This window comes from Plecotus auritus (genome assembly GCF_963455305.1).
Source record: "Plecotus auritus genome assembly, chromosome: 5".
NCBI lineage: Eukaryota > Metazoa > Chordata > Mammalia > Chiroptera > Vespertilionidae > Plecotus > Plecotus auritus.
The window spans coordinates 23,154,859-23,434,558 of NC_137776.1; the positions used below are offsets into that span (position 1 = coordinate 23,154,859).

The following is a 279,700-nucleotide window of genomic DNA, read 5'->3' on the forward strand; positions in this document are numbered from 1 at the left end:
CCAGTCCCTCCAGCCTTCTCCATCAACTAGAAGTCAGGGTATTGACTGCCTCCTCCAACCCTGGGTTTCTGAGCTTTGGTAAAGTTTTTGACTCAACATGGGGATACATCATGTCCCAGATCAGGTCTGGCCCTGAGAACCTGACTTGATTCTCTCTGGGTCTTGAGATCTCAGACTTTGGAGCTGGACACTCCATAACAATTCCAGTTTTGAATCTTCTTGATGGAAAAAGAAGGCCACAAGATAGAAGAAGGCATGAGGGGTATGGGAGGGAGAAGAACTTGAGGGAGGGAAGTGGGAGCACAGAAGCTGCCAAGGGGAAGAGACTAGGAGCTGGAGGAGTCTTGCCCACCATTTACCCAGAGGTTACAGAATAATACCTCTCAAGTAGAATCCAACCTGTAGGGATGTTTTATTTAGATTATACAATATTTTCAATGTTTTGGGGTCTAGTATTCAAAAAGCCTATTTTGCATAAAATTCCTAGCATCCTTGACAAATCAGAAGGCATTGTGACAATCGGCCCACATGGCAATTGGTTGGAACTCCATAGACACTGCCCTCCTCAGATAGAGTATCTGACCTCTGTTTTGCTACAGTCACCACTATTCCCTACTGTCTCCTGACACGGAGGCTCAGCATCATTTGTCATTTAACACTGAGCTGGTGCTGTTTTTCTTACTCGCAACCTGTCTTATAGTTTATCTTACCAGCCTGACCTCCATGGGCATCTAAATTTTAACCTCTTAGGTAGTTTGAATCTTTATTTAATAGAAGAAACAAGCTCAGAGAAAAGATATGCTCTGGTGACAATCTCAAGTGAACTAGTGGCAGGACCAGGACCCAGTGTCCCTGTCTTCTGAGGATCTCCTTGGCCAAAGTACTGAATACATGTTTTCCTCTGAGGCACTCAATGGGAAATGAAGCCTAGGTAGCCATCAGGACTCCCTCCCTCCCATTAGCCCAACCGGTGGTCAAGGGACTCCAGACTGAAGAGAAGAAGAGCTGGACTGCTTATGTAAGAGGTGGGTGGGGGGAAGTCAAGTGATCTGGACATGAATGCCCATGTGGCAGAAAATATCTTAAAATCAGAGCTAACTTGGGCGACACGGAGCATGGGGTGCCTGGAAGGGAGCCACAGGTTTGTGGGGCTCAAGCCAGAAGGGGAACAGAAGTCCAGGCAGACCTTTCCGCCAGAGCTGGCCACTTCTGCCTTGGAAAGTGTTTCACAACGCCCCGTGTGTGTGAGGACAGCCGGGCTCACTACGGATGAGTAAGAGGGTGTAAGCTCACACACTGACATGTACTGGCACCCGGAGAGGGAACGTGGGCTGAGGAGCTGGCCAGCACGCCACTCACACGCAGAGAGTGCCTGACCTGTCGTCCTCATGACAAGTGAGTATCTCTCTCCAGGGATGGGGGTGGGGAGAGTCAGGGAAGTAAAGGAACCCCTGGTCCCCATGGGAGTCCTGGTCTGGACCATAATTCTGTACACGAGCCTGGGGTTGGGTTCTTTGCATCTCCTTGGTCTGATCTCTGTGTACTTGGAGCCCCTGGAACTTCTTTGGCTGCTGGAGGAGGCAGGGGTGAGGCCAAGGGGCACACGTGTCAGTGTTAGTGTCAGTCAGCCCTCCTCAGAGCCCCATGTCCCTCTCCACATCCTCTGTGGCAACAGAGATCTGGATTTGGGGATCTTTGCACTCACATGGAAGGAGAGTAATGCTGAAGGCTCCACTTCTGACATTTTATGGAACATTTGGTCGAGGGGTGGAGGTGACGGACCCAACATGGAAGTCAAGGCCCCTATTCAGCTGGGCTTTGATTCTGCACTTTGCCAGGAGGAAGCAGGGGAGGAGGACACATGGCTTTAGCCTTGGACCACCGAAAGAAGCAGGTCACTCACCATGCCCCATGGGGCCCGTTGCAGGTGACAGGGGTCCCCAAAGGCTAAGCAGTCCCAGCTATGGCTCCATCTCCAGCCCACCCAGCGCAGGGCGACAGCAAGCACCTCCCGGGGAGACCTACCTGAGTGAGAAGATCTCCATCCCGGATACAAAGCCGGTGGGAATACTGGAAACTTCCTGGGGTCTTTCAGGATTGACAGGACAATATGGGGGGTGGGTGTCTCACGGGCTGGGTGAGGGAGTCCCCTGAAGACCATGGCAAGTCCCTTCCAGCTCTGAGCCAGGGTGATGGACAGTGTAACTGCCCCCTTCCTGCTTCTGTCTCCAGCACTTAGCTTACCATTTGTCTAAAAATTATCAATGGCTTTCTGAACAAATCCCAGCTTTCCTATGAAGGCAAAGGGACTTGGGGTGAATTCAGGTTGGAGCCTCGAGGATTTGTTGTCAAAGGAACAAGGGCATTGGGAGAAGCAAAGGAGATTGTGGGCTGGCTTCTAGATGCTGTCCCCTGCATTTTCAGAATCTTTAGCAGAGCCCAGGCTGCCAGACCAAGCCCTGGAATGGGGGGGGGGGGGGGGGAGGGCGGGGGTCTTGGCTCAGTGGACTCTGAAGAGGAGGACCTATGGTCTGACAAGGGGCGGGGGAGGGAGGAACTGGACCAGGGAGGCCTGACCCCAGGAAAGTCCCCTATTGGGGCTCTAGGTTCTGCAGAGTCAGGGCTTGCAGGAGGTAAGCTGGTCAGGTGCAGGCAGGCTGCTGAATGTGCTGGAGCCATAGTGGCCGATGGGCTGTTACTCAGCAAATCCTGCTGGTTCCTTCCACCCCATGTCCTCCACCAACCCCTGAGGAATGCGGCTCCAGAAATGGGGAATGGAGGGCTGGGCTGGCCAGCCTGGGCTGATGAGCCCCTTGGAATTCAGCTTGGGGTGGGCCAAGGCCAGTTATTGCAGGACATCCTCACCCCATTCCACCCACAGGGCACGTTCAGCCTGAGGAAGCTGTGGGCCTTCACGGGGCCTGGCTTCCTTATGAGCATCGCTTTCCTGGACCCAGGAAACATCGAGTCGGACCTGCAGGCTGGTGCTGTGGCTGGATTCAAAGTGATGGAGTTGGGGCACTGTGGGGAGGGGTGGGCGGTGACCCAGTTAAGGAAGTGGAGACCCCAGCTTGCCACATTTCCCCAGAGTGGCCTGCATGACTGCTGTTCATGGGAGATGCTAGGTTCTAATGGTCCGGAAAAGGTCCCCAGGGCATCCCTGCCAGAGTGTGGGATGTATGGGGAGGGAGGGAGGAGGTTGGTCTTCTTTCTCTATCTTCCCTACTCAGTCCCCAGGGACTGTCCTTGGTTAGAGGGTGCCACCAATTCTGGGGTTAACTGACTCGCCCCTCTGGCTGAAAGCCTCTCCCTGCCTTCTCACAGCTGCTCTGGGTGCTGCTGTGGGCCACGGTGTTGGGCTTGCTCTGCCAGCGACTTGCTGCCCGGCTGGGTGTGGTGACAGGCATGGACTTGGGTGAGATCTGCCATCTCTACTACCCTAAGGTGAGCTTGGTGGGCCTGGACAGGAAACTCCCACAGGTCCCAAACCCGAAACAGCCTCTTACAGGTTCCATGATCAAATAGAGACATGCTCTCAAGTGGGGTGTTACAAGTCCATTTGATAGACAGAACACTGAGGCTCACACTAACGGCACACAGATTGAAAGGGACTTTAGACATACCCTGTCCATTTTATAGAAGGGGAAATGGAAACCTCGAGAAGTGACTTGCTTAAGGCAAAAAAATAGCTAGGCATCAGCTTGGTCATTGGCTGGGATGGACACTGGGGGCCTGGCTGTTGTCAGTGTCCGGGCAGGAAAAAAATTTTCAACATTAGATATCGCAAAGGTATGTAATGCAGGGATGTAGCCACAGGTGCTGGAAGAGCTGGGGCAAGCAGTGGAAGGAGGGTGTTACCCAGAGGTCAGAAAGCTGCTGGGCAGGAGCCCAAGAGCCATCATTTGCTGCCGAGCTTCTGGGAGCATTGCCACTTTTGCCGAAACAGCCACCAGTGCTGCTGGCGCCTAGATTGCCAGGTGCTTTCACTGCCAGAAACACCAACAGAAGCAGGGAAACGATTTCTCCCTTTCCATCTCCCATAAGTGTTTCCCGCCAAACCCAACGGGAAGCCAGCTGACAAGGCCATCTTGCAAACGTAGTTAGTAGGCTTCTAGCCCAGCAGGACGGTGCTGAGTATTGAAAGGTGCATGTAGGACTGAGACAAACACCTGTCCCGCCTTAAGGAAGGTTACCTCCTCCCCTAGGTGCCCCGCACCCTCCTCTGGCTGACCATCGAGCTAGCCATCGTGGGCTCGGACATGCAAGAGGTCATCGGCACAGCTATCGCATTCAGTCTGCTCTCAGCTGGACGGTACTGCCCCACGGTCTTCGGTTCTTCAGTCCAGAGCTGGGAACAGCTGCTACTTCTTCCTCAGGCCTTTTCCTTCCATGTGTCCATTTCCTCTTGCAGTCCCCTTTGACTCAGAGTTGTTGCCCAATTTGCCAAGTGGGGAAACAGAGACCCAGAAATGCAAAGTGATTGTATCTAAGGTCACACAATGTCAGTGACCTTGCAGGCTTCTGGGTTGCCTGCCATACTGGACCCCCGCCCACTTTGGCCCTTCCTCTCCCGTTCTGTGCCATTTTCCACCTCCAGCACACTCCCACTCCCCTCTCCTGCAGTTGTCTGGGCCACTTGGGTCCCTGCTCCCAGGAGATCAGATTTCAGTCTCCAGCCCTGAGAGTGGGAGTTTGGGACCCTTGGACCAGGCTGGGCTGACCCAGGCCACTCTGGTTTCAGAATCCCTCTCTGGGGTGGTGTCCTCATCACCATCGTGGACACTTTCTTCTTTCTCTTCCTGGATAACTACGGTGAGTGTGCCCTTCCTCTCAGAGGGGGCTGCACTGCGGGCTGGGCAAGTGAATGTAAGGCCAGCTGATGCTCTGCGGTTCTGGGGAAGGGCTCAGCTCCTCACCCGGCGTGGCCTTGAGCAAGTTACCCAGACTTCTGTTTCTTCGTCTGGAACATGGGGAAAATAACAGCCCAGACGTCACAGGGCTGTGGTGAGGATTCACTGAGGCAACATATGTTAAGCACTTGGCACAGTGCCTGGAACAAAGTGCTCAAGATCTCACCTTTAATAATTGCTTATGTTACGGTTTTTTGTTTTGTTTTGATTGTTCTGTCCCTTTGCTCTCTCTCTCTAGGGTTGCGGAAGCTGGAAGCCTTTTTTGGATTCCTTATTACCATTATGGCCTTGACCTTTGGCTATGAGGTGGGAAGCCAGAGCTGCAACACTCCCACGAAGGCCACCCCTCTGCCCCTTGCAGAGCCTGAGGGGCCAGGGTCAGGGTGGAGGGTGACATGGCTTTGCAGGGGCAAGGTTTGGCCTGACCAGGCTCCTCCCCACAGTACGTGGTGGCACGTCCTGCTCAGGGACCGCTTCTCCGAGGGCTGCTCCTGCCGTCATGCCCCGGCTGCGGCCAGCGAGAGCTGCTGCAGGCCGTGGGCATCGTTGGCGCCATCATCATGCCCCACAACATCTACCTGCACTCAGCCCTGGTCAAGGTGAGCACAGGGGCAGGGAGGGAGAGGTGCCTGGTCCCTTGCCGTCACACTGGCCCAGCCTCCAAGCCTGGAGCCCCTCCACTTTGGCTCCTGAGGTCCATGACAAGACAGACAAGTCGTCTGCCTTCCTGGAGCATGCATTCTAGAGGGAGAGACAGACCACGAGCAAGTAAACAAATGATGGAGAGAATTCTAGATTGTGCAAGGTGCCCTAAAGGAAACGAAACAAAGAAGTGTGATAGAGAATGACTGAGACCGAGTCTTCTTTAGAAAAGCTGGTCGGGAAAGGCCTTTGTAAGGAGTGACCTTTGAGACATGAAGGATGGGAGGGAAGATCAGGGGAGAAGATATTCTAAGCAGAGGCAATGAATGGTGAGGGCAAAGGCCTCAGGAGAAATAAACTGGGCATGTAGGAAGGGGGTCGCTGACCAGGTCCTGTCCCAGACTTCCATGTAGGGGGCTTTAGAAAGAACTGGGGTTTGGGGAGAACATAGAGGAGTGTGAATGGAGGTGTTGGGGTTGCACTGAGAGACTTTGGCTATTCCCTCCCCTTTGATCTTTATAGTCTCGAGAGATAGACCGGACCCGACGGGCTGACATCCGAGAAGCCAACATGTACTTCCTGATTGAGGCCACCATCGCCCTGTCTGTCTCATTCTTCATCAACCTCTTTGTTGTGGCTGTCTTTGGGCAGGCCTTCTACCAGCAGACCAACCAGGATGCGGTGAGACGCACCACACCTCTCCATCCACCACACCTCCCCATCCACCACACCTCTCCATCCACCACACCTCTCCATCCTCAGCATTGCTGGGGCCCCAGACCACGAGCTAAGCTAAGCCCTTTGAGTCTCTGCTCTAGACTCCAGGCATTGATAGCAAAGGGAGTCTGTGATCCTGGCCTCTGGCTGGGACCCCCATCCCCAACCCACTGGGGAGACACAGCCCCCCACAGGCAGACGTTTTTTTTAGAAAATCCTCACCCAAGGATATTTTTCTATTGATCCTTAGAGAGAGTAGAAGAGGGAAAGACGGAGAGAAATATGGATGTGAGAGAAACATATTGGTTGGTTGCCTCCCGCATGTGCGGGGGAGGATCCTGCAACCGAGGTACATGCCCTTGACTGGAATCAAACCCGGTACACTTTGGTTGGTCAGTAGGCTGACGCTGTACCCACTAAGCCAAACCAGCTAGGACCAGACTTTTTTTTTTTTTTTTCTTAATATTTTTTTTTACTGATTTCAGAGAGGAAGGGAGAGGGAGAGAGATAGAAACATCAATGATGAGAGAGAATCATTGATCGGCTGCCTTCTGCACTCCCCAAACTGGAGATTGAGCCCACAACCCGGGCATGTGCCCTGACCAGGAATTGAACCGTGACCTGCAGGTTCATAGGTTGACGCTCAACCACTGAGCCATGCCAGCCGGGACAAGCAGACTCTTGAGGGTTAAGGCCACACAGGGGCTGCAAGGCACAGGCATCCAAGGGAAGTGCCTGGGAGCAAGGAGCTAATTCTTGGGAGATGCAGCATTCCAGCTGCACCTGGAAAGCTGGTCAGGATTTGCCCAGCGAACTGCAGGGAGGGCGTTCTGGGAGGAGAGGATGTCTGCACATGAGTGTGGAGTGGGAATGCACAGCACTCATTCTCTCCTCTGAGTCCTCTCTCCTCATAATCTTCGTTAGCAGACAAACTGGCATCCGTTCAGCAAACATTTACCAAGCATTTGTTATGTGTCGGGCAGTGCCCTAGGTCCTGGGGATACGGGAGTCAATGATATGAAGACTCTGCCCTCTTGCAGCTTAAATTTGGAGGGTGGTGAGTGGGCAGGCAGGAAACAAATCAACAAATCAATACAGATGGGAAAAGTATGGACAACGTTGTGAAGGCAATAAAGAAAGCAATGAAACATCATTGGGGATGTGGTGAGGGAGGGCCACGTTAGCTCTGGTGGTCAGGAGAGGACTCCGAGGAGGTGACATTTTGGCTGACTCTTGGATTTGTGACCTCCTGGATTTGTGAGCTGTGTCTGACTCCCTCTCTGTCACGCGGCTCTAAATGACAGCTGGTCAGTGTTGGGTGCTTACTGAATGCTGAGCACCGAGCTCACTGCCACTGCCTTGCTCTGTTACCTCTCGCGGTTACACCGCTCCCTGGTCTCATGATGCTCCTCCACACTAGAAGAGAGGTCTAAATAGGGATGGCAAACCCTTGTCTTCAAGACCTGGCCAGTCACAGAGCTGGGAGCAGTGGGCTCCGTGTGAGGAAGAGAGGACTGTGGCGCAGCTGAGTCACTGCCAGCCAACTGCCTCTGTGGTAATGCCAGCTCTTACAAACCCAACCCACCCCTGGGAACCCGGTTCTCATGTGAGTTCTCCATGTAAATGTTGGCAGTAAAATCACATGAAAGAAAAAAACAACTTGTTAGCCAAACAAAACATGTCTGGCCAGACTCAGCCCGCGGGCCACCAGTTGTCAACCCCTGGTCAAGGCCTGAGGGTCTGAGCTCTGAGACTGAGTGTGCATTTCCCACCTCCCTCCTACCGCCCCGGTGCCCGCAGTTCAGCGTCTGTGACAACAGCAGCCTCCAGGACTACGCCAAGATCTTCCCCAGGAACAACCACACGGTGGACGTGGACATTTACCAAGGAGTAAGTGCGCGGCAGGGGGCGGCACCGAGGGGCCCGAGCCCGCTGAGGCGGCTGTCACGCCCACTAAGGGGCGGGGCCTTGTGAGAAGGGCGGGGCCACGTGTCTGATCACACCCCTCCTCCTAGGGCGTGATCTTGGGCTGCCTGTTCGGCCCCGCCGCCCTCTACATCTGGGCCGTGGGTCTCCTGGCGGCCGGGCAGAGCTCCACCATGACTGGCACCTACGCAGGACAGTTTGTGATGGAGGTGGGGCCTGGGGCCAGGGGTGCGAGGTCAACTGACACATTCCGGGGCTCGGACACGGGCTTTGTTGATCCTTAAAGCAGTCCAGATCTGAAAGCAGCTATTATAAGCCCCACTTTACAGAATAGAAAATTCAGACTAGAGATTCAGAGAGGTGAGGCGACTGACCCAAGGCTGCAGACCCAGGACTAATAGGAGGCGTTTACCTAAAACTCTTCATTCTGCAGCAGTCAGCTATGAGAACTCCCCTAATTTCCTCCTATCCATTGCCAACAAGGGACAGAGCTGCAACCATTTCAGAAATGCAAAAACAGAGGGTTCCCCCAAACATGAGATGGGATGAGGGGAGACAGAGGTCCTTCATCTGGAATCTCCAGCCATCAAGGTGCCCACCCCACACCCCAGGGCTTCCTGAAGCTGCGGTGGTCACGCTTTGCCCGGGTCCTCCTCACTCGCTCCTGTGCCATCCTGCCCACCGTGCTCGTGGCTGTCTTCAGGGACCTGAGAGACCTTTCAGGCCTCAATGACCTGCTCAACGTGCTGCAGAGCCTGCTGGTGAGGGCAGCCCTACCACCCTTCCCCCCTGCAGAGCTAAACAGGAACCACAACAATTCCCTATATTGAGTTTACCCTCTTCCAGGCACAATCTAAACACACCTTGCCAAAAAGTCTCACATAATCCCACAGCCAGCCCAAGGGTACAAACCACCGTTATCCCCATTTTGCAGCTTGGAAAACTGATGCACGCAGTTAAGTGACCAATGGCAGAACTGGGGTTCAAACTCAGGTAGCCTGGGACCACAGCCCCCAAACATGTTCCCCTGCTCAGGAGCCCACAGACTTGGAAGGCCCAGAGGTGGAGAAACAGTGGTTAGAAGACTTGCCCAAGGGCGCACTGCCAGGCAGAGGGTGAAAGGCACTCTGGTCCATCCTCTCCTCCTGGCTGTATTCCGAGCGCAGGGTCCCTCAGCCCCATCCTCCCCGTTCTCCCCAGCTTCCCTTCGCGGTGCTGCCCATCCTCACATTCACCAGCATGCCCACCCTCATGCAGGAGTTTGCCAATGGCTGGTGAGTATTCCCCATCCCAGGCACTGGACTTGCGTTACCAAATTTGATCCTCACAATCACCCTGAGGTAGGAATTACCATTATTGTCCCCATCATCCAGGTGAGATCAGAGAGGCTAAGAAATTTTCCCAGCAAATGGGGGGAGCCAGGACTGAAATCTGGGAGTGAGGGCTGTTTCTAGAACCCAAGCTCTTCACCTTCACCTCAGACTCTGCTCTTGCAAAATCCCACCAGGGTGGAGCCTGGAGGGCCCAAGAGGCAGAAGTGGACGGGGGTCTGCTCCAGATCCCACAGCCCAGAGAAGCTGGCTGTTATCTCCCTGCTCTCCCCACCCCCGTTTCAGCTGGCTGTGGGTACTGGAGAGGAGGACGAGATGCAGCAATCCTGAGTTTCCCTCCTGTCCTCCAGGCTAAGCAAGGCCATCACATCCTCAATCATGACACTGATCTGTGCCATCAACCTCTACTTCGTGGCCAGCTACCTGCCCAGCCTCCCCCACCCCGCCTACTTCGGCCTTGTAGCCCTGCTGGGCGCAGCCTACCTGGGCCTCACCACCTACCTGGTACTTTAGGGCCAGCAGGTGCCTTGGGGATGGGGATTGGGAGGACAAGGAGAGGAGGCAACAGATGGAGGGAGGGGGTAGACTGGGGCTTCCCCAGAGGTCTTGTTCTCATAATCACCCCTCCCCCAGGTCTGGACCTGTTTCATTGCCCACGGAGCCACCCGACTGCTTCACAGCTCCCACCACCACTTCTTGTATGGGCTTCCTGAAGAGGAGCAGGAGAAGGGGGAGCCCTCTGGATGAACTCCCCCCCTGGACCTGGCTTGAGGGGGTGGGGGAGAATAAATGGGGCAGACTGGCCTGTAGGACAGGGGCATGGGGGATGTGGACGCCAGAGATGGAGTGAGATTTGGGGGCAGGCCAACCCGGGTTCCATAGGGATCTGCTGTTTCCTAGCTTGGACAAGTGATTAACTTATAGGTCTCAGTGTCCTCATCTGTAAAATGGGACATCAACCTTGCAATGGATGTAAAGCACTTGAACACAGTGCTTGGCAACGGGACTTTTTTAAAAAATCCTAAAGTATTTATTGAGCTCTTAAAGGAGTACCCTGACAGACAGTCCCAGTTGGGGGCAGGCTCCAAACTGGCACTTACTAGTAAAATACAGTCCGGTGAATGCTAAATCAATGCCAGTTCTATTCTCATCCAAAAGAAGAGGGGAACGGAAACCAAGAAAGCACAAAATCCCATCAAGAAGAGCCACCTACTCCAATGTCTCCTCCTCTAGCAGTCTAGTTCCTCTCGCTGGAGTGGCCTCAGCCTTTTTGATCCACCACCAATCCCATTTTCCAGGCAGTAAAACGGAGGGGCGGTTCTCTCCCCTTCAGGCGCCAGGTCATAAGGAACCCCAGAGACTATGCCTCCGAGGCCCAATTCATTTGCCACCTCCTCAGGAAACCAGGCGGCCAGGACTCCCACGCCGCGCAGTTAACATTCCCAGGGAGCTGACTCCCAACTCCCTCTAGGGGCAGGGACGGTCCCGAGCGCCAGCATTCCCAGCCACAGCCTCACCCTTCCCGGCTAAAGAAGAAAAGGCGGGTACTTGGGCCTCCCGTCCCGAGGCCTCAGAATCAGCCCAGACAAGGAGGGGGTGAAGGGAGAGCTGTGTGGGCGGGGAACCCCCTCTGCCGCTGGGAGCCGCCCTACACACCTTCGCCCCTTGCTGGGACTGCACTTTACAGACGCTCCCTGGTCTGTTTCTAGGCTCCCCCAAGTCCCTCCTCCGGCCTCTTCCCGTTCCTCCGACCCTAGCCCCAGAGCTGAGGCAGCGCGGAGAAGGGGTTGCCAGGCTTTCCCCTTCTGTTGAACTTGAAGCGAGCGCTGTGCCTGGAAGCACCCCTAATTTCCTGGGGATCCAGCGGGGCACGCTCTGCGCTCAGGATGGGGCGCTTGTTTATGAGAATTTCCTCTTTCTTAAAAGGGCAACGATGCCAGTGGGGCCCTCAAGGAGGCACAGAAAGGGACGGGTCGGGCTCTGCCAGAGCAACTGTGGAAGAGGTTACCTGAGCAAGAAAGCCGCCCAAGTCCCTTCCCCGGGTTTGGCCCTGGAGAAAATGGGGCCCACGCGGGCTAAAGGAGAGGATGGAGGGGGGCCGGTGGTGGAGAAAGGCATCTCCCAGCCCCTCTCCAGCTTCCTGGAGGTGCCGCTATCCGTACCCCCTGCAGACCTCTCTGGTCAATTCCCGAAGCACTAAATGGGCTCCGACCTAGAGCTAGACGCGGAAGGAGGCAGGTTTCCGAATTAAAGGTGATCTCTCAAGGAGTGCCAGTGTGTGGGTGGGAGACGGCCAAGTAAGTAACAAATCGCTATTCAGTGGGATGGGGAACGATCGATGTGCGAGTTGAGCATAGCTGGGAGGTAAGGACCAGAGAAGGCCCTTGGACAGACTTTGAAAGCGAAATAACCAAGGGGTGATGAACATGCTGGGGGTGGGGGTAAGTGTGTGCGAAAGCGCAGACAAGTGGAGAACTATCTTAGATCCCATGGAGTAGGGAGGGGACCCCCAGCGGAATGGGCAGGCAGGTCCCACCAATAGTTAAGCCTGGGACTAAGGACTTGGGGACAAAGAATGCGGGGAGGGGAGGGAACCAAAGGCCAGGGAAGGGGTTACCGTGGGCGAGAGGTTAGCGATGAGGTCCTGCCAAGGGCGTCGTTTCAGGTCAAGGGAGGCCCCTGCAAAGCGCTGCCTCCCCCAACCTGCTTAGTAGCCCCGGTTCTCCCAGCTCCGGGGTTGAACTTGACTTTCCCCAGGAGCTGCCCTGGGAGCCTTGCCTTTCCTGCACGGTCCCCCTTCGGCTTTACCAGCCCCATTTGGCAGATGGAGGTAGCTGCGTGCTGGATGGAGAAGTCACCGCCCCCAGGACTTTGTTCCTCCTGGTATGAAAAATAAAAACAAACTATGTGCTAAGGCGACCCCCAGCTGCTGGGGTAGAAAGAGACAACACTGGGTGTGGAACCCGCCCTCCCCGCCTCACACACACAGTGAAGAAACCCAAAGACCGCCCCCTCCCCAACCCTACAGAACACTTCCACCAGCTCTTCTGTCCCCACAGCCTCCCATACCCTTCACAGCAGAGCTCGTGCCTGGGAGCCTGGGAGGAGGGCAGGTCTCCCAGGGGAAGAGGCCGCACCAACAAAGGCTTAGAGGGGGCATTCGAGGTGGAAGGCCAGGGGAACAGCGAGTGTGTGTGTGTGTGTGTGTGTGTGTGTGTGTGTGTGTGCGCCTCGCCCCGCGTCAGCTCCTCTGACCCTCTTGGGACCGCAGGCCAGGTTCCGTCTTCACGGGGGCAGAAAGGGAGAAGGAGGGGAAGAGGAAGGTGAGCCGCCTGCTCAGGCCAGGGGCGAAGCCACGGCTTCACTCCTTCCTCGCCACACGTTTCCTGTTGGGGTTGCCGCGGGCTGGGCATCGGAGGTGAAGCTGAGGCTTTGACCCGGGCGGCCCGAAGGGTAGGGGTTCCTCTTGGCGGCCGGAATCCCGCCTCTGCCCTGGGTCCAGTCGCTTCACTGCTCAGAGTTCAGTTTCCTCCTATGCAAAAGGGCATAAGAGGACATGGAGCAGTGAGGGGAACCCCCAGAGGAATATGCAGGCAGGTCGTTCTGAGAAGTAAGTGAGACGAGGGGGCGCAGCCCGACGAAGCGCTCCCCCCACGAGGGCGGCCTGAGGTCGCCGTGAGGGCCGGAGGGGGGCGGGGGTCCAGCTTCGTGGTAGCGCGCCTTCAGGCAGGTCCCGCCCCCCGCGTGGGGCCTCCCTCTGCAGGCTTCCCCTCCGTGGGGCCGGGAGGACATGGGCCGCCCTTGCACCCAGCGGTTGGACGGGACAGGACGTGCCCGCCCCGCCCTGCCCCGCCGCCGAGGCCCGCGGGGGAAGGAAGTGCTGAGGCGTATTTGTCCAGGCTTGGCGTTATTATTTTTAAAATTATGAACACATAATAACGACGAATGGAAAGAATTAATAAACAGGAAAAAGAAACCCACATTCAGGGCCAATAATACGGGAGTTTGCTTCGTGAAGAATCCACGCGGACGCGGTCGCGGCCAGGGTGTGCCTGCACGGACCGGGTGGAACCGCCGTTTAAAAGCCTAAGAAATGTCAGGCCCCACCGTGGGGCTGGGCCCACAGGGACTGCGCGCCCACTGTGCGGGCGCCACCGGACACCCCGCCCCCAGTCATCAGAGAGTGGCCGGCGTGGGAGTAGGGGAGGGGTCTGGAAGGCCTCGTGGAGACAGGGTCATTTCCTCGAGGTCGGAGGGATTTGGCTCCGCGAAGGGGTGGAAGCGCGTTCCAGGCCGAGGGAACAGCGCGGAGAGGGCGCCTCCTGGCGGGAACGCCGGGTGATGGCGTGGACACGGGGGCCGCTATGCTGGGCCCAGGTGGGGCAGTTGGAAGAGGTCGGCAGGGGGATCCCAGGGCAAAAAGTTGGAATTTTCCCGCCCTACACATCACCGGGCCCCAAGGCTGCGATGGGTGTTGACGGTCACTGTCCGGTCAAAAGCGTAATTGTGTGAATCTTTTTTTTTTTTTAATATATTTTATTGATTTTTTACAGAGAGGAAGAGAGAGGGATAGAGAGTTAGAAACATCGATGAGAGAGAGACATCGATCAGCTGCCTCCTGCACGCCCCCCACTGGGGATGTGCCCGCAACCCAGGTACATGCCCTTGACCGGAATCGAACCCGGGACCCTTCAGTCCGCAGGCCGACGCTCTATCCACTGAGCCAAACCGGTAAGGGCTTGTGTGAATCTTAACAGTCGCTTGGAGGGAGCCAAGAGCCACCGTTCTCTCAGGACTTCCGCGAAGCGGTCCCTGAAACAATCAAAAGATAAGACCCATTTTACGGACCAGATGGTTTTATCCCCATTTTCCAGAAGAGAAAACAGAGAAGTGGCTGGTCGCTGAGCCTTGGAATGCGCAGAGGTGAAGGCACCGTGCGGGCGGGGCGGGGCGGGCCCTGGCCCCTGTGCAGCGCAGCCGGGAACTGTAGTCTTGCCACGCAGCCGCAGAGGCTCCCCGCGGGCGGGCGCCAGGAAGGGAGGCGACGCCCCCTGGAGCGCGGCCGGAACCGGGCCGGACCCGCCTCCCCACCCGCGGAGTCGCGCCGGCCCAGGAGTGGTGAAAGCCGCGGCCGAGTCCAGGTCACGCCGAAGCCGTTGCCCTTTTAAGGGGGAGCCTTGAAACGGCGCCCGGGTTCCATGTTTGCATCCGCCTCGCGGGGAGGAAACTCCATGTTGTAACAAAGTTTCCTCCGCGCCCCCTCCCTCCCCCTCCCCCTAAGAACCTGGCTCCCCTCCCCTCTGAAGCTCGCGGGGATCCCTCCCTCCCACCCTCCCCTCCCCCCCGCGCCCCGATTCCGGCCCGAGCCGGGGGGGAGGCCGGGCGCCGGCGTCGGGGCCAGAGTCCGGCCGGAGCGCAGCGCGCCGGGCCCCATGGACAGCTCGGCCGTCATTACTCAGATCAGCAAGGAGGAGGCGCGGGGCCCGCTGCGGGGCAAAGGTACTGGGGCGGCGCGGAGGGGCCACCAGGAGGTGCCGCGGGGGGAAGGGAGGTGGCCAGGACCCTCCCCGGGCCGCCGCCGCCGCCCCGGGAGCCCGCCTGGCAGCGGGAGGAGCGGGGAGAGTTTGAAACCGGGAAGCTGCACGGGGCGGGGTCGGCGCCTCTGGGCGCTCCCGTGTGCTTGCGGGGAAGCTGAGGCAGGAGTGGACATGGGGCTCCGTCAGGGTCTCCCGGCCGGCGGTGCGCAGTGCCCGGGAGGAGCCCCCCCGCTCCCCCTCCCTTAGCGCCGGCGGGGCTGGGAGGTGCGGGGTGTGGAGGGCGCCCGCGGCCGCCCTGAGATCCCGCCCACCACCCCCTGGGCTCGGTCTGGTCCGGGTGCGGGAGGGGCGCGAGGTGACAGCGGGCTGGGAGGGTGGGAGGATCTCCCGCCAACACTCAGCCACGATTCCTACAAACTTTCGCGTCACGCGTGGCGGCGCCAAGCCCCTTGGGCACAGAGCGGAGCAACCACTTCTGAGAGTTGCGCGCGCGCTCGCGGCGTCGCGGCTGCAGACCGTGGGCGCCGGGCCTGTGCACACAAGTTCCGACCCGGGGAGCCGGCCGACCGCCTTGGCGGGGTCCCGGGGTGGGGGTCTGGGCTGGAGGCCCGCCCCTCCCCGTCCGGGGATTGACTGCAGAGGCTGGGAGTCCTTCCCGGTCAGCCCACCTGGCCTGCGCCTCGCTCCTCCCCGGGGGCCGGGGCTGGGGGCGGGGCGGATGGAGAATGAGCTGTCAATCAGCCGGTGGATACGCGGCTCTAGGTTGGAGGTTGGGGCGGGAAGGCGGGGTCGCGGTGGCCCGGGTCCACCCCCTGCCTCTCGATCCAGCTTCAGATCTGAGAGGACTTTGGACTCACCGGGGCTGAGAGTATGGAAGGAGGGCGGGAGTGGACCCCAGGTCCCGGCCCTCCTGGGCCTCACTAAGCAGGGGCTACTCAGGTAAGGTGGGTGTCAGGAGGCGCCCCAAGTGGGGCTGATACCTCAGCAGTGGTGGAGGCTGGGAGGAAAAGATAGGACCCTTGGTACCCACTCCAGTCAGCCCACTCCCTAATGTGGGTACCTCTGTACCCACACTGGAATGACTTGTGAAAGCAGAGGGGTGGCCTGGAGCCATCCTAATGTGTCTCCCTCAGTGAAGGGGGGGTATGGCCAGACCCTCAGAGCCCAGGCCTGGCACCGGGGTACATATGCATGCCCCACCTTGAGCCTCCCTGTTTCAGGTGACCAGAAGTCATCCGCTTCTCAGAAGCCCCGAAGCCGGGGCATATTCCACTCACTTTTCTGCTGCGTCTGCCGGGATGATGGGGAGGCCCTGCCCACCCACAGTGGGGCACCCCTGCTTGTGGAGGAAAACGGAGCTGTTCCCAAGGTGCGTGGTGGCCAGGTGAGGGCTGCAGGGCATCTGGGCTCGGCCTTGAGGTGGGTTAGGGGAAAGGGTTTTTCTTGACCAGGCTGCAGGCCCTGGAAGGTCTGTCTACCCAGCTTGTCACCTGAAAGCTCCAAGAACTCCACCAAGGGAATTCTAAATGTCCCCGTCGTAGGTGGACGCTGTTTTCCCTGCCTTGATTTCCCAGGTGGGGAAGTGAGGCCCAGAGAGCCAGGCGGCCTACCCTGGCTCCAGAGTTGGCAGGGGCAAATCTGGGAAGAGGGTGGTCTCTCCCATGTCCCTGTGACTTCCCAGCTAGAGGGCTGCAGGAGGGAAGACTTGTATGAAGAAATGATGGGGGTATGAGAGAGGTGCCCCCAGCCAGCCCCACTCATCCCCACAGCAGACCCCAGTCCAGTATCTGCTCCCCGAGGCCAAGGCCCAGGACTCAGACAAGATCTGCGTGGTCATCGACCTGGATGAGACCCTGGTGCACAGCTCCTTCAAGGTGGGCCCTGCCCAGCAGCCCCCAGCCCTGGGTTCGGAGGGGGCCTGCCCTGGCCTGGGAGGGCAGTCTGGGCAGGCCTCGCCACAGCTCCAGCCGCTCTTTTCCCCCATAGCCAGTGAACAATGCTGACTTCATCATCCCCGTGGAGATCGATGGGGTTGTCCACCAGGTGAGGGGTCGGGTACTGGGGGGAGGCAGTAGGCTTGGCATCTGCTGTTCAGACAGGCTTTTTCCACAAATCCTGAGAGCTCCGTATAGGTCTTTGGTAGATGTGGAATGTCAGAGGCCCAGAGAGGGTGTGAGACTTATCCAAGGTCACACAGATCCTCAGGGACTTGACTCTAAGGCCTGCGGGGAATGGGCTTCTTCTTGGCGCCCCCTTACCCCACCTTGCCCGGGACCCAGTTCAAGTAATTCAGGATAGGTTGTGTGCTGTCCAGCCTGTTCTCCATTACTTGGCTCGGGGGTCGGTGCCCTGCAGCCTTGGGGTAAGGAGGCTGCCCCAGGTCCCTCCATTTGGCTGAGGCCGTGGTGGGGGAAGGGCCTGGAATTAGTGATGCCCCTTGAGGCAGGGCCAGAAGCCTGGAACTCAGAGGTTCATTTTGATCCTCTTCTGAGAGGGGGGTGGTTTCCCTAGCAGCAGTTGGGGTGGCTGGTCAAGTGGAGCCCCTGTAGGACCTGGGACCAGCCTGCCCCCTGTGCTCCTCCGCCTCCTTCACTGGCTTCCTCCAAGCCCCCTGCCACCCCCCTACTCCCAGCCTGAGGCCCAGCAGTCCCCTCACTGGCCCACCCCCCAGGTCTATGTGCTGAAGCGGCCCTATGTGGACGAGTTCCTGCAGCGAATGGGTGAGCTCTTCGAGTGCGTGCTGTTCACTGCCAGTCTGGCCAAGGTGAGTGAAGGGCTCCTGGCACAACCCTCCCCTCCTCACCAGGATGTGGCCTCTGGGCAGTGACCCCTGGATCACTCTTGGCCCCAGATGACTCACCTCCCGTCCACAGTATGCAGACCCAGTAGCTGACCTGCTGGACAAGTGGGGGGCCTTCCGAGCACGGCTGTTTCGTGAGTCGTGTGTCTTCCACCGGGGGAACTATGTCAAGGACCTGAGCAGGCTGGGCCGAGACTTGCGGCGGGTGCTTATCTTGGACAACTCACCTGCCTCCTATGTCTTCCATCCGGACAATGCCGTGAGTGCCGTGCAGGACCTGGACAGGGGGCTGGGGCCCAAGAAAAGGGTCAGTCCATTTGGGCTTCCCCCCACCTCTGCTCCCAAGCTGGGTGGTTTCCCAGGCCTGGTGCCTTCCCATTCCTCCCTCTCATAGACCTGTGCCCACTCGCCCCATACTTTATTGATCATTCAGATCACTCTGCTTGCTGGGCATTGGAGCAGTTGCAATTTTTTAAGCAGCTAGTTGTGACCAGTTAGTGGGTCACAAAAATACTTAGTTGGGGTTTTGAAAAAAATGAAATAAAATAGGAAATATCAGAGTGCTTTGCACACAGTTAGATTAAGTTTCATTTCATAAAATTGTTGCTTTGTTATTATATATGTAAATGTAATTTACTGGGTGCTGCTGTCAAAATATTTGAAAACTGTGGGTAAGGGGCTTCAAGGAGATAGCCCACCGAGCCATGGGTGCTCAGGGGTGGACTGCATATTCTGCGTGCAGAGTGGTGACCCTACACTCATCTGCCCAGGTACCAGTGGCCTCGTGGTTTGACAACATGAATGACACAGAGCTCCATGACCTTCTGCCCTTCTTCGAGCAGCTCAGCCGAGTGGATGACGTGTACTCAGTGCTCAGGCAGCCAAGGCCTGGCAGCTAGTGAGGCGCCCTGGGGCCAGGACCTGCCCCTGACCACACCTACACCTTTCACACATGGACTCTTCCTTAGGAAAACCCAGCAGCCTGGGCCACCTCAGTGCCATGGGGAAGTGGGCGTCTCCCCCACCAGCCTGGCCAGGCTGTGAAGGGGCAGCAGGCTGCACAGAGGGCAATGAGACCCTGGGTCCCTGTGTCAGTGCCTTAGAACCTCCTCGCTCTTCTTGGGGGACCTACGAGGCCCTGCATGCCACTCCCCCTTTCTCTTTCTATGCTGCCATGTTTCTCTGCTGCCAAGTTGGGCCTCTTGGCCCTTTTCGGTTCTGCTTGGGGGAGGGGCAGGGTTCCTGCTGCCCCATGCCTTGGGCCCCAGCCTAGGAGCGTGGACACCAAGTGCCTTGCATAGAGCCCTCTCCCCCTGGTTTTCCCAGGGCCAGGTCAGGTCAGCTCTTGCCTGGAATAGTCTCCAGACTGTTGGTCGAAGAGAAACTAGTCCTCACACCTCTTCCCTGGGGACTGATGCAGACCCCACCACCTCTGCCTCGGAGGGCACAGGAGGGGAGAAGATCAGTTACCACTTGTGAGAGCAGCAGGGGTTTGTCCTTCAGGACCGAGTCCTGCTTCTCTGGACTCCTCAGCTGAGGACTGCTCCCCATATCACCCAAGGCTCTGGGGCTTGGCTCCCCCAGCTCCAAGTGTGGGGGCATAAGCAGGACCCCTTTATGGTGCCATATAAATATGTATATGTGTATATAGATTTTTAGGGGAAGGAGAGGGGTAAGGGTTGGATTAGAGACAGCCCTTCCTCACCCCTTTCCCAGGCCCATAAATTGGGAGGGAGGAAAAGAATTTTTACATTCTTAAACTGCTATTTTCTGAATGAAACAAGCTAGGCCAAGGGGCCCTAGGCCCTGTCCTCTGTCCCACACACCCTCTTTGCTTCATTTAAAACATTTATTGAGCACCTTCTCTGTGCCCAGCCTGTGCTAGGCCAACCAGCTGAGTGTGTGCGCAAGGGGAGGGTGGTATCTCCCCACCACCCACCCCATACTTCACCCGTGCCTTTAGGGGATCTGTAGGAGGTGGGACACTTCTTGTGGGGTTTGGGGGGGTATTCCTGCCAAACTACACCCCTCCTCCATGCCAGCCCACTCTCTGCAGCCCCCTGCCTCATCCCCTGCTGGCTGAGGGCTGTTCCCAGGACATCTGCCTTCCAGCTCTGCCTCCTTTACCTGGAATCCCTCCGCCAAATGCTGAGTCTGGAGGTCAAGGCCTTGGGCTGTTCCCAGGGCCTAACAGTTAAGGGGACCCACATATCAGTGCCAAGGGGGATGTCAAATGGAGATGTCCTTGTTTCCCACCTACCCCCAGCTGGGGGGTGGGTGGGAGGGAGGACATGGCTGGTCTGAATCTGATGACCCTCTCATTTAAGTGCCTTCTCTGTGTTAGAGAGCCCCTCAAGTGTGATGCGAACTAAAGAGAAAGCCAGACCCCCCCAACCTGCCTCTGTGGTTATTGGCTGGGCGGTGAAGTGGGTGAGTGATTGTGTCCCATGAAGCCGCATTCCACTTCAGCTAACCCTTTGGAGGGATGACGGTGGTCCTGGAGGCTGCCCTACCCTCCTGGGCTGCAAGTGTGAAAGTGCAAGAATGACCCGAGTACCGTTTAATTTTCCTGCTTCTCTCAGCCTCAGTTATCTGGTCTGCAAAATGGAGATCGCCACTCTGCAGAACCGATTAAATGCCTGCCCTTGGAGGACTCCATAAGATTAGCTCAAAAGCTAAGCATTAATGCGTCCCTAGGCGAGGCCCCTGGAAGGTATTTGGAGACGGAAGGGGTGGGGTCTCTGCCCCGGAGCGAAGGGGAGGAGTTCGTGGGCCCCCGAGGGGGTAGGGGGGGGCGGGGCGGGGTAGTAGGAAGCCAAGTTCTACTCCAAAGGGAAGAACTTTGAACGAGGCTGACGTGGGCCTCCCGGCTGCTTCGTGGGAAGGGCTGGCAGGCTCTGAGGCGTTGGGGACTCTGGGGAGATGGGCGCCCCTTCCCCCACCTGCCCCACCGCGGCCTCCCGCTGGCCGCGCCCTTGCACGAGCCTCCGGCCCACTTCCTGCCCCCGCCCGTCCAGCCCTGGCAGCACTTCCTTTGCAAAACTGGGCAGCCCCAGGCCCTGGCAGGAAGTGCCCTCCCGCCCCGCCCTCTCCTGCTTCCCACGGTGGCCACTAGAGGCCTCTCCGACCTCGCTGGGATTCCGCTGCACCTGGGCCTCCGTGACCTGCCCCCACACCAACCCTGGGGGGCTGGAAAGATGAACATTTCTCCACCCCTCTCCCGGGGTTGACCGCCTTCCCCCCTCTTCCCTCCCCCCCCCCCCCCCGCCCCACACACACACAGGGGAGAAGGGAGATCTGCCCCTTCCAAAGGTTGGGGCCTGCCCTTCCACCCCCAACCTCTCATCCCCTTGTGAATCCAGCCTCAAGCCTTCCTCCTGGTGTCCCAGATGCTGACCTGCCCCCCAAGTCTCTGAGGGTGACCTGCCACGTGTATGATACTGCCCCTTTTCCTTCCCTCGCCCCACTCCCCTGTTCCCTGGTAGAAAAGTGCTGGGAAGCACCAACCTGGGAAGAAAACCTGAGTTCCCTCAGTTCCATCAGCTCCCATGTGAGCTGGAGCCTCGGAGCCTTTGGCGGAGTTAAGGCCCAGATGGCCTGCTTCTGCCGTTGTCTTCCGTGGGGTCCCACTGGATTTCCTGCTCTCCATGCAAACACTAGTCCCTCAGATTTGCATCCCACAGAGGCCAGGGATTCACCGGGGCTCCCAACTTTGAATGAGACCGCAGTCAGCCTTTCCCACCCACCCTTCACCCACAAAGTTCAAGGTAACCACATATACCTGCACTTCCTGTGTGCCGGGCACATTGCCAGGACTGGGGACACGCCATGACTAGGACATGCCTCTGCTCTCAAGGAACTCACACTCTAGTGTGGAGAAAGACACCTGAACAGATAGATGATCTAAAACCTGAAATGCTGTAAATGTAGTTTGAGGAAGAACATGGAAGGCCGGGTGGGAGCACAGGGGACACCTCACCTGGCCTGGGTGGCCATGCAGGGTTTGGAAAATGCATCCTGAGGAAATGAGGCTAAGAGGAGTTTGGAAAGGAGGAGTGAATCAGGTGATGGTGGCCTTAGCAAGGAGATGCACCAGAAAGGAAGCCAAAGAGCCAGGAGCCCGCCACAGCAGGGAGTGTGGGAAATGACAACAATTTTGGAATTGTACACAGCCAGGGGAGGTGGGAAATGACACTGCAGAAGGCAGGAGGGGCCAGATAATGCAGATCTATAGGCCCGCCAAGGGAGTGGCCTTTTTTCTTGCAGGCAGTGGGTGTCTTTGAGGGACACGGGGACACTAACCAGGAAAGAGGTGTGCTCAATCTTGGCAGCTTCACGTTGGAAGATAAGTCAGGGGTATGGGACAGAAGACCTTTCTGAGAGACCTCAGCTGTGGAGGATGGAGAATGAAGACTTAAACTGGGGCACAGAGGCAGAGTGAAAAGAAGGATGGATGTGAGCTAGGAGATAAACTTGACAGGAAGCTGTGGCTGGTTGGCCCTAGGGACTGGGTTGGAGGTTTTGGAGATGTCAGCTGTGAAAATGACAGACCGGTATGGAACAGACATTCTCTATTTGCCTGTTACACACACGTACACACACAGAGCAGAGGGACCAGGCATCTGATACACTCCTGTTGGCAGGAGTATAAACTGGTACAACCTCTTTGGAGAGTGATTTGACACTATTATTTTTTCAAAAGTAATTTTTAGCCCAGGCTGGGTAGCTCAGTTGGTTAGAGCATTGTCCAGATATACGAAGGTTGAAGGTTTGATCCCCAGTGAAGGCACATACAAGAATCAACCAATGAATGCATAAATAAGTGGAACAACAAATTGATGTTTCTTCCTTCCTCTTTTTTTCTAAAATCAATTAAAAAAGAAAAACAATTATCCATATATTTTTTTAAATTTTTAGCAGACATCCTTTGATGCAGCAATTCCACTGTTAGGAATTTATGCTGTAGAAAGATGCATCTATCCTATCCAATAAAAGAGTAATATGCAAATTGACCACACCTCTGCTACACCCACAAGCCATGCCCACCAGCCAATCAGGAGCGAATATACAAATAAACTCAACCAAGATGGCTACAGCCACAGAGAGCAGGAGGGAGGCTTGGGTTTCCCCGGCAATGGAGGAAGCCAAGCTTTCCGCCTGCCCTTGCCAGCCTAGGCCTCCACTCAAGGCTACAAAGTTTCAATGATAGAAGATACATAAATCCAAACAGAAATGGCGGCAGCCACAGAGCTGGAAAGAGCAGGAGGCTAGGGTTGCCCCCGGTGATTGAGGAAGCCAAGCTTTCTGCACACCCTGGCCGGCCCAGGCCTCCGCTTAAGGCTACAAAGTTTCAATTATAGAAAATACATAAATTCCCAACAGAAATGGCTGCAGCCTCGGAGCAAGCAGAAGGCTTGGCTCCGCTCCAGGCTACAAAGTTTCAATTATAGAAGATAAATAAACCCCAGATACCAGGGCCTCCACTTGGGTCGCCAGGGGGCGTGGCCAGCCTGCAAACCACCACAGGCCCCTCGCCCAGGCCGCCCCACGCCCCAAGGGAACCCCCACCCTGATCCAGGACACCCTTCAGGGCAAACCAGCTGGCCCCCACATGTGCACCAGGCCTCTATCCTATCTAATAAAAGAGTAATATGCAGATTGACCATCACTCCAACACACAAGATGGCTGCCCCCATGTGGACACAAGATGGCCACCACAAGATGGCCAGCAAGGGAGGGCAGTTTGGAGGGACCAGGCCTGCAAGGGAGGGCAGTTGGGGGCAATCAAGCCTGCAGGGGAGGGCAGTTAGGGGTGACCAAGCCGGCAGAGGAGGGAAGTTGGGGGCAACCAGGCCTGCAGGGAAAGGCAGTTGGGAGGGACCCAGGTCTGCAGGGGAGAGCAGTTGGGGGGACCAGGCCTGCAGGGGAGGGCAGTTAGGGGTGACCAGGCCTGCAGGGGAGGGCAGTTAGGGGCAATCAGGCTGGCAGGGGAGCAGTTAGGCATCAATCAGGCTGGCAGGGGAGTGGTTAGGGGTTGATCAGGCTGGCAGGCAAAAGCGGTTAGGGGCAATCAGGAAGGCAGTCAGGTGAGTAGTTGGGAGCCAGCAGTCCTGGATTGTGATAGGGATGTCCGACTGCCCGTTTAGGCCCAACCCCACAGAGATCGGGCCTAAACGGGCAGTCGGACATCCCTCAAGGGGTCCCAGATTGGAGAGGGTGCAGGCTGGGCTGAGGGACACCACCCCCCCATGCATGAATTTCATGCACCGGGCCTCTAGTATATGTATAAAAGCATAATATGCAAATTGTCCCCATAGGAGTTTGACCAGGAGACCAGGAGTAGGATTGCTTGCTATGACATGTGCTGACCACCAGGGGGCAGTGCAGAATGAAGGAAGGTCCTGGCCAGCAGCCGGTAGCTGGGGAAGGGAGGCCCTGCCTGGCAGCTGGAAGGCCCTGATCAGCCCTGATTGCCAGCCAGGCCTAGGGACCCTACCTTTGCACCAATTTCATGCACCAGGCCTCTAGTATACATATAACTTTGTATGTATCTAGTATTAATTGCATCCTTGTTTTAAATAGCAAAACACTTGAAACAACCTAAGTGTCCACCAGTGAGGGGCTGGTTAAGTAAATCTTGCTCTATCTATACCAGAGAATACCATGCAGTCATGGAAAACAGTGAGGTGGAACTATCCAAGCAGATATAGAATGATCTCCAAGATAGACCGGTAAAAGAAACAAAGTAAGATTTATAACAATAGTGTGGTGTATTCCCATTAAAGAACAATATAAAGATAGACAAATATACATATATATTTTTGTTTACTCCAGTAGGGTAACAAGAAGTGGGAATTGTGGCTAATCCTGGGATGTAATGCTGGAGGACTGGGTGGAACTCAGATATCTAAGATGGGAGGGACACATTTTTACTAACACCTGTTTGTCTTTAATAAATATACCAGGTACATTTATTAATCTTTTAAAAAGTAAAAATCAGTTTAAAACAAAAACAACAGTCAATCTTCTAAACATAACATCAAAACAGAACTCAAATTCCATGTCTTTCCTTCAAATAGTCATTGCATGCCTGTACCAGGCACCAGGGTACAGCAGCGAGCTAAACAGATACTGTAGGGAAAACGGTAAAAAAGTAATTACAAAACAAGAAGAATAAGGTGGTAAATGAAGAATTTTAAACTTTCCTACTGCCCTGGCCAGCATGGCTAAGTTGGTTGGAACGTTGCGAGCGATATTGGGTTTGATCCCAGGTCAAGGTGCATGCAGAAGGCAATCGACCCATGTTTCACTTTCACACCAATGTTTCTCCCTCTTCCCCCTTCCCCTCCCCCTCCCCTTCTCCCTCCCCTCTCCCCTTCCTCTTCCCTCTCCCCCTCCCCCTCCCCTTCCTCCCTCCCCCTCTCTCTCACTCATCCTCTCTCTCTATAACCAATAAAAACATGTCCTCAGGTGACGATTAAAAAACCCCTTTTGTACTGTCAGTGCCAAATTATCACCCCAAGATGACTTATGATTGTAAATGGGGAAAGTGCCTTTATTATTTTTTTAATATATTTTATTGATTTTTTTACAGAGAGGAAGGGAGAGGGATAGAAAGTTAGAAACATCGATGGGAGAGAAACATCGGTCAGCTGCCTCCTGCACACCTCCTACTGGGGATGTCCCTACAACCAAGGTACATGCCCTTGACCAGAATCGAACCCGGGACTCCTCAGTCCACAGGCCGACGCTCTATCCACTGAGCCAAACCGATTAGGGCGAAAGTGCCTTTACAGTGGGAATACTGGCAGTAAGCAACGGAGCAAATTTCGCATTACTCATGCTGGGTCAACTTGACTTCATATATCCCTGAGTCAATGCAATGTGAAGCACACAGTATCACCTTTGCCCGTGCTACTCAAAGTGTGGTTCAAGAATCAGCAGGCACATCAGCTTTCCCCGGGAGCGTGTTAGACAAGCAGGATCTCAGGCCCCACCCCAGACCTACTGAATCAGATTCTGCAGTTTAAGAAGATTCCCAGGTGATTCTTATGATACTACAGTTTGAGAAGCGCTGGCCTTTTTCAAGTATTCTTAAAAATATTTGTTTAACCAGGACTTATCAAACCTTTAGCGGTACTTTCAGTTTGTGGGAAAAATAGGAGGAAGAGGAACAAATTAAATAATACACAAAGATTTAGACAAATCCACAGTGTGAACATTCTACAAGACAACTGTCCTTGACTCAGGTAAGTCCATGTCATAGAAAAAAAAGGCTGGGGGACTGTTCCAGATTTAAAATCACTGAAGAGCCCTGGCCGGTATGGCTCTAAGTTTAGAGCATGAGCTGAGGACCTTCTTGGTTGCAGGTTGGACCTGGCCCCTGTGGGGCACCTGTGGGAGGTAACCAATCAATGTGTCTCACATCTCAGTGTTTCTTTCTCTCTCTCTCCTCCTCTCTCTAAAAAAATCAATGAAAAAAAAAAATCCTCAGGTGAGGATTTAAAATAATACTGAAGATAAAGGAAGATACATAACAATAAAAGGAAATGCAGGATCTTAATTTGATCATGAATCAATAAAAACAGCTGTTAAAGTTCTTATAAGGACAATTGGAGAAATTTGACCATGAACTGGATAGGAGATGATATTATAAATAATTTGTGATACTATTCTCATGTGAAAATTGTATTACAGTTATTTTATTTATTGATTGTTTTTAGAGAGAAAGAGGAAGGGAGCGAGAGAAACATTGATTTGTTGTTCTGCTTATTAATGCATTCATTGGTTGCTTCTTTTTTTTTTTTAAATCCTTATTCAAGAATATATTTTTAAAGAGAGTGCAATGAAGGAGGGAGGGATGGAGAGAAGAAGAGAGAGAAAGAGAGAGAAACATCAATGTGAGAGAGACATATGGATTGAATGCCTCCTGCACATGCCCAACAGGGTTTGAACCTGCAACCCAGTACATGCCCTTGACCAGGGATTGAACCCACAACTTTGGCGTATCAGAACCATGCTCTAACCAACTGGGCTACCTGGCCAGGACCTTGTATTACAGTTATGAAAGAGAATGTCCTTATCCTTAGGAGATGAGTGATAAACTAAATATTTGGGGCTGAATAGCATGATATCTGCAACTTACTTCCAAATACACACACACACACACACACACACATACACACACACAGAGCAAATGAGAATTCTTGAGCCCATCAGTGTTTAAATTGTTATACTATTTTACTATCATTTATATTTTTCTGTTTTTGACTTTTTCATAAAAAAATTGGAAAAAAATTTTAAAAACATAGGTTCTTCTCCAAAATCCTGAGGCTAAATTAAAGGGTAAGCACCAAAGTGGAGTAGAGAATCCCATAAATGACAGGTAGGTTACCAATCAATATATTAAATATATAAGCAATCAACAAATTACTTTAAAATTCATAAAAGAAGACATATCCAATAAATATATTTTAAAATGGTCTATCCCAGTGGTCGGCAAACTCATTAGTCAATGGAGCGGCAAACCGCGGCCCGCGAGCCGCATGTGGCTCCCGAGCCACAGTTTGCCGACCACTGGTCTATCCCACTGGTAATAAAAACTATATATATAAATCAACACAATGCTGATTTTCTTTTGACATTCAAATAGAGATTTTCTTTTTCTTTTTTTTTAGAGTAACCAAACTTTATTTTTAACTTTTTATAATAATTCCTTATTGTTGACAGTATTACATATGTCCTCTTTTTCCCCCCATTGACCTCCTCCAGCCTCCCCCCCCCCCCCCCCGCAACCCCAGGCCCTCACCACCCCATTGTCTGTGGCCATGGGCCATGCATATATGCATACAAAGTTCTTGGTTGATTACTTCCCACCCATTCACCCTTCCCCGCCTTCCCTCTGAGATTCCGCACTCTGTTCCATGCTTCTGTGTCTCTGGATCCACTCCGTTCATCAGTTTATTTTGTTACTTAGATTTCACATATGAGCGAGATCATGTGATACTTGTCTTTCTCTGACTGATTTATTTCACTTAGCATGATACTCTCCAGGTCCCTCCATGCTGTCTCAAAGAGTAAGAGATCCTTCTTTTTTACTGCTGCATAGTATTCCATGATATAAATGTACCACAGCTTTTTTATCCACTCATCTACTGATGGACACTTGGGCTGTTTCCAGATCTTAGCTATTATAAATTGTGCTCCTATGAGTATAGGAGTGTATACATTCTTTCTGATTGGTGTTTTGGGGTTTTTAGGATATATTCCTAGAAGTGGGATCACTGGGTCAAATAGCAGATCCATATTTAATTTTTTGAGGAAACTCCATACAGTTTTCCATAATGGCTGCACCAGTCTGTATTCCCACCAGCAATGTACTAGGGTTCCCTTTTCTCCACATCCTCTCCAGCACTTGTCATTTGTTGATGGTAGCCATTCTGACAGGGGTGAGGTGATACCTAATTTGGACAAAGATTTTCTTAAAAACTGGAGCCCAGGGCTGGGAAGAATGTAGAGAAACAGGCAATCTCCTGTCCTCCTGTCCTGAACATGGGGTTACCAATTAACACAACTTTTCTGGAAGGCAATTTGCTTATTCACATCTTTGACCCAGCCACCCCACTTGTAGGAGTTTATCCTAAAGAAATAATAATGAATGCACTCTAATGGCAAAGATTTAATAATAAGAATATTACCACAGCATTCTTGATAGAATCAAATAATTGGATATAATTTAGAAGTCCGAAAATGAGCTATTGGTTACAGAACTTATGCTATCTAATGGACTGCCATGGGACAATTAAAATGAAGTTTCAAAATAACAAACATGTCACAGAAAAAGATATATGTATGTATGGTAGTTAGCTTCCTCAAGCTCCACGGGCCCTTCCTTTACCTCTAGAACTTGTTTGCTAAGCCCATCTTCTAGGAATTACTTTTTCTGCCTCTGTAATTTACCAGAAATTTCTCTTACAGAAAAAAAAAGTATATATATGTAAATAGATCCATCGATCCATAGATAGGTATCATCCTATATAATAAAAGGCTAATATGCAAATTGTCCCCTGGACCAGGAGTTTGACAGGGAGTTCAACCAGGAGTTCAGCCAGAGGGTGGGGCCAGCCAGCCAACCATCTGCAGCCCCCCCCCCCTCCACTGGTCTGGCCTGATTAACCCCAATCAGGGTGGACTGGCTGGACCCCACCTGTGCACGAATTCGTGCACCGGGCCTCTAGTATACATATAGTACACATACACTGTTGAAAGAAATGCTAACAATGATTTATCTGTAGATTACCTTTGTAGTGGAATTACAGATGAGTTTTTCTTTTCTTTTTGCCTGTTTGTATAATTGAGTGAACATATACTTCTTTTTATTCACAAAAAAGGGTATTATTTTCTTCTTCTTTTTAAATATATATTTTTTTATTTCAGAGAGGAAGGGAGAGGGAGAGAGAGAGAAAGAAACATCAGTGATGAGAGAGAATCATTGATTGGCTGCCTCCTGCACACCCCCTGCTGGGGATTGAGCCCACAACCTGGGCATGTGCCCTTGACTGGAATCGAACCTGGGACCCTTCAGTCTGCAGGTTGATGCTCTATCCACTAAGCCAAACCAGCTAGGGCAAGGGTATTATTTTCAAAAACAAAATCTCAATTGCAGTGTGTTTACGCTTAACAGATTGCACATGAAAGCGCTCACACTTGCACACACATGCACATATGTGCACACATAGAACATCCGGTCTCCAGAACTCGGAGGTGTGGTCAGGAGGAGGGCTGCCCTAGCCCAGCCCACTGCATCTCACTCTCCAGGAGACTGGAGTTCAGAGGTGACAGGAGAATTTCTGCAGGGATGCAGGCTGGAGGGCAGCTTCCCAGGATGCTGAATTTGTGGGCAAAGCCAACTTCTGCACTTGAGAGGGTTGCTCTCCTTTCCCATCCTGAATCCTGGCCCCCAGACTCAGGAGCTGGGAATGGAGACTGGCTGCTGGGAGAGGGTGGCAGAGTCCAAAGGCACTGGTTTATGGCAGCTCATAAATACTCCAGGTGGAGCCTGAAGAGGGGTGGGGGGACAAGAAGAACATTTGTGCCCCCTCTGAGCAAGTGTCATGCCAAGTATAAGAGACCTCTAGGGTGTCAGGGTCCCATCTGTCCTGGAGGGACCCTGAGAGTGAACCTCTGGCTCTGCATCCCTGGCTCTGGGGCTCCATTGCCCCATGAGCCATTCCCCCAGGGGAGGAGGGAGGATTGTGGAGCCTCCTTCCCGGCTCGGTGCTTTCCACCCGCAGTGCGGGCTTGGGCCCTGGGCAGAAATGCACCCCATCCCTGGCAGAATGCGGGAGCCCAGGGTGAGGGACGTGGGGTCTGGTTGTCGAGCTGTCCTTAGGCTCCTGGCTCCCAGGGACCTGCTGGGCACCTGCCTCCCCACCCCCTCACCCATTCTCTCTCTCTCTCAAGGGCCCTATCTTTCCTTATATGGTGAGGGCAGTTCCTAGAGGAGGGGGGTGGGGACAAAGGTCGCTCTCCCGCAGCCAGCTTGCCACAACTCCCTGAGACCTCCCAGGTGGCAGCTGCCTTCTCCAGCCAGGTAAGGCAACCCTGCCGGGGACACGCGGGACCATCGGTGGTGGGAGAGGGCAGGGAGAAGACAGGGTCCCTCGCTTCTCTCTGGCAACATGGGGCCTCCTGAGGGGGAGGCTGGGCGCCCTGGAGTCTGGGAAGAGCCGTGAGCCTGTGGCTCCCTTGGCTTCCAAGTAAAGTCTTGTGCAGGCTCCACCCTGGACCCTGCCTGCCACTAGCCCACGCCTCACTCCAGGTGTCAACCATCCCCATTGCCTGGACCTTAGGAGAATCCAGAGGTGCGGGACTTTGGGACTTAAAATTCTGACAGTCTTGAGCTAGCCAGGACTCACTGCCCTCACTCCTCCGCTCTCTCACCTCTTAATCCATTTCTCTTTCAGCTGAAGTTGTTTCTTTCTCTGTGTCACCATTCCCCTGACACTCCTGGGATCTCAGGACTCTTGTCTCTTGGGTCCTAGGGTGTGATCAGCAGCCATCAGGGATTGAATGGGCAAAGCAGAGGCAGGGGACTGGTGCTTGGCCCTGTTCCACGACCTGCCCCATCTCCCTTCCACCAGGGCCCGTTGTCCCCTAGCCTCACCAGCCACTATGGCCCCAGTCAGCTGAAATGGGAGCAAAGGCAAGAGACAGTCCAGACTAGGGTGTTGGGACATACTGACCACCCCTCCCCAGGAAGCCTGCTCAGGCATCCTCAGGTCCATAGGGGCAGAGGCTGGAGGCTGGGGGGCTGGGGTGAGACCATCCCTCTGTTGTTATGGGCCTGGGGAAGCAAAAAGGTGTCCTTGTTTCGGGAACAGCCACATCTCTGTCCAGCTCGGACTGCATAACTGAGGACTAAGAGCTGTGACAGCATCCCAGGCTCTCTGGGGCCCGAACTCTGAAGACAACAGGGCAGCAGAGAAGAAAAGAAAGATGGGACCTGGCCAGACAGGAAACCTAACTCCCTCCAAGGCCCCCAAAACGTCAGTCCCCTTCCATTCCACAGTTCAGTCTTTCAGCTATTTGCTAAGCACCTACTATGTGCTAGGATATGGGGCTGCACAGACAAACATGTCTAGGTTCTTGGCCTAAAGGACCTCAGGTTTACAAACAGGTCGTTTCATCACCATGTGGTCCGGGGGGACAAGACAGCCATAGGTCCGGATGCTTTGGGGCCCCAGACAAGGGGCCCTAAACTAGCCTGAGGATTCTGAGAAAGTCTCCTGGGAGAAATGAGACCTAAATTAAGTCCAGAAGAACATTTAAGTATTAGCCAAGTGAAGAAAGGTGGGGAGGGCTATCAGTAAAGGGGACAGCAGGAGCAAGGACAGGGAGGGGAGGGTGAGAAGCAGCATTGGGGGGGGGGGCGCTCTCTAAGCCACCCTCTCTATAACCCACTTGCCCACCCCTGGCCATGAGGAGGCTCCCCCTTACCTGTCCAGGCTGCTGGAGGTTCCCAATCCTTATTTCTCTCTTGGGAGCTTTTTCAAGTCCTGCTTACCTGAAGCTCCTCTCTGATGGGCAAGAAGTGCCTCCTCGTGCCTACCCTCTATTCCTCTTGCTGTTCACTCCTAGAATCAGAGCATGTCCCTGGTGGGACTTCAGAGATCATCTAATTGACCCCCCCAACCTAGATGAAGAACAGGGCCCATGTTCATACAGCTAGTGTCAAAGAATCTGCCTTGGAGAAAAGGGGATGTCGACAAAGGTGGTGATTGACATAAGACAAACATTCTCTTCCTTTGCACCCAAATTGGTTCTACTGAGCCAGGAGTCCTGGGAGCCTTGGGTCCCTGTGGGTTGAACTCATGGAGGGAACCAGGGCCAGCAGGGACATCAGGCAGGACCCATGCACAAGCTCTGTGCTGGCTATTGGCAGGTGGCCCTGATCTGCTGGAGGGGAGCTGGGCCGGGAGACCTTGCCCCAAACTCCAGAGTGCCAGGGTGAGGGGTCACCACTCAGGACTCAGAAGAGGGAGTTTCTGAGCAGTAAAAGGCCAGGTCATTGTCCCAAGAGGTGACTCAGAGTCAAGGTGCAGAGATTAGATAGAGTCCAGGCTGTCATTTCGAGGCTGGACCTGTGGGGCACCCTGATCTTTCATTCATTACGGGTCAGTTTGAGGAGCGCTCATGGAGGGTAACTCTGTGCCAGGCTGGGTGATAGGCTTGGTGGGGAGGGGCAGAAAACCAGGAACGAGGACAACTGGGGACCAGGTCCTCCGCCCTGGTTCATATCAGAACCACTTGGGAGTTTTGAAAGCACCCATGCTTGGGCCCTACTCCACCTAATTAAATCAGGATGCCTGGGAAGTGGCTTGCCCACAGGAGAGTCAGTATGATTTAAAAGCTCCCCAAGTGATTCTGATGAGCAGCTGCAGTGGAGAACACAGTTACAAGTCAAAACCAAAAGTGTCATAAACAATACCATGAAAGAGCTTGGGGAGGGGAGGTTTCTCCCAGCTGAGCAAGTGGAGGGTGGTTCACAGTGAAGAGTTCACTCTGTCATTCATTCATTCATTCATTCATTCATTCATTCATTCATCCATTCATTCATCCATCCCCTCAGCCACCTACCCACCCATCTACCTATCCACCCACCCACCCACCCACCCAGCAAAGTGCTGAACTGTGCTACATGGGGAGGGAGGATTCAGTACTGAAGAAATAAACTTGACCCCACCCTTGTGGAGTCTACATCTTGTGGGCCAGGAGAACAGTGATTGCGGGGTGTTTGGGGGCAGCTGGGAAGGAACAGGAAACTGCCGCATACACTTTTTTATTGTAAAACACACAACATAAGACTGGCCATTTTAACCACCTCAAAGCATACAATTTGGTGGTATTCAGCACATTCACAACATTGCACAGCCATCACCTTCTATCTAACTCCAGAATTTTTCAACATCCCAATTGGAAACTCCATACTCAATAGCAGTGATTCCCAATTTTCCACTCCCCACAGCCCCTGAAAACCATACTATCTCTATGGATTTGCCTAGTCTGAGTATTTCATATAAATGGAGTCATATCATACAAGCCTTTTGTGTCTGGCTTCTTTCTCTAAACATAATGTATTCAAGGTTCATCTATATTATAACATGTACCGTACTTTTTGTGATAAATAATACTCCATTGTGGGAATATGCAACCTTTTGTTTATCCATTCACCTGCTGATGAACATTTGGGATGTTTCTACTTTGGGGCTATTGTGAAAAAGACTTCTATGAACTTCACGTACAAGCATTTGTTTGAACACCTGTTTTGTCAATTCTTTTGGGTGCATACACTTTTCAGCCCTTGTTATTCTTTCCTTTCTTTAAAACACACACACACACACACACACACACACAACTCTATGATTATTAAAAACCAATCTTTGATGAAAATTTTCAAAAAGAAAAATTGTTTGGGGCTAGAAGGGCCTTGAGTGATAGGCTAAGAAGTGGAGGCTTTATTCAGAAAGTGATAGGGAGTCAGGTGTTTGAGGAAGAGAGTAACAAGATTAGAAATGGGTTTCAGGAAAAAAAAAAAAAAAAAAAAGAAAAGAAATGGGTCTGGGCCCTCAGCCAATCAGGGCCCAGAGTAGGGAGCCAAGCCTTATCTTCCCCCCCACCCCCCCGCCGCCCACCCCCCTCCCTCAGGTCCCTGGCCTCCTGGCACCTTTGGGAGCTCTCAAGGCTGGGCTGGAAGAGCAGCACCTGAACTCCAAGCGCTCCCAGCTCCTCAGTCCTTCCTCTCACACTTCTTCCCCCTTAGGCTCATCACCATGACCAAACTGAGCGCCCAAGTCAAAGGCTCCCTCAACATCACCACCCCTGGGGTGAAAATATGGAGGATTGAGGTGAGGTCTGCCTGCGTGTGGGGTGGGGTGGGGAAGAGGACTGAGGGAAGAAAAGGCTGGGGATTATGCTTACTGTCCTCCAATCCTTCCCTGCTGGGTGGGAGCCCCTGGTGCCAGTCTCCAAGTGCTCCCTCCCCTATCCTTGGGCATTGATCTCTTCCCCTTCTCCTTTACCTCCTCCCCTCCTCATATCCCTTCTCCTCATCAGCTTTGTCATGCCCTCCTCCTTCTAGCTCTCTGCCTCTCCCAACTCCTGTGCTTAAGGGTAGAGGAAGCCTGGGTCCTGAGTGGTCCAGGGCAGCCCCTCTGACCTCCCTTCTCTCCCCAGGCCATGCAGATGGTGCCTGTTCCTCCCAACACCTTTGGTAGCTTCTTTGATGGTGACTGCTATATACTCCTCGCTGTGAGTAGGGGCGGGTGGGGGAGAGGGCTGAACAGAAAGCAAAGCCCTCTGTTGGGTCAGGGAGGAAGCCTGAGGCTCGGGCAGTGGCAAGAGCTGGCCTCGCTTCAGCCCCAGACCGTTCTCACCAGGTGTGCCATGTGCCCGGCTTAGTGGCAGCTCTGTAGGCTCAGAGCTGTAAGAGGTTCTTCCAGCCCTTGGGCCACTGAGCTCCCAGCTGAGGTGACCTTCTGTGGATTCATAGTTTCGGGGACCTTCTGAGCTAGTGGAATGTCACCCAAATTGAGTCCACATTTCCAAAATTCACAACCGTCTTCATATCACCTTCTTGGTTTTGGCCACATCCTGCTACTACCTGTACTATTAATGCATTTATATTGTTTCTCAAAACTTTTTTAAAAATGTTTTTTTTTTATTCAGAGAGAGGGAGAGGGATAGAGAGATAGAAACATCGATGAGAGAAGAACATCATTGATCAGCTGCCTCCTGCACACCCCCTACTGGGGATCAAGCCTGCAACCTGGGCATGTGCCCTGACCAGCAGCCTCTTGGTTCCTTGGGTCGTTGCTCAACTGCTGAGCCACACCAACCGGGCATATAACACACTTTAAAAAATTAAATACATTTATTTAAAAATATAGCTCTATGTCATCACCGAAGTGGAAAGCAGTGTCCCATGTCCCAAACAGAAAGTAGCTATAAAATATTTACATAGTAATTTCATATATACATTTGCTTGTATATCACCTAATCACCCATGGACCTCTGCTGGTCCACGCACAGCACTTGGGGAAATGCTGCTATAGTCCAGCTCAGTTATTTCCAAGAGGAGGTGAGCAAGGCCCAGAGGGGAAGCTGCTTGCCCCTTGTCTCAGAGGAAGAGCTGGAGCCACAACCCAGGGCTCATCTGTGGCCCAGGCTGCATGGGCATGGGACCCCATGCAAAGCAGGGAGGAGGGAGAGCGCTGTGGGAGCCCAAGATCTCAGGCACATTGGATATCCCCTCTCCCTAGATCCACAAGACGGGCAGCAACCTGTCCTATGACATCCACTACTGGATTGGCCAGGCCTCGTCCCAGGATGAGCAAGGGGCGGCTGCCATCTACACCACGCAGATGGACGACTTCCTGAAGGGCCGGGCTGTGCAGCACCGAGAGGTCCAGGGCAATGAGAGCGAGGCTTTCCGTGGCTACTTCAAGAAGGGCCTTGTGTATGGAGGGGCGCGCTGCAGGCTGGGGAGTGGGACCAGGGCAGGGGAAGCACACCTGAGGCTGGGGGACAGAGCTGGAGCTGGGAAGGGAGCCTGAGGCTGTGGGGGAGCCCATGAGGGTGATATGTTTTTTCCACTCCCCCACCCCCACTTATGCTGCTGCCTTGTCCTTGGTCTTCATCCTTCTAAGTGCTGTCTTTGGCTGCCCAAATGCCATTCTGAAATTCTGTAACTCCATGTACCATGAATGTTTGTAAACCAACCTTCAGGGTATCACATCAAGTCTCCCCTCTAACCAACTGGCAAATGACTGCTCCTTTCTCTAAAACAGGCCTTTTACACTAAAAGCTCACATTCCAGTCTCTGGACTTTTCCCATAGAAACACATGGTCAGGAACCAAGTTGTTACTGGTCTGTAGTTATAGGCCAGGAGCTCTCCAGTTAGCCATAGTCCCCACTCCTCCCTTTTGTCTTGCTGCTCCCCTTCTTCCCACACTTACAGCAGCACTCACTCATTTGAGCTGGCACTTCTTTTATAAAAAAAATACATTTTTATTGATTTCAGGGAAAGGGAGATAGAAACATTAATGATGAGAGAGAATCATTGATTGGCTGCCACCTGCATGCCCCCTAATTCGAGCCCATAACCTGGGCATGTGTCCTTGACTGGAATCGAACCTGGACCCTTTACTTTGCAGGCTGACGCTCTATCTACTGAGCCAAACCAGCTAGGGCTGAGTTGGCACCTCTTCTGTCTTAGTCTGCTTAGGCTGCCATAGCAAAACAGAAAATACAAAAAAATAAAAAAATAGACTGAATGGCTTAAACAACATAAATTAATTTCCTCACAGTTCTGGAGGTTGGCAAGTTCAAGATCAAGGTGCCAGCTGATTCGGTTGCTGGTGAGAGCTCTCCTGCTGGCTTGCAGATGGCCACCTTCTCACTGTGTCTTCACCTGGTGAAGAGAACGAAACTCTCTGATGTCTCTTTTTATAAGGGCACTAACCCCAAGACGTCATCTAAACCTCCTCTAAATCTATTACCTCACAACAGTCCCATCTCCAGTACCATCCCACTGGGGGTTTGGGCTTCAGCATATGAGGTTGGGAGGGGACACAGTTCAGTCCACGGAATCTACCCTCTTAGCCTTCTCTTCAGCCCCTGCCCTCAGAGTCCTGTACTGTCCTTCCACATTGCCATGCACCTGTCTTTGAAGGACTCCAGCAGGGGAGAGTCTAAGGTGGAATGAAGCGGTCTAGGGAGCAAACTTCCAGGAGGCACTCACTGCCAGGGTCATGCAAATGCGGGCAATGCACGGATCTTACACGTGCATGACCCTGAGAGTGAATGTCTCCTTAAAGTTTGCACCTGAGGTGCCTCATGCATTCATTTAGCCCCAGCCCTCAGATGACCCTGCTGTAGCCAGACATCCTGTCATACTTCCAGCCCACTCTCTGGGATCAGCTCACCTCTCTTCTCAGGATCCGGAAAGGGGGCGTGGCTTCCGGCATGAAGCACGTGGAGACCAACTCGAGCGAGGTCCAGCGGTTGCTGCATGTGAAGGGCAAGAGGAACGTGGTGGCCGGAGAGGTGGGCATCAACCAGAGCCCTAGGGCATAGCCTTCTGTCCCCCTCCCAGTTCGGGTGAAGGGCAGAGGCCGAAGAAGGGTGAGGGTCTGGAAGGCGATGGGGAAGAAATGATGGATGACGGAAGGGGTCTGAGTGGGGCCTACACCTCCCCCATGGCTCTCCAGGTGGAGATGTCCTGGAAGAGTTTCAACCGTGGGGATGTTTTCCTCCTGGACCTCGGGAAGCTTATCATCCAGTGGAACGGGCCAGAGAGTAACCACATGGAAAGACTCAGGGTAAACCTACCCATGCATCACCCCTCCCCCAAGCCCGACCTTGTCCCCACCTGCCCTGCACACCAGCACCCAGCCTCCCCCAGACTTCTGCTGCCCAGCTGCCTCCATTTCCCCAGGCCTTCTTCCCAGGGGTGGTGTTTGAAGGTGGATCTGAGTCTCCATGTCTTTGGGGACAGGTATGCATGTTGGAGTTGGCATGTGTGCACCTGTGGCGAATCCCCTGAGATTTAATGGGTGCCTGTTGTGTGGCACATCCTGCCAAGCGTTTGGGACACAGTGATGAATGAAAGGGGCAGAGCCCTGCCCTGGCTTTGGCCTCCAGCTGAGCATCCAATGGAGGATGGACATGAATGGAATAATGGAGAAGTGAAGGGTGGGGTGTACAGCTGGGAATTCTGGGAAAGCTCCTGGGATTTGATGAGGGTGGGGAGGAGAAGGCCCTCAGGCAGGAGAGAAATTGCTGGGGTTGGGGGGCTGCCTGAGCAGTGAGAGCATGAGACGGGGGTGTTCAGGGAGCTTGGAGAGGAGGCGAGCTTGTCTCATAGGGGCGTGTTATGTGGTCAAAAGGCTGTGTAAGAGGGTTGGGATTTGTTCTCAGTGTCAAGGAGGCTGTTGAAGGCCACCTGACTTCTGAGTGACAAAGGGGATGAAAGGGCTACGGGGCCCAGGGAGCCCTCTGTCCATCAGGTGAGGAGTAGGGCAGGTGCCCTGGCTCCTTGGCCTGGGAAGGTGGAATCCACTAGACTTGTGTGTTGCATGGGGGTGAAGAGAGAGAGGGGTGAGGCAGAACTCACACTGTGCTTGAGCAATTACCAGTATAGGGCTGGACGGAGTCACATTTCCTGAGATGGGAAAGATCAGGGAGCAACAGATTTGGGAAGAAAATCCAGAGTTCAGTTTGGACATCTTAAAATGGGACTCTTATGGAAGTTGGATAAATAAGGTGAGAGCAGAGAGCTGAGCTGGAGATAGAAATGTGGGATGGTTGAGATCGCCTTGGAGGGAGAGAGAGTAGCCTGGGACTCAATGCCCGTAACTGAACAGTAGATGTTGGGCTGAGGAGGGTGAGCCAGAGTGTGTGTGTGTGTGTGTGTGTGTGTGTGTGAGAACATGTGGACTGTTCACCCTGGTGTATGTGTGTCTATGTGTGAGGACAGGAGAAACTGTGCTGTCTGGGTGTGTGGGTTTGTGCATATGTGTGTGTGCACATGTAAAGCTATGTGTGTATATGACTGTGTGTGTGTGCACATGTGTTTGAGCATGCTATGGGGCAAAGAGACTGAGTACTGTGATCTTCAGAGCTCAGCTTTTGTCCAAAATTGTGAAGTAAAATCACAAATTTCAAACAATGTGAAAAGTGAAGGCGAACAATGTCCACCTGAAACACCCTTCTCCCAGCGGGTTCTTACCTGGTTTCTCCTCCAAGGAGAAAAGTAGGAGGTGCCTCACCCCTCAGGGCTGCTGCAGGGCAGGCTGTGGCTTGGTCCTGTCCCTGCCAGCTTCCATGGGTCACCGGGCTTCTCTGCAGGGCATGACCTTGGCCAAGGAGATCCGGGACCAGGAGAGGGGTGGGCGGACCTACGTGGCCGTGGTGGACGGGGAGAACGAGAAGGCGTCCCCGCAGCTGATGGAGGTCATGAACCATGTGCTGGGCAAGCGCAGGGAGCTGAAGGCAGCAGTGCCTGACACAGTGGTGGAGCCTGCGCTCAAGGCCGCCCTCAAGTTGTACCAGTGAGTGCCCCGCTGGGCTCCTCCCGGATGGTGGGGGACTTCCTAAGGGGGCAGAGTGCTGGCTGAGGGGGTGAGCCCCCCTGGTTTATGCCGTACCATTGTCCCGCAGTGTGTCCGACACGGAGGGAAAGCTGGTGGTCAGAGAAGTCGCCACGCGGCCACTCACGCAAGACCTGCTCAAGCACGAGGTGAGAGGGCTGGACACCACCCCCACCCCCCGCCCTGGCTCCCAAGCTTCCTCAAGCCAAGCAGTGTGGGGGGTGGGTTAGGGTGGGGGCAGGGGGTTGGAAGTAGGGGGGCCCAGGTGGGTGTGGGAGGGAGACTTTCTGTGCCAGCAGTTCCCCAGCCCAGCACTGCGCACCATCAGGCCCTCATTCTGGGTCTCTGTCTCCCACCTTTAGGACTGTTACATCCTGGACCAGGGCGGCCTGAAGATCTACGTGTGGAAGGGGAAGAAGGCCAATGCCCAGGAGAGGAAAGGAGCCATAAGCCAGGCCCTGGTGGGCACTGGGTCGGGAAGAGAATTGTAGGGAGAGGGGAGAGAAACAGAGTCCACCAGGGAGGGGGAAGAGGGTCAGACTGGAGCACAGAGGCCAGGGGAAGCTCTGGGCCTGACCCCACTGGGGTCTGAGGGTCTGCTCTAGAGCCATCTTGAGGGTTCTCTGCACACCAGGGAGCTGAGCACCAGGCAACATGGGGGTCTCCTGAGGATGTGGGCTCCTACCTCAAGCTAAGTTCAGAAAAGGGAGGAAGAAAAATGGAGGCCGCCCTTCCCACAGAGAAGATGGGGTCAGCATGGGGCAGGGCCAAGTCAGAGTTTGGGGTCATTGTTGGGCTGGAGTCAGTCACCCTGACTGACTTGGGGTCAGTGTAGGGTTGAGGATTGGATTCAGGTTGACAATGGGGCTGACGGCCGGGGTTAAAATTGAAGTGGGGTCAAATTTGGTCTCAGAGTTGGCCTTGGGGTGGGGGTCAGAGGTAGGTTTGGGATGGTGTCAAGTTTAGGGTCTGGTTTGGACCTGAAGTTGGGGCCAGAGCAGGGTCAGCATTGGGACTAGGGTTGGATTCCGGTTTGGGCTTGGGACCAGGGGTAAGAACCAGGCTTAGGCTTGTACCCAGGGGTTGGGGGTTAGGAGTGGGACACAGCCCCAGCCTCCCCATCTCTCCCCAGAACTTCATCAAAGCCAAGAAGTACCCCCCGAGCACGCAGGTGGAGGTGCAGAATGATGGGGCCGAGTCTGCCGTCTTCCAGCAGCTCTTCCAGAAGTGGACAGTGCCCAGCCGTACCTCAGGCCTGGGCAAAACCCACACTGTGGGCTCCGTGGGTGAGGGCTGGGCAAGGCAGGGTGGCTGGAGCCGGGAGTGGGGCCAGGAGAGCACTCAGATCTGCCTCCTGCACTCCTTCCGGGCTACCCCTCCTCTGTGTGCACTTTTACCCTGGTCTGTGCTCCCCAGCTGGTGTGGGGACATGAGGGCATATGGATACACTCAAGAGTTGTCACAAACGGGAGCTGAGAATGACCTGCCTCTCATTTGGAATGGGCTTGGGTCTCCCTGGAAACCAAGTAGCTCAGTCTCTCACCAGATAATATTGATTGAGGGCAAGCTCAGTGCCAGGCACCTGGGGGAGGATAAAAGGGTAATCCCTCTCCTGGCTCCCCTGGGGTGCCCTGGTGAAGCATGAATCTTAGGGACAAGGAGATACGGTTCTGTATTATAACTCTGCCATGTGTAACCTTGGGTAAGCTACTGAATCTCTCTGGTCTTGGTTTCATCATCTCTAAAATGGGTCTAAGGATTATAACTACCCCTCAAGGCTGTTGTGAGGACCCAGGGGACCTCATCTATGATTCCCTTCACTCCAGCCAAGGTGGAACAGGTGAAGTTCGATGCCACGTCCATGCATGTCCAACCTCAGGTGGCTGCCCAGCAGAGGATGGTAGATGACGGGAGTGGGGAGGTGCAGGTATGATGAGGGGAGGGAGGCCTTGCCTGGGTGAGAGGGGTTGGTGGAGCCTGTACCAGACCTCACACTCGCCTGGTACTGGCCCCAGGTGTGGCGCATTGAGAACCTAGAGCTGGTGCCTGTGGAGTCCAAGTGGCTGGGCCACTTCTATGGGGGCGACTGCTACCTGCTGCTCTACACCTACCTCATCGGAGAGAAGCCGCACTACCTGCTCTACATCTGGCAGGTCAGGCCCGCCCACTCTTCCAGAACATGGCCAGCTCAGCTCCTACCCCACTATACCCTTGCCAAGTGGCCATCCACTTTGTGTGGAATACTCCTGGTGATAGGGAGCTCACCTCTTTTCCATCTTGGGACTGCTTTGGCTGTGAGATCCCCTGATACTGAGAACCCCCATTCACAACACCCTTTTCTCATTTGTTTTTTTTTCCCTTTTGAGTCTCCCTTCTCGTTTTCATGACCTCTTGCATTTTCCCTTCACCTGCTTTGTGGGTTTCTGTGTCCAGATGTGAGGAAGCAGGGAGGTGCTGGGGGTGAGTGATGTGGTAGCCATGGTGTTTCCCAGAGAAAGGTACAGCGAGGAAGAGAGCAAGTTTGGGGTTAAGGCTGGGGTTTCAGGTGGGTCAGGTTGGGCTGGGGCTGGGAAAGGGTTGGGTATAGGGCTGGGATCAGAACTGAAATCAGGGGCAGGTTGGGTTGGCTGTGGCAAGGTGAGGTTAGATGGGGAAGACAGTTGGGTTTGGGGCTAGAATTGGTGATGGAGTTGTCGCTGAGGCCAGGAGTGGGGTCAGATTCAGGACTTGACCTCATCCCACCCCTTCCCTTCTGCTCATCCCAGGGCAGCCAGGCCAGCCAGGATGAAATCACAGCCTCAGCCTATCAAGCCGTCATACTGGATCAGAAGTACAACAATGAACCGGTCCAGATCCGAGTCCCGATGGGCAAGGAGCCACCTCATCTCATGTCCATCTTCAAGGGACAAATGGTGGTCTACCAGGTGTGGCTGTTGGACTGAGGCAGGGTGGGCATCCAGGAGATGGGGGCGGGGCTGTGGGTGAGGCCTATTCTCCACAGGAGAGGACTGTTGAGGCTCCATTACTGATGTAGAAACACCACTCAGTGCTTTAAAAATCCATGTGATGAGCACGTAGTATGTGCAAGCACTGTTTCTCTCTACACCTCAACTCTTCAGATCCTTTTTCTTATATGAAAAAGGAAGTTATTCTGGCTAGATTTACCTAAACCATGGACTTGTTCAAATGCATTGGTGCCTTCCAACATAATGAAACAGACAGCTTTGCATTCATTTAAGCAACAATCTGTTTACTGAGAACCTACTAAGTACATAGCCCTCTGCAAAGCGCCAAGTGGGGAGAATGCTTGCTCATACTATTTACCATCTTGTTGGGAGAGCAGTGAGCTAACAGCCTGTGGCACCATGTGGTTAAATGCCAGGAATACACGTTGAATTCAAAGGGGAATGTGAATACAGTGATCTGGGAATAGGCATGGAGTTCCTAGTGGAAAGGGGGTTTGAAAAAAGTCTTGACATTGGAGTCAGCCGAAGAGCTCAGCAGAGGTGTGATGAGGGCATGCAGGGCAGGGGCCACAGCAAGGAAGGAGGCCTGGAGGAAGGGTCTGTGGGGAACAGTGAGGAGCCTGGCCAAGGTAAACTGGAAGGTTTGGAGAGAGCAGAGTGAAGGCAGTTTGTACCCTCATCATGCGGGGCCTTCAAAGGCCCATCTGAAGGGCTGGCTTCTAGTCTATAAACAGTGGGGAGCCACTGCAGGTTTTTGAGCAGGGATGTGCCATGACCAAATGTTTCAGAAAGATTAATTTGATGTATCAGCGGACCCGGAGGGGCAGGCAGGCCCTACCCCAACATCTCTTCCTCCCTGGTTTTCTGTGTCCCTCTAATGCCCCCTCATCGTTACTAAGATACTTCTGCTTTCTCCTCACACCCTCCAGGGAGGCACCTCCCGGACTAAGAACCCAGAGCCCGTGCCCGCCACACGGCTCTTTCAGGTCCGAGGAACCAGCACCAATAACACTAAGGCTTTTGAGGTCCCAGCCCGGGCCACCTCCCTCAACTCCAATGATGTCTTCATCCTCAAGACCCAGTCCTGCTGCTACCTGTGGTGTGGGAAGGTGTGTGCAGGCCCCCAGCCTCAGAGCACACCAGGCACAGGGTGGGAGCCTCTGGTTGAATAGGCCCAGCTGCCTCTAGCCCCGACCCCTCCTCCACAGCTCTGGGTCTGGCATGCTCAGATTCCCTGCCTCTGTCTGAGTCAGTCTCTCATTGTGTGTCTCTGGCCACTCCTGTCTATCCCAGTATTGGTCTGTCTTTATATCTTAGGCTCTCTCTCACTATCCCTGTGCCTGTCACTCCTTCTCCAACTACCTCTGTAATGAGGACTCTCAGCCTCTTATAGTCCTTCTCCTGCCTTGTGAGTGAAGCTTCTATTGCCTCCTCCGTCATTCTTTGGAGTGTCGAGGACAGAGAATGGGAGACCTGTCCCTGCATCGGCCATGTGCTTGGGGTCCTGATCCAAGAGAGCCCTCGCAGTTCCGGAGCTCAGTGAATGTGGTGGAAGGGTGGGGGTCAGCATGGCACCAGAAATGGTCTCCCCAGTACATCCAGCCTCCCTTTTCCCAGGGCTGCAGCGGAGACGAGCGGGAGATGGCCAAGATGGTTGCTGACACCATCTCCCGGACAGAGAAGCAAGTGGTGGTGGAAGGGCAGGAGCCAGCCAACTTCTGGGTGGCCCTGGGTGGGAAGGCGCCCTATGCCAACACCAAGAGGTAAGTAACTATGGGGTCCCTCTGCCTCCAGCAGGCATGGATTGAGGACCTCGTGTGCCAGGCCCCCAGGGCCACAAGATGAGTCAGGAGCGTCAACACTCTCAGAACCTCTTAGACACAGTGGCTATAGCTGTGCTCGCACCATGGTCTGCCTGGGGCCTGGTGGGGTGTTTCCCTGGTAAAGAGAGGTCACAGCCAGAGGAGGCAGCTCAAAGGGCTATAGGTTTGCCCTTTGGGAAGAAGATGTCAGAGCCCACCCAGTTCCTGCCCTTGGGGTTGACATGGGCGGGACCCAAATGCTGAGGAGTACCAGCTGTAAACCCTCTTTCAAATGGTTTTTCTGAAGAAGATCCATGAACCCCAGTTCAAAAGTAAAAGGTCATTTACTGGAGTAGCAGCAGGAGGGATAGAAGGAAGGTATCAGAAAGAACATCCTAACAGGACTAGAGAAGAGCCACTGGAATGCATGTCCTAGAAAATCAGTGGGGATTTCTCCCGTGGAGCCATCTCAGACTTGTGGGAAGAGGGGGGACCTTTTGTGTGACCAGAGGAGAGAGCATTTTCCTAGGATGTGGGCTTTCCCTGTCGGAGTCCCTCCCTCAGAGTTCTGTGTCCTTGATTCTCCTTTCCCACACCTTCCTCCTGCCAACACAATCTCTCTCCATCCGGCAGACTGCAGGAGGAAAACATGGTCTTCACCCCCCGGCTCTTTGAATGTTCCAACCAGACTGGGCGCTTTCTGGCCACAGAAATCCCCGACTTCACTCAGGATGACTTGGAAGAGGATGATGTGTTTCTGCTCGATGTCTGGGACCAGGTAGGACTGAAGCCTGGCCAAGAAACAGTGGCTTTAGGTATAGGGAAGATCTGACGTTTCCTTGGCTCCCATATATGTTCTTCCTGGGAGCAGTGTCAGGAACACAGGAGCATAAGAAAGAAGAAGGCGGCCTGGAGGGGCTGCTGTGTGGGATGTCTTTTCCCAAATCCAATTTATTTCATGTGGCAGAGCAGTGTTTTTGAGGGGCTTAGGCTCTGAAGTCACATATTTGCAGAATATCCAAGTAGAGAGCATCTGTCCAACCTCCTCATTGCCCAGATGCAAAGTCAAGGCCAGATGTGCCTGTTCAAGGTCAGGCTCCTCTGTTGGACAGCTGAACCTGGGTGAACCGAGGCAGAGCCTGTGGGCCAGGGCGACAGGGCAGACTGACAGAGCTCCGGTTCTCACAGGTCTTCTTCTGGATCGGGAAGCATGCCAATGAGGACGAGAAGAAAGCCGCTGCCACTACAGTGCAGGAATACCTCAAGACCCACCCCAGTGGCCGGGACCCTGATACCCCCATCATTGTGGTGAAGCAGGGACACGAGCCCCCGACCTTCACGGGCTGGTTCCTGGCATGGGATCCCTTCAAATGGAGTGTGAGTGGTCCAGCCCACCCTGGTCCTTACAGTCCAGCACATCCTTCTCCGGGTGGCTCCTCATGGTGCATCCTGAGAGCAGGGTGATAGATGACATGTGATATATTCATGAAGAGTTTAGAATGAAAAGTAAGGCTGTAGTGAGGTTATGAAGCCCCCTGGTGAGGGTGAGGGTGAGGGAAGGAAACTCAGGCTGATGACATTCCATTGCTTGTACACTAGTTTTAGTTCAAAGCTGTTATACATTATTAGTAAGAGTTGTACTGGCTACTTAAATTAACTCAGATGAAACAAAATTAAAGATTCAATTTCTCACTGGCCACACTTTAAGTGCTCAATAGCCACATGTGGCTTGGCTTAGTGGCTATGACATTGGATAGCACAGGAAGAGAACATTTCCATCGTCACAGAAAGTTCTATGGGACAGCACTGGTGGGTCCTCATGCCAGATGAAAGGAAATGTCAGTTCTAAAGTTCAGACAGATGTCCTCGTGGCACTGAATTCTAAGCAAAATGGGTCACACACGTGGTCCTTCCTGAGAGGCAGTGACTCAGACTTCCACCAGATTTTCCTAAACTGGCCACAGAGAGAAGCAGAAGGCAGGTCCTCAGATGGAACCCCAGCCAAGGTTTCTGCAGGAAGGAGGAAGGCAGTTAGAATGAGTGCTGGCCTGGTGACTTTGGGTGTGCTAAACTGGCACAGCAGATGATCTTTGATTAATTTCCTCAAATACATTTTAAAAAATTCAGTGGCTGAGTTTAGTTTTGAGGATGGAGTCAAGCAAATCTCAAGGTTGCAAATTCAGGTGCCAGAACTTCTTAAATTCACATCATCAGTGTCCCAAATCAACAACTCTGGCCGTCTTTCCTCACCTCAAGTCTGTGCTGGCTTCGCTCTCAGACTTCATTCATTCATTCATTCATTCATTCAGCATAACGGAAGCTCATGTGTCATGGTTGGTGCAGGTCTTGAGGATATGGAGATGGGACTCCTCATGGAGCCTTGGTCTCTTCTATTCTCTTTACTCCTTTGTGGCACGGTTCCCTCCAGGCTCTCAGAAGAGCCTCCCAGTTTTCCAGGACCCTTGAGTCCTTCAGCACCTACACAGTGTAGGCAGGGTTCTTAAGGCATTGAAGGGCTGCTCTGAGGCCAGGGAAAGATGATACACCTCCATCCCCAAGTTGGGCCTTTTCTGACCTTCAGTGCCGATCCTCATCATCCCACCTTCTTTTTCAGGGACCCTCCTCCAACCCCGCCTAGCTCCCTCTTCCCTTTCTCAGCCCCAGGCTGTAGGCAAGCCTTCTTTCAACTCTTGAAGGAAAATGGTCTTTTGTCCCCTCTGCTGAGAGCCAGGCCTAATTTATTACTTGTTTTATATACAGAACGCCAAATCCTATGAGGACCTGAAAGCGGAGCTTGGCAACTCTGGGGACTGGGGCTGGATCACTGCTGTGAGTATGGGGCAGGTGGCTGGGCCCTGCAGTGGGCATCTGATCATGATCAAACCTGTGGGGGCTAAGAAAGCTCCAGAGAAGATGCCAGTGTCCTGTGTTTTCCTTCCCACCGTTTCCTCCCACACCTCATGGAAGTTCTTCCTGCTGTTTCACTTCATTGTCTCTAGCTGTTTTGTCTTCTCCATTCCCTAGTGAAATGATTCTCACATTTTGTCATGCACAAGAGGATGGGTGATGGGGAACTGGGGGTAAGGGAAGCATAATAAGCTACAGATTCGAAGGTCTCTCACTCCCAAAGATTATGCTTTATGAAATTGTGTTGAGACCCAGGAATATGTGTTTTTCAATAGGGTCCAGGGAATGTGAAGCAGTTAGCTCATAGATGACACTTGGAGAAATGATTTCTCTACTATAGTCACCCTTGGGATCCCCTCTACAGGTAGAATAATGCAACTCCTATCTTTCACCTAGTTACAGAAATATATGTAGCCTGGAGGTCTGGGACATGGAAATGTGAAAGCAAAACCTTTCCTTTAGGAAGTTCACAGGCTTGCAGGTGAAACAAAGCCAATGAGACTGGCAGAAATGTGTCCAGAACAAGGGAGTGATTTCCCAAGCTCACCAGTATAATCAGCCGATAACATATATGGCTCCTCAGCCCCACCACAGGCTGAGAACCTGGTGGCGTTCATTAACCCTTCTTACTAGATTGATGGTACAGGCAGGAAAGTATGGATAGGTCAAGGCTATGTGACTTTACAGATGACAAGTTCACAACAGATAAGAGGGTCATAAATGTCTAAGATAGACCTCAGACATCTGGGGGAAGCCATGGAGACGTTCATATGCCATAGAATGAAAGAGTCATCTTTAACCACTGGCTTTGGTTGGATACAAACCACCAAGTTTGGCTTACAAGTGTGTATATGTGTATGTGTATGTGTATATGTGGGTGGGCCGGTGGAAATGGGGTCATGGAAGGCATCTTGGAGGAGGTGCCCTAGGATCAATGTTGACTTCAGAGAGAAAGGCAGCTTGGGAGGTAGCCGCAAACCAGCTGAAGTAACAGTGTTTCCTTTTCTCCTCTAGGAGATCACAAACCCTAAACCGGATGTGTTCAATGCTAACAGCAACCTCAATTCTGGGCCTCTACCTGTCTTTCCTCTGGAGCAGTTGGTGAACAAGCCAGTGGAGGAGCTCCCTAAGGGTGTGGACCCCAGCAGGAAGGAGGTGGGTCAGACTTGAGGAGGAAGAGCTGAGACCTGTCCATTCGTTGGACACTAATTAACCCTGCAGATGACCAGATGCTGGGGACGACCTGGTGAACAAAACACACCTGGTCTCTGCCCTCATGTGAAGTTACATCTCAGTGTGGGGAGAGGAAGAAGCCTGATCACACTATTATTTAATCTCAGTGAAGATAAGTGCCATGAAGAGTATTATAAAAGGAACCTGGGTTAGTCAGAGAAGATTTCCTTCTGAAAGGTGAACAGGAATTATCCAGGCAGAATGGGTTATTCCTGGAGAAGGGAACAGCATGCACGAAGCCCAGAGGCAGGGAATAAGCACAGGGTGGAGCAAAATGCCAGAGTGGTGACAGTGTGAGCACTGGGGTGGGGCAACTGGCCGGAGGGTCAGAGGTTGAACTGAGCAGTGCCTTTTGTGCCATGTTAGCGACGGTGGTGTCATCCTAAAAGTGGAAGGGAGCTGCCCAGATGGCATGGCTCAGAAGTTAAGCATTGACCTATGAACCAAGAGGTCACAGTTTCCCAGTCAGGACACATGCCCAGGTTGCAGGCTTGATCCCCAGTGTGTGGCGTGCAGGAGGAAGCTGATCAATGATTCCCTCAGCGTTGATGTTTCTCTCTCTCACTCTCTCTCTCTTTCTTCCTCTCTGAAATCAATAAAAATATATTTTTTTAAAAAAGTGGAAGGGAGACATCATGGTTGAAGCAGGCAGATGGCAGTCAGGTTTTTACTTTTAAAAGACCACTGTGGCAGCTTAGTGAAGAATGCATTGGAAAGTGGCAACAGCAGCAGCCGGAAGTTAAGCTGAGAGGCAGATGGTAGCTTAGCATAATAGGTGGCGGTGGGGAAGGTGATAGGAAGGAGATTTAGAGAAATTATAGGAGATAAAATTAATGATACTTGGTAAGTACTGGATAAAGGCTGTGAGAAAGAGGGGGAAATTGTGTCATTCTCTGAGATAAAGAATAAAAACAAAAAAACCCCTGAGTCAGACTGAGCTAGGAGGGTGATCATGAGTTCAGTGAAGCCATGTGGTTTGAGACACTTGGGAGACATCCGGGTTGAAATACGTGTCTGTGGGCAGGCAATTCAGAGGCGCGCCGGGGCAGACCCAGCTGTTAGCTGCATGGATCCCCTGGGGGAAGAGTTTGGCAAGAACTTGTTAAAAACACATTTCTAATATTCATTCCCACTTCATGAAGATCCAAAATAGATTTCAAATCTAGCTTGATGGGGTGCTGAGAGGAAAAAAAATTATTCTGCGTTTAGCAAACCATAAAGAAGTCCTTACAAATGAATTAGGACATCCACTGAAGAGAGATACCTGATTTCTCCAAGAATATCCAAGTCTGTTAGTGGTTTGAGCCCGATATATGTGGAAGTGTATTGTTTCCAGAGCATTTACATCCTGCCCTTCACCTTGGAGACCATTTTCATGCATTCTCTCCCAGATAAGCCCATCTGTGTCTTCACTATAATACTGGGGTGATCACAATATATTATTCCTAATAATAGTATTATAAATATTATTCGCCCAGCCTCTAGTGCATAAAAAGTGCTCTGTAAATGTAAGCTGTGATCATTGCTCTTCTACTCCTAAAAACACTCAGGTCCAGAACAGGGAAGTGACTTGCCTAATGTGATATAACTACTTAGTAGCAAAGACAGACCAAGAACCAGGTCTTCTGAGTCCCACTGTTACCATCATATCAGGTGGCATGAAGAAAGGATTTCTAAAGGGAAGGGCAGCCAGTGTTACTGAACCAAGTGATTGACAGGAGGCTAAATGGATTGCTAATTTTGAATGAAGCACATGGAACCAACACAACCCTAACGGAGTAGAAGCAGTCTAAGAAGTCTTTGAGCCTTTTAAAGAAATCAGTTGTCTATTGCTGATTTTTATCATGGGAGTAGCATACATTCTTGTGGGAGAGCTGTGGGTGCAATGTGGAGTGGAGAGGGTGGGAGAGGTCTTCAGACCTCTGGCTGCTCCAAATTCAAAAGTGGAGCCAGTGACAGTGAACAGTAGGATGGTGGGTCTGACTGCAGGCAATAGTAAAGAGTGTAATCTAAGTGTTTGAACACCAGTGAGTAAGCCATAGAGAGGCGGATGTGGGCATGGGTGGAGCCGGCAATCAGCTGGCAGGATAGCAGGGTTCAAGAACAGGACCAGTGGAAAGATACAAGTCCACTGGGATGGGCAGTCTCTGCTATCTAGCCCGAAGGTCAAAGTCCAGAAGTCTCCACCAAGCTGCATAGCCAGCCTGGGTGGGCTAGAGAGGGCACCTGAAGCCACTCACAGGCCGAGGACACTGCAGACAGCTATGAGGGATCTGGTGGGGAGGGAAGCTACAAATAGACTTGGAGTAGGCAGCTCTTCCCTATTCACTGATGCCCAAACCACTCATATTTACTCTCTTCTTCCAAAACAAGGCACTTCACTGCCCTGCCTGTGGGGGTGGGGGTGGGGGGAGTGCTCCAGGAGCCTGGTGGCTGGAGGCAAATCTAATGACAGGTTAGAGAACTGGGGCATCAGAACCACCTAAACTTGAAATCCAGCTGCAGGTGCTTACAAGCTGTTCAGACCAGGGCTCTCTGTGGGAGTCAGCAAAGTGTTCCCAAACCAACTCCCCGTAATGGAAAAGAAACCCACTGCTTTCACTCCACCCTGTTTCCTCCTGGTGCCTGAGGCAGCAAGCAGAGATGAAGGCTGGAGGGTGCTGTTTTATAGCAGCTTTAATTTGGGGTTCTTACTTGAATGTGCCTTGAGGGTATTTAGCTGGCCTTAAACAGTATCACCATCATACCAGCCAGGAGCAAAGATCATGTCAGGCAATCCCCTCCTCTTATGGCTGAAGATACCCAAGGCCTAGAAAGGTGAATCCCAGCTGGAGGGTCACAGTTTGATAAGGAGGTAGATGAATAAAAGACCTCGTTTCCAATGCCCTTTCATATGTAATACTAGAGGTCCGGTGCACAAAATTCATGCGGGTGGGGGGGGGGCCCTCAGCCCAGCCTGCACCCTCTCAAATCTGGGATCCCTCTCACAATCCAGGACTGCTGGCTCCCAACTGCTCGCCTGCCTGCCTTCCTGATTGCCCCTAACCGCTTCTGCCTGCCAGCCTGATCACCCCCTAACCACTCCCCTGCCAGCCTGGTTGATGCTTAACTGCTCCCCGGATGGCCCGATTGCCCCTAACTGCCCTCCTCTGCTGGCCCTGTCACCCCTAACTGCCCTCCCTGCTGGCCTGGTCCCCCCCCACTGCCCTACCCTGCTGGCCTGGTCACCCCTAACTGCCCTCCTCTGCTGGTCCTGTCACCCCTAACTGCCCTCCCTGCTGGCCTGGTCCCCCTCATTGCCCTACCCTGCTGGCCTGGTCACCCCTAACTGCCCTCCTCTGCTGGTCCTGTCACCCCTAACTGCCCTCCCTGCTGGCCTGATCGCCCACAACTGCCCTCCCCTGCAGGCCTGGTTCCCCCCCCCCCATTGCCCTACCCTGCTGGCCTGGTCACCCCTAACTGCCCTCCTCTGCTGGCCCGGTCACCCCTAACTGCCCTCCCTGCGGGCCTGATCGCCCACAACTGCCCTCCCTGCAAACCTGGTTTCCCCCAACTGCCCTCCCCTGCAGGCCTGGGTCCCCCTCAACTGCCCTCCCCTGCAGGCCTGGGTCCCCCTCAACTGTCCTCCACTGCAGGCCTGGTCCCCCCCAACTGCTCTCCCCTGCAGTCCTGGTACCCCCACAACTGCCCTCCCCTGCTGACCTGGTCTCCCCCAACTGCCCTCCTCTGCCAGCCTGGTCACCCCCAACTGCCCTCCTCTGATGGGCTGGTCACCCCTAACTGCCCACAACTGCCCTCCCCTGCAGGCCATCTTGTGGCAGCCATCTTGAACCACTGGGGGTGGCCATCTTGTGTCTTGGAGTGATGGTCAATTTGCATATTGCTCTTTTATTAGATAGGATTATCATCTCCATAAAAGCATTAAAAAGAAGTTAAAATGGGCCTTTAAGAAATTTTTCCCATTAAGGAAATGTTTTCGAGAGGTAGAAACATCTATGAGAGAAACATCCATTGGCTGCCTCCTGTGTGCTCCCCACTGGGAATTGAGCCCGAAATCCGAAATCCCAGCATGTGCCCTGACAGGGATTCAAACCAGCGAACTCTTGGTTCATGGGAAGATGCTCAACCAAATGAGCCACAGCAGCTAGCGAGAAATTTCTCCCATTTTACAGAGAGGAAAACTAAGACCTGGAAAGAGAAGCAACTCTTTAACCAAGCTAAGTAATGTCCTGCTTATTTCAGGGCTAGTGTGAACTTGACCGTGTCAAAAGAAAAGGAGCTCAATCTATCTCATGTTTGTTAGCGTCCTTTTTATTAGGCTCCCAATTCAGGGATCCAATTTCTTGAATTTACCCGCCTCCTCATCCCTTTCCCAGTCCTCCTAACATTGTGTTTTTGCTCTTCATTTGATTTCTATACCACACCTGTATGACTCATGGAAGCAAACCCTGGGAAAGAGTGTGACCTTTGCCTTCTGGTCCCTGTTCTAGGAGCACCTGTCCCTTGAGGATTTCACCAAAGCCTTGGGGATGACTCCAGTTGCCTTCTCTGCCTTGCCTCTATGGAAACAACAAAACCTTAAGAAAGCCAATGGACTATTTTAAGAGTAGTTGCGGTTGCAAAGCAGTTTTGTTTTGTTATTACTGGTATTAATCCTTTACTAATTGAGAAATTTTACTTGTACCTGTGAGCAGCAGTCTGTGGCAATGCTTCTGTTTACTAACCTATTCCTCCAAAAAGATGATGCCTCCAGAAGGAGGCTGTGGTCCCAATTTCAGCTCTCAAGAAGGTGGTTGCCATATGATTTCACTCATACGTGGAAATAAAACTGAAACTCATAGACACAAACAACAGTATTTGGGTTACCAGAGAGGAAGGGGGTAGGGTACTAAGGGGTAAAAAGAACCAAATATATGGTGATGGAAGATGATTTGACTTTGGGTGGTGGGCACACAGTGCAATATACAGATCATGTATCATAGAAATGCGCACTTGAAACCTATATAATCTTATTAACCAGTGTCACCCCAATAAACTTAATTAAAAAAATGAAGAAACGAACCCAATTTCAGATTATAAAGGTATCTGTACCTACATGCTAATTGGGATGTTTACACACAGAGAGGGCACAAAGAAATCAGCAACTCTCAATTCCCCTCCTTGCTTTAAAGAAATTGAATCAAATGTTATAATCATGGGCTCTGGAGTGAGTGCCATCACTCCGTTTTCTAACCATGTAAATATGTTTTTTTCAATTACAGTTCACATTCAGTATTATATTGGTTTCGGGTGTACATCATTGTGGTTAGACATTTATATAATTTACAAAGTGATCCCCTGATAAATCTAGTACCCACCTGGCACCACCCATAGTCATTGCCACCTTTTATTTTAATTAAAAACAATAAAAAAAAAAGGTGGTTGCATTATTTCTGTCCTGGGGGTATTGCACCACTTTAACCATACTGTTCTAGAGCTGCCCCTTCTTAGAAGAGGACCCAACACTCCAGGGAACACTTATTCTGGAGTCCTCTGTAGGCTTTTCTTTATCAATGGCAGGTGGGCTGAAGCATTTTTGATTTACACTTTTCCCAGAGTAACAGTTTTTCCTTTTCACATATGCCTTCCTCTGGTGATAAGTTAAAGGGGATCCCTTCTTTGAAGGAGTTCAATGGCCTAGGACAGTGGTCAGCAAACCGTGGCTCGCAAGCTGCGGTTTGCCGCTCTGTGGACTAATGAGTTTGCCGACCACTGTCATGTACTACCCTTTACCTCTTTGCACACAATATGCCACAATTGCCTAATCCTCACAGCTTCCAACTACACGGTAACATTTAGTCTAGTCCAGTGGTCGGCAAACTCATTAGTCAACAGAGCGGCAAACGGCGGCTCGCGAGCCGCATGTGGCTCGCGAGCCGCGGTTTGCCGACCACTGGCCTAGGCGATGTCTTGGTAGGAGGTTTCACAATACTCACTAAACCAGTTCCCAGTGAGAGCAACATATCCACTGGGTTTAGGCTTGAGGCAAGTATGAACTGCAAATGCTATTTCACCCTTCTCTGGAAAAGGTGTAAAACAAAAATGCTAAGGCCAATGCTGGGTTTATAAACTGTTATCCAGAACCTCTGCAAAGCTTCCCTGGCTCTTCAGATGAAAAGAACAGGAACTTGGTGCATATGCTGGTTTACCATCCCATTTTCTTTAGGGTTTAACAGTGCTGCATGAAGTCCCAAGACTGAAGGCCAACAGAAGGTGATTTCTACAACTTCAACAACTATTGTTAAGTGTCTGCCAGAATATGTCCTTTTCAGAAATAAGTCAAACCAACACAGGGTTAATAAAGGCTTTAATTTCACACACACAAAAACCCTCTATGCATAATTTAAAAAGGAAACCAAAACAAGGAAAAACTGTAAGGAATACAGAGGAACAGTTCTGCTAAAACACAGATAAAGTGCCGCTCCATACAAAACAAAACATAAAGATTTAGAATCAGAAGTCACTCTGAACACAAAGAAAATCACCTCACAGATAATGTGGCCAAAGCTGCCAGCAAACCTGGTAGTGGCTCAACTAGGCAAAGTGTAGGAAGCTTACCTTCTGTTTTCCTTTCCTTAGCATAAATAAACACTAACAGGCCAGAGCAGTCAGAAGGAAGGAAACCTGGGGACCCGAGGTGTGTGCAACCACATGCAGTCATTCTTCGCACGCCCCATCCCATTCTTGAAATAGACCAGTCCCCTCAACTGCTCTTCTTTGTTTTGGCCTAATGAACTTGGGTTCTGATCCAGACCCTCAATCCACTCTATTTTTATGTCAGTGTACATACCTATTCTTCGTCTCTGTACTTTAAGAAAAGTCCAATGTTACCAAAATCAACTGCTTATATTCATACTGGCACACTTTTTATTAAAACATCAAAGCCTCAGACACACATAGCACACATGGAAAGGAAAACTTACTCATTGTTTATAAATATGATACAACCAAAGAGACTGCCTGAAGCCTAGTAATCAAAGCATGCCATAGGAGTCAATGATTGTGGTGAGACACAGCAAAAGAATTGTCACACAACTTTCAAGACCTAACAAACTATAGTTTCCCAATTAAAAAAAAATTTTTTTTAGATGTTAATAAGACCCATCAATAGAGACAAAATCAGGATTCTGAAGTAATATAGTAGAAAGATGTTAAGAGGTCAGAAATCTGGTTTTCGTACACATTTAAAAAGAGCATTACTCAGTGTAAAGCAAGATGGGAGGAGGAAAAGGACACATCTGTTTTGGGGGTACATTTTTATGTGACTTGCGACTGGTACTGGGTTGTTGGTGGTTTTTCTAAAAATCTCCACACATATACAAGATCCACATGTACTTGGAGATCTAGCTGTTTCCCTGACTTAAAACACTACCTAAGAGCATCAATTAAATCAAACAGGGCAAAAGATGGCTAGATGACTAAGAGCATCCACTGTGCCATTTCAGAGGATAGAGAAGAGTGAGCGAGAAGGGTAATGTTTTTGTTTTAATATAATCTCTTTTCAGATCACAAATGAGTTTATAAACTACCTTCTTTCTGTATGTTTCCACCCCATCCCCCTATGCTCTCTCTACATGTTCTCTCTACACTCCAAGCACTCAACTATATATGAGACACTGCCAAGAATTTTTTTAATTTAGATGTTTTCAAACAACTTTCATTATACAACTATATCTATAGCTGTAGCTATATTTATATAGTTATATAATGGTAACAGTAGTATGGGAGGGTAGTAAAGCCAGGAATTCACTTGCTGAGGTTTTAATTCTTAAAGCTTCTCTTTTAGAAGGATTTTACACTAGACAAAGAAAGAATTGTGCAGTCTGTTTGCCTCCCAGAGTTAGCTGGTAGTTACTTCTTAAAATGTAAACACATTTTCATTTGTTATATTTGCTACTGAATGATTAAATTAGGCCTGAAATTAACAGACCTTGGCAAGTAAACAAATAGCATTTGGAATAAAAATATAAATAGAACATGGATTTGCTTCTTTTCTAGTTTGCTGAAACAAAACTTATGAGTGTGCACACACACACACATATTTCGCCCACAAAACAGAGTCTATCTTCTCACAGGCTTAAATTATAGCCATGGCTACTAAAGTGACAAGAGAGAGCATTTGACACATACAACCTTCCAATTCTCCATTATAACATTAGCCAATAAGAATCAAGTTTGAATTTGTTTTTCCCGTTCAAAAAAGTTCCAATTAAGATCAGCTGAGTGCAGAACTAAGTGCTGTCAAGTTCCAATTCAATGCCATTTAGAAAAATGTAACCACATGTGGTATTTTCAATAGGAAAGTTAGTTATTGTGCAGGCTGCCTGGGACTGAAGCACTCTGTCCCTATTTCAGTTGTCCCTTCCTGGCACAACATACCAAATGCCATCCCAACCCCCTAACTCAGAGCAAACAGATCAGACTGCACAAAAAATATCTACTTATAATTTTTAAATATATACAGTCAGCTCAAAAACAAAACAATAAACCCCATCAACATGGTCCAGATAAAATCTCCATCTGTAGTCATTAATCCTTCACTAAATCAAAACAAGAAAGTAACTTAACTCCATCTACTCCAGTAAATGTATTCATTCAACTAATAAGTCCTGTCCAAGACATGAAGATCAAATCAAATTAGGTTTCTGAGCCAAGAGTACTTCTAAACCATACACCACAACCAAGCTTTGAAAAGCAAGTCAACGAGGGTATTTCATGGGCAATGTAGGCTTATGGCATTATTTCTAATTTTTTTTAATGCCCTAATGTACCCCTCACTTCAAATCATTCCCAATAATTTTGAACAACACCTCTCAAATACAGACACAGGGAAGAGGAATAATAAATAGCTAGAGAATTTGATCACCACTTCATTTGTATAAGAAAACCAGTTATTTTCAAGAAAGAAAAAAAAGGAGCTCCCCAGTAGAAATAAAACATAAAAAGCTAGTTTTTTTAAAAAAATATTTTCCTCTGCCCTATACTACTCTTGCGTATCCTACCACACCATTTGGAACGTTTACTAGAGTAATATCTAAGTAAGTGGTAGGAAAAGATTTTATCAGTAGTTAAGCAAACGTGCTGGGGCCGTTTACAATCCAAAAATTCAAAATTTTAGAAGAGGTTACTATGTCAGAACACATCCAAGTCTTAAGAGTGGGGCTGGAGCTCTCTTATGGCAATTTTCCAGAAAAGGTGTTGCATCTTCTGTGACAATGAACTTTACACTGTTTTCTCCCCTTGAAAACCTGCTAACAGTTTTTTCCCTACCTCAGAAGAGTAATTTGTTTACAATAAAAAAACAACAACAACACAATATTGAAGGTTTCATATTGCTATACTTAACTCTGTATGATCCTAATGATCCCTGGGCTCACAAAATTATTTTTTGGACAGAATTGTACTCTCAAACTCATTCTTTATATAGTTTTACAAGCTGCTGAACCAAGCTGATTATGTCAGCTGAGTGACTAATGCAGCAATTAATGCTGTACCCCCATTTAACCTCAACTTGAAGCACCTAAAAAGTAGGATAAATATATTATGCACCTTTATATATTAGTTCTTGGGATTACCTAAACCGATCACACTTTAATTCCCACTCTGTTTTAAGGGCAAAGCCAGACAGTGGGAGGTTAAATGTTCAAGCTTTATCCTACAGCTCATGCACTTATTTCACACTGTAGTAGGGCTTTTAGCTTTAGTGGTCCAGAATTTTAGCTTTTAACACAAGAATACTCCTCTTGACCTCTTGGAGAGACAGAGATTCTAGTATTCCTCCTTATCCCTAAGTATCCTTGCTGGGGAGTCCCAATTGGGACAATATAATTTTCCTACCTTTTAAAGTTCTGGTTGAACTCTGTTAGGATAATGCTTGCTCCATTCTATCTTCACCACTGTAATATAGATGATATACAATGAACATACTGTGTGAAGGAATCTCTTTAAAGAAAATATAAAGTGTATAATAAATACCAAATGTGGGACCATAACTCATTCCAAGCACCAACAACAATCCATTTCTTGGAACTACATGTAAACAGCAAAAGCATTACAAATCCATGAATTTTAAAAAAATAGCCCCCCAAGTCAGGTGGCAGAAATGCCCCTCCTTTGCAAGGAGGACAAACTGTCATTAGTGTAACATGGAGAGCTTATTTTCCAGTGACCTTTACTAATAAGAAACACACATGAAAGATTACAGACTTGAGTGAAACTACTCAAGGAACATAAAAGCCAAATGTCAACTGATATGTATATCTGTACACATTTCTCAGGTGAATGGATTCTTTGACAACTTAACTTCTTCTCCAAACTGCTGTGCTATTAATTTTGAGCAGGCATTCTCTGGTGGCTCATCCTAACTCTTTAAGGTTCCATTCATTCCACATATATATGTTTGTATGTACATATATATATTTACAACAAGTATTTCCAAGACAAAAGAAGTGCTACTCTTGTAGGAGAAAAAGAAGATAATCAGCTATAGAGGTGAGACCAAAGTTTCCATAAAACAATTAGCATGGAGCATTCCACATAACTGCAATTTTCATCTTTTGGTTTGGCCCTGAGCTTTTTGTTGCTCCCGCATCAAGTAGATTTCTAACTTCTCCTCGGGTGGAGGAAAGGTGAGGTGGGTGACAGTAAGGGAGAATATGCAGTGCACACTGCCAACCCAGCAGTTTGTTCCTCACGAAGCCTGACGAGTAGTCTTCCCCACTTCCATGCTGAATGCCTGAGAGTTCTTTTCTGTTTCCAGCAGCTCATCAAAGACCTCCCTTAAAATAAAACAAAAAAATAAGCATTCAGTGAGCAAAGCCAAAGAATATACAGAAAATAGATACTAATAAAGCCTGCATAATCCCATTTGGTGCCTAAATTTTATTAAATAAGCAGCTCATTCATTTGATCACCATCTTAACCCCAAGTGCTGATTTTTTAAAAACATTAGGAGGGAGGAGGCTGGCAAGAGCCAGCTTTCATAAAAATGTTATGTAGTTTCCATCGATATAACTCAGATCTTCTAGCTGATACAACTATAAGACCAAAAAGGCTTATGATAAGATAGCTTCTATCAAAACAGTTTTAAGTTCCATACCTAGATGCTACTGTGTGATGAGTAATTAATGCTGAATTAAGAGAGAAAATATTCTGGAATTATAAGGAAATAAATGAGCCCTAAGGAAAGATAACAAAACAAAAAATTATCAACCAATTAAATAATGGGAACATTTTATTCTTAAGGAAGAAAAAAGAGTTGGGTAATTTTTAACCCATGTCTTCAGATCTGGGAGTTTCTTACTTGTGCATATAAAAGAAGATGTAACCACTCCGATCCCGATCACTCTGCACGGAAGCCTCTTGGATTTTAGATACCTCTAGGTCATTATAAGTAAACCACGCTTGCTTCTTAATGTCATACACATCACTAATGTAATGACCTGAAATAAAGAAATTTTAAAATTGAGCTCTGTAAAAATTCTTTGCATTTCTCTCAGTTATAGGAAGTTTCCGAAAGAAAGAGAAACAGCTACCCCATCTACCTTACTCCTACAGAAGTTTCTAAAAATCACTCAAAAAACAAGTAGAAACATTTAAGGTAGAAATATACTATACTAGGACAACTTTTTGACAAAAGACTTCAATATTTTTCTTGATGCATTCAACTTACACCTCACAAAGTGAGGCACAGAATAACTTAATAAGGAGTAAATACTGGCTGCTCATTTATAAAACGCTGAAATCATTTTGTCCATTTACCTGAAGAAGAAGTGCTACCAATGTGACTGACAACACTGATGAGCCGATAGGAATGAGGAAGATATCCTGTCTGGAAAACAGAAGTGGGCATGACTTTTAACTCCTCATTTGAATAAAAAGCAAAACACTAATTTTAAATTTATTATCAAAGCTGACATGGCTAAGTTTTAGTGTGTGTGTAGTCAGATTCAATAAAATATCCAGTGGTTGGTATTGTTCATATTCTTTGATCCAAGAATTCCATTCCCAACAAGAATGTATCCTAAAAAAATAATTCAAGCCCAGCTGGTGTGGCACAATGGCTGAGCGTTCAACTACGAACCAGGAGGTCACAGTTTGATTCCCGATTGGGGGGCACATGCCCAGGTTGTGGGCTCAATCCCCAGTGTGGGACATGAAGGAGGCAGCTGACCGATGATTCTCTCTCATCATTGATGTTTCTCTCTCTCTCTTGCTCTAAAATCAATAAAAATATATTTTAAAAAATTAAAAGGAATACATGTATAAATTTTTTTTATTGTAGCATTATCTTTCTTTTTTATAAATTTTTTTCTTTTTTTACTGAATTCAGAGTGGAAAGGAGAGGGAGAGATTATCTTTAATAACAAAAAGTTGGAACTAACAATAGGCCCAATAATAGCCAGCCGTGGGCAAACTACGGCCCGTGGGCCGGATCCAGCCCGTTCGGCTGTTCTATCCGGCCCGCGGAGCCGAAAGAGCGGAGGGTTCTCTTGCTCTCCCCTCCGCTCCTTTACTTTGAATTTATATTAGTTCACACAAACACTCCATCCATGCTTTTGTTCTGGTCCTCCGGTCCAGTTTAAGAACCCATTGTGGCCCTCAAGTCAAAAAGTTTGCCCACCCCTGAGCTAAACCATTAATGGTATAGCAACTTAATACCATACTATTCAGCTATTTTAAAAAATCATGTGGGTCACCAACATATTATCTTCTTTTCTAAACCTACAAAAATGCACATAATAACGATAGTTCTATAAAAATAGGTATGTTAACGGTTAAGTACTCAAAACAGAATAAAAAAATGAAGAGTTGCCCTAGCCGGTTTGGCTCAATGGATAGAGCATCAGTCTGTGGACCGAAGGGTCCCAAGTTCTATTCTGGTCAAGGGCATATGCCTGGGTTGCGGGCTCAGTTCAACGTGTGGGAGGCAGCCAATCAATGATTCCCTCTCATCATTTATGTTTCTCTCTCTCTCTTCCTCTCCCTTTCTGAAATCAACACAAATATATATATAGAAGAGTTGTTATAGGGGTTATGGCTGAACATTTACATTTTAAATATTTCTAAAAATGCTATTAAAATATTGTTAGCAAAGAAAATAAAACAAAAACTGAAAAGATATTCCTGCACCAAGGCAGCGCTATTAGGTATAATTTTGGGAACAAATAAAGCTATATGGAAACCAGAAATCATTAAAATAGTCATAAACTTTGATGTAGTAATTTACTTCTAGGGATTTAGAGAAAAAATCCTAAATATAGAAAATGTTACAATAATACAGTTCCTTAATGTATTATTTTTTACAGTGAAGAAACAGAAACAACATAAATGCTCAATGTTAAAAATAAAGTAAAAAAGATGAAAGATTCCAATGTGTTCTAGTAACATTATTACTTTTAACAGTTTTTATACTTTCGGTAGAACTAAAAGAAATTTAATATACATGTGACTTTGAGAACCATGTCACTTGGTTTTACCTAACTGCACATAAGATAGTCAGGATGTATTTCTGTTTTTGTTCCATTTTGTTTTGAATCTTGTAAGACATAAGGAGCAAAGGACAAGAGAAAGTGAAGACAACTTGATGGTTACCAAAGGGGCAGAAATGCACCTCAATGGAAACTGACAGTGGGGCCTATGAAGATGAAGAGTGGGAGCAATACTGACTGACTGACCAATGCTACTCAGGGAACGGAAAGTCACCTACCTCAGCATTTCTCTTCAGTTCCTCAGCTTCAGCTTCTGTATACTCCATATCTAAAACATCCTCATTCCCAGAGTCTTCATCAGAACCCAATGAATCCAGAAAAGAGTTGTTAAACTCTGAAGAACACAAAGACAGAATCTTGTAAAATTTCTTGGAATAGACACAGAGATGATTAGGAAGCAAAGAACAGCATGGGTACACATTTTATCATCCAATTCACTCAGCCAATTCTGGGAACCAACAACTCAGGTAACTGATATCTGTAAAAGAAATGCTCCTTTTCAAGTATATCTATATGAAAGGTATATAACTCACACAAAGAGTAAAACCAAAGAGTAGAATTCAGCCTGCATAGTTTCTATTGAGAAATCAGCTGACAATCGTATGGGTGCTCCCTTGTAGGTAATTAACTGTTTTTCTCTTGCTGCTTTTAATATTCTTTGTCTTTTGCTCTTGGCATTTTAATTATGATGTGTCTTGGTGTGGTCCTCTTTGGGTTCCTTTTGTTTGGGGTCCTGTGCGCTTCCTGGACTTGTAAGTATTTCTTTCACCAGGTGGGGGAAGTTTTCAAAGTCATTATTTCTTCAAATAGGTTTTCAGTATCTTGCTCTCTCTCTTCTTCTGGCACCCCCTTAATTCGGATGTTGGTACGCTTGAAGTTGTCCCAGACGCTCCTTACACTATGTTCATATTTTTGGATTCTTTTTGCTTTTCTGGTTGGGTGTTTTTTGCTTCTTTGTATTTCAAATCTTTGACTTGATTCTTGTGATCCTCTTGTCTGCTGTTGGATCTCTGTATATTATTTTTTATTTCAGTCAGTGTATGCTTAATTTCTAGTTGGTCCTTTTTCATATCCTCAAGGGTCTTGCTAAATTATGAGCCTTTTCTAGAAAATTCTTGAAAAACCTTATAATGGTGGTTTTGAACTCTATATCCAGTCATTTGCTTTCCTCCATTTCTTTCATTTGTGACCTGTTTCTTTGTCTCCCCATTTTGGCTGCTTCCCTGAGTTGATAATGTGACTTTGTGTGCTAGGTGTCCTATAGGGCCCAGTGGCTCAGCCTCCCCAGTTACCTGAAGTGGTCACTCTTGGTACACCCCTTTGTGGGCTGTGTGCACAGTGTTGTTGTCGTTAAGCCTTGATTGTTGTTGGTATCACTGGGAGGAATTGACCTCCAGGCCAATTGGCTGTGAGGATCAGCTGTGTCTACGCTGGAAGAACTTCTGTGCTGGAGACACCCTTATGAGACAAGACTTGCAAAAGCCTCTGTGCTCATCTTGGATGGGGCAGAGTCTCAGGGTGGAGCAGACAGCAATGGCTTCCCGTCAGCCCTGCCCTAAGAGGCCCCTGGGTCTCAGTGTCCTGCGGTAATCGCTGCAAACACCTCTGAGAGAAAGCCGCCCTCGAGTTTCGCCCGCTGCCAGACAGTCCAGTTTCTCCCCGAATGAGTCTGGGTCCCCAGAGTCTCGCCCGGAACTGGAGTTCAGAGCAGTCGGGAGCTTTTGTCTCCCTCCTGATTGAGGAAGCCAGCCACATACTCAGTTGCCAGCCCTCTACGCGTGCGCGCGCCTCTGTACCTCTGCCTTCCGCAGTTCCTCTGAGTCTCAGTGTGCTTTCTCTTTCCTGACAGTCCAGTTTCTCCCTGAATGAGTCTGGGTCCCCAGAGTCTCACCCGGAACTGGAGTTCAGAGTAGTCGGGAGCTTTCGTCTCCCTGCCAATTAAGAAAGCCAGCCGTGTACTCAGTTGCTAGCTCTCTCCGCACACGTGCCTCTGTACCTCTGCCTTCTGCAGCTCCTCTGAGTCTCAGCGTGCTTTTCTTTTTCCTTCTAGTTGTAGAATTTTCACTCAGCCAGCCTTTCTGTGGTTCTGGATGATGTCCGTTTTGTCTTCTAGTTGTAGTTTTGAAATTGTTGTGCGAGGCAGCAGTTTAGGGGTTTACCTATGATGCCATCTTGGTTTCTCCCTAGTCTCCTATTCTTAAACATGAGCTGACAATCAAGGATTACTAGATATCTGAGGAAAGCCTCTAATAAGAAATATAAAGACCATAATAAACATAGTACAGAGCAATCTGGAAGAGATGGAATCTATTCAGCTATAGTAAACTTGAAATAAACAAACAAATGAACTATATTTAATATTCTCAGAGAATTGAGATGGTATTGTTTCCAAACCAAAACAAACAAAAAATTACAAAACAGGAACATTCACAAAACAAATCAGTTTTTAAAAATTAGAAATATAGAAATAAAACACTCAAAAGAAGTTTTGGAGTTGGAGATAAGGATGGAAAAACTTTCAAGAGGTAGAGTAAAATGACAAGATGAAAACAACCTGAAGAGATAAGAAAATTAAAAGGACTATACTAGAAAGTCTGGATAATATGAGTTTCAAAAGAGAAGAGAAAGAGTGGAAGGGAGGAAATCAGTGAAAATTTCTTAGAATTCAAGGATACATTTCTAGATTACAATGATTCATCAAGTGCCCTGCAAAAATGATGAAACAGACCCACATCAAGGCACATCACCGTGAAACTTTATTACAGCAAAAACAAAGAGAAGATACTACTAGCTTTCAGAGAAAAAAGAGGTCACATCAGCATAAAGAATGAACAGCTTTAGACTTTTTACACAGCAGCCCTGTAAACAGGACTTCTCCCACTGCCCAGCAGCATGAAGTTGGCGGGAAACAATGTTTTCATAACTATAAAACTGGAATTCTATATTTAGCTAGACTACTAATAAAATACTAGAGTAGAACAAAACTTGCAAGATTTCAAAAAAAACCTAAGTCATATCCCCTCTGTATCAAGAAAACTACTTGGGGGTGTTCTCTATCAAAGCACAAATAAATCAAGAAAGAGGAATAGTGAGATATAGGCAATGGGAAATTCAAACAGAGCAAAGAATCAGAGGAAACTCCGAGGAGAATGATTAGGGTGATCTTAGGATGGCCATGCATGGATGTAGAGGGCAACCAGTCCAGACTGGAGCAATAGGACTCGACACAGCCATCATCACCACCATAGTACCATCTTTTTAATCTGAGAACAGAATGCCTGAGTGAGCTTAACTTGAATTCTTATTGTAATAGTCTCAACCATGTCCCAAATTCTTGCTTTTTCCTGCATGTCATGGTGTCTAGACCAGTCTTTCTCATTTTATACCATCAAAATGTTTTGCTTTGATCTATTTCTGAGAGTTGGAGGAAGACCACAATAATCTTAGAAACAGAAAACACAGACTTAGCTCACTTCCTGTGGTTACATGTCCCTGTGGCCTTGCAGCACCTGGTTCATATATTAGTTCTGCCAAATGCCATAACTATGGTGAACCTTACTCTTCTGAATACTCACTCATAACTACCCACTGATTTTCACAGAGTGAGCTCTTGTAAATTCCTGGGGAAACTGAAGCCACCTTATTTTCTCCTAGGAGTCTTAACAGTGGGAGTACTGCTCTTTCATATAGATGGATTACAGATACCTGTCCCTGCTATTTAATTTTTTCAAAATTAAAAAAATATGTATATTGTTTAGGAATATGGATACACTAAATACTATTTTTTTTAAAAAGCAAACTATGAATGAATACAAATGTTAGAATCATGGTTTCTTTTAGGAGGGAGGAGGAAAAAAGGGGAATCCAGGTATCTTCTAAGATTCTATTTCTTTACCTGGGAGGTGTTCAAATTTGTTATTGTTATTAAAAATAAATTTTACATGCTCTTCTCTGTGTGACTCATTTCACCATTAAAAAAAAGTAATTAAAATAACCTCCACACCTTGAAGACTTAACTCGGTAGCTCTTTTGAGGTCATCATCTTCTTTCTGCTCCCAAGCCTCCTAAAAAGACAAGAATAAAACGAAGGCACTTAAAGAGGTACTGATTAAAATTACTTAGTGATGATAAAAAAATCAGTTGTTCTAGAAATATTGTTAATAATATGTTACATAATTTCATGGATGTTTGGAACATGACCTATTGAAGGATGTAGAAAAGTTCTTTACTTTTTCCTACACTGTCCTCCTAAAACAAAAAGCTTAAATGCTATCTCTTCTAGTCAATGACATTTGGTTTGCTAACCAAAAGCCATTCAATGTGACATCTATACTAATAAAAGCCTAGGTGGCGTCTCGCCCTCATGCCATCACAAGATGGCCGCCCCCACATCGTCACAAGATGGCCACCACAAGATGGCTGTCAGGGGAGGGCAGTTGTGGGTGAACAGGCCAGCAGGGGAGGGCAGTTAGGGGCGACCAGGCCAGCAGGGGAGGGCAGTTGGAGGAGATCAGGCCGGCAGGCGAGGGCAGTTGGAGGCGATCGGGCCTACAGGGGAGGGAAGTTGGGGGCGATTGGGCTAGTAGGGGAGGGCAGTTGAGGATGATTTGGCCAGTAGGGGAGGGCACTTGGGTGTGATCAGGCCAGCAGGGAAGGGCAGTTGGGGGCGATCGGGCCAGCAGGAGAGGGCAGTTGGGGGTGGTTGGGCCAGCAGGGGAGCAGTCAGGCATCAATCAGGCTGGCAGGGAAGCGGTTAGGGGGTGATCAGGCTAGCAGGCAGAAGCGGTTAGGGGCAATCAGGCAGGTGAGCAGTTAGGAGCCAGCAGTCCCGGATTGTGAGAGGGATGTCTAACTGCCGGTTTAGGCCTGATCCCGCAAGGAACATCCGGCAGTCGGACATCCCCCGAGGGGTCCCAGATTGGAGAGGGTGCAGGCTGGGCTGAGGGACAGCCCCCCCAGTGCATGAATTCTGTGCACCGGGCCTCTAGTTCTGATATAATCCCCTTTCTTCTTACATGTATGAAATACCTGGCATATAGCAGATACTTAGCAAATTGCTCTCTTTACTCTCCCCTGATTTATAGCATTTGCTAATTTCCATGGTATAAGTGCTCCCACCATGGCCAGTTTTAAGCTACCAACATGACACTGAATGCAGTGTTGGAAAGAGGTGTGTACAAGCTGGCTCTCCTGAGCTGAGAGTGAGCTGGCTCTAGCACACCACTGACCAGAAATCTAAGAAAGCAGGATAAACAATATTTCCACAAGATATTATTCACAGATTTCTATTTTTGTTCTTTTTTTAAAAATATATTTTATTGATTTTTTACAGAGAGGAAGGGAGAGGGATAGGGAGCTAGAAACATCGATGAGAGAGAAACATCGATCAGCTGCCTCCTGCACAACCCCCACTGGGGATGTGCCCGCAACCAACGTACATGCCCTTGACCGGAATCGAACCCGGGACCCCTCAGTCCGCAGGCCGACGCTCTATCCACTGAGCCAAACTGGTTTCGGCTATTTTTGTTCTTGCTGAAGAAACCAAGACACATAATTGATGCTTGGTAAATACTAAATGAATGCTGTTGACTGTTACTTTTCTAATAAATCTAAGGTTCTCTTAGAAAAATTAGTACCTCTGAAAATGTCTCAATTAGGGGACTAATTATAAAAAGAAATAGGGAAGCCCTAACCGGTTTAGCTCAGTGGATAGAGCATTGGCCTGTGAACTGAAAGGTCACAGGTTCGATCCTGGTCAAGGGCATGTTCCTTGGTTGCGGGCACATCCCCAATAGGAGGTGTGCAGGGGGCAGCTGATCGATGTTTCTCTCTCATCGATATTTCTAACTTTCTATCCCTCTCCCTTCCTCTCTGTAAAAAAATCAGTAAAAATATATTAAAAAAATAATAGGGAAATGCTGACTATAAAAATTTTCCCTCTCATCTTTAGAGAAAAGATAATTTATAAACAATAAATGAGTAAAAAATATAATTTAAGCAGAATTATTTTATACTTTCCTTAAATCTGGACTTGTTTGTAAAGTTACTAAAGTATATGAGAAGCTCAGAAAGAGCTATTCTGTATTATAGTACTTGTAGCAATAAATACTGTATTTAAGAAAGCAATAAATATTTCCTAAGAGAAAATAAGATTACTTAAAATTATCCAAGTACATAAAGTCTATGCTGAAACCAGAAAGAGAATCTTTTAGTTCTTAACAGAATATTGCAGGTATACTAAACTAAAGAAACTTCATCTTATAATCCTACCCTCACACCTGAGAAAAAACACAGGGTTGAGCAAAAGTAGGTTTACAGTTGTGAGTACGTGAAACACAGAGTTTATTCTTGTACTAGTATTTATTAGTTATTGTATTATTTTCCATATGAACAACCGTAAACTTCTTTTGCCCCATCCTGTAAGTCAGTTTTAATGAGCTCAGCTGACAAGAAATACTACAAGGTACTACTATTAAGAAATCAGAACTTGCCCTGGCTGGGAGGCTCCGTCAGCTGGAGTGTCGTACCATACCCCAAAAGGTTCCAGGTTTGGTCCCTGGTTGGGGTGTGTACGGGAAACAACCAATGGATGTTTCTCTCTCTCCCCCTTCCTCTCTCTCTAAAAAATCAATAAACATATCCTTAGGTAAAGAGAAAAAATAAATAAATAAATCAGGCCTTGGTCTTTTACATTAAAAGTAAGTTTTCCAAAACAAATGATCAATATTATTTGCAAAATAGTTTGACATGTATATATCTTGATGACAAGGTAGCTAGTGAGGTACCATTTATAAATAAAATAATACAGAACAGCTGGTTTTGAAAGAGTTTTAAAGTAGTAGTTCTCAACCTTGTCTGCACATTAGAATCAAGGGATGCAGCTAAAAGAAAAAAATTCTTGTTTTTTTTTAAAAAGAAAACTAAGCAATCTAGATGCCCAGACCACAGGCCAGATCAATTACTTCAGAATTTGAGAGGCAGAATAAGCCAGGCATCAGTATTTTTTTGAACTCCCAGGTTAATATTAACTGTGCAGTTAAGCTTAAGATCCACTGTTTTAGAAAAATTAGATTTCTTATTTAATAATTTCTTAAAATATGTTTTTGATTTGAGAGAGAGAGGAAGGGAGAGGTATAGAGAGACAGAAACATCAATGAGAGAAAAACATATATTGACTGCCTCCTGCATGCCCTGTATTGGAGATCGAGCCCACAACCTGGGCACGTGCCCCGAACAGAATCGAACCAGTGACCTCTTGGTTCATGGATTGACACTCAACCACTGAGCCACACCAGCCAGGCAAAATTAGATTTCTTAATCTGTTTGTAAACAATAAAACTGTTTGTTCATTCTAGGGAGTCTTGTTAAATTTTTATTAATCACATGACTTGGATTGCATAGGATTAGAAAAGCATGAAAACAACACTTTTCAGATGTCAGATACCTTGATGACTGCAACAGTGGAAATCAGCCAGCTTTGGCAAATATAAACATAAAGAACTAAAAATTAGCCCTAGCTGGTTTGGCTCAGTGGATAGAGCGTTGGGACTGCGGACTGAAGGGTCCCAGGTTCAATTCTGGTCAAGGGCATGTGCCGGGGTTGCGGGCTCAATCCCCAGTGGTGGACATGCAGGAGGCAGCCAATCAATGATTCCCTGTCATTGTTGATGTTTTTGTCTCTCTCTCCCTCTCTGAAATCAATAAAAATATATTAAAAAAATAGAAAAAAAACCCTAAAAATTAAAGAACAGAATCTATAATAATAAAAGTGTAATATGCTAATTAGACCAGACGACCTTCCAGACGAAGCCGGGGCTGTGAGGGAAGCCCAGGTCCCATGTGCCAGAGGGAAGCTGGTGTTGGCAGCTGGGAGAAGGAAGGCCTACTCTTGCATGAATTTCGTGTATCAGGCCTCTAGTATATATAAAGAGCAGATAAATGTTAGTCTATGACTAAAATATAAATTTCAGATATTTCTAAGAATTTTATGTTCAAACAATTCATAAGAAAGGACTCATATTGTGAGAAAATGGCCAAAACAAATACTTTGCCTTAAAATATTAATGATAAAATTATAGTGTTATACTTGCTATTTCCACAGCTTGCAAAATAAGGTTGGATTGGGATAATCTCTAGTAACCCATCTTGCTTTTGCATGCAATGAATTATTGTAATGGAAGGTAACCAACAATATATTTTGTTGAATTTGGATTTTCAAAAACAGAAAAATTACCAAAGTTTCTGTTTCAAAACCAATGCAAAGCCCCAAAGTTTTTATTTTGTTTTGGTGGATGATGACATTGTATTCAAATAATCTGGAACAATGCCTGATACATAGTAAATGCTTAAAACATGTTCGTTGTTATTATTATTACTGTTAGTGCCCCGGTGCACAGATTCATGCACATTGAAAGGAAATTAATTAGAAGGTGGCCTGTAGGGCGGGACTGGGTGAGACGGGCCAGACTTGCCCTGGAGCCAACCTCCTGCGGCCTCTCATCTCCCCAGCAGGCTGCACCTGGGGCGTTGCTGCGGATAGAACGGCATCTATGGAGTGAGTGGGGTCCCTCCAGCAAGTGAGGTCCCTCGGCCTGGCCTGCAGGGATCGGGCCGAAACTGGCTCTCTGACATCCCCCAAGGAGTCCTGGATTGCAAGAGGGCAGTTCTTGGGTGACACACCCAGGAATTGGGCTCCCTCCTCTCTGGTTCCACGGTGTGTCACCCAAGAACCATAGCTGCCAAGTCACTGCAGCTCGGCAGCTCCTGTGCTGAGCATCTCCCCACTGGTGGTCAGTGTGTGTTGTAGCTACCAGTTGTAGCATCTGCCCCCTGGTGGTCATTGCATGTCAGAGCTACCGGTAGGACAGTCGCTTAGCCTTATATGTAGATTACTACTACTACTACTACTAGCTACCGGTCGGACAGTCGCTTAGCCTTTTATATATGTAGATTACTACTACTACTATTCTATTTCTTGGGAAAGATAAGGATGAAGAAAGTAGCAATATAAATCTTACTTGCTCCTGGAGGCTCTGAGCCAAGGCCTGCTGAAGCTCTTGCTCTTCCCTTTCACGGTCCACATCATATTGCTGAAGCCAATCAACCTCTCCTTGAGGTCCTTCTGGGGTTTTGTTTTCTTTATTCTCATCACAGTCTTTAGTTATCTCAGTAAAACTGGCTGGATCTGAGGAAGCAGAACAAAACATAACTGGGAAATCATAATAAACTGAAATCTCTGGACTAGAGTGACACCTACTGTTCAGAGAGTAATTTAGCCCAACCTCACACATAGCTTGCTTAGGATATTCAATTTCATCTTACTACATGTAGACTAGGGTTTCTCTATCTCAGAACTATTCATATTTTGGGTGGGATATTTTTGTTGTTGTTTGGGGGGTGGCTGTCCTGTGCATTACAGAATGTTTAGCAACAACTCTGGCCTCTACTTACTAGATGTCAGTACCACCGCTCTCTCTAGTTGTGACAACCAAAAATAGCTAATAATCAAATAAGCCTTATACATATTCTGAATCAAGAGTTCCATAGTACTGGTGGTGTGGCTCGGTTGAGCATTATCCCCTGCACCGAGAAGTCGCCAGTATGATTCCCAGTCATGGCACATGTTTAGATTGTAAGCTTGATCCCTGGTAGGGAGCATGCAGGAGGCACAGCTGATGGATGTTTCTCTCTCTCCCCTCCTCTCTTCTTCTCTCTCTAAAAAAAATCAATAAAATCACATTAAAAAAAAGAGTTCCATAAAGTATGTAATAAACATCTCATGTATTGCACAAGTATATGACAACATATATGTTTAGAACATTTGCCCAGGGAGATAAAAAATTAACCATCAATTTCTTTCTGTTCTTGTAGACCAGGGATGGGGAAATTCTGGCCTGCAGGCCATGTAACTCTTATACGTTAGACAGATCCATCTCATACTTCCCATTATTTAGAAGCCATTTGTTGCTATGATGATTTTGAACACAGTTGTGCCTTGTTTAACAGCTATCTTCATTAAACCTACCTGGTTCTGTGACTGTTTTGGGTTTCTCAGTTTCCATAGAGTCTGGATTTTCAGGCAATTCTTGAATATCATCCTCTGCAAATCCAGTATCTGGGCTGCTGGTTGGTTTATCATCATCTTCATGACTCAGGGACGGTGAAGCTTCTCTCTTACTTATCTCTAAAACAGCTGCCAGAAGCTCTTCTTCGCTCATTCCATCAAATCCTGAGTTTTCCAATTCAGACTTATCAGGCTCTATTCTGCATGATTTTGAATCCTGAAGTAGAGAGTTACTTTTAGAGGAAACCTGAATGACTACAAATATAGCAATCTTATAGTTTAAAGTGAGAAGTTTATTTTATTTCTAAAAAGTTTCCTTTCTTTGATGCTCTGGGTTCAGGTCTTATTCTTTTTGAATAAATGAATAAAATAAAAAATACTTATAAAATATATAAAAAAATAAACACACACACATATATAAAATCCAACAGTTGCACAAGATAATGCACAAGATAATGCAACTCCTAGAAAAGCTTGTATCTTCAAAGTATTAACTATCATTATGTGTCAAGATAGGAAATAATGTAGTTATGCTTTCACACACATTATTTAAACTTTTAGCTTATGTGGTTAGTATGTTGATGTAAAACATTTACTCTGGTTCCAACATATTAACAATTAGTACCAAAATAAAGCAAGTAATTATTTGAGGACCAATATGTAAAAGCTTTGAAGGAAGCCCTGCCTGGGTAGCTCAGTTAGAGCATTGTCCCAATATGCCAAGGTTGTGGGTTCAATCTCTGGTTAGGGCACATACAGGAAACAACCAATGAATGCATAAATAAGTGGGACAACAAATGGATGTTTTTTCCTCTCCCTTCCTCTCTCTCTCTAAAAATCAATAAATAAAAATTTAAAAATAAAAATAAAAGTAGCTTTGAAGGTTTACAGGAGAAAGCAATTTATCTACAACTTTCATTTCTTAAAAGTCTCAGTCCTGTGAACAACCTAAGTGTCTACTGATGGATGAATGAGTAAAGAAGATGTAGTATACATATATCTTATTCAGCCATAAAAATGAAGAAAATCTTGACATTTTCAACAACACGTATGGACCTTGAGGGCATTATGCTAACTGAAAAAAGTCAGACAGAGAAAGACAAATACCACAAGATCTCACTTACTAGTATATGTGGAATCTAAAACAAACAAACAAACAAACAAACAAACAAACAAACAAATCCAGGTTCACAGATATAGAGAAGATTGGTGATTGGTAGGTGAGGGTGGTGTGTGTGTGTGTGTGATATAAAATGGGTGAAGGGGGTTAAAAGGTACAAACTTTCAGTTATAAAATAAATATGTCCTGGGATGTAATGTATAGCATGGTGACTACAGTTAATAATATTGTATTAATATTTTTATTGATTTCAGAGAGGAAGGGAGAGGAAAAGAGATAGAAACATCAATGATGAGACAGAATCATTGATCAGCTGCCTCCTTCATGCCCCCTACTGGGGATTGAGCTTGCAACCTGGACACGTGCCCTGACCAGGAATGGAACCCGTGACCTCCTGGTTCATTGTTCGATGATCAACCACTGAGCCATACCAGCCGGGCTGTATTGCATACTGAAAGTTGTGAAGAAAGTCAATTTTAAAAGTTTTCATCACAAAAAAAAAATTCTTTTAGGCCCTAGCTGGTTTGGCTTCGTGGATAGAGTGTCAGCCTGAGGACTGAAGGGTCCCGAGTTCGATTCCTGTCAAGGGCACATGCCCGGGTTGCAGGCTCTCTCCCCAGAGGGGGCATGCAGGAGGCAGCCAATCAGTGATTCTTTCTCATCATTGATGTTTCTATCTCTCACTCCCTCCCCCTTCTTCTGTGAAATCAATAAAAAAATTATTTTGGTAATTATGTATAGTGATGAATGTTAACTAGACTTATTGTGGTAATCATTTCACAATATATACAAATATCAAGTCCTTATACTGTACACCTGAAATTAATACATATTATATGTCAATTACATCTCAATTAAAAAAAGTCTCAATACAACTTTAAACAGACTGGTTTTGTAGCTACAGAACGCACATTCTAAAACTAGTGTTGGAGACTTTCAGTCAAGATGGCAGTGTAGATAAACTCTGTATTTGCATCCTCCCACAACCACACTGAAATGACAACTAAACTACAGAACAACCATCACTTAGCACCACCTGAAATCTGGCTGAATGGAAGTGCTACAACTAGGGAATTAAAGAACAAGTCACATAGACTGATAGGACTTGAGATGTGGAATGGGCTGGTCCCACACCCACGCGTGACAGATAAAAATCGGGAGGGATATCTCAGCTGCAGAGGTGCCACCTGAGGAGTGAGGGGTCCCAGCCCCACACCAGGCCCTCCAGCTCAGTGGTTCGAGTGCCAGGAAGAGAAGTTGTCATAACTTCAGGCTATAAAAATCAGAGGGAGGGCTGTTGGGAGTCCCAGGCAGTCTCTTAAAAGGCCCATATGTAGACTTACTCAGATTCACTCCCACCTGGTAGCAGCCTGAAAAACATCAGAGACATACAGGGAGGAACCGAATTGTCTAGCATCAAGGTGAGAGCTGGAGGGATGGGGGGAAAGAAAGGGCAGCTTTCTCCCAGACAGAAATGCCGACAGAGTCCATTGTTCCTTTGATGAGCCCTCCCTGCACAGAGCAGGCAGGCAGGCGCCATAACTGAGACTCCATCAACCTGGCTCACACAGTTTGCCCTTCCCTGGTTATTTCCTGAGACCCTTCCCCACCAACTTGCAGGCCCACCCAAGCTGTTTCCAGTGGCTTTTCTATATGAATGGCATGTCTTGGCTCATGCTTCAGATTTTCCTACTCTCTCAAATATACAACATCTGGCCTCAGCGTGCCCTATATCTCTCACAAAGTGGCTCTAGGACCAGCGCTATGAATATATATCTATAGATATAAATACATATCTATCAACAATTAAATCTAAATAAACAAACAAGCAGAACAGAAACAGACACATACATACACAGAACATTTTGATAATTACCAGAAGGGAGGAGGGTTGAGAGGATGGGTGAAAAAGGTGAAGGGATTAAGAAATACAAATTGATTGTTACAGAACAGTCATGGGGATATAAACTACAGCATAGGGAATATAGTCAATAATAATCTAATAACTATGTATGGTGTCAGGTGGGTGCGAGATTTATTGAGACGATCACTTACTAGTAGTAAGCTATGTAATGTCTAATCACTGGGGTGTACACCTGAAACTAATATAATAATGCACTGTAATTGAAAAATAAAGAAAATGATTAAAAATCATAACAACTGGTGTTTGAACAGACCAATTAAGTTTATGATCTATCTTGTGTATTAAGTTTGATGATGCTGGTTATAAAAGGCATTTGTTTGGCTACTAACAGCTATACAAATCTTTGTCAGATATTCTGATAAGAAATAACTTACCTTTTCCAGATCTTCCTGCTGTTGTTCACAACCTGACATTTCACAGAATCTCTGGCTAAGGGCCACAGAGCGTTTTAGTTCATCTTCACTGTCTGAATCAAGGCTCAAAGCCAATGAGCTCTTGGATTTGAAGGGGAAATTCCTGTAAATTAAGGGGAAATAAAAAAAACTATATAAGACTGATAAATAAACACTGTCCTTGTTATTCTTTTGAAACATACGTACCAAAATAAAACAAAAGCTTTTCCTATATGGAAAATAATGTAACAGAAATAAAGATATATTAAAAAGTATACTTAAACATTATTACCTTTGCCCCACTTCAAAAGAGTCATGCTTTGATAATTAGACAGCTTTTATATTATTATGTCAGTAAACCAATCACTTTGTGCCTTTTTTCTTTTAATGATCAGCCCCAAAGAAGTTTGTTATTGTCTTTATAAAGCAAGTACAGTACTGAATGCATGCAAACATAGCAATGAATAAATGTTTTTGACAATAGAGTATGAGAACTAGTTTTTGAAATTTTAATTTATGATCCATGTACTTTAAAATTAACAGTAACATTCCACTTATCCACTTATATGTAGGTCAGACATCTGGCAACCTCTACCTTCCAAAATACAGGGATTCAAAAGTAAGAAAAAAGGCTTCTGAGGAAGGCAGCAGTTTCAAAGCCCATGTACTTTACTCTTTAGACAGGGACCCTTCTTTCCCAGGATATGATGTATAAAATAATGTAGCAAGTTCATCAAGAAATGAGAGCTAAGAAATGAGAGAGAATAACTACTAATAGGGCAATAAAGAACTATAAGTCATTTAATGTAAAGGTAAACCGCCTTGTAGGATAATGCCATCTGAGGGCATTATTATATTAAAACACAGTGCAATAACTGATACTCATAATGTTGATTCTAAGTCATTACAATATATTTAAATTATCTTCAGTATATTTTACTTAAGAATATAAGGAATTCTGTAAGGTTACAGACTATATAACCACCTAAAATGGTTAAAAAAATTTTAAGATTAATGCTTAAAAAGATAAGCTTTAGTTATATAAAAATTCATTTATGTGGAATATTAAATATTCTTCAATGATACCAGATAAGTAAGGTGTTACTGTGTTGGCTTCCAAGTGAGCTGAAAATAAATTAAAGGAAAAAGTGGTAAAGGTCAAGAGCACAAACTTTCTTTGATGGAGGTTAACATAAATTCATATGCTATAATAAAAATATGTAAAATGGAAATTGGAAAAAAGGCAATTAATCTAAAGTGAAAACTGTACATAAACATATAGAATGATGGTACCAAGAAATAAGAGGCCACAGTGGAAACCAGGAGAATTGCATAGCAATGTAGATCAAAGAAAAGAGGCAAGTGGTCAGTGATAATCCCAAACATAGTCTTTGGCTGAGAGAAGCCAGGATATCCCTGCACTCCAGCCGGAACACTTGAATAGTCTCCCATTATGTTTTCAAAAGGGTTTTAAAAAATAACTTAGAAATAGCCAATTAGCCATCTTTACTTCTCATTTCTGATTTAATGCTCACCAAGCAAAACTGACCATGTTAAATTTGTTTATCCACATGAATACTTTGCTGAATGAGGCTGACACCTGGCTACCAATATACCAGGGTCAAATGTGATGACAAAGGACACTGTAGAAAAACCAATAGTATTCTGCTTCATAACTCAGCCTCTTTTAAGTTTGATCGGCATGACAGGTCTTCTAGGGCCTAATAATCCTTTATTGACCAACTCTCAAATTCTCATACCAATAGACCCTGGAGAACAGATGACCATGCCAAGTATAATGATGCTCAATGAAACCATCTCTTTCTTGAAACTACAGTGATCTGGTACATAAAAAGTGCATTCCATTAATAGTTACTATATTCACAGAAGGCAGCTTGCCTGTAGTAATGAAAAATATTCATCCTGTAAATGCATCACTTGCTCACTTTCTAAGCAGCCAAGTGGTATTGCTCATTTGTATCTTGAGAACGGGCAAGAGTATTCTTATCGGTACCATTTCTAGTCATGTTAGTCATCTGGTTTTAATTGCACTGAAAAATAATTAACAGGAGGAAAAGAAAATAGCAATTCCCAAATGTCATTTTATGGTTATATAAGCCCCCCCACCTCCACCCCAAAGCCCTTAAACAACAAAAATGTCTCTTTTCTAAAAGTATTTTGGGACATCAAATTTTTAGAAAAACTAATTTTAAAGACCAACGACAAGCATTTAGACATTTAGAATTGTCAAATCAGGAACTGTGGTTCTAGTTTAATCACAGAGGAGGTATATTTAAAAAAAGTATTTGTGTCTCTTCTTGGAAAAACTTTCGGACATAAGCAAAAAATAAAAAAATAAAACATTTGTAAAGCAGGTACATTCCAGTGTGTGTTTGTTTTCTGTCTCCTTTCAGAACAGCTTCAGTTCAGTGTCTAAAACAAGAAGTCCCAGATTGGCTAGCAAAAAGTAAAAAGATATTTTTGTTATCCTTGAGGGATGGTGCTTTACACTAACATGGGTTATTCCAGCCCTTCAATCCTTAAAATTCCTCATCATCAGTCAATTTCCAGAGAAGTAGGATGAAAATATTACATATTAACAGATGATTTTAAATGTTTTAGAACAAAATTTTGAGATGATCATCTGAAATTGCTTCACTGTTAAAAACTTGTTATACCCAAGATTATAGTTTAAAGCAGAATCAAGAAAATTCCACAGTATAGTAATACAGAGCAGTTATCATGCAAAAAGAGAAACAATAAAGAAAAGGGGAGGGAATAATTTTGGTGTTAAGGTAAGCCAAATCCTTAAAAATACAAATTTTGGGTACATAAGAAATGTAACTCACTTTGAAGGTGTAGAAGGGCTGGTGATGCAGGAATTCACCATTTGAGAGGCTTTCAATGGTCTAGAACTATCAGAAAATTAGAAAATATGTAATGTATACAATTATATTATTAAAAATATGTATTTAATTTACAAAATGAATTATTCTGAACTATAGACCCGTATCTATCCTCTTGAAAAGCAAATAATTATACTACTTTTAATAGAGGCCAAAGGAGATAACAAAATACTATCTCTGGCCCAGCTGGTATGGCTCAGGGGTTGAGCATCAACCTATGAATCAGGAGGCCATGGTTCAATTCCTAGTCAGGGTACATGTCCAGGTTTTAGGCTCTATCCCCAGTAGGGGATGTGCAGGAGACAGCTGATCAATGATTCTCATTATTAATGTTTCTCTCTCTCTCTCTCTCACCCTCTCCCTTCCTTTTGCAGGGGGGGCGGGAATATATATATATATATATATATATATATATATATATATATATATTAGAGGCCCAGTGCATGACATTCATGCACCTGGGGGAGGGGAGGTCCCTCAGCCCGGCCTGCGCCCTTTCGGGGCCTGCGCCCTTTCGCAGTCGGACATCCCCTGAGGGGTCCTTAGTGCTGCAGCGGAAGCAGGAGCCTCTCGGAGGCAGGAGAGGCTCCTGCCGCAGCCACTGCCACTGCACTTGCCAGCCATGAGCCCGCTGGCAAGCCCGGCTTCTGGCTGAGTGACGCTCCCCCTGTGGGAGCGCACTGACCACCAGGGGGCAGCTCCTGCACTGAGCATCTGGCCATAGCGACGGTCATTCAGCCATTCACTTAATTTGCATATTAGCCTTTTATTATATAGGATATATATATATATAATACTATCTCTGGCCTCTCCTTGATCTAATGCCCTAAATAAACAGCATTAGAAACAAAGTCAAATGTAAATAAAGTCAAATGTAACACATATGAAAAGAACAACTTGGGAAAAATTATCTTGTCTCAATCCTTTACTTTTAAGCAATAAAATAGTAATAGCTCTCATTTTTTGAGGACTTACTAGATGTCAGGCACTGGAGTAAGAATGCGTGTGTTTCATGGCATTTAATGTTCACAACCACCCAATTATTTTCCCTACAGCTAAGTCAAGGAATTTGTCCAAAGTCTTAAAGCTATTAAATTACAGTCAGATAGCCTGGTTTCAGGCCTGGTATCATTCATAAAGAGCCTACATTGATAGGTTGATACAGTACTACTGCCAGCCAGAAAGAGTAACAACTCTACCAGCAGAAGGCAGTCGCAACAAGTAAAAAAAACACGAACAAAAACAACAACAACAACAACAAAATACCCCACAAAACCCACATCTATTCCAAAGAAAGGCCATAAGACAAAATCCAGAAACACTAAGAATCTCTGGAAACATGTTTTATTAGTATATCCGTTAAGGTCTTTAATATATACTTATAAGATGTAGCATACATTTCAATTATTAAACCAAGGAGAAATACATTTTTACAAAACAGTATCAATTCACGTTAGCAAATGTTCATTCACTTTCTGAAATGTCTATTATTCCACTTTAGCCAAGAAACCTGGCTTTTCCAGTGTACTAACCATATGACTTTAAGAAAATTACTTAATCTCCTTGAGTCTCCTCTGTAAATTTAAGTGTTTAGACAAAATCTCTAAAATCCTTTTCAACTCTAAACTTTATGACTCTCTCAAACTGGAGTCCAAGTATAAAAAGGAACTACATTATATGGTTCCAAAGTAATACAAGTATGCAGAAGAAAGAGCAGTATTCAGAAAAGTCCTAAGGTTTTTCTAGCATTTTATGATGAAGCAAAATTAAAGGTTACTTCTTTTCTCATGTAAAAATTTCTAGGAGCCACTGAAGTTATTTACTCCCACTGGTAATAATACATTTATGAAGACAAAATCTATTTTTGGGACCCCAGCATCACATTCAATATACTGTTTCCCAAATTTGCATATCCCAAAGAGCCAGAAAGGCTTTTGGTAAAAATATTGATTCCTAAGTCCTATCTTAAAACCAATGAAACAGAACTTCTAAGGAACACAGGAGTCAGTATTTTAGTGTTCAGGTGATGCATATGAGCATGCAAATTAAGTTTATATTCCTAACATGTATCACACTGTCTTCTGGTGATCTAAAATTGTAAGAGTATTACCTAAAGAGGTAACTTTTTATGAAAGGCAACTAATGTACTTGGAAAATTTTTGAATAAGCATTTTATTACTTCAATTGATTACAATTACTTCAATCGGGCAGTAATTTAACACAAAATCCCCAAATAAAGCAAAATTAAAATTTCCTCCTTGGTCTGATTTTACCTGGGAGCTGCGTTATCTAGCTTAGTCATTCTTTTGATCAGACACTACAGCCTTTCCACATTATTATTATTTTAAGCCTTTCTACTTTAAAAGCAAAGGCAAAGAAATTCTCTCTTAAGGACTTACATTGCCATATGCGCGCTCCAACCGAGAGTGAAGGGTGGTTTTGTATTTTCAGTGCAATGAGATGACAGGGTCAGGTATCTTGGAATGATGACTTGCTGCCCAATCTTGTTATTAAGTGAGAGAGTAATATTGAAGCTATATCGCTTCAAATGAAGAATGAGGATCCTGAAAACAGGAGATGACGACATCACTAGTTTGTACATAATAAAGGTAGCTCTGTTATGCGTGAAGAGATCATAGCAACTAACCATGTTAATAGCTCTGATTTAAAGAATACATCTGATCAAACTAAAGATTTGGCCAAAGAACATTTACTGAATACCTGCTATGTGCTAGGCATTATGCTAAGTAGTAAGAATACAAATAAAAATAAAACAGTGGCATTGGGTGGATTTAGGTAAAATACTTATAATGTTCCTAGAAAAACAAAATACACACACAAAAAAACCCACATCAGACAAAAACACTTAATTTTTAAATGCCAATATTGATAACTAGGGTTAAATTCTTAAATTATTTACTTCAGTACTATATAGTTTTAAAAAAATAGGTGTTATATAACCACAGATAATTTTAATTAAAGCATTGAACAGCGCTATGTTGGACGGTAAATACCGGTTTTTGACAAGCTGATTTTTTTTTCCTTGTTCATCCTTACCCGAGGATATTTTTTCCATTTATTTTTAGAAAGAGTGGAAAGGAAGATGAGAGACAGAGAAAGAGAGAAACACTGATATGAGAGACACACACTGACTGGTTGCCTCCCACACGCACCCTGACAGGGGCCGGGGATTGAGCCTGCAACCAAGGTACGTGCCCTTGACCAGAATCGAGTCCAGGACCCTCAAGCCCACAGGCTTACGCTCTAACCATTGTGCAACTGGCTAGGGTAACAAGATGATTTTTGACAAGAAGTAGTCTTATTTCATTAGAACTTTCTCTGAAAAAAGCTAAGACAAATAGAAAAATGTTCTCTACTTAAAAGTTCTAAAAAATTTCATGGCACATCTGGTTTGTGGGTCTGAAAAGGCTTTTAGATCTGTAAAAACACTTCTTTTTAATTGCTATTGTGGCAACTTTTCATCTCTAATACAGAACATAATCTTTGCTTGATGGACTAGATATACTTCACAGTGTCCAACAACACTTTAACAAGTGAATTTCAGAATTTTTAAGCCTCACAAATACTGCAAAAATAATGTCTGATTTATGGGAAACAGTTTGGTTTCTTACCATATACATATACCTTCATCATAGAAGTCACAAACTGAAAAACATGTAAATTGAAGTTATCAACTGTATTTTTCTTTTAAAAGTATGCAATAATTCCTAACCTTCACATTCACAACTTGAGAAAACACAAGGATACAACTGATGTGAAGAAATTGTCTAATTTGCTGACAATTAGAAATGTAAGCATTCAGAAGCCTAACTGCAATACAAAACTAATATCAGATGTCAAATATTTTGACTAACTCGTCAAATAATCATCCTATTTAATAAAGAGGGAATATGCTAATTGACCATCACGCCTTCACAAAGATGGAGTGCCCACAGCCAATAAGGAGGGAATATGCTAATTGACTGCCATGCCCTCAAAGATGGTGGCGCCCACAGCCACAAGATGGCGACGCCCAGTTCCCTCAGCCCTGCTGGGACAGCAGGTGCACGGAACGGCCAGGCCCGCCCCCAGATGGGTCCGGCTGCTCTACACACCTGCCTCCAGAGTCCCCCAGTCCCCTCAGCCCCCAGTCCCCCAGTGCCAGCCCAAGGTGCAGGCAAGCCTAGGATGGTGGCTGCCCAGCCGCCCAGGGCCGCCTGAGGTTCAGGTAACCAGGGCCAGCCGAGGCTTGTGCTGCTGGCAGTGGCAGCAGCAGAGGTGTAATGGGGCCGTTGCCTTCCCCTGATCGCTGGGTGCCTCCTGCCCTGAGAGTTCCTGGACTATGAGAGGGGGCAGGCCAGGCTGAGGGACCCCCCCAGTCCAGTGCATGAATTTTCATGCACTGGGCCTCTAGTACCAAAATAAAAGGCAATATGAAAGACAGATGATAGTTAAAAATCACTGATTTACAAAGATGAGGTGGACTAGAAATGAACAGATTAAAAAAATTTTTTAAGTACATTAGAAAGATATTTTTATTGATTTAAGAGAGGAAGGGAGGGAGAGATAGAAACATCAAAGATGAGAACCACTGATCAGCTGCCTCCTGCATGCCACCCACCAAGGATTGAGCCTGCAACCCAGTATGTGCCCTGACCGGGAATCAAACTGTGACCTCCTGGTTCATAGGCTGATGCTCAACTACTGAACTGCACCTGTCAGGCAGATTTGATAAAGATACCAGACCCTTCAAAAATAGTAGTTGATTGGCTTTAATAGTAAAATGAACAAAAGCAAAAAAAGTCCAATATTAAGATTTATGATACAAAGGCTTCTATTTCATGTAAGTTTGGAATAAATTAACCTTAACATATGTGACCTACCAGAAAGAAAAAAACTAAGGAGATAAATTCCCCTCAGTATTTTTTTTATAAAATATAGTTAGACAGCTAGACCATATAGTTAGACAGCTAGAAAGGGAAAAGACATTCAGCTTCCCAGGTCAAACAAGTATTTTTAATTGTACACTGGTTTCCTTCATTAATGACAGCTGGTAATAATCTTTTGCCTTAATATTTGTCCCCTCCCACCCTCCTGCATCTAAACACTCATAAATAGCAAAGAACAAATTCTTTGTTATGATTTAGAAAGTCATTTCTTAAAAAAATATTTCATTTTCTAGAAAGGAGCAAAAGAACTAGGCTCTAGGAGCTAAGTTCCAGAAACTCCACACTTAGTCAATTCTTATTATTACAGAAAATGTACCAACTTTTAAGAGCCTTTGAATAAAGAAATACACAAATTGCAGAAAAGTACTTTTCCTATTTTATTTTCACACACAGATATATGTGTCTGTAGCAGATTTTTACTGAAAGTTTGGAATAAGAGAGGGAGGGGCTACAGCACAACACAGGAAAAATATTACAATTAAATGTTATACATTACTTAATTTAAAAAGTACTAGTATTCACTATCATTATTTCCAAGTTTCACCAGCCAAGTCCTCTTGTTGCCATCACTTGGGACTCTGAAGTTCCTTCAACATTCCAAACCTCCTCCTGTCTTCTGCATTCTAGCTTTCTATCCTCTACCCTCTTCATATCTCAGCTCTGCTGTCCTTCTTTACCAATCCACTCTGGTAAGCCTCACTTATTCAGTAATATTTGTAAGTACTTTAAAAAAGAAAAATGAAAGAGCAATTAATTTTACCTGGGTAGCTTGTTAAATTTGTGCCTGACAAGAGCACACTTCCCACTACACTTCTCACAGGAATACTCAATTTCTTCTGCCTATAAAAAGACAAGAAGGAAAAATAAAGAAGCATGATGTTGAATTAGTATTATCCCATTAAATGCTACTAATTTTCTCTAGTCATACTACTTCAGTGGACAGCTCCGACTAGTTTGTATCTAGAGTCACAAACCTTACTAAATTAAGACCTAACGCTCAAAATATAGTTATAATATCATGTCCTATTTCAGAATTCCTAATTTCCTTTTTTACAAAGGAAACATCTCAATTTATGATAGTAACTCAATTTATGATAGATTCTACGGTAGCAGATTCTCAATCTTTTCCCCATGAATACATACACAAGAACCACTGCCAAGAGTATATCTAACATTTGGCCATAGCAGAGATAAGATCACCTTCAGGTTAGGCGGAGTTCCTGGTCTGTTAGGTGTAACTCTACCCCTTTCTTATAATGGAACTCAATCTTCTGGTAACAGCCCACTAAGAACAACTGCTCTAAAAGGACCAAAGTTTGGGGTGGATAGCATTACCTAGAGAAAACTGAAACAAGAAATCCTTAAAAAATGGGGGTAAAGATACACAGGAAAAGCTTCAAATTCTACGATAATAACAGGAATAGCAAGGAATGTTTAAAGCAAAAAGAAAAGCAGAGTATTTATCATTGGGTGGAGCTAAATGTTAATCATTTAAAGAACAGAAGTTTTTTAACCTTAGGAAGACAATTCTGCCCATTTGCTACAACGAAACAAGAAACACTATTTTAAAGACAAAGGGTAATCTTGGCAAATTTCCCTCAGTTATAAGGACTGCTACACAACAGGTCCAATTATGCCCCAGATTATCTGTAACAGTATTTCACAGACACAAATATTTATTTACAGCATTAGGTAAACATGACTTCTGTGTTGTTTCTAATAGTACATACAACCTAAGAAAAGCAAAGAGCAGTTTTTATTCCTCAGATCTTAGTATACTCACTTATATAGTGTCTCCAATTTTAATTCACATTACCAAATTTTAGCATGTGTCACTTCCTAGGCTTCAAATTAATATTTGTTTACAAATAACTGCTTCTAAGGTTGTTTAAAATACTTCCTGTTGAGTCAAATGTATAATCTACTTAAGCAATCAATCTTCTTCAATGAGTTAACAATTAGGTTTATCAAGCTTTTAAAAATAATTATTTATAAATATTTCTCATTAGTTTTCCCTCAAGTAATTTTGTCCAAATTCTGCCTTAAAGAAATCAACTTCAAATATAATTATCTATGATATATAAAATTTAGTTATGTAAAAATACCAAAATATATTACTTACCCTAAAGAAAAGATCAAGAGAATCTTGAACTGAACGCAGAGGGAGTGGCTTTTTCCTTCGAGGAAGGTCAATGGAGAGGTCATTAAACTGTTCTCTTTTGGGAATAATCTCTCCACAACTGTAAAAGAAAGACAAATCTAAGCATTCAGAAAACTAACTGCAATACAAATATACTTCAGGGACACTGCTCCCCTACAGTGTATGAACAGGCTATGATTAAGCATAAGAAATACACACATTTAAGACACGTTACTTTTACCCTTATTAAATCACAGGTACCCGACCGGTGTTTGTCAGTGGTTTGATTCCTGGTCAGGGCACATGCCCAGGGTTGTGGGCTTGAAACCCAGTAAGGAGCATGCAGGAGGCAGTCAATCAACGTTGATGTTTCTCTCTCATCAATGTTTCTAGCTCTCTCCCTCTCCCTCTATCTCTAAATTCAATTAAAAAATATCCAAAAAAAATCAACACAAAGGGTAATCCTGGCAAGTATTTAAGGACTTTCTTGAAATGTGAAAAGGCCCTGAGGTACCAGGATCCTGGCATTTTTTTTTAAAAAGGTTAGAACAGAATAAGCACGAGGAAGAGTGGTAGGAGATGAAGCTAGTTAACTGAGGGAGAAGGGTTACTCAAAGGCAGATCATAAGAAGTTTTGTAGATCATAGTAAGGATTTCAGCTTTTATTTTAAGGGTTACAAGCAGAGGGTTGACATGAACTAATTTCCATGAAAAATTTATCACTTTGACTAATGCAGCCGTGGGCAAACTACGGCCCGAGGGCCAGATCCGGCCCATTCGGCTGTTCTATCTGGCCCGTTCGGCTGTTCTATCCGGCCCGCGGAGCCGAAAGAGCGGAGGGTTCTCTTGCTCTCCCCTCCGCTCCTTTACTTTGAATTTATATTAGTTCACACAAACACTCCATCCAAGCTTTTGTTCTGGCCCTCCGGTCCAGTTTAAGAACCCATTATGGTCCTCAAGTCAAAAAGTCTGCCCACCCCTGGACTAATGTGTTTAAAATAGACCACATAGAGACAAGAACAGAAACAAAGAGACCAGTTTAGAAGGAACTGCAACAATCGAGTTGATAAATACTAGTAGCTTAGTTCAAAGTAGTAGCAATTGAGGTGGTAAGAAGGGGTCAGATTCTGGATGTACTGTGAAGAGTTGAAAGGACTTGCTGACAGTTAGATGTAGGGGTGCAAGAGAAAGAAAAGGATTAAGATATACACCACATTTCTGGAACTGTCATTAATGAGACAGACTGCAGAAGGAGGTTTTATGAGGAATATTAAGTACTTAATTTTAGATATTTTAAGTTTTTCAAATGAATTCATAATTCTTCATATTCAAGAATACATGAACATATTGAAATGCCATGTAATAATTGAAAACTGGTAGATTTAAACTATAATACTTTAAAAAATAGGTACATTTGGCAAACTGGCCAAACTAACTTACAGGCAGAAGAAACAGAGGCTAAATATAAAAAATTACAATATGAGAAATAAGGTATATAATATCTTCCTTCAGCCAGAAACTACTTTGTGGTTAAAGAACTGTCTTTTTTTTCTTTTTTAATATATTTTTATTGATTCAGAGAGGAAGGGAGAAGGAGAAACATCAATGATGAGAGAGATTCAGTGACTGGCTCTCTCCTGCAAGCCCCCTACTGGGGATCAAGCCCGCAACCCAGGCATGTGCCCTTGACTGGAATCGAACCCGGGAACCTTCAGTTCACAGTCTGACACTCTATCCACTGAACCAAACAGGCGAGGGCTAAAGAACCGTCTTAAAGAAAATTACTAATAAAGCAACTAAGTCATGGTCTTTGGGAAGATAGTTGTACCACGGTGGCTGTGGCCCCACAGAAACTTATTGCCTATAGACTTGGCAAACTCCTGGGCCACTATTCAGCTTGGCTGCCTGGTGTGCCTACATCGTGTAAGTCACGTCATTTCATGCACCAGTGCACACACCTCAACTGCACACCTGACATTTGGGTGCTGCACAACTCGTGTGCCTGACTGATGCTGTTGGCATAGCACTGGAGACACCTCTTTGATATCATCTTCTTCCTTCCTGTGCTGCCTGTGGCCATTTCTATCAGAGGCAACTGAAATTTTTCTATAAAAATAAATTTAGTTGCCCTGACCAGTATGGCTCAGTTGGCTGAGCGTTATCCTGTGCACCAAAAGGTCACTGGTTTGATCCCCGGTCAGGGCACATACCCAGGTTGTGGATACAATACCCAGTTGGGCACATATGGGAGGAAACCGACTGATGTTTCTCTCTTTCCCCTCTCCCTTCCTCTCTTTCAAACCAATAAAGATGTGCACCAAGAAGTTGCTGGTTCGAATTTCAGTCAGGGCACATGCCCAGGTTGTGGGCTCAATCCTGGGTGAGGGGAATGCAGGAGGCAGCTGATCAATGTTCCTCTCCCACATCCATGTTTCTCTTTCTTTCTTCCTCTCCTTTCCTCTCTCTAAAAAAAAATCAATAAAAAAATATTTTTTAAAACTTTGTTTCTCTTTCTGACTTGAACACATTTTGTTTGGAAAGAGCACTGGGTCCTGGCCGGATTGTTCAGTTGGTTGAAGTGTCGTTCTGTACATCAAAAGGTGGCAGGTTCGATTCCTGGTCAAGGCACATACCTGGGTTGCGGGCTTGACCCCCAGTTGAAGCACATATGGGAGACAACCAGTTGATGTTTTTCTCTCACGTTGATGTTTCTCAGATCAATGTTTCTCCCCCCTAACCTTTATCTCTCTCTAAAATAAACAAGCAAACAAAAAATATCTTCAGGTGAGGATTTAAAAAAAAAGTGCATTAGAAGAAAGGGAAGGATGGCAGTCTATCACATTATTAACTGCTGATGGGTTCTCCAGCTTTTACAAAAAGATGAGCTGAATTTGTAAGACCTAGACTTGTTCTTTTAAAAAATAATTTATCCACTGGAGGAAAAAAGGCTAAAGAAAGCATGAAGGTAACAAATGTCACAGACTGGTGACATAGCAGCGCAATTTATAATAGCTAAGATCTGGAAACAGCCCAGGTGCCCATCAGTAGATGAGTGGATAAAAAAGCTGTGGTACATTTACACCATAGAATACTACGCAGCTGTAAAAAAAATAATAATAATAATAACCTCTTACCCTTTGAGGAGGCATAAAGGGATCTGGAGAGTATTATGCTAAGCAAAATAAGCCAGTCAGAGAAAGACAAATATCACATGATCTCACTCATATGTGGAATCTAATGAACAAAATAGACTGATGAACAAAATAGATCCAGAGGTATAGAAGCATGGAACAAACTGATGGATCTTAGAGGGAAGGTGGGGGTAGGAGAGTTGGTGGAGAGAGATTAACCAAAGAACTTATATGCATAACCCATGGACACAGACAGTAGTGTGGTAAAGGCCTGGGGTGTGGGGTGTGGGGTGTGGGGTGGAGAGGGTCAATGGGGGAAAAAAGGAGACATCTGTAATATTTTCAACAATAAATTTTTAAAAGTTAAAAAAAGTCACAGACTAGTAATGCAAAACTACCATCTTTAGTTTCCACATTTCACATGGCTATTCAAAATTCTAATAAAAAATACTAGAATATTCTAGCTGAGAGACCTCAGTGAACACTAATTTTCAGCAAACTAAGAAAAACAGACAAATATGGAAGCTAGAGAATGGAGAGCCAATATATGGGTGTTGAGTATGTCTAAAAAAAATTCCATAACAAATAGAAGAAAAGCAGTATTTAGAGAATCGTTTCCTTGAACTGAAGAAAACCCCAAATCTTCAGATGAAAAAGCTCCATCATGTTAACACGTTAAGCGCCCAGCCTGTTTTTTCTTCTGGATGGAAAGTATAGTGTCAGTCACCGGTGACTGACGGAGCGCTTAATGTGTTAAAAGCAAAATTAATATAAAGCTATATCTAGATGTAAACTAGTGAAGATGCTAATTTCCAATAAATAAGAAAGATTTCCAGGAAGAAAAAAGGTTATCCAGAAAATCAGGTTTCTCCCAAGTTACATATAGTAACAAGATACAATGAAACAGCCCAGTCTACGTGGCTCAGTGGTTGAGCATCGACCTATGAACCAGGAGGTCACGGTTCAATTTCCAGTCTGGGCACATGCCTAGTTTTCGGGCTCTATCCCAAGTAGGGGATATGCAGGCGGCAGCCGATCAATGACTCTCTCTCATCATTGATGTTTTTATCTCTCTCTCTCCCTTCTTCTCTGAAATCAATTTAAAAAATTTAAAAAGATACAATGAAACAGTTTGCGTAATATGTTGAAGGATAAGGCTATATGTGACTGAATAATTCTGTATTAAGTCATGTATTAAAGTCACAGAATTAATTCTTACTAATACAGGGGCTGTGAAGAATTCCACTCTCTCTGAAAAATTATATTCAGATATGTACTACCAATAACTGGAAAATTAATCAAAACAACCTTTTGATGTGATATAATGAGCATGGAAATTAATTAAATTTAGAAAGTGAATTTGAGTAACTAATGTAAATATGGTTAAAAAGCATTGCAGAAGTTAAAAATAATTCAAATTTTGATCTATTTTATAAAAACCCATTTTTAATAAAATCAAGTTGGCTCAACAAAATAAGCAATAGCAAGTCTTTTCAGGATAAAATGAACAAGTATTCCCAGATAACTTGATATTCCACACAGCCCTAGCTCGTTTGCTCAGTGGATAGAGTGTTGGCCTGCGAAGTGAAGGGTCCCGGGTTCAATTCTTGTCAAGGGCATATGCCCAGGTTGTGGGCTCAATCCCCAGTAGGGGACATGGAGGGAGCAGCCAATCAACGATTTTCTCTCATCATTAATGTTTCTATCTCTCTTTCCCTCTCCCTTTCTCTCTGAAATCAATAAAAATATATACATAAAAAAAAAATAAAACACACACAGTAGATCAAAATGAACTGTTACCACTAAAGCATGTGGCAAAATATTTAAGTACTTTTTAGTTCTCACCCCACCAAGCATTTTATAGAAAATAGTAACACTAAAAAAAGATGTTTGTATTTCTGTTTACCCATGACATAGGAAGGAAAATGTGATAAGAATTAAAACCTTCAGAAGAGTTTCAATCACTTGCCATTAAAATTAAAAGAAGCCCTAGCCAGTTTGGCTCAATGCATAGAGCATTGGCCTGCGGACTAAATGATCCCAAGTTTGATTCTGGTCAGGGCACATGCCGGGGTTGCAGGCTCGATCCCTAGTAGGGGGTGTGCAGGATGCAACTGATCAATGATTCTCTCTCATCATTGATGTTTCTCTCTCTCTCTCTCTCTCTCTCTCCCTTCTTCTCTGAAATCAATAAAAATATATTTTAAAAAAAGAATTAAAAGGAAAAACAGGTTTCTTGGAGACTACTTACGCTTTACAGATAATGGAGTGTTGAACCTCAAACTCCAAATTAGTAATAACAGGGCAAGTGTATACTCTAGTGGCTGAAATATCTGGTGAATTTTCTTCTCCAGGAACAGGTTCAGTCTTCCAAGTTTTATTTAATTTTTCCATATCCTCTTTTAGCTGGTCTAAGCACTGACTTAGAAATTCGTGAGCATCCTAAGAAGGTATAACATCTTTAATCAGATCAAAACATTTTTTTGTCACAATAATAGCTTATCAACATTATGATTTATAAACTAAGCACTTGGAAGTCAATAACATTATATTAAAAAGTAATAGAGATTTACTCTAATGATTTACTCTACATATTTTGTGAATAAGAAAAATTATGAATTTTATATTCTTTACTATCAGTGAGATTAGCATGAATAATGGAATCACTTCTTACTTCATTTTTTTAAAAAAAAGGTAATTAAAAAAAAAAAAAGCCTTTGTTAGGTAAAATACCCCAAGTTCCTTCACTGACATACCACATCTGTATTGTCCTATCTAATAAAGAGGGAATATGCAAATTGACCATCAAGCCATCACAAAGATGGAGGTGTCCATAGCCACAAGATGGTGGCGCCCAGTTCCCTCAGCCCCGCCGGAGTGCCCCAGTCCTTTCAGCCCAGGCCGGGGGGGGGGGGGGGGGGGGGGCGGGGCGGCAGGCGCACAGTGTGGCCGGACCCACCCTCAGCCCCCCAGCAGCCCAGGGCTGGCCCGAGGCGCAGGCAAGCCTCGGATGGTGGCTGCCCAGCTGCCCAGGACCACCTGAGGTTCAGGTAACCAGGGCTGGCCGAGGCTTGCACTGCAGGAGGTGGCAGCAGCAGGGGTGTGATGGGGGTGTCGCCTTCCCCTGATCGCCAGGTTGCCTCCCGCCCCAGAGGTCTCCTGGACTGTGAGAGGGGGCAGGCCGGGCTGAGGGACCCCCCCCTCCAGTGCAGGAATTTTCATGCAATGGGCCTCTAGTTAAAATATAATAAACCACAGAAGAGTCACATTGAACCTTACCAGAAGTTCTCAGGTTCTCCAACCTGTGATGAACACAACATACATATACTAATCTCACTTTAAAGTAAAAATCAGGTAACACACTAAGATCATTTCAATTTCCACTACCTCTAAAGTGGCGAAAAACAACTGGTACTCACATTCTGCATATAACCAGAGAATCTCTCTGCTGTAGCAGAAATGGCATTTTTAACCTTCTTGAGTAAATCCTTTTTGGTCTCTGAATTACAGATATCTTTTTTTACAAGCAAGTGTGCAAAGCGTCTGGTAAAACAAAAGAGACCAGTTTAGCATGTTTTACAAAACACTGAATGGTATGATATTTGAAAGACTATTAATATGGCATATAGAATTTTAAGTGTCTAAAACTTCATTATTCTATAATCAATAAGGTAAAAGTTTATTCAGTAAGTATGTAACAGTTACCTGATAAGTGCATTGTGTGGAATTTTCTTCCATGGGATACCTTGCTTAAGCAGGTCATTTGCAAATGACTGGAGTGAAAATAGGGACTGTAAAATAGCATTCATATAGCAAGTATTTCCCAAGTTGGAGAAGCTGAAAAGGAAAGAAATAATACTTTTGAAGACAATGGTAGTTCCTGAAGTATGTTCATTAGAGCATGGGTTCTCCAGAATAGCATGCATCAGAATCACCTAGAGGGCTTATTAAAATACATATAGCTGGGTGAACCCCATTTCCAGAGTTTCTGATTCTGGAAAAAGAAGGTGCAAAAATATGCATTTCTAGTAGGATCTATTGATGTTGTAATGCTGCTGGTCTGGGACCACACTATGAGAACTACTGCATCACCCTACATAATAAAAGCCTAATATGCAAATTGACCAAACGGCAGAACTGGTCGCTATAATGCGCACTGACCACCAGGGGACAGGTGCTCAATGCAGGAGCTGCCCGGAGGCCCCAACCTGTGGTGGCAGTGGGGGGCAGGGCTGGTGAGCGGCGGCAGCACCAGGTCATAGAATACAAAAGTAGGACAAAAGTAAGTTTGCAGTTTTGAGTAGACAAAAGTTTATCATTGTATTATTAATCATTGTATTATTTTCCATACGAACTGTAAACCTACTTTTGTCCCACTCTGTATAAGTTGTGTTTAGCTTTAATGATTACTACCAAACCCTTTTCCAAAGTACCTATTTTTAAAAAACTTTTATTTAGAAATATTCTCAAACTTTTAGGAAAAGTTGTACAAGAATATTCTTTATCTAGATTCACCAATTGTTAATCTTTTGCACTATATGCTCTATCATTTCATACTTCTGTGTGTTTTATTTCCCTGAACCATTTGTAAGTTGCAGAAATCATACCCACTTAGCTCTAAATACTTCAAGATGCATTTCCTAAGAACAAAAACATACAGTTGAATCACTTTATAAAAAGAAAGCAAAATGAAAGAATTTACCTACCCCTGCAGTTGCTGTTGGTGAGAGGAAAGGGGCACTCTTGGTTTGTTCCAGCCAGTATAATCTTGATTACACCTCAATTTTTTAACAGAAAGAGGTGCTGGCTGAGGAAGAAATCCCAAACTTCTTTTGGCAGAGGGAGTTTGGCTTGAAATGTTAGTCCTATAAAAAGAATAAAAAATAAAGAAGCAAAACAGTTTTTAAAATACCTCCCCCCTCCAAGTAGGTTTGGAGAAGTCATATCTGAGAGAAAAAAATCTAAATTTGGGGAAATACCAGTAATAATGATAACTTGAGGAAAAAATCCACAAATTCCAAGACTGATAGAGGGCTGAAGAAGCATATAATACTTAACCTACAATCAAAATAATCCAAGTCAATGGCTTAAGAAACAGTATAAATATAGTTTTACTTTTTTATTCACTTTTACCACTTAATGGATATCATACATTAGTTTGCCTAGTCTGAAAACATTTGGACAGTTAACTTTTTCCAGTATTACAAAAAATTACATAACCAATATTCTTACCCAATCTCCTGAGAACTTCTTCCAGTTTATATGCTGAGAAGTGAAAATATTAGTATTTCTCAATTTTTCTAGATAGTGTGATTTTTTCCAAAAAGACTGTACCAACTTATAGTTCCAACAGTAGTGATTTCCATTTCTTCACATGGTCTCCATTACATTATTACCAATTTAATAAGTGACACATGATCTCTCATTGTTATTTTATTTTCTTGATTACTACTGAAGTAGAATATATTTTTATAATTGTTTACTCTTCTCTAAATTTCTTTTTGTGCACCCTTGGGTTTTATATTGGGTTCTTAAAGATTTGTAGTTTTTTACACATTCTATATTCTGCTAGTCCTTTGTCTATTAGATATTCTAAGTTTCAGGGTTTTGCATAGTCAAATTTATCATTTTTCTCTTATAGTTTCAAATGATGTGTCTTGTTTAAGACTCATTCTATAGCATAAGGTCATAGAAATGTTTTCCAATATTTTCCTTAAAAGTTTTAACACCTGTTTTCCCTCCTATTTTGGTCTTTAATCTGCTTGGATGTTTATTTACTTGTATGTTGTGAAGTAGGAACATGATTTGCTTTTTTTATAAGGAAAAACTGATTGTCTCCAAACAACTTATTGTCTGGTATCTGTTAGCCACTGTTTGGTTTTATTGTAAAAAAAAAAAATGTGTGCCTTAGTCGGTTTGGCTCAGTGGATAGAGCCTGAGGACTGAAAGGTCCCGGGTTCGATATCCATTAAGGGCATGTACTTCAGTTGCTGGCTCCTGATCCCCATCCTGGCCCCTGGTCAGCGCGTGTGCAGGAGGCAACCAATTGATGTGTTTCTCTCACATTGATATTTCTGTCTTTCCCTCTCTCTTCCACTCTCTCTAAAAAGCAAAGGAAAAATATCATTGGGTGAGTATTAAAAAACAAAACAAACATGAAATAGAATACTTTACAAAAAAGTGTATAAAAATGAAATGTGTACCACTGTGTCAATTGTGAGGGAAGTTGCATGTGTGTGGGGACAGGAGGTTTGTAAGAACACTCTGCACTTTTTGCTCAATTTTATTATGAACCTAAAACTACTCTAAAAAAATAAGGTTTATTAATTTTTTAAAAAGTGAAATGTAGAGCTCAACAATTTTTCAAATTTTACTGATTTCAGAGAGGAAGGGAGAGGGGGAGACGGGAACATCAATGATGAGAGAGAATCATTGGTAGGCTGCCTCTTGCACACCCCACACTGGGGATAAACCCCACAACCCCGCAGCCCCCCTCACCGGAATCGAACCATGACCTTCTGGTTCATAGGTCGACATTCAACCACTGAGCTACGCCGGCCGGGCAAGCTTAGCAATCTTTATAAAGTAAATACCTATGTAACAATCATTCATGTCAAAATACCCTAAATGCTTCTTCCCAAACACAACCCTATTCCTCTACCCTAAAAGTTATCACTAACTACTTTAGTTTTATCCTTTCAATGCACTCCTAAATACTGTAGTTTGGACAATGCAAGGTATATTTGTTTCCATTCTTTCTCTCTCAACCTTTCTGCATCTTTCATTGCAGTTGTTTCTTTTTAAAATAGCAAATAGATTATTCCTCCTTAAAAATCCAGTTTAGCCCTCCCTGGTTTGGCTCAGTGGATGGAGCGTCGGCCTTCAGACTGAAGGGTCCTGGGTTCGATTCCGGTCAAGGGCACATGCCCCAGTTGTGGGCTTGATACCCAGTGGGGGCGTGCAGGAGGCAGGTGATCAGTGATTCTCTCTCATCACTGATGTTTCTATCTCCATCCCCATCTCCCTTACTTTCTGAAATCAATAAAGATATATTAATGAAAAAATCCAGTTTATTGCCCTGGCCGGTATTCAGTGGTTAGCACAATGGCCTGTGGACCAGTGTCTCGGGTTTGATTCCCGGTTGATGTTTCTCTCTCCCCCACCACCTTCCCTTGTCTCTGAAAATCAATGAAAAAAGTATCCTTAGGTGAGGATTTTTAAAAAAATCCAGTTTATTTCTTTCATTGAAGCATTTAGTATATTTATATATAATACATTTACTGATTTGGGTTAATAACTGTTTTAATATCCTTGCCAACTAATTCTATCTGTATAATTTCTGAGTCAGTACTTATTCATTTTTCTCTTCCTTATGAGTTGTGTTTACCTGCTTATTAGTATGTCTAGTAATGTTTTCTCAGGTGGCAAACATTGTGAACTTTATTTTGCTGGGCGGTGGATATTTTAGACTTCTATAAACATTCTTTTTGGTGGTGTTGTTAATCTTCACCCGAGGATATTTTTTCCATTGATTTTTATTTTTTATTTTTTAAAACATATTTTATTGATTTTTTACAGAGAGGAAGGGAGAGGGATAGAGAGTTAGAAACAGTGATGAGAGAGAAACATCGATCAGCTGCCTCCTGCACACTCCCTACTGGGTATGTGCCCGCAACCAAGGTACATGCCCTTGACCGGAATTGAACCTGGGACCCTTGAGTCCACAGGCTGACACTCTATCCACCGAGGCAAACCGGTTAGGGCTTTTTCCATTGATTTTTAGAGAGAGTAGAAGCGGGGAGGAGAGAGGGGGAGGGGAGGGGGAGGGAGGGAGAGAGAGAGAGAGAGAGAGAGAGAGAGAGAGAGAGAGAGAGAGAGAGAAAGAAAAACAATGTGATACACATTGATTGGTTGCCTCCTGCACACACCCCAACTAGTGCAGGGGATTGAACCTGCAACCCAGGTACGTGTCCTTGACCAGGAATTGAACCAGCCACACTTCAGTGTCCAGGACTATAAACATGCTTGAATTTCGTTCTGGGATGTGGTTAGGTTACCTGGAAACAGTTTGATCTTTTGGGGCCTTGCTTTCAAGGTTTGTTATGTGGGACCAGAGCAGCAATTACGGATAGTTTTCATCACTAATAAGGTAAAACCTTCCTTAGCATTCAAACTGCTATTTAGAATAGGAACTATGCCTGGCTTTATGTGAACTCCCTAGTATTATTCCCTTAGATCCTCTTGGGTAGTTCTTTCTCTAGCCTTGGCTAGATTTCTCACCTGCATAAAATGGTTGGCACCCAATTGCATACTCAAAGTGAACCCTCTGCAGATCTCTGCAATCCTTTCTCTGTACAGCTCTGCCCTCTGGTACCTTGTGAATTCTAGGTGCTTTGACCTCTCTGGATTCTTAGCTCCATTTCCTGAACTCAGGAAGAGCACGGGCTCTGCCTAATTCCCCCTCTGTGTGGCAGCCTGAGAACTTTCTCTAGAAAGGAAGCTGGAGCAGTCATAAGGCTAATTTTATTTGTTTCCCATCTCTCAGGGATCAATATACTTCACTGCCTCATTTCCAATGTCTGAAGATCCATTGTTTCATATGATTTGTTCTGGTTCTTAATTGTTTCATGAAGGAGGACAGTCTGGTTCCTGTTACTCCACCTTGGCCAGAAAAGGAAGTCATCTTTAACTGTTTAATATGTCTAACTTAACTGCGGCCTCTTCTCAAATAAGAAAAGGAACTTAAAACATTTTAATTTCCCTGTATTCTTCCCCACTTCTGTATTTCCTCTTACTAATATTTTATGAATAACCCTGAAAAAATACTCAAGTACTTGCCCTCTGGAAAGAGGAAATGTACAACTAGAAGTTAGGAAACAAAGGGAGATTTACTATTTACTTTTCACTGTATGCACTCTACAACTTTTAAGTTTCTACTATATGTATTTATTAGTTATACAAAAGAATAAATTTTAAAAGTATTTTGATGTTAAAATTCACTTTTAAAATTATTTTGCTCAACAGTATTTCTCACTTTCACTCCTTCGGTTCAGTTTTCTTTTTGCTGAATAAATTCTCTTTGTATTATCTAAAAATAGCATTACTTGTCTGCATTCTTCAATTACAATTTAGCTGGGTATACTGGTAGAATTATTTGATGCTATTACTTCAGTGTCTTCTGTTCCCATTGTTGCTAATGTCAGTCTGTTTTACCTTCATAGATAAAATTTTCTTCTGGTAGCTTTTAAAATTTCTTTACCCATTATATTCTACAATGTGAATTTTTATTTTTTATTTTTTAAATATTTGCTGTTAACATTTGTTGAGGTAGTTTTTCCATGTGTGGACTTTCATCATTTTCATCTATCATGTCTTTGACAAATCCCTTACTTTTATTCTTCTTAGTCTACCCCCCGCCCCCGCCGCCAAATGCTATTAAGACATGGAAGATAGACCATGGAGACCAACATAACTCTCCTAATTTCATTTACATTCATCATCTCTTCTCTGGTGCATTCCATGATCATGCCTGACCTACTCAGTAGTTGCCTCGGTCTGGACCTCTAATCTGTGTAGGACTTTGTTAGGGGTTTAGAATTCTTGCCCTATGAAGGTAACACGAAAGCAGATACTAATCACTGCAATTCCCATTTCTGTGTATTTTCTCTCTGCCCAAAGGAGCATCAGGCAAGCAGCATATTTATGGTTTTGTTTTGGCTTACTAGAGAGCAGTTTGTAGATACCCACCTTCATGTAGCTTCATATAAGAAACCAAGTTGTGGTCTGGGGTCTTGTTCAGTTTCCAACCTCATGTTAATTTTGAAGACCCAACCGTAAATACTTGACTCCTGTCTGTTTTCCATGTGTCTTATGGAGTCAGCCTTTACTCAATATTAGTTTTCTCACTAATCTGGAAATTTTCACCTTATCTTTTTAATGCAGCTTTGCATTTTAAAAAATCACTCCCCCCAATCATTGCTATGTGCAATGAAATGCTTATTCCATTACTTTGAGAAGAAATTTGTATTGTATTAATAAATCATTTGTAAACCAAATGTAGATTTTTTTTAAAACTTAAGATTTCCTTACGATCCTTCTAATAAACAGAAATAAATCAAGCTTCCTCTCTCTTAAATTCAAATGACTTAGTTACCAGTGCACTCAAAGTGCTTGACAGATACCACCCAAAGTCTTATATACCTAAACTAGAGGCCTGGTGCACAAATTCGTGCACCAGTGGGGTTCCTCGGCCTGGCCTGCAGGATTGGGCCAAAACTGGCTCTCCAACATCACCTGAGGGATCCTGGATTGCAAATGGGCGCAGGTCAGGCCAAGGGACCCCACCGGTGCACGACTGGGGCCAGGGAGGGACGTGGGAGGTTGGCCAGCTGGGGAGGGACTATGGGAGGGCTCCAGGGCATGTCTGGCCCATCTCACTCAGTCACAATCGGCCGGAGCCCAGCAGCAAGCTAACTTACCAGTGGAAGCGTCTGCCTCTTGGTGGTGAGTGCACATCATAGTGACTGGTTGACCAGTCGACTGTCTGCCCCCTGGTGGTCAGTGCACGTGATAGAGAGCAATTGAGCAGCCTTATCATATCATTAGCATATTACGCTTTGATTAGTTGAATGGCCAACCAGACAACTGAACACTTAGCATATTAGGCTTTTATTATATGGAATATACATTATCAAATTCTTTACTTTACCTTAATCATTTTCTATAAATAACCAAGATGTTTTTTACCACTTTGAATTTCCAGTAAAAACCAAAATGTGACTTAATAGGTCATTCATTATATACCATATTTATTATACAACACCATTACCGTCACTTTTTACATTTACCATTGCTCTTCTGTGCTACATTCTGTAGTCACACCTTCCTGACAAGTGCTTAGCAGTTGTCTTATATACTTATATCCAATAAATCTCAAAAAGTGTAATCTACAGTTATAGACCACAATTAAACTTTTGACTAGCCTTTTCCAATAATGTGAAACTTGTTTTTTTAAAAAGATTTGCCTTAACTTTTGGTTGTTACCTTAAAAAATACACAGGCAACAAAGGCAGTCTGTTGAGATCTTAATATTTTCATAATTTAGGATGATGGAGAATTCACTGATCCAGGATCTGATCATATTGCCAGTCACAACCTGTGGCCTCAGTACAAATTTTCCTAGAACTCAGTTTATTCATTTACTAAAAAATGTAAAAAAGAAGAGCTTTAACTAAAACATTTGTAGAGTACTTTCTAACTAAAATGTCAAGAGTTAATGATTTTCATCAACTTTGTTATTTTAAATTAGTGTATTCATTTAGAGTATACTTAATGATGTAATAAACCTTAATGCTGAAATTAAGGTACATCTTACAAGTTGATGTGAGAGGGGATAAAGGGTATTCACGCATAGGTTATCCCATCATTCAATATCTGAAGAAGTCCTAGCTGGTTTGGCTCCGTGGATAGAGCATCAGTCTACGGACAGGAGCAATGGTCGGCAACCGGTGGTTCGTGGACCACTGGTGATCCGTAAGGTCTGAAAGGTTGGCGACTGCTGGACTGGAGAGTCCCAGGTTCGATTCTGGTCAAGAGCACATGTCCAGGTTGCAGGCTCAATCCCCAGTAGGGAGCATGCAGAAGGCAGCCAATCAATGATTTTCTCTCTCATCACTGATGTTTCTATCTCTCTCCCACTCTCCCTTCCTCTCTAAAATCAATAAAAATATATTTTAAAAAAATATTCTGAAGAAGAGAGCTCTTCAGGTTTTTTACAGAGCATATAACCAATGCATACCTGTCTAGATTAGTATTACCAGAAGAGTAGTCCTTGGATCCAGATCTGCTACCATAAAAGGATGATGACTGCAAAGGTAAAAGTCCTATAGAACGAAGAAACACAGGAACAATTTAATTCCTAAATCAACCATTAAAGTCCAATCAATAATAAAATTATGCACTGAGCCTATTTATATTTAACTCTTTTCTCCCTTTCTTTTCATCAAAGTTAGGTAAATGTTAAAAGATCAAATACTGTGTAAAAGATTATAATAGCTAAGAATACTCTCCTGCCCTAAAGCTCCAAAACCTTTTTGACTTATTCATTTTGAACAGTATCAACTGACTCCCTATTAGGAAAAATTAGAAATTTCTCATTTACATCACCCCTACTCTTATGTACTTCCTTCCAACCAATTATTAGTTGTGCTATTTTAGTTGTACTGATTAACTTTGTAACTTTAACACACTTAAAACTTCTACATTTTGTTCCACGAACCTTCTTATCACTTAACCACTTACTTCCTTCTCTCTCCTCTTCCACATCAACTTTTGCAAGATGTATCTTAACTTCAACATTGTTAAAGCTTATTACACCTTCAAGTATTTTCTATCTATAGGTTGATCATAAAGCTTAAAACTAGTAAATGGAGTTTATATAATGTATTATTATTTCACAGGTAAGAAGTATATTTGTGATACTTCTTTCTGTAGGAGTCCAAAGTCACAACTCTGAAAGGCTAAAAGATCATTTCTAGAGTCTTGATCAAATTAATTCCCTTAAACTCTCAATTTATCAAAATCATGCCAAATTTTAGTTTGCTTCAATTTAATTTCAAGTTGACATAATATTCAAATCTACATAGTTCAGAAGATCATAGAGATTGGCTAAGTGTAGGAAATAATAACGAAAATTAATAGACAATCTAACTTTTAGATTTTGTAAAACAGGGTACAAGGTGAGATTAAGCAATTGCTTTAGGCCAGTGGTCAGCAAACTGCGGCTCGTGAGCCACATGTGGCTCGCGAGCCGCGGTTTGCCGCTTTGTTGACTAATGAGTTTGCCCACCACTGGGATAGGGGCTTAATCACAAGGAACAACAACAGCCTGTAATTATTGGAATAGAAAGTCTAGGTCAATGGTCGGCAAACTCATTAATCAACAGAGCAGCAAACTGTGGCATGCGGCTCACGATCCACAGTTTGCCGACCACTGCTTTAGGCAATAAATTCAAGATCTTATAGAACTTATAGTAAATGGCAACACTGATGAACTTTAATTTCAATCACTTTAACTCCTTGAATTCATTCTATGGTCCAGGTACCTTGATAATGAGAGTTTAATTCTAGGCAGTTAAATAGGGATGAAGGTAAAGTCTAGACTCTTTGTAAATAGAATAAAAGGTCCCTTATATTTCTAATACTTTAAAAGTATTTTAGCAGAGTACTGGATACAAATTGGTGCCCAATAACTAGTACTGAATTACAGAGTATTCCTAAGTAACAGAGGGGTATGTCCCAATTTAGGGTTTTACTTCTAGTCTATAAAGTATATTATATAATAAATGACTATCCTATCTAATAAAAGAGTAATATGCAAATTAACCATCACTCTGCTACAACCACAAGCCACACCCACCAGCCAATCAGGAGCAAATATACAAATAAACCCAACCAAGATGGCTACAGCCACAGAGAGCACGAGGGAGGCTTGGGTTTCCCCAGTAATGGAGGAAGCCAAGCTTTCTGCCTGCCCTTGCCGGCCTAGGCCTCCACTCAAGGCTACAAAGTTTCAATGATAGAAGATACATAAATCCAAACAGAAATGGCGGCAGCCACAGAGCTGGAAAGAGCAGGTGGTTAGGGTTGCCCCTGGCGATGGAGGAAGCCAAGCTTTCTGCACACCCTGGCCCGCCCAGGCCTCTGCTTAAGGCTACAAAGTTTCAATTATAGAAGATACATAAATGCCAAGAGAAATGGCTGTCGCCACAGAGCAAGCAGAAGGCTTGGCTCCACTCCAGGCTACAAAGTTTCAATTGTAGAAGATAAATAAACCCCAGATACCAGGGCCTCCACTTGGGTCACCAGGGGGCGTGGCCGGCCTGCAAACCACCACAGGCTTCTCGCTCAGGCCGCCCCACGCCCCAAGGGAACCCCCACCCTGATCCAGGACACCCTTCAGGGCAAACCAGCTGGCCCCCACCCATGCACCAGGCCTCTATCCTAGCTAATATGCAGACTGACCATCACTCCAACACACAAGATGGCTGCCCCCATGTGGTCAAAGATCCTGCCCCCATGTGGACACAAGATGGCCACCACAAGATGGCCAGCAAGGGAGGGCAGTTGGGAGGGACCAGGCCTGCAGGGGAGAGCAGTTGGGGGGGACCAGGCCAGCAGGGGAGGGCAGTTGGGGGCGATCAAGCCTGCAGGGGAGGGCAGTTAGGGGTGACCAAGCTGGCAGAGGAGGGAAGTTGGGGGCAACCAGGCCTGCAGGGAAAGGCAGTTGGGAGGGACCCAGGCCTGCAGGGGAGAGCAGTTGGAGGGGACCAGGCCTGCAGGGGAGGGCAGTTTGGGGGGGACCCAGGCCTGCAGGGGAGAGCAGTTGGGGGAGACCAGGCCTGCAGGGTAGGGCAGTTAGGGGTGACCAGGCCTGCAGGGGAGGGCAGTTAGGGGAAAACAGGCTGGCAGGGGAGGGCAGTTAGGGGAAAACAGGCTGGCAGGGGAGTGGTTAGGGGGTGATCAGGCTGGCAGGCAGAAGCAATTAGGGGTAATCAGGCAGGCAGGCAGGCGAGCAGTTGGGAGCCAGCAGTCCTGGATTGTGAGAGGGGATGCCTGGTGGGATCGGGCCTAAACGGGCAGTCGGACATCCCTCGAGGGGTCCCAGATTGGAGAGGGTGCAGGCTGTGCTGAGGGACACGCACCCCCCCCTCCCCGGGCATGAATTTCGTGCACTGGGCCTCTAGTCTTATATAAAGACCAAATACTTACCTGATGTCCTATTCTCTTCCGACTGTTTCAAACTCAGCTGCTTCTCTCTACTGCTGGTTAAATACTTTCTTGAGGGATCTGTCATAGCTTTGTTGTTCCTATAGTCAATAATTTAATTCAATATATGTAGGCATGTAAAGTATAATTCTTAATTTTAAATAGTTGTCATTAACAATTTACATTTCAAGTGCTGAATTCATGAATTTGCTTGGAAGTTATGCTACAAAGTGTTAAAGCCTCAAAAGGTCAGAGACTTAAGCAAATGAGAATCATGAAAATAAGGTTTCTTTACCAAGCCAAAAACCAACCAATCCATAACCCTATTAATTAAGCAAAAATGAAGGAGCATTTTATTTTTACAAAAGTCAAACCAGAGACAGCAAGATTATACAGGTTTTCTTAGTCAAAAGCAAGAGCAGATTAAATGATTTAGCTACTAAAAGACCAAAAGAATCAATTAAGAAGTAAACTATTCGAGCTTGATACTAAATAGGTTTAAAAAGTAAACATAACGGTTTGTTGAAGGAATGAATGAGTATGTCTCAAATATTCAAAGACCTGTGTATAGAAGAGGAATTGGACTGATTTATAATCTTATCTCAGTGTGATTCTATTTCAGAGTAAGACAGAAACACAGGTGACTCTAAAGTTTTGCGGCAGTATGTTTACCACTGAATAACCCGAAGCATACAGTTGGTACTCAACAGATAACAGCTAATATAATTGGCTCACTGATGCTTTTTTTTTACTTTTGCCATGTTTATATAAAAATATTCATTCTTAAAATCAGAAAATGTTGTCATATATGTAGTATATTTTAGACATTTTTAGACCATATGGGAATAGTAACCTTGTCCTCAAATTGCTTATAGTTTACTTATGGAGGCAAACAAATAAACAAACAAACAAACAAAATCCAGCCCTGGCCAGGTGGCTCAGTTGGTTGGAGCATCGTCCCATACACCACAAAAGTTGTGGGTTCAATTACCCATCAGGGCACATATCTAGGTTCCAGATTCAATCCCCAGTTGGGGAGCATACAGGAGGCAACCAATGTTTCTCTCTCACATAGATGTTTCTCTCTTTCCCATCCTCTCTAAAAAAAAAAAAAGTCAATAAACATATCCTTGGGTGAGGATTAAAAAAAAAACCTCACAAGAAATAGAACACAGATTAGCAAGAGGAACATGTATAACAATGTAAGCAATATCACATAGTGGCAATATTGTTTGACCAAAATATATATGTATATTTATGTATATGAAAAATGGATGTTTAAAACAAATGTTTGCTGAATAAATTTGTGAAAAAAGTAAAACAAAGAAATAAAACCCAAAATGTTCTTTTATAGTCTACGGATTTGAAATACTATTTACTAAGTGTCAACATCACTTACTAACAACATTTATAGTGATTAAATTATTTTAATTTCATGAACACAAAGTTAAAATTTCTTAAGCCCCATTTCCCCCTCTATCATTCCTAAATACCTAAACTTATATTCAGATAAATGCTCATGCTTTAATTAAAGGTGTTTACTTTAGGAGAACCATTATGAATAAAGCCTGTAGCAAACAAATTAGATGCTCCACCCAAATTCCCTCTAACCCCATTTTTGTATCCTCTCTTCCATGCCAATTTAGGTGTTTTCCATAGCAGTACTTAGGGCTATCCCTAATAATATTCTATTACTGTTATTTTGGTTTCCTTAAGGGATTTGTTTTCCGTACTTCACTAAACAACCCGCCCCCCACCAAAGAAATGCAATTGCTTCTAACTATCAAACTGAGGCAACGATAAGAGGTAAATGGAAAAGCAGTTTGTGAAAACTTGGATATTAGTATTAGGGGAAACTGGGTGAGGGATATATAGGAACACTCCATTTCATCTCCGTAACTTTTCTGTAAATCTAAAATTATTCCAAAATTTAAAAGTTTTCTTAAAATGATCAAACAAACAAAACCAAAATACTAGTCCAAATTCTTTCTGGACCCTATAAAAACCTGCTTGTTCTACCTTTAAAGAAACTTCTAGATTTCTATAGACACTTCTTCCAAAACAGCACCAGCATGAAACAGGCTACAAAGAAGAACAGTTTTCAAAACCTTCAGCTATAGCCTTGAAAGATAACAAAGGAAACCTACCACAGGACAAAGCCAGGAGTCATATGGAATACAATGAACAAGGATTTCTCTCAGAGGAAAGAACAGAGATTGCTACATAGGCTAATCAAGAATTTACTCCCCTGCCCTGGCTGGTTTTGCTAAGTGGATAGAGTGTGTCCTACAGACTGACGGGTCCCCAGTTTGATTCGGGTTGCGGGCTCAATCTCCATTGCGGGGGACATGCAGGAGGCAGCTGATCAATGATTCTCTCTCATCACTGATGTCTTCTATCTCTCCCTCCCTCTCTCTCAAATCAACAAAAAATAAAGAACTTACTCCCCTGCCTAGCAATATTTTATTGCTGCCACAGACCAGTGACTCTTCCAGTTTCCTATTCTGTCTATTCTAAATGTAAGTTTTTATTGTGAATCTCCTGTTCCTACTCCAGCAATGTACAGGCATACCTCATTTTACTGCACTTCGCACAGCACTTTTTTTTACAAATTGAAGGCAAGATCCTCTACCAGCAAAAAGATTATGACCCACTAAAAGTTCAGATAATGGTTAGCAATTTTTTTAGCAATAAAGTATTTAAAATTAAGGTATACCCTTGTGCTTTTTTAAAAGATATAATGCTATTGCATACTTACCAGGCTGCAGTATAAACATATGCACTGGGAAACCAAAAAACTTGTGTAAATTTATTGCAATATTTCCTTTACTGTAGTGATCTGAAACCAAACTCACAATATCTCTGAGATATGCCTGTATAATGATATGTGTATGGAGATGGGCATGGGGAATGCAGATTAACTTGCCTTTTAGTTTTTAGGAACCAGACCATAAGGCACCTGGTCCAAAAGAGCACACCTGGACCTTATGGAGAGGACTGCACATCACCAAGTGACCCTGGACTTGGAGCTGGATACAAGGACTAAATGAGATTTGGAAGCTATCTATTAGGATGAGGGAAGGAGTGCTCTTATATAGGTAATAAACAGGGCTATTTCTGTGGATATAGGGGTAAACTACGACAGCCTGCTAGTTGTCCCCAAATAACCATTGTACCCTTCTGCCATTATAAAATTTGGGCTAGGCATATTTACTGGTCTTCCTTACAACTTGATATAACCATATGACTAAGTTCTGGTCAACGTGATATACATAAAAGTTGTGTGTACAATTTCCAGCCTAAAGGAAAGCAGTATGCCCTCTCTTTGCTCCTCTTTCTTTCTTCCCACTGATAGGAATGCAGACATGAGAGCAAAGACTGAAGCAAAATGGAAGCTTATTAAGGACAGTGAACCAACAAGATAAAAGGAGTCTGAGCCCTTGGTGATTGTGGTTTCAGATACCACACCAGTCCTATTACCTACCCAGATTTTTACATTTATTTCAGCAGCAGAACCAAGATCCCAATTAATATATAAAGTTCCTTCAGCTTTTTTCCTGTTCTTTTACGGTGACCTCTTAACCTCGAATACCAGTTAATTGACTATTGATTTTTGTTAAGGTGTTAACTGAGGTATTAACCAAGAACTGTGTAAAGCAGGCGTCCTCAAACTACGGCCCGCGGGACACATGCAGCCTGCCTAGGACATTTATCTGGCCCGCCGGGTGCCGCTGCCTGTCCTGCTTAGCAGCCGACTCGTCCCGGGCCCGCAGTGCGCATAGGAATTTGTTCATAGGTTTTTTTAATTTTTATTTGTTTATTTTTTAAAATATATTTTATTGATTTTTTTACAGAGAGGAAGGGAGAGGGATAGAGTTAGAAACATCGATGAGAGAGAAACATCGATCAGCTGCCTCCTGCACACCCCCTACTGGGGATGTGCCTGCAACCAAGGTACATGCCCTTGACCAGAATCGAACCTGGGACCTTTCAGTCCACAGGCTGACGCTCTATCCACTGAACCAAACCGGTTAGGGCCGTAGTTTTTGTTTTTTTTTAAACTATAGTCCGGCCCTCCAACGGTCTGAGGGACAGTGAACTGGCCCCCTGTTTAAAAAGTTTGAGGACCCCTGGTAAAGTAATTTTTCTCCCTCTAGAAGACAAAAAAGACCCTCCCATGAGGAAAAAGAGGATGTGAGCTGGTAACTGTCTTGTTACAGGTGGATACCTTTTTTGTTCAACCCAGAAAATAACTCTAAAAGATTGATACTCCATGCCTAGAACCTATATATGGTTTACATTTTTTTTACCCCTAAGCTTACTTTTCACATGAATAAGGTAAAAAGAAATTTTTGTAGGTAAAGGGAAGAGGGAAAGAAGGAGTTCACTCTAAAAGAGCAGACAGCAAGAAACACTTATTAGAGTTCTTCAGCTCTGTTGTTCCTCTAAGTACTGCAGATTTGTTGTTTTTTTTTTAAAAAAGCTATAATGGTAGAACTGCAATCAAATGATCAAAGCAATAGCAATGGTCAATCTATCACCAAAATACTTTAAATTCTGCTCTTCTATCTTTGGAATTCCCATAAATTGAATAATCTTCCCTTGCAGTTGTAATTGCCACTGTAACAAATACTGAACTAGGGCCTTAAAGGCTCTTAAAGCAACTTACGATGATGAATCGTTTTCCTTAGGGTAATCTTCATTCAACTCTGAGCCAGACAGCATTCTTTTCCTCTTTTCAGTTCTACAGAGAACAGAGAAAAGGACCTTATTTTTAAAGGTCAGAATTCATGCCATTAAAAAGTATTAAACAATACACTCAAGGACAGATACTATGACTACTGCTATCTAATTCTCTATACCACATGTAAAATAACATACCATATATCTGCACACTCAATATGTGTCACTGACATAAACCACATAAGACAAATACTAATTATCTACCAAAAATGCACGCTATACTTTCTTCTAACACATTTGACTAACCGGAAAATTTCACTCTTTTTCTCAAATAACTGGTCTTTCTATAAAGCTTAAAAGACATTTATAAACAGGCACAGCTAATGACTAAGAAAGAAAAAATGTCTTTCATACCTATTTTCTAATAACCCTGATCTAAGAGGTGTTGATGTAGATGTCAAAGATGGAATTGTTCGGGTGACAGTTATTCCATTTCCTGCTGCAGTCTTAATCGATCCTCTACCTGGATTACCAAGAACTTTTCGAAATGGAGTATCATCTTTACTTTCCAAGCTTCCTCTTTTTGAAGAGGCCTGTAAGAATAAAGTTTGAAATAGCAAATCGTCAAATTAATTGGTAAACTTTTAGACCAATGATTCTCAAGTGGGGAAGTATGAAAAAATACACACAACTGGAGACCCATCTCCAGAGATTCTAACCTAATTGGTGTGGGAATGAGGCTCATTCATCAGTATATTTTTTTAAGCACCCTAGGTGATTCTAAATATGATCAGTGTCATAAATTGATCAACATTTTCCCCCTGTAGTATTCTTATAAACTTAAAAATTCCAAAACATACCTAGAGACAGAAGGGAAATACTGTGAATTATTTTAAAAAAAAAGGTTCACATATAAAAGACACGGTTCTAGTAACCACAATGAAAATAAATCTTTAGAGAAAGACCCAATTATAATTATGATAAATTAAAGTGATGTGTGTGTGATGTGCCAATGAGTAGTATCCAACTCCTGGCAACCCTAGGAATAAGTGATGTCCACAATGTCCTGTCCTCAACTGCCCTGCTCAGCTTCTGTAGAAACATGCTTATGGCTTCTTTTATGGTGTCAATCCATCTTAGTTTTTGTCTTCCTCTTTTTCTGCTGCCTTCAATTTTTCCCAGTATGACTGTCCTAAAATGACATAGATGTGACATAAAGGAACAACAATGACATTTGGTTGCCACAACTCAAATGCCAAGTCACATGTACCTCATTATGACTTTTGAAGGGGTTCCAGCTTGGAAAAATGAAACAAATATATGTAATGATGAAGAAAATGATAATGACATAGAGATCACTTGCAGAAGCTAAATCAAATACTCTACTACCCTCAAGACACAGCAAGAACATTTGGAGAGAAAAGAGTAATTAAAAAAAAACAGGGTGGAGTAAAAGTATGCTTAGTTGTTTGTATAGAAAATAATACAATAATTAATAAATAATAATACAAATAAACTGTTTCCCATACTGACAACTTTTGCCACACCTTGGGAAATAGTGCTTTCTACCAACATTCTGCCAAATTGAAATTTTATAACTATATTAAGAGGTATGTCATTTCTCAATGAAAGGTATTCCTAATAACTTTCTACAGAATTACAATCTTAAGATAGGGGAGAAAAAATCTGATGTTCTCTGCATGAACAATTTAAAAAGTTACACTTATTTTCAAATGGGTGATACATACTCAAGATTCAAAAATCAAAATACAGGGGGAGCAAGGGGATACTAGAAGAGATTAATGGGGGAAAAAGAAGGACCTATGTAATACTTTCAACAATAAAGATTTTTTTTAAAAGTACAGAATAAAAAAACCCATGCAAAAATCAAAATACTATTATAAAAACCACATGCTGAAAAATTTCATTATCACCCCAATGCCATCCACCCATTCTTCCACTTCTCATTTTCCTACACTTTGTAAGTATTCTTTTATTGTTCCTTTATGCAAAGGCAAATCAATATTTTATTCTTTTTGTTACTTGGTAGCATACTATATGCAAACTGTTTTTGCATTATCTTCAATCTTATTTGATCCTATAGTAAGACACTTTACATTGCAACCTATTAAACATACATGTAAATAGAAATGAAACAAGTTTCAGAAACCAATACTTATCCTTACTATGTATAATACCTATTCTATTCTATTCTTTCCTTTTTTATTTAATGCTAGTCACAACCCACAAATTTTATAATCTTAGAAATAGGAATTATTTATGGAGAATAAATATTTGCTTCTGCTATACATGATAATGCTTACACATTTAAATATTTCAACAGCTTAAGTTTCTACCTATACTAGTAAGTAGGTGGATCTCAAAGTAGTTATGCTGAGTGAAAAAGCCAGACAAAAAAATAAAAAATAAAAATAAAAAATTACACACTGATCCCATTCATATATACTCTAGAATATGCAAATTAATCTATAGTGACAGAAAGCAAATCGGCTGTGGCTTAGGGATAGGAACCAGAGAGGAAGAGGGAGGGAAGGACAACAAAGGGAGAATGGGGAAACTTTTAAGGGTTATGGCTATGTACACTAGGTTGATTGTGGTGATGATTTTACGGATATGAATATGTAAGTCAAAATGTTTCAAACTGTACTTTAATTAAATGCAATTTATTGAATGTCAATTATACCTCAACTAAAATGTAAAAACATCCCACCCATCCTATAAAACAAACTAACAAAAATGAAATTTTATTCACTGCTTATCCCAGTAAATAGACTAAGTAATTACCTCGCTGCACAGCCAAATAAAAGTAATCAGTTCCAAAGTTTCTCTTTATGCCCAGTTTCCCTTTGTAAAAAAAATTAAGAGACATAGGACTGCTTAATTTCAACAGTGCATAGCAAATCTCATGGCTGGCTGAATATTTATGAAAGAAAAACTATTTAAAAAGCAAACAGAAGACTTCAACAAAAGAGTCTGGTATCATATAGTGTGGGGGCAAAGGTCATAATGTAGAATAGACAAACGGCATCATAGAAATAGTAGCAGCAGACTCTGATCAGGTTGTTAATATATGGTATTCACATGCATTATCTCACAGCAACCCTTAAAATATCATTGCTGTCTCAATTTTACGGATGGGTGCTAAGGCTTAGGATACTTAAAGGACCCCTCTGATGACTCACAGCTAGTAAATGTCAGCACCAAATCTCAAGTTCACATACAACTCCAAAGTTATGCTTTTAAAAACTATACTGTACTTCACTGCAGTTCATAAGACATGAGGCATTGAGCAAAGATTAAATTGTGTTCTGTAAAACTGTATGTAAGTAGGGAAGAAAGTGATAAATTTTAGAAAAACGTTCATAAAAAATAGTTGAAGAGACTGAAATAGCTAAAATGGTAAATTTCAGGTATATGGAAAAGACCCTTATGACAAAGCCAGAATTATTAGGCATTACAGTCTAAATTCTACTTCCTGCAATTACCTTATAGAATGTCTATCATTTTTTATAAAGCTTTTAGATTTAAATGAACATACCTGATTGTCTGAGTAAGAAAGCTGCCTGTTGGTTTCCTTCTGTGAGGTTCTACTGCCCAGAATAGCTCCAAAACTACCAGACCCCTGAGAAGGTTTCATAGCTAGTGCAAAAGAAAAAAATAAATAAACCCCAAATCACTTATTTTAATATAGAGATTTGCCATTATTATTATATAACATTGCAGAAATAAATTAAAGTGCTTATTAACCAATTCTTTCTGAATAGAAAGCACATCTGATATAAATAGTTATTAAAATTTAGAGCTAGTCTCAAGCAAAAAATGAAATAACATGCAAAAATTTGAAAACATATAATAGGACAAGATTTTATTTTTTAAAGTATTTCATAGGGTTGTTATGAGGATTAAATATTTTTTAAAATATATTTTTATTTCAGAGAGGAAGAGAGAGGGATAGAGAGATAGAAACATCAATGATGAGAATCATTGATTGGCTGCCTCCTGCACGCCCCTACTGGGGATTGAGCCCGCAACACGGGCATCTGCCCTTGACTGGAATTGAACCTGGGACCCTTCAGTCTGCAGGCTGACGCTCTATCCACTGAGCCAAACTGGCTAGGGCTAGGACAAAATTTTAAATGCAAAATTAAAATGCTAGAAATTCTCCTATATCAATATTTGGTAATTAACACTATAGAAAAGTTAGTCACCATGTGTCTATGGCATGAACACTGACATTGGATGAATGCCAAGAAGACATGTCAGAACCAGTGACAGATATATTTCTAATAACGTATACTTCAAAACAGTTTCTGTAAGTTCAGCAAGTGAAATGGCTTGTATTCCAAAGAAATCAACACTAAAGAACATGCAAAGTGCTGTATATACTTTAAAAAATATTTTATACTTAATTCCCACTGATGATCATTTGGAATGTTTTAATTTTTTAAAATTGAAAACAATGCTAAACATCCTTTCAGATCCCTTGCACTGAATGGTACGATTTTTATAGGATAAACTCAAAATAAGAACTGCTGGCGTAAAATAAAGGATGCTCCAGTACTATGCTGAATAGAAGTGGTGAGAGAGGGGCTGTAGCTGGTTTGACTCAGTGGATGGAAGTGTTGGCCTGCATACCCGAAGGGTCCCGGGTTCAATTCCGGTCAAGGGCATGTACCTCGGTTGCAGGCTCCTCCCCAGTCCAGGCCCTGGTCAGGGTGTGTGCAGGAGGCAACCAATCGATGCATTTCTCTCACATCAGTATTTCTCTCTTCCACTCTCTCTAAAAACAAATGAAAAAATATCCCTGAGGATTTAAAAAAAAAAAATGGTGAGAGAGGGCATCCTTGGCTTGCGCCTCATCCTAGAGGAAAATCTTTTAGTCTTCATCATTGTGATGTTAGTTGTAGGCTTTCACATATAGCCTTTAGTATGCTGAGGTAGTTTCCTTCTATTCCTAGTTTATTGAGTATTTTTTATCATGAAAGGGTGCTGAATTTTATCAAATGTTTTTTCTGCATCGAGATGATCACGTTGGTTTTTGTCCTTCATTCTGTTAATTTGGTGTATTATACTGATTGACTTTTTTTCGTATCTTAAACCATTCTTGCATTACAGAAATAAAACTCACTTGGTCATAGTGTAATCCTTTTAATGTGCTGTTGAATTTGGTCTGCTAATACTTTGTTGAGGATTTTTGCATAAATATTCACCAGTGATACTGGTCTACAGCCTAGTAATATTCTTTTATAACTACTAACGTCAGTACTTGGGATAATTAATGCTCACCTGCATTGAGTCTGTTTTGATGGACTGCATCTAGAAACAACCTCATTTCCTCTGCATCCTTACTTGGTACTTTGTCAATAGACAAGAAGCTGTTATCTTGTAGTGTTAACATGAGGCGGCTTTGTTTTGCTCCACTGGGTCGAAGCACCACATTTTTAATGTTATGACTTAGCTTAAAAACACAAAATGAAAATAATCTTATCATTAAAAACATGATAATGAAGTATATAAGTTGTATAATGAATACTAAACTTTATACTTTCTAAGTTACATTTCTTACTCTTCCCCACATTAGGTTTTTTCCCCCCAACCAAAAATAGTTCCCCCTTCTTGACACATTTAAATCAAAGATTTCTCTTTTAGAAGAGGCAAACACATAGTATTAAATTTTATTTTACATTGTAATCCTACCAGTCTTGTTTTTATGGCAGGAAATTGCATATTTTCAGGTATAGTTACAAAGTTATAAAAACTAGTGAGTTAGAAGGGGGGTCCCAATATAAAGTGACAGAAGATATTTGACTTTGGGAGGTGGGCAAACAGTGCAATAAACAGATCTTGTAACATAGAAACCCTCACATAAAACCTATGTTCATGTTGACCAATGTCACCGCAATCAATTTAATAAAACTTCAAAAATAAATTAATTTAAAAAAAAACAACAAAACAAAAAAACTGAGTGAGTTAATTTTCAGAGTTTGGATGGTTTTTACCATCATCAGTTTAGAAAGCTCCATAGTGCAGCAGTCGCCAACCCTTCGGACCTCGCGGAGTACCAGTTGGTGACCACTGCTCCAAAGGTCTCCTTAAACCAGCAGTTGCCAACCTTTCGGACCTCACAGACCAGGACCACCAGTTGGCGACTGCTGCCATAGTGGATTAGAGGCTTTCTTTTTCTTTTCTACAAAAGCTTATAACATATCTGGCAAATGGTGTAAGTAGCTATAATGTAAAAAGGACATATTAATCCAAATTATAATCCTCAAAAGAATTCCACTTTCAAACACACATTGAAACAAAACTTTACCAGTATAAGAACATCTTTTTTTCTTTTTTGATTGTTTAAGCAGGCCCATTTAACTTTTACTCAATCACAAAGAACATGAACACCCTAGAACTATCTTAGCTTCTCCCATCCCCAGAACTGGTTCAGTAACTTTTTTTTTTTTTAATTCAGTAACTTGTCTTATACCCTTCCAGACTTTGAACATGTGCTTGCAAGTGATAACTTTTCTATTCTCTTGGCTGAAATTTCCTAGAATTAATGTATTTTGTAGTTTCTTTATTACCTAAATAATTCCTGCCAATCAGGCAAACTTGTTCTTCAACATTCTCCCTCAGCAGGCGTATACAAAAGTTTCTAAAGCTACCTTTTCGTGAAGACATACTCTCTGAACAGCATAAAAAAGGAAGTAATCGCATTTCATTTCTTGATTAGGAAAAATTGACCTTCATCAATATTCAGATAAGAATGAAAAAAATAATTTTACCATTCAGACTTAATTTATATTTTAAGAGATAGGTCTTAAATTCATGTCCTTGAGTAGAAACTTTTTCACAAAACACAATAACTAGTTTTAGATGCTTTAACTCCAAAGTATAAATGAACACTTTAATATCAACAGAAAAGTAGACCACATAAAACGATTATTTCAATCAATATACCTCTTTTAAAAAATGGAAGTTATGCCTTGGCAGGGTAGCTCAGTTGGTTAGTGTCATCCAGATACACCAAGGCTGTGGGTTTGATCCACAAACAGGGCACATACAAGAAGCAACCAATAAATGCATAAATAACACACAGATGTTTCTCTCTCTCCCCCTCCTCTCTCTCTCTCTCTTTAAATCAATAAAACAATAAAAATTGTCTTTCTCTGCTTAACTTATTTCACTTAGCATAATACCCTCTAGGTCACATCCATATTGTTGCAAATGGGAAGATTTCATTCTTCTTAATGGCTGAGTAATATTCCATTGTGAATATATACCACATATCTTTTTTTTTAATACCACATATCTTTGAAATATTTTTACAGCTGTGAATGCATTTGATTCTAAGTTCGAGAGGAAAAGTGTATCATTCAGCTCTATATTCTTAGCCCTTACTACAGTACCCACCACAGCAATTTGTAGGTAAGTTAATGAATGCTGAATGTAACCTGATGTAAAACTGAGATGAGGGTGGAATCACAGGTAGAATCATATGCTCCTAAAGATCTGTGTTGTTTTAAATATGAACTCAGTGCTAATTTGAGCTGAGGATTGAAAAATCAAATCTCTATTTGGAAAAAAATCTTTCATTGAGATGGGCACTTTGGTATACATATGTGGCAGAAATTACTATTGTTCCTATTACCCATGTCACCATGTCATTCTTCTAATCTATTTAAGAATATCTTTCCAGCTAATAATTCTTCTTAAATTTATTTAGTAGGTCTTCCAGTTCTTACCAGTAGCTCCTCACAAAAACTATGTATATCTTTGATACACAAAATCATAAGCAATTTATTTTCATAGTTGAAAAGCAAAGATAAATGGCAATTTTACCTCAGCTCAGGTTCTCAAGCATAAAGTTTCATAAATTATTCTTCAGTAGGGTACTTTACGTTTAGAATAAATATATTTTGTATAATCTAATTAACAAATAGAACTTTAAAGTACAGAAAAATGTAAGTAAAACATTTTTTCTTAATTTCAACTCATATCAAGATGAGCAGTTCTTGGCTGCACAAGATAAACAGCGCAGAAGTGAAAACAAGGTTAACTGTTTTTTGCAGTAATAAAATAATGAGAACCTTTAAGTGTGCAATTAGCCCTGGCTGGTGTGGCTCAGTTGGTTGAGTGTTATCCCATGCACCAAAGGTCGCCAGTTCGATTCTCAGTAATCAGGGTAAATGCCTAGGTTGCAGGCATGATCCCCCCAGGTAGGAGGCATGCAAGAGGCAGCTGATAGATGATCAATGTTTCTTTCTCACATCAATGTTTCTCTCTCTCTCTCTCTCTCCCCACCCCCCAGGTAGGAGGCATGCAGGAGGCAGCTGATAGATGATCAATGTTTCTTTCTCACATCTATGTTTCTCTCTCTTTCTTCCTCTCCCTCTCTAAAATTAATAAAAACATAATATTTTTTCAAAGTCTGCAATTAGAAGAAAATAGCTGTAAGGATGGATGACCTTTAATTATCATCCTTGAATAGTGCATACACCATTCTGGCAGGATTATTTTGAAAGTAAACATTAAGATAACACTAATAAGTCCTATCAAAAGCTAACACTAAATAATGAATCTATCATATATGTTAAAAAAAAAAATAAAGTTATTCTAATGTGGTATTTAAAATAGCTTACATAGATAGTTCCTCTCATCTTCCACTAGCTTTCTTTTCAATAACAGTGACTACTTCCTGCTCTTTTATATATTATCTATAATGCTGCTGAATAATCCTATCTAATAAAAGATTAATATGCAAATTGACCATCACTCCAACACACAAGATGGCTGCCCCCATGTGGTCAAAAATGGCTGCCACCATGTGGACACAAGATGGCCACCACAAGATGGCCAGCAGGGGAGGGCAGTTAGGAGGGACCAGGCCTGCAAGGGAGAGCAGTTGGGGGCGATCAAGCCTGCAGGGGAGGGCAGTTAGGGGCAAACAGGCTGGCAGGGAAGTGGTTAGGGGGTGATCAGGCTGGCAGGCAGAAGCGGTTAGGGGCAATGAGGAAGGCAGGCAGGCGAACAGTTGGGAGCCAGCAGTCCTGGATTGTGAGAGGGATGTCCGACTGCCCATTTAGGCCCGATCCTACCGGGCCTAAACAGGCAGTCGGACATCCCTCAAGAGGTCCCAGATTGGAGAGGGTGCAGGCTGGGCTGAGGGACACCACCCCCATGCACAAATTTCATGCACTGGGCCCCTAGTTTATAAAATAAGAACATAACAGTATCAGTGTCCTGGAAAGAAAAAACAAGAAATATTAATCTAGTAGAAGGGCTACCATGATTCTCAATATGGCACAGAACAGCTATTCACTAAAGGATGTGATGGAAGATCTATTCCAAATCAAAAGTTGGTAATACCTGAAATATCCTTGGAATTCCTCCAGTATTGTAGTGAACCACTAGGCTGACTTTATTATCTTTTTCCACAATTTCAAAGGATCCTTCTTTCCATTTTGTAATCCCAGTCTGCATACTTCGAATTCTGATAGGACCATGTATCTTCAGAGGAGACATACTTTCTTTAAAAATAAATTGCTTCTAGCAAAATTATAAAACCAAATATAACTTCACCCAACAGATTCTAAGAAAGAAAAATAAAATTAAGTTATAATTTACTAGTGATTAAAATAAGTGTATGAAAGAGAACATTTAGTGAACCACCTTATATGTCTTTTTCTCCATTTCCGTAAACCACATTTTATTAAGCATCCTCAAAGGCCTTGATTAGCTGGATGGCACAGATAAGAAAGACAACTAAAGCAGTCATTCATGTTAAGTGTCTGAATCTAACCAACATTTAGTTCTTCTATACACATTCTCTTCTTTATCATGTGTCTTGCACCTGTGTCTATTAGTGCCTAAATTTTGCATTTTGCACCATTAACAAATCAAAGTGCTGCCACTAAAGGCATGCCAATCGGTAATACTAAAGATTCCATCCTCAACGTGTCCAATTTTTACATTCCTTCATGAATACTAATGCATCTCGAACTTCAAATATAAGTAAAAAAATATTTTCAGTCAACTGACTTCATTTCTTAGAATGGAGTTCCTTCCAAAATATCAAATCATATCACCAAGTAGTCTAAGCATATCCACATGTTTAGAAGACATTAAATACAAAACTTTAAGAAAAATCAAATTAGTTTAACCTCCAGAATTATTTGAGAAAACCATTTATTTTCTAGGGAAAACAAAATAACAATATAATCTGTCTTCCTAAGAACCATCTATCATTTATATTTAATATTATCATTCCTAGAAAGACTCTTTATCAATTTTATCCATGACAAATATTCAAATTTCCCAAATGAACTTCTAATAACTTAAAAATGGCTTACAACAATAGAATATCTAAGACTCTTCAAATTAGCTTACCAAATGTCAATAGGTAAATACAATTCTAGTAGTAGCACAGAATGCTATCAAATAGCATGTGTATTATACAATTCTACATCCATATACCTTCCAGGTATCTTTACGATGAACTTCAGATCATATTACATCACACACAATGTTAAAAAAAATTTTATACACTTCAAATCTCTAAAAATACTGCTCTAATACAGATTCTTGCTTATAATTTAATAAATTTTTAAAAATTCATTAAATTTTGCATCTGCAAAAACAGCTAACCTAGAAAAGCTTTAATAAAGTAGTCATCAAAACATACTAGGTCTAGATATCAGGAACCAGCTCTGATATAATTTATAACTTACTTTTCTAACCATTTGTTTTCTCAATTGTAAAATAGGAATAGCAAATACTATAGTGTTGCAGAATTAAATAACACACATTAGGCATTAAATAGACCCCAGCTCTTAATAAATTAGTATCCACTTTCTTAATTTATTCCTGGTCTATAATACCCTTCTCCAAAGATACCAAATAAATAAGTTAACAGGGATTACCAATCCAACTGCCTGTAAGGCCTGGCAAGTCACACAGATGACTTAGGCAGGCAAAATACGAAAACCACTAATCACCCCACCTAGAGTAGTTGGTTGAGCGTTGTTCAGTGTCCTGAAAGTGCTGGTTAGATTCCTGGTCAGGATGCACACTTGAGTTTCAGGTTTGACCCTTGGGGAGCGTAAGGAAGACAACCAATCGATATTTCTCTCTCACATCTATCTGTCTGTCTCTACCTTCCTTTCTCTACGTATGTCCTCAGGTGAGGATTAAACAAAAGAAAACTGCTATTCAAATTTAGCCAATTTTATCATGTGAAAACAAGTGAACCTAGCATTGTCAGATGATCTAATTTTTCAAGAAAATGACATCCCAATTTTCATGTAAACCTGCCCATTTTTAATTGTGGTCAATCAACTCGAAGTTATTTTTTAAAGCTACATATCAGCCCTAGCGGTTTGGCTCAGTGGATAGAGCATTCTGGTCAAGGGCACATGCCTGGGTTGCAGGCTCAGTCCCCAGCAGGGGGCGTGCAGAAGGCAGCCGATCAATGATTCTCTCTCATCATTGATGTTTCTATCTCTCTCTTCCTCTCTGAAATCAATAAAAAAATATTAAAAATAAACAAATAAATAAAAGCTACAAATCAAACAAAACCCACCTGTAGGCAGAGTAAAGCCTGGGGACCACTAGTTTGAGGCCTATAGATAGTATACATCAAGTAAGTGGGAATGAAATTTAAAAAGAGACGTGAAAACACTCTGAATAGTTAAAAAGTGTTATGCATTGTAAGTCTGTTATTGTTAGTCACTCATCTCATCAAATTTTTTGAATTCCTACTGTGGTCAGATTTAGATTGTATAATTTGCTGGGTATATGAAACCATCAAAGTAATCGAGTCCACTACTGTTTTTATCCAGTCTGTTAATATGACATTTTGCTCAACCAGTAATTACAGAATTTTGGGCCAGCAATGTGTGTTTGTAATACTTTTCTCTGGCAATTAATAATTTGGTGCTTCATTGTTTGGATATGTCCTTTGAGATTTTTTTTCTACTCTGTCCTTTAGCACTGCCAATAATATGTGGCCCACTCCTAACCCAGATGCCCATGCCAGAAACATGAGAGTTATCTTTGATTTCTCTCTTGATGATTATTGATATTGGATTGGGGATGGAAGGTCAAGGTAGAGCACTGTCAATTCTACTTCCATATACCTTCCAGACATTTTTATAATGAGCTGCAGATAAAATCACATTATTTTCCTCCTTAATATTATTCAATGACTCCCCATTGCCCTCATAATAAAATCTAGGACTCATAAACATGACATAAACCCCCTTCATGATCCAGGACCTCCTTACCTCTCTATTCCCAACAAGCTCTCCAAATCCAGCTATCTGAACTACTTATAATTTCCCTAAAAAAGCCACATGTTCTCATGCCATGTATACATTGTAGTCAATGTTTATAGGATTTTTATGTACTTTCCCCATCCTCCATAATTTCTTCTCCTGTCTATAAAATCAAGGCTCAACTGAGATATTATCTTCTTTAAGGAGCTTTCCTAGCTACCTTTCACTTTACTCTCACACCATATCCACACTGACATTGTTTAATGTTTCTCTATTCTCCTATTATACTCTGTGCTCATTGTTAGTAAAGCACTTATCACATTATATTATATAAACTGTTTACCTCTTTGTCTCTATCTAGACTCTGTTACTTAAAGACAGGGAATATGTCCTTTAATCTTTACATCTCCATTAGGACAGTGTCTGACATAAACGAAACAACTCACTATCTATATATATAAAAGGCTAACATGCAAAGTGTCCCTGCAAGAGTTCAACCAGGAATTCTATTGCTCACTATGATGTGACCACCAGGAGGCAGTGTGGAACAAAGGAAGGCCCTGGCCGGCAGCCGGAAGGCCCCGATGAGCCCTGATCGCCAGCCAGGCCTAGGGTCCCTACTGGTGCACAAATTTCATGCACCGGGCCTCTAGTTTAAGAATAAACAACAACAACAAAATAACAAACAAATCAGCACCTTACAGACCAAAAGTAAATAAAGGTTATTAACCTTGAATTCCTCAAAAAAAAACCCTTATTTTTAAAAATTGCATTTAACAGAAATTTGAGGTGAAGATTTCAATGTTCACTAAAGTTAATCAGAAATAAAAACTTGTTACTTCTGTTTCTCTCTATATAATTTTCAAATATTTGATGCAGTTTCTTTTTTTTTTTTTTTTTAATATATTTTATTGATTTTTTACAGAGAGGAAGGGAGAGGGATAGAGAGCTAGAAACATCGATGAGAGAGAAACATCGATCAGCTGCCTCCTGCACACCCCCCACTGGGGATGTGCCCGCAACCAAGGTACATGCCCTTGACCGGAATCGAACCCGGGACCCTTCAGTCCGCAGGCCGACACTCTATCCATTGAGCCAAACCGGTTTCGGCTATTTGATGCAGTTTCAATTACATATATAAAATTTTACTTCAGATATTTAATATTTTCTTAACCTTTTCTACTAGCAACCTCTCTTTGAAGGAAGAAACCCTGAAAGGTGCAGGACATAAAACTGGCAGAACCAATAAAATGAAACTTCGAATGCCTGAATTTAGTCCATCAACTGCTCTTGTACTAAATGAATTAACTATATCTATTTTTGTATAATCATCATATTTCCAGGGTTTACCTTACTTAAGAGAAAAAAAACACTAGATTTCTTTTTCAATATTTAGCATAATTCAGTAGCTGTTAAACTTCATATGAACCTAGAACCAAGATAAGATTTCTCTGAACTCTGTAATGCTAATTCACTACCAAAGTAATATTAGGAAGATGAAATATAATAAAAACTCATTCTTTAAGTACACCATTCATATTCTCCTTTCCCTAAATTTCTTCACAATTATTAAAACTACCATTCAACCTTGAGCATTCTATGAAAGCTCAATAACATTGCCAAAAATGTTTCTATACCCTGGACAGATATTTAAATACTCCTATTTTAGCCCCGGCCGGTATTGCTCATTGGTCAGAGTGTTAGCCCCTGCACTGAAGGGTCATGGTTCCATTCGCAGTCAAGGGTACATATCTAAGTTGCAGGTTTGATCCCCGACTTCATGTGGGGAGTGTGCAGGAGGCAACCAATCGATGTGTCTTTCTACACATTGATGTCTCTTTCTCTCTCCCTCCCTCCCTTCCTTCCACTCACTCTAAAAAGCAATGGGAAAAATATCCTTCGGTGAGAATTAACAAAAAATAAAAACCTACAGCTTAAAAATAAATAATTAAATAAATGTTCCTATTTTAGGTACTGCTTTGAAAATATCCTTATCTAGAAGGGCATTCTGTGGTTAAAAAAAAAACAAAACAAAATAAAACAAAACATGCTAAAGCATGAAAACTGTTACCAAAAACAGAAGAAAGAAAATGGTCAATTCTTGCCACTATGCATACTCTTAGAAACATATCTAAAATAAAAACATTACTTACTTTTGAGTGACTTTTACTGAAAAACGCTATGTAATAACAATTCACCTTTATTCTGATGCTTGTGCCAAAGGCAATGCAATCTTCTTAGGGAACTACTCATATTCTGCAGCTATCCCAGTTCTTCGGAAGCCATCAACTCAGCTAAGGGAAATATAAGTGTGCCTTTTAAAAATAATCCAATTCACAAAATTAAAATGATTGTTAAAAGTGATCATTTATACAACGAAGATTAACCTTTTCATTATTTTAAAACCACAAATTTAACCTTATTGAAAAAATTTAAAACATAATCTCAGGGTACACACACACACACACACACACACACACACACACACACACACACACACGAAACAACTTTAGGGATCTATCTGTGCGCAAATTGAAGGACTCCAGGGGGAGCTGTACCTTGATCCATTTGTATCTTGATTTATCCCTGCTACATTTTGAGACTATGAAGGCAGTGAAAAAGAATACATCCTTTGTTGACTTTATAAACATTGTTACATAATGATGTTTTATGTTAAAACACCACTTCCACCACTGTGCTGTTACAAATTTAAAAAGATTGATAAACTTAGTTTTTACTTTTTTCAAAACTAGCTTTGCAGGTTTCTTTCTCAAATTTAAGCATCTGTAAATCTCTCATTGCCTTTTGAAAACTAAAACAACTTTAAACTTCTTTGTTCACTTCTAAAAAAATCATTTATTGAGCTACTCTAATTTGATAGCACTGTGGTAAGGATACAAATGTGAAAATTATACAGTCTGTGCCCTCAAAAGGCTTCCCTATACTTGTCCTACCACCATCATTGAGGCAAAAAATCTTAGTATCAGTTTTAACCTCATCCTCATTTATCAAAAACTCCATCTTTTTGTAACTACTACCCTAATTCAGAAACACATCACTTTGCTACCACTCCAATCTAATATTTATTACACAACATTTACTAAGCACAGTGCTAAGCACCATACATGCATTTATTTTCATAATAACCCTAAAGGACAGTTATTAATATCTATTTACAGATGAGGAAAGTGAAGCTAAGAGAGATCAAGTAATTTATCCACGATTACAGTCAGGAAGTGACAAAAGTAAGTCTAACATCAGAATCTACGTTTTTAACCACTACCATAATGCATCCTCATCAATGAAAGTGATTCCAGCAATGAATCCTTTACCCTTTCAAAATAACAGGCACTTTGTAAATGCTAAAAACTTGCCATTGATGCCAATTCCCTCCCAAACATTTTTTAATTTTGTGTTAAGAATACTTAACACACACACACACACACATACACACAAAGAATACTTAACACAAGATCTACTCTCTTAACACATTTTTAACTGTACAATACCGTACTGTTAACTATAGGTACAATGTTCCATAGCATATCCCTAGAACTTACTGAACTTGATTAAATGAAACTTCCTCCTAAATGTTTTTAACAGCTCATCACTCACTACCTATAAAATAAATCCAAATGCCTCTCTTTGTTTGGCATTCATACACTTCCTATGTTTTATTTTCTACTTCTTAACAAAAATGTTCTATATACACACAAATTACTGAATTTTAATATTTTCTTTCACATCCACCACCACCAACTTAAATATGACATTTTCCTTTATCTGTTTATGAAAACATCATCCTCACTGGTCTCATAGTTTAACCTGTTGTTAAGATATATAAACCATTGTTCAGATTTCTAAGGGCTTTCTTTCTTATAAGTACCGCGCGCTAACCGATTGCGCCACTGGAGCTCCATAAGGGCTTTCTTTCTTAAAAAGACCCATAAAACAAATGCACAGAGATAAAATTAGTGTTATGGCTGAAAGAGAGAAGTTGACCTAGATAAACTTTATATCTCCACTTAAAGCATCTAAAATCTGATTATGACATAAGAATGTAAAATCATCTAAAGCCAGGGAAAATCCTGTTTTTTTTCTTTTGTGTTCATTAATTTGTTTGCAGAGTGAATATTCAAATGACAAAAATATCAGTAAATTGGTGCTTCCAAAAGACATGATGGTTCTTACAGCAAGCTCCAGTTTACTTATTCACTTAACAAATTTTTGAGAAAGAGACATAAAATAATTACTAGCTTATAGTCTAGTAGGGGACAGACTTTAAATAATCACACAAATAAATATGAAAATTAGAAGTTCTGAAAAATGATATAAAATGCAGGGCATGATGAGAGATTATAATACAGTACCTGATTTAAGACTTGGGAGTTAGAGGTTAGAAAGTACCAGTTAAGCTGAAAACTGAAGAATGAGTTAAGTGAAGGATGGTCATGCTGTGTCAATCCAGGCAAATAAAACAAAATGTGTAAAAGCCCTGTGATAGAAAATTATTTGGTGTGACTGAAGAAATGAAAAGCAGTGTGACTAGAATTCAGAGAGGGAAGGGAGGATGTGCAAGATGCAGCTAGTAAAGCAGGAAATAATCAGATTATGAAGAATCTTGTAGACCACTGTAAGGATTTTGAATTTTACCCTAAATGTAATAAACAGTTAGTGATGGGAAATCCACTGAAGAGTTTTAAGCAGAGAAATGACATGTTACTGCTCAATGGACAAGTGATGTGCTTTGTTTGGGTTTCAGGAGGAGAGTGAAAGGAGCAAGAATGAAAGAAAACAGGGCAACCAGACAGGAAAATATTGAGTGATTCAACTTATAGCAACAATTACAATAACAATATTTACTGGCTATTGACTGAATACCATGTGCATGCTATAGTTACTTCATTTAATCCTCCTAACAATCCAATAAGGTGATGTTTATTCCCATTTTACAGATGCAAAAACAGGGTATCAGTGACATTAAGTCCAGGTGAATGAGGATTGTGGCTTCAACTAGAAAAGTTGGCCTGTAATAGTTTTGTGGTAGTTCTTTCAAAAATTTGGCTTTGCTTAAATGCCTTTTTGGGGGTGGCAGTATCTGAAAAGTATGTACAGAAAAGATTCAAGACATATATTGGAAATAGAATAAACAGAAGTTGAAGAGGGTAGGAATACCTGGGAGAAGTCAAGAATGGCTTTCAAGTGTCCAACCAAATGTAAGTGGACAAATGACATGGGATACTGGAGGAGAAAGAATTTGGGTATGGAGGGAAAGATTAAAACTTTGATTTTTAGAATGTTATATTTGAAATTTCTAAGAAAAAAATGAAGCTGACATTTCAAGCAGACGGGCTATTTAGATCTTGAGCTGAAAACAAAGGGAGCAGGCTAAAAATAAAAATTCTTTAAGTCATCAATATACAGGTAGAATTGAAAGCTTAGGGCAGAAAGGAAAGAATAAAATAGAACATGACCTAGGACTGAACCCAGATATTCCATTTTACTCCACTGAACGTCACTATGACCATCAATTACTTTGATTTCTCCAGGCTTCTCAGTCCTCATTCAACTTTACCTTTGAGCAGAATCCAAACCTACTGATGACTTCTTTCATTTCTTTTAAAAGATTTGTATTCCTGCATTCAGTTATTAAATGCCAAGAATCCCTCATTGCTCCATCCTAGGTCCCTTTCTTTTCTAGCACTGAACGCTCTTTAGGCAATTTCATCCACATCCATAGCTTTGATTACCATCATGGTGGCAGATGACATATATACTCATCTGTATGTCCAGCCCAGAACTCTCCTCTGAGCTCCAACCCAATATATACAACTGTCTGCTTGATATCCTCTCTTAGATATCTCCAGGAAGATACTTTTCAGATACTGCCACCCCCAAAAAGGCATTTAAGCAGAGCCAAATTTTTGAAAGAACTACTACAAAACCATTACAGGCCAACTTTCCGAAACACAGGATTTTGTCACCGATTATCATTTCCTTTCATGGACCATGCCCTAAAATATGTAAACTTGACAACGTGATCTGATGTCTAGAGTTGGGGAGCAACCAAATGCAGGACAAAAATACAATCCATGCCTTTTGGTGAGAGATGATTAGGAGAGGAAGGAAGGTAAAGAATTGTCAAGAGGGAAAGAGTACCCTGTCCAAGGCCTGATGGATGTGCGGCAACCGCAACCTAAGTTCCCTTTAGAGATAGCAGGCCTCATTAAAGGGCGAGTGGCGGACGACGATAGCCCCCAGGGAAATGGGGCAGGTTCGGGCTGCGGAGGAAGCGAGTGACAGTTAAGACCAGGTCAAAGACGGAAAGCTTAGGGATAGACCCTAGTGGAGTACGGGTGAGGCCAGGGGGGGCTTCGAGGGGATGGGGGCAGGCTGAACAGCAGCAGGGCGAACTCCAGAAGAGTGAAAGGCGAGTGGGCGGACCGCACGGGGCAAAAGGGGGGTCTCGGAAAACGGCTCAGTTGAGAAGCTCGCTGGGCCCGTCTTACCTGTGCCTGTGAGTCCAGAGCCCACACCGGAGTCCGCGCGGAGGGAGAAGAATGGAGGTTAAGGAAGGAAGGGACGCCGAACCCACAGAGAGGTACAGCTCGCTCCCCCAAGTCAGGGAGAGTGGCTGATGGCGGGAACTGTGACCACACGCAAACACGCAACGCACGCACGCACACTCGACGCGACCGGACAGGGCGCGTGCGCGCAAGCCTGCAAACTCCGCCCCTCCACGCCCTCGTTCCGCCCCAGCACCAAGTGTGGTCCGTGGAGGTAGCTCCGCCCCATAGTAGCACGCATGCGCATTTCCACTTCACTAACTTTCGACTTCCCCTCATTTCATCTTAGTCTGCCTGGTGGGGCATGCGCGCTACTTGTCCTCCCAGGACTTTTTCCCGCCCTTCGCTGGCCTCTGGAGTAGGGTGGGAGTTCACGCCCCTCTCTAGCGGTACCTGGCAGAGAATGCGGGGACAAGTAGGTGGCAGATGTCCTTAAGGTCCTGAATCTTAAGAGGCAAAGGACATACTTTGCTGAGAGCTAGGAGGCGGGAATAAGTTGTTTGGAAGGGGTCAGGGGTGAAAGGTCATAGGGCTGCGAAGGGGCGGAGCGAGCCAAAGGCAGATGGCGGCTGCGGTGGTTCATCATCTTTGGCGGCTTCAGTGCTGAAGTGGGGACGTGGGTCGGGAGCGTCCGGCGGTGGGCGTAGAGCGGCTGCCACTCCCAACATGCACAGTCTGGCGACGGCTCCGGTAAGTGAATGGGCCGCCCGGCCTAGGCCCAGAACCACTCTCTAGCCCTGCGTTTCGGCCTCCTCCTAGGTCCCTGTGTCGAGCCCCGAGTTCAGCTCCTCCTGCCCTCTACTCCCGAGGCCCCAGCCCCCCTCCTCGCCGCGACTTGGCTGTGGTGGAGCCCGCCCTCACTTTCCTTGCCAGCCGGCTCTCGTGGCCTCTTGCGTGGCGTTTCGCGTTCTTCTCGGGCCTCGGGGCCTGGTCCGGCGCCCAGAGCGCCGGTCTCGCGGCCGGGACAGGCCATTCATTGCGCTGACCGACAGTTTGGGGTGCCAGTTGCGTGCTGGGCGTCGGTGGGGTTGAGAATTCTGTGAGCAATCTGACAGGGCCCAGGGCTCTCGGAACTCATTGCCTAGACACCACAGCGGGAAAGAAAGGGCTTCTAACTCAAACAACATGCTTTACCGATGCAAATCTCAGACCTGGGCTCATGTTTGATTTATGGTTCTCTGCGCTTAAAACCTTTTCCCACACATCTCATTTTATCAGTGTAGTTTTTTTTGACAAAAACGGGGCCTGCAAGTCACCTGTCTGAAGTAATCCTATGGCTTCCGATTGCATTAAGATAAAATCCAGACTCCTTGCCATGACATACAAAGCCCTCCCTTGTCTTTACCCACGTTTACAGTCTCGTTTTATGTCACTTGCTCGGTAACACTGGCCCCCGTTGCATCCCTTCTAGTGCGCTTTTCCACTCCAAGGGGCACTTGCTGATCTCTGTTCTTGGAATGCTCGTCCTACTCCCATCCCTTATGTACACATACACACCATGTGGGCTTAAGTGGCTCCTCTTCTCTCGGGTCTCTGCCTAGAGAAGGCCCTAGAATTGGCCTTTTCTTACCATTCTTTTTAAAGTAGTTCTTTAACCGTCAACTTTTCTTTATTAAAGTACCTTTACAGCATTGATTCCACTTTGTAATTTTTGTATTCATTCCCTTGTTTTGTCGGTCTCCCTCTTGAGGACAGAGACAGGTATAGTGTGGGTCCTGTTTACATGGTTACCCTTGTTCCTGGCATAAAGTAAGGGCTCAAATACTTTGCTGAATGAGGGAGGTGGCTATGGAGAACACTTAGGCATAATGGGAAAACAGGACCATATGGTTTGAGCACACTCTTCTAAATGCCCATCCCACTTTTTCTGTTTCACCAAGGTGAAGTGATTTAGGAGAGGGTAACATAAGGAAATTGCATTATTAAGCAAAATGACAAGTACCAAATACAGAACCAAAAAATCGCCTTAACTTTAAATATAAAAAGTGAGCTTAGTGTGATTGGGCTGTAGAAAACCATCATTTCCAGAGCCAGTGGCATCTCTGACTCCAGTCACCATGTGTCTAAGTGTTTGTAACTATTCAAAGTGGAGAGGTATCTTTTATATGTCTCAATAGGCATTTGCAGTTTCCCAACTTTTTTCTTCTCCCAAATTACATGTATAATTTAGAAGAAGCAAGTAAAGATGAGGTTGCTGCTAGTAGGGGAGGGGCAAGTTAAATAAGGGATTCTAATAAGGTTGGCTTGTCTGTCCATCTCTCAAAATCTGATAGCGTTGATACCAAGCTGCTCTTTTTCCTGTGCCTCACCAAACTCTATACCTATTCACTTTTATTTTCATTTGCTCTCTAGTGCTTCTTTTGAACAGCCATTAAAGCTGTGTTTCATTACTTAAGTACTGAATTAATGTTTTTCCAATTAAGTTTACAATACCTTACATTTATTTAAAATTTGAACTTTTAGGTACATTTTCACCTGTTATGTTGTTTGGACCACATAAAAGTGCTGACAAGTTCCTTTGTACCACTCATTCACTAGAATATTTGGTTAGTCAGGAGGTGGCAGCATAGAAAAGTTGAGTGGCCTCTTTCCCAATTCTTTATGCCTTCCATTAGATAAACTACTTACTATTCTGATTATTCTGCTGCTCTGGGTAAAGGAACAGTAATGGTGTTTGTCACTAGCTACTATAATACACGCAATAGTGCCTGCAATAATCTAAAGCCACTTGAGAAATTGCTTACTTTGTGCCTAATGATGAAAATTTGCATTTGTGTTAACCTTTATCTCTTTCTTTCTTAATATATTTTTACTGATTTCAGAGAGGAAGGGAGAGAGAGAGAGAGAGAGAGAGAGAGAGATAGAAACATCAATGATGAGAGAGAATCATTTATTGGCTGCCTCCTGCACACCCCCTACTGGGGATCGAGCCTACAACCAGGGCATGTGCCCTTGACCGGAATCGAACCTGGGACCCTTTAGTCCGCAGGCCAATGTTCTATCCACTGAGCCAAACAAGCTAGGGCATCTCTTTTTAATATAACAGGTAAATCATCACTCTGTTGGGGAGACATGACTATCATAGGAGAATGTAGTCACTTGTGAATGCAGGATGTCATTCACAAAATGGAGAATTTAAGATAATTTTGGAAGTATCTTAAATTTTCACTCTTGAGTAATATTTTATCATGCTAAAAATGTATAGTGTAGTAGACTTGTCATTCTTTTTTTTTAAAGAATGAAATTATAACCTTATCTTTTTTAAAAATATATTTTTATTGATTTCAGAGAGGAAGGGAGTGGGAGAGAGAGAAACATCAATGATGAGAGAGAATCATTGATTGACTGCCTCCTGCATGCCCCCTACTGGGGATTGAGCCCACAACCCGGGCATGTGCCCTTGGTTGGAATCAAACCCAGAACTCTAGTCCTCAGGCCAATGCTCTATCTACTGAGCCAAACCAGCTAGGGCTAGACTTGTCGTTCTTTACAGAATACATCCTAACTTCTTCATTATTGCCACCATAGAAAATAATTTCTGTCTCACATCATATATAATAAAGAGGTAATATGCAAATTGAACATCACTCTAACACACACGATGGCTGCTCCCATGTGGTCAAAGATGGCCAACCCCATATGGACACAAGATGGCCTGCAGGGGAGGGCAGTTGTGGGCGATCAGGCCAGCAGGGAAGGGCAGTTGGGAGGAACCAGGCCTGCAGGGGAGGGCAGTTGGGGGGGACCTGGCCTGCAGGGGCAGGCAGTTAGCGGCAACTGGGCCAGCAGGGGAGGGCAGTTGGGGGTGACCAGGCCTGCAGGGGAAGGCAGTTAGGGGCAACCAGGCCTGCAGGGGAGGGCAGTTGGGGGGGGGGCCAGGCCTGCAGGGGCAGGCAGGGGCGACTGGGCCAGCAGGGGAGGGCAGTTGGGGGCAACCAGGCCGGCAGGAGTGGGCAGTTGGGGCGACTGGGCTGACAGAGGAGGGCAGTTAGGGGCGACCAGGCCGGCAGGGGAGGGTAATTGGGGGGTGATCGGGCTGGCAGGGTAGGGAAGTTGTGGGCAGTCAGGCTGGCAGGGGAGCAGTTAGGCATCAATCAGGCTGGCAGGGGAGTGGTTAGGGGGTGATCAGGCTGGCAGGCAGGCAAGTGGTTGGGAGCCAGCTGTCCCAGATTGTGAGAGGGATGTCTGATTGCCGGTTTAGGCCCGATCCCTGTGGGCAGTCAGACATCCCCTGAGGGGTCCCAGATTGGAGAGAGTCCAGGCTGGGCTGAGGGACACACACCCCCACCCCGTGCACAAATTCCGTGCACCGGACCTCTAGTCCTATATAATAAAAGCCTAATATGCAAATTGACCAGAACAACTAGTTGCTATGACATGCACTGACCACCAGGGGGCAAATGCCCAATGTGGGAGCTGCCCCCAGCCTGCAGGCCCCAGGCCAGCCACAGCGGGTGCCAGCGTGGACCCCCGATCGCTCCACAGATCAGCTCTGATCGCCGGCCAGGCCTAGGGACCCTACCTGTGCATGAATTTCATGCACTGGGCCTCTAGTCTATTAAATAAGGACTCACATACCACACAGGGTTACCTGAAGATTAAATAAGAATAGCTAAGTGCTGCCCTGACAGGTTTGGCTCAGTGGATAGAGCGTCGGCCTGCAGACTGAAGGGTCCCAGGTTCGATTCCAGTCAAGGGCATGTACCTTGGTTGCGGGCACATCCCCAGCAGGAGGTGTGCAGGAGGCAGCTGATCGATGTTTCTCTCTCATCGATGTTTCTAGCTCTCTATCCCTCTCTCTTCCTCTCTGTAAAAAATCAATAAAATATATTTAAAAAAAAGAAAAAAAAGAATAGCTAAGTGCTCAGTGGTTGGCTAGGTTCACTCACTGGTGAAATGACTTGCTCCCAGATTGAAGCCTTCGCAGAGTAGCAAATCACTTTGTTATGGACCTCACAGGTTGCTTTAGAATGGTAGAACTACAAACCTTCACATACTGTGGGTCTTCTTTAATGAATGTTATGCTAGTGATTTAAAACAGTCAAGGGTAAGCCTTTAGGAGATGCATTGGGTATGCATTTTTTAAAATTTTCCTCACTGATATCCATTGACAATTCTAACATTCATAAACCTTTTTTTCCCATCACTTTCCACCTAAGCAGCAACATTATTAGTTACTTTATAGCTTTTTGTTGAATCTGTGCTGACTCCCAGACACCCTCTGTTTTGTCAGGTAAAAAGAACATTGTGCACTCTGAAGGATCTAATTCAAGCACTATCTCCTCCTTCCCATGTCTCCTGTTGAATTTAAGCAGATTGCCTAATTTCTCTTTGCTTATTCACTTCCATCTTTAAAAAGGTATTTTAAAGAACATTCTGGCCCTTATTTTAGAAAGATAGGATAATTAAGCTAATTCATTATTTCCCTTTGGCATTATTTAAGAAGTGTAGGTTTTTTGAATATCATCATTATATAGACATCCAAAACCACATGTTGAGTCATCTCCAGAATTAGGGGGGAAAATACCTATTTCAGTCCAATTCCATTCTGTTACATATTCATTGGTAGGAAAACCAGCAGTTATTTTAAACATAAAATTGTATTGATAGGTTTGTCTATTTTCTATTTACAAGGTCCATCAATATCAATTTTTAACTTTAATCATAGGTGCTAAATCATATTTTTATTTATGGGTAAATGTGAGTCTTTAAGTTCTAGATATATTTTTCCTTTTCATATTAGGTATTAAGATTTTCATAGATAGAAAACCAACTGTCAATAACCTGTGTTTGTGACACTTGGCGTTAACCATTGGTGACTCACTTTGGTAAATCTCTTGCCTGTGTTAACCTTTGTTGAAAGAAAGAAAATTATTTGAAATACTTTTTCCTTATACAAATCTTTAAACAGAAAAGAGGACAGTGATTCCCTCGTAAATGTTAACAATACAAATATTTTTCACACATCTATTAAAAGGAAAGAACCATTGACATTAAGTGAGTATATAACTAAAGACACAGTTATATCCAATAGATTCTGTTTCTAATCTTGGAGACATTGTTGAGGAAGATAATAGTCCAAATCAGACTCTCATGACTTTATGTTTCTAGATATGTAATTGAACTTACTGTTTAGCCAAATCCAACTGTTAGTGAGATGTATTATATATAATAGAATATTAAACTTAAAGTTCTATATTGTGTTCAAGAAACATTTTCTTCAATTAGGAAGGATATTTGTGATTTCAATTCTATAAATCAGTTAGGATTCACTGATTCCAGAGAGAAGTAGACTAATTCTGCCATACACTCACTGTGCAAATTTGAATGTGTTAAACCTCCCTGAAACCATTTCCTGTTAAAATTTTGAGAATAAAGGGAGGTGATCCATAGTGACTGACTGGCACATAGTATGTTCAATAAATGTTACCTCCTATAAATAGTTTCTAGAAAAGGCAGACCTAATATATAGCAGCAGAAAGCATATCTTTCTGCTTTCTGGTTACCTAGGGCTGGATGAGGTGGCATTTATTGAAAGGGGTACTAGAAAACTTTGAGGGGTGGTAATTGAAGTGGTCTATATCTTTTTTTTTTTTTTAATATATTTTATTGATTTTTTACAGAGAGGAAGGGAGAGGGATAGAGAGTTAGAAACATCGATGAGAGAGAAACATTGATCAGCCGCCTCCTGCACAACCCCTACTGGGGATGTGCCCACAACCAAGGTACATGCCCTTGACCGGAATCTAACCTGGGACCCTTCAGTCCGCAGGCCGACGCTCTATCCACTGAGCCAAACCGGTTTTGGCTAAAGTGGTCTATATCTTGATTGTGGTGATGGTTACTTGTGTGTATAGATTTCTCAAATACTGAAAAGTTTTATTGTATGCAAATTATAACTAAAAAATATTATTTTTAAAGGGCCACTTAGATTAGGTTCTCACTTATAACTAAACTAAATAATTTCTAAGATTTTTATAACTGATTGAGACTTTGGTAATAATCCTATATAATAAAAGGCTAATATGCAAATTGACCAAACTGTGGAACGACTGGTTGCTATGATGCGTACTGACCACCAGGGGGCAGACACTTAATGCAGGAGTGCAGGAGCTGCCCCCTGGTGGTCATTGCATTCCCACAGGGGGAGCACCGCTCAACCAGAAGCCAGGCTCACGGCTGGTGAGCGCAACGGTGGTGGTGGGTGCCTCTCCCACCTCCACGGCAGCACCCGAGCGAGCCTAAGCCGTCAGTCGGACATCCCCCGAGGGCTCCCAGACTGCGAGAGGGCACAGGGCGGGCTGAGGGGCTCTTTGCCCTCCCACCCCACCCCAGCGCATGATTTTCGTGCACCGGTCCTCTAGTTGAATATAGTTCCCTCATTTTACCAATGATAAAACTGAGGCTTGGAAAAGTAAAGGACACAATTCTAGAAATGGCAAAAGAGTATTTTGAAAACAGTTCTGGCTTCTAGTCCAGTGTGCATTACACTTTCGTACTTGTGTAGTTACTTGCAAATCAAGGTCTTTTCTATTCTTTTTATTTTATTTTATTTTATTTTATATACTATATATTTATTTATTTATTTTTTAATAAATCTTTATTCAGATTACAATTATTTCTCCTTTTCCCCCCCATAGCTCCCCTCCCAGTTCCCACCCCACCTTCTGCCCTTACCTCCCCACCACTGTCCTCATCCATAGGTGTATGATTTTTGTCCAGTCAATTCATGAACCCCCCCATACCCTTTTCCCCCTGAGAATTATCAGTCCACTCCCTTTCTATGCCCCTGATTCTATTATATTCACCAGATTATTCTGTTCCTCGGGTTTTTAATTCACTTGATTTTTAGGTTCACTTGTTGATAGATATGTATTTGTTGTTCATAATTTTTCTCTTTACTTTTTTCTTCTTCCTCTTCTTTAAGAATACCTTTCAGCATTTCATATAATACTGGTTTGGTGGTGATGAACTCCTTTAGCTTTTTCTTATCTGTGAAGCTCTTTATCTTCCCTTCAATTCTGAATGATAGCTTTGCTGGGTAGAGTAATCTTGGTTGTAGGTTCTTGCTATTCATCACATTGAAAATTTCTTGCCACTCCCGTCTGGCCTGCATAGTTTCTGTTGAGAAGTCAGCTGACAGTCGTATGGGTGCTCCCTTGTAGGTAATTAACTGTTTTTCTCTTGCTGCTTTTAATATTCTCTCTTTGTCTTTTGCTCTTGGCATTTTAATGATGATGTGTCTTGGTGTGGTCCTCTTTGGATTCCTTTTGTTTGGGGTTCTGTGCGCTTCCTGGACTTGTAAGTCTATTTCTTTCACCAGGTGGGGGAAGTTTTCGGTCATTATTTCTTCAAATAGGTTTTCAGTATCTTGCTCTCTCTCTTCTTCTGGCACCCCCATAATTCTGATGTTGGTACGCTTGAAGTTGTCCCAGAGTCTTCTTACACTGTCTTCGACTTTTTGGATTTTTTTTTTTGCTTTTTGCTTTTTCGGTTGAGTGTTTTTTGCTTCTTTGTGTTTCAATTCTTTGACTTGATTTTGTGTTCCTCTTGTCTGTTTTTGGGTCTCTGTATAATATTTTTTATTTCAGTCAGTGTATGTTTAATTTCTAGTTGGTCCTTTTTCATCTCTTCGAGGGTCTCGTTATATTTATTGGCCTTTTCTAGGATATTCTTAAAAAGCCTTATAACCGTGGTTTTGAATTCTATATCCAGTCGTTTGTTTTCCTCCATTTCTTTCGTTTGTGATCTGATTCTTGGATGCCGCATTTTCACTGCTTCCCTGAGTTGGTAAGGTAGATTTGTGTGCTAGGTTTCCAATATGGCCCAGTGGGTCTGCCTCCCCAGTTAACCTGAGGTGGACACTCTTGGTGCACCCCTTTGTGGACTGTGTGTACAGCCTTGTTGTAATTAAGTCTTGATTGTTGTTGGTATCACTGGGAAGAATTGACCTCCAGGCCAGTTGGCTGTAAGGATCAGCTGTGTCTATGCTAGGAGAAGTTCGGTGCTGGAGACAGCCTTATAGGATTAGACTTGCCAAATTGCAATAGCTTCTGTGCTCAGCTTGGATGGGGTGGAGTCTCAGTCTTGGCTTCCTGTCAGCCTTACCCTTGCGCGCACGTGCGCGCCTTCAGACCTCCGCCTTCCCTGGCTCCCGAGTCTCCACCCAAGAGTCCAGACTCCCCCCACAAGAGCATGGGTCCCCAGGGGCTCGCCTGGAACCGGGGTTCAGTGCAGTCAGAACTGGGGCCCAGTGCATTCAGGAGCCTCTGACTCCCTTCCACTAGGGAAAGCCTGTGGCAACCTCTGCAGCCTTTGTGCGCACTGGCGCGTACGCACTTTCAGTCCTCCGCCTTCCCCGGCTCCGGAGTCTCCGCCCGAGAGTCCAGACTCCCCCCGTAAGAGCGTGGGTCCCCAGGGGCTCGCCTGGAACTGGGGTTCAGTGCAGTCAGAACTGGGGTTCAGTGCGGTCGGGGGCTTCCTTCCCCCTTCCGCCAGAGAAAGTCAGCCAGGCTCTCAGCCGCCCTTCCTCTCTGCGCGCACAAAGACCCTTTGCCGTACCTCCAATTCTCTGTGAGCTTTTATCTTTCCTTCTAGTTGTAGAATTTTCACTCAGCCAGCTTTCCTGTGGTTCTGGATGGTGTCCGTTCTGTCTTTTAGTTGTAGTTTTGAAATTGTTGTGCGAGGCAGCAGTTTAGGTGCTTACCTATGCCGCCATCTTGGTTTCTCCTTTATTCTTTTTTTTTTAATTGTTTCATTCCGCAAAAATTAGAAGGCACTAATGGACAGCCAACCCATCCCATGGTGCTCTGAGTGAAGACAGTCAGCTTAGATATATGATGGACTAAAGTGTATTCTTTAACTTGATAAACAGGTTCTTAATTCTGGGTTAATGACGGGTTGGGGTGCTATCTATGAGTTCTCTGAAATTATGTGTAAATTTTGTGGAAAACAAATTATGTGCAAAACAATTTGCAGTTATGTTTTTTTTTGTAAGGAAAAGATCCATAGATTTTATTTGATTCAAGAAATGTTCATCTCTGTGTTTCTGGTAGTGTCCTATCATTGATAATGTGTTAGGTAAGTCATAGATTATTTTGTTTATCTGCCTCTGGACAGTGTGTGCTACTAGACTGAGTTCCATATCAGCCACAGCCTCAGAAATATAATTAGTAACTTATAAATTGAAAGATTGTAGCAATGGAATTAGGAATCTTTAGAGGTGATCTTTAAATAGAGAATGGAAAGAGGAGGAAATCTGCCCACCATCATTTACTCATAGTTTCATTAGTTGTAAAATGAGGATAATAACCACATTGTTGTGATTACTAAGTAAAATCATGTTTTTTAAAAAGTACAATACAATTCCCTCTCTTCCCTCGTCCCCCTCTTTCACTTCCCACTGTTAAGGAGACATCAATTTTCACATTTTAAAAATTTTGTGAGAGGTATGTCTAAATGATCTTTAGGATTCAGAAAGAAAAATACATTTTGGGTTTTACTATCAAGATCAAAGAATAAAACTAGACCACAATTTTACATTGTTCACAAAAACTAACTCAAATCTTGGATTAAAGATTTGAATGTAAGACCTGAAACAATAAAATACATCGAAGAAAACATAGGCATTAAGCTTCTGGACATCTGTTTTTGTGAATTTGACTAGGAAGGCAAGGAAGCAAAACTAAAAACTAAAAAGCCTCTGCACATCAAAGGAACCATGAACAGAACAAAAAGGCAACCAACTGAATGGGAGAAGATATTATTTGAAAATGATATTTATGGTAAGGGGTTAATATCCAAAATATATAAAGAACTCATACAACTCAACAAGAGAAACAACTGATTAAAAAAATGGGTAGATATCCCTAGCCATTTTGGCTCAGTGGATAGAGTGTCAGTCCATGGACTGAAGGGTCCCAGGTTCAATTCCAGTCAAGGACGCTTACCTTGGTTGCAGGTTCCCAGCCCTAGTCTGGGTACATGCAGGAGGCAACCAATTGATGTGTCTCTCTTACATCGATGTGTCTCTCTGTCTCTCCCTCTCCCTTCTACTCTCTCTGAAAATCGATGGAAAAATATCCTCATAAATAAATAAAAATCCTATCTAATAGGGAATATGCTAATTGACCATCACTCCATCACAAAGATGGATGCACCTACAGCTGAGGCCAAGATCCCTTAAGGAGCCTTAATGAGCAATCAGCAGGGACCTGAGGCTACGCCCTCCCCCGCGGAGCTTGACAGGGGACCTCAGGTTGTGTTCCCCACCCAGCGGGGCTTGACGGGGGACCTCAAGGTGCACTCCCAGTGCTGGGTCCGGGGAACTCAGGTCACGCCCCCTGCCCAGCAGGGCTTGATGGGGGACCTGAGGCTGCGCCCACCTGCCAGTGGGGCTTGACGGGGGACCTGAGGCTGTGCCCCCCACCCAGCGGGGCTTGACCGGGGACCTCAAGGCACACCCCCCGCCCCATCTGGGGGACCTCAGGCCACGCCCCCCATCCTGGTGCCGGGCCAGGGGACCTGAGGCTATGCCCCCTGCCCGGAGGGGCTTGACAAAGGGTGGGACTGGCTGGGTCTGGATCTAGCCCAATGTGGGGCGGCGGCTGGGTCTGGGTCTCACGCAATTTTGAGGCGCATGTGGGTGGGTGGGGATTTGACTCTGGGTCCTCCTTTTAATGTGCATGAATTTCGTGCACCGGGCCACTAGTAGGTAGGTAGATGAACTGAATAGACATTGTTCGAGGAAGCTATACAGAGGGCCAACAGACACATGAAAAGATGTTCAAAATCGTTAATATTAGGGAAATGCAAATCAAAATCACAATGAGGTATCACATCGTACCTGTTAGAATGATATTATTTTTTTATTTTTTATTTTGGTAATTCTCACCCGAGGATATTTTTCCATTGATTTTTAGAGAGAGTGGAAGAGAGGAGGGAAAGACAGAGAGAAACATCAATGGTTGCCTCCGCACACCCCTGGACCAGGGCCAGGGATTGAGTCTGCAACTGAAGTACAATGAACCCAGGACCCTTCAGTCCAAGGGTCAATGGTCTATGTCAAATGATTTCACTGACTGCCATTAAAATGATGGTTATTAAGTTCCTTGTAATCTCAACAAGTAGAGAATTTCTCTTAACATCAATGACACTGTTCATGGTGTTGATTGTTTTCAGATTCTGCTGAACTAATAGCAATAACTTTTTAATTTTAGTTTGAGATTTTTATGTATTCCCTATCTCTATTGTCTAGGAAATAAACACAGGAAATAGTTTTTTAGAAAGTCATCATTAGATCACACCTAATCTTTCAGGCAGGTGAGAAGCAGCATTAGCAAAGCAGTTAAGAGTCTGTTGCCAGACCACCTGGATTCAAATCCTGGCTTGCCACTTAAGTTTTAAGTAAGTGCTCCTCAGTTTTCTCATCTATAAAATGCAGGTGGTAATGATACATATTTATTTAGGACAGTGCCTGTCAGAATAAGCACTATATATGTTAGCTCCCTTTATATTTTAAGAAATCATTATATTCATCTCATAACAAATAAGTTGTGGTATTTAAACTAATGCCTCCTATTAAACTGGGGGCAAAATTCAATAGGGATGATGAAAAGGAGGGTCCCTACCCCAGATATTTCCTGGTATCAAACTGCTTTCACTGCCTTCCCATTGCTAGAATGATCTACAACAGTGGTCGGCAAACTGCGGCTCACGAGCCGCAGTTTGCTGCTCTGTTGACTAATGAGTTTGCCAACCACTGGTCTACAAAATCCGCAGCTCCAAGTTAATGCCTGAGAAGGCCACATTACCACCCAGCTGACATCCCTAGCTCTCTTAGTACCAAATTCTCAGGAAGGCTGCAGCTCCCACAAATAGTCTCAAAAGTTGGTGTTTTGCTGGTAGCAGGTGGTCATACCCCTAGGGACCCAAGCAGATAGATACAAGGCATTGGCCTCCCAGGGTGCCAATGCCATTCATCTAATTGGAGTCAGGTTCGCTCTGGAAATATAAATTAATATGTGGGGATGGGGCATGGTGTTCAGAAGCTATGGTATGCTAATGGGTGTTGTTCACCTAGTACGCCCCAGGGTGGAATGGCGTATAGGGGTGCTGGGTACATGTCACAGGCTGGCTTTAGTTGGTGTAATGGAGTTTATTGACAGTAGTGTCTGGGTGACAGGATTTTGGGGAGAGTTGACCAGAATGAGCAATGACTAATCAGGGTAGATAGTATATTGCTAGAGTAGCATCTATAAAGCCCCCTTGAGTTACTGGATTGTGGGTCATTCAAGAGACTGGGCAGGAAACCCAAAGCTAAAATTTTAGCCCTTGTTTTCACTGAGCTTTTAAGGTGATGTAATACTCTAAGCATATTCTATCTTCTGATGGGAATTGCATTTCCAAAAATAACTTTTTAAGTTGAGGGCCTGTCTATAGTAGAATAGAAAGGACAGTGCTTGGACAATTCTGTTGTTGCTGTAGAGAGGGGAGAAACTACCCTATTCTTTCTACATCATATTGTTACTTTAGGAGCCTGTGTTTCCTTGAGGAGTATCACTGCTGGGAGTCAAAAAACACCTTTTAACAGATTACTCTAAGGCAGTGGTTGGCAAACTGCGGCTCGCGAGCCACATGTGGCTCATGAGCCACACTTTGCCGCTCTGTTGACTAATGAGTTTGCAGACCACTGGGATAGGGGCTTAATCACAGGGAACAAAAACAGCCTGTAATTATTGGAATCAAGAGTCTAGGTGAGTGGTCGGCAAACTCATTAGTCAACAGAGCGGCAAACTGCGGCTTGCGAGCCGCGGTTTGCCGACTACTGCTCTAAGGCAACAATTTTCAACTGGTGTGCCACAAGAAATTTTAAAACATGCAATGCCTGACTATTTAGTCAGGGGCACTAACCTATTTTCCCTTAGATTGTTAAATTTAAAAAAATTACAACAGCCAACACAACAATAGCCGTCTGGTGTGAGTGAATCAAAGTTACACTTTTTTTTCTATAGTATTGGAAAAAAAAATTTTAATATATGTATTTTTTATTGTTGATAGTATTACAGATGTTTCCCATTTCCCCCTTATATATATATTCTTTTTTTTTAAATTTAATAAATCTTTATTGTTCAGATTATTACAACTGTTCCTCTTTTTTCCCCCATAGCTCCCCTCCACTAGGTTCCCACCCCACCCTCTGCCCTTACATCCCCCAGCCACTGTCTTCATCCATAGGTGTATGATTTTTGTCCAGTCTCTTCCCGCACCCCCCACACCCCTTTCCCCCCGAGAATTGTCAGGCAACTCCCTTTCTATACCCCTGATTCTATTATATTCACCAGTTTATTCTGTTCATCAGATTTTTTATTCATTTGATTTTTAGATTCACTTGTTGATAGACATGTATTTGTTGTTCATAATTTTTATCTTTACCTTTTTCTTCTTCTTCCTCTTCTTAAAGAATACCTTTCAGCATTTCATATAATACTGGTTTGGTGGTGATGAACTCCTTTAGCTTTTTCTTATCTGTGAAGCTCTTTATCTGCCCTTCAATTCTGAATGATAGCTTTGCTGGGTAGAGTAATCTTGGTTGTAGGTTCTTGCTATTTATCACTTTGAATATTTCTTGCCACTCCCGTCTGGCCTGCATAGCTTCTGTTGAGAAATCAGCTGACAGTCGTATGGTTGCTCCCTTGTAGGTAACTGTTTTTCTCTTGCTGCTTTTAATATTCTCTCTTTGTCTTTTGCCCTTGCCATTTTAATTATGATGTGTCTTGGTGTGGTCCTCTTTGGATTCCTTTTGTTTGGGGTTCTGTGTGCTTCCTGGACTTGTAAGTCTATTTCTTTCACCAGGTGGGGGAAGTTTTCGGTCATTATTTCTTCAAATAGGTTTTCGGTATCTTGCTCTCTCTCTTCTGGCACCCCCATAATTCGGATGTTGGTACGCTTGTAGTTGTCCCAGAGGCTCCTTACACTATCTTCAAATTTTTGGATTCTTATTTCTTTTTGCTTTTCTGGTTGAGTGTTTTTTGCTTCTTTGTATTTCAAATCTTTGACTTGATTCTTGTGGTCCTCTAGTCTGCTGTTAGGTCTCTCTATAATATTTTTTATTTCAGTCAGTGTATGTTTAATTTCTAGTTGGTCCTTTTTCATATCCTCGAGGGTCTCGCTAAATTTATCGGCCTCTTCTAGGAAATTCTTGAAAAGCCTTATAACCGTGGTTTTGAACTCTATATCCAGTCGTTTGCTTTCCTCCATTTCTTTCATTTGTGACCTGTTTCTTTGTCTCTGCATTTTCGCTGCTTCCCTGAGTTGGTCGAGTAGCTTTGTGTGCTAGGTGTCCTATAGGGCCCAGTGGCTCAGCCTCCCCAGTTACCTGAAGTGGACACTCTTGGTGCACCCCTTTGTGGGCTGTGTGCACAGCCTTGTTGTAAAGTCTTGATTGTTGTTGGTATCACTGGGAGGAATTGACCTCCAGGCCAATTGTCTGTGAGGATCAGCTGTGTCTATGCTGGGAGAACTTCTGTGCTGGAGACACCTTATGAGACAAGACTTGCAAAATTGCAAAAGCGTCTGTGCTCAGCTTGGACGGGGCGGAGCAGACAGCCTTGGCTTCCCATCAGCCCTGCCCTATGAGGCCCCTGAGTCTCAGAGTCCCGTGGTAATCGCTGCGAGCACCTCTGAGAGAAAGCCGCCCTCGAGTTTCGCCCGCTGCTAGACAGTCCAGTTTCTCCCTGAATGAGTCTGGGTTCCCAGAAACTCGCCTGGAACTGGAGTTCAGCGCAGTTAGGAATTTCCGTCTCCCTCCCGCTTTAGAAAGCGAGCCGCGCACTCAGGCGCCTATGCACTCAGCAGCCTATGCACTCAGCAGTCTGTCCTCTCTGTGCACGTGCGCCTCCGGACCTCTGCCTTCCGCAGCTTCCCTGAGTCTCAGTGTGCATTCTCTTTTCCTGACAGTCCAGTTTCTCCCCGAATGAGTCTGGGTTCCCAGAAACTCACCTGGAACTGGAGTTCAGCGCAGTCAGGAGTTTCCTCCCTCCTGCTTTAGAAAGCCAGTCACGCACTCAGCCACCCGTGCACTCAGCCTGTCTTCTCCACGCGCGTGCGTGTCTTTGTACGTCAGCCTTTTGCAGCTCCTCTGTGTCTCAGTGTGCTTTCCTCTTTGCTTCTAGTTGTAGAATTTCCACTCAGCCAGCTTTCCTGTGGTTCTGGATGGTGTCCGTTTTGTCTTTTAGTTGTAATTTTGATATTGTTGTGCGAGGCAGCAGTTTAGGTGTTTACCTATGCTGCCATCTTGGTTTCTCCCCAAAATTACACTTTTTTTTTTTTTTTTTTTTTGGTCAGATTAACAAATCTGTACTAATAAAAGGGTAATATGCTAATTAGACTGGGAGACCTTCCAGGAGACCTTCCGGATGTTCTTCTGGACAAAGCAATGGTGGCGGGCCGAGGTAGAGGCGGTTAGAGGCCAAGAGGGGAGGGCAGTTGTGGGTGATCAGGCTGGTGGGGGACAGGGCCGTTGGGGGTAAGAAGACCAGCAGGGGGGCCAGTTGGGTGCGAGCAGGCCGTCAGTGGGGGTCAGTTGGAGGTGATCATGACAGTGAGGGGGGGAGCAGTTTGGAGTGAGCAGGCCAGCAGGGGGGACAGTTGGGGGTGAGCAGGCCAGCAGGGGAGGCAGTTGGGGGTGAGCACACTGGCACGGGGGGCAGATGGGGGTGATCAGGCTGGGGGGGGCATTTGGGGGCGAGCAGGCCGCTGGTGGGGGGCAGTTGGGGGCGAGCAGACCAGCAGGCAAAGTGGTTAGGCGTAATCAGACAGGCATGCAGGCAGGTGAGCAATTAGGAGCCAACAGTCCCAGATTGGGAGAGGGATGTCCGACTGCCAGTTTAGGCCCGATCTCTGTAAACCAGCAGTAGGACATCCTTCAAGGTGTCCCAGATTAGAGAGGGTGCAGGCCAGGCTGAGGGACATCCCCCCCCCCACCCCCCGTGCACGAATTTCATGCACCGGGCCTCTAGTATATATATATTTTGGTGTGCCACAGAATTTTAATAATTATTTATGTGTGCCATGAGTTGGAAAATGTTGAAAACCACTGCTCTAAGGCATTTAAAGAAGACTTAAGCTGCATGGAGTTTCAGTTCATTTAGCAGAAGACCTTGTGGTACAACTGTCAAGCAAGTGAATTGATAAACATTAAGCTAAAAGCTTATAATCAAGCTTCCATCTATAGAATGCAATTGTTCAGGTTGGGTAGAGTAAATGTGAATATGCCTCAAAGTTCATCTGAGATTTCAGTCTGTTCTTCAACAAAAACAGTTGTCCTTTTTGTTCCTCATCTTTCCATCTGTAGGATGGGTGGGTCAACATTCTATCACATTAAGGTACTATGAGAAGCCATGTAATACTGTTCAAGAAAACATTGGAATATGCACCTTCATACTTGTGTGAATTAAGCAGGTTTATTCCTTTGAGTATAATGTTGTCATCTGCAAGTGTAGAGCCCTTCTTTCTAACTACCCAACTTTTTCTTAGTCATGGTTTGGGAGGAATTAAATGAGAAAATATTGGACATAGGGACAGAAATCAACATAAATTTGCTAGGACTTTCGAAACAGCAACAGTAATCATTTTTCTAGTCTACCATCTTATTTTCCAGATCAGAACAATTAAGGGACTTAACTAGGTCATAAGGCTATTTGACAAGGGTGAAGAATTATAGATATCCTCAATTTGGGGGGAATATTGTGATTCTTTAGCACAATAATGAAAGCATGTTCTATTAAGTCTTTATATAATCCCTGCTTGAGTATCTAACGAATGATTCTCAAAGGGGAGAATCATTAGAAGGAAGAGCTTTTTCAAATTACATCAGTTTTCTTCTTCACAGAAGGGGATGCTGGAATTATTGGTGAAGAACAGCAATGAGTGTCATGGGTGTAACTTTTTTCTTTCAAAAACTATTATAGCCCAGCCAGTGTGGCTCAGTGGTTGAGTGTCGACCCAGGAACCAACAGGTCAGGGCACATACCCAGGTTGTGGGCTCAATTCCCAGTAGGGGGCGTGCAGGAGGCAGCTGATTGATGGTGTTTATCTCTCATCAATGTTTCTATCTCTATCCCTCTTCCTTCCTCTCTCTCAAAAAAAAAAATCAATAAAAACAAAAAATTATTATAAGTACATGATTTTAAAAAAGTTTATGCAAAAGGTTTCATTGTATACAATGCAAAGTAAGTCTCCCATATAGATTCCAAACTTAGAGGTAACTACTGTTAACAAATTCTTATGTGTTCTTCTAGAAATGTTACATGTAAATATGTAAGAATGTATGTGTATGTTGATGGAAGCATATACTATGCTGTTCTACACTCTTTTTTGTTGTTTTTGGCTTTTTATTTAGTATCAGATATAGAGGTACAGTGTCTCTTTTTTAAAAGACTACATAGTATTCTATATAAAGATACACCCATACATTTTTAACCAGTTCCTTAAAGATGGATATTTGTTATTTTAAGTTTTCTGCTTTTAAACGAGTGCAACAGTAAATATCTTCGTTTGTCTTCAGTACAGCCCAACTATACCTATGGGATAAATCCCTAAACATGGAATTATTGAAGTGTGTGTGCAATTTAGATTTTACAAATTCAGTTCGTTTATATCAAGTGTGAATATTTAGAAAAGCTCCTTGGATATTTATGAAAAGTATATTCACTCTAAAGCACTACTGTAAAGTAAGATTTGGTTTGATTCTAATGAAACTCACTTGCTTACTTTCTTGTTTTCACTTGAAGCCTGTGCCTACTGCATTGGCTCAAGTGGATAGAGAAAAAATCTATCAGTGGATCAATGAGCTGTCCAGTCCTGAGACAAGGGAAAATGCTTTGCTGGAGCTAAGTAAGAAGCGAGAATCTGTTCCTGACCTTGCACCCATGCTATGGCATTCGTTTGGTACTATTGCAGCACTTTTACAGGTGGGTATATATATATCCATGAGCTGTAGTTCAGTCTTATTACACTTGTAACTCTCTCCCTTTGCCCAAATGATTTTGAAGACATTAGTAGGATGAGTCTCTAAATGTTGGCATTTGCAAGAATCTTGTAGAAAAGTCTAAGATGTTTGTTAAAATGCAGATTTTGGGATCCTACCCAAGATATTTGGTTTATTTAGTCTGAGATTAAAATCTGTATTTTTAATAAGCACCTCCGCTGCTCTCAGGTGATTCTTTTTTTTTTTTTTTTTTTTTTAATATATTTTATTGATTTTTTACAGAGAGGAAGAGAGAGGGAGAGAAAGTTAGAAACATCGATGAGAGAGAGACATCGATCAGCTGCCTCCTGCACGCCCCCTACTGGGGATGTGCCCGCAACCCAGGTACATGCCCTTGACCGGAATCGAACCTGGGACCCTGCAGTCCGCAGGCCGACGCTCTATCCACTGAGCCAAACCGGTTTCGGCTCAGGTGATTCTTATGCAGGTGGTATAACAGCTGCATTTTGAGAAACACAGCTTTAGGAGTACTACAGGACAGTTCTACATAACAGTGGCGAAAAGGTAGAAAGTCAGGTGTAAAGACTGCAAAGCCAGCCGCGCAAGGTATATGCTGGGGAAAGAAAATGTTAAAGATATGACAGTTCTGCCCTAACTGGTTTGGCTCAGTGGATAGAGCATCGGCCTGCAGACTCAAGGGTCCCAGGTTCAATTCAGGTCAAGGGCATGTACCTTGGTTGCGGGCACATACCCAGTGGGGAGTGTACAGGAGGCAGCTGATCAATGTTTCTCTCGCATCGATGTTTCTAACTCTCTATCCCTCTCCCTTCCTCTCTGTAAAAAATCAATAAAATATTTTTTTAAAAAAAGATATGACAGTTGTAAGATTAAAGGTGGGTACACTTGTACATTAAAGATTAAATAATTGAAATTTGTTTCCGACCAAAATGGTCATTGGTAGGGAATAAATTGATATGCTATAGTCTAGGAATGATTGTCCTTTAAAGTATTGTATGAAATACCTAATATTTATATTAATTTTTCAGATCTGTTAAGTCAGTTCACATTCTATCCCTATTGCATGTAGCCAAGAATCTAATCTTTCTTATTGGAATATTTTTTATGTAAAAGTTTTACAACTAAAATAAATGAAATTGTATTCAACAAATCATCACCTTTTGAGAGAGAGTACATATATTCACTGCATATACCCATGTTCTTATCTTCCTCTTTTTGCAGTTGCTACCTGACTAAACTCAAGCTCCTTTATGAGTCATTGTGGTTGATTTACTAACATTTTCTGGCCACTACCTCATCACCTTAACTTAAAGCAAGGTGTTGACAAAAAAGGGATTATAAATGTAAGAATTCCTCACAAGTGAAAGCTTCCACAGATACAGGATATAAAGAAAGTGTCAGTGACCACAGGTGCCTCCATAGCTATCTTCCTAGAGACATGTAGAAATACCACAGATAGCCTCAGTCAAGTGTATTTCTGATGAAAGAATAGGAGCATATTTAAGGTCTTTGCTTTAATATCATGGGAATTAATTTTATAACAAATTATACATTGTTCATCTGGTGGTTTCCATTTTTTAGGAAATCGTAAATATTTATCCATCTATCAACCCACCCACCTTAACAGCACACCAGTCTAACAGAGTTTGCAATGCTCTGGCATTACTGCAATGTGTGGCATCACACCCAGAAACCAGGTAAATGCTTTGAATGAATCTGTTTGGAAAGGTTTGTACTGAATGTGATCTTTAACTTTTTCTGAATGATGACAAGGAGGGGCATGTGATAGGGTGCGTGTATGTGGGCATGGATATTCACGATCCACATTTACTTTTTGATTTTACCCTGAAGAATTTCTGGGCTCTTACTCACTAAATTTTAGTATGATGACAGTTATAGTATTGTTTAACATGTTCTCTTATAATTAACTTTTTTTAACCTCTTTTTAGTGTGGTAAAATATACATAACATAAAATTTACCATTTTAACCACTTTTATTTTTATTTTTTTAATTTAATAAATCTTTATTGTTCAGATTATTACAATTGTTCCTCTTTTTTCCCCCCATAGCTCCCCTTTACCCGGTTTCCACCCCACCTCTGCCCTTACCCACTCCACTGTCTTCATCCATAGGTGTACAATTTTTGTCCAGTCTCTTCCCGCACCCCCTACACCCCTTTACCCCTGAAAATTGTCAGTCCACTCCCTTTCTTATGCCCCTGATTCTATTATATTCACCAGTTTATTCTGTTCATCAGGTTTTTTTATTCATTTGATTTTTAGATTCACTTGATAGATAGGTATTCATTGTTCATAATTTTTATCTTTACCTTTTTCTTCTTCTTCCTCTTCTTAAAGAATACCTTTCAGCATTTCATATAATACTGGTTTGGTGGTGATGAACTCCTTTAGCTTTTTCTTATCTGTGAAGCTCTTTATCTGCCCTTCAATTCTGAATGATAGCTTTGCTGGGTAGAGTAATCTTGGTTGTAGGTTCTTGCTATTCATCACTTTGAATATTTCTTGCCACTCCCATCTGACCTGCATAGTTTCTGTTGAGAAATCAGCTGACAGTCATATGGGTGCTCCCTTGTAGGTAACTGTTTTTCTCTTGCTGCTTTTAATATTCTCTCTTTGTCGTTTGCTCTTGGCATTTTAATTATGATGTGTCTTGGTGTGGTCCTCTTTGGATTCCTTTTGTTTGGGGTTCTGTGCGCTTCAAATTTTTAGATTCTTATTTCTTTTTGCTTTTCTGGTTGAGTGTTTTTTGCTTCTTTGTATTTCAAATCTTTGACTTGATTCTTGTGGTCCTCTAGTCTGCTGTTAGATCTCTGTATAATATTTTTTATTTCAGTCAGTGTATGCTTAATTTCTAGTTGGTCCTTTTTCATATCCTCGAGGGGCTCGCTAAATTTATCGGCCTTTTCTAGGAAATTCTTGAAAAACCTTATAACAGTGGTTTTGAACTCTATATCCAGTCGTTTGCTTTCCTCCATTTCTTTCATTTGTGACCTGTTTCTTTGTCTCCGCATTTTCGCTGCTTCCCTAAGTTGATAGAGTGGCTTTGTGTGCTAGGTGTCCTATAGGGCCCAGTGGCTCAGCCTCCCCATTTACCTGAAGTGGACACTCTTGGTGCACCCCTTTGTGAGCTGTGTGCACAGTCTTGTAGTTAAGCCTTGATTGTTATTGGTATCTCTGGGAGCAATTGACTTCCATGCCAATTGGCTGTGAGGATCAGCTTTGTCTACGCTGCGAAAACTTCTGTGCTGGAGACACCCTTATGAGACAAGACTTGCAAAAGACTCTGTGCTCAACTTGGATGGGGCGGAGTCTCAGGGTGGAGCAGACAGCATTGGTTTCCTGTCAGCCCTGCTTTAATAGGCCCCTGTGTCTCAGTGTCCCGTGGTAATCACTGCAAGCACCTCTGAGAGAAAGCCACCCTTGAGTTCCGCCCTCTGCCAGACAGTCCAGTTTCTCCCCGAATGAGTCTGGGTCCCCAGAGTCTCACCCGGAACAGGAGTTCAGTGCAGTTGGGAGCTTTTGTCTCCCTCCCGCTAGAGAAAGCCAGCCGCGCACTCAGTTGCCAGTCCTCTTCGCACGCACGTCTCAGTACCTCTGCCTTCTGCAGCTCCTCTGAGTCTCAGTGTGCTTTTCTCTTTCCTTCTAGTTGTAGAATTTCCACTCAGCCAGCCTTCCTGTGGTTCTGGATGCTGTCCGTTTTGTCTTTTAGTTGTAGTTTTGAAATTGTTGTGCGAGGCAGCAGTTTAGGTATTTACCTATGGCGCCATCTTGGTTTCTTCCATTTTAACCACTTTTAAGTGTATCGTTCATTAGTATTAAATCCTATCTAATAAAAGCATAATATGCAAATTGATCATACCCACAAGTCACGCCCACCAGCCAATCAGGAGCGAGTATGCAAATTAACCCAACCAAGATGGCTGCGGCCAAGGAGAGAGCGGTAGGATTGGGTTTCCCCGGCAATGGAGGAAGCCAAGCTTTCTGCCTGCCCTGGCCTGCCTTGGCCTCCGCTTAAGGCTACAAAGTATCAATTATAGAAGATAAATAAATCCAAACAAAAATGGCGGTAGCCACGGAGCTGGAGAGAGCAGGAGGCTTGAGTTGCCCCCGGTGATGGAGGAAGCCAAGTTTCTGCAGCCCTGGCTTGTCTTGGCCTCCGCTTAAGGTTACAAAGTTTCAATTATAGAAGATAAATAAAACCCAACAAAAATGGCTGCGGCCATGGGAGCAAGCTAGAGGCTTGGCTCCGCTCAAGGCTACAAAGTTTCAATTATAGAAGACTAGAGGCCTGGTGCATGAAATTCGTGCACGGGGGTGATCCCCTCAGTTTGGACTGCACCCTCTCGCAATCCAGGACCGCTGCCTCCTGACTGTCTGCCTGATCGCCCCTAACCACTTGCCTGCTTGCCTGATCACTCCTAACTGCTCGCTTGCCTGCCTGATCACCCCTAACCGCCTCTGCCTCAGCCCCTGCCGCGAAGGCTTCATTGAGAAGGACGTCCGGAATGATGTCCGGAAGGTTGTCTGGCTGTCTGATCTGATTAGCATATTGTACTTTTATTATTATAGATAAATAAATCCCAGATACCAGGGCCTCCACTTGGGTCGCCGGGGGGTGTGGCCAGCCTGCAAACCACCACAGGCCCCTCACCCAGGCCTCCCCACGCCCCAAGGGAACCCCCACCCTGATCCGAGACACCCTTCAGGGCAAACCAGCTGGCCCCCACCCGTGCACCTGGCCTCTATCCTGTCTAATTCTATCTAATAAAAGAATAATATGCAAATTGACCATCACTCCAACACACAAGATGGCTTGCCCCCATGTGGTCAAAGATGACTGCCCCCATGTGGACACAAGATGGCCGCCACAAGATGTCCAGCAGGGGAGGGCAGTTGGGAGGAACCAGGTCTGCAAGGGATAGCAGTTGGGGGCGATCAGGCTAGCAGGGGAGGGCAGTTGGGAGGGACCAGGCCTGCAAGGTAGGGCAGTTGAGGGCAATCAAACCTGCAGGGGAGGGCAATTAGGGGTGACCAGACTGGCAGAGGAGGGAAGTTGGGGGCGACCGGGCGTGCAGGGGAAAGGAGTTGGGGGGACCAGGTCTGCAGGGGAGAGCAATTAGGGGTGACCAAGCCTGCAGGGGAGGGCAGTTAGGCATCAATCAGGCTGGCAGGAGAGTGGTTAGGGGGTGATCAAGCTGGCAGGCAGAAGCGGTTAGGGGCAATCAGGAAGGCAGGCAGGCAAGCAGTTGGGAGCCAGCAGTCCTGGATTGTGAGAGGGATCCCAGATTGGAGAGGGTGCAGGCTGGGCTGAAAGACACACCCCCGCCCCATTCACGAATTTTGTGCACTGGGCCTCTAGTATACTTATAATGTTCAACTTTCGCTACCATCCATCTCCATAATTCTTCATCTTTTAAAGCTAAAACTCTAGCCTGGCTGGTGTGGCTCAGCTCTTTGAGGGTCGACCCATGCATCAATAAGTCACTGGTTCGATTCTCGGTCAGGGCACATGCCCGGGTTGCGGGCTAAATCCCCAGTAGGGGGCATGCAGGAGGCATCCAATTGATGATTCTCTCTCATCATTGTTTCTATCTCCCTCTCCCTCTCTGAAATCAATAAAAATAAATTATAATAAATTTTTTAAAAGTTTTGGTGTTTCTCCTACAAGGTTTAACTATAAATAATATAAAGTAATAGATTGATTCCATATTAGTTGCCTGACATAAGTTGCAAATTAAAATGTTTTTAGAATATTTAGTGTATCTGGAATTTCTCTAATAAAAAGAGAAGATTATGCATTTAAGCATAGCAAATAAACCTGAAATGGCTGTTTTGTTTTCTTGGTTTATAAGGTTTTGTCTGACTATACCGGTGAATATCGTTACTCAGCCATAACTTAGGTGAGAGAAAGCATCTAGGACAGTGGTCAGCAAACTGTGGCTCTGTTGACTAATGAGTTTGCCGACCACTGATCTACGAGAATCTCTTGGGCACTTGATTGCATTTTATGGTCTAGTTTTTTTAAATCTGCAGTTAGGTATTTTTAAAGTACTTGGTGCTGATAAGAGGAAAAATCATGTATTCTCTTAACCATTGGCCTATACTAGGGTTTTTAAATCTTGACAACATTGATGTTTTGAGCTGGATAAGTGTCTGGTGGGAGGAGAGGGAATGGGGAGGGGAGAGGGCTGTCCTGTGTATTGTACGATGTTCAGCAGCATCCCTGGCCTCTGTCTACTGGATGCCAACAGCACCCACCTCAGTTGTGACAACCAAAAATATCTTCAGACATTGCCACATGTCCCCCATTGAGAACCACTCTTGGTCTAGACCAGTGGTTGACAAACTGCAGCTCATGAGCCACATGCGGCTCATGAGCCGCGGTTTGCCACTCTGTTGACTAATGAGTTTGCCGACCACTGACCGAGACTCTCGATTCCAATAATTACAGGCTGTTGTTGTTCCTTGTGATTAAGCCCCTATCCCAGTGGTCGGCAAACTCATTAGTCAACAGAGCGGCAAACCGCGGCTCACGAGCCACAGTTTGCTGACCACTGGTCTAGATGAAAGACCAATAACAGTCTTTCCTAAAGATTCCTTGGTCAGTCAATGTTAAACACCTTACAGAATTAGCCATCTGGAAATTTGAATGTTTAGAATCCTTAGAAATTAATTCTGGGCTGTAAATGGTTCTTTTATTTCTTCCAGGTCAGCATTTCTTGCAGCACACATTCCACTTTTTTTGTACCCTTTTTTGCACACTGTCAGTAAAACACGTCCCTTCGAATATCTTCGGCTAACCAGTCTTGGAGTTATTGGTGAGTCATAAGGGTTGTTCTGCAAGTGTGAAGCCCTGATTTATAATAGTGGTCTTAACTTGAGTGCTTTGTCCGATGTTTTCTATTTCACTAATTGTTTTTGTCTTTGAGATTTAGAATGTTTTTAGTAATGAGTATCGACCATGATGGCTCTTCTCAAGTACCATTCTGGGTGTTGTTAATAAGGCCCAACATTTGGGATTAAATTCAGTGTATATGTAGAAACATTTGCTGGAATTGGGAGAGTAAACAACAAGAACTTCAGTCAACAAATAAAAAGTATAATTCTAGGAATAGGAATTTGAGTTTGTTGTTTTGTTTTGTCTTTCTTTCTCACTTCTAACCTGTTTTCCTAACTTAACTCAAAGGGTTTACCTTCTATTTCACCTAGTTAAATTTTTGCATGCTTGAGTTAATGTTTCCATATACATTTACTATGGAAAATGTATCCAAAATACATTTGACTCAAGAAAATAATATATCTCCTATCTATACTAATAAAAGGGTAATATGCTAATTAGACCGGGAGACCTTCCGGACAAAGCCATGGTGGCAGGGCCAAGACAGAAGTGGTTAGGGACGATCTGGCCAGGAAGGGGGGGCAGTTGGGGGTAATCAGGCAGGCGGGGGGGGGCAGTTGGGGGCAAGCAGGCCGGCGGGGGGGGGGTAGTTGGGGGCGAGAAGGCTGGCGGGGTGGGGGCAGTTGGAGGCGAGCAGGCTGGCAGGAAGAGTGGTTAGGGGCGATCAGACAGGCAGGCAGGTGAGCAGTTAGGAGCCAGCGGGTCCCAAATTGCAAGAGGGATGTCCCAGATTAGAATTTCATGCACTGGGCCACTAGTAATATATAGCTATTACAGATCTCAGACTCCTGGGTAGTAAAGAACTACTTTTGGATTTGTGAAATGTAAACACACTCAAGAAGGTTTCTTTCTCAATTACCCTTTCTGTTTTTAGTGTCTTCTAGTAGTTTTTGCTTACATACCAATCAAACTATAAGGACATTGATTATTCAAATTTTGTTTTATTAGGTTATTTTTATGTTCAACCTGTGTTCACATGCCTATGGTTATAAACCATGAATCAGGAAGTATAATTGAAAAGTTTAGTATTTCTAAGACATATTTCTGGGACATTTTATTATGCTTTTAAGGAGTAATTATTACTTCATATACTCCAGATGAATGTTATTGTTTTTTACATCTTCTAAGTGGTACTCTAATTAGTAACTTTTTTCCAATATATTCTTTTCTGCTTTTAAGCTATATAAATTTTTCATGTAGGATTTAAGATAACATGATTTTAGCCAAAAGAAAACATTTATATTTTAAATCTGATTTAAATCATCCTATTTCTATTGTGTGTTTTTTTACTGTTGATGTTAGATGGTATATTTAAGAGATGGTAAGATTAAATATAACAGTGGAGGATGAATAAAATACTTGGACAATATTAAGCCAATTGTTCACAATTGCATATCTTTTCTGAAACTCAGTTTCTCCAAGTCAATTGAAGGTGAACATTTGGACCTAAATTTTTTGCTTATACAGTAAAACCTTGATATAACAGACTAATTTGAGTGAGGTGGTGTCCGTTAAAGCTGAAAGTTTGTTATATAATAAAGTAGGTTTTCCAGATGCATATGTTAAAAAGTTGACAAATAGCCCTAACCGGTTTGGCTCAGTGGATAGAGCGTCAGCCTGCGGACTGAAGGGTCCCAGGTTCGATTCCGATCAAGGGCATGTACCTTGGTTGCGGGCACATCCCCACTGGGGAGTGTGCAGGAGGCAGCTGATCGATGTTTCTCTCTCATCGATGTTTCTAACTCTCTATCCCTCTCCCTTCCTCTCTGTAAAATATCAATAATAAAAAAAAAAAGTTGACAAATAGTTTACCTGTTTTTACTCATGTAGACATGTTTATGTAATTAAAATTAAGTATGTTTGAGAAGTTTAATTTTACAAAAAATATTTCTAGATGTATAACAGTAATTTTAAATTTATACTGAATTAGTCTAGTAAATGTGTGTATTCACCAGTCACTGCAAGTAAACAAATGCACACAGCTGGAGCATGGCTTAGCACACATCAGAACATCCTCCACATGGGTTAAAACTGCTGCAGAAAGTCATGCCACACAACAAAGAACCAATTACCCAGCGTGATGTGGTATGATCACATACTAATCATTCATTGAACATCGTTTACAAGGGGTAACTCTTAGATTTAAATATGTAGACTATAATTGTAGATGTAGTATTTATTTATGTCGGCGAAATTACTATAGTTTTTTTTCTAACATATGGCTTATTCCCTAAAATTTGTCAAAAATAACAGTGAATTGCCCAGCCGGTGTCAATCAGTGGTTAAATGTTGACCTATGAACCAGGAAGTCATGGTTTGATTCCGGTCAGGGCTCGATCCCCAGTGGGGGTCATGCAGGAGGCAGCCAATCATTGATTTCCTCTCATCACTGATGTTTCTATGTCTTTCTCTCCCTTCCTCTCTGAAATCAATAAAAACAAAGTAAATAAATAACAGTGAATTGCCTTGGCCAGTGTGTAGTTACAGCATCGGCCTGCCCTTCCAAGGATCTTGGGTTTGATTCTTGGTCAAGGGCACATACCTGGGTTTCAGATTTGCTCCCCACCCCCTGTCAGGGTGTATACGGGAAGCAAACAAAGTGTCTCTCTCACATCAATGTTTCTCGTTCTCTCCCTCCTTCCCTCCTTCCCTCCCCACCCACCGTTTCCCTCTTTCTCACTCCTTTCCTTCCATTCTCTCTCTGAAAAAGCAATGGGAAAAATATCCTCTGCTGAGGATTAACAACAACAAAATAACAGTGAACTAATAACAAAAAATAACCTGTTAATTTAATTATAAGCAAATTTTGGTTAAAAGCGTTTTAAAATTAATAGGATATTAATTTTCACGTATGACATATGTCGCGGAATTTTTGTCCATTAAATCCCAAATTTGTTAAGTTGAGGTCCGCAAAATCGAGGTTTTACTGTAATGTAGTTCAAGAGTCATCAGGCAAGTTAGAATATAAATGAAACTATACATAAAAGAAATTAGGAAACACTTAAAACTGAATAAAAATTAAAACATATCAAAATTTGTACAATGCAACTAAAGCAGGGCTTAGAAGGAAATCTGTAGCACTAAATTCTTATACTAGAAAAGCAGAGAGGTCTTTAATTAAATATCTTAAGCAATCACTAAGAAACAAGAAAAAGGAGCAAGAGCCCTAACCAGGTTTGGCTCAGTGGATAGAACATCAGCCTGTGGACTGAAAGGTCCCAGGTTTGATTCTGGTCAAGGCATGTACCTTGGTTGCAGGCACATACCCAGTAGGAGGTGTGCAGGAGGCAGCTGATTGATGTTTCTCTCTCATCAATTTTTCTAGCTCTATTCTGCTCCCTTCCTCTCTGTAAAAAATCAATAAAATATATTTTTTTAAAAAGAAAAAAAGGAGCAAGAGAAGTAAGATTTTCTTTATATCAACCTCGACTTCTTTTCTAAAATGGAAAATGCAAAGGGCAAGAAGTGGAACTCCACAAATAAGTCAGGGTGGGGGAAAGGCTTGAAATTTCAATTGGTAGAAGCTAAAGAGGAACATCATGCTGATGTTGAACCAAGTATACAAAACTCAATTGTTTCATGGGGTTCTGCTTCCCTTTATACAGAATGGAGATAATACCACTGAACTGTGTCAGTCACCTGGTCAATGGTGTTAGTTTAGAGACCAACAGAATAATAGTATTTTAGAAATCATTTGTTTCAACTATTATTTTTAGATAAAGAAAGAGGTCTACAAAGGGAAGGTACCTTTATCAAACTTAAGTAAACTATTATGGAACCAGGATTAGAATCTAGGGGTATGTGTGTTTCTTCTTTGGATATCCAAATGTTTGTGCTCTTTGAAGAACGGGGCAATTAATAATCAGGAAGTAATGTTTATTTATGTGCATTGTGAAGTAGGATTCAGACTGACACCATTTTTTTGCTATCTGGGAATGTGCTTTAATACTGAAGTAGAATTCTCTTACCTAAAATAAATGGAGAATAGATGGTGATATTATCATATGATTGTCTACCAAGAGTGATAAAAATAATGATTTAGATGGCTACACTGCTGCTAACTCTGTGATGGACCAAACTTGGTTCCTGATCTTTTAGAGCTGACTGATAGCAGTCAATCTGTGCTTCTCTTCCTGCCCGCCCCCCCCCCTTTTTTTAAACATGGGTACAACTGATGTTCTGACATATAAACCACAGTTTGTGTTCTGTGTTATTTAAGTTCCACAACTAGCTTGGATGAACAATAAAAAGTTCATTTTAATTGGAAATCCTAACAACTGAAATACTTTTGTTTGTCCATATTTTCTTTAGGGGCTCTGGTGAAAACAGACGAGCAGGAAGTAATCAATTTTTTATTGACAACAGAAATTATCCCTTTGTGTTTGCGCATTATGGAATCTGGAAGTGAACTTTCTAAAACAGTATGTGCTTTTAACTTAATGGATTCTACATTGTGTTGGCTCTTGAGCTACTTCTTTATGGTGTATAGGATAATTATTTTGGAAAGCTATTTGGCAGTATCCTCTATAAACATAAGCCTATTCCATGATCCAGCAGTCCCACTCTCAGGAATATACACAAAAGAAATGAGCTCTCATATATATCAACACATGTACAAGAATGTTTATAGCAGTTTTACTTATAAAGAATCAATTGTATTATACTCACAAAATAAACAGTATAGTAATTAGCCCTGGCCCATGCACTTAAGATTAGTGCACTTTGTACACTTGACACTTTTTATTGTATATATTTGTATTACTTTGCTATTGCTGCCATAACAAATTGCTACAAGCTTGGTGGCTTAAAATAACACAAATTTATTCTCTTATAGGTCTGGAAGCCAGAAATTGTAAATCAGTTTCACCAAATGAAAGTCAGGGTGTCAGCAGGGCAACGTTCTTTCTGGAGGCTAAGGAAGAGTCCCTTTCCTTACCTTTTCCATCTTCAAGAATTGCATGCCTTGACTCATGCACCCCTCCTCCATCTTCAAAGTCAGCAGGATAGCATGTTAAAATCTCTCTCTGCTTCTATCACATTGCCTTCTCCCCTGTGGTTGAATCTCCCTCTGCCTCCCTCTTGTAACAGCACTTGTGATGCCCTGGCCAGTGTGGCTCAGTTGGTTAGGTGTTATCCCATGAAGTGAAAGGTTGCCAGTTTGATTCCTGGTCAGGGCACAACACAATGCCCCAGTTGCAGGTTCAATCTCTGGTAAGGGGTAAGCAGGAGACAGCTGATCTATGGGTTGCTCTCACATCGATGTTTCTCTTTCCCCCTCTCCCTTAAAAAAACAACAACACCAAAAACAAACAAAAAACACTTGTGATTACATTTAGGACATGCCTCCATAATCCAGGATGAGTAATCTCCCCCGCCCTCCCCCAAGGTCCTAAATCACATCTATCTACTTCCTTTTGCCATATTATATAGCATTTACAGAGTTTGCTGATTAGGACCTGGATATCTTTGGGAGCCATTATTAGCTAACCACAATGTTATATCCCAGTAAAATAGTAAAATAAACTAATTCCCACAGTTTATTCTGATGAGCAGGCAAAGAAGAGAATCATTATAATAACTAACTTGAATTAAACTAGTATTTTTTGAATTCCTTCTATGTAAGAGTTAATAAGCTGAAGTTGGGGGTATTCTTTACTATTATTGGAACAATTTTTGAGGGGAGACTTAAAAATCTTATTTTTTAAAGGTCTTTTAAGGATAGGAAAAGCCTTCATTTGGAAAAGATGAGGCATAGTTGCATCTCTAAAATTATCTTGGCCCATGGAAAAGAGAAGAGGCTCTGTATTGAAACTAGTTTGGGATCTCAGTTCTGCAACTTAATAGCTTTGTCACTTGGAACCATAACCTGGCAAGTTATTGATTATCAGTTATACCTGATACGTAGTAGGTATTCAGTAACAGAAAGTTTCTACTTTTTAAGAATCTGATAATTATCCAGAATGTTCTTTTGTGTATGTAAAATGAGAATAACAATGGTACCAACCTCATAGGTAGGTTGTGAAAATAAAATAAGGCATATTTTGTATCTTTAGGAAAAATTCTGACAGAGAGTAAGTATTCAATATTGTAATAGTTATTTTTTTTTTTACTATGTATATCTTGTCAAGTAAGATGTATGTAATGCAAGGGTCTCTGCTTCATTTTCTGATTCATGGTTATTTCTGCGAGATTGAATAGACTGTTGGAAGACAAATCTGAGTAATGTTTTGGACTCCTTAATTTTGTTTTACTCCAGGTTGCCACATTCATCCTTCAGAAGATCCTCTTAGATGACACCGGTTTAGCTTATATATGTCAGACATATGAGCGTTTCTCCCATGTTGCCATGATCTTGGTGAGTTCCTTTATCCACCCTCTTTGCAACTACTTCTGACCACACAGCTTAGTCCCTTTGCAATTGACACTGAGCAACTTCAGTATTCCAACTAGAAATAACCCTGGAACCTTGTATAATCATTCTTGCAATATCTTATCTCTTGATTATTTTGTGTTTTGCGGTTTTTTTCCTACCCACCCCATTTTGGGGAGAAACAGGGTAAGATGGTCCTGCAGTTATCCAAAGAACCTTCTGCCCGTCTGCTGAAGCATGTAGTAAGATGTTACCTTCGACTCTCAGATAATCCCAGGTAAACATTTACAGAATTTATAGGACTTTGGGGAAATAATCTGGTGAATGGTTGCTTCATCTCATGGCATAGCTTCTATATTTTTAGAGCAGGGAAGGGATATAACTATATTTAGTTTATCTGAGACAGAACTTGATTAATTCCTTTTAAAATCTGAAGTGCTAAATTTTAAAAATCCATCAGAATTTTATTTCCCCATTATAACCCTGTACCCTACTCTAAAATTCCAGAGTTCAGATAGTTCCCTGGGAACCTTAGGATACATTACTTCTGTGATTTGAGCTTTCTGTTGCTACTCTAGGTGGTAAAAAGATAATATTTTCACATATTTTAAGAAAGGAACAGGGCTCAGAGGGCTCGTGATGTATTTTCATTTCTCTCCATGATTCCTGTAAAGTCCTTGAGCTAATTATTTCATCTCCCTATGATTATAATCTTTCTACCAGAAATCATATATTGTAGGTATAATGCATTTTAGAAATATTTGACCTTTTGCTTTATAAATCCATAATTCATGCTGAAAGCCACTTGCTCAGATTCTGCTAAACCACAAAATGGGGTGATTTCTGTGTTCGTAGGAATGGGAATTACTTGATTTAATGTGAACTCTTGCCACTGAGGTTATTCAAGCCCTAACTACTTATTTGACCATTTTGTCCTGTTCCTTAGTGGTTCCTATTTTCACCAAAGCTTGACTATATTTATTTGAAATTGTACTTGTACAGAGTCGTAACTTTGCTTAAAATGAAACTGCCTTATACAGGGGTGAGCAAAAATAGGTTTACAGTTGTGAATATGGGAAAGTTTATTGTTTGTATTGTTATTTATTTGTATTATTAGTCTTCTTATTATTTTGTATCCTGACTTATGATTTATCTTTTAGGTAATGATGTCTGGTAATTTAACCTACTTTTGCCCACCACTGTAGTTAAACCTTTTTGAGGTTTTCAGATTTAACTTTCTGCTGGTCAACTTAAAAATAAATAAATAAATAAATAAATAAAGCATGTAAAAGTTTATCTAATAATTTTGCTACCATAGTTTTGTTTTTATTGCTTATCTTTTATTAAGGGTTTTAACTATAAAACTGAAGCAATTTTTGGAAAGGAACAAATTTATATTAATTTAGAATTAAAGTTTATTGTCATACTATGAATCAGGTTATATTCCTTGTTAGCGTACTGATTTTGGAAATGTTTCATTTATTATAACCCATATATTTCTGGTATGAGCATATTGGCAATATTTACTGTAATAAATCAGAAAGCAGTTTGAATTGAAGTAAACTATTATACCATTTCATTCCATTTTCCTTTGTCATGAAATTCTATATTGGGGCATCTTTGTGAAAATCTGCAGGCTACGGATTCTGGAGATGTCTGAGCCTATACCTCATATAAGCTTTAAAGAATGTTAATGGCTTCTAACAGTAACTTGACAGAGCCATAGATTCCAGAATTCTGTATATTTATGTCTAAGTAAGGGGCTCTTCCCTGTCCCTCAAATGTGGGTTTATTTGTTGGTCTCCCTGGTTGGTTTGTTTGTTTCTGATGTAGGGCACGTGAAGCACTCAGGCAGTGCCTCCCTGACCAACTGAAGGACACAACCTTTGCCCAGGTGCTAAAAGATGACACCACCACGAAACGCTGGCTTGCACAGCTGGTGAAGAACCTGCAAGAAGGCCAGGTCACCGATCCCCGGGGTATCCCCCTCCCCCCTCAGTAATCCTCTCCTGTCCCCTCCCACTACTCCCACACGTTGGGAAGGGAGGGGGAACCTTCGAAGAAAACAGCTCAGGTTTTATTGCCGACTGGGAATAGACAGCCTCAATGCGGAACTGCACTGGAGAAAAAAGGCAAGGTACTCCAGCTGAGGTGTATGAGCTGCCATCTCAGGCTGTTTTGACAACATGGGCTTCCTCTGCTACTCCCAGAAAAATGGGCTCCTGACAGCAGTCTGCCACCACAGCCCCAGGAGAGAGTCAACACCAGCAAATGCTGTATTTGCAGCATGCCCAAGATCCTTCTCCCCACCTCTACCTAGCCACTGGCAGGGAGAGGAGACAATGGTGATAGCAGCGGCACTCTAGGCATGGTGAACGCCTGGGACCAAGCCATGTGGTGTTTGTTTGTTTTTCATTTTGCCTTCCTGGAAGACTCAAGATGTGTCTCTTCATTCTCTCTCTCAGTATTTGTTTACTTTGGTATCTGTTTGTTTCTTTAAATCTCAGAGAGAGAGGTGTATTTAGTGGACACAAGCTGTAATATTCAGCAAACTTTGTCAATTGGCAGTGTTTACAATCTGTTAGCTGCATAAGCTCAATAAAACATTGGTCTGGGCATAACATCCCCTCCAGCAGGCCAATAGCTTCATGAACTGTTGGGAAGAATGGGAGGCAGGAGAAAGGGATAATGCCAAAGGACAGCAGGAACCCAACCACCTATTTTCCTTCCCTTTCCCAGTCTTCTACCCTCAGTTCTGGATGCCACCAGGACCTTAACCTCATTTTTTGCTTCAGCTGCTAACTATTCCAAATCTCATTTTCCTCCAATTAAACTTAAAACAGTTGTCTTAATTCATCAGGCTGTCCTGGAAGGTTAGTATATTGAGGGAAGCAGTGGTTCTCACCTATTCAAGTCCTCAAAGATCTTTTCTGGAAGACTTTTTTAAAGGGAGGTGCCTGGAATTAAGATGATATGCTACTTGATCCCATTCTTTGTTTTAGTGTGAATTTCTGCAGCTCCATCTGTCTTCGTGATTGTACTTGAAGCAGTATTAGCCAAATTGAGTTCATTTTATTCAGTTTTAAATTAGATGGCTGAGTCCACTATCTCAGTCCAGTCTTTTCTTTCTTTTTTTACACGTTCCCTTTTGATCTATGGGAATTACAGGGTTGTCACTAAAATTTTTTTCACTGTTCATATTGTGTTAGAGCACCCCACTTCCTTCTGTGGAGCTTTAGGTAACTCTACTCACAATCCAGTGTAAACTGCCTTGCTTTGTCCCAATCCTTCCTCCTACCAACACCTGCTCTCTCTCTCTCTCTCTCATCCCCATCTCCTTTGAAAGATGGGATTGTTAATCCAACTCTAGAGAGAGACCAAGTATATTCTCTTCACATCTCACACAATTGAAGGTGTCTGAACAAGTTTAGTCCATAAAGGGCAAGTTGAGAGAAGTCTTTGCAGAGGCAGTTTTGCCAATACAAGGGCTCTTTCAACCCGACTTTCACTAAGGGAGCCAGCCTTGTTAGTTGGCTTCTGTCTCTTTAGAGCCAAGAAAGTTGTAATTGACTAGCCTAGATGTAGGAAGAATAGGATAAGCACTTATTCCCCTGCCTTTCAAACTGAAGAGGAAGACCAAACTAGCTCAATAATCTCAAGCCTGAAGAGAAGAGGTCTTGGAGGAACAAAGAAGAAGAATGGACTGGATAAACATCTTGACTCCCTTCAGCCCATAGTTTGTATCTGGAGGGTTCAGCTAGGGTAACCCTAATTTTTGCCAACCATCTTCCTGCTGAGCCAAAGTGTTCTCATCCCCCTCCACTGGGAAACAGCAGAGGCTCAGGCCCTTGCTCCCTGAGAAATTATTTCTCCATCTTTTGGTGCATTGGCCCTATTACTGTGCCAATAGTGTCTTAATTCTTGTTCCATCTATTCTCAGCTGTCCTTGGACCCTGAGAGGCAGTGCGGGGGATGGAAATGGGTATTATTCCTTGTAGTTTATCCTGATGTCGTGTGTATAGAGACCCCTCCCCTCATTCTGTGTTTTTCATCCCTTGCATTTCTTCAACAGGATTGAAATAAAACATGCTTCTGTTTTTATAAAAATAATTTTTCTTTTAAACTGGAGATTTTATTTTGTCAGTATGGAGATATCTAGGCACTTCAGACAGATGATCCTTGTCACCCCTGCCTACCCTCTGTTTACCTGAATAAACACACTGACCTGCCAAGAGGATAATGATAGTTCCTTTGTGGATAAGTCATTTGGGAGAGTCTTGCTGATGTACAAAAGCTGTCTGGGAGACAGGGGTGGTGCCCTTTATCTGATAAAGTATCTCTTTACTGGGACAGAACCTTACTCCTGGCTGTAGTGGCCAGAACTTAGTACTGATATGGGAGAGACTTCTATCAGTAAAGAGGTAACACTTGAAAGATTTTATCATCAACTTTAATATTAATTATCTTCTGGGATTCAGGACTTAGAGCTCATCTCCAGAGTTGTTTCCATTCCTGGTCATGGCTCAGTGGGATAGAGCCAACCAGCTTTTCCCCCACAAGGTTTTAGAGTGCCTGTGACTGTTTCAGTGGTACAACAGGGCAAGGAGAGACATTGGTAGCCTTCAGAGCATGCCTTCCTTACTATCCATATATACGATTTCCTGCTCACTATTCCTGCTACTCAGTGGCTGGGAAAGAGGAGATATACAAAATTATTGCTATCAAAAACATAAGAAAAACAAGTTGAATAGGAAACCATAGAATGAAATGAGATTTCTTTCCTGAGTGTTGTAGATAAAGTTTAAAAAATATTTTTTTTAAATATATTTTATTGATATTTTAGAGAGGAAGGGAGAGGGACAGAGAGCTAGAAACATCGATGAGAGAGAAACATCGATCAGCTGCCTCCTACACAACCCCCACTGGGGATTTGCCCGCAACTAAGGCACATGCCCCTGACCGGAATCGAACCTGGGACCCCCCAGTCCGCAGGCTGACGCTCTGTCCGTTGAGCCAAACCGGTTTCGGCTAAAAAATATTTTAATGTATTTATTTCAAAAGCAAAGATAACATAAGTTGAACAACACAAGAAACCTAGTTTAATTGACAAATAGAATGCTATCCTCCAAACCAACAGTATGCATACTGTTTTTAATTAGACTGGAAGTATTTTACCTAAATTGATCATAATTAGACCATCAAGCAAGTCTCAATATTTTTTTAAATAGAATGTTCTCAGAACTGAACACATGCGATTAAGCTAGGAAAAAGAAAACTGGAAAATCCCTAACTGTTTAAGAATGGGTAGTACAAAATAAGTCAGAAAAAGACAAATACCATATGGTTTCACTTGTATGTAGAATCTAATGAACAAAATAAACTAGAAACAGACTCAGATACAGAGAACAGACTGACAATTGTCAGGGGTGGGGGTTTGGGGCCTGGATGAAAAAGGCGAAGGGGATTAAGCAGTATAAATCTGTAGTTACAGAATAGCCACAGAGATGTAGATTACAGCATAGGGGATAGAGCAATAATAAGATAAATAGGTATGGGGCCAGGTGGGTACTTGAAGCAGCAGGGGACCACTCTAAATTACATGATTTTCTAATCACTTTGCTGTACCTTTGGAATTAGCACAGAATATATATAGAGAGAGAGCACGTGCGCGCGTGTGCACGCGAGCCAGAGTCGTAACATCCAAAATGACCGAAGGCTTGACCGAACGCCAGGCTGCATGCTCAGCAGGCGAGCGGGCTGAATTGACCTCTAGGATAGGGAGAGAGAGAGAGAGGGCTGATCGGCAGTGACTGCTGGCGAGGCCTTTTCCAGAGGTCAGCAGTTCAGTCCACTTGCCAACAGCCTGGAGCGGCTGGTGATCAGCCCCACCTCTATGATCAGGCCTGGAGATAGGCCCAGAGATGCTGACTGGCATAGAAACCGACCAATCAGAACTGAATCTGGGTGAATTGTGAGGAACCAATGGCTGCCTAGGAGGCAGAGCTTTTGATGCTGACTGGCATAGAAACCGACCAATCAGAACCAAAGTTGGGTGAACTGTGAGGAACCAATGGCTGCCTAGGAGGTGGAGCTTTTGACGTTGATTGGCATAGAAACTGACCAATCAGAACCTGCTCTGGGTGAACTGCAAAGGCAGAACCTAAGGTGGGGCCTGAGAAGGGGTTTTAAGGGCAACAACTGTTTGGTGTAAGGTGTACGAAAGTGATTGAATTTTTTAATGACGGGTTTGACAGTATAGTGCATATGGCTGGCTATCAGTCCAGACATAGGGGTTATGTGTTTTTGTCTGCCAAGAGCATCTCCTCCTGCTGAAAAAGGCACCCCCCCAATTTAAGCAATCCTATCCTATATAATCTATACTAATAAAAGGGTAATATGCTAATTAGATAGGGCCAACCGGCCATCTTCCAGACCTCTGACTTCCTTCTGGGCAAAGCCATGGTGGTGGGGGCCAAGGCAGGCAGTTAGGGGCGATGAGGCCAGCAGGGCAGGGCAGTTGGGGGTGATCAGGAAGGAGGCAGAGAGGTTAGGGGGAATCAGGCAGGGGGATAAGGTAGGGGTGATCAGGCCAGCAGGGGGGCAAGATAGGGGCGATCAGGCAGGCAGGCGAGTGGTTAGGAGCCAGTTGTCCTGTATTGTGAGAGGAATGTTGGTTTGGGTTTTGGTCCAATCCCACAGGGGGATCCCCTGAGGAGTCCCAGATTGGAGAGGGTGCAGGCCAGGCTGAGGAACACCCCTCCATAGTCGAATTTCATGCACCGGGCCTCTAGTTTTGTATAATAAAAGCCTAATATGCAAATTGACCAAATTGTGGAACAAGGCGTGCAAAAGGAGAATAGGAGCCATGCACACTGACCACCAGGGGGCAGATGCTCAACATGGGCCCTAGGCCAGCCAAGGGGGGGGGCCCCCAATTGCCCCACTGGTCACCCCACAGATCAGCCCTGATTGCCGGCCAGGCCTAGGGACCCTACCCATGCATGAATTTCGTGCACTGGGCCCTTGGTATTGAATATAAACTATAATTCGAAAATTCAACATTTATACCAGAGGTGAGTGGGGAGAGGGTATACAGGGAATAAATGGTGATAGAAGGAGACTTAGGTGGTGAACACAATACAATATACAGATGATACATTACAGAATTGTACACCTGAAACCTATGTAACTTTATTAACCAATGTCACCCCCATTAAATTCAATTGTTAAAAAATTTTAATGTGTAATCTTAAACCGTAAATCAAAAACCAGTAATACAATTCTAAATAACCCCTGGATCAGAGAAGAAATCACAAAAGGAAATTAGGAAAAATTGTAATTGGATGATAATGAAGATATGCCGTATCAAAATTTGTGGCATGCAGGTAAAGCAGAACTTAAAAGAGAAACATGACTTTAAGTTCACACATTATAAAAGAAAGGCTGAAGTCAATGGTCTAGGTTTTCATGTCAAGAAATTGGAAAGGGCCCTAACCAGTTTGGCTCAGTGGATGGAGCGTCGGCCTGCGGACTGAAGGGTCCCAGGTTCGATTCCGTCAAGGGCATGTACGTTGGTTGCAGGCACATCCCCAGTGGGGGATGTGCAGGAGGCAGCTGATGGATGTTTCTCTCTCTCTATCTCTCCCCCTTCCTCTCTGTAAAAAATCAATAAAATATATTTTTTTAAAAAAGAAACTGGAAAGGAATAGCAAATTCAAAAAATAGAAGGAAAGATACCCAAAAAAGCACATCAGTGAATTAGAAAACTAATGTACAATAAAAAAAATCAACAAAGCCCAATATCATTACTTTGAAAATAAAATTGATAAACGCTTAGTTGACTGTTGAGGAAAAAATAACATCAACAATGTTAGAAATTGGGACATTTTCATATTCTACAGTCACCAATCTTACTAACTGGGAAAAAGGGACATTTTCATATTCTACAGTCACCAATCTTATTAACTACTAGAGACTAGAAAAAAGGGAACATCCAATTCACTTTTAAAGCAGTATTAACTTGGCCACCAAAACCTATCAAGGATATCAAGAAAAGCAAGGGCCAAAATCCCATGAATATAGTCATAAAATTTCTAGACAAGATAAGCAAATCAAATCTAGCATTATATAAAGACTAGAGGCCCAGTGCACAAAATTCATGCACTGGGGGGGGAGGGGCAGGGTGTCCCTCAGCCCAGCCTGGGCCTCTCGCAGTCCGGGAGCCCCCGGGGGAGGGGGCTGTCTGACTGACGGCATAGGCCCGCTTCCCAGACATCCTTAGCGCTGCCTCGGCACTCCCCCTGTAGGAGCGCACTGACCATCAGAGGGCAGCTCCTGCATTGAGCATCTGCCCCCTGGTGGTCAGTGCACTTAATAGCGACCAGTCATTCCGCTGTTCGGTTGATTTGCATATTAGCCTTTTATTATATAGGCTAATAAATGAATTGGCCTGCAGGATCGGGCAGAAACCAGCTCTCCAACATCCCCTGAGGGGTCCAGAATTCTGAGGGTGTGGGCCAGGCCAAGGGACCCCACCCGTGCACGATCAGGGCGTGGATGCAGGAGGCCCCATCATGCAAGAGGGGAGGGATGCAGGAGGTTGGCCAGCCGGGGAGGGACTGCAGGAGGGCTCCAGGGTGTGTCTGGCCTGGCTCGCTCAATCCCGATCAGCCAGACCCCAGCAGCAAGGTAACGTACAGGTCAGAACATCTGTCCCTGGTGATCAGTGCACATCAATCATAGTGAGCAGTTGAGTTGCCTTAGCATATCATTAGCATATTATGCTTTGATTGGTTGAATGGCTGACCAATTGACCACACACTTAGTATATTAGGCTTTTATTATATAGGATGATAGCCTGGCCAGTGTGGCTCAGTGGTTGAGCGTCAACCTATGAGCCAAGAGGTCACCATTAGATTCCAGGTGAGGGCACATGCCCAGGTTGCAGGCTTAATTCCCAGTAGGGGGCATGCAGGAGGCAGCCAATCAATGATTCTCTCTCATTGATGTTTCTATATCCCTCTTTCTTCCTCTCTGAAATCAATAAAAATATATTTTTTTAATTATCCCAAAAACCCAGCAGTAAACCTCATATTGAAATCATTTTTAATATATATTTTTATTGATTTCAGAGAGGGAGAGAGAAAGAGAAACATCAATGATGAGAGGGAATCATTTATTGGCTGCCTCCTGCACATTGGACCGAGCCAGCAACCCGGGCATGTGCCCTTGACCAGAATCAAACCTGGGACTCTTCAGTCGCAGGCTGACACTCTATCCACTGAGCCAAACCGGCTAGGGCTGAAATCATTATTGATAAAGTATTGAAATCATTTTCCATGAGATGAGGGACAAGATAAAGATGTTCATATCACACCTCCACTTACCATTATACTGGTTGTGGCCAGTGTGATAAGACGAGAAAATAAAAGAAAATTACAAAGGGGGAAAAAATGCTGACAACATGATTGTATACACAAATCTAAAAGCATCTACAAGCTCTTAGAATTAAATGAATTTTGCAAAGTCAATATACAAAAATATCAACTGTGTTTCTAAATACAACAATAGATAGAAAATAAAGCTTCAAATTATCATAATAGCATAAGAAATTAAAGAGCTAGAAATATATCAAAAGACATGCAGACGTTTACATTGAAAACCATGAAACATTCTTAAATGAAACCTACAGAAATGGAGAGATATATCATCTTCACGAATTGGAGAACAATAGTACAAAAAGCCAATTTTTTCAAATTGATCTGATTAAACTCAATTCTAACTAAAATCCCAGCAAATTTATTTTTGTGAAAACTGACAAGCTGATTCTAAAATGTGTATGGAAATGCAGAGTGCCAAAACAGTCTTGAGTAAGAAAATTGGAGTCCTCCCATTCCCAGATGTGGTCCTTTGTTTTTTTATATATATATATATATATATATATATATATATATATATATATATATATATATATATATATAATTGATTTTCTACAGAGAGGAAGGGAGAGGGAGAGAGAGTTAGAAACATCGATGAGAGAGAAACATACATTGATCAGGTGCCTCCTGCACACCCCCTACTGGGGAAGTGCCCGCAACCAAGGTAAATGTCCTTGACCGGAATCGAACCTGGGACCCTTCAGTCCGCAGGCCAACGCTCTATCCACTGAGCCAAACCAGCTAGGACAGATGTGGTCCTTTAACTGTCAACTTTTTAGTAATACCTTTTTGTAGATATGAGTCTTAATAGCACACACTTGTATTTTGTTATATGACCTTTTCTGAAAGGTTTCTTATGGAACATACCATTTGTATTTTTTTATTCTAGCTTCTATCATTTCAGTCTCTCATTTTATACCTCCTTGTTCCCCCTCCCCTGGGTGTTTTTAATTTTGTTGGAATGAAGGAATGGCTATATATTCTCTGGTCTTTTGAAGTTATATATTCTTTTAATTCTACAGGTACTCTCACTGGTAATTTTTTAAATGAAATTTAATATTTTGTGTTACTTTTTGGACCATCAAGAAGATGGGTTTTACTTCAGAAGTGTGAGTATGGTTGGATGAGCTGGGAACTGGTCTCTGACTCCCTAGCCTGACTGTTCCCAAAAGAAAAATGTTTAGGGTGTCACTCCTTAGTGTCAGGAGGAGGGTCTAGGCTTATCTGGATGGCAGTGTGAGAGTGTAGAGTTTAGGTCTTCCTCTGCCAGCTGAGGGCTTCAATTTAGGGCTTCTGGTCCTTTCCTAGGCATGGTTCCCAGAAAGTCTCTGTGCTGCTGCTGCTGCTGTGATCAGGTTTCTGGACCTGTTAATAATAGACAACAGTGGAGGAAGGGCCGGAATCATTATGGGAATAGGAATAACCAAACCAGGTGGATAGTTCCTGTGCCTGGAGCCATCTATCTGCTCCCTTCCTATTCTAAAGAGCATCCTGCAATGAGCATGTCTTCTAAGCCACTCTTTGAAGCTATTCTAACCTTCGAAGGTCTCCAAGTGCCTGCCCCAAAAGTCAGAACATATGATCTGGGAGCACTGTTATGGGGACACTGAAAGAGAATATTTGAGATCGGACTCTCCCAGAAAATCCAGATTGAATGAGAATACTCCTCATAGAACACACTGAAGGGAAGAAGGTTGGGCAGCAATAAGGTGAAGCCATTAATCACTTAGGAAGAGGCAAACCATATATAATCTTGGAGGAGTGGGAATGTGAAGGGGAAGCATGGAAAAATAAGGACATAATGATGTTGAGGAAGTAGAAATGGGAGAGTGCAACAAGCATGCGAGACATGGCCTCTATTACTTAAAATCTGAGATCAGCACAGTTTAAATATTGATACCCCCATAATCTTCCTGTTTCCAATAATGGCCTCATTCTGCCTCCCCTCTCTGTATACTCCCCTTCCTTTATCAAAACCTGCTCTCACTAAAGTACGGTAAACATAACCTAGGTATAAATTGTGAAAAACCAGTAAGGCTTCAGAAATTATCGGGTGCAAACATTTGAAACCCTCTTATTATAAAATATAACACAGATATAGCAAACTACATAAAGAAAACATATAGCTTAATAAGTTATTATAAAGTGAAGACCCTTTTTAGCACCCAAAACTGGAAATAGAACTTGACCAGCTGTTTCAGAAGCCAGATCTCTGCCTTTTCCATCACAACTCCTACCTCCTCCCAAAAGTAACCACTATCCTGACATTTATGGTAATCACTTAGAAGGATTTTATTTTAATGGGACTAAAGTTTAGCTATAAATAATCACTAATGGTAGAATATTAGGCGGTTGAAAGGTATGTGGGGGAGCCATGAGAGGCAGCCATATCTCAGCACACTTAAAATGGCATCATTTTATACAGTTAGTTCACTCTGTGCCCACGATTAAGACAGACCTCACTAGAAAAGGATCCCACAGAAGTCCAAGCAAGTACAGGGCTGTGCCCTATGCCCTCAGCTATTTTACTGTCATCTACTGGTCTAGAAAGAGCCATACCCTGCAGTCTTTCCAAGGCAGAGCAAAAGTAGGTCCCAGCTCACAGTGCTTGGGAGAGTGTAAGGGACTGGTTGTCTTTGCTAATGATAGGTGAGTCCAGGACATTGACTAAACTGCTCTGGGCCTCAGTTTCTCACTGTGAAGTATGGGGCCATAATAAAGCCCTTTACAATCACCTATTCCTCTCCTAACTTGGTCCTCTTTCCTCAATCTTGGTTTCTGTTTCAGCTGCCTATTCATTCACCCTTATATAAGAAGCTCATTACCTTCCTTTCCCAGCTGGGTCTTTCCAGTCTTGTGCTTCTCTTTTTGCCCTTGATTCTTACACATGGTGAGTCTGCTTCACACACATTCTTTATAAACACACATGTACTGTATGTCCTTGCACATTGGAGGTGCTGAGCAAATGCTCATAGAATGAATGAATGTAAAGGAACAAATGAATTCCTGTATACATTCCTTAAGTATTTAGCAAGTGCCTATTATATATACAGATACTAATCTGTCTCCCTAGACCCTTAAGATCATTCCTCTCCTCCCTTTCTCCTCATCTTCCTTTTCCATCCTATTCCTTTTTTTCTTTCACTGTACTGCGAAGCTAGACTGAGTGCCCTGCAAGGCAGCATGCAGACATACAGAAGCAGGCAGGCTGGTGGAAACGGATACCATGGAAAGAAGCCAGACGAAATAAGGGCAAAGACAGCTGTATAACATGCAGAGAGAAACCAACCAGAATGAAAAGCCGTGATTCATGGAGCACTGCAACTCAGACACTCCTTGGATTTCACTTTGAGAGCTGAGTCTGGATTGGGGTCAGTGAGGGCTGGCACCAAGATGAAGGGCAGCCAGGCTCCTCCTCCCTGGAGATGTGGTGCTCCAATCCCTCCCCTTAATCCTTTTCTACCCACTCTATCCCCATGACTCCCTCACTGACCAGTGTCCTGGGCCTTTAAGAGTTGGGTGGGCTGGACTGAAGATAGCTCACACTCCCCCCCCCCCCACCCCACTCCTTCCTTCTGGCTGTAACTCTGCCAGTCACAGCAGCAAACTGCAGTAGAGGAGGGGAGAAAGCCAGCGAGTGCAAGAGGAGCAAAGGAGAGAAGGAGCCGGCTGGGTTTCCTCATCCCACAGTGGAGAGCAAGCACTGCAGAGCTCACAGACACAGGACTGCTATCCTGCACACGGTAAGGGCCTGGAGGCTCTGACCAGCCTTTCTTCCATGTTCTGCCTGCCTGAGTCCCTAGGTCTGCCTTCTCCATGCCTTGATTAAAATGCACTCTGGCCCTGGCCGGGTGGCTCAGTTGGTTGGAGCATTATCCCGTACACAAGTACACAAAAAGTTGTGGGTTCGATTCCCAGTCCGGGCACCTGTCTGGGTTGTGGGTTTGATCCCCAGTCGGGGCGCATACGGGAGGCAACTGACTGATGTTTCTCACATCAATGTTTCTCTCTCTCTCCCCCTTCCTCTTTCTCTAAAATCAATAAACATATCCTCAGGCGAGAAATATATATATATTCCTCATATATATATATATATATATATATATATATATATATATATATATATATATGCCATATATATATATGCCATATATATATATATATATGGACTCCTGGACTCTTTGCCAGAACAGATCCACAAGGCTCTGACCCCCTGGTTCTCTCTAGCTTATCTTCTTTGACTTACAGTTTTCCTGCTGGCTGGGGTCAATCACCTCTTTATATGGGACTTCTTAGCTACCCAGGGCTGCCACTTAGAGGTGAGCCCCATCATATAAGGAGAGAGAGAATTGGAATAACTGTGCTTTAGCATAGATTCATTAACGGATTGAGGATTACTAAATGAGGGTTGGCCATGGCCCAGGTGGAGTAGAGGAACCCCTGGTAATAGGGAGAGAATTATGAGACTTCATTGGAAAGAGCCAGGGTTTGAATTCTATAACTCGTTCTTGGCCTGCTCACTGGACCAAGACAGTTTGTTGGCATGCCCAAGTGCTGTTCTGGGAAGAGCATTTGCTTCTAGTCCTGACTTTGCCATCAATCAGGTAGGTGACTTTGGTCCCCAACTTCCTGATCTGTAATAAGAGGGAGTTTAGGGTTTCCCAGACTTGCCTGTGTGTCAGAGGTGCTTGATAAAAATAAATCTACCTGAGCCCCATTCTTGGAATTTCTGATCTGGTAGGTTGTAAGCTAAGGAATCTCTCTTATAAGACACTCTCCAGGGAATATTGATGTAGCCAGGAACCTCTGGATTATATGTGTTATAAAAAGTCTTCAAGCTCTGACATTCCGGGGGTAGGACCTGTGTCTGGGGGCATTCTGTCCTCTCTACATGAACCAGGCATAATCCTGCTCAGAAGCAAAAGAGCAGACAAAACGTAACAACTTAGAAAAAAAGAGTAGACAGAATGATTCTCTTCCTTCCTGCTCCTCAGGAAGACTGGAGACACCCTGAATCCCACTGTAATGCCGTTGACATTTCTGCCATGTCTCCCATAAACCACCTGGAAGTTGAGGACCAAATCTTGCTTGGCAGCCCTGGCTACTTCCCACCTCATTTTTTTGTCTCTGTTTTCTCATCAGTATTATAGAGGAAATTATCTGTACCCTGGAGGATCTCCACATGTGTGTCCACGAGTGAACAGTTAAGACCAGTCTTTCTTACTCACAGTCTTAATCCTTTGCTCCCTGCCTCTTGCTCCTACTCCCAAATCTTTTGTGTCTTCTTTTCTAACCACACCTGCACCAGCTGTGAGCATCCTTACCAATTTACCTTCAGACACCAGAGGAAACACTGAGACCTAGAACACTTGGGTTCTAAGTTGCATTCTCTGGGCAGTTTGTTTAGTTAGTCTCCCAGGATACGGGGGAAAGTGAGGCTAAGTAGAGGGACGTGCTACTGGACCACAGTTTCAAAATCCTCATGGGCTGAGAACCAGAAAAAAAGAGAGGATGAGATGATGGGGAGAAGGATGAAAAGAGAACAAAGAGAGGCTGACAAGTGAGCAAGTAGAGAGGCAGAGAGGACAGGAGAGAAAAGAGTGAGTTGGGGGGAAAAAAGGTTTGGGTCAGGCAGAGGGTGGGGAAAAGAGAGAAAATGAAAAGAAAGAAAAGAAAAGCTGTTTTGTGGGATATGGAGGAAACACAAATGATGGAAGGGAAAGACATAACTTTGATATTCTTCATTGATTCTTAGCCCTGCTTTAACCTGCTTCCTAGTGAAAGCCCTTTCTAAGGGCAGAGTCTTGGTGAGATCTCTGTGCTGGTCATGTGGAGACCTTGGTTGTTATCCTAGTTCTGCCACTTAATTCATTAGGTGACTCTGGCAGTTGAGCTAATTTTTTTAGTGCTCACTCCTTTTCTCTAGAAAATGAAGTCCAGCTCTGACATTCTGTAGCTCCTTGTGTTGAAACTGGCCCTCTTATGCATGGCCACATGTCACCTAGATACAGATTTGAAATAGTGATTCAGGAATGGGAGCAGGATTTGAAGAGCATGCCAAGTTCTGGGGTTGTAAGTGTTTGGCAAAATAGGATAAAAGAACTTTCTAAAGCTGGTCTGAGAGGCTCCAAAATAGGGGCATCCTGGTACTTGGGCTCTGTTTTCAGGCTTCCCCTGTTTTAGGACATTATTGTATGGCTCCTGGACCCAGGTGTAAGGTCAGGTAATTCTTTCTTCTCCCAGGGCCAAGGTCCACCCCATCCCAGAGTCCCTATGCCCAAGACATGGGAGCTGAAGTTCAGAGTGGTGATATTATAGGTTGTTGGCAAGGGGGTTTCAATTTCAGCTCCAGGCTGACCCTCATCCCCACCCCACCCCAGAGTCTGAGGATCTGAGATACTTAAGAGGGACCTGTTTGTTATTTTCTACTTCAGTCTTAATATAGCTTTTGCAAGCCTCAGGTTCCAAACTGTGTGTCTCTACCCAGAAAAATAGTGATGCTCTTCTGTCTCCCAGGAAGCACTCTGCAGCCCTTCTTCCATTCAGGGGTTTCTCACCCAGGCTCTCCTATTCAGTCTCAGCCAGCAAAACCTTTTCTTTTTTTGGAACCGTTGCAGGGATCTTTCTCTCTTGAGAGAAGCCTTGAGCTCTCTTTCCCACTTAGGTACTGACTGATTCTCCATCCCCTCTGACACCTGCACATTGCTACTCATTTAGAAAGCCTTTTCTAGGTGCTACAGTCAGGGAAGCTGTATTTTCAGTGACCTCTGCCTTCTTTCCAAAGACTTAGTTATCCTCAGGTGACTTTATAGGCTCTTCCCACTAGAGACATAAGGTACTAATATGCTTTGTGACCTCAGCAAGTCACATCACATTTCTAGACTTCTGCTTTTTCATTTGTAAAATATAGAGAGTTGAGCTGCATGATGTTTTTTTTTTTTAAGTTTTTTAAAAATGTATGTTTTTATTGATATTTTTAGGAAGAGAGAAGGAGAGAGAGAAAAAAAAACATTGATGTGAGAGAGAAACATCAATCATTGCCTTCTGCATGCACCTTGACCAGGGACCAAACCCACAACCTGGGCACATGCTCAGGTCAGGAATTCAACAGGTCACCCTTCGGTGCAAGGAGCAATGCTCAACCAACTGAGCCACACCGGCCAGGCTGCATGATGTTTTCATGGAGCATTAATCAAATGGTTGCTTCAGAGATTCTTTTAGTTTTTTAGACGTTCACCAATGTCAACATTTTAACCTTATTAATTAAAAAGCACAACATTTCTATTCAAGTGTAGATACTTTGCTTATACAAAAACATAGAGGTTTATGTTTCATGGGCTTTGCCAGTTTCTGAATGATTTGGTCAAGAATTGAGCATTTCTTATATGGGCAAAGCTAGAATCAAAGTGGCTATATATAAAATCTTCTAGTTCTTTTCAAGGGAAGTTTGTTGTTACTTACTAGGACAAATGAACCAGGTCCTAAATTAGCATATATCATAAAGGAGGCACTCTTTTTTAGTAGGTAGAGAAAACTTAAAAATGCAGTTCTGAGACTTTATAATTTATATGGTCCATTAAAACTCTCAGAATAACTTATGAAAAGGAGTATAAAATATGCTTTACCATGTGAAGGTGAAGAAGATGGCTTATTTAGCTATGTACAACATGAAGTGTTGTAGACGAGACAAAAGAAACACTTCAGGAGCCCTGGCCAAGTAGCCCAGTTGATTAGAGTATCATCCCAATATGCCAAGGTTCTGGGTTTGATCTCTGGTCAGGGGATATAAAAGAATCAACCAATGAATGCTCAAATAAGTGGAACAACAAATCTCTCTCCTTTCCTCTCCCTCTCTAAAAATCAATTTTAAAAAAATAAAGAAAAGAAAAGGCCCTAGCTGGTTTGGCTTAGTGGGTAGAGTATGGGCCTGCATAACGAAGGGTCCCAGGTTGGATTCCAGTCAAGGGCACATACCTCAGTTGCAGGCTCAATCCCCGGCCCCACGGTTCCGTGCAGGAAGCAATCAATGTTTCTCTCTGTCTTTCTCTCTTCCTTCCACTCTCCCTAAAAATCAATGAAAAGATATCCTCAGGGAGGATTAACAAAAAATTTTAAATATAAAATAAATTAAAAGTAAAGAAAGATTTCAAAGCTGGATGGTCTACATGGGAGCATAGAGAGGGCTCGCAGAATAGGGAAGTTAGGATGTTTAAGATGATTTTATCTGGAGAAGAGAAGACTAAGATGTAGAGATTCCAGATTCTGCAAGGGCAGTCAGCAAGATAGTGGTTTTTAATAATGAGGAGCTGAGCAGTGTGACATGAGGTTATCTTGTAGAATATGGGGTATTGGGAAAGAGAGGAGTATTTAGCAGAAAGACCTGGTTTAGCCCTCTCTGGAGATGGCTATGGGAAGCAGCAAAGGTTCTGGAATCAGACACACTTGGCTTCAAATTCTGAATCCCTATGTGATTTGAGGCGGGTTTCTTAGCCTTTCTAAGCCTTGTAGTCACCAAATTCAAATTAGAAGTAAAAAGAGCTACAGACTATATAGATGAAATGCCTGACACATAGTGGGCAGTCAGAAAACACTGGTTTCCTTCTCTTCCTCCCTTGTTCTGTTATTCTAAAATCACCAAGATTAATCCAGTCTTTTGCTCCTCCTTACTCCTTTAGGTGACTCTGCTGCCAGCTGGTGGAGCAGTGGGTGATGGCATCCCTGCTGCAAGGCCGTGAGTACCCCTGCAGAAGAGGGCTTGGGGAGACAGCCCAGGGACGGGGAGGATGCTGAACCCCTATTCAAGAGCTCCTCCTGGGTCCTCCATATCCCTGGTTGGCTATCCAGCCCCTGCTTCTCCTGGCTCAGGGCTACCCATCAGTCAAGACGTGCTGCTGATGCAGAAAGGTATGCTGATGCGCAAGGTGAGATCCAAAAACTGGAAGAAGCTAAGATACTTCAGACTTCAGGAAGATGGCATGACTGTCTGGCATGCCCGGCAGGTCGGAGGCAGAGCCAAGGCCAGCTGTAAGTGACATGGATAACTAAGGGTGGGCATATGGGTGGATAGAATCCTGAGGAGCCCAGCATCTGATAGCAGGAGAGGGACCAGGGTCCTATGATGTTGCCTTGTGCTGTCCCACTTGTATCTATGCCTGAGTCTATAAAATGGAAATTATAACAGTATTTGCCTCTTAATTCTGTTATCAGGATACAATCAATTATTGCATGTAAAGGACTTAGAAGAGTCCTGGCATATAATAAGGCTCAATAAATCATACATTATGTATCTTGTTATTTTTATTATAATAAGAGCATGATCTCAGGCATCTGACTGGCTGGATTAAAGCCCTGGCTCTGCCACTTTCTAGTTGAGTGGTTTTGGACAAGTTACTTAAACTAAGCTTCAGTTTCCTCATCTGTAAAATGGATGTTAAACAGTACCTGCCTAGTAGATTACAGGGACTCAGTAAATTAATGTCTAAAGCATGGGACCTGAAACCAGATGCATTTAATAAATATTAGCCATTATAGTGAATATTTTAAAATGTCATAAATGCATCATAAGTGTGCATTCTATTGGCTGAATACTTTATGATCCCTCTAAAAATATGATCACAGGACACATCTAAGGGAATTTGCTTTAGAGCCATATCAAAGCTCACGTTCCACACCATCTCCAGCTGAGGAAAGAGGGTGGGAGCATTTCTCTGGCTCCCTCCTCTCTGGAAAGAGGAAACTCTCAAACCTGGAATGAAAGAATTGAAATTGGGCATATTATGCTTTGGTGTAACTGCTTCTACCCTGTAACTGTGCTTCCATTTGTCAGCCCCACCAGTCCTTTTGTGATCTGCCCATGTAAGGGACCATCCCTTACTGAAGATGAGGACACTGAGGATTAAGTTCTTTTGTCTGTGTCATACTGCCAGCTGAAAGCTGGAAGCCAGGTCTTGCCATGCCCAGCACAGGCCCCTTGCCATGCTGCCTATGAACACAGCAGTGATTCATGTGGAATCCTGAATCCCATGGGTCTGCATCTCCCTATACTAAAGCTTTTGGGGTTTTAGCCTGTGGAGGCTGGGGTTCCTCCTCTCTATGGCTTCACAGAGAAGAAGAGAGTAATTAATGGTCCTTGATCATTAGCTCCTGCAATTTGGCGAACTCTCTTCCTCTGTCTTCCCACTTGCTTCTTCTCTGGCAGTCTCGATCTCTGACGTGGATACAGTGCGTAATGGCCATGAATCTGAGTTGTTGCGCAGCCTGGCAGAGGAGTTCCCCCTGGAGCAGGGCTTTACCATCGTCTTCCATGGCCGCCGCTCCAACTTGGACTTGGTGGCCAACAGTGTGGAAGAGGCCCAGATCTGGATGAAGGGGCTCCAGCTATTGGTGGACTTTGTCACCAGCATGGACCAACAGGAGAGGCTGGACCAGTATCGGGCAGGATGGAGTCAGAGTGGGGGCCAGGGTCACTGAAGAGGCAGATGCTGCAGGGCTAGAGACAGGTGGGAGGGAGTATAGGGCTAGGGAAGCCCAAGAGTCCAGATGTGGTGGGTAGGGGCAGTTCAGACCGATGTGAGACTGAGAATACTGAAGAAGGAATCGAGGTTTGGGATGACAAAAGCATAGCCAGGCAGAGTTTGGGCATGCATCAGGCCTCCTAGGTTTGGGGGAAGGGACAGCAAGAGGCCAGGGGCCAAACAAGGTGCTGATCCTGAGAGCTGAACAGAAGATCTTAGTGGCGTTAACTACCACAGGAGTGGGAAGCAATCCCTTCAAAAGCTTAGTGGTATCAACTTACTTCAAGTTTCCTAGATTGTATTTACCTTCTATGCTAGTTCTTTCATTCATTCATCCTCTCATTCACCAGCTATTAAACAGAATGTATCAGGCACTATATGCCAGGCTGTAGGGGTACAAAGATAAATGGGACTCAGATATTGTTTTCCTTGGTGGAGAGGATGGGATTGTGTAAATAATCTAAATACCATGGAACTGTTATGGTACTTAGATTATTTGAGGCTGTTCAAAGGAAGAAGAAGTATTTAATTCTAGCTGAGAGGGTTCTGAGAAAGCTTTAGGGAGGAAGTAGTATTTCAGCCTTGAAAATGAGTATAATTTGAACATTAAGAGAGGAGGTAAAGACACCCCTGCCTGAAGGAACAGCATGAGTAAAGGCCCAGAGATAGGAAATTGAAGCGCTGGAGAGCTGGGACATCACAGAGTGGGGAGTTGGGGTTCTGGCTAAAGTGCAGAATGGACAGAGATGTGTTGAGCAGACTGGGTTGGGGCCAGATTATGGGGGCACAGGAGGTATTAACTTCTATGTTAAGGAATCTGGACTTTCTGCAAAAAAAAGAGGTACCTGCTGGCACCTAAGCCATGCAGGGATAAGGTAGATAGGTACTCTGGGGGGTTATTCTAGAAACTAATGTGGAAAATTCATTTGTGTGGGGGATAGACAGACAGCAAAGATAGGGAGAGATGTCAGTGGATGAACATGCACACACATCTGCACATACAAACACACACAGTGCTTTTGCCTTGACTTGGACCTGGATGGCTGAGTGACTGGTTCCAGCGTGGAGACAAAAACCAGGATGGTCGGATGAGTTTCCAAGAAGTCCAGCGGTTACTACGGCTGATGAATGTGGAAATGGAACAAGAATATGCCTTTCAGCTTTTCCAGGTGAGTCTTCCAGGAAAGGATTTGCAGAAACCAAATAAGGCCACATTCTCACTTGACCATAAGTACTCTGATCCTATCCAACAACATTCATTTATTGACTATTATGTGCCCTTAGCACTATGCCAGGCTCAATGGGAAGTGTAGGCCATGCTTCTTACTCTTCAGTCTTGTTGGAAAGATGATTTATAATCTTATAAGAGGTAAATAATAACATGTTATTATATCAGACCTCAAGGACCTCTCTGTCCATGGCCAGACTTTCACAGGTGCTTAGAACAATAGAAAACTCCAACTAGAATGTGAATAAATAGGAGGAGGGATATTTTGACCTTTGGGGATTTCAATTCTTTCTAGTTGAAAATTTTTTCTAGTAGCAAATGGTATGGCTGAAATTTTGCTTTTTACTTATTGAAGTGACTTCTTCTTTGAACACCAAGTATCATGTATTCTGTGGAAGCATACTTGGATCTATCTGTCAGTAAGACTGTCCTTATAAGACAAGTAAAGGCCATAAAAGTTGCTGTTAAAGGGTTTGTCCAGCCGAAACCGGTTTGGCTCAGTGGAAAGAGCGTCGGCCTGCGGACTGAAGGGTCCCAGGTTTGATTCCGGTCAAGGGCATGTACCTTGGTTGCGGGCACATCTCCAGTGAGAGGTGTGCAGGAGGCAGCTGATCGATGTTTCTCTCTCATCGATGTTTCTAGCTCTCTATCCCTCTCCCTTCCTCTCTGTAAAATATCAATAAAAAAATATATTTAAAAATAAAAATAAAAAAAAATAAAGGGTTTGTCCAATCTCCTCTAAACCCTCTTTGCAGGCAGCAGACACGTCCCAATCTGACACTCTGGAAGGACAAGAATTTATAGAGTTCTATAAGGCATTGACTAAGCGTGTTGAGGTGCAGGAACTGTTTGGAAACTTTTCGGCTGATGGGCAGAAGCTGACCCTGTTGGAATTTGTGGATTTCCTCCAAGAGGAGCAGAAAGAAGGAGACCATGCTTCTGACCTTGCTCTGGCACTCATTGACCGTCATGAGCCTTCAGAAAGTGGTAAGAGGACCAGAGCAGAGAGGCACCCGACAGGGGCAGGGAAGGGGACTATGACCAGAAAGGTCCAGAGATCAGCAGCTTTCTGTCTAACTCAAGGAAGGCTGAGTCCACCCCTACCTCAGTCCCCTGCCCAATCATCTTCATCTCATTCAGCCACTTCTCAAAGGAGTGCAGCCATTTCCATTTCTTGCCCAGATAAGACAGAAGTATCCTCTGTAATGCTAGATCTCTCAGAGGAAGAACATTGCACAAGACCCCTTTCCTCCACCATGCTCATGTTGCACATCCTTCACTTGCTGAAAGTTCTTCCTGATATCAGCTTTTGGCCTCAGTGGATATATAAAATACTTGGTCCTCTTGCTTTGGTCTCTTCTCCTCTAGTGCATATGATTCATTTTCCTCTAGTTCCCTTCATGGTTCCTGTTTGCTATCACTTTAAATGCTGGCTCTCTGCCCTTTCCTGGGCTTTCTCCAAGTTTAGCAAATGGTTCTTGAAGTCTCTAAGTCCCTTAAAGTCGTAGGAAGCTAGTCATCCCCTGGCTGAGAGGGATGATGATGAGGTCAATCAGTCGGCATTTATCAAACACAACTAAAATATGCCCTCTCTGCCCTCAAATTTTTCTCCTTGCCCTTTTAGTAGACATCTTCCTTTTCTCCATTCCCTTCAGAATGTGAGGAATTTACTGGTACATTATTAATAATACTAGAGGCCCGGTGCACAAAATTTATGAATGGATAGGGTCCCTAGGCCTGGCCGCCAATCAGGGCCTATCAGGTTCCCTACCTCCCTGTCTCCTCCTTCCCTCGGTCCCTCAACACCCCAGCTGCCGCTGGTAGCCCACCATGTTCCATGCCGCCCCCTGGTGGTCAGCACATGTCATAGTGCAGGAGTGAACTCCTGGTCTCCCAGGTGAACTCCCAAGGGGACACTGCATATTAGCCTTTTATATATATAGAAATTATTTACAAGGCACTTTCACGTGCCTTACTTCATTTAGTTCCTACTACAATCTTGAAAATCAAGATTGGGCTTTTGCCAAGTATTCCATAATGTGCCAATATCTCTACATGCCTTTCCTCTTTTAATCCTTACAATGACCTGTTGAAATAGGTTTTATTATTGAGTTAGTTGTATAGGAGAGAAAAACTGAGGTTTAGAACAATAAAATTACTTGCTTAAAGCCAACAGCTAATGAGAGGAGGAGTTGGGATTCAAACCCAGGTCATCTGATTCTTACTTGGTGCCTCTCTTGAGAATAAGGATTAGAGATGAGATGAGTGAGAGCTGGACAAGTGACCCAGGTTTCCTAAGTCTCAATTCCCACTTCCTTCCTTCCATTCATTCATTCATTCATTCATTCTTTCACACTCTACTTCCACTAGTGCTTATTGAATACCTAAATGTGGCAGGACTTACGTGCTAGGCACCAGAGATACAGTAGTAGGTCAAGACAAGGGCAATGTATTCATGGAAGTTAGAGTCAAGTTGAAATCAGTAATTGCAGATTCATGTGGGTACTCAGAGAAGAAAGTGGACTGAAAGCAATCATTTCAGAAAACCACATAGAAGAGGAATGTCACAGGGTTAAGAAATAGGATCTTCTATTACATTTACTACATCCATTACATTTATTCTACCCTCCCCCTGCACTCAACTATCAGATGCTATACTCTGCCTGCTGGGTACTATCAGTCAAAAGACCTCGGCTCAAGTTCCCACTCTGCTTCTTACTGAGTAACCTTGGTTAAGTTGCTTAATATGAGACTCAATTTTTTCATTTTTAAAATAATTGGTGATCAAATGTAAATAATGCATATGAAAGTACCTGGCATCTGTGGACTTAACCTATTGATCTGATGTATTACTGTGAAGAATGAAAGTTGCTGCCATTCTCCAGCATTTTCAGGCCTTATCAAATCTGGAACAAGAAACTGGGCATGAGAATCTAATTGTTCTGCCTTCCAAGGGACCCCCCAACCTACAGCAATGTTTCCCTCAGTGAAATTGCACAGCCCAGTGGTGTAGGGTGTGGTTCTGACACCTGGCTGCCTGAGTTCAAGTCCTTACACTTACTGGTTATGTACATGGGATAAGTTACCCAACCTCTCAAAACAGATTATATTACATCTACCTCATCATGTTGGTGAGAGCATTAAGAGAGATGTTGAATGTAACATCCTTTGTATAGAGCAAGTACTCAAAAACTGTTAGTCATTGTTGTTGTAAATATATGAAGCCCATGCTGAAATGGGTGAGGGCTATGGAAGGGTGACAGGACCTGGCCCTTGAAGAAAGTGTGGTCCAAGGCAAAATACCATATGGGAATTGACAATAGGAAAAAAACCCTTAGGTCATGGTTGGCAGAAGCTACACAGCCCAGGGAATAAAACAAAGATACCTTGGTCATGTTGCTAACAAGCCTTTGACTTTGATTCTCTCTGGGCCTCAGTTTCCCTATCTATAAAATTACCCCTTCAAACTGAATATTGTGCTGCCCATAATGGTAGCCATGAGCACCATGTGACTGTTTAAATTTAAATGAACTAAAATCAAAATTTAAAATTCAGTTCCTGCCCTGGCGGGTATGGCTCAGTTGGTTAAGTGTCCTCCCTTGCACCAAAAGGTTGCTGGTTCTTTCTTTCCTGGCCAGATTTGCTCACTGGTTAGAGCATCGGCCGAGGACTGAAGTGTCTTGGGTTCGATTCCCAGTCAAGGGCATGTACCTCCGTTACGGGTTTGCACCCCATCCCTAGTCAGGGTGCATGCAGAAGACATCCAGTCTATGTGTCTCTTTCACATTGATGTTTCCTCTCTCTCTCTCTTCTCTTCCTCCTCCCTCCCTTTCACTTTCTCTAAAATTCAATGGAAAAAATATCCTTGGGTGAGGATAAATTGTAAAAAGTTCGCTGGTTAGATTCCTGGTCAGACAGGGCACATGCCCAGGTTGAGGGCTTGATCCTCAGCAGGGGTGTGCAGGAGGCAAATGATCAATGTTTCTCTCTCTCTTTTTCTCTCTCTCTCCCCCGTCCCTCTCCCTTCCCTTCTCTCTCTCAAATCAATAAAAACATATATTTAAAAATTTAGTTCCTCAGTTACACAGCTACATTTTAAGTGCTCAGTAGCCTTAAGTGTCTAGAGACTATCATATCGAACAGTGCAGTTTCCATCACTGTAAAAAGTTCTATTGGACAGCATCGAACTAGAATGTTTGTAATGATTCCCCTTGTAGCTTTAACATTCTCTGAGGGTGGGGATGATTGAAATGATAGAGACTGGATGGGGGCAAGTTCAGGTTCTGGAGGCTGGGAGTGGACACCATATGACAGGCAGGACCCTGGAGAGGGGTGGGGTGGACTGGCTGGGGGTGTGCTGGGGTGCTCCCAGTCAGAGTTCTCTCATTCCAGTGTCCCCCTACTCCACACCTTAGGCAAGCTGCGGCATGTGCTGAGCATGGATGGCTTCCTCAGTTACCTCTACTCGAAGGACGGAGACATCTTCAATCCATCCTGCCTCCCCATCTACCAGGATATGACTCAACCCCTGAACCACTACTACATCAACTCCTCTCACAACACCTACCTGGTGGGGGACCAGCTTTGTGGCCAGAGCAGCGTCGAGGGATATATACGGTGCAGTGGGGAGGAAAGGGGGAGGAATCAAGCTCATGAGAAGGGAACACCTGTGGGAAATTTAGGACACTGTTAGTGGTAACAGGAATCAAAAATATGTTGTGAGGGGTGAGTTTGGGGGCTGAGGATCCTTGGATACCTGAGAGACTTGGAGGAGATACTGAAGACTGGTGGGAGAGTGATATTAAAACCTATGGGTAAATGGAGCTTCTCTCTTTCATAAGCTATGAAACTCTTTTTGAACTCAGGCCCTGACAGATTTATTTTAAATAAATAAATAAACTAAATGTTAAATGGAAGGCAGTGCAAGCATGTCAAACTTGCAGCCAGCGGGCCACGTGCCTCATTTATTGAACATGTGGCCCGCTGGCCGTGAGTTTGACATGCTTGCAGTAGAGCATAGGAGTTAAAAACATAGGTTCTGGAGTCAGACCATTTGAGGTCAAATCCTAACTACCTCACTGTTACTCTGGAGCTAAATATTTCACCTCCCTATGCCTCCCTTTCCCCACTTGTGAAACAGAAATGATAACAGTGTCTATTCTGTCTAGGTTGTTGTGAGGATTCAATGATATAATCTGTGTCAATACCTAATAAATGGTAACTACTTTTATGGTGATCAATCATGCATTAGATAGAAAGTCAAGTATCTTTGCACTTACTACTGATCTAGTAGCTTCAGGGGATACAAACATGAACGGAACATATAGTTTCTGTCCTAGGAGGTCCAGTAGAGAAAGTAAATTTACTGAGAGTTTGAGTAACTCAGGTGTTGTATAATGAAATACAACCAGAACATCAGAGCATCATGAGGCCGTATGTGATGACTTACTAAGGAAAGATTGTGAGTTGGTTGGGAGTGAGGGAAAGTGTTGGAGATAAGTGTGAGCTACAGCAGTGTTCCAGTGGGCAGAGAATGGTCTGTGGAGATGTAGCTTGAACAGGGATCTTGAGAGGTAAGTGCACTGTTCTCTCCATAGTGGGGAGATAGTCCCCAGGTGGAAGACTAGACCTTGACCCCTCCTATCCCTGGGGGCTTGGGGTTCTTGCAGGGCCCTGAAGCGAGGGTGCCGCTGTGTGGAGGTGGATGTATGGGATGGACCTACTGGGGAGCCTGTTGTTTACCATGGACATACCCTGACCTCCCGTATCCTGTTCAAAGAAGTCGTGGCCACTTTAGCACAGTATGCCTTCCAGGTAGGAACTCCAGGATGGGAATACTGTGAGACAAGAGGATCTGAGGAAAAAGTGGCTGGGTCTGGGTCTGGGTCTAGAGAGGGTGAAGGGACAAAGGGAGGTTAGGTCAAATGGCATTTGGTAAAAGAGATTTTAACTGTGAAGCATCAGGCAAATATTAAAAATTTATTGATTTTAGAGAGTGGGTGCTCAAAGAAGAAAGGGGGCTGAAACAATCCTATCTAATAAAAGAGAAACATGCAAATTGACCTTACCTCCGCTACACCCAAAAGCCACACCCACCAGCCAATCAGGAACGAGCATACAAATTAACCCAACCAAGATGGCGACAGCCACAGAGCTGGACCCAGCAGGAGGCTTGTGTTGCCCCTGGCGATGGAGGAAGCCAAGCTTCCCACCCAGGCCCTGGCCTCCACTCAAGGCTACAAAGTTTCAATGATAGAAGATAAATAAATCCCAGATAACTGCTTCCAGCTGGCCCTGGCCTCTGCTCAAGGAGGCGCTGAAAAAAAAAAGAAAAAAAGGAGGGGCTGGGAGCTTGGGTCGCCAGGGGCCATGGCCAGCCTGCAAACCACCACAGGCCCCTCGTCCAGGCCGCCCCATGCCCCAAGGGAACCCCCACCCTGATCCGGGACACCCTTCAGGGCAAACCAGCCGGCCCCCACCTGTGCACCAGGCCTCTATTCTATCTAATAAAAGAATAATATGCAAATTGACCGTCACTCCAACACACAAGATGGCTGCCCCCATGTGGACACAAGATGGCCATCACAAGATGGCCAGTTGGGGAGGGCAGTTGGGAGGGAATAGGCCTGCAAGGGAGGGCAGTTGGGGGTGATCAAGCCTGCAGAGGAGGGCAGTTAGGGGTGACCAGGCCAGCAGAGAAGGGAAGTTGGGGGCGACCGGGCATGCAGGGAAGGGCAGTTGGGAGAGACCCAGGCCTGGAGAGGAGGGCAGTTAGGGGTGACCAGGCCTGCAGGGGAGGGCAGTTAGGGGTGAGTAGGCCTGCAGGGGAGCAGTTAGGCATCAATCAGGCTGGCAGGGGAGTGGTTAGGGGGTGATTAGGCTGGCAGGCAGAAGTGGTTAGGGGCAATCAGGAAGGCAGGCAGGCAAGCAGTTGGGAGCCAGCAGTCCTGGATTGTGAGAGGGATGTCTGACTGCCCGTTTAGGCCCGATCCTACCAGGCAGTCGGACATCGCTTGAGGGATCCCAGATTGGAGAGGGTGCAGGCTGGGCTGAGGGACACCCCCCCCCGCCCCCCCGTGCATGAATTTCATGCACTGGGCCTCTAGTCTATTCTAATAAAAGGGTAATATGCTAATTAGACTGGGAGACCTTCCAGGAGACCTTCCAGGAGACCTTCCAGACGTTCTTCTAGTCAAAGCCATGGTGGCAGGGCTGAGGTAGAGGTGGTTAGAGGCCAAGAGGGGAGGGCAGTTGTGGGTGATCAGGCTGTTGGTGGGCGGGGCCGTTGGGGGTAAGCAGACCAGCAGGGGGGGGGGCAGTTGGGGGCAAGCAGGCCATCAGTGGGGGTCAGTTGGAGGTGATCAGGACAGTGGGTGGGCAGTTGGGGGCGAGCAGGCCAGTGGGGAGGGAAGGTGGAGATGAGCAGGCCAGTAGGGGGAGCAGTTGGGGGTGAGCAAGCTGGCAGGGGAGGCAGTTGGGGGAGAGCACACTGACATGGTGGGCAGTTGGGGGGGGGATCAGGCTGGCGGGGGGGAGCTTTTGGGGGCAAGTAGGCCAGCGGCAGGGGGCAGTTAGGGGCAAGCAGGCTGGCAGGCAGAGTGGTTAGGGGCAATCAGGCAGGCAGGCAGGCAGGTGAGCAGTTAGGAACCAGCAGTCCCGGATTGTGAGAGGGATGTCCGACTGCCAGTTTAGGCCCAATCCCTGTAAACCAGCAGTAAGACTTCCTTCAAGGGGTCCCAGATTGGAGAGGGTGCAGGCTGGGCTGAGGAATACCCCCTCCCCCGTGCACGAATTTCATGCACCGGGCCACTAGTCTATAATAATAAAAGCATAATATGCTAATTAGACCATACGTCCTTCCGGACAACCTTCCGGACGAAGCTGGGACTGTGATGGAAGCCCAAGTCCTGGGTGCCTGCTGGTGGCTGGAGGGAAGCCTGGGTCCTGGGTGCCAGAGGGAAGCCGGTGCCGGCAGCTGGGGAAGGAAAGCATACTCTTACACGAATTTTATGTATCAGGCCTCTAGTCATTTCAGAAAACCACACAGAAGAGAAATGTTACAGGGTTAAGAAATAGGATCTTCTATTCCCAGTGCAGGACCCAGTATACATCTATTACATTTATTCTACCCTCCCCTTGCACTTGACTATCCAAGAAGAGAGAGACATCCATTTTTAAAAAAATATATATTTTATTGATTTTTTTTTAATATATTTTATTGATATTTTACAGAGAGGAAGGGAGAGGGATAGAGAGCTAGAAACATCGATGAGCGAGAAACATCGATCAGCTGCCTCCTGCACACCTCCCACTGGAGACGTGCCCGCAACCCAGGCACATGCCCTTGACCGGAATCGAACCCGGGACCCTTCAGTCCGCAGGCCGACGCTCTATCCACTGAGCCAAACCGGTTTCGGCTTTATTGATTTTTTACAGAGAGGAAAGGAGAGGGATAGAGAGTTAGAAACATTGATGAGAGAGACATCGATCAGCTGCCTCCTGCACACCCCCTACTGGGGACGTGCCCGCAACCAAGGTATATGCCCTTGACCGGAATCGAACCTGGGACCTTTCAGTCTGCAGGCTGACGCTCTATCCATTGAGCCAAACCGGTTTCGGCGAGACATCCATTTTTTGTTTCACATATTTATCCATTCATTCATTGGTTGATTCTTGTGTGTGCCCTGACCTGGGATCGGACCCACAACCTTGGTATATTGGGACAGCACTCTAACCAACTGAGCTACCCAGCCAGGGCAGCATCAGGCAAACATTAAGCGATTATTATGAGTAAGTGTTAGCTGTGTTACTAGTAATTAGTTGTCATAGAGGTAATTACTAGAGATTAGTCATTTCTAACAACTTCGTTACCTATCTGAGAGAGGCCGTGGATAAGGAAATAGACAAAGTGGTGGGTAGGACTGGGAGATGATAGGAACCTGAGATTAAAGCCTGAGAGTGTAACATGAGCATTTAACAAGGGGAGTGGCCTGGCCTACCCACCCTGAGCCTGAAAACCCTAACATCCCAAAGGAACATGGGTTGGCTCTGGCACTTGTCTGAGATTGGGGGTCCCAAGAGTGACTTTTTTAATTTTTTTTAAGTGGATTTTTCCATCTTTTTAAAAAATATATATATTTATTGATTTTAGAGAAGAAGGGAGAGGGAGAAATAGAAACATCAATGATGAGAGAGAATCATTGATCAGCTGCCTCCTGCATGTCCCACACTAGGGATCAAGCCTGCAACCTGGGCATGTGCCCTGACCGGGAATTGAACCATGACCTCCTGGTTCATAGATCAATGCTCAACCACTGAGCTACGCAGACCTGGCCCAAGAGTGACTTTTATTTATTTACTAGAGGCCCAGCACACAAAATTCATGTGTGGGTACAGTCCCTAGGCCTGGCCTGTGATCAGGGTCATCTTCCCTAGCTGCCTGCAGCTGGTCCCGCCCCCTGCTGCTACCCACCCCCTATTTCCTGTTCGCCATCGGGCAATCGGAGCCTGACGGCCGGGGGAAGGGACTGATAGGTTGGCCGTTCTCGCCGGCCCTGCCCCCACTGTGGGTGGCTCTCTGTATGTGGGATGACTGATGGGGCTGGGGCTTTGGCCTGGCACCACCTGCATCCCCTGCCACCCACCCCAGGTTCCCTGTTTACTATCAGGCGATTGGAGCCTGCCGGCCAGGGAAAAGAACCAAGAGGTGGTCAGTGAGCCTCATAGTGACTGGTTGAGTAGTCGTTCTGGTCGTTCTGCCATTAGGGTCAATTTGCATATTACCCTTTTATTATATAGGATTATTTTTTTTTAATATATTTTATTGATATTTTTACAGAGAGGAAGGGAGAGGGATAGAAAGCTAGAAACATCGATGAGAGAGAAACATCGATCAGCTGCCTCCTGCACACCCCCCACTGGGGATGTGCCCGCAGCCAAGGTACATGCCCCTGACTGGAACCGAACCCGGGACCCTTCAGTCCGCAGGCTGACGCTCTATCCACTGAGCCAAACCGGTTTCGGCTAGGATTATTTTTTTTTAAATATATTTTATTGATTTTTCACAGAGAGGAAGGGAGAGGGACAGAGATTTAGAAACATTGATGAGAGAGAAACATCGATCAGCTGCCTCCTGCACACTCCCCCCTGGGGATGTGCCTGCAACCAAGGTACATGCCCTTGACCGGAATCGAACCCGGGACCCTTGAGTCCGCAAGCCGACGCTCTATCCACTGAGCCAAACCGGTTAGGGCTAGGATTATTTTTTACACTTAAAATTTTTATTATGCTCATCATTTAATTGTCCCTTAATTTTTTCTTTTTAATTGAATTTATTGGGGAGACATTGGTTAATAAAACTATATAGGTTTCAGGTGTACAGTTCTACAATACATTGTGCTGTGTATTCACCACCCTAAGTCAAGTCTCCTTCCATTACCATTTATCCCTCCCCCAACTCCCCTTTCTCTCTGGTAATCATCATACTGTTGTCTGTGTCTATGAGGTGTGTTTTTTTTCTTTTTTGCTTAATCCCTTCACCTTTTCTACCCCGTTTCCCAACCCCCTCCCCTCTGACAGTTGTCAGTCTGTTCTCTATCTATGAACCTGTTTCTATTTTGTTAGTTTTTTTAAAAATATATTTTATTGATTTTTTTACAGAGAGGAAGGGAGAAGGATAGAGCGTTAGAAACATCGATGAGAGAGAAACATCGATTCAGCTGCCTCCTGCACACTCCCCACTGGGGATGTGCCCGCAACCAAGGTACATGCCCTTGACCGGAATCGAACCTGGGACTCTTCAGTCCACAGGCCGATGCTCGATCCACTGAGCCAAACTGGCTAGGGCTATTTTGTTAGTTTTATTTTGTTCATTAGATTCCATATATGAGTGAAATAATATGGTACTTATCTTTCTCTGCCTGGCTTATTTCATTTAGCATAATGCTCTCCAGGCCCATCCATGCTATTGCAAAGGATAAGATTTTCTTCTTTTTTTACAGCCAAGTAGTATTCCATTGTGTAAACATACCACAGCTTTTTTATGCTCTCATCTACTGATATATACTTGAGCTGCTTCCAAATCTTGGCTATTGTAAATAATAATAAGAGAGGAATATAACAACCAACCACATAACAACTGGATCACAGATCAGCAGGAGGGGCAGCAAGCTACAAGCGGGCGGCAGAGAGCTACAAAAGGGGGCAGGGCAGCAAGCAAGCAGGTGGCAGAGAGCTACAGGAGGGGGCAGGGCAGCAAGCTATGAGGGGGTGTGGGGGGAGCTACAGGAGGGCGGGGCAGCAGGCGGAGAGCTACAGGACGGTGGCAGCAAGCTACTGGTGCACGGATTTGTGCGCAGGGCTACTAGTTGTAAATAATGCTGCAATGAACAAAGGGGTGCATATATTCTTTTGAATCAGTGTTTCGGGTTTCTTTGGTTATAGTCCCATAAGTGGAATTGCTGGGTTGTAAGGCAGTTCCACTTCTAATTTTTTGAGATAACTCCATACTGCTTTGCACAGTGGCTGCACCAAGAGTGACTTTTATATGTGAGGTGGGCTCCAGACCCAGCAAGACCTCCTTGAGGCTTGGAATGGGGTTGGAGGAGTTTAGCAATCAGGGTACTCAGTTGAGTGAGCAACTAGGTGAGCCTGGAGAAGCAAGGAGGTTATAGACGTTAGAACTCTGGCTTCAGAGTCCTCTTCCCTCACTTCAGACATCAGACTATCCAGTCATCTTGTCCCTGGAGAACCACTGCAGCTGGGAACAGCAGGAGATCATAGCACACCATCTGACTGAGATCCTGGGGGAACAGCTGCTGAGCACCACCTTGGATGGGCAGCTGCCCACTCAGCTGCCCTCACCTGAGGTAGGGACCCTGCTCCCCCAGCCCAAGCTCTTCTGTAGCTTCCATATCCCTCCACTTTGACTCCTTCCTCCATGTTGGTGCCTTCTTACTCACCATTTTGCTCTTCATATCCTTGGAGACAACTTTAATTTTAAAAAAATCTAATGGAACAGAGTTCTCTAAATTTTAAATCAATTTTACTTATATTTAGCTTTTCATTGGGAGTATCTTAATTTTTTTCCTGAAAGTTCATAATTGTTGTAGTCTACGCCAACAATAAAGAGAAAGGGAAATCCCCCCACCGTAATGACTTTCCTAATAATTGCTGTTAATAGATTTTAAATACTTCTATAAACATATATGTGTATATAGATGTGTACATATATACTCATATTTTTAAAAAGTGAGTGATAATATAATATTGTATTTCACCTGTAAAAAAAGTGAATGGGGATTATTCTCTATATTCCTTTATATCACATATACTAGGTGTACTGGTTAATAATGCGGATTTTGTAATCAAAGACAACACGATAATTTCAAGAGAAACATCAAAAGTGTGTTATTCAAAGTAATGTCTATTGCTAGCTACACATTTCCCCCATCTTTCAGGTAATTTGTGGATACCATCCCAATAGAACATCTCTTGTTTTGAGGCAAACTATTCAGACACCCAATTTTCCACTTGAAGTGCTGCTCAGAAAGTGCGTGTGCCATCGATCAGAACAAGTGGTAATCTGAAGGAGCAAAGTCTGGTGAATACAGTGGGTGGGTTAATACTTCACAGGCAAGATCTTTTAACGTGTCTTTAACTGGTTTTGAAGTGTGTGATGGTGCATTATCATGAAGCAAAATTACTTTGCCGTGTCTTCTGGCCCATTCTGGTCATTTTACTATCAAAGCATGGTTCAAATTGATTATTTGTTGTCGGTAGTGATCAGTATCCGGTTTTAGAAGCTCATAATACACCACACCTTCCTGATCCCACCAAATGCATAGCTTTGTCTTCTTTCCAAAGCAATTTGGCCTTGCAGTTGATGTTGATGGTTGACCTGGATCAACCCATGATTTTGTGCATTTGGGATTCTCAATCCACTTTTCTTTTTTTTTAAAATATATTTTATTGATATTTTACAGAGAGGAAGGGAGAGGGATAGAGAGTTAGAAACATCGATGAGAGAGAAACATTGATCAGCTGCCTCCTGCACACCTCCTACTGGGGATGTGCCCGCAACCAAGGTACGTGCCCTTGACCGGAATCGAACCTGGGACCTTTCAGTCCGCAGGCCGATGCTCTATCCACTGAGCCAAACCGGTTTCGGCTCAATCCACTTTTCATCGCCAGTCACAATTCAATGCAAAAAAGACTTTCTTTCGTGCCGTTGAAGCAACATTTTCCTGATGATTTTTCGGTTTTCCATTTGTCTTTCGTTCAGTTGATGTGGCACCCATTTCCCTTCCTTTAAAATCTTTCCCATTGCTTGTAAATGATTGGCAATTGTTTGCTGAGCAACATTTAATCTTTTTTAAAAAATATATTTTATTGATTTTTTTTTACAGAGAGGAAAGGAGAGGGATAGAGTTAGAAACATCGATGAGAGAGAAACATCGGTCAGCTGCCTCCTGCACACTCCCTACTGGGTATGTGCCCGCAACCAAGGTACATGCCCTTAATCGGAATCGAACCTGGGACCCTGAAATCTGCAGGCCAATGCTCTATCCACTGAGCCAAACTGGTTAGGGCAAATTCAACATTTTTTTTTTAATATATTTTATTGATATTTTACAGAGAGGAAGGAAGAGGGATAGAGAGCTAGAAACATCGATCAGCCGCCTCCTGCACACCTCCCACTGGGGATGTGCCCACAACTAATGTACATGCCCTTGACCGGAATCGAACCCGGGACCCCTCAGTCCGCAGGCCGATGCTCTATCCACTGAGCCAAACCGGTTTTGGCAAATTCAACATTTTTAAGTGTAAAAATATCTATTATGTTAACACCTTCAGAAAATTTGACATATGAAGTTTTGAAGCTTGCTGTCAATACAACAAAATAGCATACATATCAAATCGCATACATATCAACATATGTGTAACTCCATCTATTGAAAAAAATCTGCATTATTTATTTATTTATTTTTTTAATATATTTATTGATTTCAGAGAGGAAGGAAGAAGGAGAGAGAGAAACATCAATGATGAGAGAGAATTATTGATTGGCTGCCTCCTGCACGCCCCCCACTGGGGATCGAGCCTGCAACCCAGGCATGTGCCCTTGGCTGGAATGGAACCCGGGGCCCTTCAGTCCGCAGGCCGATGCTCCATCCACTGAGCCAAGCCAGCCAGGGCAAATCTGCATTATTAACTGGTACACCTAGTAATATATATCATGGATGTTTTTTCATGTATAATGTTTTTCCTTTTTAACAGCTCTATGGTATTCCATTTCATGTTATGTTATGGTATTCCATTTTATGTTATAATTTATTCAACCAGTAGATGGTAAAGATAACCATTAAGTGGTCAATATTTAGGCTGTTTATAATTTTTCACTTGTACATACAGCTTTGCCCATTTATTCTTACCTTCAGATGGATTTCTAGAAGCAAAATTTCTGAGTTGAAGTGTTTGCATGTTGTCATTTTGGTTATTATTGCCAAGGTGTTCTCTGGAAAAAATACCAAACTGCATTCCCACTAACAATATAAGAGAGGGACTACAAATAACTCCAGTAGTGAGATGATTCATAAAGGCAATTGTTAAAAATATTTTTAAAAGGTCTATTTCCTCTTTTGACTTAATAATATTATTTACCCACTTTGAGGGTTTATAAGTTTTATTAACATACTAGTGGTCCAGTGCACGAAATTCGTGAACTCAGTGGGGGGGTGTCCTTCAGCCCAGCCTGCACCCTCTCGCAGTCCAGGAGCCCTCAGGAGATGTCCGACTGATGGCTTAGGCCCGCTCCCCAAGAGCGGGCCTAAGCCTGCAGTTGGACATCCTTAGCGCTGCCTCGGAGGCTGGAGAGGTTCCCACCACTGCCACCGCCGCTGCACTCGCCAGCTGTGAGCCTGGCTCAGGGCTACTGGCTGAGTGGCGCTCCCCCTGTGGGAGCACAATGACCACCAGGGGGCAGCTCCTGTGTTGAGCGTCTGCCCCCTGGTGGTCAGTGTGCATCATAATGACTGGTCATTCCACCTTTTGGTCGATTTCATATTAGCCTTTTATTATATAGGATAACAATTTTTAAATGTTAAAAACATTGGGGTGGGAATGGCTGGGGGGTCAATTGGAGAAAAAGGAGACATATGAAAACTTTAGATAATAAATAAAAAAAATAAAATAATTTTGAAAGAAAAAAATATTAATGCTCTGGACAATATATTTTTCAGTCTATTTTTCTTTTGTTTTTTCTTACCTTCTGCCCCACAGGGGTTTTTAAGCTTTATGCAATCAAATATGCCAATGATTTTTATGTCTTCTGAGTTTTCATCTCATATTGTAAAGGCTTTCCCACCTTAAGATTATTTAAAAAGATTCCATATTTTCTTATAATATTCTCTTCTTTAATAAATCTTTATTGTTCAGATTATTACAATTTTTCCTCTTTTTTCCCCCATAGCTCCCCTCCACTAGGTTCCCACCCCACCCTCTGCCCTTACCTCCCCCCCACTGTCCTCATCCATAGGTGTATGATTTTTGTCCAGTCTCATCCTGCACCCCCCACACCCCTTACCCCCGGGAATTGTCAGTCCACTCCCTTTCTATGCCCCTGATTCTATTATATTCATCAGTTTATTCTGTTCATCAGATTTTTTATTCACTTGATTTTTAGATTCACTTGTTGATAGACATGTATTTGTTGTTCATAATTTTTATCTTTACCTTTTTCTTCTTCTTCCTCTTCTTAAAGAATACCTTTCAGCATTTCATATAATATTGGTTTGGTGGTGATGAACTCCTTTAGCTTTTGCTTATCTGTGAAGCTCTTTATCTGATCTTCAATTCTGAATGATAGCTTTGCTGGGTAGAGTAATCTCGGTTGTAGGTTCTTGCTGTTCATCACTTTGAATATTTCTTGCCACTCGCGTCTGGCCTGCATAGTTTCTGTTGAGAAATCAGCTGACAATTGTATGGGAGTTCCCTTGTAGGTAACTAACTGTTTTTCTCTTGCTGCTTTTAATATTCTCTCTTTGTCTTTTGCCCTTGGCATTTTAATTATGATGTGTCTTGGTGTGGTCCTCTTTGGATTCCTTTTGTTTGGGGTTCTGTGTGCTTCCTGGACTTGTAAGTCTATTTCTTTCACCAGGTGGGGGAAGTTTTCGGTCATTATTTCTTCCAATAGGTTTTCAGTATCTTGCTCTCTCTCTTCTTCTGGCACCCCCATAATTCAGATGTTGGTATGCTTGAAGTTGTCCCAGAGGCTCCTTACACTATCTTCATACTTTGGATTCTTTTTTCTTTTTGCTTTTCCGGTTGGATGTTTTTTGCTTCTTTGTATTTCAAATCTTTGACTTGATTCTTGTGATCCTCTAGTCTGCTGTTGGATCTCTGTATATTATTATTTTTTTAAAAATATATTTTATTAATTTTTTACAGAGAGGAAGAGAGAGGAGAGGGATAGAGAGCTAGAAACATCGATGAGAGAGAAACATCGATCAGCTGCCTCCTGCACACCTCCTACAGGGGATGTGCCCGCAACCAAGGTACATGCCCTTGACCGGAATCGAACCCGGGACCTTTCAGTCCGCAGGCCGACGCTCTATCCACTGAGCCAAACCGGTTTCGGCACTGTATATTATTTTTATTTCAGTCAGTGTATGCTTAATTTCTAGTTGGTCCTTTTTCATATCCTTGAGATTTTCACTAAATTTATTGGCCTTTTCTAGGAAATTCTTGAAAAGCCTTATAACCGTGGTTTTGAACTCTATATCCAGTCATTTGCTTTCCTCCATTTCTTTAATTTGTGACCTGTCTTTGTCTCCACATTTTGGCTGCTTCCCTGAGTTGTTAGAGTGGATTTGTGTGCTAGGTGTCCTATAAGGCCCAGTGGCTCAGCCTCCCCAGTTACCTGAGGAGGACACTCTTGGTGCACCCCTTTGTGGGCTGTTTGCATAGTCCTGTTGTAGTTAAGCCTTAATTGTTGTTGGTATCACTGGGAGGAATTGACCTCCAGGCCAATTGGCTGTGAGGATCAACTGTGTCTACGATGGGAAAACTTCTGTGCTGGAGACACCCTTATGAGGCAAGACTTGCTTCAGTGGAGCTTTGGTGCTCACTGAGTCTGCCCCTTGAGTGTGTCCCTTATGGATCTGAGGAGTTGTAATCTGAATGGTCCTACTCTGACCCCTGGGTACACTGGCTCTTGGATCTCCAAGAAGGTGCTAATTTAGCCTCTGCCTGAGGCCACCCAGCAGGAGCTACGGAGAGATCTGCAGATTCCTCTTCTTTGTTTGGGTTTTGGAGGTGCCCAGATGAGGCCCAGTTGTGAAGCAATGCAAGCTGCTGTGGGGCCTTGAGCCTTCTTTTGGATGTTCTTGGTATTTTAATTATGATGTGTCTTTGTGTGGTCCTCTTTGGATTCCTTTTGTTTGGGGTTCTCTGCGCTTCCTGGACTTGTAAGTCTATTTCAAGACTTACAAGTCTCTCTGCCTCAGCTGCAGTTTGTGAGGTAAGTTTAGATTTCAAAGGACCAGGCCATTCATATGCAAAAGCCTCTGCGCAAAGCTTAGATGGGGCGGATTCTCAGGGCAGAGCAAACAGCAATGGCTTCATGTCAGCCCTGCCCTAAGAGGCCCCTGGTCTCAGTGTCCCTTGGTAATCGCTGCAAGCACCTCTGAGAGAAAGCCGCCCCCAAGTTCCGCCCGCTGCCATACAGTCCAGTTTTTCCCCATATGAGTCTGGGTCCCCAGAGTTTCGCCCAGAACTGGAGTTCAGAGCAGTTGGGAGCTTGTGTCTCCTGAGGATTGAAAAAGCCAGCTGCATACTCAGTTGCCAGCCCTCTCTGCGCGTGCGCCTCCATACCTCTGCACTTTACTTCTGCAGATCCTCTGAGTCTCAGTGTGCTTTTCTCTTCCCTTCTAGTTATAGAATTTCCACTTAGCCAGCCTTCCTGTGGTTCTGGATGATGTCCCTTTTGTCTTTTAGTTGTAGTTTTGAAGTGGTTGTGCGAGGCAGCAAGTTCAGGTGTTTACCTATGCCGCCATCTTGGTTTCTCCCCTCTTATAATATTCTTTATATTTTCATGTAAATCTTGAATCAATGAGGAATTTTTTAAAATATATTTTTATTGTTTTTTTACAGAGAGGAAGGGAGAGAAATAGAGAGTTAGAAACATCGATGAGAGAGAAACACCGATCAGCTGCCTCCTGCATACCTCCCACTGGGGATGTGCCCACAACCAAGGTACATGCCCTTGACCGGAATCGAACCTGGGACCTTTCAGTCCACAGGCCGATGCTCTATCCACTGAGCCAAACCAGTTAGAGCAATGAGGAATCTTTATGTGTCAAATGTGAGGTAGGGATATTTATCTATTTATTTATTGTTAATCCTCACCCAAGGATATTTTTCCATTGATTTTTAGAGAGGATAGGAGAGGGAAAGACAGAGAGAAATATCGCTGTGAGGGAAACATGGTTGGTTGCCTCCTGCACATGCCCCTACCAGGGCCCGGGCCAGGGAGGAGCCTGCAACCGAGGTACACGCCCTTGACTGGTATCAAACCCAGGACTCATATATATATATATTATTGACTTTTTACAGAGAGGAAGGGAGAGAGATAGAGAGTTAGAAACATCAATGAGAGAGAAACATCGATCAGCTGCCTCCTGCATACCTCCTATTGGGGATGTGCCCGCAACCAAGGTACATGCCCCCGACCAGAATCGAACCTGGGACCCTTTAGTCTGCAGGCCAACGCTCTATCCACTGAGCCAAACTGGTTAGGGCCAAACCCAGGACTCTTTAGTCCACAGGCTGGGGCTCTATCTACTGAGCCAAACCGGTTAGGGCTCCATTGATTTTTAGAGAGAGTGGAAAGGAGGGGAAGAAACACAGAGAAACATCAATGTGAGATTGATTGCCTCCCACATGAGCCCCGACCAAGGCTCGAGCCTGCATTCAAGGTACTGCCCTTGACCAGAATTGAACCTGGGACCCTTCAGACTGCGGGCTGACACTCTCTCCACTGAGTCAAACCGGATAGGGCCCCCATTTATTTTTTCCATATGGATAGAGATGTTACCAGTTTGCTTTTAATAATTCAAAATTCCTACTGTATGTATCAAGCAGCCTTCCTGTGGGAACTTCTAGAAGACCACTCACTCACTTCTGTTGCCTTTGATGTGGCCCTATAAGAGTAATAAGACCTGGATGGTCCCCAGAAGGGTCCCAGAGCAGACAGGTAGCGAAGCCCCTTCATTTTTGTTCCCTAGGAGCTTCGGAAGAAGATCCTGGTGAAGGGGAAGAAGTTAAGGACGCTTGAGGAGGATCTTGAAGAAGAGGAAGAGCCAGAGACTGAAATAGAAGGGGATCAGGAGCCTGAGCTGGAATCCCAGTTTGAGTCTGAGACCCAGGAGCTGAGCCCTCGCAGCAAGGACAAAAATGAGAAGGTAGGCCAGAGGAGTGGTCTTTGCTCTGGCATTTGGTTTGACTATCACAAGCTGAGAGTCCATGTGTGAAGAGACTAGAGCCAGGAGGGTAGAGAGCCAAGGAGCAAAATGCCCCTTGACCTCAATGAAAGAGGCATACTTGGCATCAGTAGATATTGCCATATATACTAGTAGATATATTGCAATGGATGTTCAACTTCTTTGGGCCATGAAATCTTTTTTTTTAAATATATTTTTATTGATTTCAGAGAGAAAGGGAGAGAGAGAGATAGAAACATCAATATTGAGAATCGTTGATTGGCTGCCTCCTGCATGCCCCCTACTAGGGATTGAGCTCACAATCTGGGCATGTGCCCTTGACTGGAATTGAACCTGGACCCTTCAGTCTGCAGGCCAACGCTCTATCCACTGAGGCAAGCCAGCTAGGGCCATGAAATCTTTTTAAATGAAATCTTATTCGGAATCTCAGTACATAAAATAGATAAACGCAGAGCCATCCTAACTGATATGCCCATTTGGCTCTATCCTGGGTCTCCCAGATAACTCTGGAGACATCTTTATACTTCTCAGTCTCCTCAAAGGCAAGTTTGAAAGTGACTGATGGGTATGTGTGCAGCATTATTATATTGAGTAAGTAGAGCTTATTGGAGTGACTGCTGTGACCTCAACTAAAGTGAGCTTAGTTAGAGAAAGCTTATTGGAAAAGTTGAGTCTGAGGTAGGGCCAAAGATACCAAAGAGAAGGAGCAGGAAGAGGTAGGGACGGTGAAGACTGTGAGAAGGCTGTGCCTGAGTGGTCCAGTTCTTTGTGGGGAAGGAGTGTCATTTGTGGGACTATCAAGATCCTGGTTTGAAGTCTGCATTTCTCCTGTGCACTTGCTTGGCTCAGCTGACTGACTCCTAGCTTATACTATTCCCTCTGGGGCTCTGATGTCTAACCTGCTGCCATGCCCAGGGATGGAAATGGGAATTCAGGAGACAAATCTAAAGGTAGTACTCTGGGACCCTCACATCCTCCCAGGTGTGACTTACATGACCATTTGCATACCTTGACATATCTATCTGGGTTCATGTACATTTTGACCAAAAATAATTGTTTTAAAAGACGAAAGACAGGGAGGATGATACCTGTTTAAAAATAATAACAAAATTTAAAAACTGTTTCCCAAAAAGTAGTACAGAACAGACTCTTCAAGCCCAGAGGAAACTAATCCCATCAGTATATGTAGATTGTTTTTATTCCCATTCCCATCCCCAGGTTGTGATGTGCCCGCTGCTTTGTTCATCTATCTGTTGTCAGATTATGGTTCAGGCTCCTCTTCCCAAGCCTGGGCTCCCTCTCTTTTCCAAGCAGGTGAGGCAGGAGGGATAATGCAGTGGGGAGGTATCGGGCAGAGCCTTAGGCTGGGTGGGGAAGTTCAGATCTTGGTTATTGGCTTCTTCCCTCTCAGATTGCTGATGGTTCGATTCCATTACCTTCTCTTTCCCCTTTTCCAGAAATCTAAGGCCATCTTGTGTCCATCCCTCTCTGCCCTGGTTGTCTATACAAAGACTGTTTCATTCTACAACTTCACTCATTCGAGGGAGCACTACCGCTTTTATGAGTTATCATCTTTCTCTGAAACAAAGGCCAAGAACCTCATCAAGGAGACTGGTCAGGACCAAAAGGGAGGGGCAGGGAAGAAATGGGATGGGTAAGGTCAGGCCTGATGGGCAAGCTGATGAGTTCCAAGAAGACAAGGGAGCTAAGGAGGGATCAGGGAGCTAAGAAACTTCTCAGAGTAGGCATGGGGACAGGAGTTATAGTGGGCTCAAAGCTCTAGGGAGAAGCTGGGGAGAAGACTAAAGTTGGTGGGACGAGGGGAGGGGGGGCATCCACTACACTTCCAATTCTCTACCTACACCCTTTTTACAGGCAATGAGTTTGTGCAGCATAACGCCTGGCAGTTGAGCCGTGTGTATCCCAGTGGTCTGAGGACAGATTCATCCAACTACAACCCCCAGGAATTCTGGAATGCAGGCTGCCAGATGGGTGAGGGGGCAGTAGGGCCAGTGAAGGGGGAGTGGGAGAGCAACAAGTTGGCAACAAGATCCTGGGTGGCTGTAGGGCCAGGGAATGCTCCAAGAGTGCTAGGCTGAGAAAGATATCTATGGAGGTATTCCCTGCAGGCCCTTTTATACCGAATATATCTTTTATAACTCCCTGAGAGGCTAAATGGCCTCCAAGGTGAATTCTTCCCTTCTCTTCTTCTGGGGCCCTCAGTGGCTATGAATGTGCAGACTGCGGGGCTTGAGATGGACATCTATGATGGGCTTTTCCGCCAGAATGGTGGCTGTGGCTACGTGCTGAAGCCAGACTTCCTACGTGATACCCAGAGTTCCTTCCAACCGGAGAGGCCCATCAGCCCGTTCAAAGCCCAGACCCTCCTAATCCAGGTATAATGGAAAGTAAAAATACTGGGAAGAAATTTGGGATAGCTGGGATAGAAGCGGGGGAAGAGGTGGCTAGGCCTGACAGGAGTGTAATGGGTGGCAAGTTCCTTGTGAGATGCAAGCTAGCCTGATTGTTAACAGCATGGACTTTGGAGCCAATTGCCTACATTCAAACCCTACTAGCTGTGAAATTGTTGGGCAAGTTTCTTAACCTTAGTTTCCTCACCTGAAAAATAGGGGTAATACTACTAGCTAACTCACAGGGTTGTGGTGATTAGTTAAAACAAAGTGCTTACAACAATGCCTGGTGCACAATAAATGCTATAGTAGGGGCTGCTGTCACTAATATACCTTTCAAAACTTGTTCAACTTCTACTTGGATGTATTTTAAATTGCACATAGATTACTAGAAGAAAATCTATTACCCATGGAGGACTGGCTTTGCAAATCCAAAGCTAGAGCACCAAGTCCTACATTTCTCTTTTCCCTAAGTTTTCCCCCTTCCCCTGGGGTGAGAGCTGGAGTGGGGCTGCTGAGCAGAAACTATTGCAGGTGATCAGTGGTCAACAACTCCCCAAAGTGGACAAGACCAAAGAGGGATCCATTGTGGATCCACTGGTGAGAGTGGAGATCTTTGGTGTTCGCCCAGACACAACCCGGCAGGAGACCAGCTATGTGGAGAATAATGGTGAGACTGGGCAGTGCTGGGGGGAGGGGGGAGGAGCATGACTGTTACTTTCCTAACATCCTGCCCTTCATTCAGTATAGTCCATGTCACCACCATCCTGCCCCCACCTCCATGGGAGGCAGTGTGGAACAGGACAAAGAATCAGGGCTTGGACATCTTCAGTCTGAATCCTGGCCTCTCAGTTATGAGGTCCAGTAACCACAGCAAATTGCTTACCCACTCAGAGCCTCAATTTCCTCACCTAATTGCTATGAAAATTAAATGAGAGCACACAGGGAAAATAACCCAGAATGCACATCCCCCCAAAAAGTCAACAATGTCTGTTCCTTTATTCCCTCCCACATTCACCCTTCTTCCACCCCAGGTTTTAATCCGTACTGGGGACAGACACTATGCTTCCAGTTGCTGGTACCTGAGCTGGCCATGCTGCGTTTTTTGGTAAAGGATTACAACTGGAAATCCCGAAATGACTTTATCGGTCAGTACACCTTGCCTTGGACCTGCATGCAACAAGGTGAGCCTGTCTTTCCACCCCTAGCCAAACCCCCTTACTTTGGCTGCCTTCCTAATGCTGTCCTCCTATGCCTTTCCAGGTTACCGCCACATACACCTGCTCTCCAAGGATGGCACCAGCCTCCACCCAGCTTCCCTCTTCGTGCACATCTGCATGCTGGAAGGGCTGAGGGAGGAGGTTGAATCTTAAGGTGGGCACTTCATGGGAAGGGTGGGTGTACTTGCTTCAGATGGTAAGAGAAACCTGGAAGGATGCTCCAGAAAGCAGAGGTGATGAAAACCAAGCATGGTTGTGTGTTCCTAAGCATAAAGTTACCTCACCCTTCCTAACAAGCAAATCTAGGGCCTGATTTTTCACCTGCTTTCTCTTTCCTTTCTTCATTTTCACAAACTTTTGGTATCTTTCCTGCCCTTCCCTTTTGTGTACTCTATCCTGGAATTCCTTCCTTCCTTTTGCTGTAGGCTTAGTCCCTACCCAGACCTAGGACTAATCTCTCTTATCAACTCTGGCTCAAAGGCAGATTGCAACTACAAATCCAGAGGGGTTTGGGGCAAAGAAACCCAAAGAGGCATTATCCCCTCCCCAACAACTTCCTCAAAGGTCAGAGCCAAGGAAAGGAAAAACCAAGCCTCAAGCCTCCCCAAACAAAGGCTGGGGAGAGAACTGACCCCAAAACTGTACTGTGACTCTCAAGAAAACACTACACAGCCCCGAGTCCACACTGGTCTGCTCCTTCCTAGCCCCACCAGTGTTAATAGAGCTGCTCTCCCTAATTTGGCTTGAGTATGATCTGTCATTGTTGGGCAATAAGGGGAAGAATAAGGGTTGGGGGACATTTGGGTTGACAGAAAAACAAAAGTTTCCAGGAGTCCCTCTGCATATGCTACATAAGAATGGTACAGAAGTACAGCTTCTAGGGATCAGGGCAAAAGGAGCAGACAAAGGTTATGTGATCGAAGTCCTGAAAAGTTTCCCTGGAACAGTCCTGGTTTATGACTGCTGTCCCAGCACAATTATTAGTAGTACCTTCTTTAATTTCCCTAGTGTGTCCTCGTTTAGATGATTAATTATAGTCACTATAAGATATTTAAAGAATTCTGTATTAGAGATTTACCTCCAACCCTGCGATCATTTGCCTTTCACATTATCTTTATGCTTTAATTCTAGTGTAGCCTGAGGAATGATGTTGAATTATACCTGTTTACATGAGGAAGCTTAGTGAGTGGCATTCCTCCTTCTTCAGCAAGGGTGGGGAACGTCTGGCCCATGGGCCATATAAGGCCCACAAAATCATTTGGTCTGGCTCTGCCAAGGCATTAGGGATAAATTAATTAAATGTTTGACCAAATATAGCAGGCTAGTTTTTAAGTTGATAATTTTGTATGGCCTGTGAATGATGTTATAAATATCCAAATTGCCCTTGGCAAAAAAAAGGTTCCCCACCCTTGCTCTACAGGTAGACAAAGTGGCTCAGAAATAGGGAGCAGAGCAAGGGCCAAGAGTCTTCAAGAACAGAGAGAAGGCAGACTTGGGCCTGTTTGAGAATCAATCACTCAGTGAAGATGGAAGGAGAAAAGGAGGCAGAGGTCTAAGAGGGTATAGGGCAGATCGAGATGACAGCCTGGAAATGTTAAAATGGACATGGACGAGTCTATAAGCTAGTAAGCATTCTATTAACACTAGAGGCCCAGTGCATGAAAAGGGGGGGGGTCCCTCAGCCCGGCCTGCCCCTTCTCACAGTCCGGGACCCCTCAGGGGCGGGAGGTGACCCGGCGATCAGGGGAAGGCAACGCCCCATCACACCTCTGCTGTTGTCACTGCTGGCAGCGCAAGCCTTGCTGGCCCTGGTTACCTGAGCCTCAGGCGGTCCTGGGCAGCTGGGCAGCTGGGCAGCTGCCATCCGAGGATTGCCTGCACCTCAGGCTGGCCCTGGGTGGCTGAGAGGACTGGGGGACTCTGGAGGCAGGTGCGCAGGGCGGACCTGGCCTTGCTGCATGCCTGCTGCCCTGGTGGGGCTGAGGGGACTGGGCGCTGCCATTTTTGAAGATGTGGCAGTCAATTAGCATATTCCCTCCTTATTGGCTGTGGGTGCTGCCATCTTTGAGGGTGGGGCAATTAGCATGTTCTCTCCTTATTGGCTGTGGGCACCACCATCTTTGTGACAGCGTGAGGGTCAATTAGCATATTCCCTCTTTATTAGATAGGATGCTTTACAGAGCATTAGGCACAACAGCACATGCAGTTCAGTACAATTGTTTTGAGGATGCTAAATGAAAATAGGACTTGACATAGCAAGAAGGAAAGAGAAGAGGAATTGGTGAAACCAGGACCTTATAGTCAGGGACTTTGGTGGAGTGATGATGAAGAAACTAAGACCTCACAGGTTAAAAACACAGTGGTTCTCAACAGAAAATCAATCTGTAGTTCATGTCTCTCTTTTATGTAGCCATCAACATCAAAATACTATAGCCAGAGTCCCAAGAGAGTTCCAGCCAACCTGACATCCTGAAGCCAGCCCTTCCTTACTCTCTGAGCTTCTCAGGCTAGCTCTGGTTCCAGTCTGCACATCTTGGACCACACTTTCTTCTTGCCTGGGAGGTGGGATGGGCTCTCAGCCCTCAGGTCCAGTTGGGGGGGCAGAAAGAGCGGGAGGGGTAGGATCCTCCAGCTGCACATCATGCAGGTGCACTGTGGGGGTGGTGGGGTCTTTGCCCACGCCCTGGTTTGGGTCAGCCTGGTCAGGATGGTGTCTGCGCACATGCTTGACAACCTGGAACTTCTGTTTGGCTTTGTAGCTGCAGAGACGGCAGAAGAAGGGGTGGTGGTCGGTGTGGGTGAGGGCATGATGGCGCAGGCCAGCAGCCCAGCGGAAAGCACGGTGGCACACGTTACACACATACGGCTTGGCCTCGCTGTGCTTGCGGAGGTGGGTGCGCAGCAGGAAGCGTGTCTTGAAGGCCTTGCCACACTGCTCACACATGAAGGCCCGTGCTTCCCGGTGCCTGGTCTCCTGGTGCACACGTAGGGCATCAGCCCGGTTGGTGCAGTACTCACACTCGGGACACTGATATGGCTTCAGTCCTATAGGACATGGCAAAGATAGGTAACAAATCACCATTGAAGGGGATGGAACCCGGTTCAGTGAACCATAAGAGTCACTGTGATCCTGGGACATAAAGAACTCAAGCAGCAAGCTAATACTATATCTTTGGAATATTCCAGTCTTGTCTGACATTTCTGTGCCCTTCTCCCAGCACAGCCCCTGTACACAATGGATACTCAATAAGTGCTAATAACTAACTGGACCTCTAAATAGCCACCTGATAGCAATGAATACTCAGATATGATAGGGTTTCCAAATAGGAAATTCTAACCTCCTTTTGGTCATGGAAGTTGGGGATGCATTTATTTTTATTTTTATTTTTATTTTTTAAAAATATATTTTATTGATTTTAGAGAGGAAGGGAGAGGGAGAGAGAGATAGAAACATCAATAATGAGAGAGAATCATTGATTGGCTGCCTCCTGCACGCCCCCTACTGGGGATCGAGCCTGCAACCTGGGCATGTGCCTTTGACTAGAATTGAACCTGGGACCTTTCAGTCTGCAGGCTGACGCTCTATCCACTGAGCCAAACCAGCTAGGGCTAGGGATGCATTTAAATACAACTCCTTGTTCAATTCAAGAAGTCAAAGAAAATGTTTAAGAGGGATAGAGGTGAAAGAAGCAGCATTCATAAACGCAGAGGGCCTTGAAATGCATCTGCTCAATTCCTTCACCTAAGGAGATCATACCCAATAATCACAGGTATGTCACCATTAACCCTTTTCAGAGAACCTGTAGGTTGTGGACTCCATAACGAAGAGGAAAAAAAGATAAGTTAAAACCTTCCCACTTTCTTCTCTTTACTCATGGTAGTTCTATCAGGTCTATAGGAACCAGGTAGACCTCCCTTAGTCACTCATGTTTGACTTGGGGGGTTCTCAACAGGAGGTGTGTGACCTGGTGCCACAATCACCCAGGGAGCTTTTGAAAAGTACACATACCCAGGCTCTCAGACTCACTTCTCTTCTGATTCTGATAAGTCTTCAGTGGATTGGGAAGCTATTCTAGCCATCTGACCTATCCACCACCCCCAAAGTGAAAACTGATGTGCACCCTGAATCAGTAAGAACCCAATCAGGGAGGTTGGGTGTGCCAGGGAATGGGGGAACCCATTGGGCTTGTCAAAGCCATGCAGACTCACCTGTGTGCTTGGTCATATGGTACTTGAGCTGGTTGACCCACTTGCACTTGTAGCCACAGTCAGGGCACAGATACTTCCGTTCCTCCTTATGGATCCGCATATGGTACTGAAGGAGGGAAGAGCAAAGAATATGCCCAGAAAAATGTGGGTACTCAAGGATAAGGAAATAGGGGAAGGAGGCAGAAAGACTGTTGGCAGACAATCCTGTTCCCTACTCCCATCCTATCTATACTCCCGTTACCAACCAGGTTCCCCAGTCTGGCCACTTTGACACCAACCTAACCCATTGGGCCTACCCCTAGATCCGCCCAGACTATCTGAGCTCTGCCACTTTATTTCTTGCATCTTTGGGTGACCTAATCCCTAATGTCAGCTTAATAATCTGTAAAATAAGAAATAGTAAAAGTAACTATATCTCATCTTTTTTGAAGGTTTAAAATTACATTGCCCAGCATACAGTAAGTGCTCAATAAATGTTAGCTGTTATTATTATCTAGGTTATGCCCAACCTATTACATGCCTTTCTCACACGACTAGCATGTATTATGGAATTTTTTAACAACTCTATGAAGTATTATCCCATTTTTACAGATGAGGAATCTAAGGCTTGGAGAAATTAAGGGAATTGACAAAGGTAACAAAAGTAATATTTGGTAGAGTCAGGATTAGAGAACCCAGGCAATTTAACTCCACAGACTGTACTCCTGGCCCCCTTTGTCCTTGACCTTACCTTGAGGCGAGAGGGGTCAGCACAGGCATAGGGACAGAGATGACAGTGGTAGGGCTTTTCCCCAGTATGAATGCGGCTGTGCCAGGTGATCTTCTGCCGGTTCTTGGTGCTGTAAGTACAATCAGTACACTTGTAGAGCCGGGTGCCCCCATGCCCTTTCACATGGTGATCTAACACCAGCTGATGGCGGCATGTGAAGTCACAAAAGGGGCAGCGCAGAGGGGGCTGGCCAGCATCCCCATCTGAGGCTGCTGCTGAAGTCTCCTCATGCTGTTCCAAGTAGTGTTTCACCAGGCCCATCCGCTCCCGGGCAGCAAAGTCACAGAGCTGGCAGCGGTGGCTGAAATGCTGCTGCCTCCGGTGCTCATCCAGTGCTGGCCGGCTAGGAAAGGCCTGCTGGCAGGTCCCACACTCAAGCCGCGGGTGCTGTTTACAGGTGTGCCCTTGCAGGCTGGCGGGGCTGGAGCATAGGAACCCACAGCGGGAGCAATGCAGGGGGCCATCAGTGGCCTCCACAGGGGAGCCCTGGGCTGGGGGGGTAGGCTCGGGATGCCGGCGCAGAGCATGCTGCTTGAGTGCTGTCTCAGAGCTGAACTGGGCCTCACACTGGGGACAGGCAAAGGCTAGGGTGCCCTGGTGGCAGCTGTTCACATGGCGGGCGATGTCGTGGCGAAGGTAGCCACTATAGTCACAGAATTGGCAGAAGTGAGTGGGTGTTTTGTCGTGTACCCTCAGCCGGTGCAAGCGCAGTTTTGAGTTAGTACCAAATGTCTGAGGACAGGAACTGCAGGGGATGCGGCCAACACCCGTGTGTCGGGACTGGTGAGCCTCCAACCGGTACCGTCTAGTGGTGGAAAAGTCACAGAAAGGGCACTGATGTGGCTTCACTCCCTCGTGCTTGAGCCGTTGGTGCTGCTGCAGGCACCTGCTCTGTTTACAGACAAAGCCACAGTCCCCACACTGAAGAGGGGGGCGGGGGCCACGGGCTGGGGCCACAGTGGGGTGCCTCCGCTTCTGGTGGAGCTTCAGGGCAGCAGCAACAGGAGTGGTGAAGGAACAGAGGCCACAGTGCAACTCTCCAGACTGCTCAAGGGGACAGCCCCTGGTCTGGTGAGTCTTCAGAGCCCGCTCCTGCTGGCAGCTAAAGGGACATGTGGGGCAGGAAAAGCGAGCCCCCTTCTGCTTTGGAACCAGAGCTGGGTCCCCATCACCAGGGCTACACTTTGTACTCCCACTGTTTAGGGGAATAGAGTCCCTAATGCTCGGTGGGGACACAACCGGCTGGGTCTGGGAGGCCCCTCGCTTTCCTGCTCCACTTCGTTCCCCCCGGCAGCCTTCAGCCACATGGGAGGTAATGGAGGAGAGCCGAGAACAAAGGAACACGCATGAGTTGCAGTGAAACTTGCCCTGTTCAAAGTGGAACTTCTCAGGGGCCTCTGGGGATGAGGAGTTTCCTGCAGGAAGTACTGTGGAGCCAGAGAGTATGGCCAGAGACTTCTCTATTTCTTCTGGTTCCCTAGGAAGCTCCGGAGCATCTTTTGTGAGCACTACCTCTACTTCTAATGGTGCAGGTGGGGGCTTCCCACCTTCTGTAGCCTCTGAGGTGTGGGTGCCAGGGGGCAGAGGATGCAGAGGGATAGGTGAATCTGTTCTGGCCAATCCCTTGTTCTTTTTGAGCAAAACAGGGCACTTTTTCAACAGGTGGGTGCTAAGGCCACGCTGTTGCTTGAAATTAGCCCCACACTCAGGGCACAGTAGGGGCTCTTGGCGGCCCTGGCACCCAGTCCTGGAGTGCAGACTCAGGGCCTTCTCCCGCCGGGTAATAAAAGGGCAGTGTGGGCAGCGGAAGGCCTGCCCCTCTCCCTGTATCACTACCATCTGAACCCGCCCCTCCAGTACCAGTGCCTCTGCCTGTTCTTTGTCCTGTCTCCTTAGGGCCTTGAGTAATGACTCTGACTCAGGCAACTGGGGAAGGAGTGCTGTCTCAGTGGGTGGTGTTGCCTTGAAGGTTCCCACCCAGCTGTTAGGGGATTCCTCTGAGGAAGGGGGATTTCTGGGGGGCTCAGGGACTGGCTTTTCCAGAATGGGCTCTTCTTCAGCACCCAAGCCAGAAGTGCCAGCACTTTCAAAGGTAGACAGCTCTGTCAAAGTCCCATCTGGCCCTTCTAGTCTCAGGGGCCCAAATTCCACAGGGGCTGTTTCAGTGATCTCCCCCAGAGGTGGCTCGGCCACAGGTTCCAGCTCTACTCCCAGGGCCTCTAGGTGTAGTGTGCAGCTGCCCTCATCTACCTCCGCTGGACTAGGGCTGCCAACCAGGTCATCCCCTCGGGGAACCTCACTGCCATCCTGTCTCCCGGCACTGGCCTCCTCACTGGCCTCTGGCAGAGTGTGGTCCAAGCTGGGGTCCGCTACAGCCCCAGGGTTGTGGTCCTGCTCCACAGTCTGGGCCGACAGCTGGCCTGAGGACTCTGAGTCTGGTGGTGTAGGGCATTGCCTGGCCTCCTCTGGCTCCTGGCTGGCATAGCGGAGCTGCCAGACCTGGTCCCCGGGCACATAGCCATGGGCCTTGCGCTTGTGGAAGAAGAGGGTGGTGTTGCTGAAGGTGCGGTAGTCACAGAGGGCACAACAGAACTCACGGAGGCGGGTGTGTTTGCAGTTCTCATGGCTCAGCAGGGCCTGCTTGTGGCGGCTCTGGTAGCTGCAGTAGCGACAGGGGTAGAGTGGGGCTGGCTTGCTAGGGTGGTGCTGGGAAGCCATGTGCTTCTGCAGCTCATACTTCCGCTTGCAAGCAAAGGCACACACCTCACACATCAGGGACTTGCCCTGGTGTCTCAGCTTGTGGCTGCTCAGCTGATCAGCCCGGTGGCAGCGATAGGAGCACTGATTGCACTGGTATCTGATGAGGAGGGGTGAAGAGGGCATTGGGGGGAGAGGGGAAGCAAAATCACAACCATAAATCAATCATAACAACTAATTGTCACTACTTACTATGGGGCAGGATCTACACTCAGTATTGTACATATACCGCCTAAGTCAATGTTCTTTTGCACTACCCTATGAAACTGGTATCCATTTTATAAGTGAGGAGACTAAGGCATAGAAGTTATAACTTGCCTGAAGTTACAAAGTGAAGGGCAGAGACAGTCTAGCTTCAGGGTTTTTGTTCTAGCCCCTACTCTATATCGCTCCCTAAAAGGAAGACATGATGAATCAGCAACCCATTGTGGACTTCTAAGGAGCTGACATGCCCATATATCCACAGGGCAGGCTTCTGTGTCTAGTTCCCATTCTCCCATGGAGGCATGAAAGTTAAGGAGAACCAATAAGCAGTACTATAATATTAAAGGAAAACTGTTCCAATCATTTAAAAGTACTTGTTAAGTATTGCTTTTTACAGTTATGACAACTATTTCTTTCTATGCATATAAATCAAGCAACCAAATATCTGTAGCTATGGAAATGTCTGACTAGAAATATTTATATTGGATTCTGAATACAAAATGTCCCTGTGGTGGAAATCTTACTTCTTATGCCTGGTACAGTATAATTCCCAAGTGTACTGTCTACCAGAAAAAAAACTAATAAAAAATGAAATAGAAAAGAAAAAGAAAAAAAAAGAAAGCTAAGGAGAAAGTCCCCGCCAGCTGTGCCCAGAGATCAGAGGGGAAGTGATCAGGTTTGGGGCCATAGTGTAGTCTGCTTTCCCAGGACTGGTCTCTGAGAACTCTCTGGGTCTATACTCCCTTCTCTGAGCCCAGAGATCTCTCGCCACGCAGACTGGGCCACAGGCAGAGGCGAGTTATAGGCAACGGAACTGAGATGATAGGAGCACAGAGGGGCGTTACGAGGATTCTACCCGGGGCCAGAAGAGCATGGGGCCACAGCTGAATTTGAGAGGAGGCTAACTTAGCCTACGGTTCTTGGGATAGGGATGCGTGCGCTCATACCTGAGGTCCCCTAAATGTTTTCGCATGTGCACACTGAGGTAGTGCTTCCACTTGGTGACATAGCCACACTCAGTGCACATGTAATCCTTGGTGTTAGAGTGGGTCAGCATGTGCTTGGATAGGTAGCTCACATCTCGGCACGTGAAGTCGCACAGCTCACACTTGTGAGGTTTCTCGCCTTATGTAGAGGTGGGGGTAAGAAGGGAGAGAACACAGGTCACGCAAAGATCAAGTAAGCAGACAGATCATTTTCCCCAGCAAGTTTGTTTTGATGCCAGGCAGGAGCAAAAGCTTCGCAGCCCTCTCAGAAAACTCCTTCTTGGCTCCAACACCAATGAAGATGGGAAGAAAATGAAGACTGAGTTTTGCAAAACTAGCTTTAAAGTCCCTTCTGATTATACAGCTTAGCACTAATAGCCAACTGCCCCACTTAGCCCAATTCCTTTAAGTTTTGTGGAAGAGAATAATAAAAAAATTAGGCAAAACAACATAGTGGTTAAGGAATCCATGGTGGTTAAGGGGTAATAAAGATATTAATAGTCAACATGTATATAGTGCTCACTCTGTGCCAGACACCTTTCTGAGCACTTTATAAAAATGCCTCCCCTCACTTAATCCTCATAACAGCCCTATGAGGCAGGTGCTATGACTATCCCATATTACAGAGGAACAAGCTGAGGCACAGAGAAATCATAGAGCTATTGAGTATTGGCTCAAATCGCAGCTTACTACTACATGGCTGTGGGCAGGTCATTTAACCTCTCTAAGTCTCAGTTTTCTTGTTTCCAAAAAGAGCGCAACTAAAATACTGATGTCACATGGTTAATATGAAGATTACATGAGATGTCCCAAAGTCTTCAGTGGCATCTAGTAGGAACTTGAGGGCAAACTGTCCCTGGAGTTGGTCAGGACGTGACACTAAAAAGCTGGGGGCCGTGTTTCTTCAGGACCCTTCCTTATTATCCCTGCCCACCCACTCAGCCCCTTTCCATATTGCGAAAGGCAAGCAACACTGTGTTCTGTTACTAGCTGTTATGATTCTGAAACAGGCCATTTCAATTTTTAGAGTTTCTCATCTTTATCTGCCTTCTTTACAAGATTCTTATTATGGATTGAATGAGATAATATATATATATATATATTATAAAATGACAACTATTTCTTTCTATGCATATAAATCAAGCAACCAAATATCTGTAGCTATGGAAATGTCTGACTAGAAATATTTATATTGGGTTCTGAATACAAAATGTCCCTGTGGTAGAAATCTTACTTCTTATGCCTGGTACAGTATAATTCCCAAGTGTACTGTCTACCAGAAAAAAACTAATAAAAAATGAAATAGAAAAGAAAAAGAAAAAAAAAGAATATATATATATATATATATATATATATATATATATATATGAATGCTATACACTATAAAGCACTATATATTTATAAGGTTTCAGAAAAGGCCTCATAAAAATGAGATTTTGTGACTAAACCAGGTATCAATGGGAACAACAATGGCCTTGTCCTGAGCTGCCTAAAAACTGTCCTCTCAAACTAAACAGTCTTCAATGGGATTTTTAAATGTCTTATCAATCCACTATACTTACACAGAGATCACAAAGGTGATGTCGCTGTAGCAGGAAGCCTGGTTTAGTTGTCACTCAAAGCATCAGTAATGCTGGTTACCAATTAAAAATCTGACCTGAAATATCTGCAACTTCCAAGTCACCAAATGGGCCCGTGTTTCAGTGTCACAGCTGCCAAAGCTATAACGTGTATGGACGGCTCAGACCCCTTGCCCCATCTCACAGCACATCTCAAAACTTGAATAGCAAAGGAAGGTTATCTGTCCTGATCTGAGTTTCTTCATTTTAAGAGGCTGAGTGTTGACCCACTCAAGGCTGACTAGGGGTGGGCTGAACTGGGCAGGGCCTTATGGGTAAAACACAACAGCACAGGTTCTGAATCAGACTGCTTGGATTCAAATCCTAGCCTGACCACTTTTCTAGCTAAGTAACACTCAGCTTAAGGCTCATAAATTCCAAAAACCAGATTTATCTCTAGGAATACTAGGTCAGATGAGAACGAATGCAAAGCCCTTCATGTGTGGTGGTGCCATCATCACCACCACTATTATACTACTGTAAGGAAGGAAGTCATCTCACCTGTATGCAGCAGCATGTGGCGGATGAGCACTCTCTTGTGGGCAGTGGCAAAGCTGCATTCGGGGCACTGATGGATCTTCTCATGAGCATGCATCTTGCCCACATGATCCTGATAGGCCACCGGGTTGAAGGTGGCAAACGGACAGAAGGAGCAGCGCAGCTCCTCACTGCCAGGGTGGCCCTGCTTCTTGTGTTTGCGGAACAGGTGCTTGTTGGAGCAGGCGAAGTCACAGTGGGGGCAGTGGAAGGCATAGTGGCTCTTGTGGTGGGCCTCCATGGCTTCAGCTGTGGCGAAGAGCATGGGACATGAGTGGTGGCGGCACTCCACAGCTCGCACGCCATGGGTCTCCTTCAGGTGCTTCATGAAGGCCTTGCGGTCAGGTGCTGCATAGCTGCAGCCCTCCTGAAAGCAGCCAAGGGGCAGTGGCTCCGTTGCTGCTGCGGCTGTGTGGCTCTTGAGGTGCTCCTTAAGGGCCTGGCTGAGGCGGAATTCCTCCCGGCAGACAGGACAGGCATAGGTGTCTGAGTAGAAGTTGGAAATATCCTCGTGCATGCTGGCCATGTGGCGGTTGAGTGCGTTCCTCTCCACTGCACTGTAGTTGCACAGTGGGCAGCAGTGGGCCTTCTGGCCCAGCTCCCGCAGCAGATGGGTCTTGAGCTTGCTCTTACTGGTGAAGAACTTCTGGCAGTTGGAGCACTGGAGGCTGGGGTCTGGGAAATGGAGATGTAGGTGCTCTACCAGATGGGTCCGCTTCTTAAAGCAGCGCTTGCATTCCGGACACATGTGGGTCTTGAAGAGAGACTCGGTGCCAGGAGTGACATCCCCTGAGACAAGGAGAGGAAGAGAGGGTTGAGAACGAGATTCTTCGCTAGGCCTGGAGCTGGCCAGATAATGGGAGATCCACAATTTGCCCAGAAACAGTGTGTGGCTTTTCCCTTCCTCTTTAGGAAACCAAACAATAGCATCTCAAATACTGTGGCCTCAAAGAAGAGACAAGAAATGCAAGTATTTAGATAAACAAAATCACAAGAACTTCTCAGATCTTGCTGTGACCTGTTGGAAGTGCTTTGCCCAGCCACCCACTCACTATTCCTGAGCCTCTATTTAGAGTTGCTCAAAAGAACAATCTGGATAGAGCTTTCTTGTTCTTCCTGCCCAGGTTCATGGGGGCAGGCAGAAGGATCAGCAGAGTTGGTTGGAAGGAAAATAACTCTATACGGAATGAGCAGAAGAGAAGAAGGTAAAGTATTCCAACTTCCAAACATGGGCTCCTGAGTTCTAGGTTATGGGGAGCTGGTAATAATCAAATTTTTCCTATATACCTGAGAGTAAACATTTGTCACCTTCCCACTAGACATGCCAAAGTGGACTGTTAAGAATGAAAGCATTTGAATCAAAGCTCAGAAAAACAAACCCTAGAGCCTTTCAATGCCAGGCTCCCCACAATCTATTCCTCCCTACCACCAAGAAGTTCAAACCTAATCATAGCCTTACTTTCCAATTGCTGAGCCCCCTGGCCTTTCTCCAGGGCTTTCTGGGAGTCCTTCAGGGTGCCACTCTCTTCCTCTTCCTCTATGTTCTCCTCTTCAGCTGACTCCTGCCTGGGCAAGGGTGTACCTGCTTCCTCTGAAGACTGTCCTTCTCCTGGGGGCAGTTGGGGAGCTGGAGACACATAAAATTTGATGAAATCTACAGGGGCCAATGACAGCACTGACTGCTTGTACTTCTCCTCTTACTGGCTGACAGAATCACCCCTACCCCATTTAGCATAGGGAATCTTGGGTTTCTATAGGAAGACCAGAAGTGAAGCCATCAGTAATGCTCCAGTCCAAAGTAAACCACTCCTCAGATAACACCATCTTCAGACCCCTTGAAGGTAAGAGCTTTGAGGTCACTGGAGTTGGGGTAGGGGACTGAGAGGTAGAGAATGGGTGGACTGCACTTCCCTGGCTGAGGTCCCAGGGCTAAAGGCTGCTGGCTCAGTGCAGGTGAACATACCCTGACCTCTAAACTGTTCTACTAAGAAACCCAACTCAGCAATTCAGGTCACACCCTGTTCCCTCAAATCTATCCCTTCTATTCTTCAATAGAGGCAGCTTCCTTGGTAAGGCAAAGACCTACAACTATTTTCCAGGGGGGTGGGGGGAGAAAGAATCTTCTCTTTGGGAGCAGAGCACAAATGAGTCTTAGCAAGCCAAATTCTCTCAGAATCCTGACCTCTCCTGGCCTGATTTCTATATTTCCTGATGCTCCTCTACTCAACCAATGCCCCTTTTTTTTTGACACCAAGAGGAGTCTGAATCAGTGAAGCACCACCCTCCTTGAAAGTTTCTCCTACCTAATCCCATTTGCTCTTAAATGGCATCAAAAGGCATTCTACCAGAGGCTATGGGCATTTTAGCTTTTGCTCTCAGAAAGTTTTAAAATGGATCAGAAGAGAATGTTGGTTAAGTAACTTCAAGGCCACAGTATAGCTGAAGCCAAATTTTACTCAGTGTCATAGACATTTCTCTGTATCCCATATATTCTGACTGGTCCAAGCTTTCTGGATGCCTTCTCATGTTAGTCAGTTCTATCTTTCTGAGTCACTTACTCTGGATTCTCTTGTATCAGACATATATCCATGGCACTAGATACACCTGCCTCTCCAGATGGCATACTGCTAGGTCCCTGGCTTCATACCTGGCAGCAGCTCCTTGGATGAAAGATCCTTAACGGCCGATAGTTCTCCCTGTGTCCTGGCCCCATGGCTGCGTTGATGCTGCCGGAAGAGTTTGACGTTGGAGCCCATGAAGCTGCAATGGTTGCAGTGGAAAGGGTAATGGGCCTGTTGGTGCAGCTCCATGCCCTGCTGGCTCCCAAAGAGCAGGGGGCAGCCCCGGAAAGAACAGGGCACAGGAAGCACTCTGTGGGTCTGTCTCAGGTGGTGCTGCAGACCCTTACGATCATCAGCAGAGAACACACAGCCAGACTCTGGGCAGGAGAAGGTGTTGGGAGGGCCCCGGTGAATTTTGAAGTGGCTCTTCAGGGCCTGGGGTTGGGTAAACTCCTTTTTACACACAGGGCATGGCAGGGGATTATTGGAGGGGCTCTGGCCTTGCACAGGGCCAGGGAGAGTGATGTTGCTGAGGGATAGCTCTACAGAGCACGGGGGGTTAGTGAGGCTCTGCACAGGCTGTATAAGGGTCTCAGTGCACTGGTGCAGGGCCAGCAGAGTGGGCTCTGCGAAGCTCTGCTCACAGCGCTCACAGAAGTACACTTCCACCACCTTTACCAGGACACCTGCAGGCAGAGGACCAACAGAGAAAGGCACAGAATCAGATAGAATGAGCCTCATAGGAATTAGTTACCAGCAGAAAATATAGGTGAATCTTTTTAAAAATATATATATTTTATTGATTTTTTACAGAGAGGAAGGGAGAGGGATAGAGAGTTAGAAACATTGATCAGCTGCCTCCTGCACACCCCCTATTGGGGATGTGCCCGCAACCAAGGTACATGCCCTTGACTGGAATCAAATCTGGGACCCTTCAGTCCGCAGGCTGATGCTCTATCCACTGAGCCAAACCGATTAGGGTGGTGAATCTTTTAATAATCATGGAATGGAGGTGGAGTTTAAGACTGGTTCTGTACCTGGACTGTAAGCTCTATGAGGGCAGGGACATGGGTTGTATTCCTAATATCTAGCACAATACTTGGCACAAAGTAGGCACTTAATAAAATATTAGGCTCTGGCCAGTGTTTATCAGTGGTTAGAGCACTGGCCTGCTCACCGAAGGGTCACGGGTTCAATTCCTGGTCGAGGATGTGTACCTGGGTTTGCAGGTTCACTCCCCGCCACCAGTCAGGCTGTGTGCAGTAGACAACCAGTCAATGCGTCTCTCCCACATCAATGTTTCTCTCCCTCTCCCCTCCCTCCCTCCCTTCCAATGCAATGAAAAGAATATCCTCTGGTGAGGATTAACAACAACAAAATTAGAAACTTCCAAAAACAAGAAAATTACAATATGGAGATAATATCTGCAATATAAATGACAAAGTATTACTTTCATATTCTGTAAAGAGATTTTCCTAAGCATGGTAATTCATAAAATGGAGAACATCCTATTGAACAAAGCCAAATCATGTTCATAATAACCACTGCCATTTCTTAAGCAGTGGGCAGGGCCTTGATAAAGAAAGGCTTAGGAAATACTCTCTTGGTCCTCCAACTGCCCAATAAGCAGAGGGACCTGGGATTCTGCAAGGTTAATGCCACCATATTTGTTAACGTTGGAGCCATGACTCAAGCCCAGGTTTGCCTCACATATATTCTGGTGATCATTTTTCTCTTTATTATATTTTTGTTGAAATAAAAATTTAGTGCAACAATTTAAATGATACAGAGATATATATATTTTTAAAACCCACCTCACACAGTTTGGTCTATATCCTTTCAGGTCTTTTTGGGTCATTTTTCTGCAATTTGATTATTTTTTCCTTTGCTATATATCAAAGATATTTTTCTCTATGAGTACATTTAGATCTACCTCTTATTTTTTGTCCAGTTCATAAAGCTTCAGAGCATAGATAAATCAAAACGAGATTTTGCCCTCACTGATGAACGTTTAGGTTGTTTCCAACCATTACAAATATAGCTAGCCTACACATCCTTATCCCTGTATCCTTGTATGCCTGTGTGGGTCTTTCTATAGGATAGATCCTGACAAGTGGAATTACTGAGTCAGAGTACACATATTTTAAATTTTGTTATGCAGATAAGTTGACCTTCAAAAGATTAGCTAATTTATACTTTCCATAAGCTATAAAAATGTCTGTCTTCCCCACAGCCTCACCAACACTAGGTATTATAAAAATGTTGAACTTTTGCCAAAGTCGAGAAACAAAAATGGCATCTCACAGTTATTATTTTTTTTAAATAAATCTTTATTCAGATTATTACAATTATTTCTCCTTTTTTCCCCCATAGCTCCCCTCCACCCATTTCCCACCCCACCTTCTGCCCTTACCTACCCCCCACTGTCCTCATCCATAGGTGTATGATTTTTGTCCAGTCTCTTCATGAACCCCCCATACCCCTTTCCCCCTGAGAATTATCAGTCCACTCCCTTTCTATGCCCCTGATTCTATTATATTCACCAGATTATTCTGTTCCTCAGGTTTTTAATTCACTTGATTTTTAGGTTCACTTGTTGATAGATATGTATTTGTTGTTCATAATTTTTATCTTTCCTTTTTTCTTCTTCTTCTTCTTTAAGAATACCTTTCAGCATTTCATATAATACTGGTTTGGTGGTGATGAACTCCTTTAGCTTTTTCTTGTCTGTGAAACTCTTTATCTGCCCTTCAATTCTGAATGATAGCTTTGCTGGGTAGAGTAATCTTGGTTGTAGGTTCTTGCTATTCATCACATTGAAAATTTCTTGCCACTCCCGTCTGGCCTGCATAGTTTCTGTTGAGAAGTCAGCTGACAGTCGTATGGGTGCTCCCTTGTAGGTAACTAACTGTTTTTCTCTTGCTGCTTTTAATATTCTCTCTTTGTCTTTTGCTCTTGGCATTTTAATTATGATGTGTCTTGGTGTAGTCCTCTTTGGATTCCTTTTGTTTGGGGTTCTGTGGGCTTCCTGGACTTGTAAGTCTATTTCTTTCACCAGGTGGGGGAAGTTTTCGGTCATTATTTCTTCAAATAGGTTTTCAGTATCTTGCTCTCTCTCTTCTTCTGGCACCCCCATAATTCGGATGTTGGTACGCTTGAAGTTGTCCCAGAGTCTTCTTACATTATCTTCAACTTTTTGGATTTTTTTTTTTTGCTTTTTGCTTTTTCGGTTGAGTGTTTTTTGCTTCTTTGTATTTCAATTCTTTGACTTGATTTTTGTGTTCCTCTTGTCTGTTTTTGGGTCTCTGTATAATATTTTTTATTTCAGTCAGTGTATGTTTAATTTCTAGTTGGTCCTTTTTCATCTCTTCGAGGGTCTCGTTATATTTATTGGCCTTTTCTAGGATATTCTTAAAAAGCCTTATAACCGTGGTTTTGAATTCTATATCCAGTCGTTTGTTTTCCTCCATTTCTTTCGTTTGTGATCTGATTCTTAGACGCCGCATTTTCACTGCTTCCCTGAGTTGGTAGATTTGTGTGCTAGGTTTCCAATTCGGCCCAGTGGGTCTGCCTCCCCAGTTAACCTGAGGTGGACACTCTTGGTGCACCCCTTTGTGGACTGTGTGCACACCCTTGTTGTAATTAAGTCTTTATTGTTGTTGGTATCACTGGGAAGAATTGACCTCCAGGCCAGTTGGCTGTAAGGATCAGCTGTGTCTATGCTGGGAGAAGTTCGGTGCTGGAGACAGCCTTATAGGATTAGACTTGCCAAATTGCAATAGCCTCTGTGCTCAGCTTGGATGGGGTGGAGTCTCAATCTTGGCTTCCTGTAAGCCTTGCCCTTGCGCGCACGTGTGTGCCTTCAGTCCTCTGCCTTCCCGGCTCCTGATTCTCTGCCCCAGAGTCCAGACTCCCCCACAAGAGCGTGGGTCCCCAGGGGCTCGCCTGGAACTGGGGTTCACTGCAGTCAGAACTGGGGCTCACTTCAGTCAGAACTGGGGTTCAGTGCCGTCAGGAGCCTCTGACTCCCTTCCGCTAGGGAAAGCCTGTGGCAACCTCCGCAGCCTTTGTGCGCACTGGCGCGCGCGGACTTTCAGTCCTCCGCCTTCCCCGGCTCCTGAGTCTCCGCCCGAGAGTCCAGACTCCCCCCACACGAGCGTGGGTCTCCAGGGGCTCACCTGGAACTGGAGTTCACTTCAGTCAGAACTGGGGCTCAGTGCAGTCAGGAGCGTCTCACTCCCTTCCACTAGGGAAAGCCTGTGGCAACCTCTGCAGCCTCTGTGCGCACTGGCGCGCGCGGACTTTCAGTCCTCCGCCTTCCCCGGCTCCTGAGTCTCTGCCCGAGAGTCCAGACTCCCCCCACAAGAGCGTGGGTCCCCAGGGGCTCGCCTGGAACTGGGGTTCACTGCAGTCAGAACTGGGGCTCACTTTAGTCAGAACTGGGGTTCAGTGCCGTCAGGAGCCTCTGACTCCCTTCTGCTAGGGAAAGCCTGTGGCAACCTCCGCAGCCTTTGTGTGCACCGGCGCGAGCGGACTTTCAGTCCTCCGCCTTCCCCGGCTCCCGAGTCTCCGCCTGAGAGTCCAGACTCCCCCCACAAGAGCGTGGGTCCCCAGGGGCTCGCCCGGAACTGGGGTTCAGTGCAGTCAGAACTGGGGTTCAGTGCGGTCGGGGGCTCCCTTCCCCCTTCCGCCAGAGAAAGTCAGCCAGGCTCTCAGCCGCCCTTCCTCTCTGCGCGCACAAAGACCCTTTGCCGTACCTCCAATTCTCTGTGAGCTTTTCTCTATCCTTCTAGTTGTAGAATTTTCACTCAGTCAGCTTTCCTGCGGTTCTGGATGGTGTCCGTTCTGTCTTTTACTTGTAGTTTTGAAATTGTTGTGCGAGGCAGCAGTTTAGGTGTTTACCTATGCCGCCATCTTGGTTTCTCCCTCACAGTTATTTTTAACTGGAATTTATTTTTGTATTAGTGAGATTAAGCATCTTTATGGTTATTGACTATTTTAAGGATATTAACTTTCTCATACATTGCAAATGTTTTTCCCAGGTTTGTTTTTTATTTATTATTTCTTTCACCACATAGAAGTTTAGAAATATTACATGACCAAATTAGCTAATCTTTCCCAGAATTTTTTATACCTATCAAAGGAAGTTGTGACAAATGTAGATGGAGGATGGCAGTTAAAAAACAGGGAAGGTGCCCTGGCTAATCTGGCCCAGTGGATAGAGCACTGGCCTGCGGACTGAAGGGTCCCGAGTTCGATTGGTCAAGGGCACATGCCCAGGTTGCAGGTTTGATCACCAGTAGGGAGTGTGCAGGAGACAGCCGATCAATTATTCTCTTTCACCATTGATGTTTCTATCTCTCTTTCCCTCTCCCTTCCTCTCTGAAATCAATAAAAATATATTTAAAAAAACAAAACAGGGAAGTTACTTAAAAAGTTGTAGCTGTGGGAAGAATAAAGGGGAGAATCTTTCTTCCAGCCTAAGTGTAAATGCTCAACTCTCAACTACATGACTTTGATGAGTTAAGTATGTTATACACAAGAAACAGGCGGTGGGAAATACCATATTACCTCTGGGAAGCCCTGCCAAGCCTGGGTGGTGGAGAGAGACTGGGACTTTTGCCTAATCCCTGGCTGCAGTTCCTGGGAAAGAATCCCCAAGGACTATTGGGCAGAGGTATCAGAAAGGTCTTCACTTCTGGATTATTGCCTAGCATACATGACGCCCTTGCAGGGAAAGACTGCCAAGAGCTTGGTACAAGGTTGTGCACCACCTTGCCAGCCTTCAATCAACATTTACCAGCTCCAAATCAAATTACATCTCTCAGTATAAAAATAGGATGCTATCTTGTGTTCTCATCCTACTTATACGAGGATCAAAAATAGCACAGACAAAACTTAGGGCTGTTTGTCCCACTGGCCTGCTAGCAACTGTGTTCATACCTGGGGTCTCTCCAGGAGCACCTGAGGACAGGTTACCAGCTACTGCTTCTACAATGATCTCCATGTTCCCTGTGTCCTCTTCAGTTGTTGTGGCCTCTACCAGCAGGCAGCCTGGATCAGCAGGCAAAGGTGTGGGGTTCCCAGAAGTACAGGGGCTCTGGACGGGCTCCAGGATTCCAGGGTTAGAGAGAGGTGGGGGGATCAGCAATAAGTCAGAGCAGAGTCCATCCATCTCTGCAGTGCTGTTGGCTGGCTGTGAATCCAACATAGGGTCTGTCATCACCACCAACTTGTGTGCTGTGGTCTCTTAAGTGCTGATAAACCAACAAGAAGAGAAACCAAACAAAATATAGTTAGATCTCTCTTTCTTCCCAGTTAGTATGGGTACACAACCTAGTGCCTGCCCACTTAGGCATTTCCTTGCATGGCAGCATGCCACAATTGGTTAACCTAGAAGTTTTCTTTTTATTTATTTACTAGAGGCCCGGTGTATGAAATTTGTGCATGGGGGTGTGTGTCCCTCAGCCCAGCCTGCACCCTCTCCAATCTGGGACCCCTCGAGGGATGTCCAACTGCCCGTTTAGGCCCGATCCCAGTAGGCCATCCTACTGGGATCGGGCCTAAACGGGCAGTCGGACATCCCTCTCACAATCCAGGACTGCTGGCTCCCAACTGCTCGCCTGCCTGCCTTCTTGATTGCCCCTAACCGCTTTTGCCTGCCAGCCTGATCACCCCCTAACCACTCCCCTGCCAGCCTGATTGATGCCTAATTGCTCCCCTGCCAGCCTGATTGCCCCCAACTGCCCTCCCCTGCAGGCCTGGTCCCCCCAACTGCTCTCCCCTGCAGGCCTGGGTCCCCCCCAACTGCCCTTCCCTGCAGACCTGGTCGCCCCCAACTTCCCTCCTGTGCCAGCCTGGTCACCCCTAACTGCCCTCCCCTGCAGGCTTGATCGCCCACAACTGCCCTCCCTTGCAGGCCTGGTCCCTCCCAACTGCCCTCCCCTGCTGGCCATCTCGTGCAGCCATCTTGTGTTCACATGGGGGCAGCCATCTTGTGTTGGAGTGACAGTCAATTTGCATATTACTCTTATTAGATAGGATTTATTTTTAAAATATATTTTTATTGATTTCAGAGAGGAAGGAAGAGGGAGATACAAACATCAATGATGAGAGAGAATCATTGATTAGCTGCCTCCTACACGCCCCCTACTGGGGATTGAGCCCGAAACCTGGCATGTGCACTTGACTGGATTCAAACCCGGGACCCTTCAGTTCACAGGCTCTATCCACTGAGCCAAACTGGCTAGGGCTAGAAGTTTCCTTTTTGTAACAATACCTAGAACAAAAAGTATAAAAATTATAATAAGGGCCAATATTAGGAGACAACAAGCACATTTTGGCCAGTATTCTAAAGACTGCAGATTATGTTTTTTGGAGCTAAGTGACCTTGGTCAAATCATTAAGTGACTTGGGTCTGTTTTCTTATCTGCAACAAAATTGGGTGGGGTCAAGGGATCTCAGAGGTAACTTTCCCCTTTAACATTTTATGACCTCACTATTCCTTAGCATGGGTGTATGGCTCTTCCTTCATGGTCTGGCCCCTGCTGACTTCTCCAGACTCATCTTCCACTTCTACCCTCAACAGATCTCTGAACCCATCATACCAATGATTTGCCATTCCCCAGACTCACCACATTCTCTTTTGCTTCTATACTGTCACACATGCAGGTGTCTGTCTCTGTCTTTCTCCTTCATGGACCTTCTCCATCTTTCTTGTCTGGTTAACCAACTCCTAACTATTCTATCCTATCTAATAAAAGAGTAATATGCAAATCGACTGTCACTCCAACACACAAGATGGCCGCCCCCATGTGGACACAAGATGGCCGCCACAAGATGGCCAGCAGGGGAGGGCAGTTGTGGGCGATCAGGCCAGCAGGGGAGGGACCAGGCCTGCAGGGGAGGGCAGTTAGGGTGACCGGGCTGGCAGAGAAGGGCAGTTCGGGGTGACCGGGCTGGCAGAGGGCAGTTGTGGGGGACCAGATCTGCAGGGAAGGGCAGTTGGGGGGGACCAGGCCTGCAAGGGAGAGCAGTTGGGGGGACCCAGGCCTGCAGGGGAGGGCAGTTGGGGGGACCAGGCCTGCAGGGGAGGTTAGTTGGGGGACCCAGGCCTGCAGGGGAGGGCAGTTAGGGGGGACCCAAGCCTGCAGGGGAGGGCAGTTAGGGGCAATCGAGCCGGCAGGGGAGAAGTTAGGCGTCGACCAGGCTGGCAGGGGAGTAGTTAGGGGGTGATCAGGCTGGCAGACAGAAGCGGTTAGGGGCAGTTAGGCAGGCGGGCAGGCAGGCGAGCAGTTGGGAGCCAGCAGTCCTGGATTGTGAGAGGGATGTCCAACTACCCGTTTAGGCCCGATCTCACCGGGATCTGGCCTAAACAGGCAGTCGGACATCCCTCAAAGGGTCCCAGATTGGAGAGGGTGCAGGCTGGGCTGAGGGACACCCCTTCCCCCCTGCACAAATTTTGTGCACCAGGCCTCTAGTATATAATAAAAGCCTAATATGCAAATTGTCCCCTAGACCATGAGTTCAACCAGAGATTGACCACTTGCTATGTCGTGTGATGACCACCAGGGGGCGGCACGGAACATGGTGGGAGTCCGCGACATGGCACTGGCAGTGGGCAGCAGTGGAGGTGCTGCTGCCCCGATGGGCCCTGATGAGAGTGGGACTGCGGCGGGATGGTGGAGCAGGTGAGTGGGCAATGCCAGGCCAAGATGAGGGCGAGAGGGGGCCTAATCACCCTGCTGATTGTCCTTAGACAGTAACCAGCAGCTGCAGCAGGGGGTGGGGCTGCCACCCGGCTCCCAGGCACTGAGGGAGCCAGTCAACGGGCTGGGATGGGGAACTGGGGGTGGCAGTGACCAATCTCCCGTGGCACCTGGGCAGGGGGCAGGGGGTGGGGGTGCTGCGACCTCTCACCGGCTACCTGGGGACAGAGGTGCAGTGAGAATGCGGGGTGTCCACCGAGCTCACTCTCACTCCCCCAGCTACCCTTCCCCAGGACACCAGGGCTCACACGCCAGGGAAACCCCTGAGCTCAGGTGCTGGGCACCCGCAAGGAGCCCACCCCGCACCTGCATGGCCTCTTCCAGGTGGGGCTGGTCAGACTCCTGGTGGGTTGGCACAGGAGCCAGTCTGAGAGGCAAGCCAGGAGAGAGCGCGCTGCCTGCCCGGCTTCCGTGCAGCGCCACTGGGCAGCCCAGAGACCCACGTTGCACCCTGGCCTGTAGCGTCCAGCTGTGCTCACTGCATCTCACATGAAGCCTCGGGCAGAGGGGTTGTGCGGGGTCCTGGGGGCCCAGGTGCTGCCCAGGGCCCAGAGGTCAGCTGGGACCTGCCCTTCCACATCAGACGCTTGCACTTTGATCGCTGGCCAGGCCTAGGGACTGCACCTGTGCATAAATTTCGTGCACCGGACCTCTAGTTCTGTAATAATATACACATATATCACTTCCATTATGAAGGCTTCCTGACAGATTCAGGCAGAGAGAAGGCCTCGGGAATGAATGAAACCTGGCTTAGGTACTAAAGCACCCAGTTTCCACCTGCCTGTGGGCTGATTCACTGCGTGGATTTGGGCAGATATAGTGACCTCCCTTCTCTGGGCCTCAGCTTATATGTGAAGTGGAGGCAATGACAGTGTCCACATCGTTGGGCTGGAACAGAAATCACAAGAGCCAGGGAATGGGAAAGCTGACTTGTAATCTGCAAGGCTAGGGACGTAGAATCATCATGATTATGGTCCTGAGGAGAGGTAGCGGGTAACCGGTCGAGGTTCAGAGCAGTGACGCGAGTGAGGCACCGGGGCAGCTATGTGATGCTCCGGGGCCCCGCTCGTCGCCGTGCTCATCACCTCCTCCCGAGGGTTCTCACCTCCCAGGCCCACCCTCATCCTGGAGCACGAGAAACTTTTGCGTCCAGCCCACTCCACCCGGACTCCCTACTAGTTCCCGCCCCGCAGCCACTCACGTACCTCCTGGCCAGGGCCGGCGGGAGCCGCATCTCTATGGTCAACCAGAAGCTGGAGTCGCCTCCAGGGATACCCTTTCTCCGACCGCCTCCGGCCCAGAGGAACTCTAGGGCTTCGGGCATACGGAGGCCACTCTCTCTTCCCTTTTGGCGGTGGGAGGAATACTCTATGGTTTTCTCTATCGTCCCCGCTCCCGCCCGAGTCGAAAGTACGAGGAACACCATCGAGAGCTGTGGAGCAGAGTGGCAGGGCCTTCTTGGTGGGCGTGGCGGGAAGTAGATAGAAGGCTCGGGGGTGGGGCCGAGCGGCGTTTCCCTCAAACCCGAAGGGGTGAAACCATTGAGAGGGAGGGCCAGAGAGTCATGCTGGTAAGGCGATGGAGTGACGGATTACCCCAAACCTCGCAGCTGGAGGCGCGACCTGGGGTGTGGAGGGGGTTCGGGAGAGGGCGTCCGCTCAGGGCCCTGGGCGGGAAGGGCTTTGTTTGTGGCTTCCATGCATAGGTATTTTGGAATTCTGGATCCAACTCGGAACCTCAGCGGAGGTCACTGCTGTCAGTGCTTCGCCCCGCGTGCCAGGCGCAGAGCAAAGTGGAAGGGGCGGGAAAGACGTACTAGAAGAAACCAACTGGCTTCCTGCCCCTCGGGATCTTACAGTCTAGAATTAGATCCGGTCACGTTTTTATGGTGGAGAATTATGAAAAACCTCTATGGAGGAAGTATCAAATGGGCGGGACTTCAATTGTAGAGAATACATTAGAATGGTCTTAGGAGTGAGAGAACTGCTGAGCCAGGAGGTGGGAGGTGATTTATTTGTTCAACAGGTAGTTTTAGGAGCTAATCCATGAAAGGTAGGTGGAGGGCTTTGAGTACCAGGCAGAGGAGTTTTTACCTAATTCAGGGATCTGTTGAGAGATGTTGGGAGTAGGGAAAGAAATATGATTGAAGCCGACATTTATGAAGAAAGAACTAGACCCCTGTGTACCAGTTTGGTGAAGCAGAGGAGACCTCCCTATTAAGATACCATTTCAAGAACTAAAATTTTTTAATATCTCAGGTGAGAGATATTAAAGGGCTAAACAAGACATTGGGAATTGAGCATGTAAAGGAGAGGATATTTGAAGGACATTACTCATTGTAACAAGGCATAGTGATTACTGACAGGTCAATGGAAGAGAATGGCTTCATCCCTGCTGACGCTGGCCAGTGGGTCCCTTTCTATCTCAACAGGTCCCAGGGACCACAAAAATTCTGTCCATTATCCTGTTGAAGGCAGTTACATTGTTCTCTTAGGATTCTCCAGACATAGTCCTTTGGCAGGAAACTGAAGTATGAACAGGAAAATGAAGGGCAAATGAGACAAGGGGCCTGGAGTCTCAGCCCTTGCATTCCAACACCACCACCAACTCACAAGGGGAGGACACTGAAGTGCCCAGTAACTGAAGTGCCCAGTTGCTTTTCCTGTTCCCAGCTTCTGCAGGAGGGAGGGATTGAGGAGTCCAGTTGCTTAACTAATCTTGTGTTTTTTTCCCATTCCCACTGCTCCCCTTCCCCAGGTTTTGAAATTGCCTCAGGGTCTGTAAGGTTCGGGGTTTCCTTTTCAAGATGCCCCTTTCAGACTTTGTTCTTACCCTGAAGGACAATCCCTACTTTGGGGCTGGATTTGGGCTGGTGGGTGTGGGCACAGTCCTGGCCCTGGCCCGGAAGGGTGCCCAGCTGGGCCTGGTGGCATTCCGGCGCCATTACATGATCACACTGGAAGTCCCTGCTCGAGACAGGAGCTATGCCTGGTTGCTTAGCTGGCTCACCCGCCACAGTACCCGTACTCAGCACCTCAGTGTCGAGACCTCGTACCTTCAGCATGAGAGTGGTCGCATCTCTACTAAGTTTGAATTTGTCCCCAGCCCTGGAAATCACTTTATCTGGTAAGGTTGGGAGCCAGGGAACGCCCTGAGAGTAGCAAAGGAGAATGAGGGGAGCTGGGTTTGACACATTCATTCACCCCATTTTGACCATTCTTACTCAGGTATCAGGGGAAATGGATCCGAGTGGAACGAAGTCGAGAGATGCAGATGATAGACCTGCAGACGGGCACTCCTTGGGAATCTGTTACCTTCACAGCTCTGGGCACTGACCGCAAGGTTTTCTTCAACATCTTGGAGGAAGGTGTGGGATGACACAGGCAGGCTCTATGGGGGAGTTGCAGGGTTGGGAGCATTTGACATCAGAGGAAGGGAAGCTTGGAGGATCTGAGCCCACGGGATCAGGGGGTTGGGATAAGCTGTTTTGGCATAGCTCTGCCTTAGTTGCACAGCAGAGAGTAATACTGGCTTTGTCTTATCTCCTCCCTCCCAGCTCGAGCACTGGCCTTGGAACAGGAAGAAGGGAAAACAGTGATGCACACAGCCGTGGGCTCTGAATGGCGCCCCTTTGGATATCCACGCCGGCGGCGGCCACTGAATTCTGTGGTTCTAGAACAGGGTCTGGCTGACCGAATTATCAAGGACATACGGGAATTTATTGATAACCCCAAGTGGTACATAGACAGAGGTAAGAAGCAGCTGGGGTCTTGACCAGGCTGTTTTTGATGTGATGGTAGAGCAGGAGGAAACAGGTTAGTCTTTGTGGCTAGATGGGGTGGATATACAGTGCTAGCCCAATTCCTAGAGAAGAAGGGGAAAAGAAAGTTGCCTATGGGGATGATTTCTTCTAATACCAAAGTTCTTGGGCCTCCAGGGAACAGGGTTGAGGAATGAATGCAGATATCTGGGGCAGAGTACATGATTGACTTGAAGTCTTAATGATCATCCTGGCTGTATTCCCAGGCATTCCCTACAGACGTGGCTACCTGCTTTATGGGCCGCCTGGTTGTGGAAAGAGCAGTTTTATGTGAGTAGTGTCATTTCTCTTAACCCTCAATCTGGAGAAAAACTGGGTTGATGGGATTGGAAAGAGAAATAAATGTGGAGAACAGGAACCAGGATAAACATAAGACATGTGGAACATTAGGGTGGGGTGGTGGAAGGGTTAGGCCTGACACATCTAGTATAGTGAGGAACAAGCAGTTGGGCCCAAGGACTAATTCCCAGATTGCCAACCACCTGACCTCCCATCCTCCATAGCACAGCCCTGGCTGGGGAGCTGGAGCACAGCATCTGCCTGCTGAGTCTCACAGATTCCAGCCTCTCTGATGACCGGCTCAACCACCTGCTGAGTGCGGCCCCACAGCAGAGCCTGGTGCTCCTAGAGGACGTGGATGCTGCTTTTCTCAGTCGAGATCTGGCTGTGCAGAGTAAGTGAAAGGAGTTGAGGAGAGGGGGCTTTCTAAATGAGGAACAGTAGAAGAAAGAAACCCAGAAGGCTGATGGAGGATGGCTGGATTAGCAACAAGAGCCTAGAAGAGGCTCAGATAAGTAGGGAATGTGGTGGGGAAAAGAGCGAGCTAATTTTAACACATTGCAGACAGATCACGAGAATTCTCGTGTTTTCTGTTCTAAGGCTTGTGGCCAATCACAATATTAAAAAGATATTAGGTTGGCCGAAACCGGTTTGGCTCAGTGGATAGAGCGTTGGCCTGCGGACTGAGGGGTCCCGGGTTTGATTCCGGTCAGGGGCGTGTGCCTTGGTTGCGGGCGTGTCCCCAGTGGGGTGTGTGCAGGAGGCAGCTGATCGATGTTTCTCTCTCATCGATGTTTCTCGCTCTCTATCCCTCTCCCTTCGTCTCTGTAAAATATCAATAAAATATATTATAAGAAAAAAGATATTAGGTTGTAAGAACATGTAATAACTTCAAAATGTAATGGGTATTTAATTTTAAAGCATGCCTTTAACATTTATGTGGAATGTTCTTTGTACTCGTTCAATAGAAACTTATCTGGCCACTGGGTAAAGCTAGCAATAAAACTATTGGTCTGCAATGTGTTAAGTAGGACTATGACTGACCAGCTATGCTTCATCTCTCCCTTCCTCTAGATCCAGTAAAGTACCAAGGTCTAGGTCGTCTCACCTTCAGTGGACTGCTCAATGCCTTGGATGGTGTGGCTTCCACTGAGGCCCGCATTGTATTCATGACTACCAACCATGTTGACAGGTAGGAAGGAGTGAGAGACACTGAGACTAGACTTCACCAACTCTGTACCTTGGGAGAATCAGAAAGTTCAGAGGGAACCATCATTTTGGGGGTACCAGTGGTACTACTATCCGTGACTCTGCTGCCTTTTTCTTAGACTGGACCCTGCCCTGATACGCCCGGGGCGAGTAGACATGAAGGAGTACGTGGGCTACTGCTCACACTGGCAGCTGACTCAGATGTTCCAGAGGTTCTATCCAGGGCAAGCACCTTCTTTGGCGGAGGCCTTTGCAGAATGTGTCCTTCAAACTACAACTCAGATTAGTCCTGCCCAGGTGCAGGGCTACTTCATGCTGTATAAAAATGACCCTACAGGGGCAATGCAAAATGTTGAGTCCCTGAGGAGGTGACAACTGGGTCGTGCTCAGCTATCCTCTAGGGGATCAATAAACACCTGCCACACTACTCTGGTCTCTGATTTCCCTGTATTGGTACTTGAGTAAAAAGCAGGGGCTGCAATCACAAGAGCCATCAAGCTTCCACCTATACAAGTGTTAGCAACACAGCCTAGGACAAAGGGGGAAGAGAAGACACTATAGTAAACAGAAAAGTACAGTCCTCCACCTAAAAGCATGTATATATGGTGTCCCCCACAAATGCATACACACACTTTGAATAATTATAAAGGCACTGTTTATTAAAATACATTTCATTATCAAAATTGAGTTATCAAAGTGTGTATACATTTTTTGAGGGACACCATATACATAAAATGTGGGTATACACACAGTGGGTTACAGGGCAGGGTACTTCCTGCAGATTGCTTAAATTTTGGCATCCACTAGTTTTCCCTGAAACCCACTACCCTAGGCCCTTCTGACCTAGACCTGAATCTCATGGGATAACAGACCTCAGGGCAAAGTTGAGGCTACTCTGGCACACTCCAGCCTTGCTAGGAATTTAGGAAGACAGCCATACTTCACAGGCTTGGTGCTAATGAACAAAGAAAGCCAAACAAGGCCAAATCTCTTTATTGCCCCCCTCCTACCCCCATTTCCCTGCCCCACCACAGTACTGCTAGGAACCATCCTCCGATTCCAGGCTCAAGGGCTCCCTTTGAGTACCAGGTGGGTAGGTTCCCCGACCCCGAGGCAGGCGGGGATAGGAAGAACCTGGTGTCCGACTCTTGGAACGCTCCCAGCGAGCATAGTCCCGAGTCCTGCGGGGCGGGGGACCCTGCCAGTTGCCAGGCCCATTCTCTTGGGAAGGACCTCCAACCCCTTGGTTATGGGGTTCTTCTGGCTTTACGTCCATGGGCTCCTTGGGGGGCCCCTCAGGAGGTGGCAGTTCCTGGGTGTCATTGGTACCTTTGTGGGCATTGTATTCTCCCTTTAGGTGCCTCCGTTCAGGCTGTCTCCAGGGGCCTCGGTTGGCCCGGGGGGTATCCAGGATAGTTTTCTGCGTCTCGCTCAACCTTTGCTGATTTGGCCCAGTCCCTGGAATCTTCTCGCACATATACTGGGAAGCCACAGGCAGAGGAGCTGACTGGGTAGGTTGGGCAGTTGATGAAGGAGACAGTTCTGTGGCAAGGGCACTGAGTGGTTGGGATCCTCTGGAGGCATCTACAGCTGACTCAGGTTCCAAATGGGCAGGTGGCTAGAAAAAAGTGAGCAGATGCAGTGAAGGAGATTCAGCTTCTCAAAGCAGGGAACTACAGGCCTCTCGCCCACTGAATGAATTGACCACCATCAGCCCGTAACCCGCCCTAGGTAGAACAAAGCTCACCCTGGGGCCATGGCAGAGGGGTGTTCATAGGAAACTTCGTGTCACTAGGGAAGGAGTGGGAAATTGTTTCCTCACCTGCTGGAGGCTGATAAAATACCGGTTACGTTCAGCCTCTAGGTCAATGATGCCCCCCCTCTCCTGCTGCCTCTGGTAGAGCCGCCTGAGCTCTTCTTGTTGGCGCAAGCTTTCTGCATTGGGCTTGTACAGCTCCTGGTAGGACAGGAGCAGATTGGCAGGGAGGGAAAAATAAACACAGGTGGACAGACCTGAGCCCCTGCTCTTCCAGGACTGCCTCAGGAAATCTGTGCACAGTTCTTGGTTTTTATCCCTCAGATTTGGGCTCCTGAATGAAGCCTTGGGCTCCCAGTGGGGGCTGTGGCTTTGTAAAGGTCTCAGATTGAGCCCAATTTCAGAGCCCATTCAAGGCAAACAAGATACCGTTCCTCCCCCCTTGGAGAATGCCATTATTCCTGCCTCATATTAGGGAGTTCCTTACCATGGGCTGTTGGGGTTCAGGGGCTGCTTTTAGTGAGGCAAGATCATACACGAGGGGCTCTCTGCACACTGGACACTGCACACCAACAGCCTTCTAAAAAGAGAAAAACACACCCCTGCTTCACGGCCCAGGGTGATCACCAGCTGCCCAACCACTCAGCCAGCCTAATCTGCCGAGGGCTGGGACAGAAGGCACAGGCATGCCTGTTTCTAAACAGAAGTGAGTGTTCACTCACGACCATAAGAAGGTCAACAGCCCCTGGACTGGACGGAGAGGAAAGGTTGTTAGTCAGCAGTGTCAAATGTAAGCAGGGTCTGGCGGGCCGACCTGTTTGGTTGCGGCATGCTGCCGTTCCTGCTCCTGCTCCTGTCCTTGAGCCTGCAGCTCATGCTCCATGTGCTGGATGTACCGAGCAAGGCAGTGGCAGTGGAAATAGTGGTAACAGGGTGTTTTCGTAAAGGCCTCGTTCTCCTGGAGGGAGTATGGATACAGGGCGCTGCATCAGAGCTCTCTCATGAGCCCTCCATTGCCTACCCTAAGCAGACCCCAGGTCACAAGAGAGACCCACCTGGAAACCATAGAGGCAGATGACGCACTGGCCATGTGGGATGTTGTTATCTGTGAGAATTTCCTTCCCTTTCTGAGAGGAGAGAAGACACTGTTCAAACAGGGAGGCAGCAGCAAGAACTGTGAGCAAAACCTATCACTACTCCCAGGATTAAATGGTCTCCCACCACACCGGTCTGTTACCTTGTGTGCACACATTTCTGTCTTGGTGATGCTCCCTCTGCGTGGAATCAATCCTGCTCTAAGTCCCTGACCCTCATCCAAACTGCCAGATTCAAAATCCAATTTGTTTTTCCACTCATTTAGTCATCTTTAATAGCTCTTGAGGATGAAAATAATGTATCTTAGAGAAAAAAAGTGTTCAATGAAAACACATCTTCTAGGAGGCCTTTCTTGGTTAGCCCCCTTTGAAATCACTGCCCCAGTGAGTTTGTTCTGAATAGGCTTTCAGAAATAAAATCAAGGCATGGACAACCCAAAGGAACAGAGAACTCAAAGGCATCAAGTTGAGCTGTCAAATATGCATTTGCACTGTTATTTCAATAGTTAATACTCTGGAATTCCACAGAGTTCAACACTGCTTTGTGGAGGCCTGACTCAGGAGTGCTACAATGGCCTATGCACTCTCTATCTCTCTGACACCAGACCACCCACCTTTATTCTTTTCTGAACATTTCTCTAAAGAACTCAAAGTAGAGGAAAACAAGACTGTACTTAATTGTGTTTTTAAATTTCAAACAGCTAAAGTGACCTTTGAATGTTAACTTGTAGTTTTAGGTGGTGCTTCATGTGGGTTTCCTTCACTAGGATAGCAACTCTGTAAAGAACCATGACTCTCTAATCAGCTCTAATGGCACACTAGCCTTCAAATGTTCATTTATGGCAAAGACCCTCCAGGTGGGATCCATCTCTTGCTACTTTCAGTTGCCAGTGCCAAGAAAACAAGAAATGCACTGAAACTAAAGCAAGACTAATGCAAGTTAAAGAAGAAATGTAATTTTCTATCAAGATGCTGGAATAGGCAACTTGGGAAAGCTATAGAACTGTCTTGTTGGGAGATTTTTTTGAAACAGAAGAGTCTTGTCTTTCTGGATTTAGACCTTACCAAAACAAGGACTATTGGGTGAACACAGACATATTCATGATTCTAGGCCAAGGCTTCCCTTGAAAGAAAGGACATCTCCCCAGGCTAGAAGACCTCTTACCTCGATGAGTTCATAGAGCATGGCAGTACCCAGCCCAGCCTTGGCCACATGGCCCAGTGCCTGTGAAATCCTGGAGGAAGAAGGCAAACCAAACATTAGGCCTGCTTCCTTCCCTCCCCAGACTGAGCTGTATCCTGAGTTTTCCCTGCTCTGACCAGCCTGCTTACTTGTGGATCTGTTCATCTGAGAGTCCTCGGGGGTTACGAATAGAGATCTGTGGCACCTCATTGGGATACTAGTAGGAGAAAACCACAAATTACTGCTAAAGCACCCCACCCTAGACCTGTCCCCTTCCTCCCTTTGCTGCAATAAGGTAGGGACCTCACCTGTGCTGGGACCTGAAGCACCAGAGTGAAGCAGACATACTGTGAATCCTGGTCTTCTGCTGTAGCAGGGTGCAGGGTGATGTAGACCTCCCATGGCGAAGATCTGTAGGTGGATGAAGTGGAGACCTGGGATGTGACTGGGCAGGGGCTGGGGGGTTGGGGGTGAGATAGTAAAGCGGGCAGAGGAAGTAAGCAGGCTCCCTCTTTTTTGGTGGTGGTGGGGGGAATGAAAGGAATAGTCTTTATCTACACGAGAGAAATATTTTTGAATCAAGGCTCACAGACTCTGCATGGAAACGTCTCATTTCTAAGGGGATTCATGTCTACCTCTAGTAGAATACGCACCTGCCATTTCCTTTAATCACTTGTAGTTCATCCAGATAGATAGATTCTAACACCTCGATTTCAGAGGGAAGGACCCTAGAGAGACAGAGTTTTAGAGATCATTTCTGCCAACAGATGAGGAAACAGATTCTCAGGAAGGTGAAATTACTAGCCCAAATCTCAAGGCTTAACAGGCAGCACTCAGATGAGAACCTGGTTTCCTGACTCCCTATTTAAGTTTTGTTGATTGTTCTTTAATGGCCATCTCTCTGACCCAAAAATATGATGTCCATTGATTAACATCAAGGTTACCAATACCACTCTTGGCTTTCTCTACACTATTGTTCATGTGGATCGCAGTATTTACATATACTGCCAATATTAATTACCCTAAACCTTCTCAAAGGAGATACCATCTGAACAGAGCAAGGTGATATAAAAGCTATGTTGCTGTGTTGTAGTGGAAAAGCCACCAGCCGTAGAGTCAATAGGTACCAATCACATAGTACCCATGTGATCTGAGTAGTTACTTATCTCTGTGAGCCTGAGTTACCCTGCCTAACATATATAAATAATACCACCTACTCTCTTAGGGTTATTGTAAAGATGAAAGGGCTTTGTTTATGTAAGGTATCTAGTGGCATCTTGGCCATAGTACCTAGCCTATATTTGTATGTAACCTTTTCCCTTAAAAGGAAAGAAGGATATAGTTAGTATTCAGAACCCTGAATGTATCAACCTGTCCAGGTCAGGATCCAGTGGTCCTGATGTCAATCAGAGGACACACATTTTTAATTACAGAAACAGCAGTTGTAATGACCCTGAAGGTGACACTGACAATACATGAAAAGATGCATAAATAGTTTGCTTTCTTACAGGTATATTGTTCCCTCTTCACCAAGAGCAACACTGCTGTTAGCATGACTTTTTATTAGTGGTTCTCAAAACTTTCTCTTTTTTTGGTGTTAATCCTCATTTCCATTTCTTTTTCAGAAAGAGTGGAAGGGAGGGAGAAACATTGATGTGAGAGACACACATGGACTAGTTGCCTCCTGCATGGGCCTCAACGGGGGGTGGGGAGCAAACCCACAACCCAGGTTCATGCCCTTGACCAGGAATTGAACCCTAGACCCTTCCATGTGAGGCCCAATGCTCTAACCACTGAGACACATCAGCTAGGGCTCAAAACTTTTTTTTTTTTTTTTGTCTCACAGCATTATGGGCTAGCTGTGCAATCACTGCTGCTCTCTCCATGGACCAAAGTGTCTCCTCAGAACGGGCTGAAAACCATGAGTCAATGATTTCACTAAAGGCCAGCACTGTTTAAGCTTTCTGAATCAATGAAACACTGAGGTGTAGCCTCCATCAAGAGGCCCTTCAATACCATATTTCACTCAGTCTAGCTGTGACTTGAGCCTTGATAGGAAGTTTGGGGTAGGATGGCAGTAAAGTTGTGACCAAAAAAAGGGGGGAGGGTGACTGTAGAATATCCTAGTACTAAGGATATAAGATTTGGAAACAGCCTGTATTCCTAGTCATAATTATGTGCCTTTTGGCAAATCATTTTACCTGTCAGGCTTCATCTAGACTCTCGATTCCAGTAATTACAGGTTGTTGTTGTTCCTTGTGATTAAGCCCCTAGTCTCCTCAGAGGCCTACATCTCAGAGGCCGATGTATGTTACAAATCCATCGTGATCCTCTCAACTATTCTATGAGGTAGATGCCACACCCACAGCAGAGGACACTGACTCAGAACATAGGTGGCCTGGTCGGCATCACACAGCTAATAAAATGTGGAGTAAACCCACTTTCATCCTTTTCCCAAATCCCAGAGTCCTTTCAGGTTCTGGTCTTTTTTAAGAATGCTTGAGAGAAGGACTAAGAGAGCTTTTTGTGAAGTGTAAGGCTTTATTCAGACAATAGTCCTCAGTATTGTCAGGGAGGAAGAAGGGAGAGGAAAGCCTCGGCAGAAATAGGCTCACCCAAGAGGGAAGGGGGGCGGGAGCTGGAGGACACAGGTTCTGGGAGGTTAAGAGAGACGTGGGGCGATATGATGAGCAGGCATCCCCCGGGACCCTGAGCAAATCCACTTCAAGAAAAGACAATGGGATAGGATGAGGCCGGAGGAAAGAGGGTTGAACCAGATAAGGCGCGGCTCGCCCAGGCCTGGTCAGCGCAGATCCCGTCGTCTTTCGCTTAGATCAGCGCCCCTCCACCCACCCACTCCCAGTCTAGAAGCTCTCAAAGAAAGATGTCAGCGTCTCTGCCATCCCTCGCTCCGCCCCACATGCCCGCCATACGGACCGTCCACGGCGCCGTTAGTCCCCCGGACCGGATCCAGGCGGTCAGCCAAAGCCCATGCCCCAAAGTTACCAGTCCTCCTCCCCTGCAGCTGCCGACGAAGATGTCGCCATGTCTTCTCCGGCCCACAGCCGGAACCGGAAATACTCTCAGGTTACTCGGAGGCAGAAAGTTAAGGGAATGGCGGCTGTGTGGCTAAGCGGCGGTTGCTAGGTAACCGCAGACTCTGGGTCTTTATTGGGTCCTGATAGCCAAGAGGCGGTTCGGAAGTGCCCTAAAAAGTGCCCAAGGACGGTCCGCCGTCTTCCCCACACCTCTGAACGCCTTTGTCCACTGGACTCTGATTGGTTGTAGCAAGCACGATTGTAACAATAGGAGTCTTTTAAAAGACCGGCAGCGGGGGTCGGGAAGAATTTTAAGTCAGGCATAGTATGCAGGCAGCCTGAGGGGGCGGGGCTGAGGCCAGAGCCGCGTCCCTCGGCCTGGGGAGCTGGAAGCTCCTGGGCTGGGGGTGAAGCGGAGCTCAGGTCTGCGAAGCTCGTGCAGGGGTTGTGGGCGCGGGCGCGGCCGGGGTCGCTGAGGAGGTTGGCGGTGGCAAGAACTCGGGGGAGGCTGAAAGGGGTGGGGTTGGTGGGGGAGGCTGGGTGAAGGGGGAAAGTAGACGGGGGATGGGTGGGCGCGAGGTTGGGTTGGGGACCCGAGGAGGCTGAAAAGGAGGGAGAACTACAAGAGGCGCTCTATTTGCTCTAAGCTTTCATCTTTCCATTCACTCCGCTCTATGGGTTTGAGGCCTGGATTATTATGAAAAAGAGGAAAAAGCAAAGTGGCTAACATGAACCTTCCTTCCATGTGTCAACCAGGCTTCTCAGATGTGTGGAACTGTGTGGAGCTGGAGCTCTTCACTACCATCTCTACTTCCTTCTGAGGAACCCCGAAACCTCTGTCATGGAAAAGTACCACGTGTTGGAGATGATTGGAGAAGGCTCTTTTGGGAGGGTGTACAAGGGTCGGAGAAAATACAGTGCTCAGGTGGTGAAAAAAGAGGGATATCTCTTGGTTGGGATTCCACACCCCCAACTCCAGTGAAAAATGGGGCCAGAAGGGAAGCATTCATACCAACCTGTATTCCTAAGACACTGACTCCTTCGTACTTAGGGAGTGTGAGCTCTGAAATTGGATTACTTGGTTTCAAATCCTCACTCTTCCACTTTCTAGCCTTAGAACTGGACAACTTACTTAACCTCTCTCTGTCTCAGTTTCCTCACCTGTAGAGTGAGGATAGTATAGTATCTGATTGATGGGGTTTGAGAATTAAATGTAATGTTACATTGAATTACTTAGTACAGTGCTTAGCACCTCGTATACAACAAATAAATATTATCACTACTATTAATCCTTATCATCCTATGCAGGAAGAAATAAACCACCTGAACTCTATTCTTCTCTCTTCATTTTTTTCCTTCCTTCCATTTCCTCAAAATTCTTTAAATATTGAGTTTTTTACTTTGATCAGAACACCTGTCCCAGCATCCACCAAAGGGTTCTGTCTGGCAGAGACTGTTTCCTCCTAGGGCCGTGGTTGGCAAACTGTGGCTCACGAGCCACATGCGGCTCTTTGGCCCCTTGAGTATGGCTCTTCCACAAAATACCACGGCCTGGGCGAGTCTATTTTGAAGAAGTGGCGTTAGAAGAAGTTTAAGTTTAAAAAATTTGGCTCTCAAAAGAAATTTCAATTGTTGTACTGTTGATACTTGGCTCTATTCACTAATGAGTTTGCCGACCACTGTCCTAGGGCAAGGGGAAGGAAAGGCTGGGCAAGGGCACAGTACCATGGGGAGAGAGGAGTGGGAGACTAGCAGCTATAATGACAATTGCTCAATCTAAAGTCTCACTTCTGGAGTTCTCAGGCTAAAGTTTCAGTGGTGTGTTTAGGCCTTGACTCTTCATCTTACCTCTGACAGGTGGTGGCCCTGAAGTTCATTCCAAAATTGGGACGCTCAGAGAAAGAGCTGAGGAATCTGCAACGAGAGATTGAAATCATGCGGGGCCTGCGGCATCCCAACATCGTGCATATGCTCGACAGCTTTGAGACTGATAAAGAGGTGCATTTTGGCTTGGGGTCACCTCTCCCCAAGAAGAAGGGTCCTGGGAGCTTCCCAACCTTAATGCATAATTCTGGAGCCATCAGTGTCTTTGCCTTTGCCTTTCAGGTAGTGGTAGTGACAGATTATGCTGAGGGAGAGCTCTTTCAGATTCTGGAAGATGATGGAAAACTTCCTGAAGACCAGGTATGTTTCCATGCTCAAACTTCTCCCTATCCCTGACTGTCTTCAGGTAAAGGACTGGCAGGGAAAGCTGAGGGCACTGAGAGTCTGCATTTTGAAAATTCCTGAGAAAAATATAAGAGTCTGGGTATATAGAGAGGCCATGTGGTGTGACAGTGAAGTATATCAACCGTGAAGCCAAAATCTTTGAATACAAAGGTTGGCTCTGCCACTTTCTAGCTGGATCCTCTTGGGAAAGCTACTTGAACCTCTTTGTGCTCAGTTTCCTCTTTCTATTTAATTAATTAATTTCTATTAAATTAATTTTTTAAATTTAATCTTTATTGTTCAGATTATTACAACTGTTCCTCTTTCTTTCCCCATAGCTCCCCTCCACCTGGTTCCCACCCCACCCTCTGCCCTTACCCCCCGCCCTCCACTGTCCTCATCCATAGGTGTACAATTTTTGTCCAGTCTCTTCCTGCACCCCCCACAGCCCTTTCCCCCCGAGAATTGTCAGTCCACTCCCTTTCTATGCCCCTGATTTTATTATATTCACCAGTTTATTCTGTTCATCAGATTTTTTATTCACTTGATTTTTAGATTCACTTGTTGATAGATATGTATTATTGTTCATAATTTTTATCTTTACCTTTTTCTTCTTCCTCTTCTTAAAGAATACCTTTCAGCATTTCATATAATACTAGTTTGGTGGTGATGAACTCCTTTAGCTTTTGCTTATCTGTGAAGCTCTTTATCTGACCTTGAATTCTGAATGATAGCTTTGCTGGGTAGAGTAATCTTGGTTGTAGGTTCTTGCTATTCATCACTTTGAATATTTCTTGCCACTCCCGTCTGGCCTGCATAGTTTCTGTTGTGAAATCAGCTGACAATCATATGGGTGCTCCCTTGTAGGTAACTAACTGTTTTTCTCTTGCTGCTTTTAATATTCTTTCTTTGTCTTTTGCCCTTGGCATTTTAATTATGATGTGTCTTGGTGTGGTCCTCTTTGGATTCCTTTTGTTAGGGGTTCTGTGTGCTTCCTGGACTTGTAATTCTATTTCTTTCACCAGGTGGGGGAAGTTTTCGGTCATTATTTCTTCAAATAGGTTTTCAGTATCTTGCTCTCTCTCTTCTTCTGGCACCCCCATAATTCTCATGTTGGTACGCTTGAAGTTGTCCCAGAGGCTCCTTATACTATCTTCAACTTTTTGGATTCTTTTTTCTTTTTGCTTTTCCGGTTGGGTGTTTTTTGCTTTTTTGTATTTCAAATCTTTGACTTGATTCTTGGGATCCTCTTGTCTGCTATTGGATCTCTGTATATTATTTTTTATTTCAGTCAGTGTATGCTTAATTTCTAGTTGGTCCTTTTTCATATCCTCGAGGGTCTTGCTAAATTTATTGGCCTTTTCTGGAAAATTCTTGAAAAACCTTATAACTGTGGTTTTGAATGCTATATTCAGTCGTTTGCTTTCCTCCATTTCTTTCATATGTGACCTTTTCTTTGTCTCTGCATTTTGGCTGCTTCCCTGAGTTGATAGAGTGGCTTTGTGTGCTAGGTGTCCTATAGGGCCCAGTGGCTCTCAGCCTCCCCAGTTACCTGAGGTGGACACCCTTGGTGCACCCCTTTGTGGGCTGTGTGCACAGTCCTGTTGTAGTTAAGCCTTGATTGTTGTTGGTATCACTGGGAGGAATTGAACTCCAGGTCAATTGGCTGTGAGGATCAGCTGTGTCTACTAAATTAATTGATTTTAGAAGGAGAGAAGAGGGTAGAGGTGGGGAGAAAGAGAGAGAGAGAGAGAAACATTGATGTGAGAGAGAAACATTGATTGGTTGCCTCCTGCCCGCACCCCAACTGGGGATATAACTCCCAACATGGGTTTGTGCCTGCAACCTTTCAGTGTATGGAACAGTGTTTGAACCAGCTGAGCCACACCAGCCAGGGCTGTTTCTTGTTTTTAAAATGGAAATAATAATGTCTATTTTGTAAAGCTACTGTGGGGATTAATGAGTTAATTCATGTAAAATGGTTAAAGAGTTCCTGAAACACAATAGTCAACATAGTTAGCTATTATTAGTGCTATTGTTATTGGGTGCCATTAGGGAAGAAGGGCTAGAGTGGTGGTACAGAGAGGGCAGGAAGGTATGAGGGTTATGGTTAAGGCAAGATTCACCATCAAGACATAGTGGTTAGCAGTGGGATTTGGTTGAACACATTTTCTAGCCACACTTATTCTAGGCGTTTTCCTGTACTCTAGCAAGTAGGCCCTCCTCAGGGCTTTTTGTTGCAGCATTGTATTTTCTTATGAGCACTCATTATCATTGGTAATTCATTATCTTATTCCTTTTGTCTGTCTTATTTCTTTGATTACTTCTTTTGAAAAAGGGATTTGTCTTAATAACAACTAATGCATATCGAATGCTTACTAAATGCCAGGCACCATTCTGAGCATTATATTACTTTACACGCTTTAACTCATTTAATCCTCATAATAATCCTGTGAGGTAGAAGGTTTGATTATTGTCATTTTATAGCTGAAAAGTATGAGAGGCACAGATAATTTGTCTATGGTCATGCAGCTAGTGAGACTCAATACATTTTCTTTGAATGAGTGAATGAACAATCAAAGAATGAATGAATAGGGGAGCAAGAACTATAGAAGGTATTGTGTGAAGCTCAAGGAAAGGGAAGAGATGATCACATCAGCTGTAGTATAGGGAGGAGTCTTTGGGCTCCTGATCAGGCTTCTTCCTCTGACCTCTCCTTTCTTCCTCCCTCTTGGCTGATCCCTAGGTTCAAGCCATTGCTGCCCAATTAGTGTCGGCCCTGTATTATCTGCATTCCCACCGTATCCTCCATCGAGACATGAAGCCTCAGAACATCCTCCTTGCCAAGGGTGGTGGCATCAAGCTCTGTGACTTTGGGTGAGGAGCCTGACCTTCCATCTCTGCAGGGAGTCCTAGACCATTTGCTTGGCTTACATGGGCCTCGTTTTAGAACCTGAGCTGCAGACTGGGACTCCTGCTGGGTCTTTTGGAAGGTGCTCTCTCTGTTTGGGTTTGGGATATCTCACACAATGAGAGGGAGTGGTGACCAGGTCTAGTTTTATTGACTATCTTCTCTCTTTACATTTCCATTCCATCACCTGCAGATTTGCCCGGGCTATGAGCACCAATACAATGGTGCTAACATCCATCAAAGGCACACCACTCTATATGTCCCCAGAACTGGTGGAAGAGCGACCATACGACCACACTGCAGACCTCTGGTCTGTGGGCTGCATACTTTATGAGCTGGCTGTAGGCACCCCTCCCTTCTATACCACAAGCATCTTTCAACTGGTCAACCTCATTCTCAAGGACCCTGTGCGCTGGCCCCCAACCATTAGTCCTTGCTTCAAGGTAATGAATATAGAAAGGGAGATTACTTTTGCATTAGAAACCTATCTCCCCCTGCCTCTGTTCCCTCTTTAAAAATCCTTTTCCAGAGTTGGGAAGGACTTCGCAGTTACTGAATTAATGCAGGAGCTGGGCCAAGCTGTCTTGCTTTTGTACTGTAGGGGCTTATTCTGGGAGGGTATGTCACACTTGGGAATAGCAGCCTCTCCTCGGGCCAGGCTATCTTTTGTCACAATGGAAAGGTGATTTTTAAGAAACCAGAGATAGATCCTGGTCCTTTTACATACCCTCTATTCCACTTATTTCCTATCAGACATTATCTAGCTTTGCAAGCACAGTTTTCAGTCCTCTTCTTGAAAGAATCTTTAGTTATCCAAATGGCCAGAGCTAGTGGTGCTAGCTTGGTGATTAGGGGAAAATGAGAAAGGCACCTTAGCTGCAAGGTGCCTGCTCCTTGCAGCTAAGTCTCAGTAGACTGGAGGAAGGAGGTATGGAGGGAGGGAGGAAAACGAGTGGACCCTTTTTACTTCTTATCTAGGGAAAGATTTGGACTTTCAGTGGAATTTAAATGCAGCTTTTTCCCAGAGTGAAATCTCATATAACTTTTCTTCATTTTATCTAAGATGGAAAGGGACAGGTTTTCCCCCAAACTGCTCAGTTTGGGGAGGCCCAAGTAATTACCAAAGAGAATCTAGCCTAGCAAGTGTGGCTCAGTGCTTGAGCAGCGGCCCATGAACCAGGAGGTCACAGTTTGATTCCCAGTCATGGCACATGCCCAGGTAGCATGCTCGATCCCTGGTGGGTGGCATGTGGGAGGCAGCCAGTCCATGTTTCTCCCTCATCGATGTTTCTTTCTCTCTATCCTTCTCTCTACCTTTCTCTAAAATAAATAATACATATATAAAGAGAATCTAAACAAAGGAAACTGAAGTGGGTGATATATATAGGATATTTATTCTCCCTTGGGGCTGATATGCAGTTATCTCGAGCCAGAGCCATGGCATACTAATTACCTTGTTTTAGAATAGTGGTCATAATCTAGTACTTTTTATTCCTGTTTTAGGCCCAATTGAGGATTTCCCCAAGGAAACCTCACAATGATGTATCCTTTTTAGAAACAGTCTTTCTACTTCTCCATCATCTGAAGTCTTGCTGAAAGATTTCTGGTTTTGAGTGCTCCCAAACACATCTTACACAATGACTTGTGTGTGTGTGTGTGTGTGTGTGTGTGTGTGTGTGTGCGCGCGCGCGCGCGCTTTCAACCATAGATGCATCTGTTCCTAACAAACTGCAGTCAAAGGGAGGGCAAAGTGAGCAGTTTGGGACTCTGTTGTATGTTTGCTTTCTGAAGATAATCATGCAGGTGACATCTCTGTCTTCTAGTTTTTTTCTCACTTCTTCACAAAGCTGGTGACATTGAGATTTCTGTTTCTGGGGTTCTAGAATGCCCAAGGACAGGGATTGGGGTACCCTAGGAGATGAGGCAGGGAGTTCTATGATTTCATCCAGGGAAATGAGGCCTAAGGATAGGGTTAAAGAGGGTGTGATCAAGAACAGCTGGTCTGGTCTAAGATTAGACTCTGGAGTCTTGGTTTGCAGGCTCTGATTAGTTAGAGGCAGCCTATATGGAAGTAAAGGCTGATGGGGGACTTTCTCTTCACAGAACTTCCTGCAGGGACTGCTCACCAAAGACCCCCGGCAGCGCCTGTCCTGGCCAGACCTTTTACATCACCCTTTTATTGCTGGCCGTGTCACCAGTGAGTCATTAGGGTTCCCAGGGCTTTTGCACTTCCCTAGTGTTCTCCTTAATTTACCCACCTTCTCCCAGCATCTGGCTCCAAAATATATTCTTTATCCCACCACCTTGAACTTTCTTCCTAGCCTTTTGCCTAACCTTTGCCACCTCCCTTACAACCCTCTTCCATCTTTGTCACTTTATCAAATGGTCTGGAGACACTGAAATTGTCTCTGGCCAAGTGGACATGGCGGAGCTCTAGTATGATCATGTCTTCCTCTTCTTCCCTCCCTGCAGTAATAACTGAACCAGCAGGCCCAGATTTGGGCACCCCATTAACCAGTCGTCTACCCCCAGAACTTCAGGTCCTCAAGGACCAACAGGCACATCAACTGGCCCCCAAGGGCAATCGATCTCGGATCTTGCGTCAAGCCCATAAGCTCATGGCTGAGGAGGCCAAGCAGAAGGTGTGTAAGAATATGTGGGGAATGTGGGGTATGAGCAGGCTAGTGACTGGGGTTGCTTGAGAAGGAGAGTGGCTTTCTAGGGTTGGGAAAGGGCCACAAATAGCACCCAGTGTCTCCTGCTCACTTCCCACAGAAACACCAGAATACAGGACCTACCCTGGAGCAGGAAGATAGGACCATCAAGGTGGTTACTGGCACGACCCCTCTGTCCACTCAGGAACCGGGTTTCTTGGCTGAGATCATGGCCTCAGAAATGAAGAGCAGCTGGGCTGAGTGGGGGGCTGGAGAAGCGCCCCCTGCACCTCGGTGAGGAGGGTTGAGCCAGGATTTATAGGGACAGGGCCCTAGGAGTCCGAGTCCTGGGTTCTTAAATTCTAATTCCAGATACATTCCTGATTTGTCAGGAAACATAGGAACTTTCCATTCTCTATGGCTCAGTTGTACATTAACTGTAAGGGCAAGAATTAATCTCAGTACAAAAGAGAAGATTGAGTTGGGAGCAACATGTGAAAACTGCCAAGGTATAAGAAAGTGGAAGGGCAGTCAAGAATGTGTGTGTAATTAGTGGTCAACTTATCCTGTCCTGGCCATATTTTAGAAGGTCTCCTCTATTGAATCCTACATGGCTTTTTCTTCATTCCTATCCTGGGCTTAGAGGGAGGGACAAGTTAAGAAACTCCAAGCCTCAAAGCTCTGTAATTCATTCTACTTCTGCTTCCTCTGACAGGGAAAACCAGATCACTGAGGATAGTGAACAAGCATTCCCAGAGCTGAGGCTAGAGCATTCACAGGCCAGCCAGCAGAGCACTGGTGCAGTAGACCTAGAAAATGAGGTGAGCCTAGGGGCTTTTCTTAGCCTTGTCAATGCTGTGGGATGATGGGTCTAGGTGGTGGTTTTTCTAGAACAGTGATCCCCAACGCTCCAAGTATGAGCTCCCCGTGTGTTAAAAACTGCTTTGTTATTATTAACTTAATAGATTTTAGTTGCCCAGTTATCTGAATATGTAATTATGAAAAATTGGAATACATAAGTAAAAATGTAAGTCCTTCTTAAGCCTCATCTAGGTCCCAGAGGTATCTTCTGCTATCAGTCTCGTCTGTCTCCTTCCAAACTTTCTGTACATTTATATATATGCAACCCCTTATGACTGGACAACCGGCCGGTTGCTATGACGCGCACTGACCACCAGGGGGAAGATGCTCAACACAGAAGCTTCCCCCTGGTGGTCAGTGCACTCTCACAGCCAACCTCTTGTGGTCCCTCCCCTCCCCCATCCCCCTTCCACCCCGCCCCCACCAGCCGGCTGATCGGGACTGGGCAAGATGGCCCCTATCAGCCCGATCACTGGCCAGGCCAAGGGACCCCACCCATGTATGAATTTGTGCACTGGGCCTCTAGTATAGAAATATATAGTTTGGCTGTTTTTACATTACTGAGTTCATCCCATATATATGTTGCTTTGCATCATGCCTATTTTACTATACTAGAGGCCCAGTGCACGAAATTCGTGCACAGGAGAGGGGGGTGTCCCTCAGCCCAGCCTGCACCCTCTCCAATCTGGGACCCCTCGAGGGATGTCCGACTGCCCGTTTAAGCCCGATCCCGGTGGCATTGGGCCTAAACGGGCAGTCGGACATCCCTCACAATCCAGGACTGCTGGCTCCCAACTGCTCGCCTGCCTGCCTTCCTGATTGCCCCTAATTGCTTCTGCCTGCCAGCCTGATCACCCCCTAACCACTCCCCTGCCAGCCTGATTGATGCCTAACTGCTCCACTGCCAGCCTGTTTGCCCCTAACTGCCCTCCCCTGCAGGCCTGGTCACTCCTAACTGCCCTCCCCTGCAGGCCTGGTCCCCACAACTGCTCTCCCCTGCAGGCCTGGGTCCTCCCCCAACTACCCTCCCCTGCAGGCCTGGTCCCCCCCAACTGCTCTCCGCTGCAGGCCTGGGTCCCTCCCAACTGCCTTTCCCTGTAGGCCTGGTCGCCCCCAACTTCCCTCCTCTGCTGGCTTGGTCACCCCTAACTGCCCTCCCCTCCAGGCTTGATCGCCCCCAACTGCCCTCCCTTGCAGGCCTGGTCCCTCCCAACTTGCCCTCCCTTGCTGGCCTCTTGTGGTGGCCATCTTGTGTCCACATGGGGGCAGGATCTTTGACCACATGGGGGCAGCCATCTTGTGTGTTGGAATGATGGTCAATCTGCATATTACTCTTTTATTAGATAGGATAGAGGCCTGGTGCACGGGTGGGGGCCAGCTGGTTTGCCCTGAAGGGTGTCCCAGATCAGGGTGGAGGTTCCCTTGGGGCGTGAGGCAACCTGGGCGAGGGGCCTGTGGTGGTTTGCAGGCCGGCATCACCCCCTGGTGACCCAAGCGGAGGCCCTGGTATCTGGGGTATATTTATCTTCTACAACTGAAACTTTGTAGCCTGGAGCAGAGCCAAGCCTTCTGCTTGCTCCGTGGCGGCAGCCATTTTTTTTTTGGATTTATGTATCTTCTATAATTGAAACTTTGTAGCCTTAAGCGGAGGCCTGGGCCGGCCAGGGTGTGTGGAAAGCTTGGCTTCCTCCATCACCAAGGGCAACCCTAGCCTCCTCCTCTTTCCAGCTCCATGGCTGCCACCATTTCTGTTTGGATATGTATCTTCTATCATTGAAACTTTGTAGCCTTGAGTGGAGGCCTAGGCCGGCAAGGGCAGGCGGAAAGCTTGGCTTCCTCCATTGCCGGGGAAACCCAAGCCTCCCTCCTGCTCTCTGTGGCTGTAGCCGGCTTGGTTGGGTTTATTTGCATATTTGCTCCTGATTGGCTGGTGGGCGTGGTTTGTGGGTGTAGCGGAGTGATGGTTAATTTGCATATTGCTCTTTTATTATATAGGATGATCTGTTTTAGAGATCATTCAACATGTGAACTAGTAGTTCTCAATCTTTTGTGTTTTTTTAGGGTTTTCACTTTTTTATTTTGAAATAATTTAAAATTTAAAATTGTGAGAATACCACAAAGACTTCCTGTTTACTCTTATTTTTTTAATCCTCACCCGAGGATATGTTTTTGTTGATTTTAGAGAGAGGGGAAGGAAAAGGGAGAGAGAGAGAGAAACATCAATGTGAAAGAGAAACATCAGTTAGTTGCCTCCCATATGTGCCCTGACTGGGGATCAAATGTGCAACCTTTTTGGTGTATGAGATGATGCTCCAAACACCTGAGCCACTGGCCATGGAAAATTCCTATATATTCTTTACCCAGATTCACTAATTGTTAAAATTCTGCCAATTTGCTTTATGATTCTCCCTTTCCATATATATGAACCTATCAACTTTGTGAATCATTTTAGGAATAGTTGCCGACTGGGGCTTGAACCCGCAACCATTTTAGTGTACAGGATGATGCTCCATCCACCTGAGCCACTTGACCAGGGCTCCAGTAATGTTCTTTATAGCAAAAATTTTTTTCCTGATGCACGATCCAATCCATTGTTACGAACTATATTTAGTTGTTTTGTCTCTTCAGTCTCCTTTAATCTGTAACAGTTCCTAGTCTTTTTTTTTTTTTTTTTTTTCCTTTCATGACTGGCAATTTGAGGTACACAGGCCAGTTATTTTACAGAATATCTCTCAAATTGATTAGATTCAAATTATGCGTTGTTGGTAGGAAGACAAAGTGATGCATCCTCAGTACAACGGTTTTCTTTTTCTTTTTTAAAAAATATATTTTTATAGATTTCAGAAAGGAAGGGAGAGATAGAAACATCAGTGATGAGAGAGAATCATTGATCAGCTGCCTCTTGCATGCCCCACACTGGGGATCGAGCCAGCAACCCGGGCATGTGCCCTGATTGGAAATCAAACCGTGACCTTCTGGTTCATAGGTCGACACTCAACCATGTTGCCAGGCAACAGTTTTCTTAATAACTTCTTAATGTCTCCAAATATGGATGTGCCATTCTTTAGTATTCCCTTACTGACTGGCTGTATGACATTTGCAATTTTTTTTTTTTTTTGGTATTATAAGTCATGCGACCATGGACATCTTTCTAGGTATCTCTTTATGCACACATGTCATTGTTCTCCAAGAGATTTTCAAGACCCCTCACAAACTGTCAGCTATACCTTTTTAAACTGGTAGCTAGAAAAAATACGTCTGTGCTAAAGGAGTTACTGGCTTCTTGCAGTTACTAGTACTTCGTGATCCCCCAGATTGGGAGCCACTACCCTCAACCTTACAACTCCTCCTACCCTCTGTCTCTCCCCTATGCCTCAGGAGCCAGACAGTGATGATGAGTGGCAACATCTGCTAGAGACCACTGAGTCTGTGCCCATCCAGCTGAAGACCCCTCTCACCCTGCTGTGCAATCCAGACTTTTGCCAGCGCATCCGGAGTCAGCTACATGAGGCTGGAGGGCAGGTGATGGGCAGAAGGGTACTGTGAAAGGGATTGGAGACTGTTTTCACAGATGAGACATTAAAAAACATTGACTGGCATAAGGAAGTTTGTCCCTTTCCAATTCTTTTTCAGTCCATCTGCTTAATTCAAGGAGATTTGCTAACCTGCTTTAGTGACACAGAAAGAGCAAGCCTCAGGTTTCTCTTTCTGAAGAGAAAAGCATCCATCTAGAGCAGGAATCAGCAAACTTTCTGATGGTAAAGATTTTAGGCATTGTAGGCCTCGAGGCAAAATGGAGGACATTGTGTAAGTACTTCTACAATGAGCAAAACCACATTTACAAGATTTTTATTGACAAAATGAAAAATACAGCTATAACAATTAACGTATACAATATTTTCTAATACAGGTATGCTAACAAGAAGAATGAGATTCTTTTTTAGGGAGTAACATTTTGCTTAATTGATTTTCATAGTTAGTGTTCCCTCATACAAAACTTTTTTTTGCGTCTCTGAAACACAGTGATCTTCCTTCCTGGGAACTCATCTTTTCTGCTTTCTTTTTAAAGTCTTTAAATGATTTTCAGTAAATGTACTAATATGTGAAACCATCACTATAATCCAGTTTTTTTTTAATTTTATTTATTTTTCCTCACCCGAGGATATGTTTATTAATTTTAGAGAGAGAGGAAGGAAGAGAGAGAGGAACATTTTTTTTTTTTTAAATATATTTTATTGATATTTTACAGAGAGGAAGGGAGAGGGATAGAGAGCTAGAAACATCAATGAGAGAGAAACATCGATCAGCTGCCTCCTGCACACCTCCCACTGAGGATGTGCCCGCAACCAAGGTACATGCCCTTGACCGGAATCGAACCCGGGACCCTTCCGTCCGCAGGCCGACGCTCTATCCACTGAGCCAAACCGGTTTCGGCAAGAGAGAGGAACATTAATGTGAGAGCGAAACATCCATCTGTTGCCTCCCTTATATACCCCGACCCGGGATTGAACCCTCAACTTAGGTAGGTACCTTGACTGGGAATTGAACCCACAACTTTTTGGTGTATGGGACGAATGCTCTAACCAACTGAACTAACTGGCCAGGGTTTTTTTCCTACCATAATCTAGTTTTAGAACATTTTCATCTCCACAATAAGATCTTCATACTCATTTACAGTTAATCATCATTCCTACCCTCAGTCTCAGGCAACCATTAATTTACTTTCTATCTCATAGATTTGCCTTTTCTGGACAATTTATATAAATGGAATCATATGGTATATACAGTGTTTATGTCTAGCTCTGTAGTGTAAAGTTTTTGAGGTTCATTCATGCTGTAGCATGTATCAATACTTCATTCCTTTTTATTGCTGATTAGTATTCCATTATATGGACATATATTACATTTTATTTATCCACTCACCAGTTGATGGACATTGAGGTTGTTTTCACTTTTTGGCTTTTATGAATGATGCTGATATGAATAGTCACATGGAAATCTTTGTGGCCATATCATTTCTCTTGGGTGGATACAAATAAATGGAATTGCTGGATCATATGGTAAATTTATGTTTAACATTTTAAGAAACTGAATTATTTTCCGAAGTGACTACACCATTTTGCATTCCCAGAGCAATGAATGAGGGTCTACATTTGTCCACATCCTTGCTAACATGTATTATTGTCTGTCTTTTGATTATAGCCATTCTTGTGAGTATGAAATAGTGTAGCATTGCTAATTTCTGATGTTAAGCATCTTTTCATGTGCTTATTAGCCATTTGTCAAATTTCAATTCTTTTGCTCATTTTTAAATTTAGTTGTTTGTCTTCTTATTGAGTTGTAAGAGTTCTTTGTATATTCTGGATACAAGACCTTTTTCAGATATGTGATTTGCAAATATTTTCTCCCAGCTATGCTTTGTCTTTTTATTCTTATGAGTGACTTAAAGCACACAAGTTTTAAATTTGATGAAGACCAATCACCATATCTTTCCTTTGTGGATTATGCTTTTGGTGTTGAATCTAAGAAATACTTTCCAAACTCAAAATCTTGAAGACTTTTCTTCTCTGTTTTTTCCAAAAGTTTTCTAGTTTTAGCTCTGACATTTAGTTCTCTGACCCATTTTGAGTTAAGTTTTGTATGAAGTGTGAGGTGTACATTGCGAGGGATCTAAGTTCATTTTGTGGATGTGGGTATACAATTGTCCCAGCACCATTTGTTGAAAAGACTCTTCTTTCTCCAGTGAATTGCCTTGGCACCTTGCACCTCTCTTTTGGCCCTTACATGTTGTACTGGATAACTTTTTGGTAGGGAAGCAGGTTAAAAGCTCTGCCTCCAGGGTAAGACTTCCTAACTTGGAATTCCACCTGAACTCTTGAGCTGTATGATTATTGACTACTTCCTTAACCTACCTAGAAGCTTCAGTCTCCTCATCTATAACTGTATTTGTATGTACTTCAAAGAGTTATTGTAAAGATTAAGCAAATACGTGAAATGACTTAGAGCAGTGAATAGCATACTGTAAAGCACTTGATGTAAGTGTTATTCTTCTTTCAAGAAGAATCTTTAAAGAATAACTATTTAAAAATAGAATACTGCCATGACCAATGTTGCTCAGTGGGTTGGAGCATTGTCCTGTGCACTGAAGGGTTGTAGGTTCAATTCCTGGTCTGGGCACATACCTGGATTGCAGGTTTGATTGCTGGTCAGGGAGTGTATGGGAGGCAACTAATTGATGTTTCTCTCTCTCAATCAATAAAAACATGTCCTTGCCCTGGTGGGTGTGGCTCAGTGGTTGAGAGTCAACCTTTGAACCAGGAGGTCAGGGTTTGATTACTGGTGGGGCACATGCCTAGGTTGCTGGCTTGATCCCTAATAGGGGGCGTGCAGGAAGCAGCTGATCAATGATTCTCTCTCATCATTGATGTTTCTATCTCTCCTTCTCCCTTCCTCTTTCTGAAATCAATGGAAACATATTTAAAAAACACATATCTTTGGGTGATGATTAATATATATATTATTGTCCTTAGCTTGCAGGCTGTATAAAAATAAGTAGATTTAGTCTGTGGGTTGTAGTTTGTCAACCCCTGGTCTAGAGTTGAATAACATTGTTTTGTGACCATTGTTTTTAATTTTCAGAAGTATATGTCAGAGTGTGTGTGGTGTTTTGTTTTGTCTTTAAAATGAAGGGCTGGAGAAGGAAGGGAGCAAATAGGAATTGCATTGTGTCTGACACAGAGATTCTGAGGGACAGTCCCCTCTTCCTTGATCACTGCTATTATAAGTTAGATGACCGAGCATCTATACTTCTCTTCCCTGGTACAGTTGTCCTATTTCCCTCTTTTCTGGGCTTTAGACTCCCAAAGAAAGGAATGAGAACATCTGGTATGATTTGCCAACTCCTTGGGGACACTTGATATGTAGAACTCTTCTTTTACCTCTGGTAATATTGATTACTTCTTTCTCTCACGTCACCCAGATCCTGAAAGACATGCTGGAGGGTGCGTCCTGTATCCTCCCTGCACTCCGGGTCCTGAGCTATCTCCTGACCAGCTGCAGTGACTCTGTTCCCTTGTATGCCTTCTGCCGTGAGGCAGGGCTCCCTGGGCTGCTGCTCAGGCTACTCAGACACAGCCAGGAGAGCAGCAGTGTTCAGCAGGTAAGCTCTATGCAGGGAGCCTCTAAAGACTTCCAGGAGTTTCTTGTTAGATTTCTCTTCTTCAGACTGCCATCTCTTTTTTTTTTTTCTTTTTTTTAAAAATGTTTTTTTATTGATTTTTTAGAGAGGAAGGGAAAGGGATAGAAAGTCAGAAACATCGATGAGAGAGAAACATCGATCAGCTGCCTCCTGCACACCTCCTACTGGGGATGTGCCCGCAACCAAGGTACATGCCCTTGACCAGAATCGAGCCTGGGACCTTTCAGTCCGCAGGCCAACGTTCTATCCACTGAGCCAAACCAGTCAAGGCCAGACTGCCATCTCTATTTGGCCCAATTGCCTTTTATTTTCTTTCCTTCTCTTTCTAGTTAGTAGAGCATGAATTGCAAACTCTAATGCCTTCTGAGACCAGGCAGATAATGTTAGTCAGAAAAGCTGACTGTGTCAGACTATGCGAATAGTGGGGAATAGATAAATTGGAGATCTCATGTCCAGTCTAATGGTATAGCCCAGTGGTCGGCAAAGTCATTAGTCAACAGAGCCAAATATCAACAGTACAACGATTGAAATTTCTTTTGAGAGCCAAATTTTTTAAAAAATATATTTTATTGATTTTTTACAGAGAGGAAGGGAGAGAGAGAGTTAGAAACATCGATGAGAGAGAAACATCGATCAGCTGCCTCCTGCACACCCCCTACTGGGGATGTGTCCACAACCAAGGTACATGCCCTTGACCGGAATCGAACCTGGGACCCTTGAGTCTGCAGGCTGACGTTCTATCCACTGAGCCAAACCGGTTAGGGCAGAGAGCCAAATTTTATAAACTTAAACTTCTTCTAATGCCACTTCTTCAAAATAGACTCGCCCAGGCCGTGGTATTTTGTGGAAGAGCCACACTGAAGGAGTCAAAGAGCCGCATGTGGCTTGCGAGCCGCAGTTTGCCAACCACTGGTATAGCCTATCCTCAGCTCCAGCCCAGTGTTTCCAGATCTTTTAGTTTTCCAAGAGAAGCTAGAAATCCAGATTTTTATGCATAATTTCCCAATATCTAGAGCACTGTGCTTTGAAATGTTAAATTCTTGGCTTTCGTAACCCCATTTTACAGAGCAGGGTACTGAAATTTGGAGAGTAACTGAGTCATACACAGGCTCTAACTTGTAAATGGTTCCGGAAATGATAGTGGAAGAGCTAGGATTGAGACTCAGTGTTTTTTGGGGAAACCTCTGCTTCTCGTGCTGTGTCCTGCCACAGCTAAGCTGAGAGAACAGAATAAAGAGATGTTTAATGGGATCTGGGCTCAGGCAGCTGGAAAGCTGCACTCTGCTGATGAGTATTAATCTTGAGTGTTTTAAAGAAATTGAAAAAAGAATTTGAGCTATTTTGAAAAACGTAACATTCTAAACTCCAAAATGCTGTTCAGGCCAAACAAGGCACATTTTCAGACTATTTACAGCCCATTAGCTGCCACTGGTTTCTTCTAGATCTCCTGTCTCTGTCCAAACATTCTCTTCCCCTGCCCCTTTTTGTCTGGCTAACCTGAATGGATATCTGATACCTTTTTTTTACTGCCTGTTCTATTTATCTCCATCCCCTACATTGCCCTTACTCTGTTTTCTTCCTTGTCAGCAATGTTGGTATGGGACCTTCTTACGGGACCTGATGGCCGTGATTCAGGCCTACTTTGCCTGCACCTTTAATCTGGAGAGGAGCCAGACAGGTGACAGGTGGGATGAGACAGTTTTGTTCTGTTGGCCAGTTTGGTTTCAATTTCTATATCTATTCTTACTTCTCCTTTAGGAAGAGGCTAAGTAAGGAGAAGCCATGATTTGTGACAGGTTTAGGGATCAACTGACTGGTCTCTCAAAAGTCCAGCTAATCCTCTTACAAACCCTGAGACATCTCCAACTTTGCCCCAAGACTTTTGGGTTTTAAGGGTCAGCAGTCACTATACACTAAATGAAAGGATCAAGATGTAAATAACCTAGAGAAATGGCAAAGAGAAGGGCTTGGAGATTGTATATGTGGAGACTGTGTGTGTGCTGAGCAGGGGATAGGAGGGAGCATTGTGATGTGTTCCTTTACTGAGCTACTCCTACTTGCCCAGAACTGACCCATTCACCATGTCTAGGCTTTTAGTAGAAAGATGAGAAGAAACCGTGGGCTCATTTCCCCCCAGCCTACAGGTATTTCAAGAAGCTTCCAACCTCTTTCTGGACCTGTTGGGGAAACTACTGGCCCAACCAGATGACTCCAAGCAGACTTTGTGGAGGGATAGCCTTATGGTAATCTGTTCCCACTTCCAGATTTCTTTCTCTTCTGCCTTCCTCTGTTTCTTCCATCCTCTTTCTTATGACTAGATAGGGTTAGATCAGGCAATACACAAAATATTTGTTGAATGCTGACTATGTGCCATATACAGTTTGAGTAAGAGAAAGTTCCTATCCTCAAGGGACCAGGGATAGTCTAGTGGGGGAGATATAAAGTTGTCAAGGACAGTAGTGTGAAAAGACATTAGAACTTTGTGTAAGACACAGAAGCACCACTGAAGAAGATTAACGCTACTTGGCGCATCATAGAAGAAATCCTGAAGGAGGAAAAAACCTTTGCAGGGATTTGGAGAATACACAGAAGTTTGCCAGGTAGATGAGGCAGGAAAGTAGAGAGGATATTCCAGGCAGAAAGAACAACGTATATAAAGGCCCAGAAGCACTAAGCAGTGTGCCTATTTCAGAGAACCACAAATAGAAATATTTGTTCTTGAAGAGACTTGCACATAAGTTTTTTTTTTTTTTTAAATATATTTTATTGATTTTTCACAGAGAGGAAGGGAGAGGGATAGAGAGTTAGAAACATCGATGAGAGAGTGACATCGATCAGCTGCCTCCTGCACACCCCTCACTGGGGATGTGCCCGCAACCAAGGTACATGCCCTTGACTGGAATCGAACCCGGGACCCCTCAGTCCCCAGGCCGACGCTCTAGCCACTGAGCCAAACCGGTTAGGGCTGCACATAAGTTTTATATTCCCAACCTAATTTGTCTTGTGGACTAGTAAACTATATGGATGTGGGTTTTCTCCCCTGGACTCAGGAGTGAGAGACAGGGGAATGGAAGATTGAATGAGAAAATCACAGAGAAGATAATTAGGAACATTTTCAAGGAAATAAACAATTGCCTGGTTGTGCAAACTGGTGATTAGGAACACATATTTGGGCTACTTTCCTGTCTCTAGCTAGCAGTCCATTCAATTTCTGGTAGTCTGAGAGCCTATTTTAACATTCCTCACCGTTTCAAGTCAGAAAGCTTTTAATATCTAATGTAAATTTTGGCCAGCAGTGACTCACTCTCAGCACTTCTCATATGTCATTGTGCAGTGAGTAACATAGAGAGTTTGGAATAGATACCCCACCTCCTGAAATTCTGAGAGGGCTGGTTTGGGAGGGACCCAGAAATCCCCAGTAATTTTTATACTCATGGTCACAGATGACACTTTGAGAAACATCATCTAGGGAGCAGCTGATCTGAGAAAAGAACACCTGACAACTAATATTCCTGTCCTTGAAATGTGAAGGCAGTTATAATGCATCTTCTGTATGAAGAATACTTAAAATTAGATAGCTAATCTCCCTGGGTTTTCCTCCTCCTTTCTCAGGTTCTCTGGGGAGTCTTGCTGCCTACTCTAAGCCAAGTCAGTTTTCTGATGTCCTAATAGTAACCCTGCTCTTGTCCCCTTTAGTGTTTCACTGTTCTGTGTGAAGCCATGGATGGGAACAGCTGTACCATCTCCAAAGCCTTTTACTCCAGTCTGCTGACTACACAGCGGGCCGTGTTGGACGGGCTCCTTCGTGGCTTTACAGTCCCACAGCTCCCTTTCCACACACCGCCAGGTAACCAGTGTGAGGAGGGGAGCGTCTCTGGACATACTCATTGAGTAGGTCCAACTCTGCTCTTTTACTGTCATCAGTGGACACAGTGCCTGGCATTTAGTGAATGCCCAATAAATAACTGAAAGAATGAAGGGGCAACCGAGAAAAACAACTAGACCTACCCTGCATTCTTTGCCTTTCTCCATAGGAGCCCCTCAAGTGAGCCAGCCACTGCGGGAGCAGAGTGAGGATCTGCCTGGAGCCATTTCCTCTGCACTGGCAGCCATATGCATTGTTCCTCTAGGGCTGCCTAGCTGCTGGGAAGCCAAGGAGCAGGTTTGAGCTGCAGTTTTTTGTTCCTCTCACTCTTATTGCCAGAGTGGGGGAGGCTGGTTCCAGCATCTCAGAAAGGCAGAAAAATAAGCTTTTATGCCTCCCCTTAATCTGTAGTTCCAGAAACACATGATCGTACCACTTGTAGAACATGATGTAGCTAAAATCCCAGAGGCCTTGATTAGAGAGCTCAGTGACAAACTGCCCATGTGGTAGTGTAGCTGATCTGAAGCTGACAGTGATACTTTCTCAAGGGCTCAGGATTCAGATTTTCGGCTCCCTTTTGGCTGGCAACACTGCTCTGTACCTGGGGCTAACCAAGACCCTGCCTTTTTGTTCTCCATTGGCTATGAAGACTTGGAATGGAATGGGGTCTGAGGTTCCTGGTGAACCTAGGGAAGAGTAACTGGCAAGGGTTTGAGAGTCTTGATTAGTTGGAAATAGGATTGGAATAATGAGAATAGGATTGAGTCTTCAGGAATGTCCCTATAGATCTCTCGGCATTTGGCAAATCAGCTCACTGAAGACAACAACCAACTGAGGCCATCCCTCATCTGTGGTCTGCAGCATCCCATCCTGTGCCTACACCTTCTTAAGGTACTGCCTGCCTGTAACTCTTGGCACTTCAGATCTCTTTTTAACCCCCCGGACTGAGGGAGAGACCCCTTGCAGGACCCCTTTTTGCTTTTAAGTCTTTTCAACTGAGATGGCCCCTCTTACAGCAAGAGGTGGACGTGGCCAAGCTTCTCTAATTCCCCCGGGTGTGGGTACCATATCTGTTGAGAGGCTAGCCTGCTTTCAGCTGAGCCTTCTAGCCTAGGAGCCCAGGTGCTGCTCTGCTCACTAATAGACTCTCCCCACTCCCTTAGGTTCTCTACTCCTGCTGCCACGTTAGTGAACACCTGTGCCGTCGTCTAGGGCAAGAGCCCCTGGCCTTGAAGTCATTGTTGATGTTGGTCCAGGGCAAGGTAGGCCAGCAACACAGGTGGACATCTCATGGTGGCCCCACCATCTCAATCAGAGGTTGCTCTGATATCTTAAGTTTCCTTTGTAGATAAAGGTAGTGGATTGGGAAGAGTCTACTGAAGTGACACTCTACCTCCTCTCCCTTCTTGTCCTTCGGCTCCAAGATCTGCCTTCTGGGTGAGTCATAAAGTAGGATCTCTCCACTGAAATTTTCTACCTTCAGAGCTCACCCTGACATAGAACAGCCTATCCTTAGGAGGGATTGTGAAAGAGTGAAGGTTTCTGTACAAAGAATAGACCTGGATTCCCACCAGCTTTGTGACTTGGAGTTGGACATGCAGCCTAGGTGGAGAGTGCCTTCCAAGAAAGAGGGAAGGCCAATCACCGGCCTCCTTTCACAGTGCTGTATCCCTTGCTATATCTCCTTATTCCAGAATGGAGAAGCTAGGCAGTGAGATTGCTACTCTCTTTACCCATTCACACGTCGTCTCTCTTGTGGTGAGTTTTCAACCTTTTATCTTTTCCCCCTACCATCCAACCTTTTGGGGAGTAGGGGAGTCATTTTCCCCTTTGCAGCTATTTATGCAGTATTCTTCTGGTCTAGGATGGAGACCTAAATCCTCTCTGTTTGTGCTGAATACCATTTCTTCTCCTTTAACTCTCCAGAGTGCAGCGGCGTGTTTACTGGGACAGCTTGGACAGCAAGGGGTGATCTTTGACCTCCAGCCTATGGAGTGGATCCCTGCAGCCACTCATGCCCTGTGTGCCCCTGCTGAGGTGAGATCTGCTAGATAATGCATAGACATGTTTTCTCTGAGTCAAGGACTGGAATTAGGGAGAAAAGACTGAAATGCCAACCAGTCTAGAGTAAACTAAAAAGTGGTAAAGGAATCTTTCCTACCCTCTGCCTCCAGATAAGTGACCCCTCTGAGCCCAGACTGGTCAGGGCTTTAGACCTGTTGTTAACACTCTAGACTTCTAAAGAGGGAGGGAAGGAGGCATCATTTCTATTGGACTTTGTCACTTGCCTCTAAAGGGGTCTCTCTTCTAGGCTCTTTTCCAGTCCATTTTCTTTTTTTTTTTTTTTTTAAATATATTTTATTGATATTTTACAGAGAGGAAGGGAGAGGGATAGAGAGTTAGAAACATCGACGAGAGAGAAACATCGATCAGCTGCCTCCTGGAGATGTGCCCGCAACCAAGGCACATGCCCTTGACCGGAATCGAACCCGGGACCCTTCAGTCCGCAGGCCGACGCTCTATCCACTGAGCCAAACCGGTTTTGGCTAGTCCATTTTCTTCACTGCCACCAGAATGAGCTTTCAATAAAGAAAAATTTGGTTATTTGTTTAACCAGTAACTACTTAACACATAAATAGGTATTGAGTACCAGACACTATTCTTGGTTCTGAGAATACAGCCATGAATTAAAGAGACAAAATCTATCTTGCCCATGTGGAGCTTGTGTGATTCCTCAGTGGCTTCCCACTGCTTCTGGGATCAAGTCCAAATTGTTTAGCAGGCTACTGAGAGCCCATCTGTTACCTCTAGGCTCTGTAATCCTGCTAGACCAAAAGGATTACCATTTTCCAAATTCACTATGGTCTTCTGTGACTGCCTTTGTATATGCTGTGACTTCCACTTGGAATGTTCTCCCTACCTCCACTTTCTTTTATCTCTTTTAAATGTTTAATCCCATCAGTTTCCTACCTCTAGGAGGCAGAGTTAGGCACTCTCTCTTTTTTTTTCTTCTTTTTTTTAAATATATTTTTATTGATTTCAGAGGGAAAGGGAGAGGGAGAGAGAGACAGAAACATCAATGATGAGAGAGAATCATGGATCGGCTGCCTCCCGCACACCCCCCACTGGGGATCGAGCCCGCAACCCAGGCATGTGCCCTTGACTGGAATCAAACCTGGGACCCTTCAGTCCAAAGGCTGATGCTCTCTATCCACTGAGCCAAACCAGTCAGAGCAGAGTTAGGTACTCTTAACTGTGAACTTCCACCTCCAGCCTAGCCCCTTGTTTAGGAAGTATCTTCCTAAACTATAATTGTTCCCATGTCTGCTTACCCTGCCAGACTGTGTGTCTTTTGGACAGAGTTAGTCATTGACCAAATAAGCAGGAACCAAGACTCCTCTAAGTTCAGAAGAACTCTCCACACAACACCAGGCTGAGGAAGGGCTCTTTCTGCCTGACCAGGAGTTGGGTGCATAGGCTGTGAGGCCACCTCATGCCTCTTAGATCTGCATTCTTCCTGCCTCTCTCCTGCAGGTCCGGTTGACTCCACCTGATGGCTGTGGGTTCTATGATGGCCTACTCACTCTTCTGTTGCAGCTCCTCACCCAGGTACAGCTACATCTTAGAGCAGATGGAAAGGAAGGATAAAGAAACTAGGCATTTTAGGGAGCTGCTGGACATTAGGAATGAAGAAGCAATCCACAAACTACTATGCTTGTGATGGTTTTAGAAGGGGCCCGCCTGCCTTCAGTATGGACCCTTTAAAGGACTATTCAAATGCATCCCTTAGGATTCAGTGGGGAGAAAAGAGTAATTTCCTGGTTTCCAGCAGACATACACATGGTTAAGATGTGGTATGAAAGGGAACTAAGATAACAGGGAAAGCCTAGCTGGGAAAACAAAAGGGATTATTTCTGGGACTTCCTATCCTTGTAGGTCAAGGACTGGAGTGGAAAAAAGGCTTTTGACTCCTGACCTCCCCACCCACCTACTTTCAATTTTGTCTCTGGCAGGGGAAGGCTAACCTGATAAGGGACATGGTTAGCTCAGAAATGTGGACCGTTCTGTGGCACCGCTTCTCCATGGCTCTGAGGCTCTCCAAGGAGGTTTCTACACAGGAAGAGGAGCTAACGCTGTCCAGTCCACATAGCTCAAGCTCAGAGCCAGACTGGACACTGATCTCACCCCAAGGTAGCTTTTCATCTGCATGGCCTCCTTTATGGGATCAGTGTATTGATCCCTCTTCAAGAGGAGTAGCCTAGAACTGGAGTAACCATAGAGATTGCTGCTGCTGCTACCTGGGATGGGAAGGGACTGAATAGATGGTAGCTCTGGGAGACATGGGGAAGCAGGAGCATCTGGGATTCTTGTCTGCTCCACTGGTTCTTCATTCTCGGTATTTCCAGGCGTAGCAGCCATGTTGAGCCTGGCTGTGGCCACCTTCACCCAGGAGCCCGAGTTATGCCTGAGCCACCTGTCTCAGCATGGAAGTATCCTCATGTCCACCTTGAAGCATCTGCTTTCCCCCAGCTTCCTACAGCAGCTGGGCCAGACGTGAGTTTGAGCTAGAGGAGGGAGACCAGAAGAGCCGGAGTCTGCAGTCGGGGGTGGGGAGGGGAAGGCAGGAGAGAAATAGCTGACAGCTTGAACTATAAGGCAAGAAATGGTATGCTGCGATTGGGGAAGGAGAGCTGGACTAGGAAATTTGAGAAGAGGGGAGATAATAAAGGGTGAGTGAGCAAGGCTGAGTAAATCCTTCCACACTCACCTCTTTAGGCCTCACGGGTCTGAGTTTCTCCCCGTCGTGGTGCTCTCTGTCTGCCAGCTCCTCTGCTTCCCCTTTGCCCTGGATGTGGATGCTGACCTCCTTGAGGGTATCTTGGCTGACCTAACAGACTCAGCAGTCACAGCCCACCTGTTGCAGGTACTTTGGAGGCATGAAGGTGGGAGAGGAAGATGGCCAACAACCTTGTACACTCTAATTCACTTCCAACAGCTCCAGGGCTCTCCTTGGCCCCTGTAAGAGTGGAGCATCTGGTTTGATGTAAGAGTTGGAGTGGAGAAAGCATTCAGGCCTGAACAGAGGTGTGTGGTTGGAGCTGGGGCTGGTAACTGCATCAGTCCCTTATCTGAATTCCATTGGAGCTCGGTGGGGAGAACATCCCAGTCTAGGTGCTGGAGACTCAGCAATTCTTGGCATTAAACAGTGGGTCCTTGACAAGCAGAGCAAGGACTGAACTAGGAGAGGACTTATTCTCTTGGGGTCCACATTGTGTCTCCGATGGAGCTCTGTGGGTCATCGCTCTCAGCTCTCTGTAGTGTTTCTCACCATAGCTTGGCTTTGCTCCCAGATTTTGGGCTCTTAGCTATCAAGCTGCAGTGTACTCTCCCTCCCCCTGAGCTACTCTTGCTGCTCCCCTCCCCACCTTCTCCTAGGTTTGCTGTCAGCATCTACTGTTGCCACAAGTGGAGCTGCCCATCAGTCTCCTCACACACCTGGCCCTCACGGATCCCATCTCTCTCAACCAGTTTGTGAACACAGTGGCTGCCTCCCCTGGAACCATCATCTCATTCCTCTCAGTTGCCCTTCTAGGTGACCAGCCGCTGCTGACCTCTGACCTTCTCTCTCTGTTGGCCCACACAGCCCGGGTTCTGCCTCCCAGTCACTTGTCCTTTATCCAAGAACTCCTTGCTGGCTCCGATGAATCTTATAGGCCCCTGCGTAGCCTCCTAGGTCACCCAGACAATTCTGTGCGGGCCCGAATTTATGGGCTCCTGGGACACTTGCTCCAACACAGCATGGCCCTGCGTGGGGCACTGCAGAGCCAGGCTGGACTGCTCAGCCTTCTGCTGCTGGGGCTTGGAGACAAGGACCCTGCTGTGCGGCGCAGTGCCAGCTTTGCTGTGGGCAATGCAGCCTATCAAGCTGGTCCGCTGGGACCTGCCCTGGCAGCTGCGGTACCCTGTATGACCCAGCTGCTTGGAGATCCTCAGGCCGGTATCCGGCGCAATGCTGTGTCAGCTCTGGGCAACTTGGGATCTGAGGGGTTGGGAGAAGAGCTGTTACAGTGTCAAGTACCCCAACGGCTGCTAGAGATGGCATGCGGAGACCCCCAGCCACATGTGAAGGAGGCCGCCCTCATTGCCCTTCGGAGCTTCAGCCAGGAGCCCTGTATCCATCAGGTACACTCCAGGGGATTTAGGAACCACAATGATGGGGTTGTATTTCACAACAGTTTCCTGAGATAGTCTTTAAGGAATTGAAACATCCAGAAATCCAACTTTGTCCCTCTTTGGGAGCAGTGTCTTGGAAATGGAGTTTTCCATCTACCGTCTCTGACCACAGAGAAGGGAAGGGACCTGGAAGAGGGCTCCATTGGGCTGAGAAATGCCTGGGATCTCAGGACCATTGTTTCTCTTTTCCAGAGGCTACCTGAGAGGGAGGTGAGGGAAGATTGGAAATGTTGAGTTATAGGGTGGTTTTAACACCATGTTAAAGGCACCATGCTAAGCATTTTACCTTTAATATCTGGTTTAAGCTGTTACATTCCTCATTTTGCAGGCTATGAAACTGAGGCACAAAGAATTTAATAACTTGTCCAAGTTACAAACCTAGTATGTAGGATTAGACTTTTGAAGTCAAGAGTCTGAGTCCAGAACCCATACTCTTAACCATTGCTTTATTCTTTCTTTTTGCTCAATTTTCAGTGTATAAATAGCCCAATGAAGTCACCCATCTACCTATGATAAGGCTAAATTTCCAAGTTATAATAGTTCAGTATAGTAGTGTCGGGTGGTTCATGCAGAACAGAAATTTGACAGGATAGCGGTGACATATGTTACAGGATTTTCTGGTAATCCATGTGGGGACATAATAAAAAGGATTCTTGGTGGTAATGAGGTTAAGACCCACTGGTCCAGATCCACAGCTGGGAATCACTGGTTTACTATCACTGCTGCATTCATTACCTCTTCCTGGGGACAAGTGCTTGGATGCCTTGGTGCCTTGGTTTCATGGTCTGTAACCAAAGAGAATGGAAATAGGCCCTGATGAGGTTTCTGCTTCCAAGGTTTCTCTTTTATCACACAGTCTATTTTGAATCCCCAAGAGCCCACTTTCTTTTTCTTCCTTTTCTGGAGTAGGAATTGCTAGTCCAAATGAGAGTCCTCTGCATGTCCTGTTCTGTCATCTGCTCTCTCTCCCACAGGTGCTGGTGTCCCTGGGTGCCAGTGAGAAATTAGCCTTGCTCTCTCTGGGGAATCAGTTACTGCCGCACAACAGTCCCAGGCCTGCCTCTGCCAAACACTGCAGGAAACTCATTCATCTCCTGAGGCCAGCCCACAGCACATGATCCCAGATTCCTGGGGTCCAGCCTCCAACCTTTGCTATCCTACTGTTGCCAACTCTTCCTTTTTCTACTATACAAGCCACCAACTCAACTGAGAGCTAAGGAGATTTAAAAAGAGATAAGCTGCCAACTCAACTGATTTGAGAATGAGAAACTAGAAGGGATTTATGTATAAAGCTGCCCTCCTCCCCCAATTCAGGATGATTTTAGCCAGTAAACTTCATTGCTGTTGGTGCCAGAGAAGGATCCTTCCTTCTCTACATCTTTTCTCCAATACTGTGCCTTGAACCCCAGGAACATGCTTCCCGAACCTTAGGGAGACATCTCCTACCTAAGAGATCTCCTCCTTTCTGGAGCTCCTGTAATCCTCCCAACAGCTTCTGGATTTAGGCGCACTGGCCCAAGGATTGATGAAGACAGAGCCTGTCTCAGCTCTAGGCTGTGGGGATAAATGTCACCAGTCCCTGTGGTGGAGGGTAGCCCACATTCCCATCCATGGGAGGGGATGGGGAGTGTATCTTTTTTTTTGTTTTTTGTAATCTATTTGTAAATCTTGTAATAAAAGGTGTGCCTCACCCTACTTTGAGCTGCCAGAGTAAGGGGTTGGGAGGTTCAGCCCCTCTTTAGCTTATGTGTGGTGCTGGAAGCACTGGTGTCCTGTTCAGACATCATCCTGGTTTGGGAGCTTATTTATATCTTTTCCTGCCTCCCAGCATCCCAAATGACCTACATGTAGACACCTATTTAATTCCAAGCCCAGGCCGTTTAAGCTGAAATAGGAAACGATAGGATGAACCAGAGAGGTAAATTAGATTGCTTTGAAATCTCAGGCTTAGTGGCTAGTGTTACTATCGGGTGGCGTTTTAGGGATAGGGAAGTCTAGCTGCTTTGTTAGGGTAGCTGTATAGAGACTGTGCAGTGTGCCAGAAAGGGGTATTTGGCAGACTCACTAGTTAGAATCATAATCCATCTGGAAACATTCTGGAAAGCTTAAACATTGACTCATTGGATAGCTTGGAACAAGCTTCCCAGGGCCTTCATTTCTCCATCCATAAAATGGGAGAGTACTTTTTGTCCTTCCTTAAATTCCAGTTGTTTTAGAAATGAAAGATGTTCCCTTATTTTTACAAGGAATTGTGTTTAGTTCTTATCTTCATTGCCCACTCATTGTCTTTGTTTCTATTTTTTCCATAATTTCCTCCTATTCAGATCATTTCAACCAATTCAGCATATATTTACTGAGTCTTTCCCATATTCCAAAAACTTCTAATTATTGGAGACTAGAGGCCCGGTGCATGAAATTCATGCACGGGGGGTGTGTCCCTCAGCCCAGCCTGCACCCTCTCCAATCTGGGACCCCTCGAGGGATGTCTGACTGCCCGTTATGCCCGATCCTACTGGGCAGTTGGACATCCCTCTCACAATCCAGGACTGCTGGCTCCCAACTGCTTGCCTGCCTGCCTTCCTGATTGCCCCTAACCGCTTCTGCCTGCCAACCTGATCACCCCCTAACCACTCTCCTGCCAGCCTGATTGATGCCTAACTGCTCCACTGCCAGCCTGTTTGCCCCTAACTGCCCTCCCCTGCAGGCCTGGTCACCCCTAACTGCTCTCCCCTGCAGGCCTGGTTACCCCTAACTGCTCTTCCCTGCAGGCCTGAGTCTCCCCCAACTGCTCTTCCCTGCAGGCCCGGTCGCTCCCAACTTCCCTCCTCTGCCGGCCTGGTCCCCCTCAATTTCCCTCCTCTGCCAGCCTGGTCACCCCTAACTGCCCTCCCCTGCAGGCTTGATCGCCCACAACTGTCCTCCGTTGCAGGCCTGGTCCCTCCCAACTGCCCTCCCCTGCTGGCCATCTTGTGGCAGCCATCTTGTGTCCACATGGGGGCAGCCATCTTTGACCACATGGGGGAAGCCATCTTGTGTGTGGGAGTGATGGTCAATTTGCATATTACTATTTTATTAGATAGGATAAAGCAGTGCCTGTTTGAAACAGACTTTCCATTCTGGTGCGGGAGATGGAACTTAATCCAAATGAGTAAATTATAGTCTGTAGGAAAGTAATAAAAACTGGAGAAAAATAAAGCAAGGAAAAAGGATGAGGAGTGCTGCGTTAGGCAGGGTAGGCCTCACTGAGAAGGTGACATTTCAGCAAAGACTTGAAGGACATGAGGGAATGAGCAGTGCAGCTATCAGGGGGAAGCAGAGAGAATGATCACTTCAGAGGCCCTGAGATAGATGCAGGTTTGGCCTGCTTGTGGAGCCAGTTTAGGTGGAAGAAGTGAAAAAGGGGGAAAATAGAAATGAGGACAGGAAGGAAATAAGGACCAGATATAGATCTTGTACTTTGAATGGAGTAGGGATCTATTGAAGAGTTTAAAACAGAGGAGGGCTGTGATCTACCTTATGTTCAAAAGGATTCCTCTTTATTCTAGTGTTGTGAATGGACTCTGAGGAGTTGGGAAGATGGGAAGTATGGTGAGCAGTTAAGAGGCTATTGTAGTAATCCAGGTGAGAGAGGTATTCTGGATTGGGGTGGTACAAATGCAATGGTGAAAAGTAGTCATATTTTGAACCTATTTTGAACATGGAGCAAGTATGATTTCTGGACTGACTTGATGTGGGGGTGTGAACAAAGGAAAAGCAGGCAAAGATGTCTACAAGGTTTTTGGTCTGAGCAATTGAAAAGATAGAATTGCCATTAACTGAAATGGGGGAGGCTATTAGTGGAGTGGTAGTGGGTGGGAAACTCAAGTTCAATTTTGAGCATGTTAAGTCTATTAGTTGGAAATTTTCAAACACACACAAAACTAGAGAGATTAGTCCAGTAAACACCCTCACTGCTTCAACAGCTATCATATTGTATCTGTTCTTTTTTCACTCAGGTATTTAAAAACAAATGCTGGGCAACATAATGTTACCCATGAGTACTTTGGCATATATCTCTAACAGATCAGAACTTTTGCTTTTGTTTTTAACAAAACCACAGTATTTCAACAAGACTTGCCTGTATTTTGGCAAATACAATAGTGTGGTTTAAAATTTTTTTAAATGTACACACTCTTTTTTTTTTTTTTTTAAATGGCTGCTTGAGATTTTTTTTTTTTTTAATATATTTTATTGATATTTTACAGAGAGGAAGGGAGAGGGATAGAGAGCCAGAAACATCGATGAGAGAGAAACATCGATCAGCCGCCTCCTGCACACCCCCCACTGGAGATGTGCCCGCAACCAAGGCACATGCCCCTGACCGGAATCGAACCCGGGACCCTTCAGTCCGCAGGCCGACGCTCCATCCACTGAGCCAAACCGGTTTCGGCTAAATGTACACACTCTTTATTGTGAGTCCTGATATCCAGAAACTAGGCCTACATTCAGGACCCCCAGTACAGCATCTGGTCATTCACTCTTCAGGGCTGGGGGCATTAAGTGGCCAGTCACTCCTGTCCAGAGTCATCAGGAGGCAGGAAGTGGCTGTGCCTACATAGTTGTGGGTGGGCTCCAGGGCTGCACCTGCTCAGCATACTGCAGGAAGTGGCACACCTGCTCCACACGGTTGCCTGTAGCTACCTCGTTCTGCGGCAGAAGCTCCGTAAAGGCCTCAAAGGACTCTGCACAGGGTTGGCAGATCTGATGGGTAACTGGGTGGTTGGAGGTGCATCGAGCAATTCCCATCTTGAGGTGGTGACGGTCCCGCTGCCGGGGCTTGGTGGCCACACATTGTCCATACTGGTCCACCTCCCGGCTCTAGTGTCAGGCAGTGTACCTTTAGCGCCCCCTGCATGTCGAGGCAGGTGCCAGGGGAATCAGTCTGGGGGAAGCGCCAACCTTTCCCAGTGTCCCAGCATTTTATTTTTTTTTTAAATATTTTTATTGATTTTTTAGAGAGGAAAGGAGAGAGAGAAACATCAATATGAAAGAAACATCCATCAGTTGCCGCCTATACACACCCGACCAGAGATCAAACCCACATCCTGAGTGTGTGTCCTGATGGGGAATTGAACTGTCAACCTTTTGATGCACAGGACAACACTCGACCAACTGAGCCACACCAGCCAGGGCCAGTATTGTATTTTAAAGTCTGGATTTTTCCCTAAAAGATAACCCAGGAGGAATTACCTTATGAAAGATTTTTTTTTTAATCCTCACCCAATTATATTTTCTCATTGATTTTTAGAGGGAGTGGAAGAGAGGAGAGACAGAGAGAAACATTGATGTGAGAGAAACACATCAATTGGTTGCCTCCTGCACGAGCCCCAACCAGGGCCTGGGCCAGGGAGGAGCCTGCAACCAAGGTACATACCCTTGACCAGAATTGAACCTGGGACACTTTGGTCCTCAGGCCAATGCTCTATCCACTGAGCCATACTAGGTAGGTTTCCCCCCCACCCCAAAGAATTCATTAAATACTAGCTTGAAATATGCTTATTTGGTACATAAAGAATATAATGTAGAGAGATTAAATATATATATCCAAACTTTTTAGGCTATCCCATAAAACACTAGTCACTTTATGAGGAGGCATACTAAGAAAATGTAAGATGCTCCTTGGGAGCATAAAATCTAAAGGATTAGAAATACGAAAACAATTTTGCATTTAGCAATCATTGCACGAAGTGCTGAGAGGATTTGGAGTGAGTCGTCTGAGTAGTGCTTGGAATTCAGAGAATGTCTGGAAGGTTTGAGGATTTGTGCCTGTGTTTGGTTTTTCGTGTTTATGAATGTATATATGGGTTTTACCTTTCTTGGACGGGGACAGGGAGCTTAAACTTTTCAAACATACACAAGTACAGAGAATAGCAAACACTCCCATACCTTGATCCCGCAGATTTAGCTGTTATCAACATTTTGCCACACTGGTTCTATCTATTCCTTTTTTCTTTCTTTTTTTTAAATATTGATTTTTTACAAAGAGGAAGGGAGAGGAATAGAGAGCTAGAAATATAGATGAGAGAGAAACATCAATCAGCTGCCTCCTGCACACCTCCCACTGGGAATGTGCCCGCAACCAAGGTACATGCCCTTGACTGGAATCGAACCTGGGACCCTTCAGTCCACAGGCTGACGCTCCATCCACTGAGCCAAACCGGTCAGGGCTATCTATTCCTTTTTCAAGTCTGTCATTGCTATAGTTTAAAAAGCTATTTGAAATAATTTTAAATTTAAAGAAAAGTTGTAATAGTACAAATAACTCCCATACTTCCTTCACCCAGATTCATTAACATTTTAGCACAATTAATTTTATCGTATTTTTCTGAACCACTTAGACGTTGTAAATAACATGCCTTTTTACCTTTAAATACTTAAGTGTGAATTTTTTAAGATCAAGTATATTCACTTATATAACCACAGTATAATGAACAAAATCAGGAAATTTAAAATTGTTATAATACTATTCACTAATCTACAGCTCATTTTTGAATATTGCCAATCATTCCAATAATGTTCTTTATACCAGTTTTTATTCCTGGTCCAGGATCCAACCTAAGATCATGATTTGTGTTTGGTTATGATGTGTCTTTAGCCTCTAATCTAGAACCATTCCTCATCCTTTCTTTGTCTTTTATTTGATTCAGGTTTAAATTTTTGGCAGAAACACTACATACTAGTAAGTGATGATGTGTCCTTAGTACATATTATCTGGAAACGGATGATGTTGCTTTTGTCCATTGTTCACTTGGCTATGGTAGGCTGAGCAAATTTCTGTTGCTATAGCTTTTTTTAAAAATATATATATATATTATATTTTAGAAAATAGATTACAGAAAAATTGAGCAGATAGGAGTAGGACAAAGTTCACATATTAAACTCACCCTATACACAATTTCCCCTATATTAACATCTTACATTATTATTATGATACATTTGTTACAATCAGTGAACCAATATCTGTATATCATTAACTAAAACCCATATGTATTTAGATTTCTTTTGTTTTTATCAAATGTTCCTTTTCTGTTCCAGTTACAATTGTCTCCTTGGGTTCCTCTGTCTATATCAGTTTCTCCTTTTTTTTTTTTTTTTTTTTTTTTGGTTAAATCTCACCCAAGGATATTTTTTACATTGATTTTTAGAGAGTGGAAGAGAAAAGGGAGGGAGGGGGAGAGAGAGTGAGAGAGAGAAACAGAGACATTGATGTGAGAGAGAAACATCAATTGGCTGCCTCCTATACATGCCTGGACTGGGGAACCTGAAACCTAGGTATATGCCCTGACTGGAAATCAAACCCACAACCTTTTGGTATACAAGGTGATGATCTAACCAACGAAGCCACCGGGTCAGGGCTCTTGTGGTGTTTGTTTCTCTTTATTTCATATAACCTGGAAATTGGAGCCAAAAGCTTGATTAGATTCAAATTCATCTTTTAATTTCTTCACAGAAATTATCTACCTAAATATTACTGTGTAGTTCAAATTGCATCATATCAGGTGACATAATTTATAGCTGTCCCACCTTTCAGCATCTAAGATTGATTAAAATATACAGGTGATGGCAGACATCTAGTGTAAAATTCCATCAATTCCATCAATGACTGTTGCTTAAATCAATTATTAAGTATTCTTGCTCTGGTTCAGATTGTTTTCATTAGGTTAGTTTAATCTTTTATTGTCCTCCCCTGTTTTTCCTGGAGCAGACTGTTTAGAAAAGATCTTTTCACCGACCAGCTCTGTTTAGATCTCCAAATCCATTAGGTCTAGGGACCTTTGAGACTGAGGGGGCATGATCTGTCTTGTTGAGGAGGTGAATTAAGGTAGTGTTTCCTAAAGTTCACACTTGAAGCCCATAAAGCAGGTGGCTGTAGTTGTACCTCCTAGGTGGGTTGCTGTTAAGGGAATTTCGGTTGGAGGAAAAAAGTGGGTCTGGCAGTCAAAGTCAAATATTATTACTTGAAAGACCTACTAAGAATATTCTTTAATAAGGTCTTCGATCTTTTAGAAGGGCGAATTAAGGCACGGCCAAGGAAAGAGTCCCTATGGGTTAGGTAAAATCAGGGCAGGGATTATCCTGGGAGGCTTTCCGGGATTTCATCTCGGGACTACACCTCCCAGAGTCCCGCTCTCCGGGTCCCACCGCTCAGAAGCGAGTGCGCGTGCGCGTGCGCGTGCGCGAGGCCAGTGAAGCCCTGCCCTCGTCGGCCCCACTACCCCGAGATTCGCGCGCTTGCCTCCCTCCGGCTGGGATCGCCCCTTCCAGGCCCTCGGTCTGTCCACTGGGGGCGCGCGCAGTGCGTGGCAGGCGGTAGCGGCGCTGGCGGCTGAGAACGCGGGTCCTGCGGCGGTGCGTGGTTGCTAGGGGCGCCTGAGCCCTCCTGCCTGTTCAGCAGGCCAAAGGAGGAAGCCGCGCGGAGCCGGCGCCGAGTCGGGCGAAGCGGGGTCCACTAGGTGAGTGTGGCTGCGGAGCCGGAGGAACAACCCTCCGCCGGCCCTCCTCTGCCCTGGCCGTTTCACGCAGGTCCCCAGCCTCCCGGCCGCTTCCGCTCCTGCCCGCCACCTCTCCATCCCCTTGGAGGCCAGGGGGCCTCGGCCTTTCACCGGCCAGGACATCGCGCCTTGTCGGAACCCGTCTCCCCCTTCGCCGCACCCGTGAGCTTAGCGGGACCCGCCTCTGGGTACCCGAACCCTGCAGCGTACCCTCAGCCTAGGCCCCTAGCCTTCTCTTCCCGCCGCTCTGCGGTTTAAATTCTCCCTTGGGTGTGAGCCCACGCTCCTCCGGCTTCAAGGCTGAATTTAACATGGATACCCACTTTTTTACTTCCTCACCTTAAGTACCTATAGAAAAACTCTCCTAAACTGTAGAGATTCAAACAGTATCTGAGGTCCTGTGGAATTTAACTTCATTTATCCACCCATCCAATCTTTTATTTAATCATTCAACAATTTAAAATAAAAATCAAATATTTACTGAGCCAGGCCACCATGGAAAGCGCTGGGAGGATACAGTGGTCTACGAGACAGGTGTGTTCACGGAGTTTGTAGTCTAGGGAAGGTTTTCATCAAGTAAACAAGCATTTGCCATACTGTGTGGTGTGTGCTCCGGTAGAACATTAGAAAGATATTTAGCCCAGGCTCATTTGGAACATCATTATTCCCATTCCCTGGTCTTCACAATCCTATTCTGGATCCAAGAAATGTTTTAATCCTTTCTTTATGGAGTCATCCCTCAGATAATCAGTGGTCGCCAACCTTTCGGACCTCAGGGACCACCGGTTGGCGACTGCTGCCGGAGGTGACATCTTTCTTACAGCACCTGTTGATTTAGCTAATTGACAAGCTGCACCTCCTAATACTGTCTTCTTCATCAACACCCACCTGGTCACTGAAGTCAGAAAATTAGGATCATTCCAGACTGCTCCTTGTCTCATTATACCTATGTCTACTCGGCACCAGGTTTTGTCACGCTGGAGACCAGACTTGAGATGAGGGACTTAACGGTGGTTGCAGTGGGAATGAAGAGAAGTTAAAGATGTTTTCTCATTGGCTCCCTGCTTCCCTGCTAAAATTCTTCATATTCAACCCATGCACCGACACTATGGTATTCCCAAACACAAATCTGATGCTATTTTCCTGTTAATTATCTGTGATTTTCCTGCAGGACACTCTTCAAATGGTTTTATTCATATATTCCCAGAAGAATTTTAAAAATCATGTATTCCTTGCACATCTTTTTTTTTTATTTAATAAATCTTTATTGTTCAGACTAGAGGCCCGGTGCACGAAATTCGTGCACGGGGAGGGGGACTGTCCCTCAGCCCAGCCTGCACCCTCTCCAATCTGGGACCCCTCGAGGGATGTCCGACTGCCCGTTTAAGGCCGATCCCGGTGGGCTCGGGCCTAAACGGGCAGTTGGACATCCCTCTCACAATCCAGGACTGCTGGCTCCCAACTGCTCGCCTGCCTGCCTTCCTGATTGCCCCTAACCGCTTCTGCCTGTCAGCCTGATCACCCCTAACCACTCCCCTACCAGCCTGATTGATGCCTAACTGCTCCCCTGCCAGCCTGTTTGCCCCCAACTGCCCTCCCCTGCAGGCCTGGTCCCCCCCAACTGCTCTCCCCTGCAGGCCTGGGTCCCCTGCAACTGCCCTCCCTGCAGGCCTGGTCACCCCTAACTGCCCTCCCCTGCAGGCCTGGTCGCCCCCAACTGCACTCCTCTGCAGGCCTGGGTCCCTCCCAACTGCCTTTCACTCTAGGCCTGGTCGCCCCCAACTTCCCTCCTCTGCCAGCTTGGTCACCCCTAACTGCCCTCCCCTGCAGGCTTGATCACCCCCAACTGCCCTCCCTTGCTGGCCATCTTGTGGTGGCCATCTTGTGTGGGGGCAGGATCTTTGACCACATGGGGGCAGCCATCTTGTGTGTTGGAGTGATGGTCAATCTGCATATTACTCTTTTATTAGATAGGATAGAGGCCTGGTGCACGGGTGGGGGCCAGCTGGTTTGCCCTGAAGGGTGTCCCGGATCAGGGTGGAGGGTTCCCTTGGGGCGTGAGTCGGCCTGGGTGAGGGGCCTGTGGTGGTTTGCAGGCCGGCCATGCCCCCTGGTGACCCAAGTGGAGGCCCTGGTATCTGGGGTTTATTTATCTTCTACAATTGAAACTTTGTAGCCTGGAGCGGAGCCAAGCCTTCTGCTTGCTCTGTGGCGGCAGCCATTTCTGTTGGAATTTATGTATCTTCTATAACTGAAACTTTGTAGCCTTAAGCGGAGGCCTGGGCTGGCCAGGGTGTGCAGAAAGCTTGGCTTCCTCCATCACTGGGGGCAACCCTAGCCTCCTGCTCTTTCCAGCTCCGTGGCTGCCGCCATTTCTGTTTGGGTTTACGTATCTTCTATCATTGAAACTTTGTAGCCTTGAGTGGAGGCCTAGGCTGGCAAGGGCAGGCGGAAAGCTTGGCTTCCTCCATTGCCGGGGAAACCCAAGCCTCCCTCCTGCTCTCTGTGGCTGTAGCCATCTTGGTTGGGTTTATTTGCATATTCGCTCCTGATTGGCTGGTGGGCATGGCTTGTGGGTGTAGTGGAGTGATGGTTAATTTGCATATTACTCTTTTATTATATAGGATAGGATTATATAGGATTATTACAATTGTTCCTCTATTTTCCCCCAGAGCTCCCCTCCACCTGGTTCCCGCCGCACCCTCTGCCCTTACCCCCCCACCACTGACCTCATCCATAGGTGTACGATTTTTGTCCAGTCTCTTCCTGCACCCCCCACAGCCCTTTCCCCCCGAGAATTGTCAGTCCACTCCCTTTCTATGCCCCTGATTCTATTATATTCACCAGTTTATTCTTTTCATCAGATTTTTTTATTCACTTGATTTTTAGATTCTCTTGTTGATAGATAGGTATTTGTTGTTCATAATTTTTATCTTTACCTTTTTCTTCTTCTTCCTCTTCTTAAAGAATACCTTTCAGCATTTCATATAATACTGGTTTGGTGGTGATGAACTCCTTTAGCTTTTTCTTATCTGTGAAGCTCTTTATCTGCCCTTCAATTCTGAATGATAGCTTTGCTGGGTAGAGTAATCTTGGTTGTTCTTGCTATTCATCACTTTGAATATTTCTTGCCACTCCCGTCTGGCCTGCATAGTTTCTGTTGTGAAATCAGCTGACAATCATATGGGTGCTCCCTTGTAGGTAACTAACTGTTTTTCTCTTGCTGCTTTCAAGATTCTCTCTTTGTCTTTTGCCCTTGGCATTTTAATTATGATGTGTCTTGGTGTGGTCCTCTTTGGATTCCTTTTGTTTGGGGTTCTCTGCACTTCCTGGACTTGTAATTCTATTTCTTTCACCAGGTGGGGGAAGTTTTCGGTCATTATTTCTTCAAATAGGTTTTCAGTATCTTGCTCTCTCTCTCTTCTGGCACCCCCATAATTCGGATGTTGGTACGCTTGAAGTTGTCCCAGAGGCTCCTTACACTATCTTCATATTTTTGGATTCTTTTTTCTTTTTGCTTTTCCAGTTGAGTGTTTTTTGCTTCTTTGTATTTCAAATCTTTGACTCGATTCTTATGATCCTCTAGTCTGCTGTTAGATCTCTGTATAATATTTTTTATTTCAGTCAGTGTATGCTTAATTTCTAGTTGGTCCTTGAGGGGCTCGCTAAATTTATCGGCTTTTTCTAGAAAATTCTTGAAAAACCTTATAACCGTGGTTTTGAACTCTATATCCAGTTGTTTGCTTTCCTCCATTTCTTTCATTTGTGACCTGTTTCTTTGTCTCCGCATTTTGGCTGCTTCCCTGAGTTGATAGAGTGGCTTTGTGTGCTAGGTGTCCTATAGGGCCCCAGTTACCTGAGGTGGACACCCTTGGTGCACCCCTTTGTGGGCTGTGTGCACAGTCTTGTTGTAGTTAAGCCTTGATTGTTGTTGGTATCACTGGGAGGAATTGACCTCCAGGCCAATTGGCTGTGAGGATCAGCTGTGTCTACGCTGGGAGAACTTCTGTGCTGGAGACACCCTTATGGGAGAAGACTTGCAAAAGCCTTTGTGCTCAGCTTGAATGGGGCAGAGTCTCAGGGCGGAGCAGACAGTATTGGTTTCCCGTCAGCCCTGCCCTAATAGGCCCCTGTGTCTCAGTGTCCCATGGTAATTGCTGCAAGCACCTCTGAGAGAAAGCCGCCCTCAAGTTCCGCCCGCTCCAGACAGTCCAGTTTCTCCCCGAATGAGTCTGGGTCCCCAGAGTCTCGCCCGGAACTGGAGTTCAGCGCAGTCGGGAGCTTTTGTCTCCCTCCTGATTGAGAAAGCCAGCTGCGCACTCAGTTGCCAGTCCTCTCCACACACGTGTCTCCATACCTCTGCTTCCTGCAGCTCCTCTGAGTCTCAGTGTGCTTTTCTCTTTCCTTCTAGTTGTAGAATTTCCACTCAGCCAGCCTTCCTGTGGTTCTGGATGATATCTGTCTTGTCTTTTAGTTGTAGTTTTGAAATTGTTGTGCGAGGCAGCAGTTTAGGTGTTTACCTATGCCGCCATCTTGGTTTCTCTTCCTTGCACATCTTAAAGTGGAATTCAAAAATTTTTCATCACAAGTTTAAACAAGTTTCTTCTTTGTTAAGAGGAAGTAGAGCCTGGCTGGTGTGGCTCAGTGGTTGAGTGTTGATCTATGAACCAGGAGAAGGTTATGGTTCGATTCCTGGTCAGGGCCCATGCCCTGGTTTCTGGCTCGATCTCCAGGAGGGGGGGCATGCAGGAGGCAGCTGATCAATGATTCTCTCTCATCATTGATATTTCTGTATCTCCCTCTTCCTTCCTCTCTGAAATCAATAAAATTATATTAAAAAAACAAAAAAAAACATTATTTTTTTAAAAAGAAAGAAAATATAAATGTTTTATAAAAAGAACTAAATTAAGGATTAACTGTAATTGGAAAACATCATCACTTGATTTGATAAAATAAGTTTTAACTATCTTATTTAACTAACTTAGTTTTGAGAAGAAAGACAAAGGAATTATACTTTGGACATGCTGAGTTGTGGTCCCTGCAGCACATCCACATAGAAAGGCCCAGGAGACCATTCTGTAGATTTGGAGCTTGTGACAGAGGTCTGGGTGATGGTAGAAAGTTAAGAATGTAGGAGGTGGTTGAAGTCATGGGATGGAACTGGTTGCTGTAGGAGCGTTGTGGTAATAATTGCAGCTGCCATTTATTAAGCGTACTTATTATGTTCCAGGCAAAGTGAGAAGACAGCTCAGAGGAACACCAAGGAAGCAGAGAATTTATAACCAATTATAAAAATGAGTATGTAAATGAAGTCACTTGCTGAAAACTATCTAGATGAAGCCTTAACTTCAGGCTCTATCTGATACTCATGATCTTGAGTTTAGCTTTCCCACTAGATTCCTTTATGACCTTGGAATGTTCTGATTGAAGGCTCCCTGGATTTTAGCATAGGATCAGGTGCTTTAATCTGTCAATGAAATATAGAGAAAAAAAATTCTCTTCTGGCAGAACTGGGAAGCCAGACTTGGCATTTTGAAACAAATACTGAGAGTACTAATGTCTTTTAGGCCCTGAAATACAAAGGACCTTGTCTTTAGGTGCCCTCCTGGATATATCCTGGGCAGGCAGTGGTATTCTTGACCAGAGGTGCCCAGATTTTTGGTGTCAGGACTCCTTTATGCACTTTTAGCTCTTTGAGGTCTTAAATATATACTTTTAGTGTGGGATATATATTGACATTTACCATATTAACTCTTTAGAAACAGTAAGTCCATTACAAGTTAATATAAGTAGCATTTTTTAAATTAAAAAAGCTATTGTTTCAAAAGATTAGTGAGAAGTGTGGCATTGTTTTTACATATATCTTTTTAGAAGACAGTTGGATTTTCATATCTTTTTCTGCATTCATTTGGTTGGGATGTGTTGTTTGGTTGAATTATGAAGAACATCCATCCTCACACAGATGTTTAGTTGGAAAAAGGAGCATTTCTATAGCCTTTTCAGATAATTGTGGGTATTCTTCTTTGGTACTTCACAAAAGTTAACAAAAGGATAGTTTGTGAAGGTTAGTTGCAATGTGGAATCTGAAATGATACTAGTGAACTTTTCATACTTTGTTACAGTAAAATCCATTGGTCTATTTCACTTTGACCAGATCTTTACCCAGGCATGATTCTATAACATTGTGTCATAGGTATTTGGAAAATACTTATTCACTGAGTTATGCCGATATTCCAAATGTTGTCACATTTTATTATGTAGCATTAAAAAATCACATCCACATTGTCACCACACTCATTAGAACAATGGTTACGTATTGGGAAGCTGTCAAGCTCATGGTGGCAGATACAAGTTTGCCAAAATTCTAATTTTCTCTTGGAAGCTCAAATTTTATTATTGGCAACAAATACTGTCAGTTGTTTTCCTTGACATGACAGACTTTGTTTTGTTTTCTCCCCCAGAAAATATCTGCCAAATACCAAAGTCTGACTAACCCATCACTTGTGTGTCATTCATTCTTTCAAACAAAGTGTTCCACAGGAGATTTTTGCAGTTAGATGTTTACTGAGACAACCATCATCTCCTGTATGCACATAAGTGTTTTACTAGTATATGTGCTTCTCATTTTGTCACACAGAATATTAAAAAGATGTACTTGAGGTTGAGACTTAATTTTTACTGTGTCATCAAGGACAGTCTTAGGTAAAGCTGGCAGTTATTCACTCAGTATGATGATGAAATATGTGGTGGTCAAGGACCTAACTTGGTGCCATTGTCTCAGTTCCTGCTCAGACACCAGTGTTTTGACCCACCATTGCTTTTGCACCATCAGGGGAAAGACCAGCACAGTAAAAAAGACAAACCACACCTAAGTTTTGTTATGAATATAGTTCCACTTAGCAGAACTCCTGAGAGGATCTAGGTGTTCCTCAGATTCTATGAACCATACTTTGAGGACTACTGCTCT

At 44.9% G+C, this 279,700-nt stretch overlaps 11 protein-coding genes across 33 annotated transcripts in view; 8 read left to right on the top strand and 3 right to left on the bottom strand.

The window, feature by feature from the left end:
* The first annotated feature begins 1,090 nt into the window (after positions 1 to 1,090).
* Positions 1,091 to 10,657, top strand: SLC11A1 (solute carrier family 11 member 1). 3 transcript variants are annotated; one of them, XM_080669420.1, is made up of 15 exons: positions 1,091 to 1,395; positions 1,928 to 2,061; positions 2,882 to 3,004; positions 3,325 to 3,444; positions 4,206 to 4,312; positions 4,742 to 4,812; positions 5,149 to 5,216; positions 5,354 to 5,509; positions 6,075 to 6,233; positions 8,070 to 8,159; positions 8,285 to 8,404; positions 8,807 to 8,956; positions 9,396 to 9,469; positions 9,877 to 10,030; positions 10,160 to 10,657. In XM_080669420.1, the coding sequence occupies exons 1-15, from the start codon at positions 1,389 to 1,391 to the stop codon at positions 10,271 to 10,273; spliced, it is 1,647 nt and encodes a 548-aa protein (XP_080525546.1). In that variant the 5' UTR covers positions 1,091 to 1,388; the 3' UTR covers positions 10,274 to 10,657. The 3 variants fall into 3 exon arrangements, with proteins under 3 accessions (XP_080525546.1, XP_080525545.1, XP_080525547.1); XM_080669419.1 differs by having other exon boundaries at positions 1,111 to 1,395; positions 1,839 to 2,061; XM_080669421.1 differs by lacking the exon at positions 1,928 to 2,061 and having other exon boundaries at positions 1,247 to 1,395.
* Positions 10,658 to 14,687: 4,030 nt separating this feature from the next.
* Positions 14,688 to 20,255, top strand: CTDSP1 (CTD small phosphatase 1). Of its 7 annotated transcripts, none has more exons than XM_080669443.1 (7): positions 14,688 to 15,025; positions 16,284 to 16,447; positions 16,833 to 16,937; positions 17,050 to 17,106; positions 17,735 to 17,827; positions 17,937 to 18,122; positions 18,634 to 20,255. In XM_080669443.1, the coding sequence occupies exons 1-7, from the start codon at positions 14,959 to 14,961 to the stop codon at positions 18,760 to 18,762; spliced, it is 801 nt and encodes a 266-aa protein (XP_080525569.1). In that variant the 5' UTR covers positions 14,688 to 14,958; the 3' UTR covers positions 18,763 to 20,255. The 7 variants fall into 7 exon arrangements, with proteins under 7 accessions (XP_080525569.1, XP_080525570.1, XP_080525571.1 ...); XM_080669444.1 differs by having other exon boundaries at positions 16,836 to 16,937; XM_080669445.1 differs by having other exon boundaries at positions 16,284 to 16,432.
* A 13,939-nt stretch (positions 20,256 to 34,194) lies between these two features.
* Positions 34,195 to 53,033, top strand: VIL1 (villin 1; the record flags this gene model as incomplete). Its single annotated transcript, XM_080669418.1, has 19 exons — positions 34,195 to 34,269; positions 34,598 to 34,672; positions 35,683 to 35,879; positions 37,361 to 37,469; positions 37,634 to 37,744; positions 39,273 to 39,475; positions 39,585 to 39,663; positions 39,877 to 39,975; positions 40,647 to 40,800; positions 41,341 to 41,441; positions 41,530 to 41,667; positions 42,280 to 42,438; positions 43,410 to 43,589; positions 44,098 to 44,243; positions 44,916 to 45,060; positions 45,471 to 45,659; positions 47,043 to 47,111; positions 48,204 to 48,344; positions 52,913 to 53,033. The coding sequence occupies 19 exons, from the start codon at positions 34,195 to 34,197 to the stop codon at positions 53,024 to 53,026; spliced, it is 2,484 nt and encodes an 827-aa protein (XP_080525544.1). The 3' UTR covers positions 53,027 to 53,033.
* A 1,718-nt stretch (positions 53,034 to 54,751) lies between these two features.
* Positions 54,752 to 127,005, bottom strand: USP37 (ubiquitin specific peptidase 37). Of its 2 annotated transcripts, none has more exons than XM_080669413.1 (25): positions 126,822 to 127,005; positions 122,511 to 122,606; positions 117,407 to 117,629; positions 113,333 to 113,504; positions 111,585 to 111,685; positions 108,440 to 108,618; positions 108,012 to 108,086; positions 103,346 to 103,443; positions 100,374 to 100,458; positions 93,283 to 93,441; positions 92,282 to 92,413; positions 91,996 to 92,119; positions 90,828 to 91,018; positions 85,428 to 85,545; positions 84,066 to 84,145; positions 80,756 to 80,920; positions 78,300 to 78,365; positions 75,433 to 75,574; positions 71,976 to 72,231; positions 70,969 to 71,135; positions 65,955 to 66,015; positions 62,170 to 62,285; positions 60,222 to 60,291; positions 59,764 to 59,902; positions 54,752 to 59,239 (listed from the first exon to the last, which is right to left on the bottom strand). In XM_080669413.1, exons 3-25 carry the CDS (start codon positions 117,560 to 117,562, stop codon positions 59,152 to 59,154), a joined length of 2,940 nt encoding a protein of 979 aa, XP_080525539.1. In that variant the 5' UTR covers positions 117,563 to 117,629; positions 122,511 to 122,606; positions 126,822 to 127,005; the 3' UTR covers positions 54,752 to 59,151. The 2 variants fall into 2 exon arrangements, with proteins under 2 accessions (XP_080525539.1, XP_080525538.1); XM_080669412.1 differs by having other exon boundaries at positions 122,466 to 122,606.
* A 139-nt stretch (positions 127,006 to 127,144) lies between these two features.
* On the top strand, positions 127,145 to 163,413 carry CNOT9 (CCR4-NOT transcription complex subunit 9). Its single transcript, XM_080669441.1, has 8 exons — positions 127,145 to 127,568; positions 145,670 to 145,849; positions 147,466 to 147,581; positions 152,614 to 152,723; positions 157,115 to 157,224; positions 159,060 to 159,158; positions 159,359 to 159,450; positions 161,007 to 163,413. The coding sequence occupies exons 1-8, from the start codon at positions 127,545 to 127,547 to the stop codon at positions 161,173 to 161,175; spliced, it is 900 nt and encodes a 299-aa protein (XP_080525567.1). The 5' UTR covers positions 127,145 to 127,544; the 3' UTR covers positions 161,176 to 163,413.
* An 8,802-nt stretch (positions 163,414 to 172,215) lies between these two features.
* Positions 172,216 to 204,218, top strand: PLCD4 (phospholipase C delta 4). 4 transcript variants are annotated; one of them, XM_080669417.1, is made up of 17 exons: positions 172,216 to 172,353; positions 177,286 to 177,341; positions 177,476 to 177,634; positions 178,809 to 179,037; positions 180,164 to 180,293; positions 181,108 to 181,339; positions 184,768 to 184,969; positions 186,022 to 186,166; positions 192,067 to 192,219; positions 199,636 to 199,812; positions 201,070 to 201,165; positions 201,309 to 201,465; positions 201,727 to 201,843; positions 202,075 to 202,247; positions 202,797 to 202,932; positions 203,297 to 203,446; positions 203,526 to 204,217. In XM_080669417.1, exons 2-17 carry the CDS (start codon positions 177,320 to 177,322, stop codon positions 203,633 to 203,635), a joined length of 2,388 nt encoding a protein of 795 aa, XP_080525543.1. In that variant the 5' UTR covers positions 172,216 to 172,353; positions 177,286 to 177,319; the 3' UTR covers positions 203,636 to 204,217. The 4 variants fall into 4 exon arrangements, with proteins under 4 accessions (XP_080525543.1, XP_080525542.1, XP_080525540.1 ...); XM_080669416.1 differs by lacking the exon at positions 201,070 to 201,165 and having other exon boundaries at positions 180,173 to 180,293; XM_080669414.1 differs by having other exon boundaries at positions 172,261 to 172,353; positions 177,286 to 177,634; positions 203,526 to 204,218.
* A 1,396-nt stretch (positions 204,219 to 205,614) lies between these two features.
* On the bottom strand, positions 205,615 to 227,229 carry ZNF142 (zinc finger protein 142). 2 transcript variants are annotated; one of them, XM_080669405.1, is made up of 9 exons: positions 227,098 to 227,229; positions 223,068 to 223,381; positions 217,211 to 217,810; positions 216,023 to 216,190; positions 214,528 to 215,352; positions 212,369 to 212,546; positions 208,422 to 211,317; positions 207,692 to 207,797; positions 205,615 to 206,527 (listed from the first exon to the last, which is right to left on the bottom strand). In XM_080669405.1, exons 2-9 carry the CDS (start codon positions 223,345 to 223,347, stop codon positions 206,058 to 206,060), a joined length of 5,523 nt encoding a protein of 1,840 aa, XP_080525531.1. In that variant the 5' UTR covers positions 223,348 to 223,381; positions 227,098 to 227,229; the 3' UTR covers positions 205,615 to 206,057. The 2 variants fall into 2 exon arrangements, with proteins under 2 accessions (XP_080525531.1, XP_080525532.1); XM_080669406.1 differs by lacking the exon at positions 216,023 to 216,190.
* A 104-nt stretch (positions 227,230 to 227,333) lies between these two features.
* On the top strand, positions 227,334 to 231,639 carry BCS1L (BCS1 homolog, ubiquinol-cytochrome c reductase complex chaperone). 6 transcript variants are annotated; one of them, XM_080669431.1, is made up of 8 exons: positions 227,334 to 227,462; positions 228,650 to 229,018; positions 229,120 to 229,259; positions 229,449 to 229,643; positions 229,919 to 229,982; positions 230,216 to 230,385; positions 231,066 to 231,183; positions 231,320 to 231,639. In XM_080669431.1, the coding sequence occupies exons 2-8, from the start codon at positions 228,699 to 228,701 to the stop codon at positions 231,570 to 231,572; spliced, it is 1,260 nt and encodes a 419-aa protein (XP_080525557.1). In that variant the 5' UTR covers positions 227,334 to 227,462; positions 228,650 to 228,698; the 3' UTR covers positions 231,573 to 231,639. The 6 variants fall into 6 exon arrangements, with proteins under 6 accessions (XP_080525557.1, XP_080525562.1, XP_080525561.1 ...); XM_080669435.1 differs by having other exon boundaries at positions 227,417 to 227,519; positions 228,998 to 229,018; positions 231,320 to 231,627; XM_080669434.1 differs by having other exon boundaries at positions 227,418 to 227,462; positions 228,998 to 229,018; positions 231,320 to 231,627.
* A 200-nt stretch (positions 231,640 to 231,839) lies between these two features.
* Positions 231,840 to 238,300, bottom strand: RNF25 (ring finger protein 25). Of its 2 annotated transcripts, none has more exons than XM_080669429.1 (10): positions 238,240 to 238,300; positions 235,887 to 235,961; positions 235,542 to 235,644; positions 235,383 to 235,450; positions 235,216 to 235,285; positions 234,012 to 234,083; positions 233,771 to 233,914; positions 233,444 to 233,536; positions 233,023 to 233,157; positions 231,840 to 232,818 (listed from the first exon to the last, which is right to left on the bottom strand). In XM_080669429.1, exons 1-10 carry the CDS (start codon positions 238,278 to 238,280, stop codon positions 232,240 to 232,242), a joined length of 1,380 nt encoding a protein of 459 aa, XP_080525555.1. In that variant the 5' UTR covers positions 238,281 to 238,300; the 3' UTR covers positions 231,840 to 232,239. The 2 variants fall into 2 exon arrangements, with proteins under 2 accessions (XP_080525555.1, XP_080525556.1); XM_080669430.1 differs by having other exon boundaries at positions 231,846 to 232,818; positions 233,444 to 233,533.
* Positions 238,301 to 238,665: 365 nt separating this feature from the next.
* STK36 (serine/threonine kinase 36) lies at positions 238,666 to 265,896 on the top strand. 4 transcript variants are annotated; one of them, XM_080669409.1, is made up of 27 exons: positions 238,666 to 238,694; positions 239,028 to 239,196; positions 240,129 to 240,269; positions 240,378 to 240,455; positions 243,226 to 243,356; positions 243,584 to 243,833; positions 245,494 to 245,587; positions 245,863 to 246,032; positions 246,166 to 246,338; positions 246,760 to 246,865; positions 250,284 to 250,427; positions 253,885 to 254,064; positions 255,691 to 255,788; positions 256,241 to 256,346; positions 257,800 to 257,950; positions 258,138 to 258,265; positions 258,755 to 258,859; positions 259,132 to 259,230; positions 259,317 to 259,405; positions 259,663 to 259,726; positions 259,895 to 260,005; positions 261,503 to 261,577; positions 261,982 to 262,159; positions 262,375 to 262,522; positions 262,745 to 262,892; positions 263,405 to 264,151; positions 265,177 to 265,896. In XM_080669409.1, the coding sequence occupies exons 2-27, from the start codon at positions 239,113 to 239,115 to the stop codon at positions 265,318 to 265,320; spliced, it is 3,942 nt and encodes a 1,313-aa protein (XP_080525535.1). In that variant the 5' UTR covers positions 238,666 to 238,694; positions 239,028 to 239,112; the 3' UTR covers positions 265,321 to 265,896. The 4 variants fall into 4 exon arrangements, with proteins under 4 accessions (XP_080525535.1, XP_080525536.1, XP_080525533.1 ...); XM_080669407.1 differs by lacking the exon at positions 238,666 to 238,694 and having other exon boundaries at positions 239,075 to 239,196; positions 258,779 to 258,859; XM_080669408.1 differs by lacking the exon at positions 238,666 to 238,694 and having other exon boundaries at positions 239,075 to 239,196; positions 246,250 to 246,338.
* Positions 265,897 to 272,574: 6,678 nt separating this feature from the next.
* Positions 272,575 to 279,700, top strand: part of TTLL4 (tubulin tyrosine ligase like 4) — a 37,236-nt gene continuing 30,110 nt past the window's right edge. The window contains 1 exon segment of the mRNA XM_080669411.1: positions 272,575 to 272,694. The gene's annotated coding sequence lies outside the window, so the exon portion shown is untranslated.

Coding starts and splice junctions, on each gene's coding strand:
- USP37 (XM_080669413.1), bottom strand. CDS start 117,562: ATGTCTCCTCTGAAGATACATGGTCCTATCAGAATTCGAAGTATGCAG. Junction 92,120..92,281: donor CCACACAATGCACTTATCAG/GTAACTGTTACA, acceptor TTGTTTTACCAG/ACGCTTTGCACACTTGCTTG. Junction 84,146..85,427: donor CTCTTGATCTTTTCTTTAGG/GTAAGTAATATA, acceptor GTCTTTTTATAG/GCAGAAGAAATTGAGTATTC.
- PLCD4 (XM_080669414.1), top strand. CDS start 177,394: ATGCTGAACCCCTATTCAAGAGCTCCTCCTGGGTCCTCCATATCCCTG. Junction 201,466..201,726: donor GAACCTCATCAAGGAGACTG/GTCAGGACCAAA, acceptor CCCTTTTTACAG/GCAATGAGTTTGTGCAGCAT. Junction 201,844..202,074: donor GAATGCAGGCTGCCAGATGG/GTGAGGGGGCAG, acceptor TGGGGCCCTCAG/TGGCTATGAATGTGCAGACT.
- CNOT9 (XM_080669441.1), top strand. CDS start 127,545: ATGCACAGTCTGGCGACGGCTCCG. Junction 157,225..159,059: donor GAAGTGAACTTTCTAAAACA/GTATGTGCTTTT, acceptor GTTTTACTCCAG/GTTGCCACATTCATCCTTCA. Junction 159,159..159,358: donor CCCATGTTGCCATGATCTTG/GTGAGTTCCTTT, acceptor GGGGAGAAACAG/GGTAAGATGGTCCTGCAGTT.
- STK36 (XM_080669409.1), top strand. CDS start 239,113: ATGGAAAAGTACCACGTGTTGGAGATGATTGGAGAAGGCTCTTTTGGG. Junction 239,197..240,128: donor GGAGAAAATACAGTGCTCAG/GTGGTGAAAAAA, acceptor TACCTCTGACAG/GTGGTGGCCCTGAAGTTCAT. Junction 259,727..259,894: donor CACACGTCGTCTCTCTTGTG/GTGAGTTTTCAA, acceptor TTAACTCTCCAG/AGTGCAGCGGCGTGTTTACT.
- CTDSP1 (XM_080669443.1), top strand. CDS start 14,959: ATGGACAGCTCGGCCGTCATTACTCAGATCAGCAAGGAGGAGGCGCGG. Junction 17,107..17,734: donor TCGATGGGGTTGTCCACCAG/GTGAGGGGTCGG, acceptor CCCACCCCCCAG/GTCTATGTGCTGAAGCGGCC. Junction 17,828..17,936: donor TCACTGCCAGTCTGGCCAAG/GTGAGTGAAGGG, acceptor TCCCGTCCACAG/TATGCAGACCCAGTAGCTGA.
- ZNF142 (XM_080669405.1), bottom strand. CDS start 223,347: ATGACAGACCCTATGTTGGATTCACAGCCAGCCAACAGCACTGCAGAG. Junction 215,353..216,022: donor GGGGGCTCAGCAATTGGAAA/GTAAGGCTATGA, acceptor TCCTTGTCTCAG/GGGATGTCACTCCTGGCACC. Junction 207,798..208,421: donor CTGACCCCTCTCGCCTCAAG/GTAAGGTCAAGG, acceptor TCCCTCCTTCAG/TACCATATGCGGATCCATAA.
- RNF25 (XM_080669429.1), bottom strand. CDS start 238,280: ATGGCGACATCTTCGTCGGCAGCTGCAGGGGAGGAGGACTG. Junction 233,158..233,443: donor CTGAACCCCAACAGCCCATG/GTAAGGAACTCC, acceptor CTGTCCTACCAG/GAGCTGTACAAGCCCAATGC. Junction 232,819..233,022: donor ATTTTATCAGCCTCCAGCAG/GTGAGGAAACAA, acceptor ACTTTTTTCTAG/CCACCTGCCCATTTGGAACC.
- BCS1L (XM_080669431.1), top strand. CDS start 228,699: ATGCCCCTTTCAGACTTTGTTCTTACCCTGAAGGACAATCCCTACTTT. Junction 229,260..229,448: donor CTTCAACATCTTGGAGGAAG/GTGTGGGATGAC, acceptor CCTCCCTCCCAG/CTCGAGCACTGGCCTTGGAA. Junction 229,644..229,918: donor CAAGTGGTACATAGACAGAG/GTAAGAAGCAGC, acceptor CTGTATTCCCAG/GCATTCCCTACAGACGTGGC.
- SLC11A1 (XM_080669419.1), top strand. CDS start 1,912: ATGGGGCCCGTTGCAGGTGACAGGGGTCCCCAAAGGCTAAGCAGTCCC. Junction 5,510..6,074: donor TGCACTCAGCCCTGGTCAAG/GTGAGCACAGGG, acceptor TGATCTTTATAG/TCTCGAGAGATAGACCGGAC. Junction 8,405..8,806: donor CAGGACAGTTTGTGATGGAG/GTGGGGCCTGGG, acceptor CCCACACCCCAG/GGCTTCCTGAAGCTGCGGTG.